This window comes from Carassius auratus, chromosome 50 (genome assembly GCF_003368295.1).
Source record: "Carassius auratus strain Wakin chromosome 50, ASM336829v1, whole genome shotgun sequence".
Classification (NCBI taxonomy): Eukaryota; Metazoa; Chordata; class Actinopteri; order Cypriniformes; family Cyprinidae; genus Carassius; species Carassius auratus.
The window spans coordinates 10,979,013-11,212,812 of NC_039292.1; the positions used below are offsets into that span (position 1 = coordinate 10,979,013).

At 37.2% G+C, this 233,800-nt stretch overlaps 14 protein-coding genes and 1 long non-coding RNA gene across 25 annotated transcripts; 9 read left to right on the plus strand and 6 right to left on the minus strand.

The window, feature by feature from the left end:
• The first annotated feature begins 22,024 nt into the window (after nt 1-22,024).
• Nucleotides 22,025-31,076, plus strand: LOC113066993 (uncharacterized). Its single transcript, XR_003279257.1, has 3 exons — nt 22,025-22,391; nt 22,686-22,722; nt 30,559-31,076. It is a non-coding gene; the product is annotated as an uncharacterized LOC113066993 (long non-coding RNA).
• A 9,828-nt stretch (nt 31,077-40,904) lies between these two features.
• LOC113066992 (circadian-associated transcriptional repressor-like) lies at nt 40,905-49,952 on the plus strand. The gene is made up of 6 exons (XM_026239163.1): nt 40,905-41,272; nt 43,830-44,307; nt 44,825-44,900; nt 46,087-46,165; nt 47,775-47,910; nt 48,284-49,952. Exons 2-6 carry the CDS (start codon nt 43,870-43,872, stop codon nt 48,695-48,697), a joined length of 1,143 nt encoding a protein of 380 aa, XP_026094948.1. The 5' UTR covers nt 40,905-41,272; nt 43,830-43,869; the 3' UTR covers nt 48,698-49,952.
• An 11,459-nt stretch (nt 49,953-61,411) lies between these two features.
• Nucleotides 61,412-90,821, minus strand: LOC113066994 (death-associated protein kinase 2-like). Its single transcript, XM_026239165.1, has 12 exons — nt 90,665-90,821; nt 89,868-90,044; nt 75,959-76,180; nt 70,416-70,554; nt 68,571-68,700; nt 68,357-68,405; nt 68,243-68,269; nt 67,098-67,250; nt 66,932-66,977; nt 64,554-64,643; nt 63,166-63,237; nt 61,412-62,857 (listed from the first exon to the last, which is right to left on the minus strand). Exons 2-12 carry the CDS (start codon nt 89,942-89,944, stop codon nt 62,732-62,734), a joined length of 1,131 nt encoding a protein of 376 aa, XP_026094950.1. The 5' UTR covers nt 89,945-90,044; nt 90,665-90,821; the 3' UTR covers nt 61,412-62,731.
• A 1,130-nt stretch (nt 90,822-91,951) lies between these two features.
• On the minus strand, nt 91,952-109,906 carry LOC113066995 (TBC1 domain family member 2B-like). Of its 2 annotated transcripts, none has more exons than XM_026239166.1 (13): nt 109,490-109,828; nt 107,516-107,660; nt 104,911-105,076; nt 102,812-102,984; nt 101,933-102,159; nt 99,843-100,235; nt 98,854-98,964; nt 98,452-98,651; nt 95,623-96,117; nt 95,399-95,516; nt 94,709-94,894; nt 94,363-94,484; nt 91,952-93,672 (listed from the first exon to the last, which is right to left on the minus strand). In XM_026239166.1, the coding sequence occupies exons 1-13, from the start codon at nt 109,826-109,828 to the stop codon at nt 93,477-93,479; spliced, it is 2,871 nt and encodes a 956-aa protein (XP_026094951.1). In that variant the 3' UTR covers nt 91,952-93,476. The 2 variants fall into 2 exon arrangements, with proteins under 2 accessions (XP_026094951.1, XP_026094952.1); XM_026239167.1 differs by having other exon boundaries at nt 93,477-93,672; nt 104,911-105,073; nt 109,490-109,906.
• A 1,659-nt stretch (nt 109,907-111,565) lies between these two features.
• On the plus strand, nt 111,566-117,893 carry LOC113066996 (uncharacterized). Its single transcript, XM_026239168.1, has one exon. It carries the CDS (start codon nt 112,495-112,497, stop codon nt 117,712-117,714), a length of 5,220 nt encoding a protein of 1,739 aa, XP_026094953.1. The 5' UTR covers nt 111,566-112,494; the 3' UTR covers nt 117,715-117,893.
• A 2,901-nt stretch (nt 117,894-120,794) lies between these two features.
• On the plus strand, nt 120,795-125,526 carry LOC113066997 (uncharacterized). The gene is made up of 8 exons (XM_026239169.1): nt 120,795-121,139; nt 121,971-122,110; nt 122,597-122,760; nt 123,262-123,351; nt 123,646-123,811; nt 123,967-124,131; nt 124,243-124,905; nt 125,067-125,526. Exons 1-8 carry the CDS (start codon nt 120,992-120,994, stop codon nt 125,109-125,111), a joined length of 1,581 nt encoding a protein of 526 aa, XP_026094954.1. The 5' UTR covers nt 120,795-120,991; the 3' UTR covers nt 125,112-125,526.
• Nucleotides 125,527-131,147: 5,621 nt separating this feature from the next.
• Nucleotides 131,148-148,871, minus strand: LOC113066998 (calcium and integrin-binding family member 2-like). Of its 2 annotated transcripts, XM_026239170.1 has the most exons (6): nt 148,503-148,871; nt 145,317-145,351; nt 137,304-137,415; nt 133,603-133,750; nt 133,200-133,395; nt 131,148-132,051 (listed from the first exon to the last, which is right to left on the minus strand). In XM_026239170.1, the coding sequence occupies exons 1-6, from the start codon at nt 148,551-148,553 to the stop codon at nt 132,030-132,032; spliced, it is 564 nt and encodes a 187-aa protein (XP_026094955.1). In that variant the 5' UTR covers nt 148,554-148,871; the 3' UTR covers nt 131,148-132,029. The 2 variants fall into 2 exon arrangements, with proteins under 2 accessions (XP_026094955.1, XP_026094956.1); XM_026239171.1 differs by lacking the exons at nt 145,317-145,351; nt 148,503-148,871 and adding an exon at nt 142,526-142,654.
• Nucleotides 148,872-149,468: 597 nt separating this feature from the next.
• Nucleotides 149,469-154,827, plus strand: LOC113067000 (leucine-rich repeat-containing protein 61-like). 2 transcript variants are annotated; one of them, XM_026239172.1, is made up of 10 exons: nt 149,469-149,887; nt 151,151-151,246; nt 151,366-151,512; nt 153,606-153,666; nt 153,744-153,829; nt 153,924-153,989; nt 154,089-154,157; nt 154,323-154,448; nt 154,567-154,660; nt 154,733-154,827. In XM_026239172.1, exons 1-10 carry the CDS (start codon nt 149,860-149,862, stop codon nt 154,758-154,760), a joined length of 801 nt encoding a protein of 266 aa, XP_026094957.1. In that variant the 5' UTR covers nt 149,469-149,859; the 3' UTR covers nt 154,761-154,827. The 2 variants fall into 2 exon arrangements, with proteins under 2 accessions (XP_026094957.1, XP_026094958.1); XM_026239173.1 differs by having other exon boundaries at nt 149,470-149,887; nt 154,567-154,827.
• Nucleotides 154,828-156,235: 1,408 nt separating this feature from the next.
• LOC113067001 (isocitrate dehydrogenase [NAD] subunit alpha, mitochondrial) lies at nt 156,236-163,428 on the plus strand. Its single transcript, XM_026239174.1, has 11 exons — nt 156,236-156,362; nt 158,178-158,240; nt 159,170-159,253; nt 159,409-159,523; nt 159,868-160,055; nt 161,371-161,504; nt 161,632-161,734; nt 162,298-162,362; nt 162,455-162,539; nt 162,644-162,796; nt 162,895-163,428. The coding sequence occupies exons 1-11, from the start codon at nt 156,333-156,335 to the stop codon at nt 162,976-162,978; spliced, it is 1,104 nt and encodes a 367-aa protein (XP_026094959.1). The 5' UTR covers nt 156,236-156,332; the 3' UTR covers nt 162,979-163,428.
• Nucleotides 163,429-163,669: 241 nt separating this feature from the next.
• LOC113067002 (long-chain-fatty-acid--CoA ligase ACSBG1-like) lies at nt 163,670-171,441 on the minus strand. The gene is made up of 15 exons (XM_026239176.1): nt 171,149-171,441; nt 170,068-170,151; nt 169,440-169,495; nt 169,033-169,304; nt 168,814-168,902; nt 166,981-167,101; nt 166,812-166,892; nt 166,585-166,734; nt 166,320-166,496; nt 165,326-165,504; nt 165,000-165,230; nt 164,685-164,902; nt 164,439-164,578; nt 164,110-164,356; nt 163,670-163,976 (listed from the first exon to the last, which is right to left on the minus strand). The coding sequence occupies exons 2-15, from the start codon at nt 170,127-170,129 to the stop codon at nt 163,900-163,902; spliced, it is 2,100 nt and encodes a 699-aa protein (XP_026094961.1). The 5' UTR covers nt 170,130-170,151; nt 171,149-171,441; the 3' UTR covers nt 163,670-163,899.
• A 6,687-nt stretch (nt 171,442-178,128) lies between these two features.
• On the minus strand, nt 178,129-188,749 carry LOC113067003 (CD209 antigen-like protein C). 4 transcript variants are annotated; one of them, XR_003279259.1, is made up of 5 exons: nt 187,557-188,749; nt 187,116-187,219; nt 181,071-181,456; nt 180,656-180,759; nt 178,130-178,937 (listed from the first exon to the last, which is right to left on the minus strand). XR_003279259.1 is itself a non-coding variant. In XM_026239178.1 (4 exons), exons 1-4 carry the CDS (start codon nt 185,944-185,946, stop codon nt 178,736-178,738), a joined length of 795 nt encoding a protein of 264 aa, XP_026094963.1. In that variant the 5' UTR covers nt 185,947-187,101; the 3' UTR covers nt 178,129-178,735. The 4 variants fall into 4 exon arrangements, 2 of the variants coding, with proteins under 2 accessions (XP_026094963.1, XP_026094962.1); XM_026239178.1 differs by lacking the exons at nt 187,116-187,219; nt 187,557-188,749 and adding an exon at nt 185,844-187,101 and having other exon boundaries at nt 178,129-178,937; XM_026239177.1 differs by lacking the exons at nt 187,116-187,219; nt 187,557-188,749 and adding an exon at nt 183,039-183,646 and having other exon boundaries at nt 178,129-178,937.
• An 8,559-nt stretch (nt 188,750-197,308) lies between these two features.
• On the plus strand, nt 197,309-204,722 carry LOC113067004 (uncharacterized). Of its 2 annotated transcripts, XM_026239179.1 has the most exons (22): nt 197,309-197,709; nt 197,881-198,012; nt 198,308-198,479; nt 198,559-199,899; nt 199,980-200,119; nt 200,190-200,394; nt 200,511-200,615; nt 200,686-200,879; nt 201,024-201,165; nt 201,301-201,942; nt 202,058-202,147; nt 202,238-202,326; nt 202,411-202,527; nt 202,607-202,654; nt 202,740-202,823; nt 202,923-202,988; nt 203,485-203,536; nt 203,633-203,683; nt 203,838-203,882; nt 203,976-204,046; nt 204,135-204,195; nt 204,307-204,722. In XM_026239179.1, the coding sequence occupies exons 2-19, from the start codon at nt 197,998-198,000 to the stop codon at nt 203,870-203,872; spliced, it is 3,588 nt and encodes a 1,195-aa protein (XP_026094964.1). In that variant the 5' UTR covers nt 197,309-197,709; nt 197,881-197,997; the 3' UTR covers nt 203,873-203,882; nt 203,976-204,046; nt 204,135-204,195; nt 204,307-204,722. The 2 variants fall into 2 exon arrangements, with proteins under 2 accessions (XP_026094964.1, XP_026094965.1); XM_026239180.1 differs by lacking the exons at nt 202,607-202,654; nt 202,740-202,823; nt 202,923-202,988 and having other exon boundaries at nt 197,309-198,012.
• A 767-nt stretch (nt 204,723-205,489) lies between these two features.
• dnaja (DnaJ heat shock protein family (Hsp40) member A) lies at nt 205,490-209,589 on the plus strand. Of its 3 annotated transcripts, none has more exons than XM_026239181.1 (8): nt 205,490-205,615; nt 205,910-206,057; nt 206,819-206,993; nt 207,160-207,264; nt 207,381-207,608; nt 207,690-207,920; nt 208,057-208,157; nt 208,844-209,589. In XM_026239181.1, exons 2-8 carry the CDS (start codon nt 205,926-205,928, stop codon nt 209,057-209,059), a joined length of 1,188 nt encoding a protein of 395 aa, XP_026094966.1. In that variant the 5' UTR covers nt 205,490-205,615; nt 205,910-205,925; the 3' UTR covers nt 209,060-209,589. The 3 variants fall into 3 exon arrangements, with proteins under 3 accessions (XP_026094966.1, XP_026094967.1, XP_026094968.1); XM_026239182.1 differs by lacking the exon at nt 205,490-205,615 and adding an exon at nt 206,306-206,412 and having other exon boundaries at nt 206,018-206,158; XM_026239183.1 differs by lacking the exon at nt 205,490-205,615 and having other exon boundaries at nt 206,034-206,158.
• A 130-nt stretch (nt 209,590-209,719) lies between these two features.
• LOC113067007 (40S ribosomal protein S27-like) lies at nt 209,720-212,459 on the minus strand. The gene is made up of 4 exons (XM_026239184.1): nt 212,305-212,459; nt 210,822-210,930; nt 210,618-210,728; nt 209,720-210,503 (listed from the first exon to the last, which is right to left on the minus strand). Exons 1-4 carry the CDS (start codon nt 212,422-212,424, stop codon nt 210,475-210,477), a joined length of 369 nt encoding a protein of 122 aa, XP_026094969.1. The 5' UTR covers nt 212,425-212,459; the 3' UTR covers nt 209,720-210,474.
• A 1,174-nt stretch (nt 212,460-213,633) lies between these two features.
• Nucleotides 213,634-228,947, plus strand: LOC113067008 (ras-related protein Rab-8B-like). Of its 2 annotated transcripts, XR_003279260.1 has the most exons (8): nt 213,634-213,863; nt 217,653-217,713; nt 220,430-220,490; nt 220,591-220,668; nt 220,892-220,981; nt 221,220-221,336; nt 227,143-227,335; nt 227,761-228,947. XR_003279260.1 is itself a non-coding variant. In XM_026239185.1 (7 exons), the coding sequence occupies exons 1-7, from the start codon at nt 213,740-213,742 to the stop codon at nt 227,233-227,235; spliced, it is 624 nt and encodes a 207-aa protein (XP_026094970.1). In that variant the 5' UTR covers nt 213,635-213,739; the 3' UTR covers nt 227,236-228,947. The 2 variants fall into 2 exon arrangements, 1 of the variants encoding a protein (XP_026094970.1); XM_026239185.1 differs by having other exon boundaries at nt 213,635-213,863; nt 227,143-228,947.
• The last annotated feature ends 4,853 nt before the right edge of the window (nt 228,948-233,800 follow it).

The following is a 233,800-nucleotide window of genomic DNA, read 5'->3' on the forward strand; positions in this document are numbered from 1 at the left end:
AGGGCCTCTAATGTATCTGATCAGCCTGAAGATACACTGGTTACAGTTATAAACTGGATCTGTGTAGTTTACTATGGGCAACCACAATCTCTGAGGAGGTCTTAAAACATGCTGCATATTTTAAGAATGTTCTTCTTTAGTTTTCAGCTAGCTTAACATAGTTTTAAAAGATAATATTGTTTTGATAGAATACAATCAAACACAATAAACACCCATCACCCACTTGAAATGTTGTAAGCAGGTAAGTTAGTAATGGCAGACAAAAAGTTGCTAGATCTGGCAAAATATTCATTATTTTACAACAAGGTAAAATGGACTATTCTGACAACAAGACAACAAGGTCAAGGTCTTAAGACCTTCAAAATGTAGCTGTCTCAATATGTTGCTATCGTTTGCGACATTCTTGAGAATGCCTGACGAAGGTTGTGAGTCTGAAAGTTGCTGTCTCTTACACCATTTTGACTGTACAAATGCCTAATGGAGTTCAGAATACCAAAATCTTGATTTCTCAATACTTCAAGGCTGCGTCTTAGACCCCTTTGTATGAATGCCTGATGTAGCAGGTAAGGCAAAAATGTTGACAATTTAATACATTGCCATCGTTTTACAAAGACCCGAAATTCACAAGTTTTTAAACAATGGTGTATTTGTATTGCTTCCTTTTACAAACTTCTATGAAATTTCTGAGAAAGTTCACAAAGCCAAAAGATTGCGGTCTCGATAATTTGCCATCTTTTATGATCTTTTACAGATGTCTGAAGTTTGTAAGTTTCTAACGTTGCTGTCTTTGAACATTGCCTTTTTTATGACCTTCTAAAAAATGCCAGATGAAGTGTGCAAGACCGAAACATTGCCATCACAATATGTTGCTGTCTCATACAAATTTGTTAAAAAAAAATGCTTGACAAAGTTGCAAGGTCAAAAAATAGTTTTCCCAAGAATTTGCTGTTTAAAAATGTGCGACAAAGTTCAAAAGACCTTAGCATTGTCTCTTTCTTTTGCAACCTTTATAAGGCATTCGTAAGAAGGTCGTAAGAGAAAGGATATTAATAAAAATCATCTAATTCCAGATTTTGTCATGCATTCATAAAAAGGTAATCTCAATATTGTACATCAACACCTCATTGTCAAATACTGAAGAAATGCTCAAGAAATATTTGCAAGATACAGCAGTACTATGAGGGACTTCTCTTGTTTCTTTGTCCAATTATGATCAAATAAATTGTAAAAGTTACTTTAAGTTCCATCATCAAATAAAAAAGTCCAAACCAGAATTTGCTCTCAGATCAAGAACTTCAATGCTTTTCAGCAATTTAGATCAACATCAAAGCAAATCGCTTAAAATGCATCACAGCCATTTTTGCCAGGTGCAGTCATTCTTGTGGGATTATGAGGTCGGCCCAGATGCTTAACCATGTAAGAGCCACTTTCCTCCAGGCTGCTTATAGAAATGAATTATTAGCCTAACTTGTGTCTCCACGTGTCAGTTCTTGACCAACAGTTGTGTATATGTAAGCCAGAAACACATGCATTCGACAGGAAACCAGCAAGAATGGTTGCTGCAAACAGTGGCATCGATGCATATTGGCAAAATCTCGGGTGACTTCTGTTTTTTTTTTTACGTTTTGGGCCTGTAATGTATGTTTGTGTTTAAACCCATGGCACCACCTATACATCTCCCCATTGCTGGGGGAACATCACGTTGTACATATGCCTCCTCACATGCTAATCCTCATATGACGTGTAAACCAAACATAAGGTTATGAGTAAAACTATAAACCAAACTGCAAAAGGTAATAAATTATATTGAGGATGTTTATTGGTTAGACTGAAGCACATGAGCAAGTTGTGACATAACATCTGCACTTACATGAACAACATACTGTCTCTTTCTCCTTCACTTTCTCTCCCTCTGGGTGGAGGAATGCAAAGGCAGCTCAGGCCACGAGCTGTTTCGTAAAAACTGTGGGAGGGAAGTCACGTTGTAGTGAAATTCACAGGCTGAGCGGAAAAGAAGGGGAGGGGGAGATGATTTATGTCATCCAGGAATGTTTGCTGGTGTGCTGGCTTCTCTTTTAGACCCCAGCACACATCCGTAGCAATTCCTACGCCATCTCTCATGTCCTGCACTGCACATTTCCTGGGATTTTTACAGGTCTTTTATAACTCATAAAATGTAAAATATGCTTTTAGCTGCTGTGCCTAAAGGAACTTCATTGAAAAAAAGGCCATGTTGCACTTATGTATATATATATATATATATATATATATATATATTATATATATATATATATATATATATATATATATATATATATATATATTTCCTACTTTATATTATTTTATTTGTAATCATTTTATTTTACTTTTGACACTGTGCTTCACCTGTGTTAAGCTTCAGCCACATTTACCCATATTAGCTGAATTTCTGTGGTCAAACAGAGTCATTTCAACAGGAATCCAGGCATGTGGGAATTTCACTTGAGGGTGAAAGCATCATTTTGCATCAGTTTCAAGATAGTCATGCAATTTCGCCGCATTGACCAGCAGAATACTGCTTGGTTTGAAATTGATTTTATTTGTGACCTATGCTTAATACATTGCTATAACAAGGACAATACATTTCCATGATTTGTTTCCACCTTGGACATTTTACACTTTCTCTCAGACTTTTAAAGGTTTACTCGACCCCAAAATGAGAATTTTGTCATTAATCACTAAACCCCATGTCGTTCCGAACACGTAAAAGCTATGTTTGTCTTCGGAACACAATTTAAGATATTTTGGATGAAAACCGGGAGGCTTGTGATTGTCCCATTGACGGCCAAGTAAGTTACACTGTCAAGGTCCAGAAAATCATCATCAGAATAGTCCATCAGTGGTTCAACCATAATGTTATGAAGCTACTTTTTGTATGCGAATAAAACAAAAATAACAACTTCAACAATTCGTCTCCTCTGTGTCTCTCCATATTACTGTAGCGCCATTTTGGAGGATATCAGCTGAACGCAAACTGCGCACGATCTTTTCTGCCGCCTGCAACAAGAGGATACGTTTTCTATGTTTATTTACGCTTTGATTTGAATGAAAACAGCACATCCTTGTGGCATGGATGACACAGAAGAGCCTAAGCTGCATGCGTTCAGTGGAAATTCTCCAAAATGGCGCTATGGTGGGACCCATCGCAGATCTCACGGGAGGGTGGGCATTAAAAAAATATAGAGTGGGTCCCACCGTCTCGCGATTTAGTGCAGAACATGAATGATGGACATACAAAAACACTAGGCTTGGTGCTGTATACAGTGTTAAACAGTATTTGGCCACACAACGATTTGGCTTTTTATAGAAACAGAAATCATTTAGTTCACTTCCCAGTGAGAGGTCATCACATAAGGATGTTTTTGAAATGTGTGCGAAGAGACACGTTTAATAAACAGAGCTTTACAATTTCACTTAATTTTAAAGTGGAGCAGATGCCTGAGTTCAAAGCAAGTTTACTTCATAATAATATACACTGTCAAACACATCACAAGTAGCTTTGCTATATATAGTGTTCGACCATAAATGTCTTTTAGTTGTTTAGTTAGTACATTTTTTGTAAAATGTGATAATTAAGTGACAGACTGTGTTATTTCATGCGTTATGTCTGCAGTCTGGAGGCCGTATTGTTGAGCTTTTTAGTACCACATGAACTGAGATGGCCTTCTCAGAAAGCTACAGCGTTGAAAAAGGTGTTTAATGTTCAGCATTCAGGTTTGAAAGAATCTCATTTATTTAAAAACATCAAGGAGCGTCGCGGTGCCAGCAGGTTTTTTCCACTAGAGCCTGCTCTGCCTTCTTTTCCATTTCAGTTGAGGAAAAACTGATGTAAATCAAACAGGCGTCTATCTGTCCTTAAAGACGCATTCCACATTAGCTCTATGCAGGTTTATTCGCTGGCCAATACAAACATAACAAGAGTTCCACAGACACGTCCTCTTTGAAATATATATGCTACAGAGTAATCTATATGGATTAAGATGTTTACATAGAGATTTTTAATAAACAAAAAACCATAAACGGATGTATTTCCATTTGAAACATTATGTTTGTGGATCATTCACAATAAGACCAGGAATGTGTATTAAGAAAAAGTGTACTTACATTTAAATTCATTATTTGGTACAATGCACCTACTGTGTACATACAGTACTTATATTTGAAAAATATCGGCATGTTATTACATCTGTAATTACATTTATAATTACACTGTTGACCCATCCTTTACACCCTTAAACCAGGTTCAGAAACAATATGTACACAATAAGTACATTGTACTTTTTGTTTTACAAAGTACATAGTATAATATAAATTATAAACTTAATATAAAGTGGGACCAAATAAAAGTAAGTCAATTTTAATGTTGTGTCAAGCACAGATCAGTAAAAGCCAATAAAGCAACAGGAGTCATATCCACAGCAGTTGTAAAACAAGGTAAATGGTTTTACCTCATTGGAGTTTATACATGTTCATCAACTAGTCAGTTATAAGAGCAGCTCCAAAAAAAAAACCTAAAAAACGGTTGCACTTCCACAGATGGCGGAAACGGCTACCTCTTGTTTTTTTGCAAATGAATTGAAGCAAACAAGTTTTGACAACAGCTAGTCATTATCCAATTTACTCAAGATTTTTATGGAGGTCATTTTACCACGGCAGCCACATTTTTCACAAAGTACATTTCCCCCTTGGATTTCCTCTGTACGAAATGGCAGCTCAAGCCTCCTGGCCGTGTTCATGGCTGCTCAGTTTACAGAACTTACTTCCAACAACAGGCTCTTCATTTGAAAATCAAATTGAGCGACAGCAAGCCTCCAGGCGCTAGGGAATTATGAAAAGGCTAATCGCTCAAAATCAGTTGTTATACAGTATGCAAAGAAGACTGCATAATGATTATGACTCATATATAAATATATATATATATATGATGGTGGAGCTAGATCAGGTATCTAGGCCAGCAGTTTTGCTTTCCTCTATAGTGGTTAATTCTATATGTTCACAACGCAAAGAGCTGCCAATCTTACCAAGATCAGGTTTCAGATGATCTCACTTTGCCTGCCCCTATATGAGAAAGTTTTTTTTTTTTTTTTGAAGGGTGTGATGTCTTGTAATTTCATGTGCATCAGCATACTCGCATGACAGCACCGTGCAGGTTTAAATACATTTCCATAGATTTTGAGGCAATCTAAATTCGTGTATAGATGTGTTTTTATCACAGCTGAACAAAAACAGCTTCCCTCCTTCAGTGGATAATGACAAAGAACAGGATGTTGATGGTAACAGAGAGATGAAGTGTGTGTATGTGTAGATGTGTGTTTATGCAACACTGCCAGGGACTTCGGGAAAGTATGATGAAAACTATCTAAGCCATTAAGATGAGCCACCTCCTGATTTATTCATAATGTCCATTTGTTAAAGTATACAAGCATCTGCTATAGATTTTCTTAATGGGGAAGTGAGTTTGATTGTGAGCAAGCCTCAATTTTTCATTTTTTATGCTCTGCTTCAATTCCTGCAGTGCTGGGTTTCATTGTGAGGATTTGTAAGGCAGTCTGAGAGAAATACAGAGAGATTGCTGGATGGAGATTGGTGGTGGTTTCTCGGCCCAGAGTGGAGGATGGAGCAAGGGTGTGTTATCTGATCTGTCTGTTATCTCTTATGTCCACAGAGAAGGAAACATCAATACCAGGACGTTTCTTTTGTCTGAACAGGATGGTCCACATATCATCTAATAGCCTACTTGAATGCATAATGTCATGTTGTCTACAGGCCTTAAGTCTTTTCTCAAAGGACAGATCTGGGAGTTGCATGACATACAGTCTTATATACACATCGATAATTATAATGGATATTCTTTTTTATTATTATTTACTTCTCTGAAAGTAACAGATGTTGAATATAGAATGTCAATTCCAAAATTATGACAAAATCTATCTAGTGTTTGGCGACCAGAACCCCTAGCACCCATATAGCAACAAGAGAAAAAAAAAAGGTATCTCGATATTTATAAATTTTTTCTGATAATTATAATTTAATATTTTGCCAAGTATGTTTTTGTGTTGGTTCCTTGACAGCGAGGCCCGTCTTGGATAAATAAAAGAAACTAAATCCACCAGTAGGTGGCGGAAAGTCCCCGTCTTAATGGGTGATTTATTGAATCATTCATTCAAATGATTCGTTCAAAACGGCTGACTCATTTAAAATTAAGCAAGCAACTGTCTTCATGAATGGATCATTGAATCACTGACTCAATTGATTTATTCAAAAACAAATTAATTTATGAACAAAACAATGCAGTATTGCACTGAGACGCTCAAATGATTCTAACTTTTTTCATTGATGAAAAAAAGACAATACTGTATATAAAATGGACCATACTCAATATGAACTTCTAGTTATATTTATACTTATAAAACACTCAAAATTGTGCTCGTATGCCAATATTCAGGAAAATAACATTCTTTTTTGAATATATTACTTAACAATACGTGTGTGATGTTGCTTAACAATATAATATTGTATAAATATATACAACAGAAAACCCAGGATATTTTTGCTTTCATAAATAACTTTATAAATAATTTCTCATATTTTTGCATTAAATAACTGCCTAACAGGTTTCATCAGGCAGTCAATGCTTTAGGACTCTCAAGGCATTTTTTTTCATATACTCGTACATACTCTATATTGTCATCTCACACATTGTTAAAACAGCAATTATGATATTATCGTAGAAGATAAATATCGCACACCCCTTATGGCAATACTCAGAACAACCAAAAATCGAATTGGATCCCAAACACAAGAGTGAACTTAACTTTACTCCTCTTCTTGACTACATTCATCAGGCTGACTTTGGACTCCCCCATGTCTAGACTACCAAATCCTAACGTATCATAATTCCCCATAATTCCTTGCAGTATAAACATGTGCTTCATTTAGACGCCTAGTGCAAAATATAGTAATTATATGATATAGTCATTATGAACTGGCAAGCGTCATAGGTCGTGTCTGCATTCTAGACTAAATTAGCGTGTCTGTCTTCTTCCAGCTCCATCTTCAGTTCTATCTTTGCTTCATCTTTATCTTGCACCTGCACAGTGTGTGTCAATCACTGGGCTGTGAGTGTACGTGTGTGTGTGCTGGTATGGACGTATATGTTCATGCAGTCGCCCACATGAATGTGTTTCTGCCCTCACCACACGTCTGTTGTGTCTCCTGCCGACTGTGCAGGTGTGGAGGAGGCTTTTAATAATGCACAGTAAGCCTGCTTTGAAGCCGACTGCTCCTGGTGCACAATATTCCTTGGCTCCCCGTGGATCTCCCTGTCAGTTTCTCTGCCCGGGGCCGTGTTACCTCAGCTATCAGCTCTCCTGTCAATCACTCTCCTGATGAAGCAATACTAAGACACCGCGGGGTGTGAAATAAAGAGCAGGGCATTCAGTGCACTTCATATTCACTTATATACCATATAAAACCTGCACGGCCATGAGCTCTTGTTTATAAAATGTTTATTTGTAATAGATATTTTGCATCAAAATGTAATAAACTGGTTTGATTCTGGTCATTAGTCCGCCCATGTTTTCTTCCAAAATAGGGGTGCGACCTAAAAATGAAACAATAAAAACCATTTTAAGTGTAAAAACAAAATAGGTTTAAATGTGTCTGTTTATATATACATTTTTGCATTTGTATTTTGGAATATTGATGTCTTTTTGCACCTTTTGAATGTACTCAAGTGCAAATGAGATTTGACAGCTAAACAGAAGGAAGATGTTTTCAGTGAATAATAAATTTAGTTTTCACCTTGTTCACACCAGTGTAGCAGAAATGAGTCAAATCAGACAAATCAAAGAGTCCATCAGAGCTGTGTGCATTGAAACATGAGCTGAATTCCTCAGGAAGTCATAAATCAGTTCTAGTGCCACAAGAACCAGGCAAGATAACCAACCAACCAACTTGTTCACACAACAGCTTTCAACATTAACACCAATAGAACAATTATTGACAATTTTAATTCGAAGAAGAGATTGTCAAATTTATTGTTCGTGATTGGAATGCAACGCTGGACATCACATGTAAACCCAGGAGATCAAGTTAAATACTTGCATTGACTTCCCCCCCCAGCCAGTGAAACCAGACTGAAATTCCTAAGGGGGAAGGGCTTTAAACCTTTGTCTTCACAGAAAAGTCCTTTGCCAGAGAATGGCAAAGAAACCCTTTTTATACATTATATATGGACCAGAATGAACTCAAAAAAGACTTATGAATGAATCATTCCATTGCTTAACTCCATATTCATTTACGTGTAACCCACACATTTGACTATCATGTATAATCACTTATTGTGTATGTCTTTTGATAACTATAGGATACCTAGTCATGTCTAGTGTTCAAATAATCGCATTTTCTTGATTGATATTGTCCTGACAATCATTTATTTGTAAAATATATCATAATCATGTTATAGGAATCATGTCCAAAATTAGACCCTGTGAGGCAAGAACCACATGCTTGGTAAGATAAACAAATGATTTATGATGCCCACCCCAAGAACATATCTGACTGGTCAAGGCAACATTTGAGGGGTGGCCAACAAGGAAGTTTTAAATACTTTGGACCCCATGAAATTCTGCTTTTAGTCATGCCTTGCTTTTAGTCTGCCTGCTGCTATTAGCCATGTCGGCTTTTAGTCGGCTTTTAGTTCCAGCCTTGCTCGTGCTATCAGTCATGCCTGCTCTTAGCTTTTAGCTTGTAGCTTTGCTACCTAGCTTTAGCTTGTAGCATCTAGCCATGCGGTAGTCATCATTGTTCTTTGAGCGCGGTTCCAGCGTGCCTGCCTGCTGCTACTATGAGAAGGAACACAACCTAGTCTCGTCAAACTTTATTTCTTTTCTTTTCCGTTTGAGAGTTTCGTGTTCTGAGTTAAGTTTTGTAACGTCCATTCAACTTCAACCAGCGAACACGACTCTGCACTTTCAGCCAACGCCCAACAACCACGGGCTTCCCAAGACGTCACTTCAGAGACTGAACTTCCAGCCAATCAACGACCTCGGGATAGCCCTTTCACCGAGGCTCCTTCTTCACAGGAGATGCAAGTAACTTTACCTCCAGACTGTGACCTTTACTGGTGTATCTAATATAATTTTAACCTCATTGAGGAACTCAATGCGAGCGCTAATTACGTGATTGATGGTTGTTCATGTTTATGCAATTTAACGTATTGCTGTTAACTTGGGATTCCATATTTCCATTCTCTTAAACTCATCTTTCCCTAACTTTCGATCTTCCTGCAACTTGTGTGAATGTGTGAGTGCGTGCGTTTATGTGTTAGATTAGTTTATATGTCTTAGATTTATCTAATAAAGCCTTATTCATATTGAAAAGAGAAGTATCTTGTGTTTTGTGCTTACAAGTTAATGTCTTAAACTGCCGATCTTGTTACTGTGCTAATTGATAGTGTTTTCACTATAGTTTGGATATTAGTATCCAGCGCAGATTTGATGTTAAACGGCTCGTTCACTGAACCGCAGGCGCGTCTCCGTGAACAGCCGTGAAACAGTGATTCTGTTCAAATTCCCTTTAAAATCTTAAATGATTCCCTTTGAGCTAAATTGACCTGTTTCCCTTACATTTATAATGGTGGAGAATGCGGGCAGTTTAACCTAAATTGTGAGCATAAACCAAGTTATTTAATCTTTGATTTTGCTAAAGGAATGACGGATGAAAAGCTTCCGAGACCTGAGTATGTGTGTGTGTTTGCGTGACGTAGGCAGCGCGCGCCCTCCCGCTTGAATGAAAGGAGCTAGAGGAGACTTTAACTCGAGTCCGTCTCCCCTTTGTTAACAGCAGTAAGTGAACTTAAAAGTAAACATCTGAGATCGTACAATAAGGTAGAAATTGAGCGTGTTCCTCATTTGTGTAATGCCTTGTTTTATAGCTGATTTGATTTCACTGCGTGTTCCAGTGTCTCAAACGCTATCTCAGTCACTGTTTGCTGAACGGAGCTAAACTGTTAGTGTTTCAAAAGGGATATAAATCGGTGAATAAAGAATAGTTTTGAGCGGGTTCCTCAATCTATTTATCAAAGTCCCCGTATTCATATTTCATATAGTTTGATTGCCAGTGCGTGTTCCACTGCCGAATCAAATTTGATATTCGACTCCCCTAAGTTAACGTTAAACATTAGAGAACAATGTTTGCCCATTTGTATCCGTTCACAAAGTGAATGCAATCTCGCGTAACACTGCGTGTGTCCGAGAGTAATTTGAATGGGAGTGTTTTAAAAGCTTGATCAAGTAAATTTTAACTGTGTACCAACAGCGAAGGAAAACTTTTATGTTTGTGTCCAGAAAAACTGGCACGGAGAATCAAATTGCTGAGATTGATATAATAACTACAGCAGGAAGCTGCTATTTGAATTAAGATAAATTTAACTCTATACAAACTGAGAGTTTAAGTGCCACATCGCAAAACCAACTGAAAGGCGGTGTTGTTATTTGTACAGTGTTGAAATGAGCCGACATTTCATGTAACATGCTTAACTGTATTTGCAACAATGCAACGATTCATGTGCTAATCCACTAGAATGTGTTTTGGTTGCCATAGTGACGACCGTGACCAGGAAGACTAACGTACTTCCGGAGCAACTCTGAACTGTGCACGCGCAGCGCACAAACTCCACGGTGTCGCTAAGCTAACGAAACCATTGCATTTACATTGAAGTCTATACTAAAGCCACTAGCCTCAAAGGTTAGCCGTTAGCATCACCATCCAGTGGTAGAATAATGTGTGTTTGGGCAACGCTGACGTGATTTAACCATTTTGAACATCTTAACTAACACTTGTTAGTCCCTTTCTTTTTATCGCTCTCTTTTCTCACTAGACCACTTATTTTCATTTTACTAGAAAGGGAAATACTGACTCACAATTATTAATTGTCAAATTGAAATTTAATTGAAACATTAAATTTATTTGGAAGCATTTAAAATTTCCCTTTCAGATCATTTCATATGATCTTTTATTTCTAGTATTCTCTTTTGGGTCTAATTATTTTAGGAATTAATAAGCCTTGAACTTTGGAAGTTAAAGTAAACTTATTCTTCCTAATTTATTTATTACCCATCTGAATATATGCTATTCAGACCTTTAATTATTTGAATGCGTTTTACACCTCTTCCTATTTTGGTTATACACTTAACCACTATTGTTTTACGTATTGATTTCCTCTTTTTAATTTCATGTTTGCATATTTTGCCCATTTATTAATTTTTTTAATTTTCTTATTTCTTACCATTTCTTTTGTGTATCCTAGCCTGGGAACGACAAACCTGAGCCCTAAAAGGAGACATTGTTATCCCTCACTACGAGTTCAAATAAATTAGAAAGACAACTCTCTTTCACTTAAAGTTTATTTTGTTTGATAAGTTGTGCAGCAACTAACACAACGCTCTCCTTGTAGTTCAGATAACCGCTACTGAGACTTACCATCTCCGTCCTCTCTCTCCTTTACTTTCCTCTTCTCTTTTTACATTTGTAGGACATGTAAGAACCATCAATCAATTCTAAGTGAAGTAAATACACAATCGTGCCAAAGACGACGAATTATCCTTATGAATTTGATTGTAATCATCCTCTCATTTGTTCTTCCTAACCTCCCTACATTTGGAAACGCAATCCAAGTTTTAGCATCTCATCCATCGTTGAGATCAATTTAATAGATACGTGTTGAGCAACTGTCGCCTTCGCTGACTCCCTGGTGAGCGGTCCAACTGAAAGGTGTACGGTGTCAATCCTGTCAGACTAAGAAAAGAGATATCAGAATTATTATTGTATTCTTTTGTCCAAAGCAAGAAATATAATAATATTGTTTATGTTTTTGATAACATTTAATTGGAAAAAATAATTTTCCTCATTTGAAAAACAGAAATTTTGCTTGTCATTTGAATTTGTTTTTCACCTCTGTCTCTCTTTTCCTCTTCCTCATTAGAGTGACAAAGTCTTCGCATCTCTAGTCTACTTAGACACCCTGAGACCAACACAGTCATCACCACATTTCACTAGTGGTCCACAATCACTGATACAACACGTAGTTGTCCCACCACACATAGGCTTTTACTCCACACAGATCTGTGTCAGTCTCTCTTCTCCCCAGCGTGCCAACATGCCGCAGACTGCAGACCCCATTTCCCATGGGGAAGATGTGAACATTTGGCTGAGAGGCATAACAGACAGCCTCACTCCAAAGACATTTGAACTGTTATTATTTTTAATAATAATCCTAATCCTGAGAAGATTCCTGACACAAGATTCAAGCCAGAACAACAACCACGAGGAGCTAGTCAAGATCACGAGCTCACTAAGCTATGCCTTCACCACCCAGCTGAAACTGAGCGACAAGCACATCACCCACCTTCAAGAGGAGCTGACACGTGCTCAACGTCGCATAGACAAGCTGGAAGTGAAAGTTCAAAATCAACTCAAAGCACCCAGCGAGAGGGAGCAGGATACAACAGAACAAGTTATGAAGCTCCTAGCAGCCCTGGCAGCAGCTCAGCTCGACCAGCAACATGCAATGGCTGCTCAGAAAGACCTGGTAAACAGACTCCAGTATGCCGAACAGCTACTAGAGAAAGCCAAGATAGACATCAGAAACAAGAACTCTGAAATCAGTGCTTTGAAAGACCACCTTGAAAGGTACAGAACTGAAATGGACAATCTGACCCAACAACTAGATGATACCAACGATGAGCTCTACATGGTCAGAAAAGAACTCCAAAATGCTTACAAGCACAAACTAGAGCCAAGAAAAGAGAAACATCTCTTAGCCTCATCACTGCTGAGCAGAGCAGAGTCCCACGTCCAAGAACTGGCATATGACGAAAGGAGCGAAGGGCCACAACCCAAAACCTCACCTGCCTTCGCCACACAACCCTTTCCTGCCAACGAAAAAAGAAAACCTCCCGTCCAAGGCCTTGAAGCTGCACACGGGATGACAATCAAAGACCTCAACAAGCTGTCTAAAAACATCAGCAGGTTCAACCCGAACTCCACAGAGAGCCCCAACATCCAAGCTTACCTGCGAGATATCGAATTTCACCTGGAAGTGAGACCTCATGTGACTGACAGAGACTGGTTATACCTCCTTAGAGCCACGTCCAGTTCCGAGGTACGAAACTTTCTAGATCGACAGCCCAGTCAAACCAAGTCAAACTACCAGCGACTTCGTGAGGTCCTGATTAAAGAGTTTACAGACCCAGAGTCTGAACATGGACTGTTAACTGCCTTGGAAACCAAACAAGGTCGTCAAGAGACTCCACAAGCTTATTACAACCGACTCCGACAAGCCTACTTTGGTGCACACAACAGCCCTGACCTTGAAGAGGATGTGAACTTCAAAACCCTCTTCCTAAAGAATCTGCACCCCGGAGTAAGTCACCATCTAGGTGTCATGGCCTGTCCGAACTCCATGACCATCCAACAGTTGCGTGACCTAACACAGAAGGCCTATAACAAGCAGAAGTTGGCCTCAAAGAAAGGTAACAAAACATCCACACTCTTGAACTCTGTCAACAAAGACTCAAGCCTTGCACTGGACGACACCCAGTGGCATCACAACACCAGAGTCTTCCATCAAGAGCACAGAGAACGTGACGCCCATATCCACGACCGCTTTCAGCCCAACTGCTGGAAAAATCCATGGGACCAGCCACGCTTCTCAAGAAACCAAAAGGATAACATCTGGAAACCTAACCAGAGATCCAAAGGTAATCACCTGACTCATCCAAGAGCAACTCGTGTGGGTAAGCGACAACAAAACCCACCTCAGCACCACTCAGACATGCACAGTGCTGAGTATGCACAAGAACATAACCGCTTACCATTAGAAGACACGGAACAAGTCATGGAACAACTAAGAGAGTTCCTTCAAGACAATTTACATGCAGGTAACCACAAAGTTGAGTCATGCTCGCTGTGACCAGCGACAGAACGGAAGGCCGGTGATCACCTGGTGCACCACATCAGAGATGACAAGCACCTGTTCAACAACAACCCAGAATGAACAAGTCTTTCACGGCCAACTGTTGATGAAAAATCTGAGGTACTAAAGGACATCACCTCAGTCACTAACAAACTGTCAAATGAACTCCAACTCCAAGTTCCAAATTCCCTGTCTGTGCAACAGCAACCACCAGAGCACAGAAGGTCAGAAAGTCTGCTACAGCCAGAAGGCATCACAAGAAGAATGCAACATAGGAGACAAGTTTTGCAACTCAGCTTCACACAGCCATGCCAAACTGCCTCCGACTGTCTGCCAAAGAACCTCCTGCCTTGCTGGACTGACCCCTCATTAGACCATGGACACGCCCTCATCCAAGCCAAGGATGCTGAGAGCCAGTCTTCAGTGACATGCTAGAAAAAGGGGGAGACAACACAGACTTGAACAGATCTGACCACACATGCACTACACCAGTAACACACAACATTACCTACACCCAGAGGTAAACACATCTACTGGTAACACAGTCAACAAACATATTCTTCCCACAGGTAGAATATCCAACTTTTAGTGTAACAAAGTTACACATACCCACCATGAAGAAACGTGCAGCCATCCTCACAATAGGTAGAACACCTGACACTAAGTTAAGGTTCATGACACACTAGCTGCACCTGACATCCTAGCTCAATAGTAGTTGTAACCCATGCTAGGAAAACCCACAGCAGCCTTGTTTTGTTTTGTTCTTCTTCTACCTATCCTTCTCCTTCCCCTCTTTCCTGAGTAGGTGAAACGCCTAGACACCCTGCGAGGGTCGAAGGTCTGATATTAGGATTGACTCGCAACACCTAATATCCGCCAGCCACTCTAAACTGAATGGAAGCCAGAGAGCTCCATGCATGATAGGTCAATTCATTGAATTGAAAATGAAATTACTAGAAAACTAATGGTAAACATGTAAAGTAAGACAACCTAGAAGAACCAAACAAAGTTAACCACAAATTTGATTGATGAATCAAAATAAAAACAATTTCTAAGACGATCTAAACTATCCTCAATGTGCTAAACTACATTGACTAATTGAACTTAACCGCGTGTACCTAAATAACCTGATGCCTGCACCAGTACAGTAACTGTCATGGAGGTGTTGTCTTGCTGTTTGCTGTGTTTGTCTGCTTCTTCTGCCTTTGTTTCTCCAGCGATCGACGATGTCTTCACCTAAACACCTCGCCGATCGAAAGGGGGATATATGTAGCAGAAATGAGTCAAATCAGACAAATCAAAGAGTCCATCAGAGCTGTGTGCATTGAAACATGAGCTGAATTCCTCAGGAAGTCATAAATCAGTTCTAGTGCCACAAGAACCAGGCAAGATAACCAACCAACCAACTTGTTCACACAACAGCTTTCAACATTAACACCAATAGAACAATTATTGACAATTTTAATTCGAAGAAGAGATTGTCAAATTTATTGTTCGTGATTGGAATGCAACGCTGGACATCACATGTAAACCCAGGAGATCAAGTTAAATACTTGCATTGACTTCCCCCCCCAGCCAGTGAAACCAGACTGAAATTCCTAAGGGGGAAGGGCTTTAAACCTTTGTCTTCACAGAAAAGTCCTTTGCCAGAGAATGGCAAAGAAACCCTTTTTATACATTATATATGGACCAGAATGAACTCAAAAAAGACTTATGAATGAATCATTCCATTGCTTAACTCCATATTCATTTACGTGTAACCCACACATTTGACTATCATGTATAATCACTTATTGTGTATGTCTTTTGATAACTATAGGATACCTAGTCATGTCTAGTGTTCAAATAATCGCATTTTCTTGATTGATATTGTCCTGACAATCATTTATTTGTAAAATATATCATAATCATGTTATAGGAATCATGTCCAAAATTAGACCCTGTGAGGCAAGAACCACATGCTTGGTAAGATAAACAAATGATTTATGATGCCCACCCCAAGAACATATCTGATTGGTCAAGGCAACATTTGAGGGGTGGCCAACAAGGAAGTTTTAAATACTTTGGACCCCATGAAATTCTGCTTTTAGTCATGCCTTGCTTTTAGTCTGCCTGCTGCTATTAGCCATGTCGGCTTTTAGTCGGCTTTTAGTTCCAGCCTTGCTCGTGCTATCAGTCATGCCTGCTCTTAGCTTTTAGCTTGTAGCTTTGCTACCTAGCTTTAGCTTGTAGCATCTAGCCATGCGGTAGTCATCATTGTTCTTTGAGCGCGGTTCCAGCGTGCCTGCCTGCTGCTACTATGAGAAGGAACACAACCTAGTCTCGTCAAACTTTATTTCTTTTCTTTTCCGTTTGAGAGTTTCGTGTTCTGAGTTAAGTTTTGTAACGTCCATTCAACTTCAACCAGCGAACACGACTGAACTTCCAGCCAATCAACGACCTCGGGATAGCCCTTTCACCGAGGCTCCTTCTTCACAGGAGATGCAAGTAACTTTACCTCCAGACTGTGACCTTTACTGGTGTATCTAATATAATTTTAACCTCATTGAGGAACTCAATGCGAGCGCTAATTACGTGATTGATGGTTGTTCATGTTTATGCAATTTAACGTATTGCTGTTAACTTGGGATTCCATATTTCCATTCTCTTAAACTCATCTTTCCCTAACTTTCGATCTTCCTGCAACTTGTGTGAATGTGTGAGTGCGTGCGTTTATGTGTTAGATTAGTTTATATGTCTTAGATTTATCTAATAAAGCCTTATTCATATTGAAAAGAGAAGTATCTTGTGTTTTGTGCTTACAAGTTAATGTCTTAAACTGCCGATCTTGTTACTGTGCTAATTGATAGTGTTTTCACTATAGTTTGGATATTAGTATCCAGCGCAGATTTGATGTTAAACGGCTCGTTCACTGAACCGCAGGCGCGTCTCCGTGAACAGCCGTGAAACAGTGATTCTGTTCAAATTCCCTTTAAAATCTTAAATGATTCCCTTTGAGCTAAATTGACCTGTTTCCCTTACACCAGTTTTGTCATTGTTACCTAAAACAAAAACTATTAAAATAATTTTTGCATTTGAAATATATAATATATGCAAAAATGAGTTATATATAATAATAAATTGCTCTCTCTCTCTCACACACACACACACACACTCTTTTTCTCTCTCTGTCAGATGAAAAACATTTGAAAAAATGTAGCCTTGGCAACTATTTGAAAAAAGTTCAAGTTGAAGTACTACAATCACTAAAAAACTGAAATAAAAATAAATTAAAGCTAAATTGAAATATATATATATATTAGGGGTGTAACGATACGCGTATTCGTATTGAACCGTTCGGTACGACGCTTTCGGTTCGGTACGCGGTACGCATTATGTATACCGAACGGTTCGTTGGAGTAATTAATTATATTTGAAAAAAAAAAAAAGAGAGAGAGAGAGAAATATAATGATATGCGTTCAACAAGGTAGCCCAATAACCCAAACAACGTAACAGGCAACGCCCCTGACACTCCCGAAGAAGAAAAAAACACCATCTTATATGTTTATGTTAGGCTACTCAGCAGGCGCTCGCTCACTCAGTACGCGCTGAAGGCTCGTTGCAAAATAGCCAATGCGTTTAACAGACTAGAAATGAGAAGATCCTCCAATAACCAACAGGTCTGGTGTTTGGGTGCACTTTGGATTCCCTTTAAGCTATAATGGTGATGGCAAGAGAGTGGTGGATAAAAAAACAACGGTATGTCGCATCTGCAACATGACAGGGTACACCAGCGGGAATAAAAAAAAAAAAAAAAAAAAACACCAGCGGGAATATCTGGGATATATGCGTCAGTACTATCTGGGAAAAGACGAAAAAAAGGAGAAACATGCACGCAGCAAACTATCCCTGCAGCATTTAGACACTATAGCTTACAGGGAATCCAACCCAAACACCAGACCTGTTGGTAATTTTAGGATCTTATATTTCTGGTCTGTTAAAGGCATTCGACATTTTGCAACGAGCCTTCAGCACGTGCTGAGTGAGCGAGCGCCTTAGGGGCCGTTCACATATCGTGCCTAAAAACGCATGGAAAACGCTAAGCGCGTCTTTCTCCTCCTTTCCAAAGCGCTTGGGCAGAAGCGCTCATGAGGCGTCTGTCTTTGCTAAGCAACAATGACGTGCTCTCTCCATGAGACGCGGAAATTTCAGCGAAGGATAAATGGATTTGCAGCTCTAAAAATCGCTTGCAGTAGCTCTGCTACTAAATTTATTTCAAAATTGCAATCCATATACAACTACGATCAGCTGATCCTTCATCTTGGCTGAGCTCTCAACGTTGTTACGGGAAAGGATGAAGCTGATTGGTTAGTTCTTGTCACATGACCCGCGGTGCGCTTGCGGCATTCTGAAAAGTTGAGATGTTTTTACATTTTGCTGTATCTAAAACGTATCGAACCGAACCGAACCGAACCGTGACATCAGTGTATCGTATCGAACCGAACCGTGAATTTTGTGAACCGTTACACCCCTAATATATATATATATATATATATATATATATAACTACTAAAAAAGGCAAAAGTGCACAAAATGACTAAAACTTAAATTAAAATCACAACTACTAAAAAGGCAATTCAAAACATTAATACATACTATAATTGTACAAAAATAATACTAAAATAACACTGGTCCACGCACAAAGCAAATGGCTTCAGATGACTTCACACGTCGTTTTTGTAATTTTTCTGATTACCAAAAAAAAAAAAAAAAAGTCTGACAACGTCCGTGCACAATGACTTTCACTGTATGGAAAGGGCAGCCAGGACATCTTGTGAAAATATCTCTTTCGTGTTTGATGAAAGTAAAAAAGTCATATGGTGCATGAGGGTGTGTAAATGATAACAATGTAATTTCTCACATCTCACAACTTAAAATAAAATAAAAGGCAGAAAGAAAGAGATAAAAGAAATAAAAGGCAATTTTGAGTTTTTCTCACAATTTACACTTTTCTTCTCAAAATTTGGAGTTTGTATCTCGAAAATTCAGAACTTTTTTTTTCTCAGAAATGTGAGTCAGAATTCTGAGATATAAAGTTGCCATTAATTTTTTTTCTTTTTTTTTTATTCCATGGCGGAAATGGGCTTCTGTTAATAACACATTAAATTAAACATGCACTACTGAAGGAGACAAAAATTGAAAGAAAACTAGACAGAGAACCAGAGCGTTAAACTTATAATGTCTAAAAGTATTAAAGCTAAATAAGGTCAGCCACTGTTCCACAGTATCATTGCAGACTTTCTTAAGGATGCATTGTCAGCTTCGCCAAGGTCTGTATCCCCTGAAAGAGCAGCAGGCTCGAGTTCATGCAGTTTCTTTTTTAATCTGCTCATGGTAACCTGAGATGCGACCCTCGATGCGCTTTATCCTCCCCTGTACAGCAGATGCTGCTTTGTGGAAGTCAGACACTATCTAACTCTAGACACTACATTCACACTAAGCAAGCACAGTCACATGGTGGGCGAGCAGTGGACAAAGCACACACACAGGTATGTGTGTGTGAGCACAAGGTTGTCTCAAGGACAAGCCAGCTGCGTCGTCTAGGCAGAAAAGCCAGTCTGCCACAACCTGATCCTCCTGCCAAACAAAACAAGTGGAGAAACACACAGACGGCCCGGTGATTCACCCTCACAAACACCCACATATCACCATAACACAGACACGGGCACGCACACCTTTTATTTCTCTGAAAACTAGCATTACATCTCAAGACCAAATGGAATTTATAAAACTCATAAGCAGAGTGACCTCAGAAGATCTTAAAGGGACAGCTCACTCAAAAAAATAATAATAATTCTGTCATCATTAAGGTTTAAACATTGTGGGGTTAAACTAAAACTATGAAAAAAAGTTTTCGGTTATTGGAATAAAGCTGAAATCAAATCAAATGTAAATATTGGATGAAAAAAGAATGCCTTAGCAAGGTTTAAGTTGAAGTACTAAAATTACTAAAACTAAAATGAACCATGGCTAATAATTATTATATTTATAAATAAAGCTACATTTAACAAACTTTAAAGGAAAGGAAAGTAAAAAAAAAAAATCTTTACATAAATATTTTTTGTTAATTTTATTCAATGAAATGTCATTACTAGAAAATGGCATGATGAGAAAAAGTCAAAGTTTTTACCAAATATTCAAGCCTTTTCTGAATGAATTTAAATATGTATAATTAATTAATCATCCATTCACCAAAACGTAAAATATTTTCCCATGAGATCGGGTGCTCTTTGACACATGTGAATGCAAGTGTCAAGCCTTATAGTTGATTAAACTGACATCATTTTCATCGTTGTGTGTACTATTCCTTGCATCAAAAAATAAACAATGCTTATATATTCATGAAATTGGAAAAAAGAATAAGATCCATCCTCAGTAGTGTTATCTCGGTGTGACTGAGGTATTATAGTTTTTATTCTCCTGCACAAAGCAGCAAACTCCAATTTGATTCGAGCTCAAGGTAGTAGACAATACTGAAATCCACTAAATCTCTTTTGATATGTCATTCCCGACCAGTCTTCCACATCTATATGAAGAAAGCTTCTGTTAGATACTTAGAACTAGGAAAACTTATACCTGCACTAATCCCTAACTTGAGCGGTGATCTGAGCCGTGTTTTGTGTGAGACTGCAGATTTAGGTTAGGAAACGTTCAGCCTATATCGCATGATGCTTCCTGTGAGAAACTGAGGGTAGAAATGTAATCTCAGTGCTTTCTGTTATCTACAGACTCGAGGAGTCAGAGGCCTCATCTTTGTATGTAGCTGAATCTCTGCTTTGTAACACATGAGAACTTTTTTCTTGCACTTGGCACTTCGTGTATATTGTGTGCCTGATATAGTGTACCAAACCAAACTTTGAATATGAACAGTCATTTTGATTACAGAGCAAAAGATGGATTATTAAATTGAATATATTTCACTAGTATTGTTTTTATACAAAGATAGAATTTAAAGCAATAGTGCACCTAAAAATTATATATATAAAACCTTTCTGTAAAACTTGTTTGTTACATTTCGAGATGTCTGAGGTCTAAAAAGGCTGAAACTGAAATCCATCCCAACTTACAAATCTCATTAAATGTTTGTTCACATTTGAATATCTAATTTAAAGACACGTCAGCCAGATTTCATTGAATTATCTATCCATAATATTGCTTTCTCCAGTGAAAAAGGCTGAGAGAAATATCCATAAATCAATAATAAAATAATAAACAAAACTATTCCTTTTTATGGATTATGGATGCATATATTGGCTGGAAGTGATGGTTTACAGTTAAAAGCCTTAATTATGGATTTGTTTCTTATGCACATGCACGCTAATTGATGGACTGGAGTGGTGTGGATTACTTGTGGGTTATTATGATGTTTTATCAGCTTTTTGGACTCTCATTCTGACGGCACCCATTCACTGCAGAGGATCCATTGGTGAACAAGTGAAGTAGTGCTACATTTTTTCCAAATCTTTTTTCATTATCATTTGGCCTAAAAATCCTTGTGCACTTTTATGCTACTTTAATTATTTTTTGCTTGTTTGGAGCTCAACAACATCTGCCATGTTAACTTTGACTGTATGGAAAAGAGCAGCCAGGACAGTCTGCTAAACATCTCCTTTTGTGGTTCACAAAAGACAGTACGTCACACGGGTTTGAAACAACATGAGGAGTCTTCCATCTTCACAAACATCTTGTCTCTGTCTTGCTATTCAAGTTTACGAATACATTCCCAGATGTCTTACCTGGAATAAACCTATTTTTGTCACTTTTTTTGAACAATACGTATTTACTTGTCTTTTTCATTTTTACATTGCATGTGTTAGTAAGTGATCTAATAATTCCTGTTTGAATTTCCCAGTGGTTCCTTTGGCTTGAGGCACAAGCAAAATAAGAGACGCTTGTGATAAAATGGGACTTGAATTCTCCTGTGGATCCAGAAAACGGGTCTATTTGTAACGGGTCAAAAGAAGATTTCCAATGAACAGAGTAAAAATGAATAACAATTCATCATAGGATTTCAAACAGGTGCCTAATGCCTTTTAGCACAGAAACGGATGGTTGCAGGAGCTTGCGGAGGATAGAGGAGGGTGAAAGGGGTTTTGGTGTACTCTGTGACCGCCTCCAGTGCTTCATGCCGGTCGGATGACTGAGCGCTGCTGACGCGATCGGTGCAGGAGGAGGACAGAGCAGATGCCATGTGAAAAAGAGAGTGGGAGGATAAGTACAAAGTGCACATGGCCAAGACGCCACAAGCACATGGGATCCTGAACGTAATGAAAAGCAATGATAAGGCCGGGCCTCGTCAACAAACACAGTTACTGGGGGACGGGGGGGGTCAAGGTAACCATGCTGAGACTGAACACCATTATTATTCTTGAGAAACTGTTATGAGACTTAACCCTTTAATGGAAATTAACTTTCATTAAAATGTTTACTGAGTAAAATATATTTAGTTTAATAGTTTAATGACTGAAAAATTCTGTCATCATTTATTCACCTTTGTACCGTTTTCCAAACTTGTATGACATAAAAGAAGATGTGTTTTTCCCCTCTCTCTCTCTCTCTTTGTCCACAAAATGGTAAACTGTTTTGTTACCAATATTCTTCAAAATCTCTTTTTTTTGTTTTCCAAAGAAGAGAGAAAGTCGTACAGGTTGGGAACAACATGGTGGTGAGTAAATGATGACCGACTTTTTCATTTTTTAGTGAATTATCCCTTTAACCCTTCACAGAAAGCTATTTTTACTTAAAACGTTCTTGTGGTCTACTGAGTAAAATATATCATCACGCAATTTCATGATTGAAATGTCAATTCTGACATCATTTACTGTCTCTCATGTTGTTCTCCAAATGACTTACTTTCTTCTGCGGAACATGAAAGAAGATATTTTGAGAAATGTCTCAGTTAATTTCTATATGGACAAAAAAAACACACTTTCATTACCAACATTCTTTAGAATTACTTCTTTAGTGTTCCAAGGAACAAAGAAAGTCATACAGTTTCGAAAAAACATGATTGTAAAAAAAAAAAAGGGGTAAACAGTATCTTTAAGAAGACTTGCAGTAATAAGTCAATTTCACAGTCATTTTTTCCTTAGTGAAACTATGGTTGCAATTTCCATTGTTACCAACATTCTGCGTTTCCCGAAAACATGGTTCCACCAAGCATTTGCAAACAGCATCGTAGACTTGTGTGGTAATAACACAAGCTCTCTGCCTGTGGTTAGAAGTATTGTTTCTTGTTAGTATGGCATGTGGAGTTTTGAAAACACATAATTATTTTTATTTTTTTTCAGTGAAAGATAATGGGGTCCAATGTTTTGTTTTAGACTCCATTGACTTTCATTGTATGGACAAAGTTGAGTTTTGTCAAAATATATTCTGTTTTTGCCATAAGAACAGGTTTGGAACATGTAAGCAATCTCTTTAAGACGTGTAGAAAAAAAAACAAAACAAAAAACAAGGTCAGTTGCATTGTAATATTTTCATTGCAAAAAAAAAAAAAAAAAAAGAGTTGACAATTAAATGTCAAATGAAATACATTTTTTACATTTCATGGTCATGGCCTCCTGCACAATTCATTAACACATACTATTCCAAAGTATAGACAAAAAAAAAAAATTAAATTGTCACAAGTCTTCAAAATCTGTCATCAAAATCTAATAACGTGCTCTGCTTATCAAATGACTTTTCTTTGATGTCACCAACGCTTTCACTCCAAACAAATGACTCACGATCCGATCAGCCTTCAAGAGCTAAAACCAAGTGCCGCCCCACAGACACAATCGTCAGCCCTTTCCACTGTAAAGCTGCTTTGTGCTGCTGAGGTTTGCAAGGGTTGATTCTGCATCTGTCTCTGAAGCCTAAGGCTGAACATGTTTCTGTCGGTAGGTAGGGAGGAGAGATAAGGAATCTGTATGTGATATACATCTGACTGGCTGATACGTTAAAACATTTAGCTCTGCTCTGTTTAGTCTTGTGTCACTCTATTCCCATAAGCTCATGGCTAATGGCAAAGGAAGTGGCCGGGCAGAGGAAGTGTGGCACCAGCTAAGTCAATGAAATCTTAGCAAGGCCACGCAAACTGAACTGGAACAATCCAGTGGAACCGTTCTGGTCCAGTTAGTCAATTGGTGAAATGTCCAGAACATGTTCTTGATATAAGTAAGCTCAAAAAGCTGCAAGAGCTCAAACTGTATCTTGTTAACATGTCAGGGATTGTCAGAGGTGTCTTAGGTCAGGTCAGGAGAGGCTAAAATAGATTTCTCGGACATGCAATCTGTCAGGTTTGGTGTTGCTTTAAAGCTTTAAAAGAAGCCTGATTGCTTCCAGTCCGACCACTTTGAAAATCGTGCATTGTGAACTCTGCATTAGAGTGGAGACGCCTACAACTTCAATGACAACAGCAATGAGGAAGATATCATTAGAATCACTTTGAGAATTTGTATTTTTTTCTCCAGCTGATGAATGATAAAAAATTGACAGCCAATCAGAATCCACACAACATAAAAAAGTAGTAATCAGTGGACAGCATGCACTTATAATGAAAACTCTGTTGGTGTAGATGATAATATAGTTTTCGCTATAGTGAGCTTTATAGTTAACTGTGTTAGTGTGTCTATGGTGCTGCCTACATAGGCAGCTCACTAAGATCTGGAACAGAGTCAGTGTTTCATTATCGATCACGTGAGCAAGGCATTTGACCCAAGGTTGTTTCAGAAGAGCTGTCTGAGTTTTCTTTAAAATGTCGTAAATTATTAATATCATGGTAAAAACAGATTTTTTTTGTCAGTTTTCCTTCTATTGTGATTAAACAATTGTGTATTCCGAGTATTATGGCACAGATGCCGTAGGTGAGTCATGATCCACAACTGCCTTCCTGTCGCACAAGTGCTACTTTAATGTTGTTGAAAGGCTGAATGGATAGTATTAGATGTTGTAAGACTTGCAGGTCCTCGACCTTTGACCTCCAGATCATAAACCATTTAAGAGTGCTAATAGTCAGCTTTCTTACCATGATCTATTAAATGCTTTTAGTAGACTATGCTTTTGTACGCTTTTTGTATTTAGCAGAGTTAACGAACACAAAAGCACGGTTACAATGCATGAAAGACGCAGCAGTCAGATTGGTTTAAATCCTTTTCTTCTTTCTTCTTTGTGTGAACGCACAGATCCTTTCACAAGTAGCCTCCACACATTTCCTCTGGAAATGAGATACTCCTTATCTCCACGTAATTAGATTTCCTCGCTTCCTGTGCTTTTTTCCCCCCACGCTAATCTGTGCATTTGCAAATAACAAACACTTATAATTTTAATATTTAGCATCATAAATGTCCAGGCCTTTAAAAAAAATATATATATTTGTTTACCACTTATAATGTTTAACATTACATTAGCATCTTAAATGTTCACGCAATTACATATTTATATGATTCATTCAGTTAAAATGATATAAACATTTTCATTTATGAAGATTATAAGATTATAAAAATGTACAATATCACATATTAGTATATTTTAAACGTGTATATATTTTCAACATAATCATATGTTATACAATTTAAAACAAATATTTAAAGTATGTCTTACCAAACTAGATGCAATGTCATATAATGATGCTTAAGAATTTGGCGATAATAACATATTTTCAAAATAACATATTTTTAAATAGCCTTCGTATTGTGTTGTCTATAAACCGTAAAATTCTATCTAAAATATAAATAAATAAAAATTTTGAAATTCATAACATAAATTATAAAATAATAAAGTTATATGTACAATATGAGTTAAATAGTAATGTTTAATCGTAAATATATGAAATGATATATATATATATATATATATATATATATATATATATATATATATATATATATATATATATATATATATATATATATATATATATACACACACACACACACACTATATATATATATATATATATATATATACACACACACACACTATACTGTATATATATGCAATATATATATTAACTATCTACACACACACACACACACACACACACACATACATATATTTATATATATTTATGTGTGTGTGTGTGTATATAGTTTATTTAAAATCTAAAATTAAATGTATAATTATTTATATAAATAATGATATTTATAGTATTTATTAATATAGTGTATATTTTAAATATAATGTTTAAAGTTTATATAAATAAACATTATATATATGCTTCATTTTTGAGGTGACGTTTACAGAAGAAATGTCAAGTGCATTTGTTATCAGATGGATTGTATCACGCAGTTATACAGGTTACAGTGGTGTACAATTACAGTTACGCTTATGACGAACAGTGTAACAACAATCCCTCTGAACAACTGAATTCTCCAATGGTGTCTCGTGTAATCCTGCGTCATGCAGGTTTTGTTTAGAGCAGGAAAAATAGGCTTTGTCTACTCAAATTCCTGTAGGGTGTACTTAAAATCTGACTGTGCTTCCTGCTGAGGCTGCAGCTTCTGGAGCAAATACAGACGCACGAACCACACAGAGTCACAGAATGACTCGTATGTGTGTTATCTCTCCCAGACACTCACATGGAAACAGTACACACACACTCAGGCGTTTATGCCTACACACACCCACGTACACACACTTGCACACACATGCACAGGCACATTTCTGGCACGGGCTCATTGACGTCAGAAACCCCATCCCCCATCACTTCTTCAGTATTTGCTATTCTTCACAAAGCAATGCTGGCTATTTGGGTCATCTGCAGCTTTATGTGTTGATTTAAAACTAGTGACCCTGACCCAGCTGACCTGGCCCCTGCAATTAGGCGAAAAAAATCAGATTACAAAGTCAAAGTTTAGCCTCTCTCTCACACTTCATTTCTAACATTTAGTGAACTGAAGTGTGGAATTTCCACTGCACGTGATTTATGATTTTAGCCCTTTGCCACTTCAAGATAACTGACGGAGACTAGATACAAAGTACTCAGCAGTTTGCATTAAATAAATGTTTCATCGTAACTTCTTTCAATCATAAAAAGTGGCCAAATAATCTCATGTTATTTGCTAACCTCGTGTCTTTTTAAACCTGTATCTAAACCCACACTACACCTTTAAGAACTGGAACCTTATCAGTCCATTTTGTAAATATTAAAGCATTTCCTTTTTCGAATAAAAAGTTAAATATAAGATATTGTTTAAAATAAGAAGTAAAGTCAGTTGGGAAAAGAAAAGGCACATTGTTGTGACATATAATGTCACATTGTGAAATATAAAGTTGCAATTATGAGGAAAAAAGTTGCCATTATGAGATACAGAGACACATTGTAAGATATACAGTCATAATTAACAAGAAACAAAGTCACAATTGTGAAATATAAAGTTGCAATTACGAAAAAAAACATTGTTTCTTTAAAGAGATATAAAGATACATTGCGAGATATACAGTCGCACTTGTAAGATTGTAACATTGTAAGATTTGTCGCAGTTCCAAGAAAAAAAAAGATGTCATTATGAGATATAAAAACACTCTGACATAAACAGATGCAATTTACAAGAAACAAATTCGCAAATTGCGATATTTGAAGTCACATTGTGAGCTACAAAGTTGAAATTATGAGATGAGGTAAAAAGCCATATTGTAAAATATAGTCACAATTTATGAGAAACAAAGTTGCAATTACGAGAAAAAAAGTTACCATAATGACATATAAAGACAAACAAGATAAAAAGTAACAATTTACAAAGAAAGTTGTTATTATGATATGTAAAGACATAAAGCATGCTATAAAGTCGCAATTTGCTAAAAACGTTAGCATTATGAGAACTAAAAACTCACACTGTGTGATAGATAAAGATATAGACACAATTACTAAAAACATTATTGCAACTACGAAATATTTCATTTTTTTTTTTATGAGATGAAAACATCTTTGAAATGATTCCTTGAAGTTTTTAATTTTTTTTTCATTTGAGGACTAGAAATGTGCTTTAAAATTTTAACATTTTTTGCGGTTTAATTAATTCAGCCCACCAAAGCTTTTACTGGCATGAATGTGTCTTTCTCGCTCTGAAGACAGATGTGTCCTAATCCCACATGACTAACTCTCACATTCTCCTGGTGCAGCGCTTCTCCAGAAATGAGGTTTGTCTAGGGCCAGACTGAACCACAGTCCATCAAAACCAACCGGTCATCATCCTCCCCACACCAAACCTCAATAGGATATACAGACTCATGAACAACAAACTTAAGCAGATCCTGAACTTTATAAGGATGGAAAACCAAAGCTTTGTTAACGGCTCAAGTCCTCTATGATTAACTTTGGGCTCAAACATTTCTGCTTGGTCTGTGGATGCCTTATTGGTAGAGTAAAACCACTGGGGAACGCTGACTTGTGACTAATGGAAGGGTTAATGTAAGGAGGGTGCAGGGCGAGGATAAAATTAGGGATGCAAAGAAGAGAGTTTGTCCTTACCTTGGGCAGCAAGACCAGACCCCAGCAGCAACGGCATCCCCTCCCCACTGACCTTCAGTTTCCTTTTATGCTCCGTCTGCAACTCCTGGGTCAGCTTGACCTAGTAGGTTAGTGTTTTGGGAAATGCTGGGTTGCAGATCTGAAAGAGTACGAACAGGGTCATAAATAAACACTCCAGCTGACAAGCAAATGTATAGGGACTACTTTACATCAGATCAGATAGTTTATACACACACATGGTCAAACTTGGGTGAGTGTGTGTGTGTGTGTGTATAAAATAAATAAATGTGTATAAACTTTTCAATACAAAAAACTATTAAGTCTATGAATAGAAATGTGTGAATGAAAGAATGAATACATCTGTTTGCATGTATATATGTTTGTATAATATATATATATATAAATGATAAAGTGGAGACACGTTTCGATGTTATAAACCTTTATAATCTGCACTATTTAAAAGACTAGCAAAACAAAGCCAGGCGTCTCAGGCTGGTAAAGCAAATGTGTTGTACATTAAGTGAACTAATTTCTTCCAAGCTGTACAAGTTTAACATTCCCTGGCTTCACTCGAGCCTCTGATGTACTGTAGTTAGGCACCAGTGAGGCTAGTGTGCTGGTGCTAGAATAGCATGTGTGTGTGTGTGTGTGTATGTATGTATGCATGTGTGCACTGTTTTCAGTCAGAGGGAAAAGATCAACTCTGAGAGACATCTGGGGTAAGAAGGAGAGAGCATGGGGAGGAAGAGAGGGGGGATGACTGACACAGGGACCACATGTCACGTGTATCTGGAGAAAGTGCATAACCCCTCACAGGGCCGTCCCTAGACACAGCATTCAAACTAGCAGACACGTCTGTCACGTCTCTCCGCATGCGTTTCTCCACACGCTGTCCTAACACCTCCCCCGTTACGCTTCGTCTTAATCAGATCACTTCAGCAAATCACTGTGGAATCAGATGTTTCTCCTAAAAAGATGCTCTTATCCATAAAGTGAAAGTAAACAAGGGCTCCACAAACCCTCAATAAAAGTTGGTCATATGACTTGTGTGCAAAGTTGTTAAGTTAATAGTAATACACTAATTAACACCTCCTCAGCTGTTACTCATTTACATTGCCCAAATTCCAATACATAAAGGCCAGAGTGTTTTTTTTTTATTTATTACACGTTAGTATATGTGTACAGCCCAATGCATAGCCCTTCAAAGTACACGACATTTGATAGTGTGCACACACACAGGTGCTCGACACATGCATACTAGATATAATACGAGATAATAAAAAAGAGTTGCTGCATATACACAGAAGATAATCTTGAGTTTTTATCTCACAGTTCCAAATGTTTTCTCAGGATCGTGAAAACAGTTATAGAATTGTGAGATAAAAACTCACAATTGCAGAAAAAACATGTAAAGATGTAAACTCAGAATTCTGATGGAAACTCGGAATTGTGAGGGAAAAAGTACCGTATTTTTCGGACTATAAGTCCAACCTGAGTATAAGTCGCATCAGTCCAAAAATACGTCATGACAAAAACATATAAGGAAAAACATATAAGTCGCACTGGACTATAAGTCGCATTTATTTAGAAACAAGAGAAAACATTAAAACATTTTCTCTTGGTTCAGGTCTCTTAGTTCATGTCAAATTAATTTTGATAAATAAGTCGCACCTGACTATAAGTCGCAGGACCAGCCAAACTATGAAAAAAAGTGTGACTTACAGTCCGGAAAATACAGTACTTTTTATTTATTTATTATTATTCCATAGCAAAACACAAATTATGAAATGTAACTCAGAATTCTGATGTAAAGTTAAAATTACGAGTTTATACAGTTGGAATTGTGAGATAAAATCTTGTAAATAAAAGCACAGAATTACGTTAAACTAATTTTGAGAAGAAGAAAAAAGTCAGAATTGTAAGATGTATATTCTGGCTTCTTTTCTTAGAATTGTGAGTCAAAACATTAATTCAAAATTTGTCACACCCTGATTGATTTTTATGAAATGTGAAATGTGTTTTTTTCTCCTTTTTTTATTCACTCGGCAGGACCAATGTTTGAAAGAAAACTCCGGTTTGGTTTCTCTGCCACCAAGTCTCAAGGCTATCCCACAGAACCCAGGACTGGATCTGAGCCAGGCCGTTTTTAATGTCTGAAATTTGGGATGAAATCGAAACAAACAAAGACAGCCCTGGTGCGGGCCTCCTAAAGTTATGCAAGTCTAAGAGAGTAACAGCCCAATAAAAAAAATAGTAGAAACTTATGTAAAGCTCTCAATTATTGTTGCCATGCCCAGTGAAGAGGGGATGTGGAGCTCTTCAACTAGAGCTGAATGACTCCTGACGTTTCATTGAACGAGGGACATTTGTGTCCACAGTTTAAAGCAAGACACTAAACAGTAAAATATGCAATTAAATATTTTACCAGATCAAAATCACAATGTAACAGAAGGAAGAACATTAATGTGAAACAGATTGTCAGAAAAAAAAATGTAGGGTTCAATCAATCAGTTGATTGCTTGAATAGAGGCAGATCTATACAAACGTATAATTTACTAAGTGGACAAAATGATGATAAGTTTGGCATATGTCACCAGAGAGTGTCTTTTTACTGGAAGACTGAGTTCTGATATTTTGCTTAAAAAGTATGTGTAAAAAAAAAAAAGAAAGGAAGAAAAAATATTGATAAATTTTTTATAGTAAGATCATTAACATGGCTTTAGATAACAGACTTTTCATTCCATGCCACCTATATATTAATTTAAAATGATTATATAAACTTCTCATTTAAAAGGTAAAGAAAAAAACTTTTTTATAATGTTGATATTTTAGAATTTGATGACTATTTAAATTGTTTCTTTAATCATTTATATACATTTTTATAATATATCCAGGTTATCATAGTTAACTAAACTATAGTCAAACTAAAACAATAAAACAGTTTTTTGTAAATTTAAATAAAATCACTATTAACTTAAATAAAATTACAAAATGAAAAAGCTTTTTAAATATTTTAGCTACAGTAGTTGTCAGTGCAACATTTCTCATTTTAATTTAGATTAATGTGATGTCCTAAAATAAAACCAAGACTGAAATAATTAATAAAACAAAATAACAAAAACAATGCATTTACTCAAAGTTACAAATATAACGTTTTTAAATATTAATAAAAGCTGTAAACGTGTTTCAGTGATAACTAACTGATATATTTTGTCGTTAGAATTATATATTTGCCACAAAATAACTCTGAACTGTCACTATAAAAGAAAGATTTAATGAAGCTGATTCACCATGAGTATTCATAATGTTAAAATAAATAGAAAAACCTTCATTATTACATTTATTCTCAAATGGCTGAATAATTGTTGAATGCCAGAGCATGACCTTTATAATAGGGAGAGGAGCAGCCATCTTGACATTAAATGTTAAAATGGCTTGATATGAAATGAATTTTCATATAACGTTTAAATTCTTAAATTCTTTAAGAGGCACAGACTCCTCTGTTATCCACAACGACCCTCCCAGTTCAAACAGCATGGGACATTATGGCTGAAGCCATATTTCTTTTACGAACATGCTTTTTTACGAGCTATATGGAAAGTTTTGTAAAGTCTGCAGGCTGCTCTCGCTCTGGCTCGCTCTCTCTCAGGCTGTAAACCCAAGTAAGCATCATGAGCATGAGCCCTTAATGTGTACTCTGCGTGCTGTGGAGGCTGCTGAAGCTCAGGGTTCTGGGAACACAGGGTGCAACCTTATGCTGCTGGTGTCAGATAAACCAGTGCAGCTCAGCTCTGATCTGAGCCGAGGAAGAACTGGGGAGATATGGTGTACACGAGTCTCTGTGTGTACACATCCTGTTTCATAATGGCATTGATAAACAGGTCTGTGATGTTCAGATCAGATGACCTGTCTGAGAACAGAATAACTTTGGGAACTGAGAAAGATAAATCTAAATTGAACTCTTATATAATCTGAAACATTTTTGTGCGTAATATGAATAGATGTCATGTGAGAATATTGATACAGTAATGGCTGTATGTGCTGATGGTGAAAATATTAAAATGCTAATGGATGTGTTCAGAATAGCACTATAGCATACTTTTTTTTTTTTTTTTGTTTTTTTTTGGACACTGCATTAAAAAAAATTATACCAAAACACAATATGCTCGATTTCCATTTACAGTGTGATTTCATCCAAATTTTGTTTTTACATTTTGGACAGATTTTGTTTTAAAACAAATAAAATGAAAACAAAACAAAGACAAACAAAAAAAAATTAAAAAAACACAATAACCTTTTTTTTTAATCCCATGGTGAAAACAAACTTCCACATAAAATAAATTTTTACACAAATAAAACAATTAATGCAATAATAAATACAATTTCATTTCATTTAAACAGTAAAAATCGGGAGATAAAAAGTCACAATTTCCTTTTTTATTCCAAGGCTTTCGCAAAAAAAACGTCAGAATTGTGAGAAAAAAAAATTCAGAATTTTGAGTTTATTCCTTACTGTTATAATTTTTTATTTATTATTATTATTCCATGCCAAAAACAAACTTTCATAGAAAAGGGCTTCCAAAGCCAAGACATTTTATATTAAATTAAATAAAATTTTAAGTTGACCATAATTTCCATGTAATATTTTAATTTACTTTAACCTGGATGCCACTTTTAACTCGACACTGAATTGTCATGCAACATAATAATATCATGTGAAAACACTCTAGCAGTATTACTATTTAGTAATATCTGGTTTACAGTGTATACTGTTTAGTATTCAGTATAACTAATAACCCATTCTGAATGTTTGTTTCTTCATTTTTACATAAAACCATGACTTGACTTGACGTGACAGGCCTTCCTACAGTTAGTGTCCACAGCATCAGTCCACCAGACCTATGAATGAGGCCTTTGGCTCAGGCTGCAGAAGGATTGTGGGGTATCAGCTTGGTGCTGTGCACTGATAGCATTCAGTCATCACTTTTGCGTGGTGAGACAGAGCGAATGAGGGTGCAGCCAGTCAAGCAGAAACACGTCTAATTGATCTGGGCTCATTTTACTTGACTCTGCAGTTTTCACACAAGAGTTCACAACCTTCTCACCACAGGACAAGCCCTGCCCTGCCACATAATTATAGGGGTATGAAGCCTAAAAATAGAAACAGAAATGGCATGTGTGTGTGTAACTGAAATTAAGTGTCAATTAAATGAACTCCAGTCTAAATTAAATTAGTTTCATTTATTAAATTTGATATATGTGAATAAAATTACACTTATTTACAAAAATAACTTCAATTATTAAGCTTATTAATACTTATTAATACTGGGAAAACATTCAATATCATTAGAAATCGAGCTCAACAGAAAATAAAATAGAATAGAAAATATAAATGTAAAATGACAGAGCCCAAATAAAAGCTTAAACCAAATCCATACATTTACAATGATTCATTTATCAATTTCCAAACACTAAAAACCAGACATTAAAGTTAAAGCTTGTCGTTTTTGGGATGTTAAAACATTTCTGCCACGCCAGTTTAATGTCTAACCGTATGTAAGTCAACTACAAGTAAACCACTTCTATGTTGATTTTCCTAGAAAGCGTAAATATAAAAAGAATTTGTGCACATGCACAAGGGCAGGTGTACAAACACAAGGACCGAAGTTTGCCGCAACTGACGGTTCTGTGCAGGAATCACTTCATCTGTTTGCAAATGAACACTGCGTAAGAGAGCATGCAGCCTGTGAATCATGTACAGCAATCTTTATCCATGCGCAGTGCAAGAACTCGGCCAGAGCGCTTACATAATCCAGTTAAAATACTCCCCCAGTCACATGTAGCATTCAGCCCTGTGGAGAGATATCCTACTGCCGCTAGGACTGTGCTGGCAGCTGTTCAGACACACACACACACACACACACACAAAGCCATTAAAGATTCAACCGTGATTCGCTGCCAGAGGTTCAGTGCCCTGCCTGCATGTGAACTGTTTTTGGAAAATTAAGCCAAGAGCTCTCCCTCCCAGCACGTGTGACTGTGTGGAGTCTTCACAGAGGAGCGTTATGAGAAAACACACTCACACACACAAAAGAGGTACAAGATGGGCAGGACGTCCAGCCCTTTAAAGTCACAGCGCAGGATTTCTGAAAGCGTGCGGGGTTTCACTTCTTGCTGAGCACATGCAACTCCAAATGCAATGCTGCCGTGTGTTTTTGAGGGCGCTAATGGGTGGCGAGGTCGTCCCACGCATTTTCAACATAACTTCAACAGACTGGTGAAAGACAACCATGACTGATCTCTTTAAGGAGCGGAGTTGACGTTAAAAGCCACATAATGGCCTGGGTACATCTGGCCGGCGCTGTCTGAAAAGATGCAATCTCACCATCTGGGGCAGCTCACAAACCGTCGCACAATATGAGCCTGATCACCAATTCAGCTGCATTATAACACCTGGTCATTCTATGGTCAGATCTATCAATTATGCAAGTGTATTTAATATTTAATTCATGGGTGCTGTGTATTCAGCCCTGTGTGTTCCAGTGTCTGACAATGAATCTACATGCTTCAGAAAAGGAAACTGTTCCTTTGTTTTTGAAAGTGATGGTCTTTTCCATAACAGTGTCATTTGTTCCACATCTAAAACAATTAATAGTGGTTTGTGGTGGAAATGATGGTGGTGAAAACATTTCTGGAACAAGAGGAATTTTGTTTTCTTTGCTATAGCTAATTTCATGGATAGAATTTTAGCATTTTCATCTTAAAAATCCTAAATAAAAGTTTTGGGGGCTTTATTATGAGTATGTTAGCCTTAAGGTTATCTGTAAGCTAATATGCTATAAAACCATGACAGAATTCGCATTTAGAAGAGATAAGCTTTCAAAACTTACAGTTTCTCATTTCCGGCAATATGGTTCAGCGGTTCTGATGACATCACCCTGCACTTCAGCTTCTCGTCAGATTTTCGGTCCAATCAAATGCTTGCTAGAATCCCAAGTGTCCTGCCCCCTAAACGATAACTAAACACTGAAAAAAATACTTTTACGTAAGTTTTGCTGAATTGGTGGCAAATTCATATGATTTAGGGGTGGACCTTGTATACGTTTTTTTCTTTTATAAAAATCACACTTTTAAGTTTGAATCATATCATTTGAATGTACACAAATCTATCACTAATTTGTCAAAATGTACAATAGTTATGTTTTCTCATGAACTCAGGTTGGCAAAGCTGTTTGTCATTTTGGAAATGTACTTCGTGTAAAAACTACTTTATGTTGAAGTAATTTTAAGTAAATGTTTTAATAAATTATTCAAATTGCGTACGTTTAATAGTTAAAGCTTTTCTGGGACTGGGACTAAGGTCGAACAATAAAACAATATATAAAAGGCATTATGAAGGAAACAACAGAGGCAAGTTTGCAGTTGTATTATGACCTTTGTATAAAAATCAATATAAAGGAGCCCAAAGCTGAAGAACAGAAAACACATAGAAGGATTGAAAGCAGAAGAGCAGAAGATCTCAAAGCCTGTTATGTACAGCTGACTTAGTTACATAATCAATAAACACCGCACATGGATTTCCACCACGAACAACGTCTCTGTCTGGAATAATCCTGTTAGATTTAGAATCGGCCTGTTGCTGACCACAAAACTGTGCTCGGAGCGTCATGTTCTCTTACCCTTCAACATGATTTCAGCTTCTCACACTGTTTCTGTGAAAGCACGAGCTGAATGTGTTTTTTAGGATTGCTTGTAATGTGGGGTACGGGCTGTGTCCTCATCTGCCATCACTCACGTTCACACAAGCACAAACACACACACACACACACACACACACACACACACATAAAGAGAGAGAGTGAAAGAGAGGTCTCTTGATCAGTGTGTAACACATGAAACACAAAGCAGATACGGTCGGAAACATCTGTTCTGGCCATATTCAAAGGAGCTTTACTGAGATACACACATTACACTTAATTTAGTCCTCCGCACTTAAACTGCCAATGCAGTTTAACCATCTTTTTTTTTTGCTACAAAGGCACATTGCTACATCAAATGCACAACTGAAAACCAAAAATATTCATAATATTTAAAATTCATGTGTAAGAGTTACTGCAGTCTAGCTGCTATTTTTCAACCTCCCTACAGCAAATGAAGTGAGAGGTCACCATAGGTGACACAAACACATGGATAATGTAGCAATACGTCAAGAACAAGATGTCTAATTCACTCAACAACAAAAAAAGAAGTACTTTTTATATATTAATATATTATATATATATTATATATTATATATAATAGATGTACAATATATATTATCGATGTTTATTTACACACTTTACACACACACACATTTCAATATTCCAATTAGCTATTTAAAAATATATTTTACAGATATTTTAATTATGGTGATTGTCATCACTGTAAAACAATTATTTTAATTTAAAATCCTAAGTATTATAGTAACTATTAGTATTAGTAAATTGTAAACATTATTAAATATTTTGATTTTCAACAATAATTAAGCACAGTGCAGAAACCTATACATTAATATTCAAATTAAATACTTTATAATGTAACTTTTATTTAGATATAGATAATAAACATATACAAATCTTCATCTTAATCAAATCATATATATATATATACATTCACTCATATATTTATCCACAAAGTCACTCTTCTCTCTAGAGTGAGGGCAGCAATTATTTCTAGCCTCCTGTGGAGATGACATTCGAGGGTGGAAGTGATGTGGGCACCCAAGTGTTATTGTCTCTTTTTTTATGAATGGAATAAAGAAAAGCAGTGAGAAATCCAGCATTCCCCCGCAACCCTCCGTTCCACTGAATCATCAGTGTCTGTCAGACAGTGCTTCCAAATCACCGAGCCAATTTTCACCTGTGACTCATCGCAGGCCTGACACAAGGACGAGCGGCTGAGCATTATTGCCTTGTATGAAAACATACAGCAGGGACACCAGTGAAAACCATAAAGTTCATTCAAATATGAATTATAAATAATATAAATAAAAAATAATAATCAAATCAAAGGAAACACAAACAAATTTTAGTTGTTGTTTGCATTAAATTAAATACAGGATAATAATTTTATTTTCATTTTTTTATAGTAATCAGAATATGCAATCTCATATGCACCAGTTTGTTTTCCACAAGTATTCTTGCTATCTATAAACACTATGTATATTTTAATAAGGTCAATTAGAAACTAGAACATGTCTTCAATAATGTTTCGGAGAAACATTATATCATCGCTGACCTAACTGTGAAATGACTGAGAGAATAGGAATCAGCTCTGAAGTTTCAGGCTTTCTTTTTTTTTTTTTAAACAGCTGTGTCTTTTGTTTAGCCTGTCATGATGGTTCAGCATTGGACTAAATATTCTCATCATATTGCATATTGTAAAGCAGCCAAGCGGAGTACACTGAGAAGACCCCATCTTCAAACAACATCCAGTTGTTTGCTCTCCATTTCTATGAGAATATCGGCGGGGAGGTTTGGACACGTATTAAATGTATGGGTAAAGAAGGTGCACATATATCTGGGTTTATATATGAACTTGTGCACACAGACATTAGAGTAGAGCGTGACTGCACTGTGTACCAATGAGAGAAGTATTAGATAGTGAAGATGAATTGTGCAGGTTATCAGTGTCGTCGTCTCCTTCCCAAAAGGGAAGCATGTGTTTGCGACACACCTTCTTCGCAACCAAAAGGGATGATGGTGTGAAATAGAGTTATTACTCCTTGCCTCTCAGTTTAACCTCAAACAGAATCACCAAAGCTGAGACACAGATATGGCCTCGCTTGCACCTTCCCCTTGCAATGACAGTAAAAAATAAGACAAAAATCTGTGACATGCGCATAATAAACCCCTAAAGTATAATAGCTACGAAATCACACCAAGAAAAATCGTTATAGAGATAATGATGCCAAGGGACGATGATATTCTCTTTATTATAACTTCAGCTGACTTTCATTAAATGTTCAAGCTCTTTCTGATTCTGATTGGCTGCCAATTATCAGTATCATTATCAATGTAAAAAACAATATTGTCCCTCTCTGTCGTCATTGTTAGTTATAGTGAACGTCACTATTCTCATAGAAATGGAAAGTGTATTTAAACTTTATAGTTGTCATTACTGTTATCGAATGGGCCTTAAGAGCTATATTAACTATAATGGCAACTAGCATCCACACCAACAGACGATAACTTTGTTTATTACAAGCATGCACTGCAATTTTCATCTGTTGTTTTAAACGCTTGGACTCATTAAAGTCTGGTGGATTTTGATTGGCTGCCAATGTTTTTAACGTTTATCAGTTGGAGAAAAACAGTTTTGAAACTGACTCCAATGTTATCGTTCCTCTCTGTCGCTAATGTTAAATGTGTAAATGTCACTATTCTCAAAGAATTAGAAAGCTTATTAAAACTTAGTATAAATATATGTGAAAGGAGAATGTTAGTGGGTGAGAACAGCAGATATACAGTTATCGTTATAGTTATCGCCCTTGGTGTGAACGGACCTTGAAAGATAATTATAACGATAACTATAACAATAACTATATAAGCATCTATAGCTTCGCTGTTTTCGTAGCATTAGAACGATCAGTAAAACTTTATAGTTACAGCTGTCGTTATTGTCCTTGATGTGAATGGATCTTTATCAAGGAACGGTCACATCATGCTGGCCTTCAAATTGACCTGAACATGCCATTACTGGCCAGGGTCCATTCCCAGAAGATAGTCTGCATTTAAAAGCAGACCGGTTTGTACAATGTTGCTAATCCATCTGGGTGGCGTCTTTGACTCAGTTCAAAACCCACAATGTTTTGTTAATGTTTTCCTGGTTGTCAAATACCGGCAGGAACAGACAGGGAGAGAGCTGGAAGAAACACTCTGTTGACATCAATTATGATTTTCAGTTGTGCAAAGCCAAAAGGAGAGACAGAAGATGGATGGGGTTTTTTCTCACATGCGCTCACGTTTTCCGGGGAGGAGGAATATGACTCATTGGCTCCAGGCGTTGAATCTTTGTTTGGACTCCCAACCAGAGATCCCATCCCCCAAAGAGAGAGAGAGTGACTGTGAGTCCTTACTTGCTCTTTACCGTCACAGCCACCAACTTCCTCACCGCACTACGGCATTAGTGTGAGAATACCAGTGGACGCAGACCACCAGACATGTTTTTTTTTCTCTCATTCGCACTGTCTGAAAAGACCAAAGTGCACCAAATAATGCGTGATGGAATACTGCCACAAAACCTCACCTGCTGTGGGGCTTTTAGAGAAGCAACATTTTAGAGTGCAACATTCTTAACACACCAAGTGAACTACATTGGAATGTTTTCCTGCCCTGCCCCCCTCACCAGGGTAACTTCACCAGCTATGCAAGAACAGCCCGAGCGTAAAGGCATCACGTGTGCAACCCAACACGAAACAGAATGCGGTGTCTTATCGAGTCTCATTCATTCATTCGACTTGGTCCACGTACAACCAGCTGTGCACATTGCAGTCGGTCAGGGGCAGATAAGGATAAGCCCCGCAGTGGGGCTCCGTATCCAGTGATACAGAGAGAGACACCAGCAATGTACACACTGAATCACTCCCATGTGCCACTGGCTTCTGGTACATGCAAATGTTTCCACACTGGTCTGTTTACAGTTGCGAAACAATCAACAGACCTAAATATGGGTTAGAAGTCGTAGATACCCGGTCCATAGGTCATTATAATGAGAAACATCAAAATCCAATAAAGAAATAATTATACTTGTAAATGGAAATGAAGGCTATTTAAGGAACAATGTATGTAGGTATGTATGCATATGTGTGTGTGTGTGTGTGTGTGTGTGTGTGTGTGTATATATATATATATATATATATATATATATATATATATATATATATATATATATATATATATATATATATATATATATATATATATATATACACACACACACACACACACACACCTTAATTCTCATGTAGCATGAAATTACTTGACTTTATTATTATTATTATTATTTGTAATTCCCATTTCCAGAATATATAATATGTATAATGTATAAGAAATATTTCCCCTCTAATCTATGCAAAACCTTTGAAAACCCAGTTGAAACAATTTTACGCGTAAATGAACTTGTACTTATTTTGGGGCGTGGGGGCGATCCCTTTAATTAGGGGGCTCAGACCCTCCCAAACTCCCCCTTATTCACACCAGGGATGCAGCATATGCTGATAAAACGTCTTACATTTTAAAGAGCGACCCAACCCTATAATATACGAGAGGGAGGAGCATCTGTGGCGTCATCCCATCCGAGCCAATGAAGTATAAAAAAGTTAGTAACGGTGAATAACAAACAAACAAAAAAAAAGCGCTCGGAGTTGACATTCTGTCCGGCTGTTGGAATGAAACCGATCCGCGTGTCCACGTGTTTTGTTAATTTGCATATCGTTTTAATATGTAAGCGCGTCTCCCCAATCAGCCGAAGCTCGCTTCCAACAATGACTCTATTTGTCAGATTCGGATCTGAACGCACAAATCGGAAAGCTCTGCGTTTCTGCACCCGCCCTCTCAGACACGTTGCCTTGGGAGAAGTAACACGGGGCCACACACACAACTGCAGGTCTGCATCACTGAAACCACGTACACCTCTCTACAGAGGCTCGATCGGCGCTCCGCTTGTGTTTGGATATACTGCTGAAACAAAGGACAGTGCGACCATTCGTCCCATCCGGCTTGAGGTAGGATTCACGATTAAATCCCGGCGATCGCTTCTCAATTTTGTATTTTTGGGGATGTAAAAATATCACACATAAAGGAACACCGTTGCGTTTATTAATTATAAAGTTCAATGTATTTGTATGTATGAGATGTTAAGATGCGGCTGCGTGAATTATTGTAAAACGGAGCAATTTTTTCATCTTATTCTAATCTGAATATCATTTTATAGCTACTCATTAACGTATTTATAACGTTAAATGCTATAATTTATAGTTTAAATGCATGATTCGGACTTTTATTTGTTTTTATTAGATTTACAATTATTTTATTTTTTTTGGCTTTGTTTGTATCCGCTCCGTATTCGTTTTATGTAACATGTTTATATATAAAAAAAAAAAAAAAAAAAAAAAACCTAAATGCGGTGGTCTTGTCTTGGAAGGGTGTATTAAGGTGTTAGTCACCATCAGGGCCCCACCCTCAGTTATCAGACAGGTACATTAATTCATAGGGCTTCTGTTTTATTTCACAGTCGCTTTAATATTAATATCCCTGTTGCCTATAGCAACCCATATATTACTGGCAGGCGTAACGTTACAAGAAACACGTCTCTGTTACACGACTTCCTACATTTGTAGTCGCGCTAAATGTCGCTATTTAATAATGGGCACGTGCCCGCTTTGTCTACGTTTACACTTGTAGCAAAACGTAAACACGCACGCTTTCAATGGTTTTCATTGTTTTGTTAAATGACCGGGCCTTTTATTTTATTAAAGGGCCTTTTCATCCGCGTCCCCAGCTGTCGACAAAACTTGTATGAAGTATCCGATGTAACGTTAGGCAGTTTTTCGATATGAAAGAAGAGTGTGTTCGCTAACAGCAGTCGTTTTGTTTGATAAAACTTTTTGGCGAAACTGGTATTGAGAAGAAAAAGCTGCTCAGCAGTTACCTCCACTCGGAAAGGCTGATCTTTGCGACCGTTATGGAGCCAATAAGTCGCGTGCTTGAGGTAGAGTTATTACATAATGTGGCTTTATTGGCTGGGCAGAACTCTGGCTCAGCAGTCCTTGTGTTGCAATGATTCCGAGCAGCTGATGGACTGATGCCCAAGCTATGTGAATGTGCTTAGGCAATCTGAGAGTCTATACACTGTTAATGTATATAGTTTTGCATATACAGTTTATGTATTGCATTGCACATTTATCTATAGGCTAACTATATATTTAGGTTTAACACTACGACTGTATACATCTATTTGTTCTGTACAGTGACAGTCAAGGAATTGATATAGTTTCAATTACTTGTAGTATTTATGGTCAGTTATGCAGTGTTGCTATTTTTAGTATTTAACCTTAAAAATTAATAGTTTATATGTTACAACTTGAGGCACGGTTTAGGTCTCCTGACAGTACAGTTTATATAATGTATATATTTTTTACTTTATAATTTATTTAGTCATAAGTATGTAAATCTGTACACATTCTGTTGATTCATAAGAAGCCATCCACTTTAAAAAGATGAGTGGTCAGAACCATTTGCTTCTATACGACATGTGACTAAGATTCATGGCTTGCCTCGTTTAACACGATGACTAAACACTCCTGTATTCCTCAAGGCCTGTCTATTATGAATTCCCAAGAACTGATGGAATTGATAATACAAGCAGAAAAAAGATCTGGTCCCAGCTGTGTGTTATTGGACTATTTTCAAATCACCCTCTTTTAAAAGCAAGCCCATAAAATGATTTACTTTTAGATGTAATCAGCAAACACTACCTGGATTTAGGTAATTCATGAGTCTTAGCATTTTATTAATAAAAGACCACAGAAGGAATTGGCACTATTAAAACGCTTATTTTTAGGTCCTTTGTTCCATATAAATTGGTGGTCACCGTGATTTTGGCGTTCTGGTCTTATTGAATAAACGTATAGGGCTTTTTATTGTTATTTTTTTGTCACAGCATTCTAGTCCTGTAAGGCTACATTTTCAAGTCTTATGTAATTAGGTGCAATCAGAACAAACAAATGCATGTGCTGTACAGGACACACATTTATTCCAAACAGACTGCAAAAAAACAAAAATAAAAAACACATTCTAACATCTTAGCTTTGAATAATAAATAAAGGACAGTCTCCCCCTGTTTCGACAACATTAATTTAATTTTTACAAAAGCATGTATACGTTAACTTTTTTTTTTTTCGTTCTGTTAATGCACAGAATTAGATAGAATTAATCCTAAATGTCAGTTTCATGAGTTCTCTGCTCTGTTTGTGAAACAGCAGTACGTCTGAGCCTATATGAATTCAGTATCCCAAAGGTTTTGATTGGAGATGTGTTCTTAAGTTGTCATTTTGGACCACTGGTATCTGCAAGATTATGAACCTCGGAAATGAGTCTGAAACAGATGGTTAAGTTTTTGTTTTTATGTTCATGCCAAATGAATACAGTGAAAAAGAGAACATTCTTAGACAGTTTCACAGCAGTTCAGGCCGTATTGTGTAACGGTGTTTGTTTTCATGGAAATTGTCTTAACATTTATGGAAATTGGATAATAAAGTACTTTCTGTTCCCCCCTCACAGGTCAGTGATGGTCCGTGCTGGTTAGTCCCTGCTTCCTAAGATGTCAGCTTCAGATTCGGACTATTCCATTGACTGGCTGGCCAGTGACGATGAGGACAACGATAGTGAGTTAGAACCAGACTGTACCAAAGTGCAGGGACAAACCACTTTGCCAAAACCATCGAGGGTCACCCAGGGGGCCCAGACTTGCCAGTCATTCTCAAAGAGGAATGGAGATCGAGGGGAGGTAATAGACAAAGAGAACATGAGCTCTTTGGGAAGTTCTCCTTCCAGCTGTGATAGTACCGACTACAGCGAGGACGGTGGTCGTTCTCATCTGGGACAAGAGGCTCGGACCAATTACAGCCGGTGTCCTGAAAGCCCTGGTGGCAAAAAGAGGCAGACGCTGAAGAGAACACGGAGCCCCATGGTGCCAGAGCAAAGGGAGAGGCAGCTCACACCTGAACAAATGGAGAAAGACCGGCTGTTTGCTTGCAAGGTGAGATGTGCCACTTTTTTCATCTTCGGCTTGCCAGGGAAGTGGCATGGTGTTCTGAAAAGCACCCTTATCTACAACATGATCTACAGTATCTCCACCCGAGCAGAATAAATAAAAAAAAATGACTCAAAGCAGAACCACTTCCAGGAAGACCCCTCCTCTTTGCGTTTTTACTAGGTGAAATGTGAATGAGTCACACGAGGCCACTGAATGAAGAAATTTGATGTTTTCTTCTACCTTGTAGAGTTGCGATTGATAAATCTTTCCATTCCATTTGCTCAGATGTGTGAGAGAGTAGATTAATCACTTTGTTTGGTATCACAGTGTAATTGTTCTTCTGGAAATGATGAGCTGTACAAACGAATGTCCTAACGTGTTATTTTTGGTTTATGGTTATCAACAAAGTGTCCTGTCAACATCCTAAAAAGGAAAACTCTAGAAAAACAGAATATGAAAAGCTCATCATGAAATAACTGAAAAAAGAGGGAAATGCTGAATGATGCTCTTTGTTTTGCAGTGCTTTGAGCTGCAGTGTTACATTCACCCACTCTCCTCAATCCTCAACGGCCTCCGCTCAGGCAGATACAGAGAACGTGAGTAATACTTCATTCGTTTGTATTAGTCTTCTGCATATGCCTTGATCTAAAACCTTTCCTAGTTAGATCAGTGTACAAGGAGAACAACCAAACTAGAGGCAGGGGGCCTTAGTACGAGAAGTGTGTCATGAGATTTGGGACTGAGATGTGTCATGAATAAACATAAAATGAGGCTCTCATATCAACCACAGTCATTTCCTGGTGGCAAATTCTACCTCGCTTAGTCATAATAAAATTTCTATGATTGAAATATGCACCTCTTAAGCCGTGCAAACCGCACAGCTCCAGAAATACCCAAGGACCTCGATTAAAATACTAAAGGCACTATAGAGCTAAGCTCAAGGGTTTGGGTTGGCTGTCTCCTATGTGTGCCTGACAAGTGGGAGGTAATATTCTAACATTTTATGTGGCTATTATTACAAATAACTACTGTAAAATCTGCACCGTCACACTGCGTCCTAAACAGATGACAAAGTGTGATTAAAAGTCACTAGTTAACTAGTCAAGGGACACTTTTTTTTTTTTGTAGGTTACTTCATTTCCCATTCATGTAGCACTGCCCACACAGCATTAAAACCACACTCTCCATGCATATTAAACATCAAACCTACGTAGACAGGGAGATACTAATTGTAGAAGTTAAGAAACATCTGAAGGATCCCTCAAGTCAAGTCAAATGTAAAACTGTGAAAGTGAATCCATCTGAAAAAGTGTGGCATTACTGTTATTAGTTTTACGCCTTCTAACGAGAACCACCCACGCAATATTCTGGTTGATTGACTGTTACACTGCACAGCGCTTGTACTTTAAGTGGAACAGCAAAATAACTTGTTACTGAAATCCTGATGCATAGCGGCTGGTTGGGACACAAATTGCTGTAACGCCAACAGATGGTATTTGCAATATTGGGTACTTAAAATTTTTATTGGCTAGAACCCCACATGTGCTAGAAAACAGGTTGCATACTAGGCAGAAGTGTTTATAGGGGCTGTGTCTGGGACTGCTGTCAGTGCAGGGGCTCTGGGTGACGCTGGACTTCCTGGCCACAGAGATTGCAAGTCTGTCCTCCAATGTGCTTCACAAGAACCCATCTGCCTTGTAGACGTAGCAAAGCCTGTCACATGCAATAAGCTGGCATTGCTTGTAAAAGGAAGAGTTTAAGCTGCATCTTCTTTTTTTTCAGGTCTCAGCACTTTCCAAGAGAGTGTGGCCATGGACCGCATCCAGAGGATAATGGGGGTCCTGCAGAATCCCTGCATGGGGTGAGTTTCCTGCTGTTTCTCCTCTTTTTCTCTCTTGGGCGGCTTGAGGGTGGGCTTTAGTCCGCACAGCACTCCATCACGGATCGATCAAATAGATGTTGTGTCCATTTACTTCACTGGTCTCAAACTCAATTCCTGGAGGGCCACAGTTTAGCTCCAACCCTAATCAAACTCTTCAGGATTACTAGAAACTTCCAAGCAGGTGTGAGTTGGAGCTAAACTCTGCAGAGCTGTGGCCCTCCAGGAATTGAGTTTGAGACCACTGATTTACTTAATCTACCTCAATCCTCTTTCAACTTCTTGTGAGGGAATCTTGTGTCAGTGCTTTGTGTTTATGCACCTTAGAATCAGAATCACATTAGTGACAAGGTTGAATTCTCCCATCGCTTGCGAATGACTTCTATGCCCTCTGGTCTGGCTCTGAGTCTGTAAGTGAACGAGTCAAGGAAATGTAAAAACACGTGGCCTCACAGCATGATGCTTGGTCAAAGAGGACCTACCACCACTAATCTAAAAGTGTTTGGACAAGAATAGAACTCAAACGCAGGTTGTTAAAAATGTCCCAGCTCCCTTGAGGAAGTAGCCCATCATCCGATTGATTAGTCTTTCTCTAGCTAGACAGTGCAAAGACTATGATGTCGTCTTTGGGAGGAGTCAGTGCTTCTCTTGCATCAAATGACCCCATAATGGATCAGGATGGGCTTGGGTGCGTCGTTTACTTTTCGTCTTAACTGCATCTGGCATGTAGCCCAGGCCTTCTGTCATTGTATTGCATTGTGCTACTTCACGAAGTACAAAATTCACATGTGAGTGCAGCGTCTAGAACATCTAGTCCATTGGTGTAATTTGGACCACATCCAGCAGTGTCGCAACCTGCGTGGCATGAAAACACACCTGGCAGATAATACACCTGAAGCGAGCCGGATTAAGGGGGTATTGAGTGGGGTCTTAATTCCGGTCATTTTATTGAGGCTCTGAGCCAAGTCATATTCAAGCAGACACGGGCACCTGACCCCCATTAACATTTACCTATTACATCACGCCAGCTGGTAAATCCCCCAATAAAAAGGCACACCAGAAGAGGGACTATAAAAACTAACTTTTATGGCAGTAGTCATTTAAATTTAAAATACTGAGAATGGGGCCACAGCAGATTTTTTTGGTCACGTGACTTGCATTAATCCCCATTAACCATCTGTTGGGGGCTGGTGTGAGTCAATGGGCACCATGTGCGTGTGTCTGCATCACTGCTCCTTAGCGCAACTATTTATTTTCCCCGTGACGTGGACACCAGTGCCCCGCTGCAGGCTTATGTCTATATTTAGAGGCTAGAGAAACAGTTGCGCTCCATGCCACGTGTGTGTACAAACGTGTGAATCAACACCGGAGCTGTTCTCATTTCGAGAAACACGTTTTGTGTGTCTACAGTGTGTTTATGCTTAATGCAGCATACTTGTGGTCAAGTGTTCTTTCAACTTGCCTGACACCAAACGAGGTGTTACAGAACAGTAGATTTTCACTTTCAGTTACATCAATTCTCAAAGCTGTTTTTTAAGTACATCAGTGGGTTACCAGACTCTTAAAAATTGTCGTTCCTTGTGCCATGCAGAGAGAGGTATGTCAACATCATTCTGAAAATGGAGGAAATGTTGAAGAACTGGTTCCCTCACATAAAACCTCAACGAAGCGACCAAGCCAACACTGCAGCGCTGATGGAGGAGAAAACCCCATCTAAAAAACCCAAGGTAAGGCTCCTGAAGAACTTTCATGAACACGTGTAACTTAAAACCGACTGAAATACCCATTATAGTTTGGACCAGAGAGGAACAGGACAGACAAGAAGGGATTAAAAGCTATATTTACAGTTGTACACATCTCATGTTCACTAAGAACAATGAAGGGAAAGAACAGGTAGTTTTGAAATGCTTTCACAGGACAAATAAAAGTCAGCAAAGTTGAAGGACACATTTCGGCTAAGAACTTGAAACATGAGAAAAAAAGAAAAAAAAGATATTTCAGTCTCTTTTAAACCATTTGTCTCAAAATCATTGATTGCAAAGAGATCCTCAGAAATGTTTGCGACGAAATCTTAATTCTCCTTCTTTCAATATTTCGCAGTTGTCTCCATCTACATCTCCCCTGCATACTGGCACTGCAAACCCTGCCACCACAAGTGCCCTTTGTATGGGCAACAAAGCAATGAGAGTCGGCGACCTCACTCTCCCACGACCCTACTCTGCAACCAACCTAAAATGGCTCCACACATCACCCATCTGCTCCCTGACAGCCGAACAGGCTCAGGGGACCGTTCGGAACTTTCTAACTGCCCACAGGGACAGGGATGCAACACAGGACAACTCGGTGTCCTCCAGCACGGACCACCTGTGTAAGACAGAGTCTGCTCCCAGTCGACCACCTCCAGCCAAGATTAACGCGCCATGCCTTGAGAGACTTCTTAAATCCACAGAGAGTATCATCACCCAGAAAGGCCCAGTGGGCTTGGGTGGCATGGCAGCTGGTGGATGGTCCTAGTCCTTCGAAAAGGCTCTGTGAGATCAGAGCCTAGCTAGAGCGTGACTGCCCCCAGCTCCCAGCAATCCCTTGCCTCCATTCCAGCCTTGCGGAGAGGCACAGAACACAGCAGAGGGAGTTCAGCACAGCCCGGTGAAACAGAAACCTGTTCAGTTACGAACTGAAAAGTGTTTGAGTGTGATCTTTGTGGGTGTCTGATGTGTACGTCTGCATCTGTTTCCTTTCTGTTGAACTGCAGAGTGAGTTGTAGCAGTGTGCATGAGCGGGGTGGGGTGGGGGGTTTAGAACGGTTTTGTGATCTTGGCTCATCTTCATACTTCACCTTTTGAGATGGTTTCCTCTTGAAACAAAGAAAGAGTAAAAATCTCCTGTGGCGGCAGCATCTGATGAGGCAGCGTATTGGTATCTGTGAAAAAGCTAATCCCTAGACATAACAATGCAGCCTTTATTTCCAGAAAGGGAAGGCAAAAGAGGGAGGAGTTTAATCTGGGAACACTTCAGATATTCCAGTGTGTTAGTGATCTCTAATGTAGGCGTGGTTGAATGTGAATTTAATGCTTTAGTTTGCTCTTTAAATCCACTCTCTAGAGTTGATTTGATGTGACTGTTACTTCATAAGTTTAAACTTATAGCTAAGTTTTTTGGTACAACGGTTCTACCTCTATCTGACACCACGTCTCCGGAAGTGTATGGATTCAACATGTACATACACGCAAGTAGACTCAGAGCGAGGAAACCTCATAAAGTGCATCAATACAGAGATCGAAACACGCCGGACTAACACGGGAGTCTCACTTCACAAAAGAAAGCTCTGGAGGCTTGACTGGTGCCATTGTAAAGAATGTGAACTGCAAATTTTCATTTTTTTTTTAGCCTCCCAGTTCAAGGGCATATAGTGCCTGTCAATTCGATGTCAAACTGTGCCTCTTCACTGGTTTTGAAGGGAAAGCGTGAACTATCCAGAATACCTGACCCCTCTGAAGGATGTACAAAAAGAAAATCAGGAACCTTCAAAACTCCTGCCATTCATTTTTTGCTAACAAGTAAATTATTTGAAACTCTTGCCAACTACTTCCTGTGGTCGTTTGACGCAATGACATTTCGGTTTGCCACAGAGCTGGACAAAATCTAAGAGGGAAAAGGTATTAACTGTGTACATATTTGGAAAAGTTGTTAATTTACCCTTGAAAAGTGGCCTTTATAGTGTAATATTTTATACTTTCAGAAATAAATGTGGTTATATTTGTTTGCTGTATTCCATTTGTCTCAAAGCATTTTGTGTTTCAACTGATCACAAATGGTGGACTGTTAAGGAGTTTTTAAGGGACAGTCTAGACAGCAGCATAGCCAAAATAATGCAGAATGTAGAATATTTATAAAATAGGGATTAATAGATTATATATTTTTTTTTATTATTCAATTAAATCAATGTCATAACTTAATGCTGCGCAAGTCTGACACTAATTTTTCACAAGCATTTCTTTCAGTTCAGTCAAAACAATAACCTTACACCACATCTAGCCTAATTTGGCAGTCCTTGTGTGCATTGTTTTCAGAATGGCTTTGATATTGCACCAGCAGACAGCTGATCGCAGACCTTTTTATTTGCTACACTCATAGACGCTCTGATATGAAGACCTCTATTCAAACATCAAAACCGCCAAAGTCTTCAAATTTCTCTAACAACAACCCTCCCAAACAACGCTCCACTATGAAGCAGATCTGAAAATTAGCTTTTGCTAAATCATAACTTGACCTTAAAAACTGAATCTATTATCTGTCAAAGAATATTGAATAATACAGGATTGGTCTCGGGTGATTAACCACTCTACAGTTTCTGGGAAGGCGAAGGTTGAATGAGGAATGGAGAAATGCAGAATAAAAGCCACATCCTCTGGAGAATAGAAAAGCAAATGTTTTTCTGGACACTGAGTCATTCAGATGTCCTCCTCCTTGATCCCCTTCTTTCCATTTTCCTGCTGTGCAGAAAATCAAAGTCAGACACTTACACAATCAGCCAGGCGCATTGAGCTGTGGCACTCATTTCACATTATATGTACTAGGAAGAGGGTTCATTTTGGCATCCTGTCCACTGAAAATTTATAAAGAGAAGTGCAAATGTGAGCTGATTAACAAATTACACTTCTCTTTTACTAAGAAGACTGAGTGGGAGTTATCCAAATTGCAATGACCCAAGCCATTTTAACTGGAAAGATGTGATTCATGTGCCAGTAAGGTCATAAAGTGGTAAACTCCCAATATTAGCTGCCAGATTTGAGGTATTATTCATGAAACAGTGCTACTGGTATAGTCTTATTATCTGGTCTTACCCTGCAATAGTCTATGAGGATGACAGAAACTGTCTTATGGGGATAGATCCATACCAGGGCACAAATCACTTCCTCTTGGCAAGGACTATAACTGTGGGCTGCTCTCTGTGGAGTAATTTTAGTATAAACATGAGTAGAAGGGATGTATGATACAGTGACATCAATATTGTATATTAATATAATGGCTGATATTTAATAAGGTATGACAAGTTCTGCATATTTCTACATTTGTCACAATCTAGTTTTGTTAATTCAATAATAAAATGAATGTTTAATAACACTAATAATGTAATAACATTGATAATCTTTAGAAGATCTCAAAATTAATGTGTGACATATGAGGAATTTGTTTTCATGACAGAAGCTTCTGCAGTGCAACAATGACAGCGACAGAACAAAATACAGGTAGTAAAAAAGGAATAACAATATACAAATTTACAATCGGATGTGCAGGTATATTCCAATATACAGTTTTGTATGTACAGGTAAATTATGTGCAGATTTGAAGTGTAGACTGAGTGTTTGTGTCAGATAAATAAGTGTATGAGTTCATAAATAGTGTTGTGTGTTCCAGTTACTGTCAAGTGTTCATGTGATGGATTGCCTGGGGGAAGAAACCTGGTGCTCAGAGCTCTGTAGCTCTCTCAAAGAGGAAGTATGCTGGATGTGAGGGGTCAGAAAGTGCCCTTTTGCTCACTCTCGATGAGTACAGTTCTTCAAGAGTGGGGGGGGGGGGTTGTACCAATGATTCGTTCAGCAGTCCGGACTATCCTCTGTAGTCCTCTGAGGTCAGATTTTGAAGCGGAGCTGAGCCAGACAGTAACTGAAGTGCAGAGGATGGATTCAACGATGGCAGAGTATAACTGTTTCAGCAGCTCCTGTGGCAGGTTGAACATCCTCAGCTGGTGAAGAAAGTACAACCTCTGCTGGACCTTTTTCACAGTGGAGTCAATCTGAATGTCCCACTTCAGGTCCTGAGAGATGGTGGTGCCCAGGAACCTGAATGACTCCACTGCCGCCACAGTTCGGTCTATGATGGTGAGTGGGGGGAGTGCAGGAGGGTTTCTCCTGAAGTCCACTATCATCTACACTGTTTTGAGCGTGTTAAGCTCCAGGTTGTTAAGACTAAACTAGACAGACAGCTCTTTTACCTCCTGTCTGTAAGCAGACTCGTCACCGTCCTGAATGAGGCCGATGAGTGTAGTGTCATCTGCAAACTTCAGGAGCTTGACAGAGGGGTCCTTAGATGTGCAATCGTTGGTGTACAGGGAGAAGAGCAGTGGGGAGAGGACGCAGCCCTGGGGAGCTCCGGTGCTGATTGTACGGGTGCTGGATGTGTATTTTCCCAACCTCACTAGCTGCTGCCTGTCTGTCAGGAAGCTGTTGAGCCACCACTGACAGACGGAGGAGGGCATGGAGAGATGAGTTAGTTTGGGCAGGAGAAGGTTTGGGATGATAGTGTTAAAGGCCGAGCTGAAGTCCACAAACAGTATCCTCACATAAGTCCCCGGTCTGTCTAGGTGTTGCAGAACATAATGCAGCCCCCATGTTTACTGCATTATCCACATACCTGTTTGCTCTGTAGGCAAACTACTTTGTGATGGGGATGATGTTGGAGCATTTAAGCGACTTGGCACAGCTCCAGTGATCTGTTGAAGATCTGTGTGAAGATGGGGGCCAGCTGGTCAGCACAGGATTTCAGACAGGCTAATGTAACATAATCTGGGCCTGGTGCTTTTTTCCTTTTCTGCTTCCGGAAGACCTGGCGCACCTCATCTTCGCTGAACTGAATTGCAGGTGTGGGGGGAGAGGGGGGCTGCAGGATGTGTGAATGGTCATGTGGAGAGGTGTTCAGGATGGGTATGGGGTGTTTTTTCAAACCAGCAGTAGAACTCATTCAGATCGTCTGCCAGTTGTTGATTCTCCACAGTGCTGGCGGATGGCGTCTTGTAGTTAGTGATTCATAGTGAATCGCTGAAAGTGTATATATATATATATATATATATATATATATATATATATATATTTTTTTTTTTTTTTTTTAAATATACAGATTGTAGATTAACAGTAGGAGTTGTGTAGGTCTGGTCCAGCCCAGATTAGTTCAGTTTCTGTCATGTGAGGGATGTAGTCTCGTTTTCTTTTGCTGTTTCCATACACATTTAGTCCAAACTAAGTAAACAGGGGGAAGTTAATTTAAATAGGAGGAAGAATGACATGCTCAGGTTCAGATGTTTGCATAAACTGAACATTGTAAATCAACTGATGATGGCAGTTTGGCAGAAAGAAAAAAAACACTTTTATTCTGCGAGACAACAGTTTTTAGGAGAAAGGTCAGTTGAAATTGCTCATTTGATATTCACTTCACCACAGCAACACCAATAAATGGATGGAACTTCAGTAAAGGTCACTTCTCCTCTGATGTTCGAAATACAGATTCTGTAAGATACAAGTCATGATACTCACATTATCTGAGTGCGAGAGAAATCATAAAGTAAACCAAGGCAAGTTCACTTGTGTCTTTTGTGTCTTTTTGTTAAAAGTCTTAGAATAGACTGGCTCTGCTATTTAACAACAGTGAGGCTCATTGGCTTTAGCCACTCATCTATTTAAGTAACTCCAGTTGCGTTTGTATTTCAGAAGGGGAGACAGGAAAAGTTCTACTCATTCATAAGAATATGTGAAAGTCATCATTTAACAGAGTCAAAGCCAAAAGTAACATTAAAATTGATACTTTGACTTCAGAAAGACCACAGGACTTAAAGTCAAGACTCGTTGGGTTTTATGCCAAAGAAGGACAAGCCCAAAGCTCGTATATCAATCCACATCAAAGACAAATGATGAAAAAGAAGCAGAATGATGGTTGTGTAGGCTGGTGAAGATTTACTTCTATAGCATTTTTGCTGCAGCTGATTCATTTTGTTGGCTGTTGGTGTGAGGAAGACTATGGGCACACACAGTTTTCATGTGTTTTTAATGTTGAATTTAATGAAATCATGTTATATACCATTATACCATTTGAGATCAATACTATTTTGGTCATTTTGCTAGCCCACTGTTGATGATTACTAATTATATTAGTAACCCTTACATTGATAATAAAAAAAAAAAACTCAGCTAGTTATACTAAAACATGCTTTGAATGTCATTTTCTAAAAGAAAATATCAGTGAACCCATTTGTCCTTTCTGAACGTCTGCCTTTCTTTGAGTAATAACACCTATTTGTCCTCATATATGTGAGGCGAGAAGCATTGTGCCCACGCACTTAGTAAATTGCTCATTAACTTGTTAGTAATTCAACAGGTAATTCATCCACACCACACAGATAATGATCTCATTTTCACAGAGGGGCACTAAATAACTGAACCATCAGATATAAAAATAACCATTGCCATTGCAATAATCACACCTTGCCTTCAGAACATTGTAACTGCTCCCTATTTCTCTTGAAATGATTCCTACTGTTACGTGCACAGCAGTACCTGATGTTCTTATAAACTTCACTGTGTTAATATTAATTTTTCATACTGATTTTTCATAGGTGTTTCACCTGTATTTTGAATTATGCATTATACTGTGTAGTGTTTTAGTGTTTAAGGAAATGTCCAAAAATGTAAAGGTCAATCTTCTGGTAGAAAATAACCTTTAACATTTTTTTACTTCTGCATTTTTTTCTCCTTACAGCGAAGTCTTGTTAAAGTACACACATGTAAAAAAGTACTTTAATAGCTTTTATTAATTCGTTTTTATTTATTTATTAATATTCCATTTCCCCCCCAATTTTAATTGTTTAATTTACATTTTAATAAATACAATGCAATAACATTTTATTTGTATAATACTTTTATTAATTCATTTAATGATGCCTACATTTTCTGAAGAAATGAGAGTCATGCTTGCCTGACCCACCTTTTAATAAATTTATAATGTAATTGAAAGAGTGAATAATAACAGTAATTTTTGAATGCTGAATTTTAATTATATTTTGAAGAAATCAGTGGTATATTACGCCAGCTAAATTGCTACGGAAGTTGTGTTGATAATAATTAACTATAATGCTAATAAGCACATTAGTACATTCATTATAGGTCAATATTGTCATAAAGATAGAAGAGTTAGTGGCATGTGTCAAATAAACGATTAGCCCCGCCCCAAACTCACACTATACTGTAGGTTGCTGGGTTGGGCTGACTGGGATATCCAAAGAAAATGATGTTTTGAGACAAAGGCTCATAATGTTTACACTTTTGTCAGAGAAATCTAATGGCAGATATGTATATTAAACTGCGATTCTATAAAAGAAGCAACCTTTTTAATAAAGGAGGTTTTGAAGTCTGACTTTAGCTTCAGTTGTGATGTCATTGTGTTTATAATGGGCTCTGATCCAAAGAGTAATCCAATGAAGCGCAAAGAGAAAGAAAGAGAAATAAAATATTGGTACAAGAGTTACATGAGGCTTAAAAATGGGACATCAAAAATGGGTCTATCAAATGCAGCCTCATTGTAAAGTGCTCAAATCCTTTGAAAATAATTTATGATTTAACATGATTCATTTTATAATATGAGTATCTTCTCACTTAAATAGAGAATTCAAGTAGATAATAAGATTTTTTTTTATGACTTACCAAGTCAAGGTGCTTTTAATGCTTAAGCTGAATGTGTTCAAAGTACTGAATGTCACCAGAGACCAATTAAAAGAGCACACAACCAACAACTCGTGCTCAATGACGTCAGCACAGCCCGTGTCGGTCGTCACAGGTCTTCAGAAAGAGCACAAAGTCACAAAGTTATCTCCCAGAGAAGCCTGAGTGAGGACAGGACTGGGTCGAGAAGGCTGACTCATGGTTATTTATACCAATTTAGCTCTTCCTCCCTCATGGGAATATCCTGATTGGACTGAAGTTGTGTGTCTGAAAGTCTGAGGCTCTCAGGGAGAAAAACAACTGTGTAGTAGGTAGTCAACCAAAATGCCTATGGCAAACATGGATCTCGTTCACAAAATCACCACCAGTTGGCGCAAAGGGACGGTTGACAAGGTTTGCTCAGTAAAGTGGAAATATTTTTACTTAAACAAGTAAGAATTATATAAAATAAATGACTAGGCTTAATGCTTAATGTTTCAACTATTTGACTACTGTTAGAGTGAAATATAAGAGTGAAAATGACATGACATACAGCCAAGTATGGTGACCCATTCTCAGAATTCATGCTCTGCATTTAACCCATCCAAAGTGCACACACAGCAGTGAACACACACACACACACACACACACACACAGCAGTGAACACACAGCCAGAGCAGTGGGCAGCCATTTATGCTGCGGTTCCCCCGGGAGCAGTTGGGGGTCCGGTGCCTCGCTCAAGGGCACCTCAGTCGTGTTATTGCCGGCCTGAGACTCGAACCCTTGATGTGCCAGAAAATCTCTTATATGGACAAAGGCATCCAGCTTTCGCTGTCAGCTGAATAAAAAAGCAGAAACATTTGAACTGAAGAAACATGAAGACATTAAACACACAATTTCAACAATTTACTGTTTTATGTGTTTTTCAAGTTATCACTATGTAAAAAATTAAGTAAATGAATAATGCAGAGCTAATTGTCAATGGATTTATTACAGTATCCAAACCTGATTCCAATAAAGTTGGGACACTGTATAAGTTGTGAGTAAAAAAGGAATGGAATAATTTACAAACATACAACATGAACATACAATTCTTATGTTTTATTCAATTATGTGTCATTTGCCATTTCTCTAATTATTCTTGCTATTATATTTCACAAAACATAACAAGTAAAAAGCCTGAAATAATTTGTAAATCATACTCCAAACTTGATTTACAACATTGATAAATCTTTTTTGCAGTGAACGAGAGCACACTTTTGGAAGCAAACATTGGGCATTTTACCTTTCTAGGGCATGTTTTGGTGTTTCCACCACTCCTGCCCCAAGATTCACAGTCATGCCTTTAATCAAAGTCTAACGATCTGCAAGAGATCTAATGCCTTAGATATGGCTTCCACCCCATTCCTGCCAGAGAAAGAACTCAATCAATACTATTGAGAAAACAATTATTCACTTTTCCGGTTGGGTCAATAATTGTAATCTAATAGGAAAGGAAGACCGCAGTGTCTTGAAACTGACCTTCTGGACAAGTGTCCAGGGAGGGGTTGTTTATCAATGAAACCAAGTCTCTGTAGCTGCTTTTTGGGCTAATTTATTTTACTTTTCAGATTATCTAAATCACCGTTTGAGCCAGTACAAGTCAAACAAAACTGATCCCAGTCTTGCAAATTTAGCCCACCAATACGTGACGCATTAACAGGTAGGGAACAGAGCGACCTGAGCAGACATGTCCATTAGGCTTCTATTCTAAGAATAGGATACACACACACAAGTCCTGAATGAATAATGGAGAGGGCCCTCCAGGAATTCATCTCCTCAATGCCGTCATCTGACCAGAAACCAACCTAATGATCACACACACTGAGCCAAAGAATGTCATGCATGATTAATGACAAGTAGCTCCTCATCTTTATGTATTTCAGCAGCACTCAACCATCTACATATCCAACTCTGATATCAATTTCAATCTGTTGAATGTAAATGAAGATGCCAAACACACTTTTTGATATGTACCGTAATAGGAATGACAGACAAGTAGTCATTCAACTACCAATTAGCTGGTGGACTAGTAAATTGTGTGTATGTATATATATATATATATATATATATATATATATATATATATATATATATATATATATATATATTATTTGTTTATTTTATTTTTGGTGAACTTCTAAAGATAACAGTTATTTGCCTTCAATAATAAATTAATACAAACTTCTTTCCTTGCATTGACCTCCAATAAAATATGCTGTTTTCAGAAATCTGATAAACCTTATAACATATAAGGCATATCAAACATGGTCTATTTAAATGAACTCACTATTTTAAAACAAACATGTAACAGGGTGATTTGTTCAGCATTTGTTGGAACTGGCTGTTTTAGTACATTGGTGGGATTTTGTGCTTTCCAAATGTAACATTTGCTTACTAGCATGCTGCCCACGTCCAGATGGTAAGAGTTTTGCAGTGTGGCCTAATTCGATCTGGATCAGGCAAGTGTTTCCCAGAGATCCTGTGCAGCTACATATGAGCTGCTCGCCATATTCTGTTCAACAGTTCCATTGTATTTGGTCGTTGCCTGGTGTGAAATAAACACTTCTGAACCAACAGCTCTACATCCTTAAAAATTTTTTTTTCCTTTTCAGAAACACATCATACAATTATTAAAACAATCTTATGTAGCCTAATAGTCTTTTCTGGGATGAATCCGTTGGTTTTGGTCAAGGACAACGTGTGAGGCATCTGTGAATGTGAATGTTTTATGCTGTTATTTTTTGAAACCCGCGACCAATTTTGAATTACCTTGTTAACACTGCTACACACGACGAGAGCGAAGTTTTATCAGCTGAAGTCGACTCTCACGATGATATCCCTGTAGAAACCTGCAGAAATTCGGACTTTAAAGAACGGCGGGAAACCTCTCAGTGATTTAATCATGCACCTCGCCGGCTCGCCCATTTTTGTCCAACAGAGGGAGACATTTTTCTCGGTGCTAAACATTATTGAACAGAAAGTCTTCTGGTACTGCAGAGATTTTTCACTAAACTGGAAATTGGAAACGAGGCAATATATATGAAAATATCCCTTTGCTAGAAGTTTTCAGCACGAATATTTGAATTCTTTCTGGTTTGGTCAAAATTATGTCATACCTTAATTAACACTTAATATGCTAACAACTGTCTTCAGATCATAAATTACATTAAATATGTTAAAAATATTGATTAAACTAAACAACAACAAAAAAAAGACATAAGTGAGGTATGTTTATCTTAAAAACAAACATTTTTGTAAAAAGACTCTGGGGACAACCAATAAGAACTGAAAAACAGTTAGAAATTATGTTTATTAATCCATGCATTCCTGTCAATGAATGCTAGATTTTCCGCTATTTATATAATATACATTTGACATCATTTTTCGTTCTACCTGTTTATAAGTGAGATGCTAAGACAAAACCCCATTTTGTTAAAAAAAGCAAGTAGGCCTATGCGATTGCAAGGAAAACAGTCCTACCTCTGAACATATTGAACACAATTATGAAACATAATGACATTTATTCATAAACCTGTTCATTTTTGCCCTAGTACTGATGCATCAGTGTACTGAAATAAGAGAGTTTCTATCCAGTAGGTGGCACTGTCATTACAATTATCACACTTCTGTGTACTGACGTATGATCGTGACTTACGTAATGTCATAAATATAGGCCTATCATTTTAGTAATTATTGTTGCAGTCTCTGAGAGCTCAAATAGGCTATATTATATTTGTATAATATTTGTATAAGGCAATTTGACATTTGTTTATCTCGGTAGGTTAACATTTCATTTCAGAGTTTTGACTGTGTTTGAATGGAAATATAGGTGGCCTATATCTTTTAGGTAATTATAGCCTGTGTTTGGCCTAGATCTCTAATGTCACATGTAAACGATTCGTGGAAATATATACAAGTTCTTGTGTAAACACTAACTCATAGTTTTAGGACTATAATGACCTGAGGCAATGTTATATTTCCACAGAAGCAATGAAATCTCCTTTGTGATCCACCTTACAGTTTAAGCTTACGCAAAACATTCCAGAAACTGCAATTGATCTTTTGTTCATAAGCAGATATCAGTTACATCATTATACCTGTAAAAACTGATCCGAGGCCAGTTAATAGTTGCTCTAATGATGCTATGATTGTTTAAAACAGCACATTGGAAACATATCTGAGATAAGCTAAGGAGATATCATCACAATAACTGATTTCTTTCAGAATTCATCAGAAATTTGATATTTAAGGCCAAAAAGCAGCTCAAAGTTTGTGGGAACGTAACAGATTCAGCGGTTATTATAGATGCAGACAGACTTCTGTGGAAATGTGCATGCATACCAACAAGCCTAAATCCAAATTTCTGAATGAATATAAAAGAACTCCTCTCAAAACAAAAATGACATGACACACTTACAATGCGGAAATGCTCCACCCCAATGCTCTTATCATATAAATAGGATAGTAAACTCTTTCATTGATAACATGCCAGATGCATTTCTAAAGGCTATGAATTACAAGATATTCAATGAAAGAAAAGTAACCAATCCAATAATGTGAGTCATTTGTGATGTTAGTGACATTATGACATTGGCTGGGCATAATAGTACATTACCAGGACAAATCGGAAGGGATAATGAATGATTATTGATTATGTAGGGCCCTGGTCTGAACACTATTGGCACACTTGGCAAAGTTCAGCTCATTATTATGAGTGAAATAAGTGGAAACGCATTGCAACATGTTACTAAAACATTCATCATATAAATAGCAAGGTATGACTGATTAGGCAGATGAGATAAAGAACTGGTTTACTTCTTCCAGCTGCTTTCACATTACCACTGGCCTACTCTGTAACGACAATTTATTTGTAGTCCAGGTCCAGTTTTACCTGCATCTGCATCCTGCCTAACTGAACCTAAATAACACTGCTCTTATAAAACATGTGGACAAAATTCTTTTGCCAACAGACTGAAAGTGACACAAAAGATCTGATTACAGTCAGTCAACCTGAATGACAACCTAGTCAATTAACCCTATATGTGTACAACAGCAGTCAACCGTTTGGACAGATTTAACTAAAAAAATCTTAAAAATCTCGATATAAAAGATGCAACAAAATAAAATAAAAGGTTTGAAACTGTGCAGACAAATACATTCTTAACCAAAAATGTAGGTGTATTATTATTTTTTATTATTAAAAAGCATCCCAGGATGCGCCTCGTGAAGATTTAATGCAATTCATATTCAATTACAATTTCCTGGCCTTATTAGTGGATCATAAATAACCAAACAAGAACATCAATAAATATATGAATCATTTATTATTTATACTGTTTTGTATAAAAGGGGCATTTTTTATTCTTAGTAAACTTTCTTTTTAAATTTCACATTAACTGAACAACACAAGTACAGTGTCATATCAAGAGTATAAAATAAATGGATTTGAGGTGTTTTTTTTTTTTTTTAGGCATATTTCATGAATATTTTCCACTTCTGGTATAAATCTTTCTACAGGTAAACAATACTGTTTAATCCTCTAACACCAATCATGTGACTGATGCACAGGAAGTGATGTATTTGTACATTAACATGCATAGTCCTGTTTCTACACATAAACAAATAAGTAAACATGTATGTAACGTATAAATATGCAGTCTTTTTAACAATGTTTTAATGAAATTGGTATGAGAATGTTTGAGCCCTCTCATTTATAAACCCATTGTTCAGAATACATTTATTTAGAATACAACCTCTTCTGATGGTGGTATATGTGAAGCATACCAACAATAATATTCAAGCTCAAGGCACTGTATTACAAACAATTTGCATATGAGCACCTGTGATTTTCTTTAAATTTTTGACAAATAGATGGCACAGTCCTGAAACATCTCAAGTACCTTAATGTCCCAAATGATAGTTTTTCACAACCCAACAGTTCCCACTCGTCCTTCCCTGACAGAGGTTCAGACATGCCAAAAGAAACACGTTTTTGAAATCAAAATGTATGTCATCTGGTACATTATTAATATCTTGAGAGCTTTACAGGACATTGTCGACACAGGCTTGAGAAGTGACCGAATTTTAATACACTTAAGAGCAAACACATTGAGTATTACACTGTTTTAAACTGGATTTCAAATCCAGCCCATATTGCACTGACTTGCGCTGCCAAATGCAAACTTAAAAAGCTTAAGTAACATTAGCGAAATTTTAAACCAAGCTGTTTTCTTTTGGGTTTCTGTTGAGTCATAGCGATACATTTCCGTGACAAATTTAAGCCCGATGCATAATCTGCATGAAGAAATCTTTCACTTGCATGCAAATACCTGATCACGTTTGCGAATTTTCGCAGGCAAAAAAAGTCCATTGTGAATTGTTAATAGTTGCAATATATAAAGCTTGGCTGATACAAAAGTCATCTTCAAACCAAACAGCTTTCTTAATTTGCATGAGAAAATTTAACCTGTTGCGAAATCTTAGCGGGGTAATCTTTTGCCAAACGACAGTAAATGTGATCACAACTTGAGACAACACTTTGCGCCACAAACAATAAACATAAAATTAACAAATATCATACAGAACAAATGAAGATGGCTGTATCAGTCATGCACTTTTGAAAGTCCAATTAAATCTCAAGACATTTTAATAAAGAAAGTGAATGTGTTGTGGCACATATTAAGGCAAAGTGGTGCAAGTAACGGTGAATATAAACATACAAATAAACTTTACATACAAACTTGTAATATATCCAGTAAACTCTTACTCATCCCTCTATGTACATTAATACATTTATACCTGGCTTTAAAACCTGAACAAATGTTTTCTTTCTATATTTGCCACAATTGCACTTCTTGCATCATGTTTACATGCATCTTTATGAAGACAAACAAGCCACATTCAGACCTCAACACACTTTCTAAAAAACAACTCAACTTGTGTGCATTTGGAAACGGCAAACGCGCTGCTGTTTCTCCTCTAAACCAGCATGCAGCTGGGATGTTTTTATTGTGGTCTGTTGAAGCAGCAGCAGGGAGTTTCAGGAAGTGTTACTTCTTTTCCTGGTTTGGGGTCTCCTCATGATCACCTCCTCCTCTTGATCGCTGTCACACTCTCTTTTGAACACGGCCACTGCTCGACTTTCATAGCCCATTTCGGGTTTGTCCTGTAAACGATATTGACATGCATTCCTGAAACAAGATTTGAATGATACCAACATGCCAGAATATGTGATCTTGGGAAGACATCAGAGGCACTTTCATGCACGCTAAAAAATGCTGGGTTAAATATAACCAGTATGTACATAGTTCACCCAGCACTGGGAGGTCTTTAACCCAGCATTTTTTAGAGTGTGGTTTATCTGCTCATGTTATTTCATGATTCGCCTGGAGACTGCTGGACGTACTACAGTCAGACAGTTATATTTCTTGGAAGTGATTAATGGAGTATTACTGAGCAGGATTCATGAAATACCTGTGGTTTGGAGTGACCTTTCTTCATCATGCGAGTCAAGTGGTTGCAGAGGGCCACGATTCTGATAGAAAGCTATTGGAGAGCAGGGAGAAAATTTCAAGTCAAGTTTTAGACTAAACACAAATATTCCAAAGTTTGGAGACAGTAAGATTTTTTTAATAAATATTTTGGTAGAAATTAACTTTAAAGGAAGTGACAGTAAGGACATTTAAAATGTTATCTTCTTCTTATCACAGTATCTGGTCTGTGTTTCCCTGGGTGTCCACTAGTGGTCTCACTTCCCCATAGGCACCCCACTGCAGGCACTACATTTCCCACAAAGCCTTGTCCCTTCATCACGGTTAATTGCACACCTGTTAATTGCACTCAGCTGTCTACACTTTGACCGGCTTCACCCATCTATATAACAGGTCTGTTTTCTATCTGTGTCATGAAGTCCTTGTTTTCTGTCACCCGGCTTTCTTGTGTTGTTCTTGTTTCTGGACTGATTTTGTGTTATGACCAGTTGCCTGTTTTTTGGATTACCCTATTAAAACACTGCTTTTGGATCTCTCGTTTCCGGTGTGCATTCGCTACAGAAGGACTCCATCACACAGATAGAAAACAGACCGATAATATAGATGGGTGAAGACGGTCAAAGTGCAGACAGCTGAGTGCAATTAACAGGTGTGCAATTAACCGTGATGAAGGGACAAGGCTTTGTGGGAAATGTAGTGCCTGCAGTGGGGTGCCTATGGGGAAGTGAGACCACTAGTGGACACCCAGGGAAACACAGACCAGACACTGTGACACTTCTGAACTTTAACCAAAGAATCCTGAAAAGTGTAACTGTTTCTATAAAAATATTAAGCAGCACAACTGTTTTTATCACTGATAATAATAGGAACTATTATTGAGCACCATTTTAGCATATTAGAATGACTTCAGAAGGAAGACAATACAGCTTTGCATCACAGGAACAAAAAATTAGTAAAATATACTGGAATAGAAAAATTTAATTTTAAATTGTAATAATATTTCACAATAATAATGCTTCTACAGTATTTTTGATGACGTAAATACAGCCTTGCTGAGCATTAGAGCATAGATACTTAATAATAAAATAAATAAATAAAACTATGTAACCTACAATGTAAAAAAATGCCTTAGCTATGAAATATAATTGCATCATGTCACAATTAGAGTCATTATTCTTGTTCTTTGTGTCCAAAATTAATACTGAATGAGAAAAATCAAAAAGGCCACTGCCCCACTCCCTACATCACAACAGGAATGAACAGAAAGTGCGGGGAAACATATTCAAATTATGTGTAAAAATTTATTGGGGACATACATAACACCATTTCCATAACCATTTAGGAGATTGATGGCAAATTCATGAGTCCTACCTGCCATCTCCTCCGGGCGTATTGTTTCCTGAAGTTCTCAATGTTCACCACAGATTGTCGTCGCACCAGGGCTTGTCTGGGGTTTACAGGCTAAAGGAAAAACAATCACACTGTCATAACTGTTCAATATAAGTAATAGAAGTGATGCCTTAGCACATAATTTCACAAGTTCCATGAAACACACCCCAAGGGACTGAGTACACTTCATCTCTCTCTTTCCAACAATGCACCAAAGCCAGCTGCTAGACTAATAATCAGTGTGAGGTACAGTATGTACTGTAACATCATTCCAGTGCTTTATTCAGTATGGAAAGAAATAACATCAGTGTTTACATCAATCCGGTCATGACATGCTGGAGAAAACAACAAGTGCTGAAGTTTACAAATCAATACATATAACAAATATGATTTTCCAATAGAAATTAAAGTATAAAGTAAGAGTAATATACACTAAAGTACATGTGCAAGAAAAAAAAAAAAAAAAAAAAAAAACAGGCAATGGGCATGTAGTGCTTTAGGTACATTCACAAATAAATTGGAGAACTTTTAAAATATAGTAAAACGAAAACAAAGAAAGTTACAATTTATGGCCAAAATCATCTTTATGGCATCTGCAACCGAAAGAAAAACAACTCATGCATACAGATGGAATGAAATCATGAAGGCTGACATCGTTTCAACTTTTTACTAATGAAAGAAATCTTAAATAACACTGAGAAGCACAGCCACACTGATGAAAAACGTGGATTCAAAAGTATGTTGATGACTGCTGTAGTGCACCAGCGTGCCCATGACAATTCAAGCAAATACAAAACAAGTTACAAATAAACAACACAAAGAAAACTCAGATTTTTGAGGTACTACAGTACTTTTAAATCCAAACATGTCTCAAAAGTGTCTAAAAAGAATGTTTTGTTGAGATAATGATCTTTTAATATTAATTTAAGTCTTGGGATATAAACCTTATTAGCTTGGCTCTTGAATATATTAACAAGGTAGCAATGTTTGTTGCATTATTCTGACTTGCTGGTTGCACATTCATCCATTTCACGACGTAAGGATGAGTAAATGAAAACAAAATATTCATTTTTGAGTGACTTTTCCTTTAATTATATTACTAATGCTTTTCAAATATCACCCAAAATATGGGGGAACAAATTTTTTTATTTTTTATTTTACAGTTTGCCACCACAGGCCCTGCTCAGCAGCTCCTTCAGGGCCTCGTTCACCTCGTTGTTGTTGTCTGAGGGAGCTCAGGTGGGCTTCTCTAGTCAGGTAGCGACTGTCGATGCTGGCTAAGCTGGCTTCGGTTGTCCTCAAGTCTTCCTGGAGGCCTTACTCAACTCCTCTGCTTTGTGGAACTCATAGCGCACCTGCGAGAGCTCCTGCCGAATGCGTTCGCTTTCCTCTTTATACCACGCTTCCTTCTCACAGTAGATGGAAAGAAGAGCCTCAACGCCATCCTGAAGGGATTCACGATTCTGAACCACATTTTCGAGACCCGTTTCCACCAACGAGATGTCCTCCAGAACGCTGGTGAAACTCTCAAAGTTGATATCGGTGTTGTGGTGTGGCATGCTGAAATGGGATTGAATGGTGTACTCTTTCAAGCGTTTGGTCTTCAGTTGCTGAGATTCCACTGTCATCTGCGTCTCTACGGTGGCGCTGTTGTCCTCCGGCTGTTCGTGGGTCTTCGCATAGAGAAATTAGGAGGAAGAATGAGTAAGAAGCTAGTTGGATTATTCACCAGGAAGACAAAACACTCGACTCGTGCACAGGTAAGCAGCTGATCCAGGCAGGAGGAAGTGGAGTTAATGCTGGTCTCAGGATGTTAGGATGAGGTGAAGAGCATGATACACACTGGAATCAGTCGTCGATTAGAAGAATTCATCAACATGCGATGGCTTCCATGATGAAGACGTGCATTGATATGTGCATATAGTAGTTGGCCAACATGGCAATACCAAGATTACGTATTAGCCATCATTTATTCACCCCTTGTGTCGTTACAAATCTTAACAGATAAAAATAAAACACTGAGACACATCTGTCTGTGTTCCACAGAAGAAATAAAGAAAGTCTTACAGGTTTGAAACACATGAGGGTGAGTAAATGATAACAGTTTTCACTTTTGGGTGAACTTTGCATTTAACCGAACAATTCATATAGAGTAGAAGAGGTTTACAGTAGTTTTGCTGCCATATGTGTCTTAATGAAGTGTGTGAAGCCTGAGGTCAGTTTATTCTGTACACAACAGCAGAGTAAACACTTGTGTATGTTATAATGGCAGTATGAAGCATTTATTTCACAAAAGCCACATAAAAGTAGATAAACATGCTTTCGACTGTGCATGTTTCTGACTTAATCCAAGTGGTTACCTTAATCCAGGGGTGGTTGAGAGCGTCTTGTATTTTAAGCCTCTTTCTGCAAAGAAAACAAACACAAAGCAAACTTTGAAAGTAAATAAAAAAAAGTAAAGAAACTAAGAAAAGAATCTCCCAAAAAGGCCCTGAAGTTATGCTGAAGCCTGATTTGACCTCTCACCTGGTATCTTTCACCAGCAGCTGTCTGATGAAGCTTTTGGCCAGTTCACTGGTGCTGCCGAAGAACTCCTCATCAAATTCGAAGTCCAATGCTGAGATGTTTGCAAGAGTTTCCTGATTGGAGTCGCCCAGGAACGGTGATGCCCCGCTTAATCTGAAACAGAAAGACAAACACTTGACCTATGTAGAAGCACACTGAACTTCCTGTTAATCCAAACACATGCTCCCAAAGTTCACATATCAGACAGTCGTCAAATGCCATAATTATGTTCATAATGGCGATGGGTGTAACAGTATGGGTGCCACTGTCTGACAGCCTAAGGCTCAACCTGTCTTTCATTATTTACTTTAATGGTTTATTGCTATATTTATTTACCTTTACAATTTTTTAAGTATATATGAGCATGTGAACTGTTGATTCCATATTTATATAATTTCTGTCATTCATTTGTATTAATATATCTCCCCATTTATTTAGTTTTTATTTAATTATACGTTTATTTATTTAATAATTTCTATTTATTTGTTTATTAATACTGATTTATGTAATAATTCTTACCTTTTATTGGAAAGCCATTCATACTTTTTATTCAGCAAAGACTTTTACATTTTTATTTATATTTCAAATAAATTATTTTCATTTCATATTTGATTAAATTTTTAATTACATTTCAAATAAATGACATTTTAAATGCCCCATGGCATTTTAAGCTATTTTTCTAACTTATATATTGTTTATTTTATTATATAAAAATTTAGGTGATGTTTATGTCAAATAAAGAAGTTAAGATATAAAATAATCTAAAATCGACAAAATTATTGCCAGATTTATTAATCTAAACAAAAACGCCCTACAAACTGACCTATAATATCCTGTGTGCGATAAGATATTCATCTCTTTAATAAAAAGTTACACCCATTGCAGACGTGTACATTATTAAGACTAATAAAAACAGCCTGATTATGTTCACATTGGCAATGGGTGTGAAATGATGGGTGTTATTGTGTAATATGCAGACGACTCATTATGAGAACCTCTCATTCATTATTCAACACATTGCTTCATCAATATATTTTTGTTCAGCATGTGAAATGAAAGTCTATGAATGTCTGGATGTCCTGTCACATTCCTCCATTCACACTCACAGGATGTATGTGATGACTCCGATGCTCCTGGAGGAAACAGAGGGGAGGAAGAGAGCACATGGTTAAGCCAAAGCCAAGTATTGACGCATGCTGTATGTAAAGTAGAGTTCTCACCACATGTCTGCCTCTAATCCCAGCTGCTCATAGTTGACTATCTCTGGAGCTGAAAATAAACCAGGTTCGAGGTGTCAGAAACATTTCATTCAAAACAACAAATGTGGTATGTGCAAAGACGGAAGAGAATGTCGGCAGAATTCGACACATCAGTACCTTTCCAGTGATATGAAAATGAGTCACTACATTTAACACCGTGAACTTTTGAACTTACCAACAAATTCTGGAGTCCCAAAAATGTTTTTGAACTCCACTCCGTCCTTGATCCTATGCGCCAAACCGAAGTCGATAAGTTTGATCCGTGGCAGGAGGACATTGTTATCCAGCAGCATGATATTTTCAGGCTGAAAAACAAATAAACAGCCAATTAAAACCATGAGCAGTCACTCAAACTATGTAAAAACAAAAGCAATTAAAATTTAATAAATTTACAGCCCATGTCTATTGACATTATAAGTGTCACTGTATGACAACATAGAACCAGTCATTCATTATACATTTGATTACCTTTATAATTTCAAATGATGAATATGTGAACTGTTAATTTCTTATTTATTTACTTGTTTATCTGATTCATATTTTTCAATTATTTGCCATTAAATTAAATTAAATTAAATTAAAATCCCATGCATGGAATGTTTGATATTTTTATAATTGGATACTGATTGTTCTATTATATATAATTCTACATTCAAGTGGGAAACGCTTCAGTTCTGTGACTGGAAGGAAATAATTATTGATTGAAATGTGAAAAAGTGAAACTGAAATGTCTTGAGTTCACAAAATACACTGCAGCCTTGCTAACTGGTTTGTGTTGTTCATGACAATGACAACAGCAATGGAGATACAGTACACAAGCTTTCTATTTTTCAAGTCCATCTCAGTAAATGCTAATTGTCATACGTGTGTCTGGCTAATCCACGTTAACCTCCACCTCAGTAGTTTGCTGATGAAGTGGCTGAAGGTTTCATGTGATTCTGAGGGATGTTGCGTGGGACTCAACACCTGTCATGTTCTCATATTAATGCCTCCGCGTACACAAGAGGTGAAAACAGGCACCAGCTGACTTCAAGTGTGAAGGAGGACACTGTGTTCTCGCAAAAATTGTGCCATGTCTAGGGTTTACAAGTACAGATATTTGCCTCCCAGTCAATGTGAAAAGAAAGGCGAGAAAACACGCTAAATATTTACTACTTGCAAAATCTCAGAATTTAGCTGATAGCTAAATTAGCTTCTTTTTAGAAACAGTCCTTTTGTGAGCATGATATGGTGCATTTTGTTAAAATATCAGAAAACATTTTTTTGTTTAAGAAAGATGCTAATGCTAATATGCTAATATGTTTTTTTAGTGTGAGACTTTGAGTATTATGCTAAGCTAAGATAAGCTAATCCAGTTAACTAATTAGTGTCTATAGTAAATCTCCATATAAAAGTTATATTAAACCTACATTCAATTTTAATGAACAACTTTTCTTGAGCATGGAAGGACATGTTTCGTTTACATATCAGTTATGTTGTTTTGAACATGAGAGTGTGTTGTGCTAAGCCAAGCTAGTATCCAGTGACCTAATTAGCTGGCTAATTAGCTAAAACACATTTTTCATAAGCATAGAATTACACATTTTGTTCATATGTTGTTTTAAGCAAGAGGGGGAGTTTATTATTTATAATGTATGTAAAACTGACATCTTAAAGACGGTCCATCAGATGTTTGTACACAGCCGATGCTTTCCAGATGAAGCCATCTTTAACAGGATTTTTATGAATGCTAATTGAAGTAAGCAAATCACTTATTAAACTAATATATTTGAGTGCCTTTGGGAGAAAAGGCCTATTCACAAATGAAGACGAATATTCAGTGTGATAAACATATTAATTTGAATAAACAGCCATTATTCTTTACATAGCAGATAGCATATAAATACATTTCATCCCGAATATTTGTGTTTGTGCAAAATAAGCAAACATCCAGTGATCTACTGTCTCGCCTCCACAACAGGAAGCTACACGACCGACTCCGGATCACTTAGACAGGCGTAGGACAAAACTTGTTTTGTACCTTCAGGTCAAAATGTGCAATTTTCTTGGAGTGCAGGTACTGAACTCCGTCGAGGATCTGTTTGATGAATTCGGTGGCTTCCTCTTCACTCAGCGTCTCCTTCCGAGCCAGGAAGTCGAAGAGTTCCCCTCCTGAAACACTAAAACATTACATTTCCAATGGTTAGAGGTGGTTTACCTGTCTAACACACAAACCAACAGACATATTCAAAGATGCATCCATTCACCGTAAGAAGCTGACTTCTGCGTATAATAATTTGAGGTCCTAATAAAGCATTACATTTCTTAAACAATTTTTTTGTTTGATAAATAAACAAATACTTATCTATTCAATATTTATCTGATTAATATATATCTGATTTACTTACTAATTTATCTGATTAATTCAGGTTAATATTTATTAATTTATTTTCCCAAATGACATTTTAATCTTTTTTAAAAATGTAATAATATTTGTATATTTTTGTTTGAATATTTTTGTTTGAAGAATATATATTTGTCAGTGTAATATTTATATTGTATAATATTATGTTATGTATATAATATGCATTTAATTCATGTTTATTTATATAGATATTTATTGACTTTAATTTATATAATTAATTTATCTACTGTATATATTAATGTATTCCATCCATCCCTGTGGTACCCTTGCTATTGCTTTTAGAATTGGACATCATTTGTATACCGTAATGTAATTATTTGAATATTTCTAATAATAATTTCTAATGAAATCGTATCAACAATCTTTATTAAAAACCTATTTATTAGTCTAAACTAAAAAGCTCTCCTGACAGGTTGTATCCAGTGCACTCACACATACAGACAGAGATGTTAATCTCAATAGTAAACTTCCTCTCAGACTGTGACATATAACCACAGCAGCACTTAAAACAGCTTATAGCTCTTTTTATCATTAACATCAGACCACTTTATCATAGCTCTGCAGAAATCTCTTTTCCATACACTCACAGACATTTCAGTACAATTGCATATCAGCTCAGCTGAACAAGTACACTACTGTATGTCTCATTTTTGAGCATTTGATCACTTAAAATGCAGAGTAGCTGAACATCACAGCCAGTCCATTCAGTCATAGCTCTGATTGGATTCAGGCCACAATTAGTCCTAATTGTTCTTCTATGCTCGCATGCACAAATTACAGACAGGGTAAACCTGAGCCAGGCCTCCCAGCAACTCTAGAGCTCTGACATTTACTACAGCTTCCCCTTCACACTCAGAGAATGACAACCACACAGGCCTACAGACCGCCAGATACTGTACAAACACACACATTCACACAGATACTGTGTGTGGCAGTTTGTTCACTTTAAAATGATGCAAGGGAACAGACAACAACACATGCTGCTTCCTTGCAAAGATGATATTTTTGAGCAACAATATGCCAGTATCGGGACATATCACCATATAATTTGTGAATAAAAGTGTTACCATCTAGCTAAATTTCTCTAACTTAAAAATTATATATGATGTAATTAATTTATATTACTTATACATTGTACATTAATATGATATGATAAGTTTTATATATATATATATATATATATATATATATATATATATATATCAAGTAGTACTGGGACACACTACCATGTCATTTGCATAATGTATGTAATTATTATCATCTAGCAAAATCATTATCATTTTTTTAATTTATCAATTATTTTTAAATTTATATTATTATATATTTTTATCAATTATTTTTAATATTATATATTTTTAATTATATATTTTAATAAATTATAGATGTGCTATTATAAAATTTAATATATATATATATATAATACTTTTTAAATGTATTATTGGTATTCTTATTTATAACATACTGTCAGGTATTGGTAAGGGAGGAACTCAGGTGCAGACAGGGATTCTCAAACAAAGGGTTTATTACAAAAAGGGGAAACAAAAACCCACGAGGGGGAAAACACGGAGCAAGGTAAAGACTAAATAACTAAAACAGGACTGGACTGACAAGATAAACAAGGACTCTAAATACTAACTATAAACACTCACGGTAATACAAGGACTTCAGCGGGTACAGCACAATCTCACACACAATCACAATTGTAGGACACAGTTGAGGTACAATCACAATGACAATGAACCGACGCAAGACAGAGCACACTAGGAGATCTAAATAGGGGTACTAATCAAGACACGACAGGTGTTACAGATAGGACAATCAAGACACGACTAGGTTAACAAGGGGGGCGGGGCAAGGGAACGAGACAACACAAGCACATGGCCCAAAGACTGTACCCGCTGAAGTCCTTGTATTACCGTGAGTGTTTATAGTTAGTATTTAGAGTTCTTGTTTATCTTGTCAGTCCAGTCCTGTTTTAGTTATTTAGTCTTTACCTTGCTCCGTGTTTTCCCCCTCGTGGGTTTTTGTTTCCCCTTTTTGTAATAAACCCTTTGTTTGAGAATCCCTGTCTGCACCTGAGTTCCTCCCTTACCAATACCTGACGGAATGAACCGACCACGAAGGAACTCAGCAGACAGGAGGCAATGCTGGATGGCATCAGCCAGCCAGCGAGATTGTTTTGAGGGCTCTCGCCTTGTGGTGTTCCGGGGGACCAGGGGAGGTCGTTCCCGAGCGGGCGAGAGGAGGAGCCCCAGAGGTCCCCACCTAGCTGCCGGCGATCCCGGAGGGTCGTGTCCTGGCCGTGGCAACCCTGGGGGATCAGTTAGGTCCCTCCCAAGATCCTGAGGTACCTCCCACTACCTTAAGTCTCCCCAACAAGCGAGGGAGAAGGCTTTCATGGGAGTCAGCTTCAGAGTCTTCGGCGTCCGAGGCTGCCCTGCCCGAGACCAAACTCCCCCAACCCGCCTCTGACCCAGCTGTAGCCTCTGCACCGCGCCCGAGGAGGAAGAGGAGGAAGAAGGGGCCTGCCGGTCCTGTGACCCTGTCTCCTCCCGTGCCAGCAGCGGTGAGCGCTGGCGTGCCCGTGCCAGCAGCGGAGAGAGCTGGCGTGCCCGAGCCAGCGGCGGTGAGCGTGCCCGAGCCAGCGGCGGTGAGCGTGCCCGAGCCAGCGGCGGTGAGCGTGCCCGAGCCAGCGGCGGTGAGCGCTGGCGTGCCCGAGGCGGCAAAGAAGAAAGCCGTATTCAAGTCGGCAGTCGTGAGAGCGGAGGAGAGAGCCGCGGCCGACTCTGCAGCAAAGACTCTTGTACAGTCGGTTTCATCTCATAAGGAGATGCCAATTGTCCTAGCTGCTAAAGCCTTTTCTGATTATTTGTCCCGTCTTGTCCAAATTTTAGAAATCCCCGTCAGTCCTGTCTTGTCCCCTGACCCTGTCCCCAGAAGTCCCAAGTGTCCCGCCGTTGTGGCCCCGTGTCCCGCCGTTGTGGCCCCGTGTCCCGCCGTTGTGGCCCCGTGTCCCGCCGTTGTGGCCCCGTGTCCCGCCGTTGTGGCCCCGTGTCCCGCCGATGTGGCCCCCCCGTGTCCAGTAGATGTTGTCCCCCCGTGTCCAGTAGATGTTGTCCCCCCGTGTCCAGTAGATGTTGTCCCCCCGTGTCCAGTAGATGTCGTCTCCCCGCGTCCCGTAAGTCTTGCCCCGCGTCCCGTAAGTGTTGCCCCGCGTCCCTTGTCTGCTCCTGTCATGTCCCCTGTCAGTTGTCCCGAGACCCCTCCCCGCCCCTCACCACCCAGACCTGCCCGTACCCCCCGTCGTCAGCCTTCGTCCTGTCCTCCTAAGATTCCTGCACCACCCACCCACCCTGGTCACCCTGTTTGTTTTTTTTGATTTGTCACCCTAACCCTGCCATCGTGTATTCATGTCTGCCTTTGTTATTATTTGTCATGTCTTGTTGGTTTGTGTCTGTGTCCCAGTCTGTCATGTCAGTCGTGTCCCGTGTTTGATGTTCCCTTGAGGAGCGTCTGGAAGCCGCTCCTTAAGGGAGGGGTTCTGTCATGATTCTGCCCTCGTGTCCTTGATTTTTTTTTCCTAGTCTTGAGGCAGGATCATGACAGACCCGTGTTTTGTGTACAAGCGCATGGCCTTGTCTTTGGGCCATGTGCTTGTGTTGTCTCGTTCCCTTGCCCCGCCCCCCTTGTTAACCTAGTCGTGTCTTGATTGTCCCATCTGTGCCACCTGTCGTGTCTTGATTAGTTCCCCTATTTAGATCTCCTAGTGTGCTCTGTCTTGCGTCGGTTCATTGTTTCACATATGTATTCCTACTGGTCAGTCTTGTGAGAAGTTTACCCTTGTAACCCCCTTTGAGAAGTCTTTGTATTAATGTGAGTGTTTGTTTGTAGTTAGTGTTTAAGAGTTTGTTTTTTCATGTCAATCCTGTCCTGTTAAGTTGTTTTGTTTCTGACATAGCCGTTGTTTTCCCCCTCGTGGGTTTTTGTTTTTCCCCTTTTTGTAAATAAACCCCTTGTTTTGTGATTCCCTGTCTGCACTTGAGTTCCTCCTTGCCTAACCCTGACACATACACCATAATTACTTAAAATACAATAATTTATAATCATATTTATATCCAATTATAATTTCATTTTTATGAAATGGTTAGTGTTATAGATTCAACTCCATTAGCCATAAAACTATGCATTATAAGGAAACTCCAGTTAAGTAATATGCCACCTTGGCACCTTTGGCATATATTTACAATGTACAATGATTTGGGATGCACTAACCCTAATGCCACATACTAGTTAGGATGGAGAATATGTGAAATGGGATGCAGACTGCACCATGTAGAAATCTTTTTTGCCCACTAATGGACCTGACCCAATGATTTAGATGTTATGTTTAATGGTAGCTGAAGCAGCTATTATAGATCAGGACTATTAGACGGCATTCTTTCGAGAAAGTCTTAAGAGACTGAAGTGGAGATCTACTGGACGAGGGCGGCAGGCATTAGTCAACTAAAGAGAAATGTCTTTTGAGGGCTGGCACTTGAAATGAAGCAGTGGCTCAAATTGATTTAAAGGTAACACCTGGTTTGCTATAGTTTGAATGGATTTCCTACCACATTTCTGAAAATGGCCTTTAAATGCTGCTAATATTTCGACTGATTTTCATTTAGGTCAAGAAATCTTAAAGGTGCTGTAAAAAGCCTTTTCTAGTTCTGGGTGAGAGATATGGAAGCTTGTTTCTGCAATAAAACATCTCACAAGTCTGCCTTTTTAATTGTACTTGCAAGTTTATATCTCTCACTTCTGGCTTTTTCTCAGAATTGCGTGATATGAACTCGCAATAGTTATAATGTCAGAACTGTGAGATATAAACTGCAACTGCAAGAAAACGACAGAATTGTGAGCCGACCTGATTTAAATATTTCCCAGATATATATTTTTTTTATAACTAGATACATTTTCTCAGAACTGTGAGAAACAAAATTCAGAATTGTGAGATAAGTCGCTATTTTCTTGTTTTATTGATTTAATTTCGTGTTGGAAAAAGGGTTCAGTAGAGAAAAAATGGAAGTGGTCATGTAAACTTAAATTAAATTGTGGTGTTTTTTTTTTTTCTTAGGTAAGCAGATAAAAAGGTTCAGGATATGGCCCCTGTTCTCACTCACAGCTCCAGGATGAGCACCACATCGGTGCGGTTCTCGTAAACGTCGTGCAGCGAGATGATGTTGGGATGCTGGAGCTCCAGTAGGATGTCCACCTCTCTCTCGATCTCCTCTCGACGAACGCCTCTCCGGCTCGCCCGACTATTCCGCTTCTTTATGAACTTTGCAGCATATTCCACACCCGTACTCTTCTCCTTACAGCGCTTCACAATAGCAAACTGCCCACTGAGTAAAAGAGAGAGAGACAGAGAAAAACGTTCAGTTCTTAGATGATAAATGAATCACATTTAATATGTGACATGGTTAATAATGCAGTAGTACAAAAAACTTTCACATCGTATCTGTCTTTTTTTTAGGATAAATTAAGGATGAAGGAGTAAATCATTTCATAGTTTCCTCAAAAATTTTTGCTTGTTGCAGTTTAATTACAGAGACTCTTTTGCAATACTACTGTACATACATATAACATCCCAAGTACATTAACATATGAACGTCAACGTTTACATATCAATGCATATTCAGTATTTAGTCATTTGGCTTTTAAACTGTGAAACCCACTGGGTTTGCGCTGTTGCATTGAACAAACAATTATGTGTGGGATCTCTAATGCTGCAATATGTCTAACAAAGATGGTTTGTACATTTCTAGCATAGCGAGAGCCTGAGAGGAATCCTGCCACAGGGAAGCGTGTGCCAGCTGGGATCACGGCGTGGGAGAGGAGAGACAGAGAAGAGGAATGCCACCCAACCTCCCACGGCTTCTGTATCAAAGACGCTTTCGCTTCCTCACACACGCTTTGAACATTTCAAACAATATCTCCTGACACATGAAATATGTCTGCTGCTTATGTTATCTGTTGGTTTATGTAGACAGTGTGTAGAAAGGATAGATTTAAGTAGGGATGCACAGATAATGAATCATGATTCCAGATTCCAGGCCAAGAAGAAAGTTTGAAAAGGTTTTGAAGGGGGTCATTCAATAGGAAAAAAAAATAGACATAATCTATTCTTCATTCATTCTAACAACAAATCACCATGATATTGGCCTAACAACCACATTATCATGTACTATAATTTCAGACTTGTTGACATGTATTATCAGTGAACTAAACATTTTAATGCTAAATCTAACAGCTGCTAAAACAATAAATCATCCATAAACCTCTGAAAGTGAAAGCACATGCACTACTGTTTAAAAGTTTGAGTTGTAAGATTTGTTCCATGCTTTTAAAAGTCTCTTTTGCTCATCAAGGCTGCATTTATTTTATTTATTTTTTAATCAAAAATACAGTAAAAACAGGAATATTTTGAAATAATATTGTTATCTAATTTAATCCATTTTTAAAAGTAATTTAATATTCCTGTGATGTAAAGCTGAATTTCCATTATATTTGTTTTTATCGATAGAAAGTTTCAAATAATTACATTTCTGAACATTATACATATCTTTGCTGTCACTTTTGGTAACTTAAATGCATCCTTACTTTATATTATGGAATCTTATTTCCCCCACAAAATAAAAAAATATGATAGTGACTTTTTATCTCACAATTCTGAGAAAAAAAATAAAAATAAAATACAATTCTTAATTAGGACTTGAATTGCAAAAAAATAATAATAATAAAGTTATCTTTTTATTTATTAATGTATTATTTTATTTATTCTAAGTTGGAAATAAGTTAATTCATTAAATACATAAACAAACAAAAAACAAACAAGAAACTTAATGACCCCAAATTTTGTACAATATTACTGTATGTAATGGCCTTCTCAGTATTCATTAACTTGGCCAGTAATAACAGAGGTCATTTACACATAGAAACAGCAGCAATGACATACAGTTAATTCTAAATATAACAGATAGGGGGAAAATGGTCAGCAGACTTCAGTTTATACTCCTTTATTTATCTTAAAGTTCCCATGACATGGATTATTTCCTTTTCTTTAAATGCTTTGTAATGTTTCCTTAGGTGTACTTATATTGTTAGTATGATTTTTACATTTAAAATTTAGAAATAAAAAGCATTTTTAGATCCTGACATTAGCCCTCTGGCTTGAATGCTCTGTTTGAAGGGGCGTGTCTGCTGTGAGACTCAGAGTAAACCACAACTGTTGTGATTGGCTGACATCTTTGCATTCAAAATGCGTTCATGTGGAACCCCTCTCAAATATATATATATATATATATATATATATATATATATATATATATATATATATATATATATATATATATATATATATATATATATATATATATATATATATATATTTAATATTGCAGCTGTCGAGATTAATGAATCATGGAAGTGTTTATTATATAATAATTTTTTCGATCTTTTCCCCATCACATGAAAGGCTGCAGTGATGAGCATTGAATAGACAGAGTCTGTTTATCGCGTGGATGCAGTGATCTCGTCATTATTGCAACACGTTATCTCACAAAATGCTTTCACCACAGCTAACAGCAAACACATGAATACAGTAAGAGCTCCGTTGTGCAGCATAACAGCGTCATTCATTGTAACGGCAGTTTGGGCAAGTGTGCAGATATACTCGCGATGTGTAACAGCTCCGGAAAAAAGCGAGCATTCTTTGATCACTCTCTTTAGTTAAATCACAATTTAAATAACAGATTTGTTTCATGCTACTAAGAGAAACAACGTGAAGTTGGTCGTTTAGTCACTGGCTTGATTCACTGATGCATAAACAGTATTAAACGATTTAGAAAGAAAGTCTGTGTGAACTTGAATGATTAGCTACCCATCAGAAATCACTGATCACAGATCAGGCATTAATGAACACTGTTACTCACTGTTTGTGCCGGTGCTGTCGAATCCATATCATAAAAGTCTGTTTGAAACGCCTGTGCTGGATTATATGTAAATATTTGGGCGGGCAAAGCAGAGAAAGGGGAGGTAACAATTCTCGTTACAACGTCACAACGAGGAGATTCAAGATCAGCCCGTTTGAGCTTCCATTTTCTCAAAGGCAGAGAAAGATAGAAAAACCTCAATTTACACCGATTCAAATTTCTAGAAACTTGGGGACCATATACAGGCTAGGGGAACTCATATTAATCTTAAAAAACCTCAGAAAGTGAAATTTTCATGTCATAGGACCTTTAATACAGAAATGCAATCCTGATGCACATGGTCGGCAACACATGAAGTCAACAGATTTAGGAAGGGTCTATGAATCACGACTAAATCCTACTATGAGTCTTACAAGACTGCAGATCTAGACGGACTGCATGTAAACTGAGTAATCCAGCCACACTTGACATCATGACTCACGTCTGTGGACGTACATTTGGCTTGGCTCACTCTCAGCTGTGACCAGCAAATACTGTCCAACTCCTCTGGTGTTGGTGCCAGACGAACTCATAACAGAGTTCTTCTCATAACAGAGAAGAGGGATTAAGAGGAAACAGACAGCAGGCAACGGGGGGTGATGTCTTCACTCTGAAATGCACGAGATGTTTATCAAGGTTTCTGGACGCGGTCATCTGTAGGAATGTCTTGCAGCTGACCACAGCAGACTTTGGAAATATGTGGAGCGTGTTTCAGTGTTGTGTCACATGCTATTAAATGTCACAATAAACGTTTCATGTTGACAGTTAGTTCAGTTATAGATAACAATATCATGCAAGAACTTTGTGGGTCTTTGATTCTTTAAAGTACTGTACTTCTGCGTTCCTGTTCCCTTTTCTCTGGTCTCACATGGGAAGTATATGAAAATATGATGCTCAGACTAAAGTTCTGTTTGACACCTGCTCTTCTTGTTCATGCATCGAGTACTGAATGCGCTGTGAATGGGCCGTGTGGGTAATGCGCAGTGAGCAGATTATCAGACCATGATTGCACCCAGTTACAGTATTTCCTGTGTTTCACATGAAACCCCACTGAGAGCTTCCATAAGGCTGTGATAAGCTGTGTGTGTGTGTGTGTATATATATGTGTGTGTGTGTTTGTGTGTGTGTTATCAGTGTAGCTGGGCTAATTTTAGACTCCAGTCTATTCCTCTTCTACCTGCTAGTATTTTTAGTGATGATGGGGAGTGCTACGGATTAATAAATATATATGTTAAATATAAATATAAATGTTATAAGCTTTCTATAGATCAGTGGTTTTCAACCTGTGGTCCGCGGCCCCCTAGTGGGCCGCGGTGGTATTGCAGGTGGGCCGCCAATTATTTTCTGTTCATTTCCAGTCCATTCTAGGGCTGTGCGATTAAAAGAAAACATCCTAAAATCACGATTTGAGCGTGCGCATATGCCTAACTCCAGGTTCACACACTGTCTGTGATGCGCCTTTTTTCTGAGCCAATGTTGACGGATCAGAGCGTTCTCACTGCGGTAAAAGGCTAGAAATAAAAACGTGCGAAAATAATTCATGTCTAACACATGAGCATAGAGTGAATTTGTTAGTGAACAGGATGCAGTTTAAGTGAGAGGAGACACGTTTTAAGTGTGCACACTCTCTCCTCACAAAGCAGCGTGTATCTGAGCAAGCACGACCGCTTTTGTGACAGAGCAAAGGAAATCTGCTGCAAACAGAGAGATTCGCACTCGTGCAATATTTTAATGTGCTTTCGCGTTATATTTATGCGCTCTCACTGCTGACCGCATACACATACTGTATACACACTGCAAACACCCGAGGCACCGCTACAATTAATGAGCTCTATGAACAATGCATGGCAAAAAAGAAGAAAAAAGTCCCTGTATACAGGATTTTTTTTTTTTTTTTTTTTGCCACAAGTCTATACATTTTTTTACATCTTCACTATAGTGATAATTTTGACTTATGTCTGTTCTAGAGATGTTACAACTTTTTGATAAAGCTCTGATTGGTTTTCTTTTGGAAATATGTTTCAAATTAATCCTGAATGCATTTATGACTGTAAAAGCACAATTGCAAAATTGATCAAAAAAATCGCGATAGTTTTTTTTTTTTTTTTTTTTTCATATCGCACAGCCCTAGTTTATTCAATAAATATAGTTTAAAATCTAGCTTCTGAGTACTAAGTTATTAACCAAACAATAGCGGGGTCAGTTAATTTTTTTGAAGTGGGCCGTGCAAACATATGTGTTTGGTTGTGTGGGCCGCGAGTTGAAAAAGGTTGGGAACCACTGCTATAGATATATCTCTCATGTCTCTTCGTTGAGTATTCACTGAGTTACAGTTCATTTTAATGACATGTTTCTAAATGAAGATCAGCGCAGACCAAGGCAGCAGACAGCGCACCTTGTGTGTTTTCTTTAATTTGTAAATGTCAAAGTTTTGTTGTAATTATGTGTGTATACAAATAAAGTTGAGGAAGTTGTGGCCTAGTGGTTAGAGAGTTTGGCTCCCAACCCTAAGGTTGTGGGTTCGAGTTGAGGCACTGAACCCCCAACTGCTCCCAGGGTCTGCAGCATAAATGGCTGCCCACTGCCCCGGGTGTGTGTTCACAGTGTGTGTGTGTGTGTGTACTTTGGATGGGTTAAATGCAGAGCATAAATTCTGAGTATGCATCACCATATTTGGCTGTATGTTACTTTCACTTCACTCACTCACTTTAAAAGTAGACCCTTTACAGATTCGACTGATGTATTGCTCTTAATTGTGAAATCAAAACTGAAAGTGTAATTTAAGTTCTTTTTGGGGTTTTCAAGAGAAGATGCTTCAACACACGTATATATTCAAACCAGCTGAAAAATCATCCCTAACATTAAAATAATGAGATTGAAAAGGTAATCAAAAGTAAAATACAAATTAAATGAAAATGTGATTGACTGTGATGAAATTATTTTAAATTCAAATCATTTTAATGGTTTGAACAAGGTGTTTTTTCATTTTATTTTAGGTGAATTACGATTTAAATGTCAAATGTCAAATTCACTCATTCATTCTCACATTCTCATCCATTCTACTTTGCTTTCCTTCTTTTGCCACAGAAATGGTACTTTATTTTTTTCAGTTTGTTCCATTGCAAAAACACAGACATAATAAATACAGAGAGATGTGTCTGCTAGGACAAGAAACACTGATTTAAAGGAAACAACTTTTATTTCACTCAAGAGTTTTTTTCCACTGTCTCTAATGTGGTTTTCTGTTTACATAATGCACTAAAATGAAGAGAAGATTTGCGTTACAGTTCAGTGCCTTAGAAGTAGAACCGTATATGTTTGATTGCTAAATTAGCCACACCAATAATGATGTGTGCTTAACAACCCATAACCCACAGAGATACGAGGACGCCAAACACAGGTCAGGCTGTCCGCAGAGGGCTCGGAGGGGCCTATTAGATGAGAGGATTTCCCCTGTACACAAACACACATAACACAGGCGTGGAAAACCAAATCAAAGTATTTCATGCCGAGATACTAGCAACTATCTTATTCCTATAAAGTGCGAAAAAAGGACACAGTGCATGTTAAAATCAACAAACGTTTCGGTCGCCCAGGACCTTCCTCAGTGTTCACATACAGTACTATTAAAAACTATTGATTGTTCTATTTAATTCATCTAATCAATTCAATTAATGAATCAGTAACAGTTCATTTACTTCATTGAAAATTTACAAATATATCCAGGGGAGATAAAGAAGGATACAAAAAAAAAGGAATACATTCTAAAAAAAAAAAACTAGCCAGATTGAAATCTTCTTTCAAACCATATGGTTGAATTAAGACGAAAAATCTATTTACTTTCAGTTTGTAATATTTGAAATGACTGGATTTCACATGCAAAAATTTTACTTATTTACTTCCTTATGAGGATTGACTCACTGTATAAGACATTCTTTCAAACTAAACAACTAAGCTTCACAAACTGACCTTACATTCAAATAGCCTTCACAAAGGTTTTATTTAAGCTGTATTACTTGCTTTGTCAGAAGTGTGATTTAAAGAAAAATCTGAGGGTGGATAGAGGCATTCCACTGCAGGCGTGCCACTAGTGTCTGTGCTAAGCCCACTTGTGTTTTTGACGACTGGAGGTCTCAGTGGATTTCCACTCACAACAGCTGCTGGTTATTAGCCAGAGTGGCTTACTGGCCGTGTGCTTGACCGAACGGTGCCAGTCCAATATTCAAATGCAGGTCCAGAGTGGACATTATGACACTGAGTTTCATTGTATCCATATGTGTATATGTAAAAGCGACATGGTGAAACAGATGTTAATGCATTCTTTATCTGCACTAGGACTCATTTAAATAGAAAGTTAAAAACAACAGAGTGTGTGTGTTTATTTCCACCACAATGGAAAATATGCATATTTCATTGACCAATCAGCTTTCAGGACCGGAAGTATCCATTTTGTGTATAAACAATAAAACATTTTTGCATTATGAGTGTAATTTCTTTGAAATCCTGCCAGTGAGTTCCTCTGTCAGTCACTCCTCCCACACAATCATAACAGCTTTTCAACTCCTTCGTTTCACAGCTGCACAATACTTGCTTTTCAGATGTTTTTTTGTTTTTTGTTTTTTTTTATAAAATATTAACAGATGCTTTATTAAAGCATCTTGTTTGGGCAGTACTGGGAAAAACAGCAGTGGGGGGAAGAATGCTAGGAATGTGCATTGATGTTTAGACAGATCACCACCCCTCTAACCCTTTAAAAAATCAAACCTATTTCAAATTTGTTGACATGCACAAACAATTGCTATAATTGCACTTGAAATTTTGTGAGGACTACAACACTCCATGCTTAAAATAGCCAACTTTACCCAGATACCCCTGGATCAGCTCTGTGTGGGGATCAATAGCACCTGTCACTAGACACTTACATACCTGGCCTTAAGCTTTGAAAGAACTGGATTCTTGAAAATATTAAATTAGAACTTTTTTATGGGAATAGACTAGTAGTAATATTCAAGGCAAATAAAAACAAGGCTGTGGGACTTCATTAAACACAATTTTGCAAAAAAATGTTTGATAAATATTAACATTGCAGCAATTTATATAGTGTTGCATTTATTCATTGACAGTTTTTATTAGCTGATACTGATATCTTGATATTATATATATACAATACTGTTCAAAAGTTTGGAGCTGATCAGATTTCTTTTTAATTATACTTTTATTCATAAAAAAATATATATAATAATTTATATTTATAAAAAAATATTTATCAGCACAACGGTTTCAGCATTTATAATAATAATATATGTTTCTTAAACAACTAATCAGCCTACTAGAATAGATATGAAAACTTTTCACCACAGGATTGAAACATTAAAATGAAAAAGAGTTTACAATTTTAAACTGTAATAAAATATTTCATAAAATTATAATTGCTATTTTATTAAAATAATTTATGCAGCCTTGGTAAAAACACTCAAAAACACTGAAACACCCAACCTTTTAAACACTATGTACATATTCAATGCAATGACAGCAAATAAGTTAAGCACAAACCTTCAGAAATAAAAATAAACATTTAGTTAAAATTCACACGCACAGAAAGTGCATGTCACTATTGATAAATATAGGACAGTTAAATGACCCAGATGATACATTTATATTGGTTATAATGTCTTAAGGTCACATGTCTTATTAAAATATTCAAAAAGCACAGTTTTTTTTTTACAGACTAGATTATGCTCATTTCAAATGATTAAAAATTAAACATGACGTCCACTCTGACTAAAGTCTGCAGGCAGCTGTCTCATCTTACATGACTTGCTTAAATATGAGTCAAAAATGTCTTGACTGGTGTGTTATCAAATTTGTTGGGTTTATTACATATAGTATTAATTATTGCAGTGTTGCATTGCTCTATGACTCATAAAGTTACTTTCACTCTCTGACATGATTCTCCATTAATATCATAATCAAATTAACAGAGGCCTGTAACAACAGATTTATGGGTGGGGACATTATTAATATTAATGACTCCCTCTTGTCCCCTGGTTGTCCCCATGAAGACAGCCCTGTATATAGAGTATATCATGACTCACAGATAAGCGAGCAGCCAATAAAGATACAGACCAGGAACAAATGGTACGCTGTTATGGAAAAAACCCCAACAAACTCACAAACCGACAGCTGTGCGTATAGTCTGTTGCTATGGGAATGATTTAAATACACGTAGTATACAGTATATCACGCAGTTCATATATTTATTAAATACCATCTATCATACTGCATCAAGAGGCCAGTCAAAACATACACAAAATTACCAAATACATCAGCTCTAAAAGAAACACACATATCTGCACATCTTAGGTGGCTTTCATCACTTCCTCCTATTGCCTAACCTCAAGACGATGAAGGGGAAGATGGCATGAGTTGTTTTTCTCGTAAAACAGGCTGAATTTAACGTTTTTAAATGCTGTTCATGTAGAGTCATCCAGCATCATCCGTCGGCACATCCCTGAGCTCATTAGCACATGTCAAATGTATAAACTGAATGCTTTAACCAAATACAGGTTTTCTCATGAAAGAGACAGATTTGCCAAAGCCCGCTGACTCATAAGTACAGTTAAGCAAAGTAACAAGATCACTATGAATAATGAGTTACATAAGAGTTCTTCCTCTATTTTACCTGTCGACTAACAAACTAACTGTAATTGGTATATTGACTGGATCTTATAGATCTTTAGACTCCATTCTTAAGTTTACGTGAAATTTGAATGTGAGGTTATGCACGACAGGAGTACAATCGGATCAATGTGATTGATTCATAAAATACCCCAAATTTTTCTTTCTGAAACATACTCCAAAAATCTTTGTTTTATTTACAACTTAAAAAAATCGATCTTACAGTGCACAAACAGGTCAATCTTTTGTGTAAATCACACGTAAAACCATTGCTACTTAAACTGTCACCTTTACATAAAGAGGTTATGCTTATGTTTCATTAGGTCATTATGTCATACTTCACATTCGTCCTGTTTCCAGTGAACATAAAACCTTGCAGTGGTAAAAAAAAAAACAATAGACTTACGACCTTTAGTCAGTCTGTGTTAAAAAAACACATCTAAAATAAGGTTCACGAGTTCACCCTTACATCTAATGTAAAGGCGAATAGTAGGCATATTTTGGCGTGCTGTCCTGGGGGAGGGGTCCGGGCCCGGAGCATAGCCCGAACCCAAATAACTCCCCCTATCCCTAATTTGGGATAAATAGATTATAAGTGAGGAGTTGGGGTGGAGGAGGGATGCCGAAAAACTGTCGCGGGACAGGAGGTAGGAAGACTATATATATAGACGCTTGTCTGCTATTTAAGATGATTAGCTAAACGAGATGCACCTGTGCCAAATTGGATGATTATCTGATCGTGCTTCTCCCGAACTTTGTTAATAAAACCACATATCATTTTCAATTTCATGTTTTTTAATTAATGTTTACATAGAAAACACTGCAAGAAAGCAATAAGACACTCTAGGCCGTGTCATATTGTGAATATATTCTCAATACAGCCATATTTTTTAGTTAAGGTGGTTAAGTTTGTAAATCAAAGGTTATTGGAGCATGTTGTACAAGAAAATACTATCTCAGTTTTTCTACATCAGAGTTTTGTTTAATTCAGTGTGTAACCTGTCGATTCTTTGTTTACAATGTGTGTCTTTTTTATTTACTAGCAATTTCTAATTGAAAATATATATTTTTTTTCAGTGTGTTGCAATAATGTTGTATATACAGCAGCATTTCTTAGAATTAAATTGGCTGTAACAAACATGTTTAATGACTGAGACAAATATGGCCAACTTTGTGCACTGTCATCAGTCCATTATAGAGATTTCAATCATCTCTGAATAAAGTCCCCACCTCCAGGGAACAAAACGGTTACATAAAAGGGTCTCATTTGTCCCACACTGTCAACCTTTGAAGCAGGTGATTCATGCGGTGGAGTGACAGCCACTCCCACACTGAACATGAATGCCGGTGGGAGTTTGTGAGTGTGGACAATTCTCTGTGTTTAAGTGAGTCTTTATTCTTTCCTTCATTCTCTCTCTCGCTGTCCTTTTCTGATAGATATGTTTGCAGCTGCTAATGTGTTATTGATCATCACACACAGCTCTGTGAAACCACACATGAGCTATTTCCTCTTTCACACACAAGATACGTGTCAGTGTGTGTGAGTATCACACATTTGATGCTCCATGACATGTCTATGGGTGCACAGACGTTAAAACAAGAAAAGTCTTCTTCTAGAGTTCTAGGCTTTCTGAGTATGCAGAGGATAGGAATATGTTTTACATGCATTGCTAAGCTAACAACATTTAGCTTTTGTACTTAGTGCTGAAGTCATCTCAGCAAAATTGGGTTTATTGTACTGTATATCCCATGCAGCAAAAAAATTACTATTGGCTTATAATTAGGCTATTAAATGTATACAAAGTATATATAACCTGACAGTAAAGCTGTGTCGCTAAACCGACTGAGCTGCAGTGCTAACTACATACACAACTGCTTTTAAATACTGCTAATAATGCTAACGTTCACAAAACCACATAAGTGACTGATTTAAAACACTCTAAATAGACATCAACTCAACACACAAGAAAAGCTCTGCACAGAAGACTCAAGTTAGCAAATTGCTAAGCTAATGGCACAATACTTTAAAAATACATAACTCACATAAATATTAGGTAAAATACTAAAACAATTTCTCGGTACTCAGTATATCAACATTTGGCCACACTTTATTTTAGGGTCCAATTCTCACTATTTACTAACCATTAACTATGACTTTTGTCTCAGTTAACTCCTTATTTGCTGCTTATTAATAGTTTATAAGGTAGTTGTTAAGTTTAGGGTATTGGGTAGGATTATGGATGTCATGCATTATATGTACTTTATAAGCCCTAATAAACAGGCGATATGTTAATAATAGACATGCTAATAAGCAACTAGTTATTAGTGTGAATTGGACCCTATACTAAAGTGTTACCCAACATTTCACCTACTTTCTCCACCATTTTGGATTCAGTTTGAATAGAAATGTGGCCAAAACAAGGTATGATGAGATGGCTTATTGAATGCTAGTTAATAATTAAATGGGCGGGAAAATAATAATAATAGAAATATCCCACAGAAGCAGAACACACCATTTCTGGAGACAAGAACATCACAACGAATTAGTGATTGGTTCTTTTGACTTAAGTCCCTTTAACACAAAGGACAATATCTACAATGACAACTATAACTATTCTGTGAGAACTAATTCTAACGATAATGACACACAGGAACAATATCAGTGGGATCATTTCTTTCTAGCTGATGAACAATAAAAACACTGACAGTCAGTCAGACAGCACCTTTTAAGAGCTCAAGCATTTATTGCGGCAGATGGCAAAACTTGCTTGCTTATAATAAGCACAACACAATTGTCTGTTGATGTGGATGCTTATATATCATTAGAGTTGAATAGGCATTTAGACCAGTATGAACAACCTAGAAACACACTAGAATGTTTTGACTACTTTTTCTTCAGAAAATTGTACAGTGTCATAAAAAAAAAAAAATTCAAATACAAATCTAAATTTTACCCTAACTTAAAACTGTGTTTTGTGCTGAGTTCTCCAGAAAATGTAGCCTAAAATTCTAGTAGCATTAAAAGATTGAACAAATAATGCTGGTACTTCATTCATATAAAGTGTCTCCCCGTAAACACACAGCACTATCAATCCTGATCTCAGTTACAGGCCTGCAAGGGAGGTCAGGTATCTCATGTAATCTAGGGTGTGTCATAGAAACTGTGCCTTTGAGCGGGACACAAAGCCATCCAGGCAGATGGCTGAGCCTATTCCATATTGCAAACAATAACAAACATCTGTCTTTCTGCCGTAACCCATGGTACCTCATAGGAGGGAACAACCTTTCCGAATTACAGGAGGATGCTTTTCCAAGCTGCCCTGAAAACAGTTTTATGGCCCTTCTTGTACGTTCAAGTTTTTATAAGATAAACTGATGACAGATAAGCGCCAAAGGGTGACTTGCACTTGCAACCTATAGCCAGAGGAGAGACACGGCAGTCACCTGGGTGTGCGACTACACCTTTCCTGAACGTTCACGCAGTTTAGCACTTCCTGTCTGGATGGGTTTCCAACTTCCTTCTGCTGAAATGGTAGAAATGCTGTTATTAATAAGTGTAGGCTTGCCTGTTTGGGCAGCTTTTAAGGGGAGTGTGCTTTGTAAGAGAGAATAAAACATGACTCAAGAATGAGAACTGGGGTGAGGGGCCGTCACGTTTATGTTCAGTGTACTGTAGATCCTTCCTATATTTTCCAAATACTTTGTGTTTTTTAAGATTATTGCAACAATATGATATGTTAAAGCGATAGAAAAATGACAGCTGTTTTATTTGTGCATAAAATGAAAGTCAGTGGGGTCCAAACCAATGTTGGACCCCAGTGGCAGTCGAATGAAATAAAGGTTCCAAAAGAGGATTTTTGGAGCAGTGCTATAGAAGAACCATTTTTGGTTCCTTTCAGAACCTTTCAGTGAACGCGTCCTAAAATAACCACTTTTTAAAAAAAAATCTAAATAAGCTTTTTCTCTATAAAGAACCATTTGTAGAATGTAAAGGTCCTTTGGCAATAAATACCTTTTAGTTTTAAGTGTGTGTGAGCCAACATAATTGAAACATTCTTAAAAATAGCTTCTTTCGGGTTCTGCAGAAGAAGAGGAAAATAAATGGAAACAACATTATAGGTTAAACCATACCCTTAAATACAGTTTTGATATAATACCTCGGATGCATTTTGTTATTGTCCAGTGACATGAAAAATCAGAGAAGCTTGTCAGTTGTCAGGTGAAAGCTTTTTGTTCCCAAACTCTAGCTCGCCAGCTGTTAACCTGTCCTGTAAATACCCTCGGGGACCATCCATAGAACTTACCTGCAAGTCAACAATCCACAAAAGCTGGAAGGGATTACAAAAAATCCTCAGGCAACCCATCATACAGTATCACTTACCTTCCGAGATCTTCACCAATATCATAGAAATCCTCCACTTTATGTTGCTTGAACACAGCCATTCCTAATGTCCTCATTGATGATGATGATTGTGTTTCGGTGAGCAGGGGACAGCAGGTCAACTCTGTCTCACGGTGTCCCTCGAGAAGCACATAAGCTTAGGGAGGTTGTGTAGATCTGTAAGTCACAGACACTCACATCAGCACATGTTCCAGCATGCTGCACTGCATTCCTTCACTTCCAAGGTGTAAGAGCATGCATCACATCTTTCTTCTTTGGACATATAAGGCAATGTGAGAATGTCACAAAATATACAGTTTTGCTTACTGAAGTCGATGTAAGGTAGGAAGGAACCAGACAAAAAGAGTCTCATGTAGACTAAACTTGATGTGTCAGGTGATTCGATCAAAATCATTTCTTTAAAATAAAACGAGTGTGGAATGTAACAAGAATTAACAGGTGAAATGGAGACTGCTGTCTATTTGATTTAGCAAAAAAAGTGCGAAACACGTTATAGGGCAGCATTTGTTCATGACACACTGACTTCACTTACTGTTTCATTGTTATATATATAAGTATATTGATAATATCGTGATGATATTTACTTTACAGGTATAGTTAAACATACTGTACTGATGTTTGTTGTACTCTATAACTAAGCGCAAAGTGATAACCATGAGAAATATTCACACCATAACATCTCTTCCTATATTGCTCACAAGTTTTACAAGACACTGGACTACAAGAAGGCGTAACTTTGACACTTTAAATTAGTAAGAAAATGTGGGTCGTCTTACCTTTTCTTTTAAGAGAAAACACTCATTTTACTGTATTCGGCAGAAATTGATAGCGCATTCCTGGGTTTGAGCGCGTCTCTCCTGTTGAACTGGAGCCTGGAGGAGCGCTCGCGCTTATGCTGTCAATCTCGAGCGCGCTCGCGGGCAGCGGTGACGTCAGAACGGCGATGCTGTTCAGTGAATCATTGAACCGGTTCAATCCTATGATAATAATATAATTATAAATAATGATCATCTCGTTCAAACACACCGGAGTAAACGAGTCCTTTAGGAAATATTTGAATCGCTCAAAACTGTGTTCACATCCAAATGCACTAAGAGTTTGATTTCAGTCTAATTAAAGCAGTAACGTTACTTCATCTTTTTAAACTAATGAACATTTTAGTCTGAAAACGTCCCGACCCGATTGTATCTCGGCTTCATTCAGCATGTTTACACCAATCAAGCTAATACGATACTTGGACAGACAGAGGAAGAAAAGTTAGTAACGTTAGCCTAAGTGAATAAATAAACAAGTGCGTGTGTAAACTTACACACTACTGGCTTTCGGAAAACTGAGAACCAAGTGAATTTAGCAACCTACATTTGGAGAGAGAACTAAGAGTTAGACTAATGCGGTAAAAAGTTATCATAATAGCGGAAATGTTACAAGTAGCTATGTAACGTTAATGTAAATAGGGATTTAAGACAAGTCCGTTCAAACAGTTCAAAAGAACCGAGTTGAGGAAAGAGTCAGATTTTATTTCATTTTTATTGAACACATCAGTCATGTCCGATTCGCAAATGAGTTGTTCATTTGACTCGATTCCTTAGTGATTCGGTTAAACCTATCAAATAATTTGAAGGACTAGATAGAACACGCTGTAAAAGTTGGGGTCGGGGATATAGATAAAAAAAAAAACGTATTTATTTTCTATTGCTTTTGTTTGATCCATTATTTATGCACTATTACCGCCACCTGCTGGACATGGTAATCAACAACAGTCGTTGCATATGTACGAGAGTAAAAACTAAAATAGTGAGACTTGAAAATAGTCGACAAATAAAATAGGTATTGTATTTATTTTTTTATTTAATTTTATTATATGTGGCTGAACAGTATATTTTAAATGGCGTAAGATTTAATATTTTAATATTACACAACCAAAACAAAAACAGGAAGGAATTAAGATATGGTTACACCTCTCTATTGTTGCAGCCTTGTAAAACATTATTTTTCATGTAACCGTTTTATTGTTTATGGAGGAAGCTACTGAGCTGTATAAGAACTACACAAACAAATCTAAAAACATTGAGCGCCATTGAAATTTATTGGATGATCATGCACAAGTGTTGAAAAAAAATAAAAAAAACATTTGCAGGATTATATTGTCAACAGACAAGTTTCAGAAACGTAAAGAATTGAACAAAACAGCATCAAAGATTGTTTGAAATCATAGCTTACTCACTGAAGACATAAAAAAACTACTCTACCTCACATAATATACTTGACCGCTAAATAACATGGTAAAATGAAAGATTATCTGAACAAACTAAATGAAGGTCCTCACAAGTCTGAGACTGCAATTTGTAAAAACAGAAAACAAATGTAAATATGGGCCTACAGTAGTTCGACTTAAAATGACATATTTCAAAAAGAATAACACGTTCCTATTTAAGGGCCGTGCGACCAAATGCAAAAACGTGGTCATTGTGAGAGACCGGCTCTCACGGAAAATCAGACTTTTAGTTCGTCTTGACATTTGCAGTCATACTAGCAGGAGATCTAATATCTAATACTATGCTGAAATGGAGTAAAATACATATTAACTGCACTGAATGAAAAGTAGATTTAATTGCACTGAAATTAAAAAGGAGTACAGCTTTTCCAAGCATTCATATGAATGTGTAATACACGACTTAAGCAAAATTTGACCTCGAAAGTTAAGAAAAGTGCTAGTAATTCAGATATCCTTTCCCTCATTACACGGGCCCTTATAGGTTGTTATTCCATTTTCAATTGTCTGTGAATTTCAGCAACAAAATACAACAATAACACCTTCTTGAATCCATTGACAAAAACAAAAAAACTTATATTTTCCACATTATTATTTTCATTTCGAGCAGCTTCAGGGCCCACTGTGTGATTTTACACTGTATCATATTAAAAAAAGAAGAGAAAAAGTTCAGAAAACAAAGGAAACGCCTGAATTTAAACAATAAGGGGACCATTGAGACACCCCAACAGACACCAATTGTGCATTTTGCTTCTAGAACCTAAGCACACAAGAACTGATGCTTGTGAAACATATGAAAAATCACGTGATATGGCAGGGTTTGCTAATCATGTCCTGAGCAGACAGGAAGTACTTGTGGATAGATTGAAGGTTAGTAAAAGTACTGAAGATTTAGAAAGACTGCACTTGAATTTGCTTCTTACAATAAAATACAAGTACTGATATGATTACTAAGAGTAAGTAAACCAATGAAGTTTTAATAAGTAAGGCATAAAGAAAAAAAAAATGTCGGTGTTCAGGATTGTACATCCCAATATGTCCAGCATAATTTAAGGGGTATCAGAATTTTGACAATTGTCCAATCCACACCAATCATTAACACTTAAATGCAAAGTACTTTAGTTACTTTAATACTGATTTCGGTCAATGTACAAATGGATGAAACACTGGACAAAACAATGAAAAAGTCATCAAAAGAAATACTGGTGTTTGGTCTCTCGAAGTCACAGTTTGTTGAGTGAAATACATTGAAAAGTATAAGGCACGATGTGATTGGCTAATCAGCTTTTCAGGTCTGGTCCCTTATTGGCCGTGGCTCAGCTGTCCTCCTCGTCGTCACTGATGAGTGTGCGGCCGTCCAGGGTGTTGTCTCTCTCCCGCAGGAAGGTCTGACGGATGGCTTCCAGCTCGGTGAGCTCCAGACGGACCTTCTCCAGGTGGAACGTGCGACGGTTCTGAATCTGTCTCAGTGGGAACGGGTTCATGTCCACAAACGCCAAGCTCATCAACTTCCTGTGAGAAACACAAGATCACATATAAAGAAATAACTATACAGCAAAATAATAGAAAATATTCCTTCAAAAAGGCTCTCAAATGTAAAAAAATAAATAAACATAACGTATAATATGGTGATAGTAATATATACTGTATGATATATAATATAATACAGTGTTTCTATTGCTCAGTGGCAGAGAATTGCGTTAGCAGCGCAAGTTTGTGGGTTCGATTCCCAGGGAACACATGTTAGGTAAAAAATGTTAGCCTGAATGCACTGTATGAGCTTTGGATAAAAACGTCTGCTAAATGCATAATTTTTATTTTTTTGAATATATAATAAAATTAGATATTACTGGTGTAATGCATTTATATTATTATTAAATAATTGAATTATATTATTAGTAAAGCAGCTGATGTGTATCAAGTTGTTTTCACACCGCTGACGAATCAAACTGAAATGCTTACAAAATATATAAAAAAAGATAATATAATAAATATATATAATAAATAATAATAATAGAATATTATTTGATTATTCATTATTATTATTATTAATAATAAAATATTAAATTATAAATAAAGAAATAATATGTAGCCACTATAAATTGTGTATATTTTCTCAAAATCAAAATACAAATTATAAAACGTTTCTGAAAGTGTGTTTCATGATCATTTAATGCTGTCTCTTGCAGCAGAAGCACAAACCTTGCATCCAAGATTGTACGTGTGAAGTACCGAAGGTACTTGAAAATGGTCATGGGATCCTGGAGCTTTAGAAATTCCTCTTCTTTGTATTTGAAGAGGGCAAGAGCAAATCTGAAAATTATCTGCCGAGGCAAAAAGAGACATCAGCACACAACTAGACTATTATGACTCATTGTGGAAACTAATAATAAGAAGGTGAGTAATAAAGTATCTAAGTGTCTGAGGATTTGCAATGCTCATTATAGATTTGTCAGTAAATCTTTCAAGTCAAGTGTCTTTGTTAAATAAACTATTACTTAGACAACAATTCTATGTAGAAGGACCATGTCTACACAACTCTCCATACCTTGGGTCCCTCATAGAGAAAAGCGTCCCAGATCTTGAAGAGGATGTCACTGACCACGCTGTCCACAAACACAACCAGGAACCAGTTGAAGGTGATGAGAGAGGTGTCCACTTTATAGTACTCAAAATGAGCATGAAGCCTGGGTAACTTCTCGTACATCAGGTCCTTCAAAACACGCTGATCTACCTACATCGAAAACAAGACACAGTCAGAAACAATTGACAGACACAACACATTTTGTGATGGAAAATACCAGAACACCATTTAATGGACTTATTTATGGGCCAGTATATATTAGTCTCCATTGGCAGGTCTGGCAAAAAGCCTCCTGCAGTGAAAAGCCATAACTAGCAGCGTGCCAATAATGTGGTTTCAATTGAAAAGCACTTTGCTAGTTACCCTGCATATAACCATGTAGTTAGTAACTGGCAACTAAAGTAAAGGAAAGCTGCATGAGGCCAAACTGTGGTAAAGTTAGTTCAACAAGCATGTTAATAATGTCTTGTCGATGGGAAGGAGCTCATTGTGACAGATGACAGAACAGAGAAGAGATGTGCTGTTAGCCTGCTGCTAGTGACTCATATCCAACAAACAAAGACAAAGACATTCTCAAAGCCCCGTGCTCCGATTGCCAGAGTTTTCGGGGGATTTTTCTTATCTGTGAAAAGGAGAACAATCTTGAAACAGTACCTGTGAGCCTAGCAGTGTTTTAGTGTAATAGTCATGTGGCATGAAAACCTCAACAATGGCCACAAGACACCAGAAAGCATCCTCTTGCTCCAAATACAGAAGAGCGATAGCTGCCAGCCTGAAACAATCAGATTTCAGATCCAGATATTTTAAGATGTAGATGTCATTTCAGACATGAAGAAACACAAACACTTCAAACTAGAGCTGATGGAGTCGTTTGCTACCTGTTGAGGCCTTGGCAGTAGCCGATAACTGGATTCCTCCAGGAGAACGCCAGCAGCACGTTCCTGAGTTTCTGGATGCCATCCTGGTCAGGAGAGGCATAGTGCTTGTTGTTAGGAAGCGTCCGGAGAAGATCCAGCTCTATCTGTTTACAGGCCGGGTTTGGTTTTTCATTCGCCGTGGACAGAAGGTCCTGGAAATAGTCTTTTGACACATCTTCACGCATCTTCTTCACATGGAAGTTCACGCACCAGCTCCACACCTTGGAACGGTGGTTATGGGGAACCCCACTTCGCATCAGTGCCTTAAGCTCTGGCGATCGAACCATCTCTCTGTTCATGGTGATGGCCATGTAGTTGTCCCACTTCACCCTGACTGAGGTCTCCTGGTCTGTCAGGGAGAGGGACTTCAGGTCTAGCGCTCTCTTTTTGGCTTCAAGCTTTTCCTCCTCATCCTCTTCCTCCGGGACAGTTTTGAAGCCATAAATGTCATACTCACTACATGAGAAATCAAACAGAATCACTGGGTTATTTGGTTTTATTTGTAACAAAAGACCCTAAAATCTTCAAAGTACAAAGCTAAATTTAGCAGTTATAATTAGGGCTGCAACTAATGTTTATTTTGATAACCGATTAGTTGACCGATTATTTTTCGATTAATCCGATTTAAACCCCGATTTTCTTAAATTTTACTGATAAAAACACACTTTTCAACATTCTGCCCAATGTCTTTAAAACAAATGTGTCAACTGAATGCTTTGAAATCATACAATGCTTAATTTATTACACCACCTCTCATTAAAAAAATTTTTTTTAAAAAAATTTAGGAATCAAAAAAAAAAAAAAAAAATCTAAAAATGTTATTATATTTTTTGGACAAATAACAAACTGAAACAAGTATTGTATTAATTCACATAAAAAATGGCCTCCTTCGTCTTTGATAACAGCTTGCTTGCTGGCATTGTTTATGTACTTTTATCTGAATAAAAAAAAACACTATAAAGCACTTGACAAATTTTTTCTGCCTTTCACAGATAACAGCAATAATTATATTATACCATTAAAAATAGCTTACTACTGTTACTAAAAAGCTTATGCATATTGGAGGTCACACCAATACAGAAAGCAAAAAAAAATTTGCATGCACTTTGATCACAACTCAGTCTCCTCTTACTGTCAATTCTTCATCCTGTAAAAGCATCTGATATTTATATTCAGACAATTATACACTGCTGTCTCTTCACAGTTTGTACTCTCATAAGTTACTCGCGCACTGCATGTTGACTTTTAAACCTAAATATAAATGTTATACAACAGATATTTCAGCACAATAAATGTTTTTGCACTGAATATCTTCTCCCTCGCCTCTCTGTGTTCTGTCTGTTTAACGCACGCACCCGCCACACCGGCGCTCTGTCAGTAAATATTTTAACTAAACGCGGACTGTTAGGGTGGGCCTTTATGCAAAAATGGAAAGGTTTGCATGAATTTGTTGCATTTACAGATAAGGATATGACCGTTAACATAGTGTTTTGTGCCGAGGCACCTGACAGACTAGCCATTATGCTAATGGATCAACTTGAAGCTTAAAATGAAGATTTATCATGTTTCGTCTGCAGTTGTACGTGCACTGTGGGCAGACCCGAATAATCGATATTAAGAATCATTGTTGATGATTCTCATTATCGTTAATAATCGATTTGATCAATTAGTTGATTCAGTCTAAGTAATAATCAACTAGTTGGCGAGTTGTTAAAACAACTAATGGAAACCAAACATGGTATGAGAATGGATCCACTAAAGAAAGAACATGACATGTTTTGCAGAACCAGGAAAACATCCTGGTCCTATAACAAGTAGAATTTGAAGAATGCTAACAAGATCAAACATGTTTGAAGAAGGAATCTTTAGAAAGGGAGGCTAAACAAAACTGAAAGTAAACTCAAAAGAAAATTCATATTGAGTGGTGAGCTAGTTCTTCTCTTTGTTTTGGTAACAGAAAGCTTGAAGAGGCCATATATTCATTAGGGCCTTTCGCACCACATGAACCTTTTCATAGTACCAGAACTAATTGTGGAACTACCCACTTTTGGGCGTTTTCGCACCGCTGGAACTGAGTGCAAATTTACTACCAGACTGCATTTTTCGAGAACCAGATTAGCTCCTACTCCAGAGCAGGGTCTAACCAGCACAACCGGTACTAACCGTGACATAAGTAAACACTTGATTGGCCAGACGGCAAAACGCCCTCACCTGCACATGAATTTAATATGCTGTGTAAACATACTGTTAACACTGCGTCAACTTATTTCGCAAGTATGATGAACAGCGATAAATATACGGACGCTAAAAAGTGCAGTCACTCATAGCAAATGTAGCACTGCCAGTTATCCTTTCCGTTCTTTCAATCGCTTTACATATACGTCAACAGTCCATGTCCATTATTGTGAAACACGTGAGACACAACAAAAACACAGCTTTGATCACAGCGTCCTCCATCCTTCTGTTGTTAATGTTATTCTTCTTTGTTCACGTTGTTGAACGGTGCGCACAAATGACATCGCTGTCGACCGGCTTACATCACATCCTAGTACACACTGTCGGTGCAAATGCAACCCTTTAAATGGTACTGGGAAATAGTTCGCGCAAAATCGTCCCTGAACTTTATTACTGTACATTTAGTTCTGAAACTAAAGCGGTGCGAAAGGCCCTATTGCCACGTCAACTTTTGTATAACTATTTTTGCAACTGAATACGCATAAATGACCTAACTAGGGGGGAGTATCTGTACATAAAAAAGCTAGGGAAATACTATTTTTTGTGACATGATACCTGACAGCGTTGGGTTTGAGGATAGGGTGCTCCTGCTGGTCTGTGCTCTCCACCTGTAGTGCATCTTCTAGTAAGCGGCTGATGACCTCTCCGCTACGGGTCTGCTCAGAGGAGGAGGAGCAAACGGGACTCTTCACTTCCTGTAGTAAAACCAGGTACTTACTCTCCACCTGACACAGCTTGGCCTCCAAACTGGTGCACTGTAGAACACACAACGGAGGAAGAAAGAACATGTGAAGAACAGAAACGATTCCTCAGCTATCCAAACATGCACAGGCAAGTTTGCAACGTTTGGAATGCTAGGGAAAAGGAAAAGGAAATGTTAACATGACACATAAGAAAGAATCTGCAAACACAACATCCAGGGTGGTTTGTGTGCAGTGAGTAGCTAAAGTCACAGACCTTCGCCTCTAGTGCTTTTTCTCTGGATTCAGCATTTCTTCTTAAGACCGTCAACTCCAGAATTTCTTTGTTTAAGAAGTTATTTTGGGATTTGTAGCCCTGAAGGCTGTCCTGGAAAAGTGTAAAAAAGCCAAAAGGTTGTATGTGAGACACCAAAAATAATGCACAAAACAGTCTTGAAGTGTTTCTTAATCTAACATGCAATAAACAGAAACCTACTGCATAAAGGATATGAGAATTTCATTGGTTTTGTGAAAAAAGACTCAAGACTTGACTTGGACTCAACATCAAGGACTTCTAACATGCCTCAGGCTACGTTTACACGACAATTATGCAGTCAAAAAACTGAAAAGTATTTCCCTTGCATTTTAAAAAAAGTTTCACAAATAAATACACGACAACGTTTCTAAAATATTTGCGTATCTGCAAAATAGCCAAAAACACTGTATTACGTATGCCAGGCCAGAAGTTGGCGCTGTCACCTTGGTAGTAAACAGTACCTGTAGGGAAGTGACGATTATATTTTGTATACGATGCGTCTCTGCTGTTGGTTGTAATTTTGAAGTAAATCCACAGTTAGCAAACTACAGTACCATGTACTCCACCATTGTTGTGTACGTTTGCTCGCGCTTACCTTTAAAATCATGTCTAAATACCTAACACGTACTATGCACGCGCATGACGTCATCTTTTTCAAAGATTGGCGTATTAGGTGTTTACATGGAAACGATAACAGTGGCGTTTTCAAAAACATGCAGTTTGAAAATATGCGTTTTCAGTCCCCAAAACGCCATTGTCATGTAAACGAACAGGCAAAACGAATAAAAAGTTTCCCATTTTTTGCTGAAAACTTTGTCTTGTAAACGGCCCCTTAGAATGTGTCAGATACATTTCACCCTTAGCTCTCACTGAGCACCCATTCACACATTTATATACATATTCAGATATAGTGATTAGAAAGTACATATATTAGTATTTTATTGCGCTACCTTCAGGTTGTCCAACTCTTGTTGGTCCCTATTTGCACTAGGTGAGTTGCATTCAGCCGACTGGGTTCCTTCATTACCACTCTGCTGGGAAAGTTTCATGATGACTTCATCCTTGGCCTGAATGGTCTCCATGAGCATGCCCAGCTGTTCATTTATCTCCCCAACTTTGATCTTCAAACTCTTCAACTCCTGTTGGAGACTCTCCTTCTCCAAGGCTAGCTTCTCCATGTGTCCACAGAGGTCTTTGATCTGGGTGTCCCTCTCTGCCAGGGCTTTGTCCACCTCATTCTTAGCTTGGTCCTGACCGTCAGGCCCCATGTTCACAGGAGACACTGTGGAACGCCAATCACATTGGGAGCTACGTAGTGCTTGTTGGAGAAGATGAACCAACTCCTGGTAGAAGAGAATACTGTGTGAGATCAGCAGACCTCAGCGATCAATCAATTACTTAGATAAAGTACTCAAAAACACCAACTGATCAAGCAAAATGGGGATCCTTCATAGTTACTGATTAGTCTTTACAGTCCTGAGGTCAAAGTTTGCAGTGGTAGCCAAATCTTCTACTGAAGTCCTACTATCTTACTATCATATAGAGTTTACCAGGACCAACTAATCAATGTGTTCTGAATTACTTGAAAAATAGGCAGGGGTAATGAAGCAGAATTGGAACTGAAGTCCACAGAAACGTAGCCCTCCAGAAGCAGGGTTGGTTCCCCTGCACTAGAACTGGTTGCAAAAATGTATACCTTAGTCAGCTGCCACTTGTCTTTTCATCATGTTGACTAAATTACTCATTCATTTTATTTTATTTTTTACTTTAGCTTGGAACAATAAATATCAAGGGAACTCAGAACACTTAGCACTCTTAACTGGGGTAAAAATAAGTCGGGGGCTTGTCCGGGATAAAGTAATTTGTATTACGTTCTGACCCTAGAATTGTCTGGTATTGTATCATGTAATCTAATACCTAATTAGATATTCTGGAGAAAGGTTTTGATAACCTTTAGCTATCAAATGTCATTGATCTTCATGGATTGGTGAATTATCACCAAACTGATATAAAAAAGAAACCTGGAGATCAAATACTGTTCATCATTTTTCTGTACAAACATTCAGTTTACCTTGCAAAAATACATTTAAACAGTTTCAAAAGTCTGCAATGATGCAACCTGAACTAAGACAAGGAACTGAAATGCAGGTACAAAGAAAGACCGATTGCAATTTGTTGGCTCTGGATCAAGTTTTAGTTTTCATTTTTAATAGATACTTTCGTCAGCATATTTTTAAATGAAAGTTTTAGTAAGTTTCTCAGCATGTTTTAATAAAATGCAACATTGTTTTCAGCCATTAATGAATCATTCTCATCACACCTAATTAAGTGAGGTATTGAGCAAATTTTGGGGAATATGCAAATCGCAAAGAAAACATGTTAATCAAATATTATCAATAATGAATAAACACTGTATTGTTTCTATATGTTATACAGAATCATTATTTAGAGCTGTTAATGTGTTAAAAGCACAGCCAGGGGCCAAAGGGGAACTTTAAAGGGAAAGAACAACAACAGTACCCATTCTGTGGTTCTCAAGGCCATTGCTTAAGATGTGCTGACACCTTTATAAAAAAGCACACAGAAATATGCGGCTGATGTAAAAAAAAAAAAAAAAATGTCTTACTGCACCAAAGCCTGAACGTGGATATAAGAAAAGTCTGTGCAAGTATGTGAGGATGTGTAGAATAATCAGTTAATGTCTGATTATTAACTTTTCACATGGGAAATCCCCATGAATAAGTGTTACGAGGAATGAGGAACTACAAGCAAACAGCTATGAAATTCCTATAACTGTTTCGAACTGCCTTTGCAGCAAGACTACTGTATGTCAGCATGGTACAACATAATGAAAAAATGATTGCAGATACACATTTAAAGGCTCCCATCCCTCAAGCAAATACTAGATTACAAATACAAGATTGCAAATTAACATTTTACACTAACACCAGCTTGCTTAAACACACCACAGAAATAAAATACAGTTCATGGCCTTCAAGGATGAAACTTGCGAGACTTGATGGCTTTATTCATATGGTACCTTCTGACTGGCGAGCTCTTCTCTGAGCTGGTTCTCTTGCTCCTGCAGGCGACTGATCTCCTCCTGCTGGCTCTGAAAGCGGAGCTGCAGTTCGGAGGTCTTGGTCCCGTTACATTCAACCGGCGAGCTCTCTGCGCTGCGGTTGGGTTTCCCGGAGCCCATGTGAAAGGGACGTTTCATTCTGGAGGGGTTGCGGAAGTCAAATGTGAATGCTGAGCCAATGGAGTCTATGGACGGTCAGGAGTGACAAGACAAGACAAGACACAGTTTCAAAGGCATTCTGTTTAACTGAATCACTTGTGTGTCATTAGCCCCTTTCACACTGCACGTCAGACCCGGCATATTGCCGGAACATTGCCGGGTCGCCTTCTGTGTGAAAGCAAACATGTCCCGAAATTGATTCCGGCATTGAACCCAGGTCGGGGACCTAGTAACATTGCCGGGATGAGCACTGTGTGAACAAAAGCCAGATCTAATTCCGTGTCGAAGTGATGACGCACGTTATCGCGTGACTCTTTTACCGGCTGTTTTGAAGGAAGATCAACATTCGCAACAAAAAAAATATGTAATGCAAACTGTAATGAAGCAGAGATCAGTTTGTTCCTCACTTTCCGCGCTGACGCCAAAATCGTTCGCTTGCTTCAGTGAAAGTATAACGTGCCTGGCGTTTTCAACTCGTACATTACACGTCACGCTCTGATGTCACATGTCGTTACGGGATCTTTACGGGTTGTGTGTGAAAGAACGCACATATCCTGGGTAATCATTGACAGTGTGAAAGTGCAAAATCTAGCTACCCGGGAACAATGGCCGGAACACTTTACCCGTGTATTTGTCAGTTTGAAAGGGGCTATTAAAATGTCTGAATGATTATCTTACATCGTTGAACCTGAGATGGGCTTTCCCGGCGCTGGCTGTCAGGTGGGGGTTTGTGCTCGGTTGTGTCTTTGCTTGGAGGATCGACGATCTCCCAGTCCTCACTGCTGGCTGTGTGAAACACACTGCGTCTGTTTTCTACTCCTCGGCTGGCTCGCAGGTGAGACATGCTATTTCTGATAGACGGTGGGAGAAACAAAGAAATGTTATTATACAATATAGTACGGAGAGGAAAAATCAAGTACCGTATTTTTCGGACTATAAGTCGCACCTGAGTATAAGTCGCATCAGTCCAAAAATACGTCATGACGAGGAAAAAAACATATATAAGTTGCACTGGACTATAAGTCGCATTTATTTAGAACCAAGAACCAAGAGAAAACATTACCATACACAGCCACGAGAGGGCGCTCTATATCTTCAGTGTAGACTACAGGAGCACTGAGCAGCATAGAGCGCCCTCTCGAGGCTGTAGAGGGTAATGTTTTCTCTTGGTTCATTTCTCTCGGTTCATGTCAAATTAATTTTGATAAATAAGTCACACCTGACTATAAGTCGCAGGACCAGCCAAACTATGAAAAAAGTGCAACTTATAGTCAGGAAAATAAGGTAATGTGTAACAGTATTAACTTAACCACAGTATATTGCCAAAGACTGAACTTGCTAAAACTGATGTCGATAATTTGAAAATTTGAAATAGTAAAGAAATTCACTCAAACATGTACTCATATGGCAGACGTGTTACATTTGTCTTGCTGTAGCATGTTCTGTGATTAATTTTTTTTCACCTCTCTCACATTTATAAGTCTTTTTTTATTGGCATAAAGGGTCAAAGTATTCTATTGCCAGCCTCTCGAAAGCTAACATGGAGCTGCTGTAGAATTTCCAGCTATTTTAGTTTGTTTATCTTTGCTGAAATCCAGATTCAGTCCATCAGCATTACGTCATCTAAACAGATGCGTCAATAGTCTTTTGGAGAGTTTGAAAAGGAGTTGACACATGGAAACAGCTGGGAAAAGCAGTTAAATATAAATAATTCTAAATCAAGATAAAGATGTACCTGTAAGTTTGCCTATTTTAAATTAGACATGTATAAATAAAAGAGTATTATAGAGTCTCAACCGCAAAACTCAAAATACTTAACCATACTGACTAGATCAGATATACATTACAGGACTTTTGGTTGCATCTGCCAAAATGATTATTATTTGTATTATTTATAGGCTACAGTCTGATTGAGCTAATATTCAAAGTAGATCATTCTATGAATTGTATTATATTGATATAATATGACAATTTATTGAAAAAGCATATTCTTTTCTCTTTAAAAAGCACTTAAACTGCAATATATATATTCTGCTAATAAAAAAAAAACATATATAGCCTAAATATATATTTGTATGTTCCACATTGTGCAAAAAAGGTTTCTAATATTTTTTAATACAAACTATATAGAGATTTTCACATTATCAGAACAAACAACAACAGATTTTGTCCACAGCATTAAAACACCGGGACAGTTAAATTATGAAAGAATAAAGAAATATATGCCCTACAATATACCTACATTATTATTTTACTAGTCCTGTTAAACGATTAATTGCGATTAATCGCATTCAAAATAAAAGTTTTTGTTTACATAATATATGTGTGTTTATTGTGTATATTTATTATGTACATATAAATACACACACATGCATGTATATTTGAGAAAAATATGTTTATATATTAAATATATTTATATATGATAGAAATTATATAAATAATGACGTAAATACAGGTAAAAAATTTTTTTATATATTCTGTATGTATGAGTATTTATATATACACATAATAAATATACACAATAAACACACAGATATCATAAACTTATTTTGGATGCGATTAATCACGATTAATCACTATTATTTACATAATTACAGTTGTTCTTGTTTATATATATATATATATATATATATATATATATATATATATATATATATATATGTATGTCATAATTATTGCTCTACATGCAGAATTTAAATTAAATACAGTCCAATTAAACCCTTTAAAGAATGATGCTCAATACCGGTAATCCTAGTGTGATTCTCCCAGGATCCTACCTGATCTCAGAGCCCCAGTGTCGGAGGGAGTTGAGAGCTGCGCTGGGTTGTGCCACAGGGTTACGCGCCGACTGAGGACCGACCAGCCCATCATTGTCCATCTCCACAGCAAAGTCACTCCGAACACTTTCCATGCTCTCGTTGGGCTTCTCATAGACCACTGCTTCTAAAACAACACGGTCACAGTTTGAGAGTTACAGTCTGGCACTTTTCATCAATCTAAGATATGTCTGCACTGCAGAGAAACACATCATTTCATTGTACAAGGTCTTCTGTATCCCTCATTAACATATATACAAATAATTATTTCATTCATAAATAGCCGACTTTTCGAACAATATATAGAACAATATTTTTTTCATCAACATTTAATATTTCTTGATGGGTGTTTCCAACTAACAGTGGTAATAGGGTTGACAGTTAGTTGTATGAATAAATCCTGTATGTAGTGTATGTGTCTGATTAAAAGAAATGAAAAGAAATGTAAAATGATGATTTGTATTTTTTCTGTATATTACATTAGATTTACATAATGTATTTTTTTAATTAAATAACAGGTGTTCCCCAGGTTATACAACCCTGTTATCATTCAATCCGCCTTATTAAATTAAAGTACAATTGCTTGGCCTTGTCAAAATTGCATCATCGTCTTTTTAGGAAGTGAACTCTGCAAAGACAAATGTCTTCTCTTTTTTTAAATACAGTTGTCAATCCATGTGTTTTTGTATTTATGGACAATCTTACATGTTCCACCCTGTTACTGTGATTTTGTAAAGTAAAGAACTGATCACAGTAGAGCAGATATTTATAGAAACTAAATTCACTTTTTAATAAACACCTTGTAGCTGCATGCACAAGGTTAGTAATGTCTATGTAAACTCTAAAATGGTCAACCCTGTTATTATTTAGTTGCATATATGTGTATTAAAGCTGCAGTAGGTAACTTTTGACGCTCTAGCGGTTAATAAACAGAACTGCTTGCGTCTTGCGGAAGAACATTGTAGCCGGAACTACTTCTCTCTGTTTATGTCTATGAAGAATCACAAAGGTACTGGGTTACGCCGCCGCGGTGCCCCCGAAGCAATCTAAAATAGTCCGAATATAAACACTTATTATAGGTGCACCCCAGTGATTCAGGACAAGCTGAAAACACGGTTTGGAAAATGGATTCATGGTTTACTCGCTTATTATAAACATGTTTCTACATTTTGAATGTAGAATTGATTGAATTGAATTGATTTTTTCACAGATTATCTGTCTCATATTCTACTGTCAGGACATAATGACAGGTTTAACAAATATGTTAAAAATATATATTTACAAAAGTTACCTACTGCAGCTTTAATTTGAGTATGAATATATATCGCCGTTTTTACACAAATATGTCAAGAGAGAATGGACATGGAGGAAGCGTTGTTATGAATTACAGACTCGTAGTTTGGCCAAAAGATGATGTTTAAGTTAAAACCCCTTAATGATACATTTGTTTATGACAAACATGCAGCTTTTCACTTCACAAGATGTTGACCGATGGACTGGAGTTGGGTGAATTACTTGTTTTTATCAACTCTCATTCTGACGGCACCCATTCACTGCAGAGGATCCAATCGTGAGCAAGTGCTTCAATGCTAAATTTCACCAAATCTGTTCTGAACGAAGAAACAAACTCATCTACATCTTCGGTGACCTAAGGGTGAGTAACTTGTAACTTTTCAGCAAATTTAGATTTCTGAGTTAATTACTCCCCACTTAATCAGTCTGTTTACAAGCTGAGCTATAATCTTCATACAATGGAAATATAGTAAGGAAGTATCAGAAACCACTACATAGATTGCTATCTGATTCTGGGAGTAGTAATAATGTTGCTGACTAATATCTACATTTTTGCAAGCGTAAAGCATTTACAGTTTTAAATATAGCTGTACTACCACTAAATGGGACAAACGTTAATGTGACAAGACACTTTCAAACAATTTTGCTTTACTGTACCACTGTTATCAATACAAAGGTCAGTAACAACTATGTTGTGCTGAATGAAATACTAAATGAACTAAAGCATAGAGGCTCACAGGTGCATTTGTTTTATGTTAATGAAAAAAAAAAAAACGACTCGCTAAGTGCCAGTAATAAGGAAGAAGCACACTGGCTTTTTGTTTTGGTTCTGCCTTTTCAACATGCTACAGCTATTCACATACAGCAGAAACCACAATACTGTCTAGGGGTTTGAAGATCCTTTATTCAAAAAACTCAAACCATTACTAAGATCTGTTCGTTGGCTGCTTTCACAACAATATAATATCCAGAACGGTACATATTTAGATTTAGATACAAAATAACCTTCTACTTTATATTTACTCATATGCTTTCTAAAAACAGGAAACTATGTAGAATGGTGACACATGGCTGAGCAATCATGCACATTTATGATATCTGACTCATCTTGCGTGAAAGACAGCAAACAAACTATAAGTTGACAATAAAACAGCATGGAAAATTCCACACATATATACATATTTATATAGAGGCCATGACCAACAACTGATTTTTATCGTTCTCTCTTTCAGTGCACTGAGTGTATGTCACATGACTTCTCCATGTATCTCACCTGCATCTTTAGCCACCAGGCCTGTATGTGGAAAAAGCGGGGCGGGGGAGCACCAGCTGTCTCTGTGGCCAGACATTTTGCAAAAGTCCCATCGTTTCTGCTGTAACTGCTGCAGCCAGTAATGCATCACCTGCCTGTTGGGCGCCTGCACGCAAAAAAGGAAAAGAAAAGTAGTGTGAAACCAAGGGTCTATTTTTGCTCTATTGTTTTTGTGGTACAACAGCAGTCTTGGGAGGAACAGGGTCAGGTGTGAATGTGACTGGCCCCTTTGAGAATCATCACGCTTGTTTCATTCTCAGTTCCAGTTTACACTTCAGTGATGAAGCGGCTCTTTAACTGTGAGAACGAGAAACTAAATATATTTAAAAACAACAGCCAGTTTAACACTAATAAACAGTCAATGACTGTCCACAATCAAGAAATAAGAAAAATCATTCGAAAAATCTAGTCCTTAAAAATGTACTCTTTGTGTTCATTTTGGATGCACATGGCTTTGAAAACATTTTCAAGAATAGTTTATACTTAATGCGTCAGGGAAAAAAATATTTTAAAAATTCAGATTTTTCTGTAATCTATATACATGCATATCTTTATTATATTTTTCAACAAAAAAATTCAGTGTAAATACCATTTTTGGAGAAGATTATATTTTTACTTTCCCTTATTTACATAAATATATATTTACACACACACACACACACACACACATATATATATATATATATATATATATATATATATATATATATGTTCTGATTATATTATTTTCATTATTTATTTATTGAATTTGGTTGCGCCACTTGACTTTGATTTGGTTGAATCTGAAAGTTTATACATTATTAAGCACTAAGTAGTGAAGCAGTTTTTAATTTTTAATTATTCTTTAATTAGACTTTTGTCAGGAAAGTTTTATTGCCCTGGCATTGTTGACTTTATGTTCCTGCAAAATATAAAAATAAGTAAATAATTTGAATTCAGATTGTAATTTCAGAGAATTAAGAACATATATACGCTCATGAATTGCATTTATACAGTTTTGAATAAATGAATAAAAAAATTATGTAATTGACCTCACAATGTAAAATTACATTTGGTATGCACCCTTAATGCAAAACCCATAATGCATTTGGTCAAGGGGAACAGGGCTCATCTTCAGTCAGTACATGCTGGGAACCACGCCAGTGCCGTCTCACTGAAGATCTGTTTGAAGACATTCCCTTCAACCTAGATCCTGATACCAAAGAGCTACACTGAAGCATCATGAGGGCCTGAAACCACAGTAGTGTGAAATACATTTTCTAGAAATTTAACTTGATGTTGAGAAAGCGACATCCTGTTACATTACTAAACAGTTTCAGATCTAATGAACCACTTTCTGTGTCCAGCTAAAACACCTGCAGAGCTTGCAAAGACAGCACAGAAACTAGTCCTACATTCTCAGGCAAGGTGTTCAGAGCACTGATGAGTCCAGTGTGTTATATTGTATCCTGACAACAGCTGAATGACTGAGCCATTGTGCTTTGTGTAAAGAAACGTTCCCTTCTGAATACATGTTTCCTTAAATAAATGCAGCAAAATCTGGAATACATAATTTAATATTTTAATGTTGAGGCTACATTACACGTTCATATATAGCATACATAAAATTAAATGGATTAAAAATACAATATTTGTTGTTACCTTTATATTGTTGGTTTTTGTTTTCATTTTAGTAATGTTGTTGTTTCATTATAACATTTTTTTTTTTTTTTTTACATATTTTTAATATGACCATATATTTTAATTACATTCATTTGATACGTTGTTTTCACAACCACTTGTTGCAATAAGTATTATTAAATAATATCATAATATAAAAGTGCATTAAAATAATCTAGGCCAATTTATTCAGTGCAATTAATATTCATATGGACATAGGTCTCATGCATTTGATTTTTATTAGCTTTTGTTAGATGTTTAATATCAATAACATACCTTGAGTAGGAACTCCTTCCCCTCGGTGTGGATCTCAAAGAGCCCCTCTTCCACCTCCACATCATAGCTGAAACAAGCGTCCGCTATCTCAATGTGTCCCAGTGGAAGGGCGTCTTGAGGAGTCTTAAAGTAATACAAGTAACATTTCCTAGGGTCGTACACAAACCAGCGCGTCTTGAAGCCTCTCAGGGGCCCTATCCCTGTCAGTTTGTTCAGGTAGCCGCACAATTTGACGCTCTGCTCCTTCGAGCCCTCGCAGTCGGACACATCGAAAGACCTTGTCGCCAGGATCCGGGAGCTCCTGCTGGGGTTGGCAGCGCTGTCATCCTCTTCATGCATCTTTCTCTGGACTTTCTTCTCCTCTATCTAGCAGCGGACACGAAGTTTCCACCCGCATGACGTCACGTGACTCCCATTCTCGTGCTGCTGCCGCAGGGGATGATGGGACATGTGGTTTGACTGCAGTTATAATGGAAACACACGGTTTAACGGATTACAAGTGAAAGTTTATGTTTCATCGTTATGACAAAGTGAAGTTTGAAGCCGGACACTGTTATAATATTTTGCTTTATTATGAAGCACAATTCGCAAGCATATTTGATGTTGTCTCTCAAGATAACCGTTAGGTGGCGCAAAAGAGTCATATTTCATAATATGGTTTTAATTTAACTGCTGCTGTCTGCTGTTTTTTTTTTTTTTTTTGCCTGCATGTTATCCAATATTTTATTTATATGTAGGCTATATATTTTAATTATTACCAAAGTATATATTTAATTGTATTAAATAAATGCAACTGCAAATGTACTGCACAACTGTCCAGTAAAAACATGTTATGTGTGTGTGTGTGTGTGTAGACTATACACTACATGTTCATTTACAGTAGGCTATACATGAAATTAAATTCATTAAAAATACGATATTTGTTGTTAACTTTATATTTTCTCTTTTTGTTTTCATTTTAGTTATGCTGTTGTGTTTTTGTCATTTTATTTGTTTTGTTATTTTTTATGTTGAAACATATTTTTGAAACGCATTTTTAATTATTGATATTTATTATAAAAACCATAATATATTGGATTTATTTTACGTGTCCACATATTTTAATTACATTCAATTGATACGCTGGCTTAATTGTATTTTATTTGTTTTTATGGTTTTAGCTTTAGTTAATTATAGTCAAAGTTATGCATGCATGATGCACAAAAAATTTTACACAGTAAAATGTGTTTTTGTTATAAAGTTTGTGTGTGTGTACACACTATCTATTACAAAATCACATTTTACAGTGTGATATATTAGCCTATTTTAGCGTGATGGCAGCAAAGGCTAGCATTCATCTTCTGCACACTTCCCCTCTTGTTTTTTGCTCACCTCCCTCTCTCCTCAGTGAAAGAGATGACCGCGCGCATCACATGATGAGACTGAAACCTTTTAATGGTTCGGACCGTGGTCTGACACACTTTCAGCAGAGCAGAGCCTCCGTATCTTCGTAGCTTCACACTTCACTTTGTCAGAATGATGAAACATTACCTTTCGGTTGTAATCAGTTAAACTGTGTGTTTCCATGTCGACGAACTATCTGCAGTTTGTCTGAGATGAAAAGAGAGAAAAGAGGGGGAAACACTTTGGTCTCCTGCAGCGCGAGTCTCTCACGAGCTTTCCTGAAGGTGACATCTGTCACTGACGCAAATTACAAACTGGTGGAAAAACAGAAACCCATAGCCTATTAAAATGAGAAACAAATTAAACACCTGATAAGAAAGTGTCAAGACAAACTTTAGGTTGCATTGAGAAAACATAGCCTGGAAATTTGAAGTAGCCTTGTTTTAAAAGCTTCAAAAGTTTGAAATAGCTTTCAGAAGCCAACCTAATCATTTATTTTGCATAAACAGTAGGGATCAGTTCACAGAATAAACGACCGTTCACATTATGGACGATAACTAACAAAATATTTTAGCATTTTCACCAACACGTTTTCCATAATGAATAATAAAACACAACAACGCGTGATAGCTTTTAATTAAAGTCAGTCGATTCTTATTGGCTGTTGTTTTTAGCGTAAATGCATGTGTAATGGGGTGGAGGTAGCATTAGTTGTGGCTCCATATTAGGCATGCTTGGGACTACAAATGTGTTGGACTACAGATCCCATGAGTCCAAGTACTATAAAGGGGGAAATCAAATCTTCTGGCCTTTCTCTTTGTGGGACCATGTGCTGCGTAGGAGAAGCTGTGTGTATGCTTAAAGGATATATACTGGTGGATGCCTCAGAAATTGAGTAGATTCATTCATTAACACAGATGATGCATGATTGCCGTTTACTTTTATCTAAAATATTGGTGGGTTAATGTTGGGTTGTAAGATATGACTTTTAACAGTTACACTATGATGAAGTGATTTGAATTTCTTGTGGGACTGTGATTTTGTTTCGTTTATTTGTCTTCGTTTTGTGTTAATCAACCAAAGACAAAGGGGTTCCCATTCTTGTATGCATGGTTGACTCTTAAGGTGATTGGGCACAATTTGTAGTGGTTTGAGTCAAGTGCGTGTTGGTTTTCTATTACACTTGTGTTATTGGTTTTGTGCTGTGATTTGAGTGTACTCTTTAATAGTGGAACTGCCATTGTATGGGATTGGGGAACCCTATGGTCTATAGTGGGTTAAACCTTTGTGTTCTTTTCGTTTCTTTGCCACTTCTTATTACCATTTGTGTTTAATAAATCTGTTTGTGCTTGCAAGGAAACACACTGTGGTTGTTGCCCTTCTTTTACACCTTCCCCATTACTTGTAAGGCCTGGGGAGGGTTACAAATGGCGTAGTCGGCAGGGTCTGTTTGATGTTGGGCAGCACTACAGTGTGTTACTGTGGACCTTGTTTTTTTGTTGTTGTTGTTTATTTATTATTATTATTTTTTTTTTTTCACTGATACCCACCATTTTGTGTAGGTATTTAAAAGGTATTTGTATAAGTAAACGGCAGTCGTGCAAGAAGAAAACACCGTAACTATGGAACAGGAGCTGACAGAGTTGCGGGAACAGATACGTAGTCTACAGGCTGCAAATGAACAATTAATGCAACAATGTTCTGCATCCAGCCGTGACTCTCTTAACCAGCCTGTATCCAGCATTAATGCTCCTCCGCCGGTGCCTTTCACTAGAGTGATGTATGTTCCTCGGGAGCGGAAGTGTCGACGGTTCTGTGGGGACTTGGACTCTACTTCGAGCATAGAGGACTGGATTGAGGAGGCTGAAGCCTGCATTGGGGATGACAGTTGGACTGTGCGAGAAAGGGTAGCATTCCTTTTAGATCATTTAGGAGGGGAAGCCAGAATGGAGATTAAACTCCGAGCAGCAGCTGAACGTCAGACTCCCGAACTTATATTTAAGGTTTTAAGAAGTATGTATGGAGCAAAACAAACATTTGTGCAGTTGCAGAAAGGGTTTTATGATCGAAAACAAAGAGAGGGTGAATCCCTAATTGAATTCTCTCATGCACTTATATCTTTGATGGATTCTATTCTCGTAAGTAGTCCACATGGTGTCCCGAATGCTGACCAAGTTCTCCGTGATCAGTTTGTGGAGCAGGTTAAAGATGTAGCACTTAAACGTGAACTTAAACGTTTTGTAAGACAAACTCCACACTGTACCTTAATTGATGTTCGAAGTGAGGCTATCAGATGGAATGAGGAAGGCAAAGGAGAGGCTATTCCCCCTGCTGCTCAGTTATGGTGTAATGCTGCTCAGGGTAGAGTAACTGAATCACCTAGGCCTAATGACTCTACTGAATTAAGAGAAATTAAGGAGTTGTTAAAGCACCAACAAGCTCAGATTGATGAGATTACGAAGCGTCTTGATGATCTTAAACCCTCAAGTAATGAACCCTCTGTCCCTTTGACAAGGCCAAATGGTTCTCGAAGGTGTTTACGTTGTAATAAATTGGGTCACATTGCCCGATATTGTCGACAACAATGGCCTGTTGATTCTGGCTCTAGGTCAGCTGGGGGAACAACGAGGGGAACACCGGTGGAGGAGATAGATGAATGTGCCTCTCCTGTGGTTACTAGTCAAGAAACTGAAATAGGCATTGAAGGTTTAAAAACCTCAAGACTTGTCTGTCCTACAGTGGTGCAGCGTCTTATCGGCAAATGTCCCACAGTGACGATTCAAATGGGGGGTGTTCCTGTTTTATGTTTGCTGGATACTGGCTCAATGGTGACCACTATAACAGAGACTTTTTTTGACCAATGTTTTCGACAACTAGCACCAGATGCTCTAAAAAAATGTGGCTGGCTTCAACTGAGAGCTGCGAATGGGTTGAATATCCCTTATGTGGGATATTTTGAAATTGTTAATGTGTTGGGACAAATTCTACCTAAACAGGGTGTATTGGTTGTGAAAGACCCTGAAAACATTGATATGTCTAAAAAGAAAGAACTGGTCCCTGGTCTGTTGGGGATGAACATAATAGGGCAGTGTTATAACAATTTGTTTGAAGAACATGGTTCAGCCTTATTTTCAGTTCTACAGGTTAGACGAGCAGAAACTGGTTGGAAGGATGCATTGTTGCAGTGCCAGAGAACCAGTGATCCCTTTGGTCCTGGTTATATTGGCCAGGTACGAGTGCAAGCAAAGCATCCAGTGCAGATTCCTGCCGGAACAATGAGGTTAGTTACAGCTTACTGCCCTAAAACTTTTTCAAATGTAGCCACTTTATTTGAACCCCTTGGTGGTGATGGGAGCGGTGGATTTCCTGCAGGAATTTTGATCTCCCCTGCATTGTTACAATCCTCCCAAACTACAATTTGTGTACCTGTGGTTAATGTCAGCACAGAAACTGTATATTTACCTGCAAGAGCAAAGTTGGGTAGTTTGATTAAAGTTGAGATGGTTAATCAATCTGACCAAGAAATTTCATTTAAGGAAAATTTGCAAGGCAGTGTTAGTGAAATTGTTATTCAGTGCCAGATGTCAGCTTCTGTTTCAAACCACAGTGAGCTAGAAAGGGTCGAATTATCGGGGCTTTCAGAGGCAGAAAGGGAAGTGGTCAAACATCTTTTGCATAAATATCAGGATGTTTTTGCTAAGGATGATGGTGACTTGGGCTGCACTACTTTGATAGAGCACCATATCCCATTGTTGGATAATGTCCCAGTGCGTCAGCGTCATCGTCGAATTCCACCTAGTCAGTGGGAGGCTGTCAAAGCCCACATTAAGCAGCTGTTGGAGAGTCAGGTCATTCGAGAGAGTTGTAGCCCATACTCATCTCCCATTGTGCTGGTAAAGAAAAAGGATGGTTCCTTGAGAATGTGTGTAGATTATCGTCAGTTAAATGCAAGAACTCGGAAGGATGCTTATCCACTTCCCAGGATTGAGGAGTCCTTGGATGCTTTGACTGGGGCAAGATGGTTTTCTACATTGGATTTAGCAAGTGGATACAATCAAGTCCCGGTGGCTGAAGCTGATCGTTCCAAGACTGCCTTTTGTACTCCTTTTGGGCTCTTTGAATTTCTTCGGATGCCTTTTGGGCTTTGCAATGGGCCAAGCACTTTTCAACGGCTCATGGAACGAATTTTTGGTGACCAAAGTTTTCAGTCCCTACTGCTCTATCTTGAGGACGTGATCATTTTTTCAACAACAGTAGAACAGCATCTGCAGCGACTAGAACTGGTACTGAGTCGTTTAAGGCAACAAAATCTTAAAGTTAAGCTCAGTAAGTGTTGTTTCTTTTGCCCAAAAGTACGTTATTTGGGACATGTCGTTTCGGCTGCAGGAGTGAGCACTGATCCAGAAAAGATAGCTGCAGTGGTAAATTGGAAACAGCCACAGACTCTTCAAGAACTTAGGTCCTTTCTAGGTTTTGCTAGTTATTATCGACGATTTGTGAAAGGGTTCTCACGTATTGCAGAGCCTTTGAATGCTCTAGTAGCTGAAGTCATTCGGGGCCAGAAAACCAAGCGGCCAAAAGTTAATTTGGGGGATAGGTGGGTTAAAGCTTGTGAAGATGCGTTTCAGACCCTTAAGGTAGCTTTGACCAGTGCCCCTGTGCTTGCTTATGCTGACTTTAGCAAGTCATTCATCTTGGAGATAGATGCAAGTTTTCAAGGCTTGGGTGCCGTTTTGTCACAGGAGTACAAGGGCAAGTGTAGACCAGTTGCTTATGCAAGTCGAGGGTTGAGGCCAGCAGAACGTAATATGCGAAACTATAGCTCAATGAAGCTGGAATTTGTGGCTCTAAAATGGGCTGTAGCTGAAAAATTCAGAGAGTATCTGCTGGGAAATAAGTGTACAGTATATACGGATAACAACCCTCTTAGTCATTTGCAGACAGCAAAGCTGGGGGCACTGGAACAAAGGTGGGTAAATCAGCTTGCAGAGTTTGATTTAGATATCAAATACAGGCCTGGACGCAATAATGGCAATGCTGATTCCTTGTCTAGACAAAGCTCCACCCCTTTGGTGGAGCTGGCTTCGATTGCAGTTGTGCCGGAACAAATACGGCAGTCTGTTACAGATCAGGGTCAGGTCTGCAGGGTTAATAAAGTATCTGTCTTTCCCAGACCGTTGAAGGAAAATTTGGGTGTGTTGCAGGAAGCTGACCCTGTCATAGGAAGGTTCATGGTATACTGGGACCGCAGGCAGCAACCAACATTGCAAGAACGCTCTCTCGAACAGCCAGAGCTTTTGGAGCTAGTCCGTCAATGGGAGAAGTTGGAGAAAATAGATGGTGTTTTGTATAGACGATTTTGGCCACAAGAGTGTCATAAGGAAATCCGACAGGTAGTGTTACCATCTGCCCTTAGAGAGGATGTTCTTACCTGCCTTCATGATGACCATGGCCATCAGGGGATGGAGCGAACTGCAAGGCTAGTAAGAGCACGTTGTTTTTGGCCAGGAATGTATAGGTATGTTGAGGACTGGTGTAGGAAATGTCAGCGCTGTACCCTCTCAAAAGTGGTTAGACCGAAGGTGCGTACATTCATGGGGCATTTGATGGCTGACCGACCCCTTGATATTGTAGCAATCGATTTTACATTATTGGAACCATCAACTAGTGGAATGGAGAATGTATTAATCATGACAGATGTGTTTTCAAAATATACCCAAGCAATCCCTACTAAAGATCAGACCGCTAAAACAGTGGCCCGTGTATTAGTGGAACGATGGTTTTATTTGTTCGGTGTCCCGCGACAGTTACATTCAGATCAGGGAAGGTGCTTTGAGAGCCACCTGATAAAAGAACTCTGTGAAATCTATGGTATTGCAAAGACTCATACTACACCATATCATCCTCAGGGGAATGGTCAGTGTGAGCGGTTCAATAGAACGATGCATGACCTGCTGCGTACACTCCCTGCTGAAAAAAAAAGAGACTGGCCATCTTACTTGTCACAGTTGGTGTTTGCATATAATACCACAGAACACCAGTCTACAGGTTACTGTCCTTATGTCCTGATGTTTGGACAAGAACCACACTTACCGGTAGATTTTATGTTAGGACTGGATGACTATGGCCCAACAAATGTGGACTGGATAGTTGACCACCGAGATAATTTGGAAAGTATTTTCAATAATGCCCGAGCCCGTCTTCAGAAAGCTGCAGCTCAGCGTGCCCGTGTAAATGATGCTAAGGTGTCACAGATGACATTAAGGGAAGGCCAGTTGGTATATAAAAAAGCACATGATCATCAAGGCAGAAAGAAAATCCAGGATGCTTGGGACCCAACCATTTATCAAATTGTTCGATGTCCCGAGGGGCAAGGGTCTGTATATTCTATTCCAGTTGATGGTGGAAAAGTGAGACAAATACACCGTAGTGAGTTGCGACCAGTTTATGTCCCATCAGAAGGTCGAACCGAAAGTCCAGGACTATTCCCTTTAAGTGAGGATCCTGAGGAGCAGAGAAGGGATATGATAGTAATGTTATCAAGTGAACCTGGTGTGCCTGCAGAGAATGAGTTATGCATACCACTTCCAGCAGAAGAAGGTGATCCTCAAGAGCTGACTTTACAGCCATGTCGACAACCGGAACAGCCAGTGCAGCGACAGGTGGACCTAGTAAGGCGGACAACCCGGTCCACAGCAGGGCAGCATACAAATCCACATAATCTTCCTCAGTCAGCCGTGTGTAGAAAAAGTCCATTCAAATGGTTATATCTTTCTCCCGAGAACAGAGCTCTCCAGTGTTACAAACACCCTGTTTTTTCGACCATGGTCATAGAAATTTGATCGACGGGACGCCGATTTAAAATAAGGGGGGTGTATTGTAATGGGGTGGAGGTAGCATTAGTTGTGGCTCCATATTAGGCATGCTTGGGACTACAAATGTGTTGGACTACAGATCCCATGAGTCCAAGTACTATAAAGGGGGAAATCAAATCTTCTGGCCTTTCTCTTTGTGGGACCATGTGCTGGAGGAGAAGCTGTGTGTATGCTTAAAGGATATATACTGGTGGATGCCTCAGAAATTGAGTAGATTCATTCATTAACACAGATGATGCATGATTGCCGTTTACTTTTATCTAAAATATTGGTGGGTTAATGTTGGGTTGTAAGATATGACTTTTAACAGTTACACTATGATGAAGTGATTTGAATTTCTTGTGGGACTGTGATTTTGTTTCGTTTATTTGTCTTCGTTTTGTGTTAATCAACCAAAGACAAAGGGGTTCCCATTCTTGTATGCATGGTTGACTCTTAAGGTGATTGGGCACAATTTGTAGTGGTTTGAGTCAAGTGCGTGTTGGTTTTCTATTACACTTGTGTTATTGGTTTTGTGCTGTGATTTGAGTGTACTCTTTAATAGTGGAACTGCCATTGTATGGGATTGGGGAACCCTATGGTCTATAGTGGGTTAAACCTTTGTGTTCTTTTCGTTTCTTTGCCACTTCTTATTACCATTTGTGTTTAATAAATCTGTTTGTGCTTGCAAGGAAACACACTGTGGTTGTTGCCCTTCTTTTACACCTTCCCCATTACTTGTAAGGCCTGGGGAGGGTTACACATGCATTAATTAATCTATATATATATATTTTTTTTTTTTACATGATAGGTTACCATATTGTTTATTTGTTTGTTTGTTGTTAAAATGCACACTTTAAATACTACTGTCTAACGACAAATTATTTTTAGCTCGTTTTTCCCTTTTATGCTTGTCTTATAAGATTCAGATCTTTAAAGCTGTAGCACACAAGTCTGCAGCAAACAGATGTAACCGTCACCCTGACATTCTCCATCTGTCTGACCTTTCTGAAATGTCACTCTGTCTGACTTCTATTCCTCCACAGCGTCTCGCAGATAAGTGTCTTTTTCCTTCTACCTTCATGTTTAAACTTCTGGCCTCGATCCGCTGAGGTTCAAGTGGGTCATTCAGCAACAAGTGTGTCATTTGTTTCCCTCATAATACAGTAAACGTGACTTTAATGACTTAAAATAGCTGGTGCTTAATTTTATTATTATTATTATTATTTCTATTCCCAGACAGCAAACAGTTTTGGCCCAGATCTGGCCCACATGGACTTCATGCGGGCCAGATGTGGGCCGGTTCTTTGGCCTAAACTGTTTGCTGTCTGGGTTGTTGTATTCTGGTTATTTTCATTCAGAAATTGCTAGTAAATTTCACCATTAATTACAGAGAAATGTCAAGTTACATGTGAATAAAACAATGCATCTTGCCTTTATTTATTTATTTATTTGATTTATTAATTGATTTTATTTGATATAGGCTAATGGACCCTTCTAACATCATGTGTTTATTTTTTAACTATTTCATAAATAAAAAACTTTGTCTCAACAGAATCATTATCCTTTCAGCAAGTACAATCTTCAAGGACAATACAAATCCTGATCTTAAATTAGAGAAATTTCTTTAAAGATTTAAAGATTAAAAAAATATTAATAATTTTATTCAGCAAGGATGCATTCAATTGATCAAAAGTAAAGACATTAATATCGTCATGAAAGATTTTTCTTTCAAATAAATGTTGTTCTTTTGAACTTTCTAGCTTGAAATAATAATAATAAATGTTTCTTGAGCAGCAGATCAGCATATTAAAAATGATTTCTGGAGGATCATGTGACACTGAAGACTGGAGTCATGATGCTGAAAATTCAGCTTTGCATCACAGGAATAAATTACATTTAAAAATATATGAAAATAGAACACCGCTTTTTAGAACGGCAATAATTTTCCACCATATCAATTTATTTTTATTTTTAATTTTATTAAATGATGACCATAAAAGGCTTACCAATGCCAAACCTCTGAACAGAAGTGTATCAGCATCGATCTTTTATTAAACTATCAATCCCATTATTTACCTGAAGCTCAAAGCCGCGGTGATTCACTAAACTGATTTGACTGAAGAAAAATGATATATACAGAAATGATTTTGACACAGTCAACAGAAAAATCGTTCAAAGCAACTCCTCCACAGCGCAACTGAGGAAGGCTTTTTGAAACAGGGCTTATTAGTCAGAAGAACAATTCCATGTTTTCAACATTACAGGAAGTCAGGAAGGACTGTAGGTGTCTGCTGTCACACAAACTCAGTCTCAGAGTTAGAAACGAAAGGCTAAAGTGCCTCATGGAAGAGAAAAAAACTGAGGTTGAAATGATACAAGGGTGAGAAAATGACAATTTTTTTAGTTTGAACCATCCCAAAGCGTATTGTTGTTTACATGTTATTAAAAGTGATTCACCAACACCAAATAAGGAAAACGAGTACAGTCCCTAAACTGTGACAGATCAAAGCGCTGATCTACTGTAGAGTACCACTCTGTGACAGTGAGACACTGCATGGAAGGTCTCAGGAAAACCCTGTCCGCCAGCGTGACACACACTGTTTCTGAGGAGGCTGTTGTCCCACGTGTGAGGGGTGGAGAGAGCAGATCAGACCAGCCTGGGCAAAAACCACAGCGCTACAGTACACACACTTCAACCCCGATGACTCAGTTATTGATCCTGCGCGACCACACCGACGACCTCTGGACCAACACGATGAAGCCACTGGGGACACTGATTCAAAAACTGATTTATAGATCTTATGTAGTACTTTCAGCCATAAACAGTGTGATAACCATATATTTCATTGTATTCTAAATGATTCTATTATATACATGCATTTAAATCTATATAAAATGTATTTAAAATACTATTAAAAACTAATAAACATTACAGATTAAATTTTTTGAAGTACATATAGATATATAAGCAAATAGATATGCCACTATGCAGCTTCTTGAAGTTTACATGACTTCCTGCAAATATATAACCCACCATACAAGCAGAAAGTGTGTGTGTGTGTGAGTGTGTGTGTGTGCAGTGAGACCACATTTATTTCCTCTGTGTGTTCCATTTCTCTTCAGGAAACTGTAAGCTGTGTGAGAATGTTTGTGTTTTTTTCCTTCCCTCCCTCGCGCTGTCATTCATCCGTGAGCCGAGTGTCTTAACCTCTCTTTAACACTCTGTTTTTCCAAACTCTGTGTGGAACAATTTGTGAGGTGAATGTCAGCGAGATATAACAGTCAACACACCTTCAGAACGTCCTCCTGCTCTTCAGAACTATATCAGGCGCGTGAGAGGCTGAGGACGGTTTTAATCTTCAGCAACATGACACTCAAATCACACTGCACGGATCAACACACACCAACAGGTACGCATGGCTTTCTACGTCGCACACCGTTTGATGGTTTAAATGATTTGTTATCAAATTATTTTTTTTTTTTTTTTGGAATTATTTAGGTTTGATTGTATGTTTAATATTTGTTCACCTATTGCTTGTGAATATAGCAATACATTGTGTAGTGTGAAATTAAAGAAACAAAAAAGACTACAAATGTTAATTCAATTTAATTTACTTTAATTTACAAAAAAACGTAAATCCGTAAAGAAATTCACAAATTCAAAAAAAAAAAAACTTTACATAAAATGTATCATTTAATTTATTTTAACCATTAAATAAATAAATATATAAAGATACTAAAAATAATTCTAATTAAACATAAGGTTAGGCACAAATGTTACAAACAAACACATTTTAACAAACAAACAAAAATAAAGTAAGGACACTAAAAATACAAAAATGCTCCACATAAATAAAAATATATAAAAAAAATGCATGGTAAAAATCTAAGCATTAAATAAACAAAAATTCTAAAAACACTGAAAAAAAGTACTACAAAAAAATTATAAAAAAAATCTTCCACATAACTAAGTACATAAACAATTTAGTGCATGACCACAGAAATAATTAAATTCAATAATTTAATGTTTAAATATAAACACACACATAAATAAGAGAAAGAAAAAAGAACCTGCTATTCTGTCACTGAGTCATTTTGGATGTTTTCAAAAAAATCAAAATCAAAAATTTTTTTTTTTTATATTTAATGAATATTACCTGACAGAAACAGAAAAAAAAGAACCTGCAAAAAAAAAAAAAAAGTGAAGTGGACTGACAGTTTTCCATTTTGTCCATTCACAGGATCTCTATGGACCAGCGGACACTGCAAAAGACAGTGCAGCTCTAAATCGCAGCTTAACTACCTCACAAGAACACATCCGATGGACCAGAGGAGGCCCAAACCTCACAGGTTCCACTCCTGCCTGATGTTTCGCTTAAAGGTAAAAAGCATTTGGACACGTAAATCATGTTTTAATGTCACTGCAATGGAATCCGTCAGTCAAGGTGTCTTTTACTGGATGCATGATGTCATTTCCCATCAGGTTTCACTCTATTTTTACCCAGCTGTACTGCATGTATTGTGATCTAATTTAAACTTCCGAGATCATCTAAAATTACAATAAAAGTGGGTTGGCAAGCACAGATGTAGAGATACACAAAAATTCATGGGAAATTTACATGACCTCAGGCTTACTTCTCGCTTCCCCTGAGAAAGGTACCTGCTGCAGTAGCATGTAACCATGTCAAACTGACTCGGCTCTGGCATGATAAACAAGAACAATGGCTCTGTTGAAACTGCTGCGGTTGTTTTATGACGTCGCCGGGAAAATAGGCAAATGAGGCCGTCGGTGTGGACCTGCAGTGTCAAAGCTGCTGGCATTGGCCGTCCAGTGCATTGTCTCATCTGCCTTTCTATATCGACACAGGAGCGTGTGAGAATGGAGCACAGCCAGCCTGGAGGAGACGTCCAGGAGAGCACTGAGAGCAGACTGAGGGAACTGGCCCTCAAATGGTTTACAGAGACCCAGGCGCCTCTGATTCTCCACAACGGCAACTTCCCAGAATGGTTCCAGGGATTTATCAGCAGAAAGTAAGAAGCGTTTCTGAGAAAATTCGGAAGGGGCAATAGATGCTATCTGTTATGTGATGCTACGACAGCTTTATTTATCTTTTTAAAACATAATATGCTATCTCTTCTGAGAAGAACTCGTTTTAGGTGCTTGTTTTTTTCTGAAGTTGTCTTGTTGATTAAAAATATGAGGTTATTTGAATCTATAGCCTCTTGAAAACAAAGGTTCGTTATTGGCATCTGGTTCCATGAGGAACTTTTAACATCCATGGAACCTAGAAAAGGGTTCTTCAGATTTTTAAAAAGTTCTTCACATTAAGAAAAAAAAGTTACTTGGGGAACCAAAATGGTTCTTCCATTGGCATTGCTGTAAAATCCCCTTTTGGAACCTACATCTTTGAGAGTGAATCACAAGTTTTTACGTTTCGGAAGTGTTATACAGTATGTGTACTTATCTTGTTATGTAAGCAATATTCAAAGCTGGGCCGCTTTCATAATTCCCTGTGGTTTTGTGTTTCACAGGGATGCAGAGGAGCATCTGAAAGACAAGGAACTGGGCTGTTTCCTCATTCGGCTCAGTGATAAAGCCACTGGATACATTCTGTCTTATAAGTGAGTGTCTTCACACTTAGAAACAAAATAAGGGCTTCAAAAGTCATTGGTTATTTGCTGGAGTACCATTTAGCATTGGGGTTTTTTTTTCACAAATGACCCAGATATTTGCATTTCCTTTACGCACAGGAGGAAACTTTTAAAATGCAAAATTCTGGTTGAATATCAGCTATTTCTTGGGTTAATCTTTAGCTTAATGTAAATAATCCCCTAAAATGTTTACAAAATGTTATTTAACTGAATATACTGTGTTTTATTTAATTCATTTTAACAGTCTAAATGATTGTTTTACAGAGGTCGTGATCGATGTCGGCACTTTGTCATTAATCAAAATAAAGATGGGCGTTTTATTGTGACCGGCGACACAGAGATGCATGATACTCTCACCAGCCTCATCGAATATTACAAGACCAGACCCATTGAACCGTTCGGAGAATATCTGTCACTCTCATGCTTTGAGGTGAACTTAAAAAAATAATGATTTCATTATGCATTAAATTGATCAAAAGTTTTCATTTTATCAGTCCCTCCTTAAATAATTGCTAAAGCAAACATATTATTTATTTCTTTATTTTTCTTTGCATTTCTGATCTTGAATGTGCTGTTGTGTTGCAGTCGTCCACAAGCGAGCTGTATGATGTGATTAATTTTGACGTCAGGGAGAAGCCAGGAGTGAGTGTTAAAGCTGCAAAGCATATTTGGGACGATCCGGGCAAGAAACCCCAGGAGACACACGAGCAACCACCTGCCCTGCCGCCCAAAGGACACAGAAACACACCCGTATGTCTACATACATATATATTTTTTCTATGAATACTACATTTATTAAACCCTTCATTTAAACATCTGACCATGGCTTCACATCTGGATAATTATGGTTGCTTTCCGCAGACAGTGCCGCCATTGCCAAGAAAATGCCCTCCTCTGAAAGCCGCCTCCTTTGAAGGAAAGGCCAGCCCAGACAACGTCCTGTACACAGCAGTAGACCTGCAGAAGCCCAGAGAAAAGGCCCGAATGCCCACAGAGGGCAAAGACATTTCACTTACGTCTTCTCGAGGGGAACCCCGAGCCCTGAGGCCACAGAAAGGTCCCGCCGCACACCAAGGAACCATTTACTCTGAGCTCCTAGTGCCGAACTGCAGAAGCCAATCCCTGCCATTCCTGGATGACGACAGTGAAGTAGAAGGACACTTTAATGGAAGAAGCCAACCTCAACTCTCTTCCCAAATGCAGAGAGAACCGCTCCGCAATCCAGGGTTTAGCAACAGCCTGGAAATATTATGTAATTCGTCTGTTTATCAATTAGCTGGAACCCAAGGCAACCAAAACATGGCAGGGAGCAGAATGGCAAAGGTCAATGTGCAGGAAAGCAATGTTATGTATGCCGAGGTGCCTCTTGAACCCGTCCCAAATGCCTTTCGGGTTGACGACACATACGAGCAGATTCCCGACTCACGGTCTACAGTGAGAGCAGAGGAGACATCACACACTAATACCTACGAAACGCTAACAGACTTAAAACCCAAGCAGATTATATCTGCCCGGCCCCTCAAGGTGAGTGTTGACGTGATATATAGATAATTGCTCGGCTTAAACACGTTAATGCTTCCATTTCAAAATGCTTAGTGGAACATATTTCATATTAAGAAACACCGTGATGATTATGACCAGTTATCTGATAATGATTTTAATAACCTGCATGTTGTTTCCTACAGACTGAGAAATGGAAATGGCTGTCCCCTGAATACTGGAAAAAATAACCTCCTCAGATGAACATCCCCACTGCCGTGAATCATGACATTACACTAATGAAGAACAGTTAACAAAATCTACTTCCATCCACTGAAGCTATTTCTAAATTTTGAATACTAGAATAGTACAGCTTTTTTGTTTCCACTGGATTTTTGTATGTCTATTTATGAAAAATGTGTTACTTTAAAATAATGTTCAAAAATATTTATTAACTTAATAAAAATATCTAGAGTGTCTTTTTTGTGACGTAGACTAGAATAACAGTAGTTTATTGGAACTTTTCTTTTAAGAAAAGGAATTTTATGTGTTTGATATGTAATAAAATTATTATATTTTGAATAGTCAGCCTGTGCCATTTTAGGTGACTTTAGGGGTTTATCATATTTTCTTGATAAAAAGCACCACTAGGCCTACTGTACAGCAATTCTTGTTTCATCTCAACTTTATTGACCATGAACATAATTATTAATACACTATGAAGCCGGTAAACTTTACAGTCTTCAAAATTACCTTAGTAACAGAGATCATCTGTGAAGGTGCATTTCTGTCTTTACGAGACTCGGTACAACTTTTAGAACCGTTAAAACAAATGATGTCACTGTGTGTCCTGCTTTTATGGTCTTTCACTTAATATTAATAATGATGAATGACAGATTTCCAGCAGAAACACTTTACACATAAATAAATACTATTTAAAACAAAATTCAACATTAAAATTATGATTCTCGTGTAGGCTAAATAGCTACAACTAGCAGCTAATTATTCTAGCAGAGGTCAACATCTGTGCACTGAGTACTTAATACAAATGTGAAGTGAACTGAAGCGACGTGTGGCCAAATATGGTGATCCATACTCCGAATACTCTGCATTTAACCCATCCAAGTGCACACACACAGCAGTGAGTAGATGCACACACAAACACACACACACATATAACAAGTCCAACTCTCTAACCATTAGGCCACGACTGCCCGCATACACACTGTTATATAATCTACTTATTCATCAATGTTTCTTGCTAAGCTATTAGCAACCAGCTAATACTCATACTGTAACATGACTTGATGAGTCACATTATCTATAAACTGTTTAGCTTTCTGTTTGTTCATTAATGATGCTTGCTAAGCAATTGACAACCAGGTAATACTCATGACATGATCAAGGTGAGTTATAAACAGATTTAGCTTTCCATTTACTCATTAATGGTGCTTGCTAAGCTATTAGCAACAACTAATGACCAGCTAAGACCAGCTAGAAACCATCTTGTTTTCCGACTTAAAATAGCTGGTCTCGACAACGCTGCTAGCTATCATATGTCACATCCTGTAGAAGAATAAGCTTGGGTAACAAAACAACTGTGACTGGTTTTATTTTTAAAAATAAAAAAGCCTAATTGTGTATATAGTTGGCTACTTTATGTATAATTGTAAGGATAACTATGTGGATTTAAATTATAGGACTATTGATCACAATAATCACGCACTACTACATATTAATTATAAATTTCTTAGAAACTTACACGCATCCAAAAAAAAAAAAAAAAATAAAAAAAAAAAACAAAAAAAAAAACACTTCCTGACTTCCTACAGAGAGTATACAGTAGGTGACATCCTCACATGCGATTTATCTCTGGAAAAAGATTTATAGCGACCTTTCTGACTCCTCGGAGAAGCAAGACTGTGATTTGCATGCTTAGGCACAAACTCAAGGTACCAAGTGGTGTCGGACAACATCTTCATGTAAAAGAGGACAATAAAGCTGCCAGCAGTGACTGATCTGTTTTATTGTGGCCAGCAGAAATCGTAAATAAGAAAGTCATCACACAGACAGCAGAACTTTATGTAGAATTAGGCAGCCAGACGAGATATGGTCTACAAAATGTTTCCTCTGAACCACACATACACTGTGTATATGATGAATAGCATCCAGCAGAGCTAATGTGGCTAAGCTAACCAGTTAAACCTTGTAGCCAAATATGCATACAGTACTTCCCTATCCCTACTATACAGTAGGTGAAATGCAGTACTTACTACTTCCACTGAGATTATGAAATTCACATCCAATGGACACTTTAATATCCTCTGAGGCCATGGGAGAAGAAATGTGAATGGCAGTAAAGAAAAAACATTTGTAGGTCAACATGTCGATTAAAGTACGTCCACATTTCACTCATACTAAAAACGATCATACTATTAGAACAGCTGTGAAGTTTGTTTCTCATCAGATGTTGTCTCTAATTACACAATTTCGGACGTAGCTTTTCTTGACCACCATAATGCAATGCTTATCTGTCAACATAAACCTTGACACTGGTGTCACACATGATAATGACAGAATAATGAATGTAGCACGTCTAAATTGCATTCCTACTACACACATTCATACTACAGTACATAGAACAAGCTTCTTGCAAAGTTCGTTCCTCATCAAATGTAGTACACTACATTATTCATTATGTGATTTTGGATGCAGCTCTTGACTATAATTGTATGCTTATCTATGAACCTAAAATCGGATTGGTCGATAGAAATGGTATTACAGCTGTGACCAAAATCACTGTCTTATATAGTGCACTATTTAATGGGACAGCCATTTGTAGTTTTCTCTGAAAACAGTAAAGTCCATTCATTCAAATCACTCAAATCATGACAATAATATCCAACTTAAACTCAACGGTTTGAGAATACCCATAATGCACCGTGAGTGTCGCGCCGAATGAATTCCCACATTTGGGCAGTAGATGGTGTCCATATGGAATATTTACAGATGTACAGTAAAGGCCCGTTTACACAAAAGTGATAACTATAACAATAAACAAAGAACACAAATGTTCAAGCTTTTTAAAGTTGGATGGATTCTGCCGATGTTTCTTGTCACGAGCAGGGCTAGAACTGGCGTCTCTTGTGTGGTGGTTGAGAGATCTGCCACTAGGCCACAGAGGCTGAGATGTTGGACCTACCTTGAAATACTCAAGGCAATGTTGGTTTATTTAAAAATCCAACAGAAGTTCTTCTCAGACAGAGGAATTAATAACATGAGAGAAATTTGGGAAACAGAAACCACAAGGGTAAATAAAAAAACTCCACGAGGGGAGAAAACAAAACTAGAGCATGTGAACAATCAAATAACTAAGAACACCTTACTTGCGGTAACTTGGAAGGACTTGGAAATACAAAGCAGGTAGCATGCAGCCTGGTCTCAAAAACCAAGTGTTAAACATAGGGAAAGACTCAGCTAAAATACTCTAAGAGAAACAAGGCACAGGTGACCTTGATAAAGCTAACAAGAGTAGACAAAAAGAATTAAGACAGAAGGGAACACAGGGGACCTCTAGAGGCACGGAGACAAACTACAGGAGGTCAAATGCTGGCAGTTTCTATCGTCTTTTGGAAAACATTGTTCTGAAAGTGATTTCAAGGATATCGTTTCTGTGTCACAATCATGTCAGACTATCTTTATATAGTTATATATCTTTATTGTTATCATCCTTAATGGGCCTTGAGTTAATATCAGGTCTTTAATTATGGTTTATACAAACAAGTTTCCAAATTTGCACACTCGTTTTCAGTCACTGTGGACTATATTAATAGACCAGCATAGGGAATAGGTAAAGAGAAGGCGACTTCGGTTAAACCCACTTATCCAGAAACACATGCTACTATGCCAAATCTTGTTAGAATACAGGTATATCTACAGTGGCAAAATGGACATTTGGAATGCTAATGCTAATGCTAAAGTTCCAAAATTGGATGTAGAAGCACTGTTAAACTTAGGATGTTGTGTTTTCAGACTCAAACGAAGGTATTGTGTTTCCTTGCTTATCATTATTGATCAAGAGATTAGCATATCGTGTTTAAAAAAAAAAAAAAGCCATTACTTGAACACATCCAGTAACACTGATACAAACCTTGCCTTTGTTATCGAACTGGCTCCTAAAAAACACCAAAATTGATTGTTTTGAAACTATTGGGATGCCATACTGGCAAACATCAGTGGGCTAATAAGATTAGTGGGCAGCCGAGGCCAGCACAGTGAGTGTGTGCATGAACCGCTGCGTATGTGTGAGTCACTGTCGTCCCATTTTATGCCCCACGCCCAGAAGAATCAATGCTCTACTGCCTACATTACTGTCAGCAGCCTGAGTGGCTATATCAGACTGGAACAGAAGCACATCTAAATCAGCAGATGCTCAGGGTGTGAGGTGTAATTAACGGAGGCGCATCATCAGCACTTAGATCACTGGAGTTTTTAATACAGCCCTCATAAAGAGAGTTGGAGGTAACGGGATGAGGAATAAACTGCATATTAGCTAGGTGTTATCCCTAATGGCTGCACACTGCTGTGATATCACCAAAATGGCACGATATGTTTTATGTCTGAGAAGCATTTTCATGGTTTACGTAAGTCTAGCAAATGGGATCTTTGGAGCATTAAAGTCCATTTTAATTGTTTCTGGTATGTGTGTCAAAATACTTGTCTAATGATGAAAACAATTGTGAGACACCGTACCATTTCAGATAATGGATACTTTTTAGCATGTAAAGGGATTGTGTACCCCAAAATTAAAACTCTGCCTTCATTCATTTATTCACCCTGACCCCACTGACTTTCATTGAATGGATAAAACAAAACACAGCAAATTCCCAAACTATGTTCGTTTGTGTTCAACAAAACAGATAACTTCATTCATGTTTGGAACAACATTAGATTGTGTAAATGATTTTAATCTCTGGGTCATTTTGGTGAATTATTATTTTAGCTGCTATATGGGGGCTCAAATTAAACTTTTATTAGACTGAGTCATATCTCTAATCTGTATGGTTTATTGAGAAAAGATCATCTGTAACCTTTATAAGCATTCAGATATTACCCCAGAGGATGGTAAAATGGGTTCCATTCCCTAGACTTATATTACGGCTTCCATACAAACCGCACATTATATATATATATATATATATATATATATATATATATATATATATATATATATATGGTGAATTCAAGTGGGACTCTGGCCTAGCAACCATCCAAAACAGTCAAGCATCCAAATAGCAATGCCATAGCAAACGCTATTCTGGCAACCAAATAGCAATCCCTTGGCAACCCAAAGAGTAATAACAAATAAATAAAAGAATCCACCAAAACACAGCACAGCATATACATTTACATATCTCCTTGCAAAAACAATGTAATGCACTTGAAATGGTGTTGTACCCTCATAGAAGGACGGAAAGTGTCTGACCCAGCAAATCATCAGTTGAACTAACATGGCCAAGGACAGCTCTGTGCATCTCTGGCTAGAGATTTATCGGGCTCAAAGCATGCTGTGTATAATCATACGAGTGCTGAGGCAGCGCCGCTCCTAACTATCTCATTCAGCTTAAAGAGTCATTAAAGTGGAATACGACAGGATGTCTGCCCGTCTTTATTGTTAAGGCTGGCTCACAGCTGCGTGGGGCTTGAACAAGAACAAGGAGAGGACAAAAAAAAAAAAAAAAAAAACAGGGCCACGACTGGGGTCCCGCTAAAATTATATTCAAATATGCAACAATTTTACATCTGTGTGATCATTTGCTTACTCATGTTGTTCCAACTTTCATTATATATATATATATATATATATATATATATATATATATATATATATATAAATAAACATTTTCTAAAATGTCTTTTGCATTACACACACACAAAAATAATGTGAGGGTGAGTAAATGATGAATCAAAATGATTTTCATTTTGGGGTCAACTATCCCTTTAATTGTCAAAATGGAACACAAACAAGATTTGAGAGCTACAGCAGATTGTCTGCTAATAGCATCATAAATTATGAGCTGTCCCTCAAAAAAGCTTCTGAACACTGCAATATTTGCACAAGTCACATGGACTACTCTTTGTGGTGTTTTTTGTCCTTTCTGGAAAAGAGTGGCATGAACATTCTATGTAATTTCTCATTTTGTGTTCCACAGCAGAAAGAACATGATACGGGTTTGAAAGGACATGAGGGTGAGTAAATGATGATGGAAAATTTGGGTGAACTGTCCCTTTAAATAATATATGTTGTTCCAAAATTCAAGCATTGACCTCAAAATATCAATAGATGGACTCAGTTAACAATTGAAAGAAAATCTTTATTAAAAGTCAAATGCCCTCTATCACATCAAATACCGAAAAAGGGTAAGAGACAGTTTGACGCTAACACCTCAAGTTAGGACAGAAGGGACAGAGGGATCAGCGGGCGGAACAAATACATGGAGAGTAAATGACAGAGAAAATTAGAGAACATATGATGGAAGAGCCCTTCATTCAACTGGAGAACATTTAGATATGATTGTCGTCATGCTCCAGTTCTATAAGCATTTAGTCTGTGAAATGGTGAGGCTGTAGGGACATTAGGGAACAGGAAAAAGTGTGTTGCGTAATCTAATTCATGCATTTTAAATTTTATACACAAAGATTGCATAGCTGTAGAAAAAAAACTGTCTCAGTGGCGCTAATACCAATAATGTGCTTGTGGCCCTCTCTCTCACTATCTTGTCCAGTTTGTTTGCCGCTTCCTGAATAAAAACCGTCCCATGATTCCCAAATAAGAGTTTTAGAAGTGGAAGAGTAAGTTAAATTTGTGTCCAATGTGCCACGGACATTGATAGAAGCCCATGAAAGTGGTTTACATCCGTATTAGTTTTACTCCAGGACGAGGTGCATGGGTCAAACCCACAAAAGGCCACAAGCTTCCATTTCCTCTCTCTGAAAACACAAGGGATTTCTGAACCTAACTTTTCATTGGTGAAGAAACAGCTATGCATTAGTCTGTAATCCTGTCAAGTGTGCATCCAAAAATGGAGGAAACCAACAGCAGACATTTATCCTCTGTTCATATGTCTGTTCAAGGAACATCAGCATTGGTGTCTTCCACTGAAGCCATTCTAGATTCGTATATGGAAGGTGCTGCAGTACAGAAAGATGACAAAGAGAGAAACATCATATTAGACTAAGGAGCAGTCGAAATCAAATTATGCCTTTTCATGTCCCTAAAGTGACGGAATCATTTCTAATTCCAAAAAAAGTGACAAACCCAGGATATATTTCTTAGGATTTGCATTTTATAGTCTTCACCATGCAAGTCGATTTTTGCTGCCTCACCGGTAACTGATAAATATTGAGCAATGTGATATTAAAAAGTATGAAGAACTAGGATGAGGCGCAGATGGCATTTTGATAATAAAATTGATCCTAAAATGAATTTGGAATTCCACCAGATAGCAGAAAGAGATCCAAACCTTTGTCACACATCTTCAACAACTGACATTAACCACCTGTCCCTTCCATATTATCTTTCTATGAGTGTTCAAGAAAGTAATTCTCTCTTTGACTGAAAGCTTATGAAAGCAATTATAGATTTGTTTGGCATTCAGGTCAAAACTGGTACAAAACCTTCCTGACCCTCTCAGTCATGTGGTCAGTGAGGCACAGCTGTGAAGTCCAAAAAGTCCTTTAAAAACGGAACAGAAGAACTCTTGCCCCATAAAGCATATTTAAGTGCACTTCAGCCAAATTATAGTTGTGTGACTCCAGATTAAAGACCGTACTAGAGTGTTACTGGCTTTACATTGATAAGGACTTAGTAACTCAAACTAAGATGATGAGCATCATTAGTGTTCAAATCTAGTGAGTACAATCTAGTAAGTACATAAGCAGCAGGCATTATGCTAAGGCATTATGCTAACTGAAAAAAAAGATAATAAACAACAAGATTTGGAAAAATCTAAATAAGCAGCAAATCTATACATCATACATCAATAGTGAAAGCTCAACACCCAATTCACTTTAACAGATTCAATAGATTTATGTCAGTGAGTTTGATGTTAGCATGTTGCTAAGCTAAAACCACAGTACTCTAACAAGCATTAAATTGTAATTTTTTTAATTAGATTCGACTGTTTTATTCAGTTTATGTCAGTTAAATATTTATAATGAGAATTTTGCCCGCATTCTCCACCATCTTGGTTACTATGATTTATAGTAATAACATCAAAACTTAACTCTGATTAGAATACATCTGCGGAAATAAGTCACTTCATATCCATTGTTCTTACCTTAAAAAGTCAGGAGCCCTTGAGATCATGTTCTCAAAGTCGGCAAAAGAGAGTTTGTTGTCTCCATCCAGGTCGGCCTCCTCGATGGCCTTCTCACACACCAGAACAACCTCCTCTGGTGTTAGCTCTTCCTTCGTTAACCTGTTCAGAGTCTTTTCTAAGTCCTCCTTGCAGATGTAATTATCCACATTAAAGTCTAAGAACAAAACAAGAAGATAAGAATGAACCACAAAAGGCGTTCGTATTATAAAGTTGCTGCATTGTTTATTAAAGTTGCAATATATATATATATTTATTACATCCCCTAAAACTGTGCATTTTGACAATCACATTGTAATTTTTTTTAAATATTTTGTTATTGTGGACTGTACATGAATCAATAAAAATCAAAAATTACTTTTACCATATATTTTAAACGCATAAATGGCTTTCAGTTCTCTGGGAGCCATTTCGCTGAGAACCGAAAACATGTCCACAAAGTCGTTGAAGCTGAGGTTTCCCTGGCCGTCTTCAGAAAACGATTCCACAATACGATTCCTGAATGGATTCTCCTAGAAAACAAAAATGTAATGCTTTATTAGGTTTATACTATAAAAAGAACTAGAAAGGCTCCAATATCAGTGTAATTTTAGTATAATTTATTTACTACTATAGTATTTCTGTCATGACATCTTAGTTAAGCATGGTCATATACATGGCAGTGTTAATGTGTTTGGTCTTGCCAGAATAGATCTGCTATGCTGATTCTGCTGTGGCAGACTTTCTGTGACTTTCTGCTGTGAGCATGTTGGAAACATTGCTTCTGCACATATAACATATATGAAATAACCCCCATATACAACAGATGAAATCACCCCATCGCAGACAGGTGGAGCTGGGGAAGGTGGAGGATTTCTGAAGCGTGCTGCAATGGCTACAGTAAGCACTTGCAGAGTATTTAAAAGCTGCTGAAACAAAAAGAACCAATCAGCTGTGCCATGTGAACAATGATGTCATCATGTCAGATTGAGAACTTGTCGTCCTGCACCAACTAGAGTTTCATGACAGAATTTTGTATTTAGTAATATTTCGATATATTTTAAAAGTTTTCATTTTAATTTTAGTTTTTAAGTTTTAGCAAATTTGTTATTTTGTCATTTTTATTAGTTTTTCTTTTTGAAAATTTTAAATTCAACTTTAAATTTTTATTTTAGTTTTAGTATTTTCAGTACTACAGTTTAAAAAACTGTTTTTCATCTATTTTATTTCAGCTTAATTTCAATTACTGCAATATTTTTAGTTAACAGAAACAACCCTTTGCAAAATGTATCTGGATATTTGCATGGAAATCTGTAATTTTATAGAACAAGAAAATAGGTACAATGTTGTCACCATTAAAATACCACGGAAACCATCTAATACCAAGCTGTTTTTTTATATTTTACAAACTATTATTTAAATTAATTATTCCTATTTTTTCCTTAAAAATTTAAGTAGATGCAGAAAACTGTGGCCATGGAGTACAAATGTTTGGCTGAATTAAGCATGTGTGCAGCAGAGGCAGTTTTGCTGAGTGAGTCATGTATAAAATGTAGAAAGGCTGACTCCTCAAACTGGCGCCCATATATTTCTTACTGGCTATTGGCCTACAGGAATTTTTATGCCTTGTGCTACTAGCTGACTCAACAGCTCTGAGAACAGTAACATGAACGCAGCAGATCAGGATCAACCCCGATGTCTCAGTTCTGCTTTAAAAACTCACCATCCTTTGCATAATTATAAACACAACCATCCCAAGTGATGTTTCTGAGCCTTTTTTACTATCACACAGTCAAAATAGCAAATATTACACATAGGATTTGAGGTTTAAGTTATGTTAGTAGCACAAAAAGTCCTTGTTCAACTTGGAAGGAACTTCAGGCATGATTTCACGTCAGCTACAACTTACATGCAGCAAATAATCTTTTAGTAATTGGATTAATGATTTAATCGGACTGAATAGCTTTCATGCAAATACCACTATCAAATGAAACTTTAGTTGGATTAGACGATGAAGATCATAAAGAAATTAAGCAGGTAACTATTTGAACTATTTACTTACTATTTTGCCAATTTGTTACAAAAATAATTTGCCTATATGTGCAGTGCCTGTTTTATCTGTTTTATGTCTTACATAACTGAATATTAACATTTATATCTATTTGAAAAAAAAAAAAAAAAAACCTTCTGACATACATTTTATCTTATTATTGTTTTTGTTTTTTTAAGATATGTCATCAAGGCAAAAACTTTGATTATTGGCATTATTTCTGAATGCACTGTTTTGTTTGAAATACATGTAATGCAAATGTTATTGAACATAAAATTGGATTGCAAGGTATAGGAACTTTCCGAATCTGAAAATGGATTGAATTAATTCGAATTGAGGAAAATTGGATTAGATTGCCTTATGGCTAACTTCATAGAAAACATCCATCCGTGAGTAAATAAAAAAAAAAACTGTTTTGTACTGGCAGATGTCAAGTAAACAGCCCTCTAATGCTCTGATGTGTTAAATCACTCCACTTTTGCACAAAGAGGCTAATTATCAGACTGAAGGGGGCAGAGATTTATGTTTATGAAGACTGAGAGGATCTTTACAAACTGGAAGCTGTCGTAGCCTCATCAATCTCAGCTCGAGTGGTCTCCATCAGTATCATCCACCTCCTAGGGTTGGGGTTTATAGCTCCTTCATCCATCTGACGGCTTTACAGGGTGGTAAAAATATCTCTCCAGCAAGAGGGACATAATGGGGCTCATTCTGAATCTGGAACTGGAACATCTGACACATTTTGACTGACTGAGGGTTGGCTCTGATTTATTAAGGAAAGGTGAGATTTGACCTGCGATATGACTGTCATAATAAATTCTTGGCTTGAGACAACTTTTTCTTTAACCCCGTAAACCTGTCATATAAAATAACAGAAACATCTCTTTTTTTTAATGTTTGGTCTAAAGGTTCAATAAACTTTTCAATTAAAAAAGTTTTTTTTTTTTTTGAGTATCATATTTGATACATCAGGCTTTTGGACCATTAAGTATGATTTAGTGAGAATATGGAGCTTATACTCTGAGGGGAAAAAAACATGTTAATTTGCAAAATTTTGCTCCAACTAATCAAAAATATGCAATTTGGTGCTGATGCTGATATTTATATGGCCAAATTAAAAGATGAAAATCTAACAGCTAGTAGTCTTTATAACAGTATAATAGACTACTTACATAAAATACATATAAATATCAGTTGTCACTCTTTATCTCCCAATAATGTCTTAGTAGGATGATGTTAAAAAAGAATAGATTTATGATTAAAGTTCTGTATTTCTGTTGTGGGGGAAAGTATTTTTTTTTTATTTTTACTTCACAAAAATAAGTTAAGATTTCACAGCAAAATGACATATGAGCCACAACCTGAAGTGTTTAAAGTCTCTTTTATTGCAAAAAAAGCATAAACTATAAATCAGATGATAAAAAACTTCTCCAAGTTTTTGATCATACTGATAATTTAGAGACCTCCGACATTTGCATATCAAATATGATACAGTAGGCTTTAAAAAGTTTTAAAAAGGTAGAAGATCATCTTTGAAAGGAGATAATATGACAGAGGTTTATATAAACAGCTGAGGAATGGCGGTAATAAAGAGTTACCTCTATAACATCATTATAACTTTAATGCTAGTATAATGCTAATGCTCTTATTGGCTAATCCTATAAATGATCTCTTGGCGCTCTAGTCCGATTAAACGTATGCGTCTTTACAACAATGGCAAATCTAAAGCGCTAACATAATTTGCTGAAATGGCACCATCTCATGGAGCGTTAACTTTCAAAAGCATAGTGATGTAATATCCCTCACTTCCTCCGCTTGTGCTTTGTCATATAAACAGCCCAGCCAGTGTGCCCATTAAAAAACAATTTTGTCCTATAAAAACAAGTGTCTATTATATATGATATAGACTAAAAGTGCAGAGAGGGTCATTGCACAAGCATCATGTTGCTTAAACAAGGCGCCAGCATATTTCTGCACCCCTTATGCTGTTGTATGTGAATTGGAAGTGGAATTCTATAGTGAATAGTTAACATTACCTTCAGTTCCGGCATGTTGACTATGAGGGCTAAAGGGACTTTAACATCAGGGTCATTGGTGTAGTCCATTGGAACCAAATGTGGAGCCAGCTCGTGGTATCTTCCATGCAAGCTGCAATGCAGAAAAAAGTGAAAACTGGTTACTCCCGTTCATCATTGTTCCTTTGACTTCTAGGACGTCTGGCCCCCCCGACTGAGCCTGGTTTCTCCCAAGGTTTTTTCCTCCATTCTGTCACAGATAGAGTTTTGGTTCCTTGCCGCTGTCACCTCTGGCTTGCTTTTTTTTCCAAGTTAAAATTACATATTTGGGGAGAAATTATAATCTTTTAACACACAAAAAAAGCAAAACAAAATGAAACAAAAAGCAAAACAAACATAAGCATGAAAAGAAAACAACTAAAAAACTAATAAACATCAACAGAAAATGTTGTTTGGTGAGGCAATCACAAAACAAAACCCCATTTATTTAACCCATTTTTGTTTTGTTTGTTCAATGACAGCTAAACATAAAAAAAGGTTTCACAGCAGATTTCACAAAGCCTTTCTGTTTTACTTGCCAGTAAGCAGTGAACTGATGACTCAGTCTGAGTGTGGCAACAAGACAGGGAAGATATCAGATATTCAGTAAAGATCAGTACCAGAGGGACACAAGACAATATAGAAAGCTAATGAAGCTTTGGGGATGAAAGAAAACAATTAATAATTTGCACTGATAGTAAAAAAAAAAACATCTTATTTTGTTGTCTTAAGACAAATCAAAACAAAAACAAACTAGAAACAAAATTAAACAAAAGACAAGAACAATTAAAAACAAACAAAATATCTGAAGCAAACAAAAATAAAACACAAAAACTAAATAGTGAATAAGAAACAAACAAATCAGGAAACAAAACAGGATAAAAGGAAGCTGATATCAAAGTATACTGCTACAAGAAACAAAAAGAAAACAAAATCTCCAAAAAGATAAAAGCTCTCCATTGTAATGTTTGATTAAGCAAACATAGACTGCTAAAGCAACCTATTGCATGAAAGAAAAAAACAAGTCTCCATTCATGACTATAAAAACTGCACACTTCTGATTGTTTTCCAACACCATGAAATTTTAAACCAATAATATACTTAATATGAAACACTACTTTGCACTACACTGAGGTGATTAAACATGTGATTCAGTGTGATCAGTGATTACTTAAGCTCGCAGAAGTCAATAAAAAAACCCATTCAACTGCAGCCCATTACATCTATATTATACCACATTATAATGTTTTCAGACAAAAAGCTTTGCTAGACGTGTTATTAGCAGAGGCTGTAGAAAAATATCTAGTATTGACGACTGTACAGTACATATGATACCTTGTACCAACCGTAATTACAAGAAAAGAGAAACATCTCATGTTGCACCACAGGCTTCCAATCAGGATGCAAGGAAATACAAGCCATAACGATTGCTGATAACTATACGCTAACCTATAACAGCAAGGTGGATTGTGTGGGTATGTGTGGGGAACAGGAGAAACGGAGTGTTTTATGAAGGTGATAAAGTGCAAGACTCCATTAGATTTGCCAGTGATTGTCCATTTTGTTTCTCGTGCTCCACTGGCCCTGTTATCAAAACCAATCTCAGTGTCATTGCAGAGGGACAACCAATCCACATGAATCAAACCGGGCTGACACATCTTCTGTAAGAGCTGGAAATATTACGAAACACTGGATGGCAGCTCGGCACTACTGAAATGAAAAACAACATCACTGATATAGAGTTGTCAGAAGTTGGAGTTCTTATGCAAATGAGGTTTGCAAACTGTTTGAAAAAACAAGTGTGCACCATAAAAAAAGTACATAACTAATACCTAAAATGCGGCTTGTTCAAGAGAGTTTCATGCAATTACAACACATCTAAAAACTCAAAACATCTTTGCAACTAGCAACATGCCTAACCACACCTCAGCAACCACATGGCTTTTTACACTTAGAAAACATTAGCAACAACACAGAAACATCCTAAACCATTCAGAATAACTTAGCATATAACAACACTCTGAACCACTCTAGACTCCTTAGCAATTGTCAAAGAGACACAGGCATTATATTTTATTTTGACTGGACCAGCAGTAGCTGTATGGTATTCCAGAGACCCATGTGTTTAACACCAACAAGCTCATTTTTATGTGTAATATGTTGCAGTTTGCTCAAAGCATCCTGGTGCATTAAAGCACCCAGTGAATTGGTAATGAAAGCAGAGGGTTACAAAGCTCTCTGGGCACATGAGATAAAAAGCCAGTAATGGTTCATTGCTGAAGAATAAGCAGAGCCTATAATGGCCATTAGAAAGTAATGCATTAAACATCTCATTAACCCCTTTCATGGATGCAGACTCTTTGTTATGCTTCAGCCCTGTTAATAAATGCATGGATTTTTTTTAACCCACCACATGCAATGCATACATGAAAAGGGCACCTACACATCACGGTGAGGCTTATTCACTTTCACAGGGAAGTCCATGACCCATCCATGAGTCACCAGGGGACCGTAGGATGGGTTTGATTATGAGAACTGAGGGTTTTCATCATTAGATGGGTATTACAGCCACAAAGAAAAAACTAAAACAACAGGAAGACCTTCACCAGCTGCTCATGTGATCTTAGCAAAATACCTTTAGAGAAGCAATTCTGGGTACTAGGTAGTATCATAGGTAAGTTGGTTCTGAAACATGTTTCATACAATGAAAAAGTCCATCCGCTGTTCTTATTTCACATCAAAAATGCAAAAACGTGATGCAGCGCAACATCCTGAATCATATCTTATTATCCTTTCAAGCTTTACACACAAGAGCAAACATCATGAGGGATCATTGACCAATTGCTATTGATCTCAAATCACACAAAATATCTCAAAAAGGCCACTGGATTGAACATAATACACTCTAAGTTGAATTGAGAGTGATGTAATTAGCATAGCCTGATAGTTTGGTGAAAGTTGGTGATGAAAAGCTTGGGTAATGAAAGCTTTCAACATGCAAGGAACATCAATAGAAACTTTGTAGTTGGGACAAGTGGCATAAAGTTGCTGATGATTAAAGATTAAGCATATTTCTCATTATCAATATGTCATAGTCAGTAATTCAAACATCAAAACACTAATACTTTCATACCAACTCCATCAAATCTAAAAGCTCACTGAGTCACTGAGAGAAAAACACAGCAAAGTAGGAGGATACCTACTGAATTTCCTACACAGTTCTGTCTCTGACAGACAGAAAATGTAAGTCGTATTCTGTACACAGCATTGGAAATGTCCTCGTGAGTCAGACTGGGGGAAATACACTAACTACAGCTCAGCCAATGAGAGCATGTTGTTAGCCTTCTGTTTTACCGTAATTAGTTTGTTTGACTGTAAGATGACACTGTGCCCCTTTCTCCTGTATCTGCTGTTAATTTCTCAAAGTAGACACTTGATCTTCAAACGACAGCGATTAACAACATATCCTGAAACCCGAGAGCATTATGTCAATCCTTTTAGAACAGAAAGCAGGCTATTTGTTTTATTTATACCTAATGCACATAGGGAATGGACAACAGCCAGGTCGAATAACAAACACAAGGCTTTATTTCTTTACGTTATCATGGACAGGAATGAAGCAGACCTGATGCTATACTTTACAAGTCTGCGCCTAATCAAGAGATTGGGTTCCAGGTCTTTCGTAAGGTTTGAAAAGCGATCCTATACGCCATGAGAGAAATGCAGGTAACAGTGTTTCCACAGAAAGTCTCAGTTTCAACCAATCAATTGCTAATTCATAAAACAATATATTCTCATAAAATCAGATTTGGATTTTCGTACATGTTCTAGTACATGAGCATCTTAATCCGAACCATTTCACATTCAGACTTTCCACATTGCATTATAAGTAGGTTCTTTGAGTAGTAAATAAATTTTTATGAGATGACGAAATTGTAGAAAAATGTATGACCCAAACTTAACCTCGACGGTGGATGCTTCTTTATGATCTATGTTCTACATTATAATATGAGTATATAATCTTGTACAAATGTATAAAAATTCACGTATATAGATTTGATTGCATTTATTATAAATAAGATTAAATGTTTAATGCCATCACACTCATTTAAAAGTTTACGCACTTAACTAATTTGACATTATAAGCATTAAATCTAAATTTCGAGAAGATTTCTTCAATTCCAGTTCCAATCAGTCGTCAGAGGATTCAAAAAACTTTTTACATCTTTAAAGTATATATATTTACATTGCAGTTTGTGTTAATATTATTCATATTAGTGTCAAATAAATAAAAATGTACATGTGATGTCACTTTAAGCATCACATATAGTGAAATAGATTTCGGTGTAGAATGCTGCATCATGCGAGATGCTGCAAAAGATGTGAGATGCAAGCATATATCTATCATAATCTATCATATGCTTACGGTTTTAATAACAATGGAAAAGCACTATGCAAATCAAAAACATACGGTGTGAACAGCCTCTAATTGTAATTCAGCTCAAGCTACAATTGCTGCAATTGAGACCAATAATTCCATTCGATACAACTTCAGCAGCCACGGTGACATAAAACAACATGATTAAACTATTTAACAGTAAAAGAAATATATCATATTTGATTGTAACTATAATGTGTGTGCTCACTGCAGTCGCTGTGCAATGACGCGTTTTAATCTACGGTTTAACTATCCTGTTGCCATCGTTTTCTTTGTTTGTATGCAAAATAATTATAATTACATAATATTTAACAACAAACATTTATTTATGCTATATTTTATTTAATAACTCAGAATATACAAGATATGTACAGAAAATTCTAGTTTTGGAGCGCAGCCATGTTGTCTAATTGAGGCTGGCAGATAAACTTAGTGATGGGACTCTAGTTTTAGCCTGAAGCTCATGCCGATTAATCATATGAACAAACTTTTCTGATCGAAAGTCGATTAGTACAGCTACACTGATCGCTGCAACATTAGGCCAATAGAAGAGCGTATATAACAAGGACTTACAACCGAGGCAATGTTGTGTTGGTGGCTAAAGACTATTACACGCTTTGTTGCTTGCTGCATGGCTATCACGGAGCAAAAAAGAAGCAAAAAAGAAATCACATTCTTGCAGACCGAGCAAGGCTGTAAATCTCAGCTGGATGGGATGTAATCTCTCTCTCTTTCTCCTTTGTTTAGCAGGACAAATGATTCTCACCAAAGAACACTGGCTTCTGATACAAAACGCTTCCTGTGGGTTGTTGGTAGAAGACAGGACATCAAATGCTATTAATCAAAGGAGTATTTTGAGAACGCTGTAAAAGAGATCATTAAAAATGATTTAACAACAGCTAAATAAATTAGCTACATGCTAATATGGCAATGTAAGGCATTTTTGTCACGGAACTGCAAGGAAGCCAAAGGTTAGGATCCAAAAGCAGAAGTTTAATGGTGTACAAGGAGTAATCCGCAATTGCAGTCAGGCAAACACGAGGTCATACACAAAATCATACAAACTTTGGCATAGTAAGAGCTCAGGAAACAGCAATCATGGCTATCAGGCTTAAAAAACCAAACCTCAAGATATCAGTGTGACACTATGTTAACACTAGCAGAATATAACAGCACAAATAAACAGACTTAAATAGGCAGAGGTAACAATAGAATAAGGAACAGGTGTGTTCAATCAGGAGGTGGCTTGTGCGAAATGAAGTCCATGACACTGTGACGCAGAATGGAGTGTCCTTTAGTGGAAAACCAGAGCACTCCAAATGACCATCGTTACTACTATATTGCACTCCATTACATAACATACTCAATCACTGTTTTGTTACCTGTACTGTAAAAGGAACTATTCAAAGGATAATCACAGCTTTTAAAACATTTATGAATTTTATGCATTTGTGCATTTTCTATGTTAATGTAAACTATGAGAATACTGTGCATTACATGTATACAAACATGAATTACATGAATCGCTGAAACGAGTCGTTATAGATTTCAAATCTTTTGCCCATCTCTATGTACGTCACTAGGAACACTTTGCATAATAATCTCTGCCTACAGTCTTGGGAGAAACTGAACTCTGACCTGCCCCCCCCCCCCCCACACAGACGCTCTGGTTGGTGTGAGAGCATCATGTCGAGGAGACAGTGTGTTTTTAATTGTAAAGGCAAGTTTGTTTTATTTTCACTTCCAAAGGATGAAGATCAGAAGAACCAATGGCTAAAATTCATTTTTACCACAATACCAGAGCAGTACAACAAATCCCTTTTGTTGTGTTCACAACATTTCACTGATGACTGCTTTTCTAATCTTGGTGAGTACAAGGCGGGATTTTCAAAGTGTTTGGCCATAAAAGAGGGTTCATTACCAAATTTATTTAGAACAACGAGCATCTCCGAATCACAACGTGAAGTATGATTATGAAGTTATGTGTTTGTATTCTCCCGAGCATCTTATCAGTATGTGTGCTGTCTGCAGCCTTTCTCTGCGCTGATCTTCATTTACAAACACGTCATTAAAATGAAGTGTAACAAGTGCTGCTAACAGATATTCTCTGATAAATTAATCCATATGAAAACAACACGATGTCCGTTTTTCACGTCTCCCTTCATTATATCTAATGTGACCACACCCCCGCGCTGAACGCGCTATTCAGATTCAAACTGAAGCGCGCAGCTTAAATACGCACACACAGAAGAAAAAGCAGCGAGACTGTTCAAGTTTTTTATTTTACTGTTTGCTTCGCGATGAGAGGAATAAGACATAATTCACCCCAAAAAGATGCTAATGCATTGTTTACCATGAACTTGTGTGCGGAACAACCAATCAAAACTGACTATGTTAGTTGACCAATCAGAACACAGTATGCTACCGAAAGGTGGGGTTTAAGGAAACTGAATCTTTTGAACAGCTTCGCGCAAACCGTTTGGGGATCCCTGAGAATTGAGGTAATTTTAAAATGATATTTTGACAAAATGACAATGTTTTTTAACCTTGGATGGATTTTAACCTATTGTACAGGACTTATAAACAGTGATAGGAAGCTTGGAATTTTCATCTTACTGGCTCTTTAAGTGAGAGGCATTAGATTGGTTTATGAGAATGCGGACAGGAAGTAGAACAAATTATTATTTCCTGCACATGATCTACATAAAACGAATGCACCGATTTTTATATTGTAGCGTAACATAAATTGTGTTAGTAAATAATTAGTAAATAGTAAATTGTGCACACAATTTAGTAAAACGAGGGACAAATAAGTAATTTATGTGAACAATATACTTATTTTTCTTATCTGCATGTCATTTGTACAGCTTTGTATGTTCCAAATGACAAAGTCGAGAAAAAAGTGGAACACCCAAGTTTTATCCAGTATTTGTTTTGTTGCTGATGTGAAGTCGTCCAAATCACTCAAATCACTTAGGACAGAAAGGTATGCTTTGGAACAGAGCTTTAGATTTGAGTTTAGAAATTTGCATAAATGGTGGCTCACAAAAAGCACTTTTCCCATAAAAAGAAGCTTTATAATGGTCAGGTTCTCTTTATTTGATCTCAGGTCTCATCTGAGCAACCGTTTGAATTTCACTCAGACAAATAGCGCACAGCCTGTGAATGGAATACTAATGAAGCCAGCGGACTGTTAAAATCAGACCGGTCTGTATGAATGAGCATGGATGAATATCACTGGAGCTGAACTGCTGATAGGGGAAAATGAGATGTATGAATGGGGCGAGAGAGATTTATAGATCTTAGGTTAGTAAGAGCCAGTGGAGTGCAGCAGAGTTGAATGAACTGGTAGAACAAACAATACCGTAACACAATAGCTGCAAATGGGATAGTTTGCTAAATTATGCCCACACTGATCATGAAAGAGCTTTCATATTCATATCTGACTTTCAATTAACAAATGATACCATGTTTAAATTAATTCTGCTGAATTCTACAGAATTGTTTACTAAAATAAGCTCAGAAAATGCAACGACAAACAAAATGTCTATACTCACCGGAGAATTTCCTTGCGTGTAAAGAAGGTGCAGTCCTAAGACGAAAAAGGAAACAAAATTACTCCTCTGAACACACATATGCATAACTTTTCATTTGTTTTAATTTCTTCTTTAATTAAAGCCTTAATTTCTTACTTTTAAGTTCTTAATAAATTAAAAATGAGTTAAATTATAATTAGTATTAATAAATTATAATCTCACTGACCCAAACTTATGAAAGGTAGTGTAAAGCACCTTTGAGTTATTTTGAGTTATTTTAAATTCGAAAAATAATAAAAGCACAGGAAATAATTCATGTTCTCTCGTCAGGCCACATCTCTGATATATTATGCAACACTTTAGCATTCACACTGCATGACTGCACGTGGATCAACACCTGAGCTCCTTGACAGCTTTTTCAACAGCTTTTTGTATTAGCCCACAATGCCTCTTATGTTTCACGGTGTTTGATAAGTGTTACCCATCACAAAAAACAGCCTGCCAAATGAGGCCTGGCAATATGACCGCAGGAAACAGCAACAGCTGTCGGCCAACTGTAGCACGAATCGCCTAAAAAAACATTATAAGACTGTTCACAGATTTCTTACCTCTGCATTTACTGTAGCGGTGCCAACCTGAGCCGACAGATTTATTAACTAATGAGTAAGCTCTCTTTTATGATGTAACACCCAGCCAGCTAAAAGCCCATCCCCCAAATCAGAGGAGCAGCTCGGAAGACCGTTTTGTGATTTACACGCATTAGCGTTTGAGTACTGTTAATTGCTCATTAATTTGAAATATTGAGGCTTGCATCTGTGAGATGTGAGGTAAGGCCACAGCTGTGAGTTATTAGCACAAAGGGTGTTAAATTGTTACCAGAAACGTAAGCCCACATATCTAATAATGACATTACATCCTCGGAGAAAAAAATAGCTTCTTCATAACTTCTTATAATCACGTCATAGAGACATTATATAAAATAAAATACTTCTCACTGCTGTGTTGTTACAAAGCACTCTATAAATATTTGTATGGCGAAATTTTATGGTACTTCTATGGTTGATTTCTTTTCAGTTTTGGTAAAGGTGGAAGGTGAGTAAATCACCCAGTCTGCACTGACTGCATCTTCAGCCTCACGGGAAGAGAAATTATATTTTGTTTGAGTTATGAATGTGAATTTTAAGTCTGTATTGAACAGGATGGAATAAAAAGACTGCGAAATGATGGTACGAAACATCCTAGAATTAGAGTTGCCTTGGCAGGCTGCATGCAAAAAACTAAAATGACTCTTGACAAATGACAAATGACTCTTATGAACCAGTTTTCTTTAGTGAATCAAAAACATACAACGCGGGTAGTGTATTCTGATTCACAAACAAATGACTCTTGTGGACCAGTAATTTTAGTGAATCAAAAACAAAAAACGCAACCATCGTAGTCTGACTCACAAACAAATGACTCTTATGAACCAGTTTGTTTTTTAGTGAATCAAAAACATACAACGCGGGTAGTGTGTTCTAAATTCACAAATAAATTACACTATTAAAGCAGACACTTTTAGTAATCAGTAACATACATCGCGGCCAGTGTATTCAGAGTCATCAATAAATGGCACTTTTGAGACAGTTATTTTAAGTGAATCAGAAACATGCGGCACAACCAGTATATTTTGATTCGTTAACAAACGACACTGATGAACCAGTTCTTTTTAGTGTATCCAAAACATCCAGCAAGACTAGTGTATTCCAATTTATGGACAAACAACTCTAAAGACCTTTTTTTTATGTTTAGTAAAATAAAAAACTATACAACTATACAATTAACAATTATTATGAGCTAGTTGTTTTAATGATTAATTCACGAAAAAATTTGATTAAATCCATTTGAAACACTATAATGTAGACTTACAGAATTTATATGTAAGAAACATTGACACATACAGTAACTCAAGTATACCAAAAAATATTCTGAACTGAATCAAATTAGAAGTGGATTAAATTCAACTATATATTAAGAGATAGCGGCGAATACCTTTTCTGAGCCACATTTTGTATGCCTTAAAAAAATATCAAATTTTTCTACAATATTATGCCCCAATAGCCAGATTCTGTTTTACAGCACGATGAATGACTTGATAAGACTTGGCTGCTGTAAGGAATGAGTCTATCAGCCAAATGGCCGAGCTCCAATGATCCAAGTAGTACAACACAGTCATTGATCTTCATAATGCACTTCGTTGATTGGCAAGTGGGAAACTCAGAAGCCTACTATTCAAATGTAATTAATATCTGACTCAAACCATTCGCATCACACACACACACACACACACACACACACACACACACATATATATATATATACATATATATATATATATATATTAAAACAGGACTATAAAGCTTCTAGCAGCAGAAGAAACTCCAACAGCTGACTAATCAGAAAGCGGTTTCTGAGTATCTTCTTAGACTGGTATTAATATTTAAGTCTCATTGGGTCCTTAGACTGGAGATGATGTTTCGCCAGAAGACAAAAGCAAGACCTTCTCTCATGTTCATGCATGAGGAGGATAAAGAACAATATGATCAGACGTCCTCAGAAATGTCTCGATGCTCAGACCTTAGGATTCACACAACAAGCAAATAATAATGATAATACAATTTATAAATAATAATCCCTTACTTCTCTGTGGTGGCTGTTATGATTAATACTTGTTTTAAGAACATTAGGAATTTTATATAACTAAATACCTGAATTTGAAATAGTCCACCTCAAGCTTAATATCTAAGATCTGTATCAATCCATCTTAAACTCATTTCCTGCTAAATCCTACAAACTGTGCACTGTGAAAGACAATAAAGTCACTTGAATGCTGCAGACAATGAACTAAGAACAAGGAGAAGCCTCATATAAAATGCCTGTTTTTTTTTTTGCTTTATTTTGTTTTTTAATGATCCAAAATAAGCTTTTTTTCTTGCTTGTGTGTGAGTGTGTGTGTGTGTTTATATATATATATATATAGATATACAATAGATATAAGCAGTTTTCTGTAAGAATGCACCTTGACTATGAAGAAAGAAAGAAAGACAGAAAGAAAAAAAGAAAGAAAGAAAGAAGAACACACATTTGTTCATTCTTTTAACCCAAAACTTGATTTTGTTGCTGCTTTATTTTCGTCTGTAAATAACGCTGAAGACTACAGTCTCTTACCTGATAGGCGTCTAGCTGTTCATCAGTAAATATCGTTTGCTTATTACCCATCTTAGTCGAGTGATTTTCCGCTCGTGCAGATGCATCACATTGGTCTTCTCTGTTCTAGGCATTTATGTCCACGGTTTGGCCAGTCGAGAAAATTGGGAGGCAGCATGAAATTCCAGTCCTTCGTGAAGTAGCCTATGCCTGTTGGTGGTAAAGGCGACACTCTCCATAAATACTTTAACAGCACAAGAAACGTTACACTTGTTTGTCGCGTACTGTTCCTGACGCGCGCGTCATATACTCGTCCTGTCGCTGTTCGCTCTCACTCTGACTGAACTATCAATGAAAACGATTTAATAACCGAGTTTAACACGTCACACCACCAGAGGGCAGCACTGAACACATTGAAAACAGTATAGTATTGACTATTTCGTTCTAATATACCCCAAAATTATTTCATTTATTATATATATATATACAATAGCCTGGCATTATTATTTAAACTATTTGTGTGGTAATTAAGAATAAAAACGTACATTTTAAAAACAAATAAAACTTCTAAAATATAAATGTTAAGATCAATGATAACCTTTTTCCACTCTAAAGAGCAATATGAAGAACATTTAAGATAATTTGTAAGATAATTTAAGAATAGAGGGAGAGAGAGAGAGAGAGAGAGAGAGAGAGAGAGAGAGAGATAGATAGATAGATAGATAGATAGATAGATAGATAGATAGATAGATAGATAGATAGATAGATAGATAGATAGAAACAAAGGAATGTATAAACACTTTTTAGAACAGCATTTTCTTGCTTTTATTTATTTTTATTATACTGTAGTCTGTATAAACTATAGTTATATATTCGTGAATGAATCATTGATGCCAATAAATAACTTGTATTTTTAACACCAAGTCAAAAAATCTATTTATAAAACAAACTTTTAATACAAATTTCACATGACAGAATTTCTAAGTTCTGCATTCTTGTCCCCGTCTCCATGACAATATCCTAGTAACCACTGTAAACACATAATAACATAGAAAGGGCTATTTCCGGCTGGGCTGACTTTAAATAATAAATGTATCCAATCGTTAATTAAAGAAACAGAATGCTCGACGTAAAAAAAAAAAACAACAACCTTGGGACCAATGAAATAGCAGAGGGGCAAATAATGCCCGCATTAAAACCGCGAGTCTCCAGAGCAGAGGTTACAGTGAGGCTAGCCGCAGAGCTAACAGTCTCAGCCGCTCACATCTGCCGCCTGTAACGTTACTGCATACTGTACCGTACATGTCCACCAGCATTTATTAACAAAACATCAATCCCGTGCTGTAACCTGCGAATGACTGCATAAATCTGAACGATAATGGACTCGAAGAGGGAAAAGGACAATGGTAAGTTAGTTATGAAGCGGTGTTGTAATGTTAGCCCGTGCTAGCAGCAGTAGCTGTCCACACACTGTGGTGCTGAAGAACCTTCTTTTACTGTCTATGTGAAGAACAAACAGACTTCTGTGATTATAATGGGTTGTGTTTTTATTATTTGAAGGATGTTTATTTAGTTTGGCAGCCTATTAAATGTAGTCTTGCATTATTGTGTTGTTAAAACGGTCTCTTTTTAGGGCATAACTATCGCTTGTTGCTCCGTACTTTGGTTCATTAAACACATGCTTCGGCTCCGTTGATTAAAGCAACTGCTGTTTGCGACAACTTTAAGTGGATCCTCGTAATCTCAGCTTTTCTGCTTGAGTCTGCAAAACTCCTTCAAGTGGGGGCTGTGTGTGTCGTCATTTTTTTTTAAGATGGACTAGAAAATATTTTTATTATCCAAGGTAATTGAGTCACAGAATTGTCAATTTGTTATTTGCTTTAGTCATTATATATATATATATATATATATATATATATATATATATATATATATATATATATATATATATATATATATATATATTTTAAATCAAACAGTTTAAATAACCTTAAAATAATGTCAATAAAAATATCAATTACATATTTTATGGACAAAATGTTTGTCAAAGGTTCTGACAAATGATTCCTAAATAAAATGTAATATTGTATAATAATAATAATAATAGTCTGTAGTAATAATAACAGCATTTTTTAAATGGTTTGTCTTCTACATTAAAAAAAATAATAATAATAAAAATGAATAAAATAAAAAACTCAGTCCACTACAGGAAAAACGTTACAAAGCTGGTATTATTACATTTACAATCTGCAATCATTTGTTAATTTATTTATTTAGTAAATTATTTATTATTATTATTTATTATTAAGTTATTATTATTATTATTTTTTAAAGAAGAAGAGACAACAAATATGGAAGGACACAAATATGTTGTTTTAATATAATGATAAAAATGTTTGAATAATAAAAAAAGAATATTTGCTGGCAATTCAATTAAACTTGGAGGAGATCTGCAGCTGTAATCCAGTCTTTTAGAATTAAACAAAAGCGACACATAAAGCGAGATTAAAACTGTAATCACCATTTGAACCTTTGGAATCATTTAGAGTCACATTTATAATCTCTCCACAGAAAAATACTGAACAGACCAGAAAGCGCTTTAATAATCTACAGACTATCAAAAAACTGCTGTGTGAATTGTAATGACACACTTTCTCTTCATATTCCAGAAACAGAATGTGCAAAGATCACCACTGTGCTTCTGAAGTCCCGCACCGGGGAGTTCGAGTTGGAGTCCATTATGTTTCTCAAACTAAGGAATTTAGGTAAGACGATACCGAATTTAGTGTCTGGAGAATACATTCTCAAAATACACAAAAACACAATCTTGTATCTTCTCAGAATACACAAAAACACAATCTTGTTTTTATTTTATTTTTTGCAGGAATTTATGACCTTGGATGTATAGGAGAGTGTATAAACCTGCAGAGGCTGGACCTCTCTGCAAATAACATCACAAATCTGGGGCCTCTTTCATCTCTACGAAGACTTTTTGTTCTTAACTTGTCAGCCAATAGAATCTCTAATTTAGGTAATGTTATTTCAATCTTAATGTTATAGTTTTCAAAATTTTAATTTGCTGAAAATTTCCTCACCCTCAGGCCATCCAAGATGTACACATAGATGAGTTTGTTTTTTTCAGAACACATTTGAGGAAATATGACATCACATCACTTGTTCACCAATGGATGCTCTGCAGTGAATGGGTGCCGTCAGAATGAGAGTCCAAACAGCTGATAAATAAATCACAATAAACCATAAGTAATGCAAATCACTCCAGACCATCAGTTAACATTTTATGAAGTAAAAAGCTGTTTTTTTTTAAAGAAATAAAACCTATACCTTTATGCATTTTAACTTTAAACCATCACTTCTGGGCAGAATATATGTCCATAATCCATAATAACATTTTCTCCACTGAAAGAAGTTCATCTCCTGTTGTCGTTGTGCATCAAAATCCACCAAACATATTTGTTTAGAACTGTTTTAGACTGTTTTTGCTTGTAAACAGTGCTTGATTTGTGCAAATTTCTCTCCTTATTTAGTCTAAACGACTTTTTCAAGGGAGAAGGCAATATCATGGAGAGAGGACTATTAAAGGTTTAAAGTTAAAGACAGCTTAATGGATTTGTTTCTTACAAACATGCAGCTTTTCACTTCAATATGTTAATTGCTTGACTGTAGTCGTGGGGTTTAGTTCTGGATTACTGTGATGTTCTTATCAGCTGTTTGGACTCTCATTCTGATGGCACCCATTCACTACAGAGCATCCACTGGTGAGCGAGTGATGTGGTGTCAAATTTCCCCTAATCTGTCTTGGATGACCTGAGGGTCAGTAAATATACATTTTTACATTAACTATTCCTTTAATATGATTATACATAAACAGTGGCTTTAGAAAAAAATCACCAATTTTTTTTTTTGCTTTTTACTTTTTTATATGCACAACCTGAAATGAACACGGTTTTTGTTTAATCCAGCTGTATTTACTCAGTGGAACTTATAAAATCTAAGTTAAAAATATATAACCAAAAGAGAAGAAGAAACAAACAAAAAACAACAACAACAACAACCCAGAATCACTGGGAAAAGGATCACCCTCTCCTAAAAATGATTTGTATCAGGTTTAGCTAATCACCTTCTCAATGGCACACAAAGCCATTTAACATTAAACTGTGATCATTCTGATTTGCTCAGCATGAAAATAGCTTTTCCGGAACATTTCAGTCCTTTGTAACTGAGACTGAAGCAAACAATCAACTATGGATGTGAGAAGATCTCCGGGATAAAGCTGTGGACAGCCACAAGTCAGGAGATGGATACGAACAAATGTTAAATACTTAATGCCTAGAAGCACAGTGAAGTCTATTATTAAGAAGTGGAAGGTATTTGGTACAACACAGACCCACCCTGATCAGGATGTCGCTCCAAACTGGATGAAAGAGCTGGAGGAAACTGATCTGCAGGAATTTATGACAGAGTGTCATTGTGTCCATGTGACAACAATAACAGAAATTCTCTACAAATGTGGCTTGTATGGGAGGGTTTTAAGAAAAAGACACATGCAGTCATAACCAAAATGCACCTTGATGATTCTGAGGCTGATGAGACTAAATGTCATTGCATGGTCTAGTCAGAGCCAAGACTTAAACCTCCTTTCAAAATCTGTGAAATGATCTGAAGACTGCAGTCCACAAACGGTGACAGTTCTGCAAAGAAGAGTGGGCAAATATTGCAAAGTCTAGATGTGTAAAGTTAGTAGAGACCGAGATATATCCCAACACACTAAAGGCTGTAATTAAAGCAAAAGGAGGTTCGGCAAAATTCTGACACAAGGGGTGATCATTTTTCCATCTCTGTGATTATGGTTTTAATTAGTTTTTTTTTTTTCTGGCATATTGGTGTTATATTTCACTTGGATCTAATTAGAGCTGAATACAACTAAAACTGTGTACATACATACACACACACACACACACACACACACACACACACACACACACACACACACACATATATATATATATATATATATATATATATATATATATATATATATATATATATATATATATAATTGGTGCTATTATATCTGACTTTTGGAGTTGAACATGTTTTTTTCAGAACCCCTTTCCAGCTGTGAAAGTTTACAGAGTTTGAATGTTGCTGGTAATGTGATACCAAGGTAAGCTGCATTTTTAGCTACACATATTTATCTGCTATCCTCCTTTCTGTATAACACATGATGCATTGCACCTACAGTGTTGATAATCTTCATGCACTCAAGTCTTTAAAGAAGCTGGAGAGCATCAGATTGAAGGACAACACCTATAATTACACCAATCCAGGTTAGCGGGTTTCTGGCTTTATTAGTTTGTTTGATTAAATGTTTTTGGAGCTCTAAATCTGGTCCTTCATTCTTACTCATCTATTTTGTTATAGTCTGCAGGAATTCATTATACCGGACTCTTATTCTTGACATTTTCCCAAACATTAAAGTGTTGGATGGTGAGTTTGTAAATGTATTTTGCTAAACACTATTTTTTTTTCACATACAGTTGTTCATTTCATCCTCAAGTTATCTTTTTTTTTAATGTGTAATTTCAGGTGAAAGGGTGGTGGGACGTGGAAGTGACTTATACCAACTATGCAAAGACATTGATGATACCATTAAAGGTACTTGCTAGAATTTTAATCCTGTTATATTTAAAAGATTTTAAGAGAAAACCTCAGTGCACTTTAAAGGTCGTGCATGTTTAATGAATGCATGTTAACTTTGACAGTTGTTTTGAACTTTCTATTCATTAATATTTGTCTGTTTTTGATGTTGTTTATTTATAGCAGGCATGTATAAAAATGGCCAGCTGCCTGAGTTGCCAGACACCAAACCTTGGGTGGATGATGGTTTCTGGGAGATAAAGAGATCAAACAATGCCATAATTGATGAAGCCTGTAAACAATTCAGTGGTATGGACTAAAATGATCTTCATTAATCAAAACCATTTTCTAAAGCATTCTTCAAACACATCAGCAGTCCCATTTCCACAGCCCTAATTTAACATCTTTTTGGTGATCATCTCAACAGATGTTCTTCATGAATGCAGGCTGCTGAACAGTCGAGCAGCCCACGTGATCTCACAAAATGAATGGACCGTCAGCCTCAAGAGCCAACCAAAGCAGTATGCAGTTTAAATCTCGGAATCTCTCGATCTTATTTCGCTTCCATAAAAATGCATATGTTTTTTCCACAGCTTTTTCTATGTGTTTTTAAGTCCATAAGCTTGATGCATCACCGGTGCCAGAAATCCAAAATGCTCTGTGTTGCCTGCAGTGTGAGGGTTTAGTTTATTTTTGTAACTACACTTGAGTTCTTTCTGATTATCCATCGTTTAGAGAGACCGATACTGTAGTTACCCTTAATCCGGTTTGATCACTGTCTCAGGATGTTCAGAATCAAGACAATTCCTCTTTGCACTCCTAACACAATGCTGTATTTAACCTTATGCTTTAAATTATGCTCCAAATGCTGCTATTTGTATATTTCATAATGGTGAAGCACTTGTATTGTTTATTAACCACTTCTGAGGCTTTCCTATGTTGCTCTTCTTGTTTACATTTTTCAGTGAATGCATCATGCCCTTTTATTGTAAGCCTAATGTGGATTTTTTTTTCCTTAAATTGCTTGTTTCATACTATATTGCTTGTATTCGCTCAAGCCGCTTTTTGTTTTAAAATACATCAATAAATTGAATTATATATGATATAATGCCTCTTTGTATTTACATTTTGTTTGATAGCCTAATATATATTCATGCCAGAAAATGTCTTTGTGTCTGCGCTTAATAATCTTACACATAATGTGAAAAAGCAGACTATAAAAAAGTTTCAGAGTGTTTAAATGGTAAAAAAGTGCTAGTTTACCCAAGAATGATATATAAATCACGTACTCACCAATATGTTGCTCCAAACGGACATTCTTTCTTCCATTGAATACAAAACAAAAAACCCGAATATTGCCAGAATTTTCTTTGAGTGAACTATACATTTAATGTTGCATAAAATATCGTTCTGAAAACATTAAAGAAAATGTGGGTGTATGTATGCACTGTGGCATCCGATGCAGTAGGGGGAGTTCAGCGTTCGGCACGTCCGAGTTGTCAACTTCACAACCGAATGCAGAAAAGTGGAATAGTACATGGGGTTGCCAGGTTTTAAAAAATATTACAAGTTTTTTTTTTTTTTTTTTTTTTTAACATGTTGATGAAAAAACACGGATGTAACTTGTTTGGGGACATTTTTTTTTAATTAAAAACAAAATTTATTAAAAAAATAATTTGCTTACCTTTTATAAATAAAATTTTAGGTACTTCTGATCAATTGATATATTTATATATATATATATATATATATATATATATATATATATATATATGTGTGTGTGTGTGTGTGTGTGTGTGTGTGTGTGTGTGTGTGTGTGTGTGTGTTAAACTAAATAAGCCTAAATAATTTAATAAAAAAATATTCAAAAAAGTATATAGATTTTTCTGAACAATTGCGTGCTGATTAGGAAAATGTAATAATGTAACAATAATAATATAGGTATATAAAAGTAAATTTACGCCAAAAATTATGTATACACACACAAACACACACACATCTTATATACATAATACACACACATCTCATGTACATAATACACACACACACACATATGAAAACTTTTGCAGTAAGGTAACGTTTTATCGTCTTAGTAGTGTAGGCACAATCTGGCAACCCCAGATCCTCACAGCAGAGGATGAGACACGGAGAGCTGAACTGAGTTAGTAGTCCCTAGAACACGAGTAGCACAGGATGGCTGCTGGAAACGCGTGGAGGTCAACGGTAAGCACTATATTATATGAACAAACCATATATCCTAGCGGTTTGTGCTATGTCATATCAAATACCACTGTAAAGTATGAATGCAAGTATAACGTTATACTTCTTTGGCGCAGAAAACGTTGTGTTGCAATAGAGATGCCACAGGGGCCTTGTTTTACATGTCCTTCACACAGGCACCTAACGTTACATGTTTAACAGTTATCAGTCAACTCGTCTACGAGTCTTTTAACAAATATAAATAAAGTTAAGAGAATGACACGATGCGTGTTGATGTCGGCTGAATGCGTGGATGAATCACGCCACAGATTTTCAACATCAGCGTTCACACATGATGCTGTTTAACGCCCCAAAGAGTATGTAAACAACCAAGAGGCCAGAAAGGTCAGGCTGTAACGTTACAGTTTAAAACTACAGGCTTGCCTTTTCAGCTATTAAAACTTATCGAGAGATGCTGTGTGCGGAAGTGACGTGAGCGGGACTCCGGAAGTAAGAAAGTCCAGTTAGCGCGCAGCGGCTTTTAGACATAAAATATTGCAAATCTGACATGGACATTAAAATAGTCAGGGTGAGAGTTTAAAAATGGGTTTAGTAAAACAGCTGTTTTAAATGTGCTAGGGGAAACCTCTAACCGTCTGGAGGATGAAGGTCATCTCGACAAGATGATTAAGTGAACAAGAGCTCACTGATGTCCAGACTAAACGAGACCAGATGACCTTTAGTTCATGGGTTTCCCTCGTGCACTGACTGTTCTAGAACATACAATCATGCATTCAAGTGATGAGGACACGAGAAGATCCTTAGGTGTCCTTCAGACTGGTGTTTTACACATGTAGTTTAGAGTCATTTTACCGATATTGGATGGATGAAATATACAATAGTTGTAATTGATGGGGGATCTGATCTCTGCAAACCATAACTTCAGAATGATTCATTTGCACAGATATATAGCAGCCCCAAATATGTTTGGACACTCAATGCACCACTTAAAATGCATTAATGTAATTGGGGTAAAAAAAAGTAAAAAAAATAATAATAAAATGAAAAACACTAGACCTTTCATCAAAACTAACTTCATTTTTCTTACTGAAGGGATCTGTTAAGAATGTACCTGAGGTGACAGCCAAAAAGTGTTATGAAACTTACAATCATCTCAGTTCTTAATGTATATCTGTTATGATGTTGGGGTTGAACAGAGAAAATGGTTATGGATATTGGATAGTTCCCTTTCATAGTTTTATTATCTATAATGCAGTGGCACTCATGTATTTTTAAGTATGACTCTGAATGTAAATTAATTTAGATGTACAATTTTTCTTTTTTTTTGGGCAAAGTGTCCAAATTCTTTTGAGGCCGCATATCTTGCTTCACAGTTTTATGGCACCACTCTCTCACAGTATAAATTGCTTTTCAAAAAAAAAATAGGTAGTGTCCCCATCAGATCTGCTGTCTTCTTTGAGCAGTTTAATCATCAGTGACCCGTAGTCTTTTGTTTTAGGCTGATTGATTTAAATTGAATGTTCATATGATTGACCATGCAGGTTTGTGAAACTACACCAAGGATATTTCCTTACTTATTTATTAACTAACACTTAATCACCTAACTGATTGGCAAACGTTTTGCATTTGTTTAATCTTTTGACTTCAGGATGGTCCCTGGTGTAATTCACCTTGTACATGATTGTTTCCTGAATTGCTTTTTAAAAGCACATGGGTAATTTGCTTGCTTTTTACTAGATGGCTTGGGTTCTGTGTATCAGCTTGATTTATCTTCCAGTCTTATTGATCTGTTTGTACCTGTTAAAATGGTCTCTGCAGGTGTCCCATGTAATGGGAGCCATAAAGACTCAGAGCCCACTGCCCAGAACCTTCTCCAGAGGGGTAAGTACGAATCAGCTCCCCATGGCAATCTAACAATGGTAATTCCATGTTTCTGGACACTTGCCAAGGGCGACGCCATGTACTTGTTTTTTTTGTTTACATATACCATGACTGTATAATATTTTTTAAATACACTGTGTATATAGTGTGGTACACAAATATAATAAGAATTTAGCACCATGGTTTATGAAAGTAGTTTGTGGTCAAGTTTGGTCCGTTTCTAATTCTTACCTTTTTTAACATGAACCGAATTTCAGAAATAAAGTTGGACTTGAAATAAACTTGACCAAAACCAAAATGTTTTAATCGTCCCGAAATAAAATGTTTTAATATGTTAAAAATAGTAGGAAAATGGAATTTGATTCAACACTAAAATGACCTTAAGTGTGAAAATATACACATTTCGACAAGTAAATTATTAAATTATAAAATACAAATATTTTTATAGTAGTTTTATGAGTTTAAACTATATACTATATAGTTTGGGGAAAACAAAGTGGTACATAAAGGTCAGTATTTGTCTGAAAGGCAAGTACTTGGAAGAGCTTAATGCACAGCCTTGAGTATAAAGTTTAGATCACAAAAGCAGTCTTAAACATTAATTTTGTAGCCTGAAGAAACTGTAGGTGTGCCATTTGAATAGTTACTTTAGTCGAGATTGTTCACGTATAGGCGTTGTACTTATTGGCATTAGTAAACCCACAATGAGTCAGACCTATTCAAAACACACACTGCAGAAAAACTTCACCTGATGCCTTTGTTGTCCTTCTGTTCTAGAGACAGTTAAAGCAGCCAGCAGTGTTCAAACTTCATGACGTTTTGTACTATAGTAGTAAAATCTTCTAATTCCCTTTCTGAGTCCTCTGTTTTATGTAGAAAGTTTCAGGAAAATGTTGCCAGATTGTGATACTTGTGCTTTATTTTGACAGATTCAAACGGTAACGTTAATTCCTGGAGATGGAATCGGTCCAGAGATCTCCACTGCAGTAATGAAGATATTTGAAGCAGCTAAGGTACGTGTCTGTTGTTTTACTCTTGGGGAATGCAGCCTAGGCTGCAAGTTGCAGCAAGTGCATTATGCTGGTTTCTCCACGAGTCAGGCTTAAAATTGAGCTACCCTTTGTACACTGCTTTTAAGGCTTCGGTGTGAACTTCTTTTCTTACTCAGGCCCCTATTCAGTGGGAAGAGAGAAACGTGACTGCCATTAAAGGACCCGGAGGCAGGTGGATGATCCCTCCTGAGGCCAAAGAGTCGATGAACAAAAACAAAATTGGATTAAAAGGTACATTTGCAGAATGTAGGCACGTTTTCATTGCAACTTGCGCAAATTGAAATAGCGAATTGGAAATGCCTTAATTTTGCAAAAACGCCCGTATATCCCAAAAAAGTTTTATGCTTGCATGACGTGGTTTTGCAGGCAATGCGAAAAAATGACTAATTCGCAAAACTGACATAGGACAAAATTACATTTTAGTCGCATAACATTGTTTAATGGAAATGGCGTCATTTGCCAATACTTTTTTTATCGTCAAAGTTTTGCGCAAATTTTTTATGGTAACGCGCCTCGTCTCATATCAGGCATAGTGTGTATAAAACTTGCATGCTCAAAACTGAACTATGTTTCAGGACCCCTGAAAACACCGATTGCTGCTGGACACCCATCCATGAACCTGCTGCTAAGGAAGACCTTCGACCTTTATGCTAACGTGCGTCCCTGCGTGTCAATCGAGGGCTATAAGACGCCATACACCGATGTGGATCTGGTCACCATCAGAGAAAACACAGAAGGAGAGTACAGTGGAATCGAACATTTGGTAAATATGAGTGGTCCCCTGTATTTTAAACTATTTAACCTGTAACTCGGCCAAACCATCATATTCTTTTGATTTCTGCTTCAGGGTCTGCATTTGCAGGAATAGGTATTTAAACCCTTTGGATTTAAATGGAATTGAAACAAAATAATTGGTTCAGTTTAATAGAATTCTTGAGAATTGGTTTGAATCGCTGTTTTGAGCTCATGCCAGAGAATATAAAATGATGGGGTTCACATACTTTTTCTGCAACTCTATGTAGATTTATCCTTTTTTAGACCTTTAGGTCCAGTATAGCACAATAGAGTGACATTTGACTTTTGAAGCTCTCAGCAGCTGATTGGCTCCCTTCACAAATATCAAAGGTCGTGCTATTGCCATCTAATGCTGTCTTAACCAGTTTCTCACACAGTGCTGGCAGGAATTCAGTGGCACAGCTCATATTTCAGTGCTGTTTATGCTTTAGGTAGGTGCCACATGGCTGCTGTAAATCACTTGTCTCTGGTCCCAGTCCATAGTGTGTCAAATTGTTATGTGAAATGACCTTCAGGCCGTCATTCCATTCCTGCGATCTTCCCCTTGTCTGTTCACGTTATGAACTCATACAATACCGTTTAAGAGTTTAGAAAAATTAAATTAAATTGATCAAAAGTGACAGTAAAGACATTTGTAATGTTACAGAAGATTTGTTTCAAATAAACTTTTTTTTTTTTTTTGTACTTTCTATTCCTCAAAGAATCCTAAAAATGTATTGTGGTTTCAGCATTGATAATAAATAAGAAATATTTCTCGAGCTGCAAATCAGCATATTAGAATGATTTCTGAAGGATCATGTGACACTGGAAACGATTAAAAATGTAGCTTTACCATCTCAGGAATGAGTTCGATTTTAAAATCGATTCAAATGGAAAACAGTTGTTTAAAATTGTGATTAAATTATCATAGTATTATTGTTTTTTCTGTGGTTTTTGACCAAATAAATGAAGCATTTGAGAGCGATTTCTTTTAAAAACTTTTGTATTAATAATACCTACCCTAAACATTTGAAGAGGACTGTAAATTTAAAAATCCATTTACTTCTAAAAAAATATTTGTGGACATGAACTAAAAACACCTTTACAGTAAATGGTACATGATGTACATAAAACCTTGTTTACTGATCTAGTCCACCATATGAAACTTGCTCTGCAAAACTTAAATTGTACAGCAGTCATCATATCTTGGCCTTTTGTATGAACTAACCTGACCCTGTTTTGCCAAGATAAAGTGATTTGTACAGAATTGACTCTGTCTCAATATTATTTTAACTCTTAATCAGATTGTGGATGGAGTTGTGCAGAGTATCAAACTGATCACCGAGGAGGCCAGCAGACGCATTGCTGAGTATGCATTTGAGTACGCCAGGAATAACCAAAGAACCAGTGTCACGGCCGTTCACAAAGCCAACATCATGTGAGCATCACAGATCACATAGTAACACTGTAGCTATGAAGATTTCTACTGGTCACAAATGTATTGTTTTGTATCTAACTACAAAATAATCGTAAGATAAAATGCGTAATTCAGTGGTGTCTTCTAGGCGAATGTCTGACGGTCTGTTCCTGAGGAAGTGCAGAGAGGTTGCTGAGAATTACAAGGATGTGAAATTCACCGAGATGTATCTGGATACAGTCTGTCTCAATGTATGTTTACAAGACAACTTAATTCATTAGGCCTGTTGTACACCTCTTGCATCTGTAAAAAAAACGTAGGAAATGTGCTTTTGCAATTTTATTCAATTTTTATATTTCTATATAACTATTTCATTTTTAGTACTCATTTTTCAAATTGTAAAATAAAATGTAAACCAAAATATTTTATAAAATATATTTTCTTTCAATATTTACATTTTATTTCTTGTTATTACAGAAGCTTTTTTTTTTTTTTTTATAGATCTAGTGAAATCTGGAAAATACACAAATCTTTTGCATTGCTTTCAGTTGTTGAAAATTATATTTTGGGCTTAATGGAATTCGCTTCTCACACAGTAATTACACTTTGGGGTTGGCTTTCCTGTAGTTTCATCAACAATTACAAGTAAATGTGGTCCCCCTCCACCTGTAAATGTACATTTCAGGATGAACAAGTTTGTAATAATTCTCAAACCGAGGTATTAGAAGAAATATTCAATGTAGTGACTCAGAAATCACCTTTTCATTTTAATACAATCTTTCATACATGGCTTTGTGTTGTGATTATCCACTAGATGGTGCAAGATCCATCTCATTTTGATGTACTGGTGATGCCAAATCTTTATGGTGACATCTTGAGGTGAGACTTTATGAAGCATCATATAATATTAGTATAGGTGAAATGATCATCTATGAAGTGCAAGTGTCATCAGCCTTTGATTTGGGTTTCAGTGATCTGTGTGCTGGATTGATTGGGGGTCTTGGAGTCACTCCCAGTGGGAACATCGGAGCCAATGGTGTTGCTATATTTGAATCGGTATGTATTGAACTCTGGAGGATGATGCAGTAGCTTTACAATGGAGTGATTGATGATGAATAGAAATATTCCATGTATCATAATCCTTTTATTGTATATGTTAGGTACACGGAACTGCCCCCGACATCGCAGGCAAAGACCTGGCGAACCCCACTGCTCTCTTGCTGAGTGCTGTCATGATGCTGCGCCACATGGGACTGCACGGGCACGCTAAAAAGATCGAGACCGCCTGCTTCGACACCATTCGGGATGAGAAGGTAGGATCGGTCATTCGGACATGAATATGAACATGAATTTAGCTTCTACCATCAAGACAGAACATATTTGTACGTTTATTGCCCATCTTATATTTCAGGTTCTGACCAAAGACCTCGGTGGAAATGCTAAGTGCTCTGAGTTCACAGCTGACATCTGCCGAAGAGTGCAGGACATGGATTGAGGTTTATCTAGTGTCTATGTTCTGATCTGATGCCTAAAGAACTGATGGTCAAAAAAGAAATTAATCTTCGCATCATTCTGATATCTGCTCACGATTCTACTTGGTGTCTGCATTTTTGTTTCTCTTTTGTCTTAAATTCTTGTCCTTCAGTGACTGTATTTGTGAGCTGTTTTACTCTGTCAAAAAGGAACTACATAATCGAAGATAAACTGTATTTATTGTCTCGACATTTACTCTGGTTTGATGTGTTTTGAAAATGTGCCTTTCTGTCACATGACGGGAATCAAGATATTAGGGGCTTAAATACATAACGGTATATTGAATTATTTTCTTTTTCTTTAAAGTGTGGTTTTAATGTTAATATGCTTCACATTTTTATGCTTAAGCTTTTACATAAGGTATGAACTTTGCATTATGGTTAACAATTAATATAATTCAAACAGCTCTTGACCTTTGCTGTGTCAGTTGTGAAATGACTGTACCATCGAGATATGACTGTGGATGGAATATATATATATATATATATATATATATATATATATATATATATATATATATATATATATATATATATATATATATGTATGTATGTCTATTTTATGGACAAAACAACCGAGTCTTTTTTTTTTTTTTACTGAACACTTTTTATATGATCATTATAATACTGCATAAACTAGATTAGATTACCATATACAGTAAGTATATGGACAAAGACCAAGTTTTATTTTTAAGATCTGGTGAAAACATACAGGAATATTAAACGTATAACATCCAATTTACATTGAAGACAATTAACAGTATGTTTAGTGATAGTAATTTTAAATCGGCACTCTGTCTTAGATTAAAAATAAATTTCTACAATATGATTGGCCAAAATAAGAAACTATCTTTAACAGAGTTACAGAAAAGTCTGGAGGTCACCTAGTCTTTGTAAAAACTCTCTATTTCACCGTGATATATCTGCAACACCACTGGGCGACGAAGTTTCATTGTAGGACCTGAAAAGTAACAAATTCTATTATCTTTGGCAATATCTACTGTTCCAGGTTCTATAGAAATTATGATCCATCAGAAAATACATAATTGTTTTTTCCCATTGGACGTCTGTTGGGAAGTGTTCACAGCACTCACCTAATTCTCCTCCAACAATTGAGAAATCTTTCCCTAATATGGTCCATTTTTGAATGCGCTGGGCATTTGAGGTTGCTTTTGAATTGACCCGTGCAATGCCCTCTTCAATGGACTGATAAACTAGCTTGTCTTTTCCACCAAGGATGTCTGACACCTTTGTCGATTGGCTGCCAAGCCGCTGACAGAATTCCACAGCCTCTAAGCTAAGAATGTCAGTGGGCTCTGTAGTTTCTGGATTGGTTGTGCACTATCCAAGCGGAGGAAGAGTGGATTAACCTATATGCTTTTGGAGGCATTGAAGCCAGATTTTATCTCAAAGCATTGTTTACCTTTAGCGTTAGCAGGATGGACAGAAATTTCCTCTTGTCTCCAATCAACATGGCATTGCTGATGATTGGCAACTCCTGTTTAACAGCATCCTCTATGGGAAGTGGGGGAATGTTCTCTCCTCCAGCTGTGATTATAAGCTCTGAATGGAAAGCGATTGGATGAAAATGCCACTTAAAGAGAACTTTAATCCAATTATAGCATCGACGCTAGTAAAAATACGCATGATTCAAAATAACATTCTTCACCTTTTATTCTTCCAGTGATGTAAAGAAACCCATCTTCATCTACCCTTCCTAAGTCTCCAGACCGAAGCCATCCATCTTCATCCAAAGCCTCCTTTGTTTTGTCCTCCAGGTTGAGGAATCCCATGAAGACATTGCGGCCCCAGAAACACACCTCTCCAATGCCATCACCATCTACATTTACTAGTTTGTATTGGCAGCCTGGAACAACCTTACCACAGCTAGAAGAGTTTAAGGAATTGTTACACATTCAACTTGTTGATTATTGGCCTTCGGATTGAAGGTAATCTGCTTGTAAATTGAGATAAGAGGGCTTGCCTTGAAAACTGGTATGCTTTTGGCCCAGACATAAAGTGGGGTCCTGAGCTTTCACTCATCCCGTAGGCTTCATAAAGCCGAATGTTGAGGCCGAGGAAGAACTGAAGAGTTTGGCTTCCAATGGGTGCTGCGCCTGAGAAGAACTTAACACAATTGGAGAAGCCCAGCTCGGCACGAAGCTTCTGCAAGACCAGGCTGTCCGCAAGAGTAAAGAGGAATGACTTCTCATCCCTGATTTGATGACAATGGTTATAAAAACAAGAAAAGTTTAAATAACATGGACGTAACATAACAGGCAATGATATACTGTAAAATGATTGACATACTTGGTAAGCCTTTGATTAGCCTCCAGACTAACAGACATGGCCCATGTCACTAGTTTCCTTTTCATGTATCCACACCGTGAAATGCCTTCCTTGATTTTCTCCATAATTTTCTCCCAAACACGTGGAACGCCCATGTGGGCTGTAGGGGTTGCCTCTCGAAGAGTGTCTACTAAACTCCCCTAAAAGAGAACATTACATTTTACATTTTAGATAGTTCTTATCACACTGATGTTCAAGTGCTAATTTTTCTCATTTATTTGCTGTTAGTTATTTGATACTATAAAAACAGTGCTTGTGTCTATGATTGGGTCTCTGTGCGTTTGGGCTAGGGGACTCTGGCTCGAAATGAATTATTACTCCACAGACTTGGGCTCTAAATTATGTTTTTGCCATTAGATGACAGTGGCCATACTTTTTGGACTTTTTGGCTTCACTTTTCTATAGTAGAAGAGGAACTGGAGATGCGTTATCCATCTTATTTTTAGTCTATACGAGTATTTGGATCTCAAACAACTTCAGGGCTCTTTTTTGAGTCGATATACTTAGGTCCTGGCCTGGTTTTGATGAAAACACTAATATATGATGATGACACCAGTTACAGCATCTAAAGCAGGGTTTTCGGTTGCACTTTATTTTACAGTACGTGTACTAACATGTACTTATAGTGTACTTACAGTGTATTTATCTAAGAAAGTTCTGGGAACACAAGCTAACTACATGTGGTAGGGTTAGGTTTAGGGGTAGGTTCAGGGTTAGTACCAAGTTATTACATAGTTATTGTAATTACTATAATAAGTACACAGTATGCACATGAGGAACAGGACTGTAAAATAAAGTGCTACAGGGTTTTCATTGTCCAGTAGAGTGTGCAAGATTAGTAGAAACGTTAAGGCAGGCAAAATGGATCTAAACTCTATGGGAAGGTGGCCCTCCAGAAGCAGGACTGTGTGCCCTGACCTAAAGCTAAAAAAAAGTCCTGTTCTTGAACATTTACCTTTAGAGCATCTGGTTGAGCAAAAGTAACTTGCTCCCCCCATTGGATCCCTGTCCAGAGATCATAGATCTGAGCGGCAATATGGCTGAGTGGAAGGTAGCTGACCAGAGACTCTTGACTGATTTCAGCTGGCTGCATATCTCCAGCCCTGCTTGCATGGTGGGCTGTCCATGTGATCTGTAAGAGTCCAGAATGCAAAATTGTCAATAACCTGCAACACAACATTGCTGCTAGATCATGAATGTAATTTTCCATAGCAGCTTACGTTGTCATGACTTAGCATTACTCCTTTTGGCGATCCAGTTGTTCCAGAGGTGTAAATAAGTACACAGCATTGATTGGCTTTCTGGCTACAAATGACTTCATCTAGTTCTTGATCAGAGACTTCCAGTCCTAGTCCCATGAACTCTTCCCACTGTTCAGAGTCAAATATTTATGGTAAGTCTTTGGGTAACTTTGACTTACGTGGATCTCTATATATCATACACTCACTGAATAGAGATTGGGCAACTTCTCCTTCAAAGATCCAGAATACTGTACTATGGCTTTCAAGTGTGGAAGCTCATTCTTTATCTAACAAGACAAACAGGAGTATTAATCAGCTTGTTCACTCTTTATAAATGAGGTCCATGTTTAGAAAATAAAGTAGATCAAATATTACCTCTAAAATCTTATCCAGCTGCTTTTGATTTTCCACAACAATTACGTTGGCTCTTGAATCATTAGCAACATAGAAGCAGGCATCCGGTGAGTTTGTGGTATAGATACCTGCCACTATACCCCTAGCACAAACAAAAAATATAGATGTGAGGGCAGTGATCCTAGACATAATCCTCCATTTCCACATTAATAAGTTCATTTAAGGTTATATTTGATGTTAATGGCATCTGCAACATCTTGGCCAATGTGTAAACAAGCTTTTTACACTTGAGATTGTTAACCCAGGGGTATTTTTAGCAATCTTGGGATATTTTGTTCCATGTTTTACAACAAACTACACTGAATTTAATTGTTACAGTATGCCCCCTCCTAAAAAGGTGCAACACCGCGCCGACAATTCACTGATGGGAGGAGGTTTAGGTTGATGATGATTGGTGACTGTGAGTACTGAACAGAGATCCAGAGGTGGTAATGGAAGAAACGAGAGAGGTGCTGGTGGTGGTAGGAGCCAAGGAGATGCCTGGTGGCGCCCCATCGCAGGAGGGAGGAGCTATGCTGGAGGTAAGGCTGACAACACCAGGGACTGACAGAGACGAAGCCAATGGAAGACAAGGCCCAGGAGGAGACCGAGTGAAGTCCCAGGGTGACCCTGAGGGTCATGGCAGAGACAGTGGCTCTGGGGACTGAGGCAGAGGCGAGGATATGGAAGCCGGAGTGACTGAGGACTAAAGTAGAGCTATAAGGGAAGGAGGAGCCAGAGAGTCTCCAGAAATTTAGGAGATTCAAGAAGTCAGTGCTGGAAGGAAACAGTGGAAAGACTGATGGCACAGGTCAATACAATTATCCAAAATATTTTCAGAGGCCAATTGTAGCTAACCCTAAGTGTGGGCGGGGCTTTATTCCATCCCCTTGTACTCTATCTGCGATGGGCTCAGGTAGACGCTCCGTGCAATGGGGTTGTGACTGGCTGGGCACTGGGTTGGGAGTGGGGCTGGCGTCTTCATCCGCGAGACAGACGGTTAAGGCAGACCCTCCCCGGACGACTGTGTTCATGTGGCAGTGTTCAGTTCTGCTTGCAGAAACGAGCACAGACGGTCTTCTGGAAACATGGTCTGATGGGAGAGACATGCTTTTCGAGGGAGAGATTCCCTTGCTCAAGGCAGGGCAGGTGGACAGCGGCAAAGTTGATCCATTGACCAAAACAAACAAAAAAACACTGACAAACTGAAAAAAATAAAACAATATAAAAGGCACACTGTTACTTCTTTTCTTTTTGGGACTGGTCATCTGTCACAGCTACACTGCACACAAATCCACAAAGACGAAGAAGGAGGTTTACAAAGTCTTTACTCCAATGCACGGTTTTCATTAATGTAGATGAGACCATTTTGAACACTCGACAGAAAATGTAAACATCTATTGTTTACCATACTTGTAGTTTGGCCATCTTTTTTAACAGCAAGAGTTTTGTGAATCCTGTGCTGAACTCTCCGAGATTAGAGAAGCAGTCGTCAGTAAAATGATGGGAACACAAAAAAGCAAAAGCTTGGCTTCATCCAACATGTGTTAATCAGAATACATTTGGTGTTGTGTGCATGATCCAAAAGACAAAAGGTGATGCACAGCACGTTTTGTTTTATCCTTCAAATGCTCCATTTTACCATTCTGTTATGTGAACTCGGACAGAGAAACCGACCCTTACTACAAAAAAGAAGAAGAAGATGCACCTCGTTTATGCAGTACAATTAAAATTTAGCAATACCAAAAATGACAAGTGTGAAATTTTAAGCTTAAAAAAAAAAAAAAAAAAAAAACTACAGGTTTTTTTTCTCACCCTGCAAAGACAGTTCCAACAGCAGCAATAAACCACTCAGCTGAATTGAATCCCAGGATGGCTACACTGTGGAACCGCTCCAGACCAAGCTAGGTGAATGTTCAAATATTGCATTATATCCGATTCATAACTTACGTGAGAATGAGCTGGGCGAATAAATATTGTAACATGAACATGTTATGTATAAATTAGTGTTTAAAAAAACTGCTCTGAGATCACCTTTAGAAAGCCTTTGGCAGCCATTCGGCTGAGGTGATAATATTCCAAAAAGGTCACTTTTTCCCACTTGTTTCCTTTTTTGCTTGCCAAAGCGGTCAGCTTCCCGTACTTCTGAACTGAGTTGGTAAACATCTGATGCACGGTGATGGGCTGTTCTGGACAAAGTTCATCCATTCTCAGCTGAACTGATCCGCTGGCCTCTGTAGTCCACAGAGATTGGGCTGGGGCCAATTCTGCACCTGCCAGAACCTCCTCAATGCTCTTTTTCTCTGCTGCGTTGAATAGATAATGACTAAGGTCAATGACTAAAAATCTGATGATGTGAACAACAGGATTAGAAAGTCAGAACATAATCCTGATCTCCAAACTCGCAATATGCTAAACAAAATAATAGTTACTCTACTTACACAATCCATCTCCAACATCCTGCTGCATAAGGTCTGTCAGGGGTGAACAGGCCAAGCTGAAACACAGATTGCTGGTCTGTTAGATAGCAGTGGACACCAGCTCTCCCTGCAGTCAGACCCAGCTCTTGCTGCTATACATATGAATTAAATACTGTAACCTCTCAACATCATTGCCAACTTTGCTGACAAACGGGAGCGCACAAAATGTGTGAATTTAATTCTTATCATTTGTGGAAACTTCTATTTTCTATTTCACTTCAGTACTTGACACAACAGTCACAAGCGATGGACACATTAGGTTGCTTTAAACTAGGCATCCCAACAAAATGACAGACTTAATGCTCTTTTTATAACAAGAGTGCCAGAACTGGCAGATGGGCTGATTTCATTTCCGCTGCTCATTTTGATCCTGTGTTTGGTGAAAAGCACAAAGTAATGTTCTGCCAAACTCTTTGGAAAAACAAGACATTTGGTTGTCAATGTTAAAGGAGTATTCAATCATTTTGCCATGAAGCCCCATAAACACATGGTGAACACATGGCAGAATGAAGACATGATGAAGATATCACAGCGCAAGTTAATTCAAGAAATTATATTACACAAACACATCCACAACACATCCACATACCTTTGTCCGAGCTGGTTATCGGTTGGATCAGTTTGCTGGTGTATTTGAGTGCCGGTACTCATTCTGACTGCAGGACTGCAGGTTCTTGGCATAATGAGGACAGAACGAATCAATGAATAGCTGAAAAACTTCAGTTATGTGCTCATTTTTTAGATGCTCTGAGCGTGTCAAGCATCTGGGAAATGTTAATAGAAGTTCTTAGGAAAAGTTGGCAAAAAGGTTTTTTCAGCGTGAAATATCTTTGCATTTTATTGAGTCTGCTGGCTTTCATGTGTTAATTTGTTACAGTCCTTAGAATTAGTGTAAAACAACCCACTCAGCAGAGTTTATTTGATGTTATTCTGACTTATTTTCAATAAAATAAATTTCTTTGTAATGGGATTTTTTTTCTATTTTAGTTTTATCACCAAAGAGGAAGATTGTTATTATTATTTTCATTCACAGAACTTTTTTTTTTTTGTGTGTGTGTGTGTTCCAAACTCTAAAGTCTCTTACATCAAACCCAGAGACCTAATGACCTGGTCATGAGGGTTTAGGTCCTCTATTATATTAAGATTTATGTGTTTTTATGAATGTTGTTTGCACCACATGACTTTGATTTAGTGGACCATTGTTTTCCAAGTATTAGAATAACAAGAAATAAAAATAAAAAAAGATATGCCAAACTAATATATATATATATATATATATATATATATATATATATATATATATATATATATATATATATATTCAATGATATCAGTACAGTTTGACATTTTTACTTTATCTGCACCAAACATCAAATTATAAGTTGAATTGCACTTTTTACTATTTTATAAAGAAATGAATAGATCCGAAAAACAAGAGTCATGTTATTAATCTACAAGTTAACATGACATGATGACATATTGAGCACGTTAATCGACCAAAAGACCTCAATTCAAACCTCATTAAATCTGTATTGAAGTTCAGACCATAAAAGTTGTAGGCTACTTCAAGCAAAGTGCATGATATAGTATTAATTAATAATATTCATAACAATACGCATAAGAAAGAGCAATACAACACTGTTCTCTCTCTTAGAAGGAAAAAGTCTTACCTGTATTAAGTGGTCCACAAGCTGCACGAGCAGGTGTTGAACTTCAAGACCCTCGTCACCGCTGGCAGAAGACTGGACGCTCTTGGGGTTTTAATAGAGTACAGGTCCACATCCACGTCATCACACAGTCTGTCCTCTGCGCTCTGAAGTAACCTGTTAGAGAGAGAAACCGCTACAAATGATTCAGTGGGTGAGTGTGCTGTCTGTCCGAACTCATGTGACCTATTCATGCAAAAGAACCCTCTCAAAAGAGTGAATAATTCACAAATCAGACATCACCGGTTCAGATTCACAGGATATTTCTGCTGAAATATTGTGGGGTATAGGCTACTGTAATATCCCATACCAGAAGAGGATTCATAATGACAGAAATCAGCAGGAGATATTAAAATTAAAGTCAAAACCGCACTTAAAAAAATTAATAATTAAATAAATTATGACTACTCTCTTTTTAAATATTAAGAGGCCATCTATGTATTTCTGTCTTTTATTTTATTATCTGTACATGAATCGAAGCAATTTTCACTCAGGCCTAGGCTACATCTTAAGAGTTATTGTCCTCTAAATCTTTCTGAATGGCTGATTGTGTCCCTCTGGTGGCCAAAACGAGGAATAGCTACTGGATTCAAATCTGAAAACAAAACGAAAACATAAATTCATAAATAAAATCTGTAATCTCTGTATTTGTTTCAAGCCCCTGTAATTAAATATATGAACAATGGAAGATAAATAGTTCAATAATTTAAAAATAACTGGAAATCAATGAATTTGCTGTCTGCCAACTAGTCTGAAGAATATTAAAAAGTAATTAGTTATGTAAATACTTTTACCAGGATCTAATGAGTTCCACAGTTTCTGAGAAGTAATGTAGAAATTTGAGTAATTTAACCAACATTAATCATGCTTAATTTACAACTGGCTCTCAATTTAAGTAATTGTTATTAATGTTATTTAGAAATGTTCTGTTTTAATATAAGTTCATATAATGCTTATTTGTGTAGCCTTATAATCTCCCGGATGTGACGTCATGCCCTTTGTGTTATTAATGTACATATTTTGAGCCGTGAGTTATTTTAGTTAATTTAACATCTTACATCACAATATTTAAGCAACTGGCATAAAAGTGATTGTGCTTACAAATTATTGCGGTATTGTAATTTATTATCTGTGTCTACTTGACTGATTGTTATTATAATGTGTTACCACCTCAACAGATTTGATCAGGGAAATCATTCTTCTTCACACTGTATGAACATGACAAGAGGTTTTAGGCAAGGCACACTTTATTAGACATTTCAACCAATAAATTCAGCATTGTGATGATACTTATGCCAGACCAATTCCAGTCTCATTATTTGGTTTATTTCTGATATTTTATTTTGTGTGTCCACACCTGCTGTACACAGTAGACAATAGTCCTAAACCTTAAACAGTTAGATCTATCTAGCTACAAAGTTTGCACAACATAAATGCATTTTGGTTGGTATTTGAATATTTGGTTGGTGTGCAAGAATATTTGATCAGATTTGATAAAAATGAGAAAACTACAGGACAACATCAACTTTAGTTTGAATGGAGTGAAAATAGCAAGGTCTGTAAATGAAGTAAAAAAGAAATGTTTAAGATCATTTAAAATTTACCCACTTTTTGTAAAAGACTTCTGTAGTTTTTGTATAAGATTTCTGTGAATGCAAATATATATACAGTACAGACCAAAAGTTTGGACACACCTTCTCATTCAAAGAGTTTTCTTTATTTTCATGATTATGAAAATTGTAGATTCACACTGAAGGCATCAAAACTATGAATTAACACATGTGGAATTATATATGGAATTATATACATAACAAAAAAGTGTGAAACAACTGAAAATATGTCATATTCTAGGTTCTTCAAAGTAGCCACCTTTTGCTTTGATTACTGCTTTGCACACTCTTGGCATTCTCTTGATGAGCTTCAAGAGGTAGTCACCTGAAATGGTCTTCCAACAGTCTTGAAGGAGTTCCCCGAGAGATGCTTAGCACTTGTTGGCCCTTTTGACTTCTTTCTGCGGTCCAGCTCACCCCTAAACCATCTCGATTGGGTTCAGGTCCGGTGACTGTGGAGGCCAGGTCATCTGGCGCAGCACCCCATCACTCTCCTTCTTGCTCAAATAGCCTTCAGTGTGACTCTACGATTTTCATAGTCATGAAAATAAAGAAAACTCTTTCAATGAGAAGGTGTGTCCAAACTTTTGGTCTGTACTGTAAATATATATATATATATATATATATATATATATATATATATATATATATATATATATATATATATATACAGTGGGGCTCGAAAGTTTGGGCACCCCTTGCAGAATCTGTGAAAATATGAGTAATTTTCAAAAAATAAGGGAGATCATACTAAATGCATGTTATTTTTTATTTAGTACTGTCCTGAGTAAGATATTGTGCATAAAAGATATTAACATTTAGTCCACAAGACAAAAAAAATGCTGAAATTATTAAAATAACCCCCTCAAAAGTTTGGGAACCCTTGGTTCTTAGTACTGTGTGTGGTCACCTGATGATCCTCGACTGTCCTTCTGTTTTGTGATGGTTGTGCACGAGTCCCTTGTTTGTTCTGAACAGTTAAACTGAGCAGCGTTCTTCAGAAAAATCTTTAAGGTCCTGCAGATTCTTCAGTTTTCCATCATCTATGCATATTTGAACCCTTTCCAGCAGTGACTTTTTGATTTTGAGATACACCTTATCACACTGAGGACATTTGAGGGACTCAAACACAACTATTTAAAAAGATTCAAACATTCACTGATGCTCCAGAAGGAAACAAGATGCATTAAGAGCTGGGGGTGAAAACTTTCAGAATTTGAAGATCAAGGTAAATTGTACTTAATTTGTGTACCGGGAAACATAAAAGTATCTTCTGTTGCTTACGAAGGGCAGAACTAAATGGAAGAAATATATATTTCAACAAAATAAGACAAATTTGGCCATCTTCATTGTGTTCAAAAGTTTTCACCCCCAGCTCTTAATGCATCTTGTTTCCTTCTGGAGCATCAGTGAATGTTTGAATCTTTTTAAATAGTTGTGTTCGAGTCCCTCAAATGTCCTCAGTGTGATAAGGTGTATCTCAAAATCATAAAGTCACTGCTGGAAAGGGTTCAAATATGCAAAGATGCTGGAAAACTGAAGAATCTGCAGGACTTTAAAGATTTTTCTGAAGAACGCTGCTCAGTTTAACTGTTCAGAACAAACAAGGGACTCATGCACAGCCATCACAAAACAGAAGGACAGTCGAGGATCATCAGGTAACAGAACACCGTACTAAGAACCAAGGGTTCCCAAACTTTTGAGGGGGTTATTTTAATAATTTCAGCATTTTTTTTGTCTTGTGGACTAAATGTTAATATCTTTTATGCACAATATCTTACTCAGGACAGTACTAAATAAAAAATAACATGCATTTAGTATGATCTCTCTTATTTTTTGAAAATTACTCATATTTTCACAGATTCTGCAAGGGGTGCCCAAACTTTCGAGCCCCACTGTGTATATATATATATATATATATATATATATATATATATATATATATATATATATATATATATATATATATATATATACACACACATATGGTGCATTGTTTTGTGTTTTATTTAAAAGAATAAGTCTGTGTGAATAGTCGTATGCATTTGTGTAACACAAACAGCCAGCAGTAGGACCCTGAAAATTCAGCAGTCTAGTTGTCACTATCATTAGCTGGAGTGCCCATGAACTTCAGTAGAGGGCACTCCACCCAGGACCTTTCCACCCATCATCCACCAGATGTCACCATATCACTTGGACACGAACAATTCTCTGTTACTGTTGCACCACACCCGCAAATACTCCCATCACTCACTGCATCACTATCACCTTGCGACACCTGCACCTCATTTACACACACATATAAGCAGCACTCACACACAAGCTGATGATAGCTGAGACATGGAAAAATTGTTTCACAAATGAGGAAAGTTCCGCTAGGCTGTAAATCCTCTTTACTTAAACGCGTAGTATCTTAGAAGGAGGAAACGGTGATCGATGCTGTCAAATCAGCTAAACGGGTGACTGAAGAATAAATTAATACAGATTATGTGAGTGATGATGCACTGTTTAAGACACCTCCTGTTAAGAGAAAAAGGAATAAAGCAAAGAGGAATGAAAAGTCAAAACAATGGTCTGAAACACAAGTTGATGATTGTGATAATGTTGAAAGTAGTCCTGTTGAAGACTCTGATATTGAAACACTGTTCAATAAGAGCAGAAGGAATACTTGTAGTGACTATTCTCAAATCTTATTTGCAAAGATTAAAAAATATGAAAAATGTGCAGATTACAGACTCTTTTCCTGATTGTAAAATGTTTGTTGATTCTGTTGTGATGTTGATGTTATCTCTTTTTTTTTTAGTGTTGATGTTCTTAATTTCAAAAGGATGGTTCTTGCAAACCTGCTAGACGTGAAAGCAAAAGGTGCATTGGTTAGGTCACTGGAGACCAGTGAGCCTGTTGTGCTCCGATCTGAATTCTTTTTCTAAAACTCTGGCAAATAGATTAAGAGAAGTAATGGGGGACATTATACATCCTGACTAGACACATTGTGTGCTTGGTAGGTCTATTTCTGATAACATATTTCTTGTTCAAGATGTAATGGAGGTTGCTGGCCTTTTGGGCATTAATTTAGGGCTAATCTCCATTGATCAAGAAAAAGCTTTTGATAGGGTTGAGCACCAATATCTTTGGAACACCCTTGATGTTTTTGGTTTTGGTCCAGGTTTTATTGGAGCAACTAAAGTATTATATAGAGACAATTTAAAGTATGCTAAAAATCAATGGTGGTTTGTCCGCCACTTTTAGTGTTAACAGGGGTATTAAACAAGGTTGTGCACTCTCTGGAATGCTGTACTCCTTAACAATTGAACCATTATTAAACAAATTACGGTCTAATATAGAAGGCTTGCTGTTACTATTACTAATGTTAATCTGCAACACCAGATATCAGCTTACGCTGATGACGTAATGATAATGGTCAATGGGCAGAATTATATAAATACTCTGGTAAAAATAATTCAAGAGTTTGGAAATGTATCTGCTGATAAAATAACTTGGAGTAAGAGTGATGCCTTAATTGTTGGAAAATGGGAGAAGGGGACACCTTTAATACCTGGTGGGTTAACTTGGAAAAAAGGTCTTAAATATCTAGTGTTTATTGGAGATGCTGTCACACAAGGAAAGAACTGGTTTGGGGTGGTCGAAAAAATAGAGGGTAGGTTAAAAAAATGGAAGTGGATTCATCCACCACTTTTTCTTTTAGAGGACATGTTTTAATAATTAACAACTTGGCTGCTTCAACATTGTGGCACAGGTTGGTATGTGTAGACCCTCCTTCCAGTCTGCTTTCAAGATTACAAGCAATGCTGGTAGACTTTTTTTGAGATCGGCTTCACTGGGTCCCTCAAAGCATACTTTTCTTGCCTGTGGAAGAAGGAGGTCAAGGTCTGGTGCATCTGTTCAGGAGACTTGCAACTTTTCGCCTGCAGTTTATCCAGAGACTGCTAACTGGGCCTGAAGATCTAGTTTGGAGGAAAGTGGCTCAAAACATATTACAGAGGATTGCTGGACTTGGACTTGACAGTACTCCGGTATTAACGGATCACAAACAACTGAATTTAAAAGGAATTCCTTCTTTTTATCATGGAATATTTAAAATGTGGGGACTTTTCAGTCTTATTAGGGTTTGTTTTTGGAGTCATTGTTTTGGTTACTTGAGGAGCCTTTGGTTAAAGGATTTCACTTTGACCTGTCAAATGAGTGTTTGCCAGGTCTATCATTAAGACTTTGTGAATCTGGTATGGTAAAGTTAACTTAATTGATGTGGCCGCCATTTTAGGTCAGAGGTCCTCCCGCCAAACTTAATTTATTTTAAAACTCTGGAAAAAAAGATTAACAGAGGAAGAATGAATTATGTTACAAAACTTTGCTGATGGAAGTTTGATTCCAGATATAAAAGATCATTTTCCCAAAATGGCAATTTCTCCTGATATGAGAGATGTGTCTAGCATACTGCTAGATACAGAAGGTCTAAAAGATATGGATCTGAGTTTAGCTGAAGGACAAGAGCTTTAGGTGTTTTGTTAAAATTTTGAATAAAGGGGCATTAAACCAGAAGAAAGAAACTATTTGGCGAGAATAATTTGGTTTTGTGTGATCCTTGTGAGAAAGTCCATCTGGAGAACTGGGAAAGGCATCTCAGTGTTTGGAGAATAGTCGATCTGTAAGCGGTTGAAATATGCGCTGTCAGCATGTCTGAAGTGTCTCGAGTGAGTCCACAGAGTGTTGTTGGCTTGGTGTTTCTTCGATATCGGAGCTGTAGCATTGTCGGTCGAAGTCTGGCATCGAAGTCATTTAAAATGATGGCCATTCTATTTAAGCAAAACATTCAGTTCAGAATTATCTTTAAGTGTCTTTGAGGCCAGTTCAATTCAAAGTTGGACAAATGAACTTATTTGAAAGAATAGAGTGTATAAATGGCATTGTGTTGTTATTTGAAGGCTCATGCCCTGGAGGCAGACCTGGAGCAGATCCTGGTGGACGTGGCGTGTCTGTGTAAGACAGTCATCTGCTGTCGGGTCACTCCACTGCAGAAAGCTCTGGTGGTCGAGCTCATAAAGAGACACAAGAGAGCCGTCACTCTCGCCATCGGAGACGGAGCCAATGACGTCAGTATGATCAACAGTAAGACATGACTATCTATCTATCTATCTGTCTGTCTGTCTGTCTGTCTGTCAGTCTGTGTGTGTGTGTGTGTGTGTGTGTGTGTGTGTGTGTCTTTTTGTCTGTCTGTGTCTGTTCAGATGAATCTGGGTATAATGCGCTTCCACAGGAACTGCTGAACACGTTGTAACATCTGCTGCCAGAAGTTTGCATGAGCTAATTGAATAGAATACCTTTGTCATTTTACCAGTGCAATAAGATTTATTAAGAAAATGGATCGTAAAGCTTAAGAATAAAAATTAATTCAAATGGCAATATAAAATGATCAATTATGCAAATAGCTCAGATGTGCAATGCAGCATTAAAATCAGCATAAAATCTAAACAGAAAACATAATGTGATAAAAAGGTAAGGGTGAATGTATTAATCCATGTACATTTGAGGTTAATGTGTGTACTGAGCTACTTGGTTACATCAGCTATCACTGTGCTGTCATGAAGTCAGTTGTGGCAGACAATTTTGGAGGCAGAGACAGATAGTGGGGGGCACTACAGGGAAAAACTTAAACTGCTGGAATAAAGAGGTTTAAAGGGTTAGTGATAGAAAACTTGCAGGTCAGTGGGCATCAATGTTTATAGGTTTGTAAACACTTGTACACAAGACACATATACTACTACCCGCCTGACTATGGCATGTATTTTTCAGGTGTCAAAGTTGTGCAGAACTGAAGGAAGAAACCTCAAAGCCAGTGCCTGAAGAGTATTGTGGTGTCAATACTCAGAAATGTAAAAAATAATTCCTTTACTGGTCATTTTGAAACTTTGTGTTTAGACGGCTAAAAGATGACTTTTAAATGCAAAACTGTTTGCTGGGAAACATCCAAATTGCTAAGCCTGTCACAATAATTCTCACAGATCCATTTTCTTTTATTTGTGCATGGGACATCATTCCAGTTGTTCAGGAGAGGTTTTGAAGGATTCAGTTCAATGCAGTCTTCATTTCCACCAGCGTCATTCGGCTCGTTGCTCTCCCAAAACCTGAATTACATACAAGCAGTTTCAGTTCCTGAGCAGATACAGTATTCACTCACTCACTCACTCTGGGCAAATATACGTTCTCAATTAAAATCTGTTTGAGGGAAAAAATAGTGACACAAAATACGTGAATTTGTGTTAAAGGGGTCATAAGATGCGATTAAAATTTTTCCTTCCTCTTTGCAGTTTTACAAGCCCTTGGTGCATAAAGAAGATCTGTAAAGTTGCAAAGACTAAAGTCTCATATCCAAAGAGATTAAGAGAAAAGTTAAGGCTCATCCACACCCCCTTAAAACGGCTTGTTCTAACACGCCCCACATGTCTACATCAATATGTGAGAAGATTTGCATAACGCCAACCAGATTTTCATGCAAAGAAAGAAGGTGGAACCTGCTGTTTGTCCATGGGCAGTTCAAACTTTGCAAGGACAGTCTGGGCCTACATATTTTATATTTACATAATTTGCCAATGATGATTCAAATGTGCGTTTTGAGCAGTAGAGTAGCGCTTGTTGTTTGTTGTCTCTCAGATCCCCCTGGATGCAACAAATGGCTCATTTGTAATGGGAGATGGCATAGGTCCTATCCCAAATGGCGCACTTCATGTGGACTTTCGGTCTCGTAGACTTAAATTGTGCGTGCTCGCAGAGTCTACGAGTCCGTAGGCTGTCCCACTCAGCATTTTAACGCTCTGAAGTGTGCTCAGCAGCGCCCCCTTTGTACCCTTGAAGTGGAGCCCGCATAGATGCAGGTTCCAAACACTTTAACTATCCAGGAATCCTTGCGAAATGACAATCAGACAATGGATGGAAGGAGATTTCGCTCAAGAGCAGTTGATGACATGGCTGAGAAGAAAATATTTAAGTGTAGGTATCATTACTGTTTTTATGACCTAGGTGTACATTTTACCAGTTGTTACCTACAGTTCATACAAACAATATTGTCATCGACCAGTGGTTGATATCTCATAGTAATAGCACATTTCATTAAATAAAAAGAAACGAATGTCAGCGCTTTACTGAGTCATATGTAAACCTAGTATTTATATTTACACCTGTATATTCATCTGAAACTCACGCATGTTTATTATGTGTTAAAATTGTTAGTTCAAGTGGAACATTGTATTATTACAACTGTATACATTATTTAAATAAGCATGTATATATTGTCTAATGCCCAGGTGGCATAAGCAAAAGCAATCAGACCGTTATTTCCTGCGTAACGGTCGAGTCTGTCCCAAAAATACCTCTCAATGCATCCTTTGTTGACTCGTGCCAAGGGCCCTACAGGTCATGACGTCAACAAAGTGTGGAGAAAGTGAGGAAGTCCACAAGTACGGATTGTGCCATTTGGGACAGGGGCATAATATGTTAAGGGGCATAACATTTCCGTCGCATGCTTGAGGCATTCGGCCATTTTTAGCAAAATATGACCCCTTAAAGAGTCTTATTCTTACACTTCTAATCCGAAAAGACTGCAGTTAAATCTTCATAATAATACAGTGGCAATATAGGCTATTATGAAGATGCACAATGCTAGAGCCTTTAACAGATCGCATGCCATTGACAAATATAAAATAAGAGCGTTAACCCGGGGTTTAAGAATGTACAGTGTGAAATGTCATCACAAAATTAATTAATAAGCAAAGGGTAAATTACGGGCAGTGTAAAACGTGGGTTTAGAATGACCCTATTTGAAGTGTGAAAAGCTCTTATCACTTACCCTTGATTCAATGTTGAATTATCCACCCATTTCATGATGCCCTCCTGCTGTATGTCAGACAAACCAATCCACACAATCTCTTTGACTAAAGAAGATATGAACCTCTGTGTGAATAAAACAAAAGAGTGAGAATCTCAATTATATCTTCTACTTTACAATCTGTCAGTCAATTAAAACTAGTTTAGATGTGATGGATAAGAACAAATGAAATATACATAAAATATGTGTGTGTGTGTGTGTGTGTGTGTGTGTGTGTGTGTGTGATTGTGACCACCGACTTTCAAGGAGTGTTATAAAGATTAAATACGAGACATTGGTGAGTTTTTTTTCTATTACTTGTTTGTATTTGTGTTGAAATATATGTTAATTCACAACAGAATTGCCTTGAACTAGTTATATTTGCCACTTATCTCACCTGCTTCAATTCAGTGTTGATAATGGCCAGATCAGCTCCATGATCCCTGCAGTATTGTTTGCTCTCAGACCAGCTCAACTCAGTGGACATGAAAAAACTAAACGTGCACGTCTTATTCAAAGAGTCATAATCTCTCTCTAACTGTTTTTTCTCGGCATTGAGATTTTTGACTTTGGTCTCCAGTGCCAGGTTCTGCTGTGTTAAATCAGTGTAATTGTCTTGTAAGCTGTTGATGGTTTGATTGAACTCTTCAACTGTGTTCTTGTAAATCTTTTTCAGGTCTCTCTCTGCTGTGATGGTGATGTGCAGCAGTATGATGAAGACCAGCAGAAGAACACAAATGAGCCCGAGACACACTGTGATCAACACCAAACATCTACTTCCTCCTGACAAACAGAAAGAAAACACACAAATATCAAATAATGACAATTCACTGCATATATAAAGGCTCAAATCCACCTCTGTCTTTGCATGTGGTTTTATTAACAAAGTTCGGGAGAAGCACGATCAGATAATCATTCAATTTGGCACAGGTGCATCTCGTTTAGCTAATCATCTTAAATAGCACACAAGCGTATATATATCCAGCCTTCCTACCTCATGTCCCACGACAGTTTTTTCGGCATCCCTCCTCCACCCCAACTCCTCACTTCTAATATATTTATCCCAAATTAGGGATAGGGGGAGTTATTTGGGTTCGGGCTATGCTCCGGGCCCGGACCCCTCCCCCCGGACAGCACGCCAAAATATGCCTACTATTCCCCTTCAGATTAGATGTAAGGGTGAACTCGTGAAATAATATACAATTCCAATCAAATGTATATTTTTCGATAGTGACAGCGACATTTCAACAAAAGTGCACTGTAAAATATTCTGTAGAATTTACAGGATTTTACTCGCAAAAAAGTTGCCAATGAAACCTTTAAAAACCATGCTAATTGCTGTAAAATAGATTAAAGTATAATACAGCAAAGCAAATTACAGTTGATTCCTGTATGTGAAATGCACAATGTAAAAATTGTGCTGTTAAATATCATTAATCTACTGGCACCACCAGGGCTGCCTGTAGTTAATTTACAACTCTTCATGTTTCAAAATCATACACTGATAGCACTGTGAACTTATTTAATTTTAGTCCACTGACAAAGAATATTTCTTACTATAAAACTACAAACATTGAATGTTTAATAGTAAGATACCAAGAACAAAAACATGACTTTAACTGAAATTACTGTATTTCACTGTTATATGATGAAGTATTTAACACAGAGATCATCACTGTTTCAATACTGTCTTTAAATAAAGCAGAAGAGCATCAGTGTTTGTGGTTCATCATAATAAGCCCCTTTCACACTGCCATTCCGGCAAATACAGGGGTAAAGCGTTCATTGTTCCCTGGTCGCTAGATTTGGCACTTTCACACTGCCAGTGATGACCCGGTATATGTGCGTGCTTTCACACACAACTCTTGAAGATCCCGTAACGACACGTGACATCTGCGCGTGACGTGTAATGTAAGAGTCGACAACGCTAGGCACGCTATACTTTCACTGAAGCAAGCAAACGATTTCGGCGTCAGCGCGGAAAGTGAGGAACTAACTGATCTCTGCTTCATTACAGTTTGCACATATGTTTTCGTCGCGAATGTTGATCTTCCTTCAAAACAGCCGGTAAAAGAGTCGCGCGATAACGCGCGTCATCACTTCGATACCGAATTAGATCTGGCTTTTGTTCACACAGCGCTCGTTCCGGATCGATTACCGCAATGTTACTATGTCCCCGACCCGGGTTCGATTCGGTAATCAATTCCGGGACGTGGTTGCTTTCACACAGAAGGCGACCAGGCAATGTTACGGGAGTATTGCGGGTCCTACGTGCAGTGTGAAAGGGGCTACTGAAGCATAGGCTCTACTCTCCAGCACAATGGTGAACCACGAAACTGCATTCAACTAACAGTTAAATATTTACCCTCATTTTCAGTTTGTGACTTTGCATAATGTTTTTTCTGTGAACCTTCACCCAAGTACACCCCTGCAGCCTGCAGATCGAGGCGGGGCTGCACGTGTAGCCACGCCCCATGCCTACTCTGATTGGTTTGATCGTCTTTCATAGAAATACATGATAGGAAATGTGTGCGTAGTTGGTGTATGTTGTTTAAAAAGCTAAAAACGCTGTGCAGCTTTACAAAGCCTTTACTATAATGCAGTTGCTTATTGTTAACTTGACTCACTATGTCGGAGTTATTGAATCACAAGATAATATCTCAATTCAATTAACATGAAAATATGTGGATTTATGCATTAAAATTGTGTTTTTAAAGATCAAACCTACTAAACAAATAATTAATAATAAAGCATTATATTCACAGAAAAGCAGATATGAGCCCAGAATACGAACACAACACGTTTAATTACGCGTTAAGAATTTTCCTCCCACAACCTGCTAGTCTGTAAATAGAGTGCTTTATTAAAAATGTTTACTGAGTTTGGTCTTTTTTAAAACACATTTTAATGCATTACGCCAAGTTAAGCATATTCATTTTAGGCTAATGGTTTTCTATAGATGGGAGGAAAACACTTAACACGTAATTAAACGCATTGCATTCTTATTCTGGACTCATCTGCTTGTCTGTGAATAGAATTCTTTATCATTCATGTGTTTACTGAGTTTGGTCTTTTAAAAACACTGGTTTAATTGCTTAAGCCACGTTAAGCATAGAATGTCCAGATTTAATAGAATCGGCGCAATAATGGTCACAAAATGGGTGTCTGAGAATATACCGATTTAATATATTAATTTAATATCGCAATATGTGTTGTTTTGGCACAACGATGATCGAGATAAGTGTTTGCTTTAGTTGCGCTCTTGAACCTTAATCATATAACATTAACTTTTGTTGTGGCAAAAAAGGTCAAAGGCAAATAATGACATAATCATCTTTAAAAAATTATGTTTTCTAATTTTGTCCATTGAATCTTATGTAATAATGTTCTAATACATTAAAGTGAAATAATGAACAGGCAGTTATGGAATATTGTCAAGCACATAAAAAAACAAACAGTAGTTTTTTTCAACTTGTAGTACCACAGCTATAATAATAATAATAATAATAATAATAATAATAATAATAATAAAAACTCTTATTAAAGATTAGTCCGTAATAAGATCAGAACTTGTTCAGATTTGAAGTACTGCTTCTCAGTGTTGACTATGAGCACTGTGACTTTACATTACTACAGATAGGGGTGTAACGATACGCGTATTCATATTGAACCGTTCGGTACAAGGCTTTCGGTTCGGTACGCGGTACGCATTATGTACCGAACGGTTCGTTGGACTAATTAATTATATTTTGAAAATAAATAAAAAATTGTGAAATATAGCCTAATGATATGCGTTCAAAAAGGTAGCCCAATAACCCAAACGACTTAACAGGCAACGCCCCTGACACCCCCGAAGAAGAAAAAAAACACCAACTTATATGTTTATGTTAGGCTACTCAGTCCAGCGCTCGCTCACTCAGCACGCGCTGAAGGCTCGTTGCAAAATAGCCAATGCGTTTAACAGACCACAAATAGAAGATCCTCCAATAACCAACAGGTCTGGTGTTTTGGTGCACTTTACCAATCGATCGGGGCATCCAAACAGGCACGGAAATCAAAATGGACTAGTACTGTACAGTGTCGGAATTTCCTGAGCAGTAGGCTACGATACAATTAACAGGCCTGCACGTTATTAGATAGAAGAACTGTTATAAATAGAACGAATGCACGGGCAGTTTTGAAAACTCCACCTACTTTGCTCTTGGCATAGTGCAGCGCAACTCGCCTTGTATCTGAAGGGCAACGCTGAGCCCAGGATCCAGCGCCGCGCGTATCGCCTCCTGTCTGAAAGACCCTTTAGCCATTTTGCAACGAGCCTTCAGCGCGTACTGAGTGAGTGAACGCCTTACTCTGTATTGGAAAATGCAGGTTTTAAGAACATGCTTAATGTAATTAAGCCCCGTTAAAATATTCCTTCACGAGCCCATTTCAGCCAGACCTTAATTCCTGCTTTGTTCCAAAAAACATAATCCCTATAGAGAACCAGTTGAGTAAAAACACACTCAATATAAAGAGTTAAAGAGTTCCATATAAAAAGTTACATCTTTGTATTTGTTCATAACTACTAAAACAATATAACATAAAAAAAATTTTTTATAAGGAGCTGTTTTTGTTTTATACAGTATGCTGCTAAGAAAACACCATAGGAGATGGGTAAAGAATAGCTCCATTATTGTTCAATGTAAAAAAAAAAAAAAAAAAAAACATACTTTGTTAGTTTTAATACATTAAAAAAAAATTGAAAATCAAGGAAATTTATCTGCCAATTTTTTCTTTTTGCTGTATCTAAAACGTACCGAACTGTACCGAACCGAACCGTGACACCAGTGAATTGTATCGAACCGAACCATGAATTTTGTGAACCGTTACACCCCTAGCAGATAGGACTATCTACTTTCTCGTAAACAGAATGTATTGTTTTCTACGGGATTTTACTGTTTTAATGCAAAATCAGTTGTTACTGGTAGAATATGCAATTTTTTACAGTGTATAGGCAAACAAGAACATATGCTGAAAAGTTAAAATAATTCAATTTCATAAAAAGCAGAAACTCTTACTGACTGTTTTTTAAAAAGAAGATTGAAATAATATTTAGATTAGATTGAAATACTATTATATTTATCATTCCTTACTTCCATTTCTGCTTCAAATGCTTAAACTTTCTGCTTACTTTGCTTTCGAGCTTTTCCTTCATCCTGGCAGTGAGGTGCACATGTGTCCTTCATATCTACATTTTCAATATTTTCATAAAGGTCTTCTAATTCCATTGTCATCTCTTATGTCTGAAAGCATGTGTTCAAAGAGGAGTTGTGGCTGAATGATAGGAATGGTTTCTCTTGTCTTTTAAATAGGACTAACCCTCAACAGGAAGTGGCTTCATAAGTTTAGATGCAGAGTACTTTGAAATTCTCTGCATACAGACTCAAACCCTTAAACAGGCCTCACTGGACCTTTGTATTGATGGCAATAAGCTGGAAGGGAATGAATTATGTTTTAAGCTGTGACAGAGAGGATGATGGCAGGAAAAAATATCTTTAAAAGATGCCTTCATGTTTCAGTTTACACACAAGCGGGTGGCAACAGGATATTTACACAGGCATTTACTCATATGTAGAGGTCAGTGCTCTGCCATTTATTTACTTTATGAATACATATAATAGCTGACATAAATGTAAAAATTGTTAGTTTATTAGTGATTAGTTTAGATATACCTTTTAACAAATCTAATCTGAAAATCCAATTTTTTTTTAACATTACAGACAATAATATAACAAAATGAATATCGTGATGGAGATTTATATGACGCAATCAGCTGTCAGTGACATACTGTAGGATGGAATTCAAATTATGCAATTACAATAGCAATTGATTGCATAAAATATAACATAAAAGTGAATACATTATGAAATATCAATAATTTAGGGGTGGAACTTTCACAGACCCCTTTTCTATTCAGTGAGCATAGCAGATCATTCCAGTTGCTCAAGACAGATTTTGCTGGCCTCAATTCCATTATCATCATTTGGCTCACCATCAACCCAAAACCTGAACAACACGTGTCAGATTCTGTTAATGTTTACGTTATTAGGACTCCTTATTTAGATTAAAACATATTTTGATAGAAAAGATTTAGTCAGCATCCAAACAATAGGGATAATTGCATTTACATTTATTCTTTAGCAGCTAAAAAATAGAAACGAAATTTAATATTATGTAAGTGCCAACAATTCTTGTCACCGCAATGACAAGTTTCAGGAGTATGTTAAAAATACAGAAGGGACATTTTTACAGCAGCATTTTCATTAGAAGTGTCCTCAATTGTGTTTGCAGTTCAATTTGGTTACAGAACAGGTGCGTCTTCAGCTGTAATAGTCTCACTTCTCATGTTTTTAAAATAATAATAATAATAAAAAAACAACAAATAAAGTGTTTTAGCTCTCACCATTGTTTCAGTGGTGAATTATCCACCCATTTCGTGTTGCCCTCCTGCTCTCTGTCAGACAAACCAATCCACACCCTGTCCTTGATGGATGAAGATATGAACCTCTGTGTGAGAATAAATAGAGGAATCAGTGTGATTCTTTCACTTTCTCTCCTTTCACACAAACACACACAAAGACAGTACTGTCTATGATAAAATAATAGGAAAATAAAGAAAATTTGAAAATAAAAGTATTGTGTGAATGTGATGGGAAAGTAAAATACTGGCCAAAATTACGCAATGGGGGAATTTTATTGAGTTGCTGATTTCAGTATTTAAAACACAGTCTATGTTCTATGTTCAGTCTGAATGGGTGAACCAGTAAAATTGAGAGGCCTAAATAACCCCATGTGCACATATTTAAATATTATTAAATAAATAAATAAATAAATATTTACTTACTATTGATTTCAACAAGATTCTTCTGACTTAAAGATTTGAAGTTGCTCTGTAACTGTCTTTTCTCATTGAATCTGGTCTCCAACTGGCCTTTCGTAAGATTATTGACTCTGGTCTCCAGCCGAAGTCCAGTTTCTTCTAATTTGAAGAGTTGGGGTTGCTCTGTAACTGGCTTTTCTCAGCAGTGAGATCATTGAATCTGGTCTCCAACTGTCTACAGTGTTGTCAAATCTGTGGTTGTCTTGTGGAATTTGGCTACTTCATCACTGTTACCAGGGGTTTCTTTTCATGTTCGAACACAATAATGTGAAATTAAGTGCCTGGGATGCGATTTTTACAAGGGAAACCACCTTAGAAATGCAGTTAGTTTGGGCTAGTTTTGTGTTTCCTTATGTTAATGTGATTTAGATCCAGAAGGTCAAGCACGGGCTCAAGCAGATAATCAAGGTCTTCAGGATTACAAGGGTCCTTTTTAACAACATTATACTGATCCTTCATTCTCTGAGCACAAAGGCACTAATGCTATAAGTCGAAGAGCCTTTTTTCTTGAAGCAGAGGTCATGAACTCGAATGAACTTGAATGCTCAAATCTGTGTTACTTTCATATCAACACTTGATCACATGAGGGAAGCCAAACTTCCTGACACAAATGAGTGACGTTCATTCTTAGAGCAATCTTAGAGGAAGTGTTTATGCCTGCTCCTACATCACCATGCATGGGCTCACATGATACCAACCCTTTATACTTTTCTCCTGTTCATAGCCTTCTTTCTTTATTTCTTTTAAGCACTTGTAATGCCAGATGTTTTGTAAATCCTACTGTAGAAATTATCTTCATCTCAACACCTGATGACTAAATAAATTAATAGATTTAACAATGTGTTGGAAACATTCCTCTGAGATTTTGGTCCATATTGACATGATAGTATCAAACATCATTATGTGAATCTCTCATTCCTCCAAATCCCACAGTTGCTCTTTTGGATTGAGATTTGTTGACTGTGGAGGCCATTTGAGTAAAGTGAACTAATTTTCATGTACAAGAAATCAGTCTGAGATGATTTGAACTTTGTAACATGGTGCATTATCCTGCTGGAAGTAGCCATCAGAAGATGGGTACACTGTAGTCATAAATTGATGGACATGGTCAGCTACGACACTCGGGTAGGCCGTGGCATTTAAACAATGCTCAATTGGTACTAAGGAGCCCAAAGTGTTACCAAGAAAATACCCCCCACACCATTACAACACCAAGACAGACAGGATGGATCCATGCTTTAATATTCTTTATGCCAATTTCTGACCCTACCATCTGAATTTTGCAGCAGAAGACCATACTCATCAGACCAGACAACGTTATTTTTCAATCTTCTTATGTTAAATTTTGGTGAGCCTTTGCACTGCAGCCTCAGTTTCCAGCTCTTAGCTGATAGGAGCATTGTTCAGAGATAGTATTCTGCCAAGTGGTTATTTGAGTACAATGGTTATTTGAGTACAAGTGGTTATTTGAGTTACAGTTGCCTTTCTATCATCTCTTACCAGTCTGCTCATTCTCCTCTGACCTCTGACATCAACAATGCATTTTTGTCCACACAACTGCCACACATTGGATATTTTCTCTTTTTCTGACCATTCTCTGTAAAGCCTAGAGATGGTTGTGCATGAAAACCCCAGTAGATCAGCAGTTTTTGAAACACTCAGACCAGCCCGTCTGGACTTAAATCTCCTTTCTTCCCTACCCACACAGCAAATGTCTTCTGGCCCAGATCTGGGCCACACAATGACTTTTCCCTCTGCCCAAGTACCGCAAAGAATGACAGCCCAGAAGTGGCCCAAAACTGGATTAAAGACTCGGGCCACACATGGGCCATAACCGGCCTGAATCTCAGCCAGTTAATCAGCCTTAGCTGGCCCTGATCTGGGCCCAAAACAGGTTTTATTATTGGTGCTAATTCTCAGCCTTAAGTAAACCAGAATCCCGAAATCTGAGCCACACATGAGCCTTATATAGGCCCAGATCCGGCCTGAATGGATTTCACGCGGACCAGATGTGGGCCAGATCTGGGCCAACACAATATTGCTGTCCGGGAATTTTAATATTTCATATTATAACTTGTATATTACTATGATCGCAATTATTCATTTTGTGACATGCTTTAATGTAGACACAAACTATGCCAATAAAGTACATTAAACTGAATAGAAAATCAGACTTAAAACCCACACATCATGTAACTGTGCAATAAAAAAACATATTGCATTGGTTTTCTATTTATTTTTCTAAAGAATAAATCAACCAATAAAAAGTGAGTGTATAAAGTATACAGTCTATAAGAGAAACGTAACAGATAGACACATGTAACTTAATCATAATTATTTATTACAAATGTGACAAAGAGCAGTACCACAGTAGTCCAAATGACGATGCATTGCAGTTGCAGAATTTAATACTAGTGTGAGGAACAGGTCATAATTTAAGTTGTTAAATGCTGAAAATACTATCCCGATCCACTCCGTCAAGACCAGGGGGGCAGGGTTTCATATTTTTTTGAAGCACCCCTGGGCGCCGCCATTGGCTAGCAGACCCCCACCTGCTGTTAGCATTCATTGACTCCCGTTCATTTTGGCGTCACTTTGACAGCGAATAACTTTTAAGGCGTTTAAAGGCTCCATTTGTCCATGAATTATTTCTAAAGAAACATGAAAATGTATAAAAGGCTCCATTACCTTGTATCTTACATTGTGGCCCTGTAGAAGCAGTTTTTGTAAAAATAGGCTAACCATTGCATCATAACCTGCGACTCTCTGTCGCACGAGAAATTACCGTATGGACAGGAGGAGAAGCTCGCAGGCAATCTTTTACTGTCTATGAGGCAATCGGGGGGGCATGTTATATGGCTGCATTGACTTTGGACTTAATAAAACATAATGGACCATCATCACTGATCATCACTGACTTCAGAAACCTCACACTGGACTTTGGATTCTGTGCCTCTCCAGACTCCCGACCTTGATTTCCCAATTAAATGCAAAATTTACTTTCATCTGAAAAGAGAACTGTGAATCACTGAGCAACAGTCCTGTTCTTTTCCTCCTTACCCCAGGTGAAATGCTTCTTTTTTTTCTTTTTTTTTTCTGGTTCAGGAGTGGCTTGGTTTTAGGAATGTGAAAGCTGTAGCCCTTTTCTTGAAGCTGTCTGAGCGTGATGACCCTTGATGCGCTGACTCTGGCTTCAGTCCACTCCTTGTGAAGCTCTCCGAAGTTCTTGAATCTGCTTTTCTTGACAAACTTCCTAATGCTGTGGTCATCTCTGTTGCTTGTGCACCTTTTTCCTACCCCCCTTTTCCTTCCAGTCAACTTTCTATAAATATATTTCACTACAGCACTCTGTGAACAGCCAGCCCTTTCAGCAATGACCTTCTGTGGCTTCCCCTCCTTGTGAAGGATGTTGATGATTGTCTTTTGAAATTCTGTCAAGTAGTATTTCCCATAATTGTGGTTGCATGTTCTGAACTAGCCCAGGAGGTACCCAGTATTTATACTCAAAATTAATAAAACCAATCAACCTCAAAATGGAATATTCATATTTGAAAACTGAAAATTTGAAAAACTGAATTTTTTATTTTCCTAAGCTGTAAGTAGTAACCAACAGAATTAAAACAAAAAACTCTTGAAATATTTCTGGTTGTGTGCAATGAAACTAGAATATACAAAAGTTTACTTTTTGAATTAAATTACAAAAAATAAAGAACTTTTCCTTTTTTAAGTAGTCAAGGATGAATTTTGTTTGAGCAAAATGATATGCACTGTGCTGCCAACAACATTACAATGAGTCAAGCAATATCGAATGTCAGTATTCTCTTCCACCATCTTCTGAATTGCTGAATATTGTGAATTTAGTTTTGTTGGGTTTAGTATAATGCTACCTTTATACTCAAAAACATCTATAGAGGATGCATTACATATGTATTACCTTATTAAAATTGAAATGAGTGACCATTTTAGAGGTTTCACACACAGGCCTCTGTTAGGGCTAATACAGGGTTGTTTATGATCAAAGTTATACAACTCCAATTTAAGTTACTTTTGGGCAGGGGCGTCGGACTGGGGGGGTAAAGGGTACCGAGTACCCAGGGCCCGAGGCAGGGGAGGGGTCCTTAAAAGTCAGTTTTCTATACATACATTTACATGCACTAACATTTGTATAGCATCTATGTACAAATAAAAAAGTTATAGTTCCTGTGCAAAACTAAACTTGTAGTTAGGCACTGGTTTGGTATAACAAAGTCATTTTCATTCTGTGCAGGGCCCCACCACCCCTCTCGAATCAATGTAAATGGTACGACCTGCAGTTCAGGTGCTTCAGCTGCGGACCAGCGGTGTATCAGTTAATGAGACAGGAGCATAGACAGTAAAATAAGACAGGAGCTGGAGTTAGCCGTGATATGAACTAGGAAGACAGGGGAAGAGTCATGTCTTTCCTTAAGAAAGGAAAATCAGGGGCTCAAAAACGAAAAGAAACGAAGATTAAAGAGAGAAAGGCAAATGAGGGCAAGCAGTTGCTCACTCAGTTTTTTGAAAAGAAAGGTGAGCTCCGAATGCATAATCGAGCATTGACATTGTTTTAACATAAATAACTACTCTTGGAGGAGTTCTCCCCAGAGTCAGAAGTTTACATGAAAACACTGTATATTTCCCTCCATTGTCAAAATCTAACACCCGCGAAAACACAGATCGTTAGCGCCTATCTCCAATAGTATGTTCCTGCACAACCGGAGGCTGCAGATTCAGGACCGCAGATCTGGGCCGCAGTTCTAGGACCCTAGTTTTTCCTGACAGCGCCACCTACCGTACTGGCCAATATAGCGATGGCTGCAGTTTCAGGAACGCAGTTCTAGTATCCTGTTTAGGGATGGGCATGATTAATCGACGATCGATAATTGATCGTTAAGATTTTCCTCGATCATGTTAATTTGTTATCGATTAATCTAAAGCATTTTTTTAATCTAATGCAGGTTGCGTTGCGTAGTGCGAGTCTTCAAGCAATTAAATGAATTTCACTGTGTGGCAGCAATTAAATATTTTACCACCATGGGGCAATATTTGACACCCTACTCGGTTATCTGTGATCTTCCGTTTTGATTTCAAAGAATAATCATGAAGATGTCACGGCGAAGTGTGGCGTGGGACCATTTTGATTTAAAAAGCGAACTAGTTAACTGCAAACATTGCGATGCCGTGTTTAAGTACAACACGGCCACGACTCAAATGATGTACCTATGCATCCCGGCAAATTTTCATGAGGCTTTAACCCTTTCGAGTCGATAACGCATATATGCGTTTTGAGTCATTTTCTCCTGATAACCCCTGATAAATTACACTCTCAGTTTTAATCGTACAGATAAGAGCAATACATCAATCGAATCTGTAAAGGGTCTAGTTTTTTTTGGATACAGACATAATAACAAAAAACCTTTGTGCACTTATAAAATAAAGATAACAAACAAGGTGCGCTGTCTACAGTCTTTGTCTCCGCTGATCGTCATGTACAAACATTTCATTAAAATGAACCGTAACTCCGTGAATACTCAACGAAGAGACATGAGAGAGATATCTATAGAAAGCCTGGAATGTCTACTTTTAAACTAAACAAGTGCTAAACAAATATTCTGAGATAAAGTAATCCATATGAAAACAACGCAATGTCTGTTTTTCATATCTTCCTTCATTATATTTAATGTGACCACGCCCCCGCGCTGAACGCGCTAATCAGATTCAAACTGAAGCGCGCGGCTTGAATACGCCCACACAGAAGAAAAGGCAGCGAGACTGTTCTTCAAGTTTTTATTTTATTTTACTGTTTGCTTCGCGATGAGAGGACTAAGACATAATTCACCCCAAAAAGATGTGATGTGGTTGATGATTTGAGAAATGGATTTCCTCAGAAAAAAGAATGAAGCACTTTATTCAGACTCAAAACGCATATATGCGTTAATCGACTCGAAAGGGTTAAGAACGCCTGCTAGCAGCTGCAGGTTCCGCTGCTTTAGAGCACTGCATATGCACGCGGATATATGTTCGGTTTGCCTGAACGTAGTTTAACTGTCTGCCACAAGTTGATCTTGTAATAAAGGTCTCACCGAGGAAAAACACGCTGTATTTTTGTATTCATTGCATTTTTTTATTATAAAAATTAAATAATTAATTATATTATAAAAATATTAATGATTAATCGATAGTCGATCGTTAATTCTCCCGACGATCGACTAAGAAAATTTAATCGAATGCCCATCCCTAATCCTGTTGGTTTAGTTTGCAGTCACGTTACTTTGTATATAGCATCAATATATTAATCTCAGTAGCATGTTTTTAAATGTGATTTTTGATTCAAAATGCAGCAGAGTTAAATTACTAAGTGTGCTTTGAGTCACAATTTTAAATTTAAACATGAATTTAAACAAAATATAAATGAAATATAAATTTTGTAAAATTTATGTATATCAATGTTAAAACAATTGTAAAAAATGAAGAACCTTAAAAGTCTTGAATTGTCTCTTGAATTATACAGTATATTGATTCACTTCCTTAAGGTGAATTAGCTCATTATCAGGTAAGTTAAAGTTGGAATCAGCATATGGAGTCACTAAATTACTGCCAATATTTTAAAAGTTGTTGAGAGGCAAGACAAGACACAAGAATGATTCAAGAATGTTTATTTATATACATATATACATATTACATTACACACCTTCTCATTCAAAGAGTTTTCTTTATTTTCATTACTATGAAAATTGTAGAGTCACACTGAAGGCATCAAGGGCTGTTTGAGCAAGAAGGAGAGTGATGGGGTGCTGCTCCAGATGACCTGGCCTCCACAGTCACCGGAACTGAACCCAGTCGAGATGGTTTAGGGGTGAGCTGGACCGCAGACAGAAGGCAAAAGGGCCAACAAGTGCTAAGCATCTCTCGGGGAACTCCTTCAAGACTGTTGGAAGACCATTTCAGGTGACTACCTCTTGAAGCTCATCAAGAGAATGCCAAGAGTGTGCAAAGCAGTAATCAAAGCAAAAGGTGGCTACTTTAAAGAACCTAGAATATGACATATTTTCAGTTTTTTCATACTTTTTTGTTATGTATATAATTCCATATATAATTCCACATGTGTTAATTCATTGTTTTGATGCCTTCAGTGTGAATCTACAATTTTCATAATCATGAAAATAAAGAAAACTCTTTGAATGAGAAGGTGTGTCCAAACTCTTAGTCTGTACAGTATATACATGTCATTTTTGTGACAACATCACAACAGCACCAAAGTGAACCCCTTTTCCATCAGTCGCTGCATGGATAGAATGGCTGTAGGCTTCAACTCTAGAGAAAGAGAGAGCGAGAGACAGAGAGAGATAAATAAGAAACATCTGTTTAACATATTCAACTGGAATATATATATATATATATATATATATATATATATATATATATATATATATATATATATATATATATATATATATGAAAAGTGAAAGTCCTTGCAGCATGTGGTGCATCTCTTCAATTCGGGCAGGGATTTCCCTTTTTGATTGTTATATGTATCTTGGAAAAGTGAGAGTGTAGTTGTTAGAATATTTTGAGATCATGAAAATATCCCTAGTACCTTTTTTAATCATCTGTCCTACAATGAGCCTAATCGAATCCATAAAATCACTTCATATTGGCCATGCAAAACATGACAGAAACTAACACATGATAGCAATGTATAACTGTATAGACCTGCAGATTAGGCCAAATTGTAACAAACTATTAAAATTGCCAAATGCCTCATTTATCATTGCAAAACAATGCCAAAACAACAGGCTAACACATACTGCAACTAGGCAGTCAGTGCAGTTTAATTATGAAATATATTTTATACCTAAATATGGTAAAACAACGACTATTAAGCTAGTATTCACACTAATACATTAAGCTGCAGGTAAATCTTACAAACCTTACAACAACCATGCTCTTGTCATCTGATAAGTTCAATTAATGTGCAGGCTAGATTCACTTATGATACTTCGTCATTAAAACACAATTATAATTTATGAAATCATAGCCACGAATTAACGTCGTAGTAATTAATAAAACTAGCTCACAAATTCTTAATTTGGTGGGAATTAATTATTAATTCATAGGTAGCAGTTCTCACTATGTAAACTTTGCACCGTTTAAACTTTATAAAATAAAACTTAATTAAATATCGATACTCACCGTCTGGTTGCTGTCCACGTCGTCCATCTTTAATTAGTGTTGATTCAGTACAGTAGGTGGCGCTGTCACAAAAATACTAGGGTCCTAAAGCTGCGGTCACAGAATTGCGGTCCTGTAACTGTAGCCTCCGGTTGTGCAGGAATACCCTTCTCCCTATTTTACCACATTGTTATGAAAATTAGCTCGCGCACGCTCAGGATTGTTATCAGTTTAATCCACATCTTAATGATTGAAAATTACTTATTTTAAAACGTAAAGACTGAATGTCTAGTTTGGTGGTTAGTGTACCCTGTGATTCTATAGTCTGCATTTATTTTAAACAGACAAATAATCAGCAATTAACTTGTACTTAGCCTACACTTTAAAAAAGGTATTATGACAATAAAGGATATTTTAGCAACCATTTGAAGCCATATATTTCAGTTTCAGACCCTGCAGCAGCAGGCCCCTCATCATGGCCAGGTGAAAGCAGTGACAGTGAGGTGGATGTGACAGTGAGACAAGGTGAGCTTTTAGCGGAATTGCCTGTTTTAACACTTAGTAATTAGTAATTAAGTATTAAGAGGTAATAAGCAAAATGGGTACATTGTTATTGTACACATTTAAACTTTAAAGGGGCAGTTCACCCAAAAATGAAAATTCTGTCATCATTTACTCTTCCTCAAGTTGTTCCAAACCTGTATGGTTTCCTTTCTCCTGCTAAACACAAAAGAAGATAATTTAAAGAAGGTTGGCAATTAAACAGTTGCTGGTCCTCATTGACTTCCATAGTATTTTTTTTCCTACTATGGAAGTCAATGGGGTCCATCAGTCGTTTGGTTACCGACTTTCTTCAAAATATCCCACCCATTGGTATCACTATGGTATTTGGTACGGGGGCCCAGCAAGATGGTTTGTACCTAGGGCCCAAAATTTGCTACGCCCCTGCTTTTGGGTGCAATAACTTTTAACATCGAATGTAAAGTCTGTGTTTTAGGAAAAAAACAGGTACTGAGTAGGAGTTACATGACATAGGCTGAATTGTTTACATCTCTGGTTCACCCCAAACAATGATAAAACCTTACAGTATTCTCACAAAATCATGTATTTCATAAGTATGTAATCATGTCAGTGCAATATAGACAAGTCCAATGGATTCATAGACCCAGAAAACATGGGGTTAGACACTAAGATTACTTGACTAAGTCAAATAATGAAGGAGTTAGGATAGTTTATGGGCTCCCTGCCTCTCTTGGACACCATATTGAAAATTACACCTGTCTAGTGGTCAAACTTTGGTAAACTTTTAGTATGTTATTAAGGACACCTAATACTACAAAAAAAGCTGAGAAACCTTTTGTTAGAATTTTTTTAGGGTTAGGTGTTTTATTTTCATATATGCAGCCGCCTATAATATAACATTTAATACAATTATAATTAAGTGCATTTTAATGCACTTGACTGTTTTGCTTAATTTTTAAATGATAATATTTTATTCTGTTTTGACTTGCCATTTCAAAGACGGCTACATTTTAACAATACACTTCATTAAAATATATGTGATCATTTAACCATTAACATGCAATATTGTATTAAATTTTATCTTGCTTATCATGGGTCATAATATGCTGCCAGATCTTAGCCTGATTTGGGCCACATATTATCACCTGACTGATCTGGGCCACACTCCTACTATCAACAATCGGACCTCATGTTGTTTGCCGGATCACCGCCGTGCCGTCATTGCCACACATGGCCCAGCTCTGGCTGAAAGAGTACATGCCATTGCCGACATTAGGCCAGCAGTGCCACCTTGAGACCACATTTGGGCCAAGTCCGTTTGCTATGTGGGTAGATGCCTAAATGCATCGAGTTGCTGCCATGTGATTGGCTGATTATCAGTTTGTTTTACCAAGCAATTTGACGGGTGAGTGTATATAGTCCTTATTCAGATTCATATTCATTTTTATAACTTGTTATTTCAGCTGGTGTCCAGTGTCAACAGTTTATGTAATAAAATTAAATAAAATTAAAATGACACTAAAATAAATAAATGAATATAATCACAACTATACGTAATATATCCACCATCCTGTAGCCTGATGAAACCAATAGTATCCATCTGCAGACCCGCAGCACAGCCGTTTTAGAACCGCCGTTTCAGAACCGCTGTTTCAGAACCGGAAGTGAGGGGCGGAGCTATTAACACCTTGAAATGGCGGAGAGCACGGTGAGTACTTTTGCTGTCATATGGTGAATAATTTTCATTAGTTTTCACAAGTTTTTATTAGGTGTTTATATTTAATTTGTGATTGGCTTCATTGTCTTATTGAATCTTCAATTTGTTGTCGTTTTTAAGGTGTAGAAGTTTTCTGCGGATGTTTTGATTAATCTCGTGTTGTAAATGGGCCTTGCATATGAATAGTTTGTTCTCGTTTCACCTGTTGTATGCATTGTTTGTGAAATAATGTTACCGTATAGTTTAGCTATTTTAATCCCATTTGTCGTGCTTTCATCTCTTATAGAGACATATAACTATTCAGAATGGTGACGCATTACCTGAGCTGCAGCAGTGCAACAAGTGTTGCAGCAATTATCACTGCCCTTTTTGCGCGGCCAGCGTGTTTAAGCCAGCCAAACTGGTCAAATTAAAAACCCATCTTCAAAGCCACTTTAACAAGGCAGTAGTCTGTGGAGGTATCTTGATTTGTTTAATATGTACTTACAATATATTATTGTGTAATAGGTTACCAATTTACTTATTAATTTATTTTAGGCTATACTATACACAGATGTGGACTAGGATGTAGACCAGCTCTACATCACCACTGTCCATACTGTGAAACAACAATTTTAAAGAGAGGTGATTTTGAAAAACATGTACAGGTTTGCAAAAAAACCCCACCTCCAACTTCAGCCACAATTCCATCTCCAACCACTGCAGCATTGACCACACCAGCTGTGAGAGGGACACCATCTTCAACCACTGCAGTGCTGACCACACCAGCTGTGAGAGGGAAACCATCTCCTACCACTGCAGTTCTGACCACACCATCTCCAACCACTGCAGTGCCAACTACACCAGCAGTCTTCTCAGGAAGGGTTTGTGTAAGGCCTGTGATCAGAAAAAGATGCCCAGTTTGCAATATCCTCATTAATAAAAGAAACCTAAAAAAGCACATTGACCGCAAACACACAGAAGAGCCAATACAGGACATTAATGCCACATCCCATCTTGAGAGCCAGTGCATCGATAGGACAAATGGCATATTTACAGTTCTTAAAGTTACAAAGGGTCACAGTGTTCCTCTTCATATTCAGGTCAAGACATGGGGAGAACATCATAAGGTCATTTGTGAATCACATGAATGTCAGGTCAGTATGGAAGTTGCACAGAGAAGTGGCCTGTCATCATACCAGTGCAAACACATCCGCTCTGTAAATTACTGTGCATCCTCTGCAGAACCAGTCTCCCTGAAAGAAGAGATTTTATCCGAGATGGTGAAAGCAAAGTGGTTTAGTAATGAAAAGAAGAAGATTTGCCTTACTCGGCAGCAGCATGCTAACAGCAGTCACATACCACTCTCTGTTCAAACCTCGATCGGCACCCCTGAAACAAAGAAGTTCATTTCAGTATTTGAACCCAGTGTCTCCTATTACAGCAGGTTGGGGCGTGTAATGGTTGTATATGACTCAAAATTAAACACATGGCATTGTCCCTGTGCCATATTGAGGCGCTCATGTGTGCACAAATATATTGCAAAATGGCACCTTTTTCAGACACAACGCGACTTGTTTCGAACAGTCTTCAGCAGAGAAGAATCACCACGCAAAGAACCATATGCACAGTCTGAGAAGGATTTCAGAGAAGACAATCCTGTTTATCCTCCAAAACATCAAGGGTTAAATAATATGGTATGTTACATTCTTCAGCACAAGAAGATTCCTGTTGATCTACCAGATGATGTGCGGGTACCATCACCAGACAAAGATTACCCAAAAATCCTTTGTCCAGATGAATGTGTCTGTCAGATTTGTCCAGGTGTTGTTCCCCTCAGTGAACCCATCCTAATTACGAAGAAGGCTAAAATACTCACAAACTGGTCCATAATTGAAGGTATGATTTGGTGTTATTTAATTGTATATGTGGTATTCAGCTAAATTGTCCTCTGATGTGTTACTTGTTTACATTTTTAGATGTTGCCATTTACTGTAAGCAGTGCCCACTATGTGGAATGTTCTACCGTTATCAGGAGTGGAAAGACCACCTACATAACTTTGATGACCACAACATCCTTGCAATACCCTTATGCCTAACCTTGAGAAGCCTTCTTCAGGTAAGTTTTAACTGAAATCTGTGGTGTATGTGTTTATGTATGTTACTCAAAACTTGTATGTTACTTCCAGGTGCATACATCGGTGAGCAGAGCAGTAAATTATTTGGAAGATTTGACAGGTTTGAAGTTTCCGGCACCAGACACGGTTCTTCATGCCTACTTGCATTTTGAGGCCCTTGTGGAACATGAGTACAGATACTCATGTATTACCTGTGGTGACCATCCCCCAGTGGTGATAATGGATCTACACAAAAAGGGTGTTTTCCATTTTTCTGGTATGTTTATTATAATCATGTTCACTTCCATGTTTGTTTAATTAATTAATTAATTAATTCATTCATTCATTTTACATGTTTTTTCCACACAGTGTAATACAGATTTTTTTTTTCAGCAAGTGACACAGAGGAACCTCCTGAAAACTTCCGAGGGGACGTCAATATAGAAACATTCTGGGAGGCACTATCCAAAGAAATGATATGTCGTGGATTTGTTGCAAGTATGTGGAAAAGGATTTTTTATGCACTAAAGCACTACAGCTCATTATGTTTTTAATTCTGCTGTTATAGGTGGTGCACAAAATCCATTTGCAGTTAAACCTACGTATCACTTCTGGGCTCCTTGGATTGGCAAGAGGACACGTCGTTCAGACAATGTGCTAAACACAGAGTTTGAAAAAGTTCATTCTTCAAAGTCTGCCTCAGAGACTGCAGAAATTACGGTGACAGAGGAGAGGCTGAAAGAAGAACTTCAAAAGCAGAAGGTTTGTTTGTAATGTATTTTTTTTCTGGAATGAATACTACTATTTTTTATATATATATATATATATATATATATATATATATATATATATATATATATATATATAACACACACACACACTATATTAAATAATATACTTTTGTAGGTTATTGTTATTCGGAAACTATGCAAAGAATGTGGTCTGGACTCCACTGGCTCTCGGAGTGACCTCCTCCTCAGATTGTCCAATGAAATGAAATCGAGGCAAACATATGATAAAATCTTTGAAAAAATCTGGGGTGCCTCTGGTGAGCTTATCTAACTTTTGATAATACAATTAATATATTGGCAGTACATGGATGTTCAAAACTTTTATTTTATTTATTTTTTCCTTTTAAATTGTTTGGGTTTTTTTTCCCCTTTTTTTTTCTTTCCTATATTAGGAGGCTGGGGAGTCATCATGTGCCCATGTGGTGTAGTTTACAGTTTAAAATGCAATCTTCGAGCAGAAAGCCCTCGAGATTTTGTTGATCTTCTGTTCTCATGGAAGCACATGCCGAACATTATCATTTATGACTTTGCACGCGGTTTAGCAACACATGCCAATCTCAGGGCACCAGAAAGCATTCCTATTCATCCACATGAGGGACGCTTGGCAGAACCCACTCAAGAAAACATTACACTTGCCAGATCTGGAAATCTGAAAGTGTCCTTGCCTTGGCTGGAGGAAAAAAAGAGTGCAAGTGATCCTCAAGGACACCCACTGACAGGATCTTCTGATCATTACATATTATCTGACCGTTTTCACGAGAACAATACCAAAGACAGTAGAGATGTTCTGAGGAAGATCACTATAGTGCCTCAACTAGCTGGAAAAATAAATAGCCAGGTTGCAGAGCAACTGTTCTCAAAGATGAGAAAAAATAACTACTTCTTGAACATGTCTCAGCCATCAACACACCTCTTTCAAATGAGGACCATAATTCACCACTATAACGAAAACAAGAACAACAAAGTGAGGACTAGATTAATGAAGACATTTGGATCAAAGTTGGTGATGAATATGCATGGACAGGCTGTGCTGGGTAAGTTAAAATACCTTTATATTAAATACCTTTTTTTTTTTTTAAGTGTAAATGCATAAGCCAACAAAAGAAATATGTTTGTGTCTAACTTGTTGCTTGTTTTGTATTGTTAAAGAAAATTCGGACATCTCTATAGACGAGCTAGTCCCCACAGACATTGAGATGGAGCATGTTACCCCGACATCAATGACGGTCCCAACCAGTAGTAAGTGTAAACCTGTATAAGTTTTAATATATCATAAAGCTGTAATGCATAAAGTTGTTGTATGTAATTTTCAAATTTTTATTATTACAGCAGAAACTGAAATGGTGTGTAATTATAAATGCCTGTCTGCCAGTAGAGATTGTTGGGATTGTGTGCCAACTCATAGGCAATCAGTAATGGTATGTGAAAGGTATTTGGTTTTATTTGATGTTGCAATGGCAAACCAAAAATGGTTTTTTAATCATTTTTTTCTTCTCTCTAAGCTTGAATGGGCTTTGGGGACAGGCGACCAAGATGAGACAATTGCTGAAGTTGGAAACGTGGTTCTGAAAAGAAAAGATTTCTGGACTCTCGGTCTCAATGAGCAGTTGGAGGCAACAGTAAGTTGATACAAAGTAACATACAATAATATTAAGAAATGACTGTGACTCTTTACAATTTTCTTTTTAAAAAATTCAGATTGCAAACAGCTGTCTTGAAGTAATTACTTTGTTCTCTATGGAACGAGTAAGTATTTGTATAAAGCTGCAAATAACCTGAGACATAGTTGTCTAGCTTGTTTATAGTCTTACATAAGTACGTTATGTTGTAGGGATTGGATGTGTGGACAGCTAATGCATATGTTGTGGTGACCTGGTTGCCTCCAAATAATCTGGACCCATCCTTGTCATTTCCAGTGAGGCCACAACGTTACATACCATTTACAGCAGTGACCAATTTTATTTTAACCATCTGAATGTTTTTTTTTGTTTTTATATATATGTATTGTTTACAGGATAACATTGCACTAAAAGACTGCATTATCTTCCCTGCTTGGAAGCCAGGACACTGGATGTTGTGTGTATGTCATTTGTGATCTAGCTATTTAACTTTCAAAAAAATTAACTGTCAAAATTTTTTTACTGTGTTTGTCTTATCACAATTCAGAAATACAATTTCATGATTTGGAAGAACTAACATTTTTTTGCAGGTCATGAAGCCAAAAGATAGACACATGTTCTTCCTAGATTCAACCAATCCATATGGGTTGGGTGATGGGAGATATATGAAAGCTTTCAGGTTGCAAAAATAAAATAGTGAAAATGTTCAAGGTTCTAAGTTCAGGCTTGCTGTTCAAGGTTCGCTGTTCAATGTTTGTGTTCAAGTTTTGCTGTGTTCTGTGCAAGAGTTTAATAAGCTTGCTTAATGGTTACTTGCATGATGTTCTGTCTTTGCATGGTGTGACAGTTTTTACAAGAAAGACCCAAATACTGTTGACTGCTATGGTTTCAGAGCATCAAACTGTATGTAATTTTGCATATTAGCAAATATGTTTATTATGTGTATTTTTGTTGCAGCAAGATGACAGCCAAAATTGCACCTGGAACATGGATGCTAATAAAAAACAAGGTTGGTTATAGGAAGTATGCTAAAGTTGGGATAGTGGGAAGTGTCAAACATTGTAAAAGGTTTTTTTTTTTATATTTTATTATTTTATTTTTTTAGGATATCCCCCAACAGATTGGTGGTGTGGACTGTGGAGTCTTCATGTTGATGGTATTGTTTTATTTATAACTAAATAATTACACCATAATTGGTTTATTTATGAGGAACAAGGCAGGTTTTTTATTATTGTTTTGCATTTACAGAGAGAGAGTGTGTGTGTGTGTGTGTGTGTGTGTATAATTTGTTTTCTTTTTTTTTATTCCAGTATGCTCTACATCTTGCCTTGGGAGCACCCTTTGATTTTACATTTGTAAGTAATTATAAAGGTAAATGTGTTTAACTGATGTTGTTGTAGCTGTTAATATTTTAATATTTCAGTTATTTTTTTTCCTTTTTCTTCCAGTGTGACATGCCAAAGATTCGGAGATGGTGGACTCTAATTCTTTTAGAGAACTTTGGGGTTTTCTCTGAAAGGTAAATACTGGACATTTCCTCCAGCCCACCATTACATTTGCACCCCCTTCTGATCATTTTTAAATGAACCAAAATATGTATATTACAGTGCAGATACCCTTCAAGAGGCTCTTCCACACAGAGAACCAGCTGAGCTTAGCAGCAGTGAGGTATGTCTCAGATATAAAGCCCATATATACACACATATGTACAGTTGAAGTGGATCAAAACCTTTCATCAAAGTTGTATTAAAATCAAAACAATAACCATTCTTGTCTTAGGACAACTTACTGATTAAGAGTGGAAGAGCCTCTTTTCCTCACCATGACTGAGGAGGAAAAGGAAAAGGCCCTCAATGATCTCAGTGAAAGCACAGACTCTTCGAGGGAGCCCTTTACGTTTCTTTTTCAGTTCAGGGATGACATGGAATTAGTTATACAAGAATGTCATGACAAAATGGGCCTAAAACTGAACTTTTCATTTGATACATTTTAATTTAAATTAATTCCATATGGTCATGACAATGTGTGAATTGTTTGTTTTGTAAATTGTCATTTTCATTTTATACAAAATTGTCATGGCAAATTGTTTAGCAAGTTTATTCCATAAACTTTAATTATCTAGTTTTTGATTTGTTTCTTTTAAAATTTTGTGTGTTTGAAGATTTTTACAGCAATGTTTTAATTTTTTTGTAGTGAAATGCACGATACACATGTTCTTTGCTTTGAAGTATATTTTTTTATGTTGTGATTAAAGTATATTTCATATAAAATGCCTTAAGTTTCAATTAATTTTTATTATAAAATAGCTCACGTAATGCAATTAAATGAATAAGTATATACAATTATATTAAACAATTTTTTTTAAATGTGTCGTTGTAACATGCCCACATAAAGTATAACGTTTCTTATGAATAAAAGCCAATTATACTTCAAAACCGTGGGTGGCGCTGCTCTGGTAAGTACGTAAGCTCCGCTCCTCGCTTCCGGTTCTGAAACAGCGGTTCTGAAACGGCGGTTCTGAAACGGCTGTGCTGCGGGTCTGCAGATGGATATATCTCGATGAAACGTTTACATTGTTAAAGAGCGACCTCTGCCGAGCAATTGCCAGAACAAATCTAAAGGCAAATAGATTTTTGGAATGACATTGAATCATTTCCCATTTTTTAAATAATTATTTTCCTGTTTACCCTTGTAAAGCTGCTCTCAAACAGCCTTTGATGTATTGTATAAAGCTCTAGATGATTTGTCTTAGCACAACGTTATATTTACTTTAGTAATATAGCTACGTTCTATATATAAAATTTGGCTTGATTATTATTATTGTTGTTGTTGGCATGCGAAAAAAAATAATTAATTCATTCATAACTGTTTGGAGACCGTAAAAGCATCTCAAATCCCATGTGAGGCTGCATTTCCTAATTCCATCTATGCTTCGCACCGAAGCTCGAGAAGGTTCTGGAGCGCGAGGCGTTACATAAGAGCGACTGCGCGCGCGGCGCTCGGTCAGAAGAACAACAGTCACAGAAGCAGAGAGACGCACGCGACGCGAAACAGCGAGCGAACCGGCTTTTCCTTTTCTTTCATTCCTGTGAGTAATATAAAACTCATAACACACAAACACGGCTCGAGGAGCTTTATTCGAAGTATTCTCTAGAGTCGATGACTAATGTAACGTACAGTTTGAGTGTATCACTTTAGCTTTCAAGTAAGTTAGCCTATATCCTGTTCAAGCGACATCTTGCATTAACCTGCTCTAATATTGTTTAATGTATTATATGTATGTCTAGTTTCATGAATAAACATTGCATTTATTATGCCTTTTAACTAAGTCATAGGCAGACTAGGCAGGACTGTTGATATGGTGTGTTTCTGTTCTCTGTAGCTGATTCCTGTCAAAGATGGTTCGAGAAACCGGTTTCTACGATCTGCTCGGCGTGAGTCCCAAAGCCTCGCTGGACGAGATCAAGAAGGCATATCGGAAACTGGCGCTGAAATATCACCCGGATAAAAACCCGAATGAAGGCGAGAAAGTAAGTGGAGACTTACTGGAAACCGTATCATGTTTCACGTTGAGTGATAAATACAGCGACAGAAAAGAGAGGAACTTTCTGGAAGTGTCCCGAACAATCATGTGAGCTGCGTCATGCGTCTCTGAACATTGCTTTGAGATCTATCCGCATATATGAATGCAAATCATTCTTTCTAGTTTAAATTTTTTTTTACTATATATATTTTTTATCTTGTTTTATTTTATGTTGTTTTATCTGTTTTTACTTAGATATTTGTTAGAACTGTCTTTGAGAGGAAGAGACCAAACTGCCAATTGCCAAAAATCAACACAAATAAAAATCATGGAGGAAAAAAAAAGAAATCCAAAATATTAAAGTAAGAAATGACAAAATGTGATAAAATGACAAAAATATTAAATGGTTAAAGTTGGGGGGAAATTAAAAATCCTAATACAAAGTGTTGTAAAAAAGCCTAAGTGAAAGAAAAAAAAAAAAAAATTGAGGTAAAGAAAAAAAAAAGAGAAACGCTCAACAAGTGGCAAAGAAGAAAGGTAATCTATAGAATATAATAATAATAATAATAATATCATTTTAAAATACTAATACTATAATTTAGTTAATTATTAAAGGAAAATACCTGACACAGAAAGGCTTTATGGCACTTAGGTCTTCAGTAGAACTGAACTGTTATTATATGCTTCATGGAAACTGATGCATGATGGGAAGTGTTTATGCATGGATTATTAAAATCAGTACTATAAATATCTTTTCTATTCCACCAGTTTAAACTCATATCACAAGCCTACGAGGTCCTGTCAGATCCCAAAAAGCGGGATTTGTATGACCAAGGTGGCGAACAAGCCATAAAGGAAGGAGGCACGGGAGGAGGAGGATCTCCCATGGACATTTTCAACATGTTCTTTGGTGGCGGAGGCAGAATGCAGAGAGAAAGAAGAGGTGAGACATTTTATTTACTGCAGCAGGTGGCAGTGAGCAGCTGTGGTGTTTTGTAGCGTCCCCCCATGGGAAATTAATGAAAGGTTTTGGGGGTCTTAAATATATTTCGTGCACTTCAGTGTTTCATATCCTGGTTGTTGGTAGCTAATACTGTTCTTTTTTTCAGGCAAGAATGTGGTTCACCAGCTGGGAGTGACACTGGAGGAATTGTACAATGGCTCAACAAGAAAACTTGGTCTTCAGAAGAATGTGATCTGTGAGAAATGTGACGGTAAGAAGGTTACTAGTCTACTGAGTTTGTTAAATGGGAAGATTGTTATAATAATATTGTAGTTCAAGACCCAGTGGTGATTTAAATATATCATATGTAAATGATCTATTTTGCAGGTTATGGAGGCAAAAAAGGCGCAATTGAAAAATGCTCAACATGCAAAGGGAGAGGGGTTCAGGTCCAGGTGCAACAGATCGGACCGGGAATGATCCAGCAGATCCAGAGCATGTGCTCCGACTGCCAAGGACAGGGAGAGAGGTTCAACTCCAAGGACCGCTGCAAGAACTGCAATGGACACAAAGTAGAACGCAAGAAGAAGATTCTTGAAGTCCATATTGACAAAGGTAGAAGAACTTTGGATAGTTCCAGGCCTAACTACCTTCTAAAGTATTCTGGAAACATACTAATGATGGTCTTTGTCACAGGTATGAAGGACGGCCAGAAGATCACATTCCACGGAGAAGGAGATCAAGAGCCTGGACTGGAGCCTGGTGATGTTATAATCGTACTGGACTTGAAAGAACACCCCGTCTTCCAAAGAAATAATGACAATCTGATCATGAAGATGAAGATCAAGCTGGTGGAAGCGCTCTGTGGGTTTAAAAAAACAGTTCGTACGCTAGATAACCGATTGTTGCTCATCCAGTCAGCTCCAGGTATGTCCTATATACTGTATCTTTGTGTAGAATATGACTTTATTATTTGAGAATTATATTTTGATCAAATTAAACATTTAAACTATGAAATAAATAGATTTGGATTCATCTGAATTTTTATTATTTTTTGTTTTAGGCAAAGTAATAAGACCTAATGATGTAAAATGTATTCATAATGAGGGAATGCCTTTGTATAGAGACCCTTATGAGAAAGGTCTTCTCATCATACAGTTTGAGGTAAGGCAGTACTGCGTGTTACACATTTCAGCTAAACTAATCTGATTATATTACTATTATTATTTTTATTGCATTATGGTTTATTTTATTTGATGTTGCTTCACATCTTCTAGAAACGAACAATAGATGGCCTACTGCCAAGTTATAAATTAAATAAGACAAATTAATTTTAAATCAGTTTTTTGATAATTAATAACCATACTATTATATTACTAATATATTGTATTATTTTACCGTTTGTATTAAGATTTTCTTTGCCTCTTCTAAGAACAAAACTAATTTGGTATAAACTTATTTACTGTAGACATTAACTCAAAATACTGAAAATAAATAAAAAATATGATTATTATAATATTTATTTACATTTTAGTTAGCATCTTCTAGGAACAAAATTAATTGCTTTTAAAGAGAGCACTGCTAAAAGAAAAACAAGTTACTAATAAAACCTAATTGAATGCACATTAGAGTAATTTAATATAATGTGGGATTGTTTTGATAATTATTTAATTTCTTAATTGATATTTTATAGTATATTGCTTTGCAACTTATAGGAAAAAAAAAAAGTGTATATTAAAAAAAAAAAAAAAAAAAACGATAATAGAGGAAAAACTAGAAGGCAAACAATAATTAAATTGTAATTTGTGTTGAGCCGGTCATATCTTACAGAAGGCTTTCTGTTCCCTCAGATTGAGTTCCCAGATAAACACTGGCTACCTGAGCACATGCTGCCTGACCTGGAGAGGCTACTTCCTGTCAGAGATCACGTCATGATGTCAGATGATATGGAAGAGGTGGACCTGTGTGAACTAGACTATGAAAGACAAAAGAGAAACTACGGCGGTGAAGCCTACGATGAAGACGAAGGTCCCAGGCATAGTGGCGTCCAGTGCCAAACTCAGTAAATCTCATGTATAAGAAACACTGGTGCAATTCTTGTGTGACTGCAAATATACACCGAATATTAGGCCGGTTACATTGAATTCTTGCCGAGCATTATGTACAGCAAGAATTTCCTCACCAAGCCTTATGAAACGGACCATTTTCTTGCCACCATTGGAATTCTTTCTGAAGTTTCTGATGAGGAGCCAGGATTATTACTTTTTGTTTTTTTGGCAATTACCACCATAAATGATTATCACCAGACATTTAATTAAAGCATCTATTTTGGATAACTAATTAATTTACAAGTAAATTTTTGTAGTTGTTTAAATTTGCATGTAAATGTATTCCGTATGTTTGAATCTGTTTACTTTTGTATAATAATCTGTCGATGTGCTTTGGTTGAGTGGGTGCTGTACTTGTTTTTGTTTTTTTTGCCAGTTGAAAATCTGTATTTGTACATTTTTTAAGAATGTGACACACCATACATTTATTGCGTTGTTTCCTTCCTTAAAATGTGTTTTATTGTTCACAAATAAAACATTTAATTAAATCCCTTCTTTACACAACTGCCAAGTGATTTAAAGCAATTCAAAAATTATTTTCAATGTAAAACATTTACAGTTTATAGTTTTCTAGCTAATTGTATATTATATAAAACCCTCACATCCAATTTAAAGTCTGGGGTCAGTAAGATTTTTTTTATTTTTTTAGAAATCAATACATTTAATCAACAAGGATACATCAAATCGATAAAGTTATAGTAAAGAAAAATCCACTTTAAATAAATGCTGCTTTTTTGAATATTATATTCACAAAAGAATCCTGAGGAAAAAAAAGGGTTCCACAAAAATAATAAGTTTCGATAATAAGAAACCCTAATTAGTAAATTAGAATGATCTCTGAAGGATCATGTGACTCTGAAGACTGGAGTAATGATGCTGAAAAAAAGTATGCATCACGGAAATAAACTACATCATAAAACCAAAAAAGTTATTTTAAATGATCTTAATATTTCACAATATTACTGTTTTTTTCATCAAATAAACCCAGCCTTGGTGAGCTTGAGAGACTTGCCGAAAATCTATACCCTCCCCAAACTTAAATGGTAGTGCAGATAGATATGAAAGGTTTCAGCAATAAAAGATAAATTACATAACATGACGCCGAGGAGCTGAATATCACATGGGATGAGAAATTAAACTGAAAATGCAGCACTGACTGTTTTCAATATCTTTGTTTGGATTAAATTGCAGGATGCAATTGTATCATGCAAAAGAAACTGTATTAAGAAGCACTGAACTGATGGTAGAAAGAACCTGCCATGCATCATTCATAATCATATTTTAAGTCCATTCACTGTAATCAATGAAAAATTAAGGCATTAAGAAGTTGCACAAATCTTTGTATTCAAAGCATCACTTCATTTTCATTCTTCTCAGTGCTGCTTTCTTCTGAAAGAACAACCTATTTGAAAAAAGAAAATGCGTAGCTTGAGAAACTGGATCAAATATTGTGATTTACAGTTACTTATGATGTAAAAGCCTGGATCTGTTTTACAATCATTCAGCAAATACACACCCTCGGTCAGTCTTGCTTTTCCTCCTGTGGGCTGGCAGAGCACTGTTGAACACCCGACGCACAACACAACCGTCTGCGCATGACTGAACACAGTCGTGATCTTATAACAACCTGTAGGGAGAGAAACAGACAAGATAACATTTCCTACACGTGATATATTACACATGATAAGGCAACCAAACCTTTCTAATGAAGATCTCAAACCTGGGCATTTTACATCCATGAAGTACGAGTTGGGACTCTGCACAAGCCTTTTCTTCTTATGCTGTCTTCTTTCAATATCAAAGGACGGGTTCAGCAGATCTTTGGCCAGCTGTTAAAATATAGTTCACATTAGGGCTGGCTGTCACGATTCCTCGATTCAATTTGGGTACTGGGTTTGAAAAAGTAACAGATTGGATTTCATCCTTGTTGAGTAACTGTTTTGATGTCAACATATTTAGGAAATTACAGCGGCTGTAGCTCTTCCATCGTAAAGAAATGGCCAAATATTAAAGATTAAGCGGACATTTGAAATAAATGTTGTTTAGTCAATATTAAACAAGGAATAGATCACACTGTTAAAAGTGTAAAAACAATCTACACAGGCATTTGATATGATGCGTAATTATAATGTGTAATCTTCTGTTTATAATATGTATTTTACCAGTTTTGTTCAATGAAACCATATGATTACTTGCGTTTGATAGTTTATTTGAAATCATTATTATTGCCTCATTGCCATTATATATGAATTTTAAGTCATTTTAAAGGCTACTGTTCACTTAGGTCTATTTTTATTGCCAAAACAAAATTTATTATAATTATTCTATTACCAAAATATTCATTGGTGATAGCCCTAGTTAAAATATAGTTTTTTGTTTTGTATATAAAATAATTACAAATAAATATTACGATAAAATATGTACATATAATTACACAAACACATATAAATAGTTAGTGTATATGTACATACACACACACACACATATATATGTGTGTGTGTGTGTGTGTGTACATTATGTGAAAAGAAATGTTTTGAGTTTGAGTTTATTAAAATTACACACACAAAATATTTACTATAACTTTATATACATTTCATATAAGCAAGTATGTAAATACTTTAATTTTAAAAGGTGTGTAATGTAAATACTCTGATTTTAACCAAATAAAATATTTAAAAACATGACATATAATTCTGTTTTTCTCTCTAACACGCACCCCCCATAAAAGTTAATATACACTTCCTCCAACAATATAAGTCATTTGATTATGTTAATAATTAAATAATCTATTTAGGCAAAATTAGTTTATATTTATGTAACAAAAACACTACCGACTGACACCACGCTTCTTTGGACACAACAATATTTTTTCAACAGCCATATTGTTCACTCATCATTGTCAGTCTGAAAACTACAATACCATAGTTTTAAAAACACTGATAAAACATCGGTCTTATCCAAGCTATCACTTTACTGTGCATTGCACAAGTTTATGTATCACTCGTGTAAGTGAAACATTAGGCCCTATCTGAACCCTGCGTAGCACCTCTATGGTAGCACCACGTGAAATCACAGACTTTTCCCATGTTTACCGCACGGGTAAAATATCCAGCAACCGAGCTGATATAAAAACGCCAGACGATAGTTTACATTAAAAGCTGTCAAATGTGAGAATCGTTGTCTAGCTGAGGTAACGTACTTACAGGCATTGTGTGGAGCTGCTGATATTCACATTCGAGCCGTCGATCTGCTTCTCTCCTCGAGTCTCTCGATGAGTGCAGGGTTGCCACGCGTAGCTTCATAAAGCACATCTGACGAGACATGTCCAGGCATGCTCCATAATAAAACACGCCTTTATACATTATACCTCATATAAACATTACCGGGATTTCCTGAATATTACATTAACACGACAACGTGATTGCGAGCGAGTTGGCGAAATGTTGCTGTCAGTCAGCTCATATCTCAAAGAACATTGATCACAGCTTTACACAATAAAATTGTATATATATATATATATATATATATATATATATATATATATATATATATATATATATATATATTCATGCATTTAGCAGACGCTTTACATTGCATTAAGGCTAACAATTTTCTCCTATCATATAAATAAATAAATAAATAAATACATACATACATACATACATACATACATACATACATAAATAAATAAATATGTGTGTGTGTGTGTGTGTGTGTGTGTGTGTGTGTGTGTGTGTGTGTGTGTTACAAATTAAAAATTGTAACAAATCAAACCAAAACAAGTAAACCTTTTAGATTAATAATTCCCGTACTGGCAACATTAATGGTAATTCTCAGAGCTCGAGCTAATGAGATGCGGCACAGCTCCCGTCACTACGGGATACATTAACTTGTTCATTTTAAACAGTGGTGTTATTGTTTATTCTTATTTGACCTAAAGGCAAACTTTGAGTAAACCTACACTCAGCTGGCACATCTTGTGACTGCGTCCCTTAGTGGTTTTGAATGGCAGCACCACTTCACAATTATTTTCAATACTGTGGACAATAAATTGAAGAACGTCATTTTTTTCAAATAGATAAACAAAACTATCCATTTGGATACCGTTGTTTATTGCATTTTGTATTCATTTATTTATTTTTTTTTTTTTTGTAAATGAATGAGAAAGACAGTTGTGTATATTATTAATATTGATTTTTAAGTAAAACTTTGTTATTGTGGAAATTGAATATATATATATATATATATACAAAAATGCAATTAATCAATCAATAAATAAATAGTATGAAAATATCAAATTATAATAAATAAATAAAATAATTAAAATAATTAAAAAAAAACAATGTCCAAAGATTTTCTAAAAAAAAAAAAACTTTACTTTTAGTGTTAATTATCTGATCAATATCAGTAAAAAAAACTTTTAAAGATGTAAAAGTCTACACTTTTAAAACCTTACTTCGTGCAATGTAGCTTCGGGAGTCCGCCTAGAAACTGCACTGACCAATCACGCGGGAGACATGGCACTGACGTCACACCACGAGGCTCCGCCCTCGCTCGAGACCCTATGATTTGTGTGTCAATGCCTTGAACAAGGGAAACTGTGCAGTGTCAATCATAAAGGGAATACCGGCTCGGTAAATGGCGAAGACTTACGATTACCTCTTCAAACTCTTGCTAATAGGAGACAGTGGAGTGGGAAAGACATGTCTGCTGTTCAGATTCAGCGAGGACGCGTTTAACACCACCTTCATCTCCACAATCGGTCAGTTCACCGGTGATCTGGTAGAAGGGACTGGATGGTGTCCCGTTATCTGCAGGACAATAGTGATCAGATACAGTAACGCTGTAATAATGACGTTTCTAGTTTAATTTGCATTGGTAAAGTAGGTTAAAAAGCACCTGTGTGTGTGTTTTAATAAATCACGTGATTACGTGTTACATTAAAACATCTGGATTTGTTTAGAAATGCACAGGCCTATGAGAGACTCAGCTTGCTTATGTAGACATATTTAAACAAATATCTCTATCTATCTATCTATATATCTATCTATCTGTCTAGATAATTTATTTATATATCATTTTAAATATATATAGACAGATTTTATATATATATATATATATATATATATATATATATATATATATATATATATATATATATATCTGTCTGTGTACACACATATATATATATATATATTCCAGAAACAATGCTGTCAGCTCTGTGAAGGTGTGAAAGTTATATTTTGCTGACCAGTTCTGTATCTACTTTTAACCTGTCAAACCCTGCTGACTTATGGCCTTAAAGGTCATACAGGAGTCTACTCAAGGGAAACACAAACAGTGCATTGAGTTAAATAGGCATTTTGTGTTCACGCCGATGGACAGAAGCCACTCAGTACATTGCTGTTAGAGGTTTTGTTGTAGCATTCAGGTTTAAACAATGGGAAGATGCTGTTTTCCATATTATAATCATTATCATCCATATTATAGTAATTTTTCTGTGACCGTGAGAAAGAAGGAATGTGCATCTTCATGACGCAGAAAACTTTCTATAAATCATTGATAAGTATGCAGGGTGAAGAAGCTTGCTAGTGACATTGCAAATGCTCAAGTAACCATTTTTCTTTCTTTCTTTCTTTCTTTCTTTCTTTTCTTTTTTATTTATAAAAAAAAATGTCAGCATGATCAAATAAACAACAACAACAACAAAGTTAAAAAGACACTTTTTTTAATACATACACTTTAAAAAGTGATGCTACATAAGAAGTATTCTGTGCTCTTCAGTGAATAGTTAAACATATATTTACATATTTTCTCCTAGTGTGAAGAACATTTTTTCAGTATAAAGAACCTTTTGTGTAACGGAAAGGTTCTTCATGGAACCATAGATGCTGATAAAGAAACTCTTATTTTTTACATAAAAAATGCTATTTTTTTATATATATATCTTGAATATCTTATACAGTTTCAAATCTCAAGTACATTTTTAGACAAAATTTGGCTTAAGAAAATGATTTTGTTGTACGTGTGAACATTGCACAGTTGTCTTTCGTCGGCCTGCACAGAGACTTTAGTCATTTCCTTTGTCGGTTTTTCAATCTGATTAAAACGTCACCGCCCCCTCTGCCTTTGTTTGCGATGCTGTCTTGCAATGGGGTCTCTGAGCCTTGACTTTCTTTCAGACTTTAGCTGTATTTAAAGCCCATTTTCCATTCTCTGTTAAAAAGCAGCAATTTTGCTGAAATGTTGACGTTGAGATGTTAGAAATCATCACGGTCAGTCTGCATATACAACATTTTGGTACCAACATCAGCACGGGGTGCTGGGGAAAGTACAGTTTCTTTGTGCGGGGTCATAGTAGACTTGACCATGAACAGAGGGCTGTACTGTGTGAATCCTCATCATGCTCTTGTGATATTCGCTCAGCCCATCTCAGCATTCTTCCGCCAATGCAGCCGAGCTTATGACTTGCATCTGTTTTCTTGTGCCAGAACGCCCAGGACCCCGGTTGTGGACACTCTGCACTTCCCCTCACTTCTCTGAGGGTTGTGATATTGCTTAACTATTCTGCTTGATTAATTATGTTCCTCATTTTAGCTGTAGCTAAAAACTTCTGTTAAATTACTGAATGTAAATGTATTAAACATTTGTGTCATTGACTGACACTACATTATCTGACGAAAATGTGAATAGTGATCACTCAATCAAAACTCACCATCACGATACTAGAGTGTTGTGGATGGTTATGCACAACTAATATGTGACTCTGGAGCACAAAACCAACCTTTTGTCACTGGGGTATATTTGTAGAAAAAAACATTGTATGGGTCGAAATGATCAATTTTACTTTTATGCCAAAAATCTGACATTTAGCAAATTGTCTACTGTAAATTTATCTAAACTTAATTTTTGATTAGTAATGTGCATTTTTTCATATCAATTTTAAAGGCAATTATTTCAGTATTTTGATTATTTTGCACCCTCAGATTCCAGATTTTCAAATAGTTGTATCTCGGCAAAATATTGTCCGATCCTAATAAACCATACCTCGATGTAAAGCTTATTTATTCAGCTTTCAGGTGCTGTATATAGTACAGACCAAAAGTTTGGACACACCTTCTCATTCAAAGAGTTTTCTTTATTTTCATGACTATGAAAATTGTAGAGTCACACTGAAGGCATCAAGGGCTATTTGACCAAGAAGGAGAGTGATGGGGTGCTGCTCCAGATGACCTGGCCTCCACAGTCACCGGACCTGAACCCAGTCGAGATGGTTTAGGGGTGAGCTGGACCGCAGACAGAAGGCAAAAGGGCCAACAAGTGCTAAGCATCTCTCGGGGAACTCCTTCAAGACTGTTGGAAGACCATTTCAGGTGACTACCTCTTGAAGCTCATCAAGAGAATGCCAAGAGTGTGCAAAGCAGTAATCAAAGAAAAAGGTGGCTACTTTGAAGAACCTAGAATATGACATATTTTCAGTTGTTTCACACGTTTTTGTTATGTATATAATTCCATATATAATTCCACATGTGTTAATTCATAGTTTTGATGCCTTCAGTGTGACTCTACAATTTTCATAGTCATGAAAATAAAGAAAACTCTTTGAATGAGAAGGTGTGTCCAAACTTTTGGTCTGTACTGTATATCGCCACTTAAGGTCCAGGTTCAGGGTCACATATGTGAAATTGCATGTTAAATTATTTGTTCTTCACTCTAATGTAATAACCATGTTTCATTGACTAAAATGCCAACAAACAACTCAATTTTGACATTTTCTGAAGAAAATGGGATTGGTTTTTGCTCAATCACAACTCACATCCACTAAAGTGAAAGTGTGTGAACTTTTTTTATTTGACAAATGACTTAAGATAGAAGTCTCACTGATGGAGTCTAGCTAAATTTAGTTAGGTTTGTGCTTAAGGCAAGACCACTTATTTGGTATAAACCTCTAGTTTACCAGACCAGATCTTAAACCACTATATTGTTGTAGCATTAGACATTTTTCCACAGGAAAACCACACCACAGAGCAACTCATTTGACTAGTTGTGCAAGACATATTTTATTATTAATTTTTCTAAATTTGCACTGAATGCCACTTTTTGTGCCATACATTATCTTAAAATCCTTCATTGTGATTCAGTTCTTTATTAGAAATATTATCATCTCTTCACACCATCAATAGGTTTGAAAGTGAAAAAACTGAAAGTTAAAGTGATGTGTGGAAAAGTATGTCCCATACTTGGAATTCATGCTCTGCATTTCACCCATCCAAGAGCAAACACACACACACACACACCCGGAGCAGTGGGCAGCCATTTTTTGCTGCGGTGCCCAGTTTGGGGTTTGGTGCCTTCTCAAAGGTCTCGCCTCAGTCTGAGGCTTTACCCAATAGGCCATAAGGTCAGAAATACAGAGAACAAACTAAAATGCTGAGTTTATTGTTGCTTGGCACATTTGTGTGAGACTAGCTGGAATGCAAAAAAAACCCCAAAAAGTATTTGTCCACTCACCAGCAAGGCATTGATTGTTTCTCTTTTTCTCTGTTGCCAGGAATTGATTTCAAAATCAGAACTATCGAGATCAATGGGAAGAAAATCAAGCTGCAGATATGGTGAGCCGTTTGTTGGTCATGAATAAGCAGCGCTAAGTCCCATTTCATATACATCTAATTATATCGTCATTTACACTTCATCTTCATCACTTCATCAGGCATATTTAAAGCTGTGCAAACTGTTGGCATGTTATTTACAACCTAAACAGACTTTCTGAATATAGTGAACACAAAGCTTTTGCTCTTAATCAGAGTTCGTTGCTACAAACAGTTAGCTTTGAAGCTATTAGAGAAGAAACCTCTAGCATAAACACACACTTAATTAATCTTGCATGCAAATATAGATATTTTTGTCCAATAAAATGCTCTCTAGAATGAGAATACCCTTTTAAAAAAAGAAGCACACAATAATATACTTTAAAGGAATTTACTTAAGTGAATGTAATGGTTTCAGGTACTTGACTACATATTATTTGCAATTAAATGAGAATATACAGGTGCTGGTCATATAATTAGAATATCATCAAAAGTTGATTTATTTCACTAATTCCATTCAAAAAGTGAAACTTGTATATTATATTTATTCATTACACACAGACCGATATATTTCAAATGTTTATTTCTTTTAATTTTGATGTTTTTCTAACTGACAACTAAGGAAAATCCCAAATTCAGTATCTCAGAAAATTTGAATATTGTGAGAAGGTTCAATATGGAAGACACCTGGTGCCACACTCTAATCAGCTAATTAACTCAAAACACCTGCAAAGGCCTTTAAATGGTCTCTCAGTCTAGTTATGTAGGCTACACAATCATGGGGAAGACTGCTGACTTGACAGTTGTCCAAAAGACAACCATTGGCACCTTGCACAAAGAGGGCAAGTCACAAAAGGTCATTACAAAGAGGATGGCTGTTCACAGAGCTCTGTGTCCAAGCACATTAATAGAGAGGCGAAGGGAAGGAAAATATGTGATAGAAAAAAGTGTACAAGCAATAGGTATAACCCTGGAGAGGATTGTGAAACAAAACCCATTCAAAAATGTGGTGGAGATTCAAAAAGAGTGGACTGCAGCTGGAGTCAGTGCTTCAAGAACCACTACAGATGTATGCAAGACATGGGTTTCAGCTGTAGCATTCCTTGTGTCAAGCCACTCTTGAACAACAGACAGCGTCAGAAGCGTCTCGCTTCAAAAAGGACTGGACTGCTGCTGAGTGGTCCAAATTTATGCCCTCTGATGAAAGTAAATTTGGCATTTCCTTTGGAAATCAGGATCCCAAAGTCTGGAGGAAGAGAGGAGAGGCAAACAATCCACGTTGCTTGAGGTCCAGTGTAAAGTGTCCATAGTCAGCGATTGTTTGAGGTACCATGTCATCTGCTGGTGTTGGTCCACTGTGTTTCCTGAGGTCCAAGGTCAACGCAGCCATATACCAGGAAGTTTTAGAGCACTTCATGCTTCCTGCTGCTGACCAACTATATGGAGATGCAGATTTCATTTTCCAACAGGACTTGGCACCTGCACACAGTGCTAAAGCTACCAGTACCTGGTTTAAGGACCATGGTATCCCTGTTTTTATTTGGCCAGCAAACTTGGCTGACCTTAACCTCATAGAAAATCCATGGGGTATTGTGAAGAGGAAGATGCGATATGCCAGACCCAAGAGTGCAGAAGAGCTGAAGGCCACTATCAGAGCAACCTGGGCTCTCATAACACCTGAGCAGTGCCACAGACTGATCGACTTCACGCCACGCCACATTGCTGCAGTAATTTAGGCAAAAGGAGCCCCAACTAAGTAGTGAGTGCTGTACATGATCATACTTTTCATTGTTATACTTTTTAGTTGGCCAAGATTTCTAAAAATCCTTTCTTTGTATTTGTCTTAATTTAAATTCTAATTTTCTGAGATACTGAATTTGGGATTTTCCTTAGTTGTCAATTATAACTAACAAAATAAAAAAATAAACATTTGAAATATTTCAGTCTGTGTGTAATTAATGAATATAATATACAAGTTTCACTTTTTGAATGGAATTAATGAAATAAACTTTTTGGTGATATTCTAATTATATGACCAGCACCTGTATTAGTTTAAATTTATATTAAAGGGATAGTTCATCAAAAAAAGAAAAGAAAAGAAATATAACCCCATTATTTGACTTCAAAAATCTTCAAACCACTTTAAGGCCTCCTTAAATGCTTATACCTATATATCAGTTAAATCTTGTAAACACAGGTACCGGAATAAAACATTGATTTTCAAAATCTTATAAGTAATATGTCAAATATATAACCACACAAAATTATAAATGGTAAAATGGACATTTTTCATTCTGTTTTCCAATCAGCTAGCAAGTTAACAGTTAGCAGACAAGCTTTGTGTATTACTCATCAGTTAACCTGCTAGCTTAGCATACCAGTAACCTGTTACCATAGCATATCACAAGCCCATTAACCTGTCATCTTATCATACCACCAGCCTTTCAGTCAAATTAAAAAAATTAGCCACTAACCAGAACTTATGCATACCTTACATATAAGTTATTGCTAATATGACGGAAATGACGTCACACACTGTGGCTGGTCTTCCTGTTCAGTTAGGTGACTTATGAAGGATGAGAAATGCAGACAGTAGTGTCATGGACAGGCTGTACATCCGTACCTCTAAAGATGTTTAATTTAATAAATCTCTGTAAACGAATGTGAAGTGGTAAGGCTGAGCGGGGTGACAAAGGAAGGAAGGAACGTGTTTGTGTGTGACTGTCTGATTGTTTTACAGGGACACAGCAGGGCAGGAAAGATTTAGGACGATCACCACGGCGTACTACAGAGGCGCTATGGTAAAACACCATTGGTTACTACTCATGTCTGTGTAAGTGTAGATCGCTGAAAATGCATTTTTCATATATTTTCACATATTTCTGCTTGGCTTGTTTTCAGGGCATTATGTTGGTATATGACATCACCAGCGAAAAGTCATTTGAGAACATTAAAAACTGGATCCGCAACATTGAGGAGGTAACATTGAGGAGGAATATGTTCACATATGTGTCTGGTAACATGTTGAATTGATAAAGTATCATCATTTTGATTATAATACAGATTTGGTCCAGGTTGGGGGGGTCCATATTAGGGGGTCATTGAATTATAAGTTTCCTAGCCACTCTGTAAATTTATACCAAATATAATTTATTGTTTATTTGATACATTTGTTAGAGAACTTCTTAATTACTCATTTCAGCATGCATCATCTGATGTAGAGAAGATGATCCTCGGAAACAAATGTGACATGAACGACAGGAGACAGGTGTCCAAAGAGAGAGGAGAGAAAGTAAGGCCTCTCATGTCTTGCAAGCTTACAGTTTTCCATACAAATAATACATAATTTAAAGTAAACAATATAAAATGAATCTATTAAAATGAAGAATAAAGAAAATGCTTTTTATTTTAAAATGCCATTCTTGTAACATTACCTGTATATTATAGGTATGTTATTTCGAATCAGATATACAGTATCTTGAGTGAGATTGGTTATAATTTTTTATTATATATTTTGCTTTTTTGTCCAGTTGGCAATTGATTACGGGATCAAATTTTTGGAAACAAGTGCAAAAACCAGCATAAATGTCGAAGAGGCCTTTTTCACACTTGCTAGAGACATTATGGCTCGACTTAACAGGAAAATGGTGAGTGTTTTTGTAAGGTTTTTTTTATTTAATTTTTTGTGTATTTTACTAGATATAATTTATTATTATTTGCTTTAAAAAAATCGTTACAATAAATCACATTTTAAAATGGTATTTTATAACTCCATATTTTATAACAATTTTAAAACTGCATTTAGTTTGATATTAGTTGAGCTGTTACAAAAAGTGCAATACTGTGACGGTGGGGCGAAGGAAGGACTGGAAAAAATAACAGTTAACAGTTTTAATAGAAATAAATAAACAAACAAACAAACAAGAAGGGATAATGATGCAGGGAAGACGACAATTCAAGATGGTGGGGAGACGGTAAGTAATCCAGGTGAAGATGGTTAGACGGCAGCAGGAGAGGATGGCACAGGAACTCCTCTTGGAGTTCCCAGAAGGGCCTACCTGCTGATTGTAGTCATCAGTAAGGGAGTGATCCAATATGTCCCTAGCAGGTACCCAGCTCCTCTCCTCCGGACCGTAACCTTCCCAGTCCACCAGGTACTGGAATCCTCGTCCCCTCCATCTCGAGTCCAGAATACGATTTACCGAATAAGTTGGTTCCCCATCTACAAGACGTGGTGGCGGGGGAACCGGAGTAGGCAGATTAATACATGCATAAAACACGGGTTTAATTTTGGACACATGAAAGGCGGGGTGTATCCTCTTGTAGGCAGGAGGTAGTTTAAGGCGGACTGTCACAGGACTAATGATCTTGGTGAGAGTAAAAGGGCCGATAAATTTGGGAGCTAATTTGTTAGAAACGGAACGCAGAGGAATGTTTCTAGTAGAAAGCCACACCTTTTGACCCACGATGTAAACGGGAGGCTTTGACCGGTGGCGATCGGCCTTAGTCTTAGTGAGTTCCCTCATCCTGAGCAGAGTCTCACGGGCTCTGGTCCAGGTGCGGTGGCACCTCTAAACAAACGCGTGAGCAGAGGGGACCGTGACTTCAGATTCCAGACTGGGAAAGACTGGTGGCTGGTACCCTACACTACACTGAAATGGAGAAAGGCCCGTAGCTGACACTGGCAACGAATTGTGGGCATACTCCACCATAGAGATTTGTTGACTCTAGGAAGAAGGATTCTTGGAGACCAAACATCACAACGTCCTCTCTAAATCTTGGTTTGCTCGCTCAGATTGTCCGTTACTTGATATGTAGGCGATGATAACCCGAAGACAAGCTAACTGACGATCTTAACAATTTGCAAAACTCTTTCCAAAATTTGGATATGAACTGAGATCCCCTGTCAGAAACCACATCTACCGTGAGGCCATGAAGCCGAAAGACGTGATCTAGGACAGTGACCGCTGTCTCCTTGGCTGTAGGTAGTTTGGGCAAGGGAATGAAATGTGCCGCCTTCGAGAACCGGTCCACTATGGTCAAAACGACCATCATGCCATTAGAGGGCGGGAGGGCGGTAACAAAATCTAGAGCGATGTGGGACCAGGGTCTCGAAGGGACAGACAGCGGTTGAAGAAGCCCATCAGGAGGTCGGTTAGATGTCTTACCACTGGTGCAAACTGAGCAACCCTTGTAAGGCCGCCTTAACCTTCGACTCGACCTCCCATATGAGTGCTGAGACCACTAATTTCTCAGGCAAAAACACTCGGGAGTCACCGGGCGGGCAGAGGGATCAAAAAGACGTGACAAAGAATCGGGTTTGACATTCTTGGAACCTGGGCGGTACGATAAAGTAAAATCAAAGCGACCGAAAAAAAGTGCCCACCGAGCCTGCCTGGAATTGAGTCTTTTGGCAGTTCTAATGTACTCTAAATTCTTATGATCGGTCCAAACAATGAAAGGTACCCCTGAGCCTTCCAGCCAGTGACGCCACTCCTCCAACGCTAATTTGATGGCCAACAACTCTCTATTGCCAATGCCATAATTACGTTCGGCAGGAGCTAAACGATGAGAAAAGAACGCGCAACGATGTACCTTATCGTCCGATACAGCATGTTGGGACAACACTGCTTCTACCCCCACCTCTGACGCGTCGACCTCCACCACGAACTGCTGTGTGGGATCAGGGGCCACAAGGATGGGAGCCGAAACGAAGTGGCTTTTGAGGTTAGTGAACGCAGCCTCAGCTGCGTCTGACCACCTGAACGGAGTACTGGGAGAGGTTAAGGCTGTCGGAGGTGAGGCTAGTTGGCTGAAATTGTGAATTAAACGCCGATAGAAATTGTCAAACCCCAGAAACCGCTGTAGGGCCTTACGGGAATCTGGAGATGGCCAATCTATCACAGCCTTAATCTTGTCAGGGTCCGTACGTATTCCCCCGGACGAGACGGTATACCCTAGGAAGGGAGCAGACTGTGCATGGAATACGCATTTCTCCGCCTTGGCAAAAAGCCCATTCTCAAGTAACCTCTGGAGCACTCGTCTGACGTGTTGAACGTGTTCCTGTAGAGATGAAGAAAAAATCAGTATGTCATCCAGGTAAACATAAATAAACTGATCTACCATGTCTCTCAACATGTCATTAACGAGTGCTTGGAAAACCCCGGGCCAGTTGGAGAGCCCGAACGACATCACCAAGTATTCAAAGTGCCCTCTGGGGGTATTAAAGACAGTTTTCCATTCATCCCCCTTCCTGATGCGGACCAAATGATAAGCATTACGTAAATCCAAATTTGTGAATACAGATGCTGCCTGCAACCTCTCAAAAGCTGAAGACATGAGTGGTAATGAATAGGTGTTCTTTATCGTGATGTTGTTCAGCTCTCGGTAATCAATGCAAGGTCACAGAGAACCATCCTTCTTACCCACAAAAAACGAGGCACAACACGGATGTTGATTATCCCATACCGCCGTCCCCCATAGGGCGGCCTTGCCCGACAGTAACGTGATGTTCAAATGCCACCTTTGATTCCTCGGTGGCGAAGGTGCATGTCTGTATAGCGAAATGCATTTAACACTTGGTTAAGAAAGCTCTGCAAAATGTTGGCTCACCAGAATAGGCGCCGGAAGTCGCGGCTCTGACCGGAAGTGGTCCTGGGGGTTCTCCCGGGGGACGGACGGCGCAGGCGGTGTGATGGGCGCAGTGGGAGATTTGAGCTGATGGATAGCGCGTCCGGTGTTAGAGATGCTCTCCTGCTGCTGATCCATGCGTTTGCCACTGTGGTGCATAAAGTCTGTTAGAGTGTTGGTGCTTGCTGCTTCCATATTGGTGAGATCGTTCTGTGACGGTGGGGTGAAGGAAGGACTAGAAACAATAGCGAGCTTAACCTGTTAATTGTCACCCCGTCCCGTATACGGGATGCCTATATTGACTATACTATATTACAATCAAATCTAATCTAATCTTGACAAACTAAATATCGTTGGAAAGGTATAAGACTCCCAAATATATATTTTACCAATATTTTTAGTTAAAAATTATGTAGGAAAAGTAATAGATCAATTTATGACAAGAGTGCACCCTCAGAAATCTTCATTACAAAAGGAGTTTTTACCTTTATTTAAAAAAAAAAAAGACTTCCTCGTTGCCTTTTTCTCTATGACATTTTAGAAATCACATCATCAGAGGTTATATATCATTTTAAAACATAAAATCTCAAAATTCATCCTTCAAAACCCATTTTAAAATCAGACATTGCATTACCAAATCAAAATCATGTTACAAAATGTTTTCAGTCATGAATTATAAAAATGTAGGTTTGTATAATGCACATTCAAGTCTATCTTCAAAAACGTGAGTGACAGTTATCAGGTTAACAGTTTTAATAGAAATAAATAAACAAACAAACAAGAAGGGACAATGATGCAGGGAAGACGACAATCCAAGATGGTGGGGAGACGTTGAGTAATCCAGGTGAAGATGGTGAGACGGCAGCAGGAGAGGATGGCACAGGAACTGTGATAGTGCGGAGAGTGGATGAGGTTCCGGGGAAGACACGGACATCCAAACGCACACACTGAAGCAAACAGACAAGGTAGCGATATTAAACAACGATCTAACAAACACAAGACGTGAGAGAAACCAATATATAGGGGATGAGTAATGAGTGACAGCTGTTGCTGGTAACAATTAATGGAGACGCCCACAAACTAATCAGTGCAGATGCGAAACACACAGACTTCACCACAAAGTGCAAACACCCCAAGATCACAGTTTACCAACCGTGACAAATACTTGATATCATTAACGATTAATTGTACATCAATTATTAAAAATTGCTTACAATTATTTTAATCATGGATCATTGTTACAATGAATCACATTTTCATGAACAGACACTACTGCAGGTGAAAAATTATTTTATAATTGCATTTATATTTATATCGGTTCAGTAGTACAAAAATTCGCAGGATTACTTTTTATTTTATTTTATACTATTATATACAGTTGCAATCAAAATTATTCAACCCCCTTGACCTGCAAGACATTTTGCTGTAGAGAACATTTTATGAAATCAATTCAACAAAGGCATCAGTAGAGAAAGTTTGTTAATACACTTTTGAGTGATTCTGAGAACGGAACACTGCTGAATCATGATAAAATTCAAATTGGCTTTAAACATGCATGTTCAAAATTATTCAAACCCCTTTGTGCAGAATCTTTTATTCTTTAAAATCATCAATAAACGCTGTCTTTAAATGTTTAGAAGCTTCTGTCACCTCTCTACTGCAGTCATGGCAGATTCCTCGCCTGAAAAAATCTTTGGTTTTCACATTGCCACTGCCAAAATGGCCTGATACTTCAAAGAATCCATGATGTCCTTCATACAGTCATGGTTTCCACTTCCTTCTACAGTAAAGACACCCCATAACAGGACTGTTCCACCTCCAAGTTTGACGATGGAGGTGTTGTTCTTCTGCTCATGAGCTTTGCCTGTTTTGCAGCAGACATACCGCTGATCCATGGGTCCAAAAAGTTCCAGTTTCGTCACATCACTCCATAAAACATTCCTCCTGAGCTCCACAGGTCTACACAAATGAATTTTATCAAGTTCTAGTTGGCCTTTTATTCTTCTTGATCAGTAGTGGTATTCAATATCAATATGACTCAAAATGAAGGCCATACTTGTCTAGTGTTCTTCTTACACACTGCATTGAAATGGTTTTCCTCCTTTAATAGGGTCATCTTGCAAGTCTTTGGCTGTACATTGCAGATTTTTCTCAGTTGCTTTGATTAAACATTTGATGATATTGTGCTTTTTTTCAATACCCTCAAAGGTTTTCTGGTAAAACACATTTTAAGCTAAGGAATTAGGGTGAGAACTGTGTCTCTAGGAACTTTCAATGTCTTGGAAATCTTCATATAGCCTTAGCCTTTCTAAAGTAATACAATATTTATTCTCTTTAGTTTTTATGAGATCTCTGTTGACATTTTTGCTACTCAACTTCAACACACATGCATGGGCTAACTGTATGTGTAACAGCTCAAGCTAATTCTGTTTTTAATAGAGTTTCTAAAAGCTTAATTATGTTTTGAGAGTGTTTTATTCCCCACCATGCAAATAGGTGATTTAAAAACAGCAATGTTGAATAAGGGTTGAATAATTATGACATAGCCGTATTATAAAAAATCTTATAACTCAAAATATTACATTATATATTGACAATATCACTTTAAATATGCCAGTGAACTGTTATAGATGCAATTTTTATTTTATCCTGGATCTTCAGAAAAGCTTGTATTTGTAAAGTACTGCAGTCTCTGAGGGGTTGAGTAATTTTGATTGCAACTGTACATTTTTTTGCCAACCCTAATATAATTATCATAATAAATTATTTTTAACATGTTTTAACAAAGCAGATTTGAAATGTTTCTATTTTTCTACTGACTAGAATGATGGTGGTCAAGCAGATGATGGGGGGCCTGTGAAGATTTCAGAGAAGCGCTCCAGAAAGCACAGCATCTTTAAATGTGCTCTGCTGTAACTCGCTGTGTATCTGCGACAGCCAGAAATGCTCTGCTGGTATAAAATATCACATGAGCCCCTGCAAAGAGCTGGACTATCAGGCTCAAGAATGGATGAAGGTTCGTGTTTCCAAGCCTTTAAAGTCAAGATGGAACAGAGGAATGATGCAATTTGAGAGATTTAGGTTCACTCTGTGGTTGAGGAAATAGGAAATGTTTCCATTGTTGTGTGATGATAATCAAGATGAGTATGTCAAAAGATAATGGATCAGATATGAACGGTTTTGTTTTTAAATGTTTTTGTGAAATATTCCTTGTGGACACGGCACATGCTGTCTTAAAACATTTGCTGTTGAAGGCTTAGATGTATCTTGTACAGTATTTCTGAATTAGTCAGTGAGTCTTGTTGTAATATGTGACAGAGTGTCCTTTATACAGCATATAAACTGCGTTCTTGCACTCGTTAAAAAAAATGAATAGAGATCTGTAAAATGCAATTTTTGGAATGCTAGTGGGTTAAAAGCACTTTACATGTGTTTTCAAAGAGCTCTCCTCACAGGCACATGTGCAAGAATAGCACAGACAGTCATCAATCCATCTGCAGGAAGGTTGCAAAGATAGAACATTATGGCTGCAGTGCATGATGGGGAGAAGGAACATCTTCAGGTCAGGTATCAAAGGCAACACATCTTACCTTGCAAAGTCACCCATAGGAAGTATGTGTGTTTGACACAGCCAAACCTGAAAACCATCAGTGTAAAGAAAATAAGATAAATTGGGCCTGTGTTGTACTATAGCTCATTAGCATTAGGGTGATAAACTATATGGTTTATGTTCAAATTCAGTCTAGCACTGATTTGTGAAAAATTTGTGAATTTTTTTGAATATGAAGATGATCATTAATTGTTTATTTAGCATTAAATGATCAATAATTATTTCATTCATGTTTTAATTTGAAAACAGGCAGCTTGGCCATGTGAAAGCATGTATAGAGACTAAGGTCTTTATGTCAATGCTACAGTTTGTTTTGTATTTTGCATAGCAAGAAAGCTTAAATGAAACAGTCAGTTGACAAAAGGTGGTTTTATATGTTTTTCATGCTTGTACTGTCATGTGTAGTTGTTTTTGTCAAAGGATGCAGAGTGAATGCAGTTGGTTAAATTAGCACTTTTGTTTTCAAACGTGAGACATTTTGGTCTCCTATTCAAGCTGCACTGATAGTTGTGTCAGATGAAGTAGTATAGATTACAGCAATAAAACGTCCCCATTTGGGAATTCTCTCTTCCGACTAGTGCTGATATTGGGAACCTTAATGCCTTTGAACTGTATCCATTAATCATTTGTAAGTCACTTGGATAAAAGCATCTGCTAAATGAATAAATGTAAATGTGAATGTAATCTAAGTTGGACTGGATACCACCTAAGTACACTGAATGAAAGCTTTAGTTATCATTATTTTACTTTGACAAATGTACCGTATATCATGACCACTGATTTTCAGATGGGACCATTGTTATGCATGAATTTTTTTTCATATTTGTAATTGTATGACCGAATTTTTAGGAGATAACTTCGTTATTGGACTCTATAATGCGATCGGTTGCCTGAAAAGTTACTATATGCTCATTCAAACGTGTTAAAACCTTAACAAAGAAAGTGTGAACAAGAATTTGAAGTGTGATTTTATTAATTGTAGACTTTTATAACCAAAGTAAATACTGTATGAACCTGTCTTCATATTTTTCAGCTTATTTTTCCAAGTTTTGTCTTCTTTCTTCCAGCAATTCATCATCTAGTCTTTTCCTTAACAATGAACAGAATGTGCCATTCATACAACTTGCCAACTACAAACATTTTGCGTTGAGGTAGACTCATTTTGTCCTTTCACTTTGCATAGCCTTACTTTTTAGCCTTAAAACCCTTAAAAGTCAAGTCTCTTGAATTATACAGCATATTGATTAACCTCCTTATGGTGATTTAGCTCATTATCATTATCAGAGTCACTAAATTAAAGATGATATTTTAAATGTTATTGAGAGGCAAGACAAGACACAATAATGATTCAAGAATGTTTATATATGAATAAATAAATATATATATATATATATATATATATATATATATATATATATATATATATATATATATATATATATATATATATATATATATATATATATATATATATATATATATATATATATATATATGTCATTTTTGCGACAACATCACAACAGCTCCAAAGCGAACCCCTTTTCCATCAGTTGCTGCATGGATAAGAATGGGTTAGGGATATATATATATATATATATATATATATATATATATATATATATATATATATATATATATATATATATACATATGTGTGGCGAGTGGGGCGGGGCCGAGAGGCGTGGGAACAAGGAGTGAGGCCAGGTGTAGTGATTGAAGATGAGCTGCACCTGCGCCCCTCCGCCGGTATCGAGTCCCACGTAGGAGATGGAAGGATATAAAACTGGAGCGACGACCGTGAAGGACGAGAGAGGACAAGGCCTGGGACATTATTTTATGTTTTCTTGTTATTTATGCGCACCAGTCGTCCGTGAGTGGCTGGTGCGCTGTTTTGTATTTATTTTTGAATATTAAAATGTTTTGATTGTGCGCCAGTTCCCGCCTCCTTCTTCCCGATGATTACGAATGTAGTATCAATACAATATGATTTAACACTTAAGCACTGTTGGAGTTTTAGAGAGAGAGCCTGCACAATTGAAATGGCTCTCAAATGGGTTCTGATCTTGCTCAACTTTGATGGGTGGAACAAAGCTGAACTACAGAACAAGCAGTGAAAGTCCTTGCCGCTTGTGGTGCATCTCTTTAATTTAGAGCAGTGATCTCCCTTTTTGGATTGTTATATGGATCTTGAAAAAGAGAGAGCCTACTCAGAGTATTTTGAGATCATGAAAATATCCCTAGTGCCTTTTTTAATCATCTGTCCTACAACGAGCCTAACCAAATCCATAAAATCACTTCATATTGGCCATGCAGAACATGACAGACACTAACACATTATAACAATGGACTGTATGTGGAGTAGACCTGCAGATTAGGTCAAATTGTAACAAGCTATTAACACTGCCAAACGCCTCATTCATTCAAACAATGCCAAAACAAAAGGCTAACACAGTGCAACTAGGCCGTCAGTGCAGTTTAATTATTAAAGATATTTTATACATGAATATGGTAAAACAACGACTATTAAGCCATTATTCACACTAATAAATTAAGCTGCAGGCAAATCTTACAAACCTTACATCAACCATGCTCTTGTCATCTGATAAGTTCAATTTATGTGCTGGCTAGATTCACTTATAATACTTCGTCATTAAAACTCAACAAGGATTTATGAAATCATGGCCATGAATTAACGTTGTGGTAATTAATAAAACTAGCTCACAAATTCTTGATTTGGTGGGAATTAAGTATTAATTCATAGTTAGCAGTTTTCACTAGGCCTATTTGTAAACTTTGCACCGTTTAAAATTTATAAAATAAAAACTTAAATATCGGTACTCACCGTCTGATTGCTGTCCACGTCGTCCATCCTTAATTAGTGTTGATCCAGCATGGTAGTTGGGGCTGTCAAAAAAAACAAAACAACAACTTTCTCTTACTGTCTATGAAAAAAATCTATTGTCCTAAAACTACGGTCCTGAAACTGCAGCCTCTGGTTGTGCAGGAATACCCTTCTCGTCATCATAGCATGTCACGTGACATTCGTTATCATAATAGCGAAAATTTGAAGAGCCCTTCCACTGACTGCACCAACTGCGAGCGATGTTTTTAGTTCTGCTTTCTGCCTTCATCTGCGTTTTTACAACGTTCGAGCTCACAATCCAGAGGAGGCGTCGGTCAGCTACTCGCAGATCACGCCTTCGTTGAGAGCTTTTACTGAATTTCTCAAATAACGTAAGTATCATCATTTAGCTAATAAATTTGACCTCAGAAAAACACACAAACCTGTGAACAATGACAGATGTTTTTTGGCAAGGAAAAAGTAATTTGTTTGCTTGTGCTATTACCATCGATGAATAAACATGAATGAATCAATAGAGATAACGTTACATATGTAACTTATGTGTGTATCTCTATCCATTGCAGACCCAGGCTAATCGACAGGGGATCTCGGAGCTACAGTGGTCCCTAGAGGTGACACCACTGATTTATAATATAGAACTGGATTGCTCATGACGTCATGAAAGTGAAGCCGCCACGCCGCCATATTGGTAATCCTTAGTGTGCGTAAATGTTCTATTGAATTAATAGGAAACATCACCTAACAAGTCAGCGTTTATAAATCTGAAGTATTTATGTACATTATTACAATGCAAACACCATAGGCATGTAAACAATAGGTTACTGTCGTAACCCCGGTTCTCTGAAACATCTAGTGGAGAGATCCAACTATGGGAAGGGCATCCGTACCTGACCTCTGCAGAAGCATCCAATTGCACCAAGTCTGGCTAGACAGACAGAAGCGTGCAGCCAATGCCAGGTAAGGCCCCGCCCCCTTACCTAGGGGTATAACAATGGCTGCAGCGCTGCTCTTCTCCAGTAAGTATATTCGCTTCTCGTGTGGCAAGCGGGGCAAAGCTGGTGGATCTATCCACTCGATGTTTCAGAGAACCGGGGTTACGACAGTAACCTATTGTTCTCTTTCATCATCTCGAGTTCGAAATCCACCTATGGGAGAGACATGGACAGCTCCCCGATTGCCCAATACACTCACAGTAAGGTTCTGAAAGCCAGAGAAGGACGCTCGCCCCAGAGAGGTGGTGCCTGACACGTTCCATACTCATGAACCTGCGATACTGATGCACAATCGTGACTGCTGTGCACATGCAGCACATTATTTTTTTTTTAGCATCACACACATGATAACCAATGTGCATATAAATACATCCAGAAAAGGAATGTAAAAACATGCTTAGTGACAGGGATGTGCATGGCCAGCCGGCCCATTCACTCCTTCTTCATCACTTCCAACAGGGATGCAGGGAAGGACTAAGAAGACCCCACCCCTAAAACCGAATGTGCTACCGAGATACTGGTGACATCCAGCCGGTAATAACGCACAAAGGTATGAGGAGAAGCCCAACTGGCAGCGGAGCAGATGTCCTTTAGCGACACTCTCCTAAACAAAGCCCAAGAGGTGGCAATGCCCCTCGTGGAATGAGCTCTGATGTCCCCTGGTGGCTGCATTCCCTTTGATACATAAAACAAAGCTATAGCATTCACAAGCCAATGTGAGATGTGTTGCTTAGAAATAGGATTCCCTCCATGAGGGGGTGCCCATGAAATCAAGAGCCGGTCGCTCTTCCGGAAAGCACTGGTCCTGTTCATACAGTATTGTTCAAAATAATAGCAGTACAATGTGACTAACCAGAATAATCAAGGTTTTTCATATATTTTTTTATTGCTACGTGGCAAACAAGTTACCAGTAGGTTCAGTAGATTCTCAGAAAACAAATGAGACCCAGCATTCATGATATGCACGCTCTTAAGGCTGTGCAATTGGGCAATTAGTTGAATTAGTTGAAAGGGGTGTGTTCAAAAAAATAGCAGTGTGGCATTCAATCACTGAGGTCATCAATTTTGTGAAGAAACAGGTGTGAATCAGGTGGCCCCTATTTAAGGATGAAGCCAACACTTGTTGAACATGCATTTGAAAGCTGAGGAAAATGGGTTGTTCAAGACATTGTTCAGAAGAACAGCGTACTTTGATTAAAAAGTTGATTAGAGAGGGGAAAACCTATAAAGAGGTGCAAAAAATGATAGGCTGTTCAGCTAAAATGATCTCCAATGCCTTAAAATGGAGAGCAAAACCAGAGAGACGTGGAAGAAAACGGAAGACAACCATCAAAATGGATAGAAGAATAACCAGAATGGCAAAGGCTCAGCCAATGATCACCTCCAGGATGATCAAAGACAGTCTGGAGTTACCTGTAAGTACTGTGACAGTTAGAAGACGTCTGTGTGAAGCTAATCTATTTTAAAGAATCCCCCGCAAAGTCCCTCTGTTAAAAAAAAGGCATGTGCAGAAGAGGTTACAATTTGCCAAAGAACACATCAACTGGCCTAAAGAGAAATGGAGGAACATTTTGTGGACTGATGAGAGTAAAATTGTTCTTTTTGGGTCCAAGGGCCACAGGCAGTTTGTGAGACGACCCCCAAACTCTGAATTCAAGCCACAGTACACAGTGAAGACAGTGAAGCATGGAGGTGCAAGCATCATGATATGGGCATGTTTCTCCTACTATGGTGTTGGGCCTATTTATCGCATACCAGGGATCATGGATCAGTTTGCATATGTTAAAATACTTGAAGAGGTCATGTTGCCCTATGCTGAAGAGGACATGCCCTTGAAATGGTTGTTTCAACAAGACAATGACCCAAAACACACTAGTAAACGGGCAAAGTCTTGGTTCCAAACCAACAAAATTAATGTTATGGAGTGGCCAGCCCAATCTCCAGACCTTAATCCAATTGAGAACTTGTGGGGTGATATCAAAAATGCTGTTTCTGAAGCAAAACCAAGAAATGTGA

Coding starts and splice junctions, on each gene's coding strand:
- LOC113066992 (XM_026239163.1), top strand. CDS start 43,870: ATGTCAGCTTCAGATTCGGACTATTCCATTGACTGGCTGGCCAGTGAC. Junction 44,308..44,824: donor ACCGGCTGTTTGCTTGCAAG/GTGAGATGTGCC, acceptor TTTGTTTTGCAG/TGCTTTGAGCTGCAGTGTTA. Junction 46,166..47,774: donor CTGCAGAATCCCTGCATGGG/GTGAGTTTCCTG, acceptor TGTGCCATGCAG/AGAGAGGTATGTCAACATCA.
- LOC113066994 (XM_026239165.1), bottom strand. CDS start 89,944: ATGAGGACATTAGGAATGGCTGTGTTCAAGCAACATAAAGTGGAGGAT. Junction 66,978..67,097: donor CTGCTGGTGAAAGATACCAG/GTGAGAGGTCAA, acceptor TTTTCTTTGCAG/AAAGAGGCTTAAAATACAAG. Junction 64,644..66,931: donor TCAACCACCCCTGGATTAAG/GTAACCACTTGG, acceptor TTTTTCCTTTAG/CCTGTAAACCCCAGACAAGC.
- LOC113066995 (XM_026239166.1), bottom strand. CDS start 109,828: ATGCATGAAGAGGATGACAGCGCTGCCAACCCCAGCAGGAGCTCCCGG. Junction 98,965..99,842: donor AAGAGTTGGACAACCTGAAG/GTAGCGCAATAA, acceptor ACACTTTTCCAG/GACAGCCTTCAGGGCTACAA. Junction 96,118..98,451: donor CTCAAACCCAACGCTGTCAG/GTATCATGTCAC, acceptor TTTCTCATGTAG/TGAGTATGACATTTATGGCT.
- LOC113066996 (XM_026239168.1), top strand. CDS start 112,495: ATGGAACAGGAGCTGACAGAGTTGCGGGAACAGATACGTAGTCTACAG.
- LOC113066997 (XM_026239169.1), top strand. CDS start 120,992: ATGTCAGCGAGATATAACAGTCAACACACCTTCAGAACGTCCTCCTGC. Junction 121,140..121,970: donor GGATCAACACACACCAACAG/GTACGCATGGCT, acceptor GTCCATTCACAG/GATCTCTATGGACCAGCGGA. Junction 123,352..123,645: donor GGATACATTCTGTCTTATAA/GTGAGTGTCTTC, acceptor ATTGTTTTACAG/AGGTCGTGATCGATGTCGGC.
- LOC113066998 (XM_026239170.1), bottom strand. CDS start 148,553: ATGGGTAATAAGCAAACGATATTTACTGATGAACAGCTAGACGCCTAT. Junction 137,416..145,316: donor ACACGCAAGGAAATTCTCCG/GTGAGTATAGAC, acceptor TCTGCATTGCAG/CTTGCATGGAAGATACCACG. Junction 133,751..137,303: donor TCAACATGCCGGAACTGAAG/GTAATGTTAACT, acceptor TTTGTTTTCTAG/GAGAATCCATTCAGGAATCG.
- LOC113067000 (XM_026239172.1), top strand. CDS start 149,860: ATGGACTCGAAGAGGGAAAAGGACAATG. Junction 151,513..153,605: donor CAATAGAATCTCTAATTTAG/GTAATGTTATTT, acceptor TGTTTTTTTCAG/AACCCCTTTCCAGCTGTGAA. Junction 154,661..154,732: donor CTCAAGAGCCAACCAAAGCA/GTATGCAGTTTA, acceptor TTTTTTCCACAG/CTTTTTCTATGTGTTTTTAA.
- LOC113067001 (XM_026239174.1), top strand. CDS start 156,333: ATGGCTGCTGGAAACGCGTGGAGGTCAACG. Junction 156,363..158,177: donor GAAACGCGTGGAGGTCAACG/GTAAGCACTATA, acceptor TGGTCTCTGCAG/GTGTCCCATGTAATGGGAGC. Junction 161,735..162,297: donor TGGATACAGTCTGTCTCAAT/GTATGTTTACAA, acceptor ATTATCCACTAG/ATGGTGCAAGATCCATCTCA.
- LOC113067002 (XM_026239176.1), bottom strand. CDS start 170,129: ATGAGTACCGGCACTCAAATACACCAGCAAACTGATCCAACCGATAAC. Junction 169,305..169,439: donor GGATGTTGGAGATGGATTGT/GTAAGTAGAGTA, acceptor TATTCAACGCAG/CAGAGAAAAAGAGCATTGAG. Junction 165,505..166,319: donor CTCAACCAGATGCTCTAAAG/GTAAATGTTCAA, acceptor GTTCTCTTTTAG/GGGAGTTTAGTAGACACTCT.
- LOC113067003 (XM_026239177.1), bottom strand. CDS start 183,180: ATGAAAGACGATCAAACCAATCAGAGTAGGCATGGGGCGTGGCTACAC. Junction 180,760..181,070: donor TCAACACTGAATTGAAGCAG/GTGAGATAAGTG, acceptor TTATTCACACAG/AGGTTCATATCTTCTTTAGT. Junction 178,938..180,655: donor AATTCAACATTGAATCAAGG/GTAAGTGATAAG, acceptor TATGTAATTCAG/GTTTTGGGAGAGCAACGAGC.
- LOC113067004 (XM_026239179.1), top strand. Junction 200,616..200,685: donor ATGTCGTGGATTTGTTGCAA/GTATGTGGAAAA, acceptor CTGCTGTTATAG/GTGGTGCACAAAATCCATTT. Junction 202,989..203,484: donor CAGGACACTGGATGTTGTGT/GTATGTCATTTG, acceptor TTTTTGTTGCAG/CAAGATGACAGCCAAAATTG.
- dnaja (XM_026239181.1), top strand. CDS start 205,926: ATGGTTCGAGAAACCGGTTTCTACGATCTGCTCGGCGTGAGTCCCAAA. Junction 206,994..207,159: donor AATGCAGAGAGAAAGAAGAG/GTGAGACATTTT, acceptor TCTTTTTTTCAG/GCAAGAATGTGGTTCACCAG. Junction 207,609..207,689: donor TGAAGTCCATATTGACAAAG/GTAGAAGAACTT, acceptor TCTTTGTCACAG/GTATGAAGGACGGCCAGAAG.
- LOC113067007 (XM_026239184.1), bottom strand. CDS start 212,424: ATGTCTCGTCAGATGTGCTTTATGAAGCTACGCGTGGCAACCCTGCAC. Junction 210,729..210,821: donor CATGGATGTAAAATGCCCAG/GTTTGAGATCTT, acceptor CTCTCCCTACAG/GTTGTTATAAGATCACGACT. Junction 210,504..210,617: donor AAAAGCAAGACTGACCGAGG/GTGTGTATTTGC, acceptor TTTTTCAAATAG/GTTGTTCTTTCAGAAGAAAG.
- LOC113067008 (XM_026239185.1), top strand. CDS start 213,740: ATGGCGAAGACTTACGATTACCTCTTCAAACTCTTGCTAATAGGAGAC. Junction 220,491..220,590: donor CGTACTACAGAGGCGCTATG/GTAAAACACCAT, acceptor GCTTGTTTTCAG/GGCATTATGTTGGTATATGA. Junction 220,982..221,219: donor CCAAAGAGAGAGGAGAGAAA/GTAAGGCCTCTC, acceptor TTTTTTGTCCAG/TTGGCAATTGATTACGGGAT.